A 282,855-nucleotide genomic window follows, 5' to 3' on the forward strand; every position below is an offset into this window, starting at 1 on the left:
CATAAATCACATCATGAGCACAGACTGTCTGGCATGGCCCAAGGCCCCAGGTATACAGATCTTCTTATCAGGCAAGATACTTCAGGGGTCTAAAGGTTACCTTGTAGGAGCAAAACAAGGAACTGTCTTGAAGAGGCCTTTCTTTGGAATATGCAGAGTTGTAGCACCCCAAACCCACTGAGTTAACTCTTCACTGCACAGGGCTGAATTTATGGTGGGCTAAAAATGCATTTCTAAAAAATTTATGTTGTGGCTGGCTGGTTAGCTCAGTTGGTTAGGGCACAACCTTACAACACCAAGGTCATTGGTTCAGATCCATTAACTAGTCAGCCCCCCCTGCCAAAAAAGAAGTTCATGTTGAAGCTAAGGCTAGAAGGAAGTGGATCTTTCCCTAATTGAACCTTTGGATGAGACAGCAGCTCAAGCTGACACTTGGATTGCAGCCTGGGAGAGGCCCTGAAGGAGGAGCCATGTGGAGATCTGGGGGCAGAGAATTCCAGGCAGAGGGAACAGCAGGTGCAAAAGTCCTGAGGTAGGACTGAGCTTCCAAAAACAGAAGGAAGGACCAACAAGGCGAGCCCAGGGTAAAAGAAGGACCTGAGGTCAGAGAGGCCAGCTGGAGCCAAAGTAGAGGGCCCTGGGGACAGGATGACAGTAAGAGAGTCCAGGAGGACATCCCCATTTGGGGTCTGAACAACTGAGCTGGTGTTGGAGCCAGACATTAAGAAGGGGAAAATTGGAGGAGACCGGGTAAGATGGACAGACTCCACGACTCCCCCATGATCTCCATCTCCTGGTATCCACACTCTGTGTAATCCCCTCCCCCTGAGTTGGGGCTGGGCCTAGGGAGTTGCTTCTAACAATGGAATACGACAAAATCTAGCAGCTTAATTCTATTTGACACCCACAAAAGAGAGAGAGAGATAGAGAATATGACAAAGTGGTGGGATGTCACTTCTGAGATTAGGTTAGAATAGATTGAGACTCCTGTCTTGCTCAAACCGTTTCTTTCTCTCTCTCTCTTTCTCTCGGTCTGACGAAGCCAGCTGCGAGGTTGTGAACTGCCGTATGGAGAGGCCCACGTGGCAAGGAACTGAGGGCAGCCTCCAATGAACAGCCAGTGAGGACCTGAATCCTGCCAACATGCAAGTGAGCTTGGAAGTAGATCCTTCCCTAATCACTGATTCAAGACTGGAGCCCCAGCCGACACCTGGATTGCAGCCTGGGAGACACCCCGAAGCAGAGGACCCAGCTAAGCCACCCCCAATTCCTGAGCTGGAGAAACTGTGAATTAATAACAGTTTGCTGTTATCTTAAGCCCCTAACTTTAGGTTTAATTTGTTACACAGCAATTGATAACAAACTGCAGATTTGGCCAGAAGTGAGAAGGGAAATCAAGAATTATAGTTTTGCTGTAGCAAAAATATAATTGTAATAGATATCCTTGGGCTGGCTTCCCCCAGCTGCAGAGCCTGAGACAAGGATTTGGGCCAAGGTACAGTCATGTACCACATAACAACGTTTCAGTCAACACAGACTGCATATACAGTGGTGGGCAGAACAATAGACTATGTCATATAGCTAGGTGCGTAGTAGCCTATACCATGGAGGTTTGTGTAAGTGCACTCTGTGATGTTTGCATGACAAAATGGCCTAACAACATATTTCTCAGAATGTATCCACATTGTTAAGTGACACGTGACTGTACTTCAGGAGAACGGGATCCTAGGAAGCACCAGGAAAGAACAGAGAGCATGAGATAGAGAGGGGAAAGCAGCCAATTCAGGAGGATAAATTAACACATGGCTGCTGTGGGCACCTGCGGCTCAGCCCTTCCGGGGACCTCTAAGAAAGCGTGTAGAACACACACCTCAGAGTTAACCAGCGTGCGAGGTGAGAGAACTGGGGTATTTACCCACCAAAATTGATGGAGTCTCATTCTTAGGGATGTTAACTCCCTACCAGTTCAAGTCTGCTACCATGTGGGCCATGGAAAGGTCCCAGGAATAACTTTGTGGGTGTTCACCAGGGATGGGACCAGAATGAGAATGAAGGGCAAAGGATGAATTTTCCCCTTTGTCTCAGGCTCTGATATGTCTCCGCACAGCCCTGTTATTGATCCTGTCTTTATTTGAAAGTTTGCTGTTTTTTGTTATAACACCAAAGTCAAGGATTCGGATACCTGTACAAGCCAGCCACAAAAAATTTTGCTATTTTAATCATCGTGGATTTTTTGCATTAATCTTAAGTTGTTAAAGATTGCTTTAACACCAAGGTCAAGGGTTTGGATCACCATTCCAGCCAGCCACCAACAAACAAACAAACAAACAAAATATATATATATATACATATAGTATTAAAATATATTTATCTTGACTATATTGAATTCTTTGGTGGCCCCTGAAATTTGGCTCTCAATGCAAGTGCCTCACCCTAGTCCCAGCCCTGGGGTTTACAGTAGGAGGCCATCAGCATGCATAGGAGAGGACTGGAGTGGGGGGAGGGAGACACCCATAGAGTCTGTTGCTACTTCTAAGTCAGGCCAGGCTCAATTAGGCTGCGTAACAAGCAAGCCCCAAATTTCAGGGGCTTAAAACATCAGAGATCTTACTTCATTGGCTACCCTCTGGCATGTTGCCAGTTGCAATGGCAGAAAGAAAAGGAAGTATAGCAGATCCACCACAGCTCTTTAAGCTTCCACCTGGAAGTGACACATGGCAAACCTGCTCACGTTTGATTGGCCAAAGCATGTCACATGGCCACACAAGTGGGCGGGGCAATGCCGTCTTTCTTTTTATATGGAAGGAGAAAAATCTGGAATATTGATGAACCGCCCCAGTAACCAGAGCAGTGACCCTGCGTGAAGTTGAGGGAGCAGCTGGATGTCTGGAGTTAGGCAGGAAGGTCCAGGTGGGGAAATGTAAGAGGAATTAGGATATAATTGGTATTGGCTCCTTAGAAGGCCTGGCCTCCACCTGACTGTGGAGCAGACACAGGTGTCACTGGACAGGTCCCACAAGCTGGCGGGTTTTGCCTCAGCCCCATCTTAACCTCTGGCCTGAGATTCTTTTTTTCTTTTTCTTTCTTTCTTTCTTTCTTTTTTTTTTTTTTTTTTGTGGCTGGCTGGTACAGAGATCCAAACCCTTGACCTTGGTGTTATCAGCACTATGCTCTAACCAAGTGAGCTAACCAGCCAGACCTAATTATTAGTTTTATTTGTGGTAAAATACACAAGACATGCAATTTACCACCTTAACCATTTTTACATGTGCAATTAAGCAGCATTGAATACATTCACACTGTTGTGCACCTGTCACCACCACCCATCTCCAGAACTCTTCATCTTGCAAAATTGAAACTCTGTACTTTCCCCCCAGCCCCTGGCACGCACCACTCTACTTTCTGTCTCTATTAATTTGACTATTCTAGGGACCGCCTGTACGTGGAATCATGTAGTATTTGCCCTTTTGTGGGTGGCTCATTTCACTTAGCATAGCGTTCTCAAGGTTCATCCAAGTTGTAGCATGTGTCAGAATTTCCTTCCTTTTTTCGTTTCTTTTTTTTTTTTCAAAAAGATGACCGGTAAGGGGATCTTAACCCCTGACTTGTTGGTGTCAGCGCAACACTCTCCCAAGCGAGCGAACTGGCCATCCCTATAGAGGGATCCGAACCCGCGGCCTTGGTGTTATCAGCACCACACTCTCCCAAGTGAGCCACCGGCCCGCCCTCCTTTTTTTGTTTTTAATCATAGTAAAAAAATAATAATAATAATATTTACCATCTTGTCCATTTTTGAGTGTGCAGTTTAGTAGGGATAAATGTTCACATTGTCGTGCTACCAATCTCCATAGCTTTTTCATTTTGCCAAACGGAAACTCTGTACCCACAAGAAAACTGCCCTCCCCTGCCCCCCTTTTCGGTTTCTACACATTTGACTAGTTTAGTTATTTCGTGTATGTGGAATCAGACAGTACTTGTCCCTTTGTGACTGGCTTATTTCACTTAGCACAATGCCCTAAAGGGCATTATCATCTATGTTGTTTGTGTCAGAATTTCCTTCCTTTTTAAGGCTGAATAATATTCCATTGCGTGTCTGCACCACAGTTTGTTTATCTGCTTATCCCTTGACGAAAACACGGGCTGCTTCCAACTTTTGGCTGTTGTGAATAATGCTGCTATGAACACGGGTGTTCAAATACCTCTTTGAAACCCTGTCTTCAGTTCTTTTGTGTATACACCCAGAAGTAGAATTACTGAATCATATGGTAATTCTATGTTTCATTTTTTGAGCAATCTTCATACTGTTTTCCACAGCGATTGGACCATTTTACAGCCCCCCCGACAGGACACAAGGGTTCTGATTTCTCCACATCCTCGCCAGCACTTGGTACTTTCTGGTTTTTTTAATAATAGCCATCCTACTTTCAAAATCGTGGGTGTGAGGTGGTATCTCAATATGGTTTTGATTTGTATTTTGCTAATGATTAGTGATTAGCATCTTTTCATGTGCTTATTGGCCTTTTGTCCAGCTGGGAACTTTAACGACTCTGCTTCAAAGGAAGGTCAGGGTGTGGGTGTCAGTCTCCTTGCCAATGCCTGGGTGGCCTGAACTCGTGGGTGCCTGTGGGATCCCCAGGGCCAGCACCTCGAGCTGGGCAGAAGCTGGGGTCAAGAGGCTGTCATGGTGGCAGCATAAGCCCGAGGGGATTGCCACTAAACTTTGTCACTAAGACCCCTTCCAAAGTCCACAGAAAACCCCAGTGACACCTTCACCCCCAGATATGTGGGCGATGACAGAAAATGCTCTCAGAAAAATCCTTCCTTGGGCCACCCAGAAAAATCAATGCTGTCTGCCCAGCGGGGCCCCTCTCCCCGTGACTCATGGCGGTGTTGCACAGAGGCCACTTTTGGCTGAGGTGACGTCATACCTGCTGCATGCAGTTGATCAGAAGTTCACAAATGTCATTTATTTCTCTCCACCTCCAACAATTGGAGCATCTCCATGGACCACAGATTTTTCCTTCCAATTGCTTTTCCTTTTTTTAATTCTTAAATGAATTTATTTGGAAAGGAAACTTTATGCCACTACCACAAAAGGAAACCAGGGCCATTTGCAACGGCAAAAGGAGCCGCATCGGTAGGGGTGGGATATGGTGATATTAATTCGGCTCATGCTGTTGCCTGCTGAAGGCTCAGAGCTGGGACCAGGGTGAGGGGGGCGAGGCACCCGGGAGCAAAACGTAAGGGGCACTCGCTCTCAGGGCTGAGCCTGCACTCCCAGGACCCTGAGAGCTGCAGCCTCTCCCTCCAGTCCAGCCCTGGATTAGAGAGACTGCTCTTTTTTGTTAACAACAACAACAACAAAAAGATTTAAGACAGACCAAAAGGTAAAGAAATAAAAAGAAAACCAATAGAGACTACTGAGGTGTTTAAAGGTGGCGAAGCTATAGCTATAATAAGTTCAGACTTTGGCATTCATTCATTCAACCATTATGGAGCACCAGCTGTGTACCAGGTACTGTTGGAGACTTGGAGGATACAGACAGGATGTGCCAAAAAGAAAAAGTGGAGAAGGTTAACAGGGATCAGGAGGTGGTTGCAATTTTAAAGGGACGGGGCCATCAGAGAAGGTCTAAGTGAGGAGGTGACATTTGAACAGAGACCTGAAGGAAGAGAGAAGGGGAAATGTGTGGATGTCTGGGGATGTTTTGCAGGCAGAGGAAACAGCCCATGCAAAGGCCCTGGGGTGGGAACGTCCCTGCACTGTTAGAGGATCAGTGAGGATGAGGCCCGTGTGGCTGGAGTGACTGGGAGAGAGTGTGTATTAACCCACTTCTGTTGCTTATAACAAAATACACGCAACTGGGTAAATTGTAAGAAGAAATTTATTGTGTAGAGTTTCAGAGGCTGGGAAATTCAGTTTAGGGAAGACATCTGGGGAGGGTCTTCTTTGGAGGTGGCTTTACAGCAATGCAGGGGTCTCACATGACAGAAAATGGTGGAGCAGAGAGAGAGACTCTCACGTTCTCTCCTTTTAAAGCTCTCAGAACCATGCCCATGACCACCACTAAACCATCGACGTAATCAGCTCTTCAAGGCCCCACCTTTCAATTACCATAATAGGATTTCCCATCCTCTTAGCAATGACAGTGGGAATTAAGTTTGGGGGGACATTCAATCCAAGGCAGAGTGGGAGGAGGTGGGGGTGGGGAGGTGACGGGGCAGATCTACAGGGCTTTGTGGGCTGTGAGGAGTCCGTTGGCTTTTGCAGAGTGAGGTAGAAGCTGTGGAGGGTTCTTGAGCAGGAGAGGTATGTTTCCCTGACTCAGGTGCCCTTTGCAGAGGGACCAGGGAGGAGGTGACTGTGCTGGTCTAGGTGAGTGATGACAGGGTCAGGACCCAGGAACTCATTCAGAGTCCACACCACTCCAGTGTAGTAGAGAACATCAGTAGCCCCAGCTCTGCCCCCATCTGTGTGATTTCTCCTTACTCTAGCCTCAGTTTCCCCACGTGTAAAATGAAAAGTAGGCTTTCCTGCTGCATGATTCTATGCTTTAGACTTTGAAGTCAGAACAAGTGCAGGTGTCTCTGATGGGGGCAGGGGTGGGGGGAGTGGCCATGAAGGGTCCTGGTCCCCCAGGCACTCAGCAGAGGCTGTCATGGATTAGAGGACAGGAGAGAAGCCATGTGTAGAGGATTCTTAAAGCAAGTATATTTCACAGGGCCTGGTTTTCCAAAGCCTTGCAGTTTCAAATACTGACCTTGTGGAGGACTGGAAATTTTCCTCAGGCTATAAAGTCTCTGGTGTAAGGTAAAGATTTGTGGCACAGCAGGTTACTGGCTCAAGGACAGACTAGTTATTAATTGATATGTAAAGATATTGAGAAATTGCTGTAAGAAGGGAATGTTTGCTGGATCAAGCTTTTGTTGGTGGATCACCTAATTGTTTAATGGAATGTCACCTGACTTGTTTCACTGAAAGTTACCAGCCTATATTGTTAAACTATAACCCCACCTGTGTTCTCTTCCTGTAACTTCCTGGTCTGGAAAATAAATGCAGGAAGAGAACCCCAGTTCAAGATTAATTTCCCAAGGAAGGGATGCCTCTCGCTTGAGGATTCCCACTTCAGGGCTTCTCACCACTCAGAAGAGATGGGCTTTGAGTAATCCTTTGTGGCTCCGTTACCCAGGGGAAGTGGAGTGACAAATCCATGGGGGGCAAAGCAACAGCCATGCAGGACTGGAGCAGGGCCCAGGAACAGCAGTGGCCTGCTGGGGACACACAGGCGGTCAACAGAAGCCGGACCTGACTTGGGGGCCGGGAGAGCTGGGCGCACATCCCCTCGGCAGCTTCCTGCTGTGTGCCTTTTTCCACCCCTCGACCTCTCTGTGCCTCCACATTCTCCTCTGTCAATGACACACAGGTGGGGCACAGGACCAGCAGACAGCCACCTAGGAATGCGGGTGTTCCAGCTGGTCAGCCTCCATGCCTTGCTGGGTGTTAACATTAAATGCTGTTGCACACGATCTCCCTCTGGCATCTCTCTGGCCTTACCTCCCACTTCTACCCCACTTGCTCAGCTCCTAGCTCTTCCACATTAGGCATACCCCGCCCCAGTGTCCTTGCAAAGGCTGTTGCCTCTGCCTGGAGCACCCTTCCCCAGATGTCCTCATGGCTCATACCTTAGTATCTTCCTCCTGCAGGTCTCTCCTCTAATCTCACCTCTTCAGCAAATCCTTCCCTGACAGCCCCGTTTAGTTTAGCAACCCCCCAGGACCCCTCTCCTCCTTGGTTAACCTGCTTAATTTTCCATCCCTAACGTTCTCCACAACGTACTTATTTCTCATATTCATAGTCTTCTCTGCTTGAATGTCAGCCCCATCGGGCCGGGTTTTGGGTCTGGGGTGTTCACACCTACACTCCCAATGCCCAGAACAGCAGCTGGCACACAGTGTTTGTTGAGTGAAAACATGACTATCAAACCTGTACAAAGAGGAGAGTAATGCCTACCTCATCTCAGGGCTGTGGAAAAATTAACAGAAGGGAAACCTGTAAGTCACAAAGGAGAGGTTGTGACTGATGAGATGGCCAGGGTGGGGTTTGGGGACACTGCCTTCAGCTTTTATTTTATTTTTTTGGTAGCTGGCTGGCACCGGGATCCAAACCCTTGACCTTGGTGTTATCACACTGTGGTCTAACCAACTGAGCTAACCAGCCAGCCCCAGCTTTTATTTTTAATTGAGGTGAAATTCACATAGCATCAAATGAACCATTTGAAAATGAACAATCCAGTGGCATTTAGTACAATCACGATGGTGTGCCAGCACAACTTTTACCTAGTTCCAGAGAATTTTCATTACCCCAAGGGGAAACCCTGTTCCCATCAGCAGTCACTCCCCATCCCCCTCCCCCCAGCCCCTGGCAACCACTAATCTGCTTTCTGTCTCTATGGATTTGTCTGTTTGGGGCATTTCATACAAATGAAATCACACATTCTGTATCCTTTTATGTCTGGCTTATTTCACTCAGTGTCATGTATTCAAGGTTTATCCATGTCGTAGTGTGTCAGTGCATCATTCCTCTTTATGGCTGAGTAATATTCCATTATATGGATATTCCATGTTTTGTTTATCCATTCATCATTGATATACACTTGCACGTTTGTAGTTTGGGCCACTGTGAATCGCACCACCATGACCGTGGGTGTATAAGTATCTGTTCGAGTCTCTGCTTTCAGTTCTCCTGGGTCTGTACCTAGGAGTGGAATGGTCACCTGGTAACTCCACATTTAACGTTTTGAGGAACGACCAAACTGTTTTCCACAGCTGTCGAAGGTCTGTGGCTCCATTTCCCAGGACCCAGAAAACCCATGACAGAGGAGGCACAGATGGGGAAACTGAGGCACAGGGAGAGGTTGACCTGAGCACCCAGCCAACACCCCCTTCCTCCGCTGCCCTTCCCCATCCCCTACAAGTCAAGGGCAGGGTTCTGGAACCTGCCACCTTGCAGTGTCCCCTGGAGGCCTGATCCCAACCTCACCGGAGCATAATCTCCACCCACCCCGTGTACCCACAAGCCCTTGCAGAATGGGGAACAGTTGCAAGAAAGGGACAGAAATGCCACCAAGTGTCACATGGTGTTCCCAGCTCGGGACTGCAGAGCTTCCTGTTGGCTGCTACCAATCCTCCCACCCCCTGCCACCCCTGCTGATTCTCCTCCCCAGTCAGCCGTCCAGGCCCCGCCTCTTCCCAGCTCTCTCTCCTTTGCGTCCTCTAACCACTTCTCATTAGAGCCTGTCAACATTTGTAAATTATATATATATATATATATTTTAAAAAGCTTTTACACTGTCTCAGACTCATAGATTCTATTCAACCACATAATTCTTGAAATCATCGGTCTAACCGTGGCCCGCTTTATTTTACTTTGTTTCTTGTTTTTGAACGACTGCGGAGGCTAATCCCACCACTGGATCAATCCTGTGAAGTTAGGGGTCCGGGTGACAAATTTACAAAAAGACAATGCACCAAGAGTCTCGCATCCAATTTTTTGTTTTCTCTTTTTTGATACCAGTTCTATCCAGAATTCTATTTCTGTTGCCTGTGTCTCTCCTTTGATAAAACCATGCCCGGGTATAACCTCAAAACACTACGTGCCTGCGTTGTATGACGTTGCGCAAAACATCCAGCATTTTAGAGAACACTTATATGTGGAAACCTATATGCGTAATTTTTTTGGTTATTTTTTGCAGCTGGCCTATATGGGGATCCGAACCCTTGACCTTGGTGTTTTAACGCTGTGCTCTAACCACCTGAGCCACCTAGCCAGCCTCTATATGTGTCTTGTTTATAATTTGTGAGAATAAAGAATTTTACTTTTCAGTATATGAATAAACAAAACAACAAGAAAGAATTGTCACCCCTCCGGAACTGGGAACAACCCTGTCCCTTCCCCGCCCCAGCCCATAGGTTACCACCACCCCAAATTCTCTGCGGCTTATTCTCTTGTTCATTTATTTTAAAAAGATTTTTTATTTTTACATATGTGTATATGCTGAAACCAAATCTCGTTTCATTTTCTTTGTGTGGGAACTTTTTGGTGAGGGTGGTTTTCCTATGGGGCTCTGGGGACTTTCTGTTTTGATTCAGATTCTACTATGAAATCTGTCACGCTGCAAATTAAGATTCTTTTTCTACTTCACTCAGTTTTTAAATGTAAAATATAAAGGTGTTATGGAGATCCAGCCCTCCTGTTGCACGCCCATGGACTCCTTTTTCATGGCTGTGTAATATTCCAATCCCTTTTATCCAGTTACTGCTGAGGAAGCGTGAGGATTTCAGTGAAGTCTTAGGAACCGTCTTGTTAATGTGTTGCCTTAAAGAATCAAATGATGTTGCACTTTTAAGCAACTTGTCCCTCGGTTCCCCCTTACTTCCCCAAATCTTAGCGATCACTGAGAAGGGACGAGGCTGGAGACAATTTCGGCTCGACCTGCCCCTGAGGAGCCCCTGCCACGCTGGCCACCTCCTGCTGGGCCGTCTCTGCTGCTGCTTATATACCGTCTATTTATAGCTCCACCCTCCCACCCGACGTCACCCCAGTGGGGGCCACCAGTGAGCTCCATGCCCATGGGGAAGGGGAAGTGGGTTGCTAGGCACTAGAGTGTGTTTGGGGTGCTGGGGTGCTTCCACCACTTCCTGAAGGGCTTCATTTCCTAGAAGCTGCGAACACCGAGGTGACAGCTCAACACCCTTTTCTCACCGCACTCGCTCGGTGGTGGGAGGAAGGAGCAGGAACCAGGTGCTGGGACCCTGGGCACAAACGCGTGCCCCCCACCTCCGCCGGAACCCAGGGCCTGGCTGCCTTACTGCTCGGGGCCATCGCGGCCTCTCGCTTCTCCTTCCTGTCACTGAGCGCTCTCTCTCTCTCTCTCCCTCTCTCTCTCTCTCTCTCCCTCTCTCTCTCTCTCTCTGTGGCAGCCGGCATGGCGATCTGAACCCTTGACTTGGTGTGATCAGTACCGCGCTCTCATCGAGTGAGCTGACCGGCCAGCCGTCTTCTGTCGTTCTGTTTGCGCTCCTCACTGCATCTCTCTCTGTACCCAGCCCCCTTCTGCCCCACAGACCCCCGAAGCCACAACTCCAGGAGGCTGAGAGGCCTGGGTGGTCTTCCTGCCGGGCCAGGGAGGGACATGTGCAGTGTCCCCATCACTGTGCTCCAGGGTTGAGGCCCCAAATAGCTCGACTTCTATATTTAGGAGTTTGCTCTGCAGTGCCAGGGAACTATAAATATTGCCCCGCTCAGCGCCAACTCCAAACTCCCCGGGCTGGGCAGGGATGCGTGGGGAGCGAGGGGTTAGAGGATGCCCGCCGGGCTGGGTGGGGCCTGCAGTGTCCAGGTGGACTCCCAGGGACCAGACTTGGGGGAACCCAGGTGTCCAGTCTGCAGGAGCAGACAAAGGGCCCATTGTGGGGCCTGCCCCCAGCTGGGGGTCAGAGCTGGCCAGTGGCCTCCCACCCTCTTCCCTCGCTCTCTGGGGCTTCCTGGCTCGGGGACAGCTGTCTGGTCTCACAATAGCTGCGCCGCCCTCCTGGAGCCGGCTGACGGGCTCATCCGTGTGGGGGCTGCCCAGCCCCTTCCTCTGCCATTGTCTCCCAGCCAGGGGGCATCCTGTCATGCCCCCATCTACCCGGAGACCCCATCTGACCCCCCCACCTCAGTCCAGGCTTGTGTGGGTGCTGGGCATGGGCTGGTGGCACAAGAAGCTGGGCACAGGATATCTGGGTCCCCTGCTCTCCCTCCCCACCAAAGAGTGCAGCAAAAAGGTCCCCCAGCTCTGAGATCATCCTAACAGCCGCTGCTGTTGTGTACTGAGCGTCCACTCCCAGCTACAACCCTGCAATGCATTCACTCCCTACTGGAAGCCCGGAGAAGTTCTGACCATTTCACAGATGGGAAAACTAAGGCCCAGAGAGACCACATCACCCACCCGAGACCACACAGCCAAGAAGGGAGGAGGTGGGGTTTGCTCAGTCCCTCTGATATAGAATGGGGAGGTGCTCTGTGACTCTGAGCAAGTCATTTCACCACTCAGTGCCTCAGTTTCCCCATCTGGTAAATTGAAATCACAGCACCTGCCTCCTAGAGCTATTGGGAGAATAAGTAAATTTAATGCCTGTGAAGTACTTTAAAGAGGTGACAGGTACACAGTAGGCACTAGGTGAACACTGTCATCCGCCATCGTGATTTGCTATTGTCACAGATGTAATTATCATCATAATGAATTACATTGATATAATATAATTAATACTACCATTGTCTTTTTACCTTAATGTTTTTTCATTGTACATGTTTATGGGGTACAGTTTGTTGTTTCAATACATGCACATACCATTATCAGTATCGGTTGGATAATCCTGGCTTAGCCACTTCCGAGCTGAGCAATGTCACGCCAGTGGCCCAGTCTCCCCATCTGACAAATGGGGACCCACATCCCTGCCTCACACTGTTGTGAAACAGAGGTCATGACACTGTCCATGGACTGCCAAATAGGTCATTGGGGGCTGGAACTTCAGAGCAGAGAGAAGGAGGGACATCTGTGGACACCCCAGCGGGGCCAGGTCAGGAAGCCTGGAGGAGGTTTCCTTCAGTGGGGGCAGCGGCGGGGTGGGTTGTTATTAATTGACATAATCTACCATTAGGAAGCCCTGCACTGTGCAGACTCTGTGCTAGCACTGTGGAGACGACAGTGAACATGACACAGGAAAGTCCTGCCCTCGGGAGACATTCTAGGGGGACTGGGGGGCAGTCAGTAAATGAAGTAAGGAGGTAAATTGTATGATGATGGGGACATGTGGAGAAGTACTAGACAAAGCCAGGAAGGGCCGGGGGAGGGAGGCGGTTACACTTTGGATGAGGGGAGTGGGTCAAGAGATGTTTGAGCAAAAACCTGAAGGAGCAGAGGGAGGGAGCCGTGAGGTTAGCTGGGGTAAGAGCAGTTCAGGCACTGGCAACAGCGCGTGCAAAGGCCCTGAGGTCAGACTGTTCCTGGTGTCTTCAGCAGGAAAACTGATGCTGTGTGGGTGACGGGGAGAGAGATATGAGAGGAGGACAGTGCAGAATGTGCAGGGTGCTGGGGGCCACAGGGAGGACTTGGGGTGATGCTCTGAGTGAAGTGGGAGCCATGGAGGGTTCTTGAGCAGAAGAGGGGCAGGCCCTGGCCCAGATGCACACAGGGGAGCAGAGTGTGGGTGTTGGGAGCTGGGGCACTAGGTCGGGAGATGATGGAGCTAAACCAGGGTTGGCGCTGGTGAGGAGAAGTAGGAAGATTCTGGGTGGGTCCATGTGAAGGAAGAGCCACAGGAACTGCTGACAGGCCAGCTTATGGGGTGGTGGGGGTGATGGAGGGGACGTCCCTCTTCATGCCTTCCCCAAGCATGCTGCAAACATCTCCTAGTTTACCCTGTTCCTTTCTCACCCTTTCCTGTGAGGCCAGTGGGTCAGGCATTTTAATCTCCATTTAACAGACAGGAAAACTGAGTCCTGAGGAGGCTAGACCTGCTCCAAGAGCCCAAGGCATGTCTAAGGGAGGAGAAGGCAAGAGGGTTGATGATTAATGTGGAGCAGTGTGGGAACAACGCCCCAGACAGTGGGAAGTGCCTCCAGCTATGTGACCTGAATGAGCTGCGGGGAGCGGGCATTGAGCCCTGGGGCTCCCAGCTTTCTGGTATAAAAACCAAAATTCTGGACTGGCTGGTTAGCTCAGTTGGTTAGAACTCGGAGGTGTTGATACTTTGAATTCTAGCTGGATACAGTTGCCTGCTAAGCCTCAGGATCACCAAGGCATTAAAGACACATTAGTACCCAGTAGAGACCTTCTCCTGGGCCTTGTGCTCATTGCAGGGGCTCAGGGCTGCCCTGGCTGCCTGTGGACAAATTTGGTATCCTGTTAGCCATGCGAGTCACCTGTGCCTTAGTTTCCTGCCCTATAAGGTGAGATTCACAACAGCACCAGCCCCCAAAATGTTTTGAGGAATAAATGAGTTAAAAGATGTAAAGCAGTTAAGATGGGCCTGGCACAGATTAAGCACTTTATAAATAACAGTGTTTTTAAAACTTTTCTAGATGGCTAGAGAGACAAGCCAGTCATGTGATTTATTCAAAAAGGAAACAACTCTTGTATCATGGGATTCTCGACGTTGCTTACCGAGGTGCCTACGAGCCCCTAAAATATGATTCCCAGCAGGGGAAACTGGCCCAGAAAGGCCAGCTCCAGGAGCGTGGTGGCCCTGTCCCCTGAAGTTTCTCTTCCTGGTGCCTGCCTGGCATTCCTGAAAGGGCCCCTTTGCCCTCCCCTGGATCCTATTTGGAAACTGGCCTCTCTGTGCCTCAGTTTACTTATCTGAAGCACAGGAAGGGAAGGTACTGTTGGCTCAGATACTGGCACTGGCGACTCAGGCGAGCAAAGGTTTTGAGGACAGTGTGGGCCCCAGCATCGGAGACTGGAGCTATTTCTGACGCGGCCCCCACCCCCGCCCAGTGCCCACCCCCCTGAGAAGCGCCAAGCAGGCCCTGGGCAAGACTCCCCCACCTCGCTGTCCCCACTTTCCCCTCTGATGCAGCCAGCCAGCCTGTGCACACGGGGCAGAGAATTTGTTAGGGGCTCAAATGGTGGAACCGCTGGTAGAGGATTTGAAAGCAGGTGGCACCTCATTCCCGCTGAGCAGTCCAGTGTGTGTGTGTGTGTGTGTGTGTGTGTGTGTGTGTGTGTGTGTGTGTGTGTGTGTGTCGCGCGTGCATGTGTGTGTGTCGCGCGTGCATGTGTGTGTGTGCGCGCGCGCGTGCGTGCATGTGTGTGTGTGTGTGTGTGCAGTGGCCCTGGGTCTGTGTTTCCACTTCATCTTCCTGTTGGCTTTCAGCTGCCCCACCAGTTCCGGGGAGGGCCCTGCACCAGCATCTGCCCCCCCGCCCCCCTTCATAAAGGCCTGGCCTCGGGACAGCCCACACAGCTGCCTAGCCCAGAGAGACGGGACAGCCCTGTCCCACCCCCTACTTCCCCTTGCTTCTGCCAGCAGCTGGGACCATGGGAGGCTCCCACCACAGCGTCTTTCTCGGTAAGAACTTTGGGGGTCTGATAGGAGGATCAAGGGAGCCCCTGCAGGACCCTTTGGCCGCAGCTGAGAAATGGGAGGTCACACTGGTGGCTCTGGGGCAGGAGGATGAAAACACATGGTCAAACGGACAGCTGTGCGGACATGGGGAGAGGAACTGGCAGTGCCCGGGCACCCACGTACCCCAGCAGGAACCCCAGCGTGCTCTAGGAGCATGCTCCCCTGCCTGGAGGGGTCTTCAAGCTCTCTGTAGGAGCCAATTTGGAGGCTGCTTTCTATAAGGGGAAACTGAGGTACGGGGGAAGGAAAGGGGACAAAAAGTGAAAGCTGGGACCCCACAGGCAGTTGCTGTTAATATAGATCATCGGAGGTGTTGGGGAGCTGGTGGCTGAGACCCCTCTACTGTGGGGTGCCCCCAATTTGTCCCCCACTGTCTCATCAGCAGGGGCAGCCCCAGAGACCCTCCATTCTCACTCCCCCAGCCCTGGCTGGGACTCGGCTGTGGGTTGAGGGGATTTTGCAGGGCAATGGGTTTGAACTTGTCTTTTGTCGTGACTTCCCCCCTTCCCGCCCCACCCAGGGTGCCTCTAACGGTTATCTGTCATCTGTCGGGGCAGCTAGTTGCCTGAGCAACGGGGCAACAAAGACAGTGAAGAAATGGCATTTGGGGAGGCAACCAGAGCTGCCCAGACCACAGGGAAGTCCCTGTGCCATCCCCGGGTGATAGGTGGCAGCTCAGCGCCCCCTGGGCTCAGGAGCCAGGGACACACAAGGTGGGGGGCACCTGCCAAGGCCTGGCTTCTGGGTGGTTCTGAGCTACATTCAGGCCCTGCCTGGCTGTGTCACAGAGCCCCAGAGACTCACTTTTCTCATCTGTAAAATGGGGCAATACCAGTCTCCATCTCAGAGGATTGTTTTAAGGGTCTAGTGAATTAGTACACAAACTATTCCTGGTTCACAATAAGAAGGAAGTAAATGATAGTTCATTATTATTAATAATAAATTCTTTCTGGTAAGATGCTTGCGGGTCTGGGGAGTAGTCTGGGGGGTCCTTAGCAGGAGCACTGCCCCACTGCCACCCCAGAGTTCCTCAGCAGGAATCTCAGGGCTCAGGGCTCGGCCAAGGAATGCAAACCAGATGGGTCTGGGAGCAGACAGAACAGCAGCTCCTCTCCCGGCTCCTGTTTGGGCAACTTCCAAGGCCCCAGATGGAGGTGGCCAGGCCCAGCAGCCTTGTGGTGGGGGCGGAGAGCCCAGCCCAGCCCAGGAGGAGGGGCCGGGGGACAAAGGAGCTCTCCCCAGGGCCCGAGGACCACAATCCCTCGATTCCACCTTCCCCAGCCTCCCTCTGTTTCTTCCTGAGCACTTTCTGGGCTCTGAGCCTCAGTTTCCGCATCTGTTGAATGGACATTATCACAGCCCCCACCTCCTAGGGCAGTTCTGAGCATTAACAGAGTTATTTGGGGCTTTGGAAGCTGGGGACGAATGGGCTTAGGTCCCATCCTGCAAAGGAAGGTCATTTTGTGGTCTGTCCAAGAGGAACTGGGTCTTGGCGGCAAGGGGAGCTAGCCAAGCCCTGTGCCCAGAGAGGAGGAAGAGAGGAATCCTGACATCACAGCGGGGCAGGGATTGGGTGAGGGCATTCCAGCCTCAGTTTACCCTAGCTAGAGGGGGTACAGGAGGGGGTCTTTGCCCTCCACCAGCCTGAGGGGTTCCAAGTTTGGATACAGACTGAGTGGTCTGGGGACCTCAGTCTGCACACCCCTAACAACACCCCCAGTCGTGCTCACAATGACCAACCCCAGAATTCCCCTGTGAGCCCCTTCTAGGGTCAAATTGGGGTGACTGAGTGGTGAGTCATCCCTTTTCCTTGGTCCAGGAAGTGACTCATACACACCGGCCCTCTGGTCCCCCATCCCTCTGCCCGACACCCCCCTCGGGTCTCCCTGGGTTAGTGGGTTAGTGAGCCGCTTCCCCTGTGTTTCCAGATTCGCAGGGACTCAGCGTCTGCTCCCAGCCCTTCCCAGGCCCCCACCTGCTGCTGTGGTGTCCTCCCCGCCCTGCCTTCCCCTTCCTGCCTCCATCCACCTCCTTTCTAATCACTTCTCCCTCCCTCTCTCATGCTGTCTATCTCTCGCGCTCTGTGTCCCTCTGTCCTATCACTCCTGTCTCTTTCTTTCTATGGGTTCCTCGTCTGTCCATCCCTCCCTATAACTGTCTTAACTTCTGCCTCTTTCTGTCTCTCTGTCATCTCTTTATTTTCTCTGCACCTCTGTCTCCTTGTCTGTCTCTCTCTGGTGAACGGCAAGAAGGTCGTCCTCTCTAAAGCCCCTGGTAACTTGAGGAGGACCCCCAGGACCTGCCCTGGGAGTGGGGCACCCCCTGCGCAGCGGGAATAGCAGTGGGGGAGGGGCCTGTTTAGCACAAACCTGACACGAGCCCGCAGCCTCTTCCTGTGGGGGGGAGACCCAGGTGAAATGTCACCACTGGGTCCCAGGACGGGCTGGTGGGACTATTGGCAGCTGTGGGTATCATGTGTGCACCTGTGTGTCTGAGGAAGGGTACAGGGGCCTGAGGGTCTAAGAACCAGGGGATCTGCACGAGCACCTGGCCCAACCCGTTCACTTTTACCTAAAGGAATGACGACAGTGGTAAACATTCACACACACTAGGCACATCCACGTGGTTCATTCCCACGCTACTTTAGGAAGTGGGTACCATCATCACCCTCACGCCACAGAAGGGAAACTGAGGCAGAGAGTGGTGAGGTAACCCGCGCATGGTCCAGGATTTGAACTGGGGCCACCTGCCTCCAGTCTGTGTCCTGAGCTGCTGCTCACAGCCCACAGGTCAGGAGAGGTCGCAGCTGGAGCTGAGACCCCCGCTAGGCTCAGGTTCCCTACCCCACCTCCCAGTTCCTGAAACCCACCCCCGAGGTGACACATGAAAGACCCTCTGGCCGTGGGCATCAAAGCCTGGGGAGGTGCCACCTGGGCTCTCTGAGCAATGGACAGGGTCTGAGCTCAGGAGGCATCAGCAGCCCCCTTCCCTCAAGTGCATGGCCCTTAGCCCTCCTTCCCCTGCTCCAGGGTCCCTCTGACCCCTCCGTCTCTGTGTTGCAGCGCTGTGTGTCTTGCTGACCCTGGCAGGAGGTGAAGCCCAGAGCCCTACAGGTGAGTCTGCTGGGAGCAGCACGGTCCACAGCCAGAGCCTGGGGAAGGGGCCCTGGTCCCCCTCCTGTAGCCCTCAGCCCAGGGAGGTGAGAGGTCTCTTGCAGGGAAGCTCAGGTCCCCCACCTCCCCCAGAGCCCCCTCCTCTGGGGACATCCATGGGGGGATGACATTGTCCCCCCTCCCCAGCCCCTGGCTTTGTCCTCACTTTCTGATCACGGTCTCTGCCACCACAGCCTGTGCCCGGTGTCTTCCAAACTCCACATGCGTCAATGCCACCACCTGTCGCTGTCATCCAGGATTCATTTCTGTGTCTGGGAAGATCATCATCGGCCCCTCGGAGCCTTGTGATGGTACAGAATGTGGGGGCCGCACAGGGGCCCAACAGGGATTATTGGGCATTTTCTAGTGCCTGTGGGGATGAGAGTGGCACTTGGGAGCCACAACCCTTGGCCTCAGGACTGTCATCATGGGCAGAGAGAAGAGAAGGAAAAGATATAGAGGTGGAGAAGAGTGAGCATGGCTGCTGGAGAGAGGGGAGCTACACATGCCCCAGGAGTGTGTCATCTGTGCCTCAGCTTGTCCTTTGAGCACTGGGGAGGGGGATGTGAGCTTCCTGCCCACCCCCCACCTCAGCACTGTCCACTGTGTCCCAACCTGAGGTGTCAACCAGAGAAGTGAGATGAGCAGAGCTGATTGAGTGGCCTTCAGGAATGGCTTGCTCCAGCTGCAGCGCAGCCTCAGCAGGGCAGCCTAGTTCTTTCCAAAAGATACTAAGTATCAGGCCCCATGCTGGGGAGTCAGGTAAGGGATGGGGGGTCTCTGCCCTGAGACAGCTCACGCCTTTGGGAGGTGACCCTTTGCCTCGTTGTGTTCCAGACGTCAATGAGTGTGCACCACCCACGAGCGTGTCCTGTGGAAAACTCGCAGACTGCCATAACACAGAGGGGAGCTACTACTGCACATGCAGCCCAGGATATGGGCCCATTTCTGGGGCAAAAACGTTCAGGAATGAGAGTGAGAACACGTGTCAAGGTGAGGTCCACCCCATGTCCTCCATCTCCCTGCCTGTGAGGTTTGGGGTCACCAGAGTCATTCCTGCAGCATCCAGGGGACAGAACCAGGTTGTAGGTTCAGTGCCTTGGGTCTGAGATGGGACAGGTGTGCACGTGCCTATCCCATCTGCAGAGAGGCAGGTGGCATGATGGCCGAGGACAGACTCTGGGAACAACTGCCTGGGTCCAAATCCTGGTAGCTGTGTGCATGCCATTGTCCAGGATACTTACTTAGAAATCACTGTCAATGTGTGAGATGTGCCAATATTACCATGATTTAATATCTACTTACCTGTCTATATAAAGAGTCCCTGTATTGTAAAGTTAAAAACAAAAGTAGCTTTGCTTTTTGTTCACTGTGTGACCTCAGACAAGTTACTTCACCTCTCTGTGCCTCAGTTTACCCATCTGTAAAAGGAGAGTTTTATGGGGGTTAGTTAACTAATGGGGGTTAGTTCATAGAATTGATGTGAAGGTAAGTGAGCTCACAAAGGCACCTTGACGGTTTCTGGCTCACAGAAAGCACTCTATCTGTGATGGCTGTTGGGCTTTTTTATTGTGATTTCTATGATTCGACACACCCTCTCTAAGATGGGCATCCCCAGGGTGGGCGCTCGGAGAGCAGGTGCATAGCAGCCACCCACCTTGCTGTGATCTTGCTTGATGCCACATTTTGGGCCCAGGAGGAGCCGGGCCTCCATGCAGCACCAGGCTTTGCTTTTTCTCCAGGAGGAGCCAGTTGGGCAGGGAAGGGGGATTCAGGCATCCACAGAAGCAGATGAGAGCCAGCAGCGGGTGGGTGGCAGCCACTACTCACCCAGAGAGAGGGGATTGGTGCAAAGCACAGAGATTAGGGAGGGGAGGGGAGCAGAGTTGGGAGGTGAGGAGGCTGAGGCTGAGTCCAAGGGGACTCAGGAAGGTCAACAGGCCTGGCCCGCTGCAGAGAGAAAAAAGCCTGTGGCCCAGTTCCCAGCCCTGTCCCTCCTGCCCTGTGTGTGGAGAGAAAGCAGAGGACGGCAGAGGGAGGGAAGGACAGGGGGATAGGGAAGAGATGCATGTACTGGGGACATGCACCTGCATGGAGCCCTGCTGGAGGCCTCCATCAACTACACTGCCGGTCCACAGGGGTCCCCTCTGGGTGGACACTGTGCCGCAGGCATGTGGCTTGGCCAGAGGATAGAATCTTCATGTGAATTGGGAAAACGGCCCCTCCTCTCCAGGTGGACACAGCCACATTTGGCAAACAGAGAGCAGACTGGTCTTTAGCCCCCCACTTACCCACTTGGACCGACACCTTTGTGCAGTGAGCAACCTGCACAACTGTACATGTGACCATGGAGTCCTCTCAGTGCGCCCTGGCTGGGGGTGCTGCCCTCCCACTGCTGTGAGCCTCCTGACATGAGGCAGTGGTTGTGGCTATTGTGCAGGTGTGCTGCTGTTTGAGAAGCAGGCCAGGACTGGGAGAGGGGGCTCAGTCAGGCAGCTGGGCAGAGACATGGATAGCAGGAATGAAGTGACAGAGGGGCCCCCACAGACCTCAAGGCAGGTAACAGGGACAGAGCAGCCTGCTGGTTTGGAGCAGGACCTACCACCTTAGGAACCATCTCAGTGAGGGGCTCAGCCCAGTCCTGTCTGCGTGCCTCCGTTTACCATCAGCAGTCTGGCCTTGCTGCACCCAAGAACACATCCACCTGTGTCGCAGCCCATGGGGCCTATGATGGCAGGACACCTGGGACTGCTTCGTTGGCTCCTCGACCCACTTTCTCCAGGCATCAGTGGGCCATCCAGGATGCTGGTTGTTCAGAATCCTCTATGGAGGGACACTTCTGCAAACTCAGAAGACCTCCTGCCCATCTGGGATTTTATTGTATAAAACAAAAAGAGAGCTGGCATTCAAGACACTTCGAGAGCTCACGGCATGGTACACTCCAGCCCAATCTCTGTTCTCCGCTACTGTCAGCAACAGCCAGAATGGAACCTGCCCCACAGGGGCTCAGCCATCCCTGGAACTCTCTGCTGCTGCCCCGCCCCCCCAAGCCATGATGGACCGGGGGACCCCATCCAGAAACTCAGGAGAAGGGCACGCCCACCGTGCCCAGCCAACAACCCTGCCTGGAGAAGATGCTTCCTGGCACCCTGATGCCCTTCTCGGCCACTCAGCCTCCATCCACGTCCCCACCCAAGTCTCTACCTTGACCCTCCCCAGTAATTTAAGTTCATGGGCCTGAGGACAGCTCCAATGACTGAGGCTTAGGAGAATGTTGGGGCAGAATGACATTGACCCCCAAACATGCTCAGAGAATTGGGTGAAGGAAGAGTCTCCGGCCTGGACCAGACAGCAAGACAGGGTATCACTGGGGACCACTGCCCCAGGCCCGGCTGTCTCCTGAGGAAGTCAACCCAGGGCTGGACACTTGGGGATAGAAGGTGGAGGCTGAGCCCCACTCAGTGGGGCCCACAGATCTGCGTCCTTGATGAAATGAGAAGGGAAGAGATGATAGAAGCTCCTGCCACCCCTGCCCTTCAGCACCTGCTCCCGTCTCTAGCCGTGGAGCCGTCGCCTACGGCTGGCCTTGCTCAGATGAGGATTCTCAGCACTTGCTGCCATGTCCATGGGATGCCTTCATGGGGATCAGAAAAAGCCACCTCCGTGGCCCCAGGGCTGCCTGGCTGGATGTCATCTACCCTGTCTACCTCTGCTAGTAGCCACTGTCCATGCAACTCTGGCCTGTCTGGCATTGTCTTCGCTCTCCCCATGCCAACCTTTGAGTTTCACCTTTGGGGGGACTGGCTCAGGGGCAAGTCTTGGCCCATCTCCATGGAGCTGGGCTCTCAGAGTTAGCATGGATGGGAGAGCGCTGTCCTGCCAGGGTCGCAGGATTCCATGGAGAACTTGGCCAGAGAGCAGCTCTGGGTTAATCAGGCCAAAGGCTACCACTGGGAGTCAAGACACATCCTTCTGGGGTATGCAGCATTTTCCCTGCACTTGGCTCCCAGGAAGGCCCACATTGGTCTTTGCTCTGGATCTTCAGGTGGGACACAGGTGGCTGTGATGTCCTCACCCCAGCTGGGAGCTGCCAGGGAAGCAGAGGAGCTTCCGGCCACATCTGCACAACAGAGTGTCTGGGCCACCATGCTCACCATGGGATGCCTCTGTGCAAATGAAAAAGGGAGGAGACAGTGGCACCTTCTGGATGCTTCTGTGCCAAGAAACAGGCCGACTCCCAGCCCTAAAGGCTGCCCACAGATGTCAGCATCTTCACCCTCTCTTTCCTCTGGCAGACGTGGACGAATGTCAGCAGAACCGCAGAATCTGTACAAGCCACGGCATCTGCATCAACACGCAGGGCAGCTACAAATGCCAGTGCCTGCCTGGCTTTGAGCTCAAACCGGAGGACCCGAAGCTGTGCTCAGGTAGAGGCCCCAGGAAGACGCTGTATGGCTGGACTGGAGCTGGGGATGGAACCGAGGCGGGTCTCGCAGCCCAAGGAGGAGGGAGAAGATCGCAGGTTCCCACAAGGCCAAAGGTCTGCTGAGACCTGTCTAAGGACTCACCTTCTAGGAAGGTCCTGCCACAGGGCAGGGGGTTGGCAGGGTGTCCTGGGCCTGGGATGCCCTTGTGGAACTCCCAACTTCCTCACCTGTCATGTGTGAGTAGAAGAAAGCGTCATTTCCGGCTCTGAGAAGGGGAACCTCAGCCATGGCCAGGCAGGGAGCAGGCGAGCGTCCCCAGTCAGGAAGTTCAGCCCCCTGACTCAGTCTCCCTCCTGGTTTCACCTCTTAGAAACTGGGGACCATGATCCCTGCTGTGCCCATCTTGCAGGGAGGCCACCACAGGGTGCTTTGAAGGTGAAGTTGAAGGTCAGCAGGTGGCAGCACAGGCAATAGTTGGGACAGTGAGAAGATGGGGAGGTGTGCGGAATGTGTGGAGTGGGCTGAGCCAGCGAGGGCAGGGTTTGACCCTCTGTTTGTCTTCAGATGTGAATGAATGCACCTTGGGACAAAATCCATGTCACAGCTCCACCCACTGCCTCAACAAAGTGGGCAGCTATGAGTGTCGCTGCCGCCCCGGCTGGAAGCCGATCCCCAGGTCCCCCAATGGCCCAAACAACACCATCTGCGAAGGTCCAGAGCTCAAATCCCACATCCCTGGGGACCCACAGTCCAACATCTGATCACATGTTCAATGGCACCCACACAAACCAAGCCTCTAATGAGGCTGGATGTGAAAAGATCTGGGGGTCCTGGGGAAGGAGCGGGGGAACCCAGTGGGAGCCTCAGGGGGACCCCAGGCAGTGGGTAATTCCTAGCTGGGAAGAGGGTATTCAGTGTTTTCACAACCGGCCACCTGTACGGGGCCCACCTGCTGTGCCTCGGGCTTCTCCTCACTTCTTTTAACCCAACGTGTACCCCTCAAGGATGTGTTGTCACCAGATGGTATCACCTCCAGCCAGTGGGGGGGGGGGGGAGGCATTAATACCAGGCAGGGAGGGGTGGGGCACAGAGAGGAGAGAAAACCCTCACTTGGGCTAGGATGGGGCCTGATCCCCTTCTTCTGGTTCCAGACGTGGACGAGTGCAGCTCCGGGCAGCACCAGTGCCACAGCTCCACCTTCTGCATCAACACTCAGGGATCTTACAAGTGCCGCTGCCGCCGAGGCTGGAGGCCAGTTCCTGGGTCCCGCAATGGCTCAAACAACACCGTCTGCGAAGGTCCAGAGCTCAAATCCCACATCCCTGGGGACCCACAGTCCAACATCTGATCACATGTTCAATGGCACCCACACAAACCAAGCCTCTAATGAGGCTGGATGTGAAAAGATCTGGGGGTCCTGGGGAAGGAGCGGGGGAACCCAGTGGGAGCCTCAGGGGGACCCCAGGCAGTGGGTAATTCCTAGCTGGGAAGAGGGTATTCAGTGTTTTCACAACCGGCCACCTGTACGGGGCCCACCTGCTGTGCCTCGGGCCTCTCCTCACTTCTTTTAACCCAACGTGTACCCCTCAAGGATGTGTTGTCACCAGATGGTATCACCTCCAGCCAATGGGGGGGGGAGGCATTAATACCAGGCAGGGAGGGGTGGGGCACAGAGAGGAGAGAAAACCCTCACCTGGGCTAGGATGGGGCCTGATCCCCTTCTTCTGGTTCCAGACGTGGACGAGTGCAGCTCCGGGCAGCACCAGTGCCACAGCTCCACCTTCTGCATCAACACTCAGGGATCCTATAAGTGCCGCTGCCGCCGAGGCTGGAGGCCAGTTCCTGGGTCCCCCAATGGCTCAAACAACACCGTCTGCGAAGGTCCAGAGCTCAAATCCCACATCCCTGGGGACCCACAGTCCAACATCTGATCACATGTTCAATGGCACCCACACAAACCAAGCAGAATGAACGCTGGAGGCGCCCTGCTGTGCCAGGCGTTAATTCTAATGAGGCTGGATGTGAAAAGATCTGGGGGTCTTGAGGAAGGAGCGGGGGAACCCAGTGTGAGCCTCAGGGGGACCCCAGGCAGCAGCTAATTCCTAGCTGGGAAGAGGGTATTCAGTGTTTTCACAACCGGCCACCTGTACGGGGCCCACCCGCTGTGCCTCGGGCCTCTCCTCACTTCTCTTAACCCAGCGCCCACCCCTCAAGGATGTGTGGTCACCAGGTGGTATCACCTCCAGCTAAGGAGGGCATTAATACTAGGCAGGTGGGGCTGGCTGGTTAGCCCAGTTGGTTAGAGCACAGCCTTGTAACTCCAAGGTTCGGATCCCCATACCGCCAGCTGCTCCCCCGCCCAAAAAAAATACTAGGCAGGAAGGGGTGGGGCATGGAGAGGACAGAGAACCCTCATTCAGGCTGGGACAGGGCCTGATCCCCTTCTTCTGGTCCCAGATGTGGACGAGTGCAGCTCCAGTCAGCACCAGTACCACAGCTCCACCTTCTGCGTCAACCTCAGGGATTTTATTAGTGCCGCTGCCACCGAGGCTGGAATCCCCAAAATGGGAGCCAGAATAACCAATTGACCACTCGCTGTGAGGGTACCTGGCCTGACCTGACCCTAGAACCTCCCCCACCCCAACACACACACACACTCAGCCTAATGAACTGCTGTCCTGTCCCCTGCAGAGATCCCTTTCTCCACCTGGACCCCACCCCCTGGAATCAACAGCCAGGTAAGCAGGCAGCAGCGGGCAGGAAATCCCTCTGGGAGGCACCACACCCAACCCTTTGCCCTAAGCTCCCCACCCACCTGTGAGGCTCTCTCACCTGTTCATCTTCCCTTTCCCCAGACTCTTTCCCACTTCTTTGAAAGAATCCAGGATCTAGGCAAAGACTACAAGCCAGACTCAGCCAAGGACACCATCCAGGTAAGGGCAGGTCCCTCGGGGACCTCAAGAGGTGTGGGGGTGGCTGGACGGTGCTTCAATGTGGGTGGAGAGAGCCCTCAACCCAAGCAGGGGCCTCTGGTCAAAGACACACATGCACACAATATACACACACCACATGTGTGCTCATTACACAAACACAGACATACACACCCAGACACACACGAGAGTAGAAAGGCAAGAGTGGAGCAGTTAAGAACCTGGAGCGTGGCCATAGGAGTTCAAACAACCCCCCCGCCCTACAGCCCACTGCCACTTCTTGCTGTGTGACCTCAGGCATGTGACTCCCGCTCCCTGGGCCTCAGTTTTCCCATCTGTAAAATGGGCATGAATACGGTGCCAGCTTCATACAGTCGGTGTGAAGGTTTAAATGAACAAATAGAAGTAAGGCTGGTAGAACAGTGTCTGACACATAGTAAGCATTATGCAGAAGTTTCAGCAGCTGTACCAGGCTGGCCACTTTCTCAGTGGTTAGAGCCTTATAACACCAAAGTCATGGGTTTGGGTCCCCAAAATGGCCTGCCACCAAAAAAGAAAAAAAAGCCTATATACTTAGCCCAGTAGAATAATGTGAGGCGTTTCATGTTATTTTAAATTTTCCAGTAACTACACTTTTTATGTGTGTGTGACTGGTGACTGGCCAGTATAGGGATCTGAACCCTTGACCTGGGTGTTACAAGGCCGTGCTCTAACCAACCAAGTTAACCAGCCAGCCTACCGATAACTACATTTTAAAAAAGTAAAAATGAACAAGTAACATTAATGTTAAGATTGCATTTAACCCAATAGATCCAAAATATTAGCTATTTCAACATGAAATGATTAAAAAATGACATGTTTTATGTTCTTTTTTTTTTTCCCCCAAAGTCTTTGAAATCTGATGCTTCAGAGCAGGTCCAACCACATTTCAAGTGGTCGATGGCCACACGTGGCTCATTACAACCCATTCTGGATGGTGCAGAGTTAGAACAGAGCATGGCAGGCAGTCTGTGCCTGGTCAACGTTTAGCGCTGTCATTACTGTACATACATGCACACAGCCATATACTCGATTCTCTTACTTGTTTTCTGGCTCCTACATCATTCCTGTGATTCTCTTGTGCCTGTCCCCCAGGCAGGTAACTGGGTAGCTCTCCAGTGTGTCCTCTGGTTGGGGGTGAGACCCAGGTCCTTCAGGCAGCCCCTGTAGTCCAGTGACCCAGCAACTCTGTCACCCACCACCACCCCTAGAACCTCATCAACTTAGTGGATGAGCTGATGACAGCCCCTGGGGACATGGAGACCCTGGACCTACCTGAACGGTACCACATGGCCACCCACCTGCTCTCAGGCCTCGAAAATGTCCTGAGGACCCTGGCCAAGACCTTGCCTGATGGCTCCTTCACCTACCGTTCCCCTTCAGGCACAGGTGAGGCCGCATCCTGTCCTGTCCCAGCCCCAGCCTCCACCCTATACCCAGTGCCCCCAATCACTGCCTGTCTCCCCTCAGAGCTGTCCCTGCTGATCCAGGAGCAGGGGGACAAAAATGTCACCATAGGCCAGAGCCATGCACGGATGCTGCTGAACTGGGCTGTGGCAGCTGGAGCTGGGGACTCTGGTAATGACAGGGGTCTGGAGGAAGGAACCATGGGAGAGGGAAGGAGGCACTGGGATAAGGCCAGGGTGGGGTTCAGAATACAGAACAACTGGAAACTGACCCATCGGGAGGGATCCCAGGCATCACGGTGGCCTGGCAGAGATTAGGACGTCTTAGGAGGGAGGATGAGGAACGCGAGAAGAGAGGGCAGGAGGAAGCTGCAAGTGTGTCTGTCCCCCAGGCCCCACCGTGGTGGGCATCCTCTCCAGCCCAAACATGATGAAATTGCTGGCCAACACCTCCTTGGACCTGGACCACGAGAAGCAAGTCGAGCTGGAAGATATTCATGAAAGCCCCATCCGTGGGGCCCAGCTCGAGCTCCTCTCAGCAGTCAACTCTGTCTTTCTGAGCAACACAAACACCGAAAAACTCGACTACCCCGTCATCTTTGCCATCTCTCACCTTTCGAGGCCTCAGGTGGGGAGAGGGGGACCAGACCTACTGCTCACCCCATAGCCGGGGTCTCAGTGGCCCACTCTGCTCCTTTCTCAAACACACCTCAGGGCCCTTGCACATGCTGTGTCCTCTGCCTGAGACACTGTTCCCCATGTGACTCAGCACTTTATCTGTTTCCAGGCTTGTTCAAATATCGCCTTGTCAGTTAGGCCTTCCTTGACCTCGATATTTAAAATTATAACAAGTAACTATTCCCCACTTTTTACATACTGTTTTTTGTTTATTTCGGTGTTTGGCCAGTACGGTGATCCAAACCCATGACCTTGATGTTCTAAGGCTGCGCTCTAACCAACTGAACTAATCGGCCAGCCCCTGCTTTGTTTCTTTTTAATAGCACTTAATACCTTCTAACACACTATCTAGGTTATTTATTAGGTTTATAACTTATTGTCTGTCACCCCCACTGACATATCAGCCCCATAAGGGCAGGGACTGTGTGTACCCTGTTCACTATTGTGTCCCCAAACTTGATACACACAATAGCTGCTCAGTTAATACTTGTCCAGTGGAAAGCAGCCCTCCCAGGCTCAGTCAGCCCAAGCCCAGGACCCAAGAGCGGGCTCCGGGCCAACCTCTCTGACCACCCCCATCTGCCCACAGTGGAAGACACCTGAGACACGGCAGGAACTGATCTGTGCCTTCTGGAAGGACGACAACAACAGAGGCGGGCAGTGGGCCACCACGGGCTGCCAGATACTGGGCAGCCAGAATGGCAGTACCACCTGCCAATGCAACCACCTGAGTAGCTTCGCCATTCTCATGGCTCACTATGACGTGCAGGTGAGCAGCCTGGGGCCCCACCTTCAAAAGCCCACAGGTAGCAAGGTCAGCTTAGGTGACACAACTGGTTCTCCATGGTGCAGCCCAACTGGTTATTCTAATATTTCTGGATGGACGCACAGCCCAGGTGGCCCCATGTCATGCCCCCCAGCCCCTTCCCTGGGACCCCTCCATGACCTGGCAACTAAACAGTGAAGCCTGGCTCACTGCAGGCTCTGCTGCAGCCAGCGCCCTTCAGCCTGTGCGCCCCACACCTGTTGTGAAATATTCTTAAAAGCTCCCCCTGTATATAACATTCTGGGGGGGGGGGCAGAGTAAAAGAGGCTGGTGGCCCAAGCCAAAGGCCCAGCAAACAAAAGTGTGGGATCCCTATCCCACACCTATCATCGGCTGATAGGTGTGGCCAGGTGTAGGAGGGGCAGAAGAAGAGGTCAGAGAAGTGAGCCCCGTTAGAGGGTTGGAAAGAAAGACCACAAGGGCAGGAAGGCCTCAAGGCCCTATTCAAACCTCGCCCACCCTGTTCTGCTCCTAGGACCCGAAGTTGGCCCTGATCACCAAGGTGGGACTGGTGCTTTCGCTGGTCTGCCTGCTGCTGTGCATCCTCACCTTCCTGCTGGTGCGGCCCATCCAGGGCTCGCGCACCACCGTGCACCTGCATCTCTGCATCTGCCTCTTCGTGGGCTCCGCTATCTTCCTGGCCGGCATCGAGAACGAAGGCGGCCAGGTAAGGTCCCGCCCCTCTCTCACCTGAGCCCTGATCAGCAAGGCCTAGGAGTGGGGTAGCCCCGCCTACTCCAGGGGCTAGATGGGTGAGGTGTCCCTTTAAGGGGCGCTGGCTTTGGAGGCAAACGGCCACGCCCCGACCCCGTCCACCTCCGTGGGCGTTTTCGGGGGCGGGCCCTCAAAGAGCCTAGCCCCTCCCCTCCCCGAGTAGCCCCGCCCACCCCGAGAGCTCTAGCCGGGGACTGCCTCTGACACCGCCCGCCCCCACCACCCCGCAGGTGGGGCTGCGCTGCCGCCTGGTGGCCGGGCTGCTGCACTACTGCTTCCTGGCCGCCTTCTGCTGGATGAGCCTGGAAGGCCTGGAGCTCTACTTCCTCGTGGTGCGCGTGTTCCAGGGCCAGGGCCTGAGCACGCGCGGCCTCTGCTTCATCGGCTATGGCGTGCCCCTGATCATCGTGGCCGTCTCCGCGGCCTTCAACAGCCAGGGCTACGGCCGTGCCATCTAGTGAGTGTGGCATAGTGGGGGCAACAGGAAGGCCAGGGTGCCAGGCCCGCGGCTCGCGGGCACAGCCACACACATTGCCCTGCTTTCCTACTGCTCTGCTCTGGGGTGCTGATGGGAGCCCACTCTTCTCTTCCAGCTGCTGGTTGGACCCAGCCCGTGGCTTCCTGTGGAGCTTCCTGGGACCTGTGATCTTCATCGTTTTGGTAACTGGCCACCCCCCACACCCCCAAAACCTGAGCACCATGGCCCCACTGAGCCCCACTAGGCCCTCTCTCCTGGCCCTCTAATCACACTCTATGCTCCCCGCCCAGTGCAATGCTGTTATCTTCGTGACTACTGTCTGGAAGCTCACTCAGAAGTTTTCTGAAATCAATCCAGAAATGAAGAAACTGAGGAAGGCAAGGTGAGAGGAGGGGCTGAGGGTGGAAGGAGGGAGAGGGGTGGCAGGCAGAAGAGGAATGCCCACACTGCAACTGCCCCTCCCAGGATGCTGACCATCACCGCCATCGCCCAGCTCGTTGTGTTGGGCTGCACCTGGGTCTTTGGGCTCTTCCTCTTCAACCCACACAGCTGGGTCCTGTCCTACACCTTCACCATCCTCAACTGCCTGCAGGGCCTGTTCCTCTACGTGCTGCACTGCCTGCTCAACAAGAAGGTGGGGCTCAGGGCAGCTGCGGGGGCGGGAGCTCCACAGTCCTGGGGCCTGCTCCTCCCATGACCTGGCACCCTGGGCCCGCAGGTCAGGGAGGAGTACCGGAGGTGGGCCTGCATGCTGGCTGGGAACAAGTACTCGGAGTTCGCCTCATCCACCTTTAGCACCAGCCAAAATCAGAGTCGGGTAAGGGGCTGTGCCTGGGGTGGGGTGTGGGTGGGAAGGCCCCAGGGCAGGGGCTCAGGCCTCACGGGGTCCTGTCCTCTCCAGGCATTCAGGAGTTCAGAGTCTGGCCTGTGAAGGTGTGGTTCCGGCCAGGCCAGCAGCTCCTGTGGCCTCAGCAGCTTTTGCACATGCTGAAGACTGTCCTCTCCTCTCCACACCCTCTGCTTCCTCTGTCCTCCCTCCTTGGGCCCCGTGTGCCCCAGAGTGGGGGTGACAGCCGTAGCCTGGCACCAAACCCCAGAACACCCAGCCAGGGTAGAGAGTCGGAGCCACTGGTCCTTACTGCTGCTTCTCTCTGCCCAACCCCTGCTGTGACCCAGGGTGGGGACAGGAGCTGGCCCAGGGTGGCAGCCCATTGCCCTGGTACATGCAGCTAGTACTGGGGACAGATTGAGGGCTCATGCCCCAGCCTGGCCCTTTCCCCTCATCTGCCTTTGCTACAGAATAGGAAAGGCCAGGGTGCTAGGGTTCAATCTCCCCTTCAAGCTAAGACTGATATCAGAGGCCCAGAGAAGGGCAGGGCCCCTCTCGGCACTGCCTGAGGCTGACGGTACAGAGACTTGCCTGCCTGCTCCTGCCTGGGAGTCAGGGGGTTCTCACTGTTTTGAAGGTTGTGGATGTTGTGTAAAGTGTTTTTATCTGTATAAACCTTTCAGTGTAGACACTTAAAATTAAATGTTATACTGATAGAGAAAGTGGTGTTGATCCCTGGTGGGGATTCTCTGGCTAGACAAAGGCCCACGGTGTCCATGAAATGCTGACAGACGACCAAGAAGCATATGGGGTGGGAGCCAGGCTTCCATAATAAAAATTTATTCTTACACAAATCTACAACTTTTGAACATAACAAGAGAGACCCATCCGGTGTCTAGAAAGGGGACGTGAAGCAGCATGTGGGAAGCAGGGCGGCTCCGGGCCACTGAAGCATGTGATTATCGGCTCTGCTCAACTGTAAGACACAGAGGAGGACAGTGAGCAAAGGGAGCAGGGGAGGGTCCCCTGTCCCAGACCCTGGATCCCTGCCGAGCCACTTACTGTATGTGGAGATGTCAATTTCTTCTGGAAGCTCTGCCACATTCACTTCAAACCGGTCTTGGACGTCATTGAGGATTTTGGCATCATTCTCATCCGACACAAAGGTGATGGCCAGGCCTTTGGTACCAAAGCGACCCGCACGGGCCACCTGCAGGGAGACAGGATCGGGGTCAGGGCAGATACCTCAGGATTTCAAGATAAGCAGGGCCAGGGCCCCACCCCACCACCATCCTGGGATGTGGACACTAGGGTGGGGCTGCTCACCCGGTGGAGGTAGGTGTCTGAGTCCTCGGGCATGTCGTAGTTGAAGACGATGTTGACTCGTTCAATGTCCATCCCTCGGCCAAACAGATTGGTGGCCACCAGGATCCGCCGCTGAAAGTCCTTGAACTGCTGATAGCGTGACAGGCTGGGTGCAGGAGAGACAAGTGGAGGCCATCAGACACTGGGCTCCTGGGCGGTGCTCCCTCCGGCCTTCGCGGGTGGCATGCACTCACCGCTCCTCCTGGGCCATGCCCCGGTGGATGGCGATGGCCGGGAAGTTCTGCTCCACCAGGAGCTGGGCCAGGGCCATGCAGCGCTGCACCGACTTGACAAAGATCACCACCTGCAAGGGAGTGACCGACAATCAGGGGCACAGAGTCCCCACGCACTATCCTCCCAAAGACCCAGAACCCTGTGACAGGCTAGTGGAAGCATCACCTGGTTAAACTCCAGCACGTCCAGGAGATCGAACAGCTTGCGGTTCTTCTCGCTGTCCTTGAGCTTGACGTAGTGCTGCTGCAGTCCGTACAGTGTGAGCTTGGTCTCGTCATCCACAAACACCTCCATGGGCTGTGCGGGAAGGAAAGCAGCAGGGGCGAGCAGGACTCACTTCTGGGCATCTCATCTGCCTAGAACCTTCTAGCGAGTGACTCCTTTGCTGCGATGCTCCCCAAAGGGCCTGCTGTCCCAACCTCTGTAAATATTTCTCTAGTAAAAGCTGGATGTAAGCTCTGGTCTGGCTCAGGTGTGGACCCGGCTCAGCTCCCTGTTTGACAAGACTGAGGGGAGGGAGGGAGGCTCTGCCGGCCTCCCAGCATCCTTTGTGCCATGGAGCAAGGAGGGCCAAGCTGCTGCACCGTGGGCAGGCTGGGATCTGGCCCTACTCACATCCTGCATGAACTTCCTGCAGACTGGTCGGATCTCCTTGCCCAGGGTAGCACTGAACATCATGCACTGCTTCTCGTGAGGGGTCAGGCGGAAGATCTCCTGCACATCTCGCCGCATGTCTAGGTGGGGAAGGCAAGAAACAGGTGGGCATGAGTGGGTGTCAGACCATGACACCACCCAAAACCAGACCCAGACCCCTCCCACCCTGTGCCAGGGAGCCAGTGGCACCATGACAAGGGCAGTGTGAGCTGAGGGAGTGGAGGGCAGGGTGAGTCCCAGGTGCCCTAGGGGCTGGGCTCGGGGCCAGCAAGCGCCGGCGGCGCGGGAAGAGCTGCAGTCCACTTACACGCCGCCAGAGTGTAGCAGCCGCGCCCGTGCGCCTCGAGCCACACTTCAGGGAGGGGAGCCTGAGGCAGAGATAGCCGCTGGGGTGAGAGCTGTAGCTGCCTCCCAGGACACAAGCCCCATCTCCCACTGGCTCTGCTGGGGCTTGCTGAGGGCAGGCAGGGGCGGCGACACTCCTAGACTACAGGTACGTGTATGTGCACCTACGTGTCCAGTCAGGGCTGGTGGCTCATGTGGGCCCTGAGGTCCCATCAGCTTGGGCTCAGAAGAATCATGTCACACTCGGCCAACAATAGAACTTTCCCTAACAGCACTACCAGTAGACCTGTATGCTGGCCACCCACGTGACCCCCTCTAGAAGCCTTCGACCTGTTCTGTCAGGGCACACCTAGAAGCTGGCTCTGAAGTCTGGGAGGCTTTGAAGGGGGGGAGGACGTGCTGGGTGGGCCTCTGGCAGCCCCACAGACCTGGTGGAGACACTCACCCAGCTGCTCCAGCATCTTGTCACACTCATCCAGCACAAAGTGCTTCACATTCTTCAGATTGAGGCTCCTGTTCCGTACAAGTGCCAGGATCCGGCCTGGTGTCCCCACCACGACATGGGGACAGTTCTTCTTTAACACTTCTTCATCCTTCTTGATGGAGAGACCTCCAAAGAACACAGACACCTAGGGGATGGAGAAAAAGTTGCTTCCACCCATCTGGGGGCTGCAGGCTTGCACCCCACTCCATGCTGGCACAGGCCCCAGCAGCACGGAGGGCACACAACACCCCAGCCCTGGTGCCTCAGAATAGCAGAGGCCTGAGAGCCTCGCCACAGCTCTACTGAAAGGCAGCCCCAGGCTGGGACTGGCACAGGCCCCTGGGGCCATGCATAATTCATCAGCCTTTTAAGGAGCATAAACCACCGCAAACCTCAAAGGCAACTGCCCCAGCCAAGCTTGGTAAATGCTGGCTGGGCCAGAGCCGAGGCCAGCAAGGCTACAGAAGACCACATGGCACCTAACCCAAGGAGGCTCACCTTGACACTGGGCATGTACTTGGCAAAGCGCTCATACTCCTTGCTGATCTGGAAGGCCAGCTCCCTTGTATGGCACATGACCAGGACTGTCACCTATGCAGGGGGCAAGAGAAAGGTCCTTAAGACAGTGTCCTGAATCTTCCCCCCTCTCCACTGTCCTCACCTGACATCCAGTCCTCACCTGATAAGGACACCTACCACACTGCTCCCCATACCCTGAACCATTTGAAGGCTGGGTCCAAATGCCTTTACCTCCTCACAGCCCTGCACCCACCCCTCACTCCCTACACCCCCACCAAGGCCTCGGTCTCCTGACACCAGGACCTGCAGCAATGCCAACAATGGAGGATGGTCTGGCTAACCGTTAGACACAGCCTGGCCCAAGTGGCACAGCCCCATGCTCTCTAATGACTTCCAGAGTCTCTGCTGTTGGGCTGCCCCACCTTCCCACCTACAATGCCAAACAATGACACACCACAGCCTCCCACTAAGTCCTCAAGGATGACTTAATCCTTCATGATGTAAAGAATCCTCATCCTAAGAAAATAAGGGCACAGATACCACTATGTAGCCCAAAGATGCATGCCCCAGTAAGACTCTTAAGAGCAAAACACCGGAATTCACCTAAGTTATTCCCCAAGACAATGAAATACAATGTTGACAACATGAGAAGATAGCTGTGGTCCATAAGCAATGACAGCAGTGACAACATTAAGTATAATTCCTCCTTCGTAAATATATACTATCCAGGAAAGAAAACACTGAAATAACAGCAATATCTCTGAGGGGTAAATCGTAGGCACTTCTTAGCTCTTTTGGCCAATCGGTATTTTCTAATTTTGTTAAACCAAATGCTACACTTAATTTTAAAGGTCCACCAAGAGAAAGCAGGAACAGAAATTTTTACCAAGGGGAGCTATGGCACCTGCTGCCTCTGGTAGTCTGGGCCCGGGAGGAGAGGAAGGTCACCCACCTGACCATTGACGGGCTCAATCTGCTGCAGGGTGGCCAGCACAAAGACTGCTGTCTTGCCCATTCCAGACTTGGCCTGGCACAGGATGTCCATGCCCAGGATGGCCTGGGGAATGCACTCATGCTGGACTGAGAGAGAAAGAGTGTGAGTGACCAGGAACTGGATGCCGCCTCATACAGGATCCTCACCAGTTGGCTGAGGGGCCCACAGGGAGGGTAGCGGAAGATGCCAAGTCCAGGGCCAGGCCAGACACTTGTGGGTCTAGTGTGTTCTCCTGGTCAAAGCAGAGTGCCACACTGCAAAGAGCAGCTGCTGGACATGTATGGTGCCACAGGCCCCAACTGGGTATAAGTGACCCACAGGGAAGGCAGACACCTCCATCATACAGAGCAGACTGGAGGCAGTGCCACTCTGGGCAGGCAGAGCTGGTCTTGGTGAGAAGACCTAATACCAGGGAGACTTACCCTCAGATGGATGCTCAAAGCCACAGTCCACTATGGCCCTCAGGAGCTCTGGCTTCAGTAGAAAGTCCCGGAAGCCAGAGCTGTGGATGGAAACGTAAGATCCCTTGACATCTTTCTTGGGGGGAGCTGGAGTGCTCTCTGCAGGAGCCTGGGGCTCTTCATCTTCTTCATAATCCAGAAGCTCGTTTTCCACATCCTGTTCTGCCATGCTGCTGAGAACAGAGGAGAAAGGAAGGGCCGAGGGAAGTGACTGAGTTGCACTCAAGAAAACCTACCCTGAAAGAGAGAAGGGGCTGCGTGGAGACAGGTCCTGTTCACAGACAGAAAGCTGCTGAAGCTATTCTGAATCCACTTTCCCCAGCAGGGCTCATCAGCTCTACCTGTGCAACGTCCCCACATTTCCAACCACATCGGCTCTCCCTCACGCCCCCTGGCCACACTCACACATGTGAGCATATCCAATGTGGCCCACTTCCAAGGACTTCCTGTGGCTCTCAGAGTGAAATCCCAATTCCTCACCACAGCCCTTACAACCCTCCTGGTTTAACCCCCGCCCACCTGGTTCTACACCACCACGGAGACTCACGGAGCCCCACTCCAAGCTTTTGAACCCTGCTGCCATCATTGAGAATGCTCTGCTCCCAAGTCTGTGCACAAACGCACCCTTCTTAACACTCATGTCTCAGCTCTAATGAAGCTGCTCAGACCACCGAGCCCAAAGGAGTCCCCTTCCTATCACTTTCCAAGGACCCCAATGTGCCTGCATGGGACAGGACCCCAAAGACCCAGAGGTGTGGCTGCCAGGATGCTGGAGAAAACCGAGTTTGTGAGGGAGCAGGCAACGTCTGCCCAGCCCCACTCCTCCCGCTATTTGTGGTCTGCACAAGGGAATAATTAAGTGCCCTCATGAAAAGGCCTCCCGTTGGGCCCAGGGCCAATAAAAGTAAAGCTGAGACGGTAAATGGAATTAATACAAGCTCTCTCACCTCCTGGCTTTATTTAATCTAACACATACCGAGTGCCTACTGGGTGCAAGGGACCCAAATGTGAGAACACTTGTCTTTGTCCTTACTACCCCACACCAGCCTCCATTCTAGGCCGGCAGAAGGGCTGAAGCAGTTCCTCTTCTCCTGAGGCTGGAGGCTGAGGGCCCCAGGTCCAATTTCTGGCTTTCCTGTCACTGATTCTCTATGACTTCAGGCTCAGAGCTTTAATCATCTCTATGCTGATGCGTTCCAAACTTGTGGCAACCTCTCCCTTCAACTCCATCCATACCCAGCAACCAGCTGCCCTCCTCCACATCCTTGGGGGACTTTGGAAGTTGAACTCAAAATACCTAGTGCAAAACTTTCCATTTCCCCCCGAGGGCCTGCTTCCCCGATCTCAGAAGGGCAAATCCACTCTCTCAATAGCTCTGTCTTCTCTTTCTCAACCTCCCTGTCCCATCAGACAGTGAATCTCCCTGTTCTCATTCCACCCCCATCTCCCCACAGCAGCTTGAGACAACCTACAAAGCTAAGTCAGAGCATGTCACTGCTCTGCCCAGAACCCTCCATGGGCTCCCACTGTGCTCAGAGTAAAACCCAGTGCCCCCACCTTCACTACCTGTCCCCTCTATACTCAGACCCCATCTCCCCCATTTCCCCTCACTCACTGGCTTTGCTGCTTTACATCGAACATGCCTCAGCGCCTTTGCACATGCTGTTCCTGATGCCTGGAACAGTCACAAATTCCCCACTTCTTTTTGGCTTCCCTAGCTCCAGAAGGGCATTCCTTACAGCCCCAAGTAAAAAAAAAAGCACTCCCTCCAGTCAGCCCTGCCCTGTGTCCAGAATAGGGCCTGGCACACAGAGATAAGCACTCAAAAACAGTGGGTGAATGAATGGAACCAGAATCAAGGCCTTATGGCAGAGTTCAGCCGGTCTCTTTATCTGATTCTTAAAACAGACAATCTGCTACCAGCCCTGAGGATCCCGATTGGCAAACACAGGAAGGGGTCATTTCCTAGACTACAGGGAAAAGAACAGGAGCCAAGAAAGGTCAGTCCAAAAAGCACCAGACCCTTTTGGGGTATGGAGAGTAGGACTGGCTGGCTGAAGTAGAAGCAGAAGGCAAAGGTGGAAGAGCTGGTCAGGCCCATGGCATTTGTACTCAATGTGCTAAGCACTAGGGAATCGAGATTAGGTTTCAGAGTTGAGTGACTCAATCAGGATTTGCCCGAGAGTAATTTACTCCACAGATAAAGTGGACGATGATAAGACCAGCGGCAGGGAAAACGAGTCACCAAACGAAAGAGAGTTAACAGGGTGGGGGAGCCAAGTTGGGAAGGAGAAGGTGGGACAAGCCACAGGGCTGGGCCACCACCCCCTGAGGGACCGGCGGGTAGAGAAGAGCCAATCATCTACTCTGAGATCCAAACCCGGGTGACCCAGAAGAGATGGTGTCCTTAAAAGATGGTAGGAAGCCGAAGGAAGCCGAACGAAGTTGCTTTGTGTCGGTGGGGACACAAAATTGGGGTCAGAATGAGTTTGCTGAGGCACGAAAATTTCCAGGAAGTGGCTAGACGACATCTAGATCTCAAAACAAATCAGATTAGGAGGAAAGATTTGGCGGGATCTGCCCTGCCCAGAGGGGGTGGCGGCGACGGAAAGACCTCTAGAGCGGATGTACTTGAACGCTGACACCGGGAGAAGTGACAACCCAGACGTGCCACGCGTACCGAGTTATCCTCAAACGCCCCAGGCAGGTGTTCCACCCCAGAGTTCGTTCCCCACTGGGGATTCCTATTTCCAAAAGATCTTTTATGCCTTAAACCCCTGGAACCCGAATCCCCTAAACACAGAGCAAAGACAAGGCAGAGTGGGGGAGGGGAAGCCCCTCGGACTCGGGGAAGCCGGTCCGGTTGGGAGGTCTGGCTTCTCCAACCGCAGCCCCAGACCCCGGCGTCGTCCCCGAGTCCCTCCCCAAACGACCCAGGCCTCCTCTGGGTCTTTTCAGACAGACAGACTCTAGCTCCAAGTCGGGTTCGGCCCGCGGGCGGCCATGACAGCCCCTCCCGGAAGTGGCCCGCGAGCCCTGCGCTCCGCGCGCCAACTGCCAGCCCGCCCCTTGCGCATGCGCCCCAGCGCTCAACGGCCACCACCCTGCGCGCCGGTCGGCCCAACCGCTCCGTTCCTCCTGGTCTTGCGCCCCTTCCTCCTGGTCTTTCCCTCAACTCCTGGCTTCTCCCCTCGCCCTCAGGTCCGACGTCCTCGCACCACGGACCCGCGCCCGGGGACCACCTCTCACCTTGCTCCCCCTTCGACTCCGCGTGCTGCGAGAAGAGCTCTGCGACTCGGGTTATCCGTCGCGCGCCCGGACACGAGCTGCCGCGCTTCCTGCCTCCTGCGTTCGACCGCGACTCTGCTCACTGGGCCGCTGCCTTTTCACTCAAGAGAGGTGAAAATGGTGATTGGATTCTGAGGGAGGCGGCGAGATGCTATTGGTGGAGAGGGGAAGAGGGGGCGTGCCTCACGCCTCAAGTTCATTGGTTAATCTAAAAGTAGGCGTGACCGAGTGGGCGAACCGAGACGGGCTCCGGCCACGGCGCTGTCACGTGATCTGGGTTTAGCGCTCGATGGGTGTTGCCATGTTTAGTACTGGCAACTGAATACGAGATGATTGGCTGAGCGCCGAAACCAAAGTCCTCAGAGTCGGCATTAATCCGCAGGCTCGGGGTCCTCAACCGTGGAGGCTCTAAAGGGCTCTGAGGAGGATTGGGAACCCCTAGAGTGCCTCTAGAGTGGGGAGGACATTTTGCACTCTTTGAATTTCTATTATGAAGAAGAAAAGAGGCCAGGGAAGGAAAATAAAAGAAAAGAACCACAGTGACTCCATTTTTTGAACTTAATTGACTTGTTCTCTTTTAGTCCAAGAAGCTGACCTTCCATTAGAACTTATTGCTTGACAAACTCTTTCCAGGAATTTATCACCAAGAAACATTGCTTAGATAAACGTAGATGACATTGTTTAGAGGAATCCTGGGAAAATAGGATGTTAACCTGTTTTTTTTTTTTGTTTTGCGTTTTGGGGGGCGTTTGGCCGGTACAGGGATCCAAACCAGTGACTTTTGGGTTATAAGGCTGCGCTCTAACCATAACCTGTTGTATTTTAAACAAGTGGGAATTACTTAGGAGTCGAGTAGTCATAAATATTGTAAAATATATATATATATTTTTTTTTTTAAGTCATAAATACTGTAAGAAAAAAACCCAGTACTCAATGTATCATAGTCAGTTATCCATTCTATCTTTATATAACGTTTGGAATTTTTTACTACTTAGACCTCCCTGAATTTATACTGTAAAACCTCCTCGCCTTTTCTGCTTGTTGGCAGACTCACGTCTCACACTGGAAGGTGGTCTCCCTGATTTGCAAATCGAATAAATACCTCATTTAAATTTACTTACAGACTCAAGTGTTTTGCTTCGACACTGTTACTATTGATTAGATTTGTCTGTTCTTGAATTTCGTATGAATGGGATCATGCAATAGATTGTCTTTTGTGTCTGGCTTCTTTTGTTAACAAAATGTTTTTGAGATTGTCCATGTTGCTGAGTTCTTTTTTATTGCTGAGCAGTGTCCCATTTAGCCAGTATAATTTCTCCATTCATCTATTGATGGACTATTGGTTGTTTCTCTTCTTTAGCCATTGTTCATAAAGCTTGTACAAGAATTTTTGTGAATATAAGTTTTTATTTCTACGGAGCAAAGACCTAAGAGTGAAACAAACAAACAAAAGACCTAGGAGTGGGATGGTGGGCTATAATAGGTCGTGTGTGTGTTCAGCTTTAATAGATTCTGATATTTCTTAAGTGGTTACTCCACTTTACACTTCCAACCAGCACTCTGAAAGTTCCAGTTACTCCTAATCCTTGCCCACACCTGGTAGTGGCAGTCTTTTGTCAGCTGCGTATTGATCCGTGGAGTTGGAGGGGGTGGGCTGGAAGCAGGTCAAACATGATAAGCCTCCTTTGGCATTCCAGTCTCCCTAAGGCGCCTGGCTACCTTCCTTCCTGGTTTTATCAAGGAGGTTCTAGTATTTCAATTTAATTTAGTGTAAACCACCTTGGGGGTCTAGGTTCTAAATGACAGACTCAGAGCTGAAGTTACCAGAGGTATAACTTCAGCCAAAAAGCCCAATGAAGAGAAACCAGTCAATCCAAACCAACCAGAGGGAGGCTTTACATAACATTAAGTAGATATTGTATGTAATCATTATACCATAACACACAGCACCCCCTGTGTGCTCAGCAGGGCCAGAATGACGGTGAAGTGAGGCACTTGCCTCTGGTGCAAAATTTAAGGGGTGGCCAAAAAAGAGTCATCAAGATAAATAACATTTTAATGCAAAATTTTAAAATTGAAATTAGGGCTGTCTAGTTAGCTTGGTTCATTAGAGGGTGATTCTGGTAACACCAAGGTCCAGGGTTCGATTCCTTGCACTGGCCCGCCGCCAAAAACAAACAAGACAAATTGAAATTAATTTTAAGGGGCCGGCCCGTGGCTCACTCGGGAGAGTGTGGTGCTGATAACACCACGGCCACGGGTTCAGATCCCATATAGGGATGGCTGGTTAGCTTACTGGGTGAGGGTGGTGCTGACAACACCAAGTCAAGGGTTAAGATCCCCTTACCGGTCATCTTTAAAAAAAAAAAAAAGAAATTAATTTTAAAAATCGATGATGAACAAAATAACAAAATTCCAAGTAAAGACAGAATCAGGGTTGAGCTGAGCCATACTGGCGCCTGAGATAAAACAAAAAGATCAAGAATATTGATCCTATCTTTATTTGGATTTTTTGCATTAATTTTTTTTTTTTTTTTTTAAAGATGACCGGTAAGGGGATCTTAACCCTTGACTTGGTGTTGTCAGCACCACGCTCAGTCAGTGAGCTAACCAGCCATCCCTATATTGTGATCCGAACCCGTGGCCTTGGTGTTATCAGCACCACACTCTCCCAGGTAAACGATGGGCTGGCCCCTAATTTTGTTTTCTTAATGGCTGGCTGGTTAGCTCAGTTGGTTAGAGCACAGCCTTGTAACACCAAGGTCAAGGGTTCAGTTCCCTGTACCAGCCAGCTGCTAACAAAAAATCTTTAAAAATTAAAAAAATAAAATAAAAAAAAAATATATATATGTATACACACACACACACACACACACACACACACACACTGCATTAGCACATTGTGTATCTTGAAGCTTCTGGCTGCCTCTTAAGTTTTGCACCAGACGGTGACACCCTAGTCCCAGCCCTACGTGCTTGGCTTTGTCCTGACAAATCTAAATATATCAACAGATTTAATCTTCATGTACAGTAGATAAGGTGAGGTCATTAGCATAACCATTGCCAGGTGAGTGACCAGAAACCCAGGAGTAATCTCAGGCCCAGGGTTACACAACTGGCAGGGATCCAAATCCAGGCCATCTCTGTTGGACTGCAGCTTCCAAAGGTAGAGACAGAGGCCAAGACCAGGTAACTTGGGATCCTGGGGAAAAACAGACCCTAGGGAGAGTGGAGGTGCCCAGAGAAGCAGGAGGAAGGAGATCTTGGAGTAATTAGATCATCTAAAATGATTTACAAGGGCCAGTCCGTGGCTCACTTGGGAGAGTGTGGTGCTGACAACATCAAGTCAAGGGTTAAGATCCCCTTACCGGTCATCTTTAAAAAAAAAAAAAATTAATAATTAAATAAAATGATTTATAGAAGAGGCGGTCCAAGCCATTTGAGTCCAGTTGAGAGGTCTAGGAAAACAACTCTGCACACCTACCATCCATGAACCCAGGAGGAGCTTCTACTTAAAAAATAATAATAATAATTATACACACACACACACGTATATATATAAAGATATATAAATTATATATTTAAAAGATATATATATCTTTTAAATACAGAAAAGATCAGAGCCTCCTAAAGTAAACTCACAATCGGAGATGTTAACATTTTTCATATTGGCTTGATTTACTTCAGAATATTTTAAGATATAAATGATTTAAAACACACCCACTTGAATGACTAAAATGAAAAAGACTGTACCAAGGCCTGGAGAGACTGAAACAACCGGAATGCTCATACACTACTATGGGCAAGTAAACTGGGAAAATCACTTTGAAAAGTGATTGGGGGGTTTCCCATAAGGTTAACCAGGGTTTCTCAAACTTAGCACCTGTGACATTTGGGCTGCGTCTTTCTCGGTGTTGAGGAGTGTATTGTGGATTGTAGGATGCTGAGCAGAGTATCCCTGGCCTCTAGGTGCCAGCATCCATCCCTCTCCTCCAGTCATGACAATCAAAAATGTCTACAAGACGTTGTTAATGTCTCCCTAGGAGAGAGGCAAAATGCACTTTGACCCCTGCCCTCCATGAGAACCACTGGGTTAAACAGACACCTACGTCATGACTAAGCCATCTTCCCGGGTATAGACTCAACAGTTAATGAAACCCTTTTTGCCCACAAAAAGGCACGAGCGGGAAATATCCTTTATTCAAATAGCTCCAAACTAGAAACAACCCAAATGTCCATCAAGAAGTGAATAACTAGTGAATAGAAAATTCGTCCACACCATGGAATACGGCTGATACATACGACATTATGGCTGAGTCTCAAAACCATCTTGTTCTCAGGGGCTGGTGGGTTAGCTCAGTTGGTTAGAATGCGGTGTTATAACGCTGAGGTCAAGGGTTTGGATCTCCATACCAGCCAGCTGCTAAAAAAAATATTTAAAAAAACCCCAAACTATCATGTTCTCTATAAATATACTAAAAAGTACTAGATTGTACATGTAAAAAAGAGATGAATTTTATGGCATGTTTTATCTCAATAGAAAACAAGTCAAAACATGTTGAGTGAGAGTAACGATACTCAAAAGAGTACATACCGATGATTCTATGCCATGAAAAATTCAAGAACAGGAAAAATTAATCTATGGTGATGGATTCTATAGGAGGAGTTTGCCTGGGAAGGGGCATAAATGAAACTTACGGCAGAGTGGACTGGGTGGTGTCTACACATATAAAAATTCATGGAGCCATACATAGAAAGATCTGTGTACTTTACCACAGACGGAATGTACCTCAATCAAAATAATTAATCATTAAAAGTTAAAAGAAATAACACACTCTAAAGTTGAAGTCACCTGTGTTCACTGCCCCAACTCTATTCCCCTCCCCAACTACAAAAACAACACCCTAAATAAAAATAATGATGTTGGGGCCGGTCTGTGGCTTACTCGGGAGAGTGCAGTGCTGATAACACCAAGGCCACGGGTTCGGATCCCATATGGGGATGGCCGGTTAGCTCACTGGGTGAGCATGGTGCTGACAACACCAAGTCAAGGGTTAAGATCCCCTTACCGGTCATCTTTTAAAAAAAAATAAAATAAAATAATGATGTTGAACCATTACTACACCCTGTTCTGTTCTTTACAAGAATTCATTTGAGCCTTCCAGCAACCCTATGAGGTAGGAGGCTGCTGTGATCATCCACTTTTACAGATGAAGAAACTGAGGCAGAGAATCATAAAGAATAACTTGCCCAAGCTCTCACTGTTAGCATGTGGTGGTGCCAGAATATGAACCCAGGTAGCAAGACCTGCCTCAGCCAGAAGGCCAGGCTGTGCCCAAATATGTGTTTTCATAACCTGGTACATATTTTCACTTTATATTTTTAAGGAATTTATATAAATGGTATCAAACTGTATCACTTTTTTTACTTGCTTTTTTATCTCCCCCTTTAGGTAATGTTTTTGACCTAGCCTTGTTGATATATTTAGTTTGTCTGGTGTGGGATTAATCTACTCCCATTTCTTTCTCCAGCCCCAACTAGTGGACACTTCGTTTGCAAAGAAACTTATCTTTTGAAAAACACAATCTTCTCTCAGTTCTTCCCCTGATAAGAATTCATCAGTGGCTCTCACTGTCCTCATGATTAAGTCCAAACTCCATGGAGGTGCTGGAGTCCCCTGCCCCCACCATCTGCAGCACTGGGAGTCTGCCCCCCACCCGAGGTCCATCAACACTAAAAACTCCAGCCATGCTCTAGGGTGCCCAGTTTGCTCATTCATTCATTCATCCCACAGCTATTTATTGAGCACCTACTATGTGCTAGACACTGTTTTAGGAGCCAGGGACCAGCAGTAAACAAAACATATCTCTGCCCTTGGAAAGCTGACATCCTCTTGGGGGAAACAGACAAGAAACAAGAGTAGAGAAAATGTATTAAAATTTGCAAGGATTCCCATACCAGCCAGCCACTAAAAAAGAAAAGAAACAAGTGTAAGGAAGAAAATCAAGGCATATAAAGGTAGAGTTTGGTAGGGAAGGGATGGGGCTTTTTTATTTTTATTTTATTTTATTTATTTTTTATTTTTTTTAAAAAGATGACCGGTAAGGGGATCTTAACCCTTGACTTGGTGTTGTCAGCACCACGCTCACCCAGTGAGCTAACCGGCCATCCCTACATGGGATCCGAACCCATGGCCTTGGTGTTATCAGCACCACCCTCTCCCGAGTGAGCCACGGGCCGGCCCAGATGGGGCTTTTTTAGGTGGAGGTGCAGTCAGAGCAGGCTTCTCTAAGAAGGCGACATTTTAATTTTTTTTTTTTTTTTTTTTTTTGGTGGCTGGCGGGTACAGGGATTCAGACCCTTGACTGGCGGGGGGAGGGGAGGGCGGGTATCAACACTGTGGTCTAACTGGCCAGCCCCTGACATTTGAACAAAGACTTGACATTTAAATGAGGAAGAGAAAATGTCAATATGAGAAGGAAAGCATTGCAGGCAGAGGGAACAGCCAGTGCAAAGGCCCCGAGGTGGGACAAGCTCCATGCATCTGAGGAGTAGAGAGGAGGCCCAGGTGGCCAGAGTGGAGTGATCGGTGGCTTAGGTGGGAGATGAGGGTAGAGGAATCAGCAGTCCGCAGAACATGCAGGCTTTCCTTACCCATCTACGGGCCTTTGCCCCTGCTGTTTCTTCTACTGGACACCTTTTCCTCTTTAACCTTGGCAATTTTGAAACTTGTCCTTCACAGCTCTATTCCAGTAACAGCCCTTTTGGGCAGCCTGTGCTGGCTGCCCCCTCCACAGTGGGATGGCAGCCTCCACAGGCATCCACAGGCCTGAGATACCTTTCGCCTGATATGTCACCCTGTGTCCATTCATTCATCCCACAAAGACTGAGAGAGCACAGGCATTGTGCAGTTTCAGAGAGGACTGCCATTCAAAGTAAGTCACACGGGACATCACAGTGCATGGGGGTGGTCTGGGAAGATCTCTCAGAGGAGGTGACATGTCTTTTTCTTTTTCTGTTGTGGTGGCTGGCTGGTACAGGAATCCGAACACTTGACCTTGGTATTATAACACTGCACTCTAACCAACTGAACAAACCAGCCAGACCCCGTCTTCTTTTTTTTCTTTCTTTTTTCACAATAGCTAATTTAAGCTAAGGAGATAACATTTAAACAGAAATTCAAGTAAGCAAAAGGGACCAGACTTGGGGAGATGGGATGGAAAGGCATTCCAGACTAGATAACAGCCAGTGCAAAGGCTGTATGGTTGGAAGTAACGTAGGGATATTTGAAGAACAGAGTGAAGGCTGGTGTTGCTAGATGGGGAGAGGAGAGTGGCCAAGGTGGGCAGAGTCCTCACAAGACCACCTTGTACGGTTAGTTAAAGCATGGTGCTGATAATACGAAGGCCCAGGGTTCGATCCCTATACCAGCCAGCCACAAAAACAAAAAACCACCTTGTAGACTAGGTGAGGGGTGAGAAGTTTTTCATATGACTGCTGGGAAGTCTGGGGCAGGTTTTCCAGCAGGGAGAGGCAGGGTGGTGGTGACAGTGTGATTTAGGGTTTCCAAGGCTCCAGAGTGGATTGGAGAGGGGCCAGAGCAGCTGCAGGGATGTGCCGATACGGTTATCATATTTTGTTGAGATTGTACAATTAGTTCTTTAACTCCCCCTGTAAAGGCCAGAGCACAATTCTGTTTCCAGTGCCGCCAAAGTTCCCAGTAGGCGTCGATAAATGCTCACTGAGTAAAGGAATGCTGGAAGGTTGGAGTTAGAATTTGGCAGATTTCCCCAGCTTCATCCAGGAAGGCAGCCTGGGACCTGGCAGGCGGGAGAGGACCCATCCCTGGCCAAGGTGGCTCCTATCAACCCAATTGGGCTCGCTGGAAACTTGGCTCCACCTTGTCCTTTCCATCTGTAAAATGGGTGGGCTGGAGAATTAGAGAGAGATGCCACATCCCTCAGGGCAAAGGCCATAAACTTCCTGGCTTGATGATTGGGATAAGGGGCTTCTCAGTTTTCTCTTCTGCAAATCAGGAGCAAAAGAACTAACTTGCAGAGTTCTTTAATTCAGTCAATAAACATCTAAGAAACAGCTGGGAGGCCAATGTGGCTAGAGGGAGCGAGCAAGGGTGAGAGATGGGGTGGCAGGGGTGGGTGTGAAGTCAAACTGTGCAGGGCCTTGTGGCCTGTGGGGAGGACTTGGGCTTTTTCTCTGGGTGAGTTGGGAGCCATGGAGGGTTCTAGCCAGAGGAGGGACGTGTGCTGACTCAGTTGTTCATAGGTTCCAAGAGAACCATAGTCCAAGAGACTGTTGTGGGAGGAACTGACCTTGGGGCAAGGACCTAACCAGGAGACAGGATGGAGTCGACTACAGTGATGCAGGTGAGCAATGTTGGGGGCTGGACCCGGTGAGGGCCGTGGAAGGGTGGATTCTGGATCAGTATAATTCTCCTCCTCTCTTTCTCTGTGAAAATCCCCCAAAGAGTTGCCCAGAAGGGAAACGAAGAGAGACAACACGACAACGGAAACCCTGCACAGCTGCGCGTAACCAAGGTACCCATACAGCCGCCCCCCGCCCCCACCACCCGAGCTTTGGCGGGTCCCGGAGGGCGCAATGTTCAGGCACCGTCGCCAGTGGGCGCTCCCCGCCCGGAGCCCCGGGGACCAAGGCTTGACTCTCACCGGGTTTCTCAGGGCCACGAACCAAGCAAGCTACACTCACCGAGACTACTCCAGAGACCTCGGAGAAACTACGCAGAGGCTCCCACCCTCCGATTGGGCACTTATCTGCATTTATGGAGTGCCATCTGCATGCAGGAGGCCCGAAAGAGAGGCTGTTCCCTGTTTTACAGCGGGAAAAACTGAGGTTCTGGAGCTATAGGGGTCCAGAGGGCCAACAACGAGTCGGGGGCCGAGTTGGGATTCAAATCCTTCTGAGTAACAATGACAATAACATTAAGAGTGACAGCAGCTAACACATTGATCGCTTTTTGTATCCTAAGCATTTGGCATACACCACCTCATTTTATTTTACCAACACCCAATGGGAAGGTGGATGAACCCTTCCCATTTCACAGATGTGGCACTCTCTTGGGGGTCTGGGGCTCCCCCAAGGCATGGCGCGCTGAGATTTGAACCTAGATCTGCCCAGAGCTTATCTCCAGGCGATGGGAAAACTTCCATGCCCTTGAACGGGGACCTGAGCTTGCAAGTGCAGCAGGGACAAACGACTGTTCTTGTTTATGGAGGGATCCCGGGAGGCCCAAGTCCTCCGTCGGCCCCCTCTTAAACGCGGCTCATCCTTCTCTTCCGACTCCCGCGCGGTCCCACGGGGGACCCCTCGTCCGAGTGCGGTCGACGCGAGATCCAGACCCGGGCAAGGATGGGAGCAGACCGGGTGTTCCTGGCTCCGGGGCGGGGGGGGGGGCCTGCAGGCGGGACCCCGCAGCCCCGGGGGCCGCCGGGAGCCCCGCCCCCGGCCCCGCCCCCTCCCCGGACGCCGACCTCCGAGGTCACGTGACCGGGCCGGGCCGCTGGGGCCGGAGGGCGAGGCGCGCGGACACCGCGGCCTGGCCAGGCGGGGCCTGGGAGGTGCAGGCCGGAGCGGGCCGCGCGCCGGGGGTGGTCGAGCCACGGCCGCCCCCTGCCCGCCCCGCGAGGGGCGCACGCGCGTTCCTCTCGCTGCCCCTCCCTCCGCGCGGGGACCCCTGGCGGGCGACGGGAAGACATGGCCAGCGACGCCGTGCAGGTAGGCGCACCTGCGTCCGCAGCAGCGCAGCGGCCGGACGGCACCGGGGACCTCCGCCCGCGCGCTGCCGGAGCTCCCCGGACCCAGGCGGCGAGGGCGGGGGCTTCCTGGGCATCCGGCGCCCCCTCTGTGAGCCGGGACCGTGGAGCCAGCACGGGCCCCTTCTCAGCAGGTGGAGGTACGGATGGACTGGGGGGACCGGTCCCGGAGGCCCCCGCCGCACCCCCAAACTCGGCCGTCCCTGAGAAGTAGAGGGGGTGCGGCGGAAGCGCGACTTCGGGTGTCTGTGGCTGGCGGTGCGTCCCGGTGCCTCTCGAGCCCCCCCGCCCCCCGCACTCATCCCCCTCTCTCCAGCGGTCGGTTCCTGGCAGGTGCCGCTCCACCTAGGGCAGGTGCCTGGCGCGGTGCCCCGGGAGAGGAGGAGGCCGCCCGGCCCGTGCCCCTCCCCCGCACAACAAAGCTCTAGCCAACCCCAACTCCAGACAGCTTTACGATGGTCCGGACGCCACCCAGATTGGCACCTGTTGGCGGAAGTGCCCGAGTCACCTCATTAGATCGGGAGACAGGGGACCCCCACGCCCACCCCCCCGGCTGCCAGGTGGAACCTTATCCCAGGTGTGGAGTTTCCGGGTAAACAGGCTGGGGATGCTCCTATACCTAGAATCCTACCTATATGCATCGGTGGCAGGGCTGGGCCACCCCCCCCCACACACGTGACTGACACAAGCCTGCCTCCCAGCCAGTTTCTCCCTGTGCCACCTTGTGGGCATCACTGCCCTGGACTCACCTTCCCCATCTGTGACAAGCAGGACCAGGGTGACCTACCTTCTTTGGTTCAGTGACCCAAATCTGAGACATGTTTGTTCCTGTGGTGCCCCCATTGTCGCCTCACCATCCAGTCTATTGTCCTATGGTTGCTGTGTAACTGGGTTCTCATCTCCTTCTGCACCTGCCCCTGTCCCTTGTGTCTCCCTGTGACCCCCTGTGTCCCCCCAGTCCTGCTGATGGCCTGCCAGCCTTGTCGAGGAGCTGGGCGTATCTGGTGTTGCCGATCACACAAGGTCAGACCTTGGGGCTGGGAAGGGCCGGGGTCCCTGCCTCTACTCCTGGCCCAGGGAGGGCTGTGTAGGAATCCCCTGGTGCATGCATGCTCTTGGCACCACATATGACCTAGACAGGCTGTGATTCCTGGAATGAGGCTGGACCCATGCCCTGGTCCCCCTTCTCATCTCTTGCCCACTCTCTTCCCCACTCCTGGTCATCCCTTTCTCGTGGCTGCTTGGGCCTGCCCCCTGTCCCTCTGTCTGTCCCAATGTGTGCTTGTCTGTTCTGTGTCCGGCAAACGGATGTCCTGTCCAGATTCCGGAAACACCCAAGGCATTGAAATCTCCGGATGTGGGGGTCTGGGTCCCTGGCCACTCTGGGAAGAGGGGGATTCTGGGAGGTTGGTGCTCTGGGTCTGGGGTCTCCTGCTCCTTTATGGGAGGTGGTGGAGTAGTGATTTTCCAAGGCCAGGCCAGGCCCCTGATTCCTGCGTTTGCCTTGCTGGCCCTCAGGTGACCCCTCACCCCTGCGTAGAAGTGAGTCACCCAAGGGAGGAGGACCCAGGAGTCCCAGCCTCGCTCCCTCCCTGCTTTACATATTCTCAGGACTCAGCTGCTGGAGGTGGGGCTACGGGAGGCTGCTCCTCCTCTCTGTTGGACTTACTTCCCCCATTTGAGCTGACCCTGCTCCTGGCTGTATCCCTGCTCTGCCTGCTGGGGATAGGGTGGGGCTGACAGCGGGGTGGCAAGGATGGGGGGACCTGGTTGGGCCAGGATGGTATTAAGTGAGCCTGGGTTTCAATTCCAGCGCTATCATGTCCTCACTGTGTGCCCTGGGCCAAGTGCCTACGCCTCTCTGAGCTTCGGTTCTGCCATGGGAAAAGTGGGACTAAGGGTGTTCATGGGGGAGAGAGATGGGGAGAGAGATGGAGATGGGGTCAGTGCTTGGCAGGTGGGGCTGCTGTTAAATCGTTACTGGTGAGCATCATGGTGGGCAGCGCAGGGTGTGAATCCGTGTGCTTAACCCAGGGCTTCTCAGCCTCAGCACTATGGACATCCGGGCTGGATCACTGTCTGTGGTGGGGACCTTCCCGTACCTTGTAGGATGTTGAGCAGCATCCCTGGCCTCAATCTGATAGATGCCACCTCCCTACCTCTAATCATGACAACCACAAATGTCTCCACATTGTCACTTATCCCTAGAAGTGCAGACAAAATCCTCTCTCCATTGAGAATTACTGCTGTCACTTCTCTGAGCCCCAGTTTCTTCACCTGTAAAGTGGGGAGAATAATGGTAGCTACTCTGGTGTATAGTGAGGGGTTGGTAGGATTATGGGAATGATGCTCTTGGCCTGCGGTAATCCTCCCTGGGCACAGCTGCCCCCCCGAGATTGACCAGGAGCCAAGGATGACTATCTTCATCTGTGAAATGGATTCTCACAGCTGAGGAGTAAAGCACCCGGGTACTTCCTGGACAGCATTCAGATTCTGGGCATTCTTTTAAATATCTACCTTGCCTCCTGATTGCTGTGGGACCTTGAGGCAAGTTATGTCATTGCCCTAGGCCTCAGTGTCCTCATCTTGAAGATGGGGTGATAACAGTGCCTGTGTTGTGGAGTTGCATTAGGTGACCTTGGTGACATTTGTCGTAACTACTGTTACTAATAGATGTACTTGAGCATTAGTGTGTGCTCAGCAAGCAGTTTGCAGGCTGCTGCTTTGCGGGGCATTCTTGTCCCAGCCCCTCAGTGCCATCTCCTCATGGTGGTGGCCTCAGGGAGGTGCTGCTGGGTTGGCCAGGACCCTAGGCCTCTGAGCTGCGGTCAGCAGTAGTGGACGACTGGACTGAGAGGAAGCAGGAAGTTGGGACGGGCTGTCTACAGGAAGGGGGCCTCGCCTCTGCAGAACTAGCTGTTCTGACCCTGAAAGGGAAGTCAGGGACGGGGTGGGTCTGGCTGCAGGGACACAGGCAGGTACTAGCAGGGCTGGAGGCCCGTGGGAGCATGGGCATGTTGCGAGGACCTTGGGCAGTGTGCACATGTGTGTGAGCATGCACACATGTGTGAGCACGTGGGTTGTGTCCACTTAGGCAGGTGGGAGTGTGTATTGTATGTGTTCTGGAGTGACCCAGAGAAGCACTCATGGGTGTTTGTATGTAAGTGTATGTGCGGGTAGGCATGGGAGTGTGCATGCCTGTAAGCCCGTGTTCAAGGCACACCCCTGGAGGTATGGGAGTGTGCACACTTGTGTGAGCCCCTGTTCCATATCTGCAGGCCCAGGAGTGTACACACTTGTGAGCCCGTGTTCCGTGCACACACACGTGTGGGAGTGTGCATACATGTGAGCCCATGTTCTAGGTACATACCTGCAGGCCTAGGATTGTGTACACAGTTGTGAGCCTGTGTTCTGTGCACACACCTGCAGGCGTGGAAGTGTGGGTACACATGTGATCCTGTGTTCCGTGCACATACCCGTAGGTGTTGGAGTGTACGCACTTGTGAGCATGTGTTCCATGCACATGCCTGTAGGTATATGAACTGTGTACCCTCATGAGAGCCAGTTCGCCATGTACACACTACAGCCATGTGAGTGTGCATACTGTGTACGCCTTGGGCATTCTCTCCAGACAGGGAGTGAGTGCTGTCCCTGGGTTGCCCCATGGTCTCCGCACTGTAGTGCATGCTGAGGGGAAGGTGCCCTAATGCCCCAGAGCTGGGCCTGCGCAGGGGGTGCTGGGAGCTTACAGGAAAGAGGAAGTGGCAGCCCAGGGGCCCTGGCAGGGCTGAGGTTCAGGAAGAGGGCGGGGCTCTCAACCAGGACCCAGGATGGCGGAGGCCGATCCCCCTTTGGAGCAGGAGCAAGAGGTGGGGGCTGGGGTCATTGGGGGACAGGCGGAAGGGGACCTCAAACGACACAGGCCAAAGGCCCTCCTTTGGTTGGCTTTTGGTTTGAAACTGGGGAGAAGAGATGGGGTGGTGGCCACAGAGTTCTCTGTTTGGAGGATGAACATATCTGGGGCCCTTTGGGGCTCCCAGATTGAGGAGATAGAAGAAGAAGGAGACGGGACCCTATTCTTTAGAGTCCCAGTTGTAGAAGATAGGTGGAAGGAAGATGGGGCTTCCCCTCAGGACCCCCTGGTTTTGGGGAGCAGAGAGGGAAGACAGGGCCTGCTCTCAGGAACCCCTAGTTTAGGGAACAAGAGGGGGAAGATGGGGTCTGCCCTTGGGAACCCTTAGTTTGGGGAACAGCAGAGGGAAGATGGGGCCTATCCTCAGGACTCTCTTTAATTTAGGGGGTCAGCAGAGGAAAGAAATCTTCCCTTGGGGTGCCCTAGTTTGAGGGGGCATCGTGGGGGAGCAACAGGGTCTGCCCTCCAGAATCCTGCTGCATAAGGGACAGACAAAAAGAGACAGGGCTGAATCTGAGGGGTCTCCTAGTGTGAGGGGGCAGAGAAGGAGGAAGGCCCTTGGGATGCCCCAGTTTGGGAGAGTCAGGAAGCAGGGAAGTCCTGTCGCACCTCCCAGTTGCAGGGATCAGAGGAGGTGGAGCAGGCCCTGTCTTGGGAGTTCCAGCCCTGGTGGAGACTTGGCCAGGCTGGCTGTGTGAGTCTGCACCCCAGATTCCTCCTGGCTCCACTGACCCCATTCCAACCCCTGCAGAGTGAGCCACACGGCTGGTCCTTACTGGAGCAGCTGGGCCTGGCAGGGGCGGACCTGGCGGCCCCTGGGGTGCAGCAGCAGCTGGAGCTGGAGCGAGAGCGGCTGCGGCGGGAAATCCGGAAGGAGCTGAAGCTGAAGGAGGGTGCTGAGAACCTGCGGCGCGCCACCACTGACCTGGGCCGCAGCCTGGGCCCCGTGGAGCTGTTGCTGCGCGGCTCCTCGCGCCGCCTCGACCTGCTGCATCAGCAGCTGCAGGAACTGCATGCCCACGTGGTGCTGTCCGACCCTGCAGCTGCTGCCCGTGGTGAGCCAGGGACCTGGGGGTGCAGGATGCCAGGGGTTCCACTGCCTGGGGGCTCAGCCACAGTCTCCAGAGCCAGGCCACCTACCTCTCCACTGACCCCCAGGGAGACGCACTCAGTCACCGCCACTCCTGGTGTCATCATGCAGTCATAGCAAACACCAAACTCGCACAGCCCCCAACACCCAGAGAGATGCATACACAGTCACCAGTGCCTGGACAACAGTCAGAGATGTGCACACTGTCACACAAATACCTACACACACAGCCGCACCAACACCCAGGGATGTGCACACTGTCACCGAATACCTAAAGACACACAGTCATACCACTGCCCGGACATCACCCAGAGAAATATATATTGTCACATGAATACCCAGAAACTCTCACATAGTCATACCAACACCCAAAGATGTACACACTGTAACAGAAATACCCAGAGACTGTCATACACAATCACACCAACACCTGTATGACACCCGAAGACTTTTAAAAATATTTTAAATTTTTTATTTGTTTTTTAAATTTTTAATTATGGTTAATGGTTCAAGAAACACATAACATAAAATTTACCATTTGAAAGTGTACAATTCAATAGAATTAAGTATATGCACATAGTAGTGCAACAGATCTCTACAACTTTTTCATCTTGCAGCCAAAGACTCTTACAGTCATACCAACATCTGGACAGCACCCAAAGACTTACACAGTCATGAATACCCAGAGAAACATATAGTCACACCAGCACTCAGACGACACCCAAGGACTTAGACACGAGTGTATGAATCCCAGAGACTTTCACACAGTGCCACAACACCCAAAGACTTACGTACTGCCACGCAGCACCCAAAGAAACATACACATTATCACACCAACACACAGACACCACCCATAGACTCTCACAGAGTCACACCAAGCACCAGAGATTTACACACATAGTCCCCCAACCCTTATAGACTTACAGTCCCATCAACAGCCAGAGACCTGTATGCACAGTCTTATAAGACCTGAAGGCTCTATCAACATTGCTTATACCAATACCCAGCCCTTCCATATGCATAAGCATGTCAACAACTAGAGACCGACCCTGTCACCTCAACACTCAGGGACAGAGTGAAACCAACACCCAGAATCTCATACAGTCAGTTCTGCACCTGGATCCCCCCCATGGTCACACCACTCTTCAGAGATGCACATAGATGTGCGTCTGTCTGTACCAACACCCAGAGACTCAAACACAGTCACACCAGCACCTGGAGATCTAAACTCACAGTTGTGCCAACAGACAGAAACATATCCATAGAGTCCCCCAACCCTAGCACCCGGAATCACACAGTCATTCAAACATCTGGCATCTCATGGAGTCACAATAGCACCTAGGGAGACACATGCTCAGTCTTGGCAACACTCTGTGGTTCACAGACGTAACTACACCCACACCTCTGGACACACACAGAGCTGTGTGAGTCATTGAGGCCTCCCATACAGACTCACGCCAATACCAAGGACTTCCACACACCCGGACACTTGCCAGTGCTCATCTAGGCTGGGTCCTGCCCCAGCCCTGAGGGCTTTCACTGGGAGGGTGGACCCTCAGGCCTGGCTTCCCACCTGCCTGTCTGCTGGCTCCTAGCTCCTCCTCCCCTGGCCCCGGGGCAATATCCAGGCTGGGCTCAGGGCAGATCCCCTCAGCTGGGGCACAGCCTCCCGAGGTGACTAAGTGTTGACTCTCTCCCCCACCTGTCCCCTCTAGATGCCCCCCAATCCCCAGGGGCAGGTGGCTCTGCCTGCTCAGCCACCAACCTGAGCCGTGTGGCAGGCCTGGAGAAGCAGTTGGCCATTGAGCTGAAGGTGAAGCAGGGAGCGGAGAACATGATCCAGACCTACAGCAACGGCAGCACCAAGGTGGGGCAGCGTGCATACACACCCACACCCACCAGCACATGCATGCACCTGCACGTCACATACCTGCCAGCATGTGCACACAGACCAGCACATGCACACACATACACATGTGCACCACCCAAACATTCAGACAAGCACCAGCACATGTGCATACCCACCAGCACATGCACACACCCATACCCGCACACACTCCAGCATGTGCTCACACACACATATGCATGCACCCACCAGCACATGGACATGCCCATGTGCATGCACCCACCCACCAGCACATGTACATACCCACCAGCATGTGCACACCCACACCTGTGCATACTCCAGCATGTGCTTGCACACATATGTGCACACACCCACCAGCACATGTACACACCCCACCAGCAAACGTGCACCCACCCACACAAGCACACACCCACATGTGCACACCCACCCTTGTGCCCACACAGAACATTACATGTGTGCACACACCTGTGAGCAGATCACAGGCTTGGGGGGCAGGGTGCCATCTACAGCTGTCCCCATGGGAGGCTGGGACCCACTGGGTTGGGGACAGAATGGCTGATGGGTGACTTGGTGATAGGACTAGGGTACAGGTAGTTCATGGGAGCATATGGAAAACAGAATGACTGTGGATGCTGTCGGATAGACATGGCAGAGATCATCCCCTTTCCCACTTAGTCTCCCCCAGAGACTCGAGGGCATCCATGGTCAGGGCAACATGCAGCCTCTCACTATTGATGGTGTGTTCTGACACAGGTACACACAGTTATATCCACACCTTGACATACACATGCCATCATCATAACATCTAGAGACACACACAGACATGCAGAAACACAGAGTCCTGTGAACACCTAGGCACACATATGCCATCATGACACCTAGAGACACACAGCAGGAACAACTCTTAGCAACACGCATAGGATCACCACCATAGCCACAGCCAGACACCTCGATGCACACACCATTACGTACACACCCAGAGATTGGTGGTGTCACACAGACACACGAACATCTCCAGTCATGCCACTCCGAGGAACACACACACAAGTCTGCACCAACACCCAGAGATTCCCACACCCACAAGCACAGTCACACCTACAGCTAGAGACACAGTGTGTAGAGATCCCATGTGCTTGTGTGTGTGCACACAAATGTAAGTATCACAGGGGAAGACAGACCATGCAGGTTGTTTTTTTACCTGTTGTTTAGGTGTAACATACATATGTAATGTACAGAAAGCTTAGGTGTACAGCCCGATGAATTTTTACCTGTCTTTGCACCACCCACATCAAAGTACAGAACATTCCCAGTCTCCCAAAAAGTTACTTTATGCCCCCTGCAGTCAGTACCCAAACTTATGGGTATTTCGAACCACGGGTTAGCTTTGCCTGGTTTTGAACTTCATATATGGAGTCAGGCCGTGTCTTCTTTCCCTACTTCGATTTGCACATTTGTGGCGGTGTATGCACCCACCTTGGGCTGAGGATTCCCCCGAATGTCACAGCTCTCAGCTTCTATGTCACGGCTGAGATTCCTTGAGGGTCAGATAGTTCAGCTGCATGACAAAGTTCAGACTTTGGCCCGGAGAACACTGCATCTTAGATCACGCCAACTCAGATGCAGCACGTGTGTGCCCAGCATATAACAGGCGCTAATAAATATGCTTGCTGAAAAAATAAAAATACACCCTAAAATCTGGTGAGATGTTTCTCAACCTTTTATTCATTATCATTCCCCTAAGGAGACTCTTCTGACACTTTTTCCTAATCTTCTCACCCCATAAATTATTTTCTTATTGTGGTAAAATACCCATAACAAAAATTTTATCATTTTAATCTTTTTTTTTTTTGGTTGGCCAGCCAGTACAGGAAGCCGAACCCTTGACCTTGTTGTTACAAAACCATGCTGTAACCAACTGAGCTAACCAGCCAGCCTTCATCATTTTAAAGTGTACAATTCAGTGGCATTAGGTACATTCACAATGTTATGCAACCACTACTTATGTCTCATTCCAGAACATTCTTATAACCCTGAAAGGATATCCCATACCCATTAGCAATCGCTTCCCCTTACCTCTCTGCTGGCAACTACTAATCTGCTTTTTGTTTCTATGGATTTCCCTACTCTGCACCTTTCATGTAAATATATGTGGTCTTTTGTGTCTGGCTTCTTTCACTTGGCATACTTTTTTTGAAGCTCATTCACTTTGTAGCATGTGTCAATGCTTCATTCCTTTTTATGGCTGAGTAATATTCCATTATATAGTTGGACCACATTTTGTTTATCCATTATCAGCTAATGGACATTTGGGTTGTTTCCACCTTTTGGTGATTTTGAATAATGCAGCTATGAACATCTGTGTACAAGTATTTGAACACCATCCTATCAAATTTTAAAACACAGATCAACTGTCCATCTCTTTATGTATATCTATGCTGTATACACCGAAAGAGTAAAAGTTTTGCACCTCCCAAGAACCAATTTCTATCCCCTTGGGGTGACATTGCCCCCACTGAACATGAATAGAGTAGACATGAATCCCTTGCAGTTTCTTATCCGAATGTTAACGCAGCACAAAGAGGATGGAAAAATCCACAACCAGTTTCCGACACTCGTACACACAGAGGTCACGGGCTATACCCAGATGTGGTCATAACTTGAATCCCACATCCAATCATGTGGTCCCTTGCTTACTGCAGACTGTGTCACACACCTACCCAGTCACCCTCGTTGGCTAACCCATATAGCTACAGTCAGGGCTATATCCTCCACGGGGACCATCCACCCACATGCACGCCATTCTGACAGCTAGTGCAGACATAGCACCTGCTGGTTCCAGGCACAGCTCTGAGCCCTCCACGCAGATTAGCTCCTAAAGTCCTAGTCCAGCGGGGGGTCGGCACTTTGAGCACAGTTGGCCTTCTGTATGTGTGGGTTCCACACCCGTGAATTCAACCAACCACGGATCGAAAATATTCAGAACATTGTGTCTATACTGAACATGTATAGATATTTCTTCCTTGTCATTATTCCTTAGACAATACAGTGTAACATCTATTTACATAGCATTTACATTATATTAGATATTGTAAGTGATCTAGAGATGATTTAAAGTAGACAGGAAGGGCTAGCCACTTAGCTCACTAGGTTAGAGCAATGTGCTGATAATGCCAGTATTCCTGTAGTGGCCAGCTGCCAAAAAAAAAAAAAAAAAAGAAGTAGACGAGAGGATTTGTGTAGGTTATATGCAGGCACTATGCCATTTCATACAAGGGGCTTGGTCCTAGATCCAGTCCCCCATGGATACCAAAGAATGATTGTACTCCCATTCTGTGGATGAGGAAACTGAGGTCCAGAGAGGTTGAGGGGCTTACCTGAGGTCACACGGCTAAGTGGCAGAGCCAGGATACAAACCCCATGGACTACATCGCTCCACTGCACCCAGGAATGCATAGAAGTGCATGCTGTGTGCACTCACACACACAAGCACTCTGTCACATAGTCACCCAGGACCCTCATGGTGTGGGCAGCAGGGCTGGTAGCCAGACCCCAGCTGCCCAGCCTTCCTCTCATGGCCCATCTCCATCCAGGATCGGAAGCTGCTGTTGACAGCCCAGCAGATGCTGCAGGACAGTAAGACCAAGATCGACATCATCCGCATGCAGCTCCGCCGGGCACTACAGGCCGGCCAGCTAGAGAGCCAGGCAGCCCCAGAGGAGTTCCAAGGTGAGTCCTCACCCTGAGATAGCCTAGCCTGCATCCCACTTTGCAGGGCTCAGCCTTTGGCCTCAAAAAGGATCCCTTTCTGGGGCAGGGAGGTGGGTGTGTGACACACTATGTGACTGGAACCTATTCCTGATCCTCTCTGGGCCTCAGTCTCCCATTTTGTCCCATGCAAGGTTTGGACCAGATCAGGTATCGACAAACTACAGACCTCAAGCCAAAATCGACATGCTGTCCTTCTTTTGTTAATAAAGTTTTATTGGCACACAGCCACACGCATTCATTTACTGTGGTCCAGGCTGCCTGTGAGTTCCAACAGCAGAGCAGAATAGAGGAAACACTTTGTGGGACGTAACACTGATAATATTTCCTGTCTGATTCTTCACATAAGAAATCTGTAGACTCCTGGACTGGATGGTTGCCTTGACACATTGGCCCCTGTGTGTGTAGAACTGTGGGTGTCCCCAGAATGTGTGTATGTGTGTTTCTGTGTGTGCGTCTGTGTGCATGAATGCCTGGGAGTGTTTTACAAACTGAACGTGTTGGCATTGTCAACCTGAATTTGTGACAGGGTCTTGGTGTATTGTGTGAGGGGTTGGCAGTGTTTGTACTAATGGTGTGTGGCAGTGTTAATGTGACTTTGACTATAGGGACCTCAGGTTGTATGTATACCCTAGTAACTATGACAGTTTGTTTGTCACCATATGGGGTAGAGGAGTGTCAGCTCTTGGTGGAGTTTGTAACTCTGATGACAACATGTATGTTTTGCAATGTGTGTGTGTGTCAGTGCAACTCTCTGGGTGATTGTGTGTCTGTACTGCGGACATACGTGGTCTTTGCAGTAACTTTGTGATGGTACAATCACATCCCTCTGCCTCTGGTGGTGGTGTAACCATGGAGGACTGTGTGACTTTGTCCCTGAAAGTCTCGGTGACTGATTGAGCATTGTGTGACAGTAGCCCTACATCCTGGAGTGTGACGTGTTTCTAGACAATGTATCTGTGAATACTAGGGTCTCAGTGACATTGTGTCTGAATTGTTGGTGTCCGGATGAGTGCCACACACCTGTGGGTACAGTGTGACTGTGAGTGTGACCCTCTGTGAGGAAGTGCCAGGGTTTGAGTTGGGGTCATTAGGTCTGAGACTGTCCTAGGAACCTACAGTCATGGGTAAATGTGATCATGACCTAGTGCCTACAGCTGACAGATTTCCTAGACCTGTGTGACAGTATGTCCTTAGGCCTCTCCCTGTGCCACTGGGCAGCTGTGTGCTGTGATGGGCTGTGATTGGGTCCCTGAGACTTCACAATGGGTATGCCAGCCGGTCTGTTGCCCTGTGACATTGAGTCTCTGTGTTTGTGGGTGTCGTTGATACTGCCCCTTTGTATGACAATGTGATGGCATTACTGTGATTTTGTTCCTCTGATTCTCCCTGGGCCAGAGTTAGAGCCCTGGGACTTTTGCCACAGTGTGACTCTGTCCCTTTTTTTGACCCTGTGTTTGGGTATAAGGGTGTTTGTGTCTTGTAACTGTGTTTCTCTACCCCTAGAATGGTGTCCCTATGTCTGAGATGACAGGGCTATGTCTGCATAATGACAGAGCCTGACCCATGGACAGTGACCCTGTGTGGCAGTGTGACTGCATCTTTGTGACAGAGTGTGTGTTCCTCTGCGGGTGACACTGGTAACAAAGTGATAATGCCATTGTGTCCCTGTGGGCAACAGGGTGACAGTGACTGTGTAACAGTGTCTGAGTCATCTCAGGTTGCCATAACAAAGTCTAAGTGGCTTAAACACCAGGAATTTATTTTCTCACAGTTCTGGGGGCTGGAAGTCTGAGATCAGTGTGCCAGTATGATTGGGTTCTGGTGAGGGCTCTCTTTTTGGCTTGTAGACAGCAGCCTTCTTGCTGCGTCCTTACATGGTGGAGTGAAAGAGAGAGGGAGAGACCAAGGTCTCTGGTGTTTCTTTTTATAAGGGTACTAATCCCATCACAGGGCCCACCCTTAGGACCTCATCAAACCTTAATTACCTCCTAAAGGCCCCACCTCCTAATACCATTACATTCAGGGTTAGGTTTTCTACATATGAATTTGGGAGGGAGACACAAATATTCAGTGTCCCTGTGAATATTGATGAATCACTTTCTGTCAGGACAAAATAGAGCCGGGAAAAGCATGAAGGAGGAGACTCCTGCTTGCTTGTGTGAGATAAGAACTGTTTCCATGGACTTTTCTAAAATCCCTCAGAAATCCCTTCATGTCTTTCACATCTGTCAGGCATCTCCTGTTTGCATGTATGCACATGTTTCTGTAACAAAGTTCATCAGTAGACATTCTTTAGAACTGCAGTAACCAGATAAGATGCTCCTAGAAGAAACTGCCCAGTAATGGCATCTCAACCAGTGAACTGACGACAAATCAGACTTTGAGCTCCTGAAACCAATGAACTCCGTTTCCAAGCAGCTTACACGAACCTCTCCCTTTTCATCCATAAAAGCTTTCTCTTACCCTTCCCTTGCTGAATGCATTTGTAGCTTGCCATGGTATGCATTCAGATTACAGTCCTATTTCTTTTCTTTTCTTTTTTTAGGGGGAGGGGTCAGCTGGCCAGTACAGGGATCTGAACCCTTGACCTTGGTGTTATAGCAACATACTCTAACCAAGTGAGCTAACTAGCCAGCCCCTATAGTCCTACTTCTATTCCCAGATAAACTCAACATACTTGGAGATATTTTTCTCTAATGTATTTCTTCTAGGTTAACACCCTGTGGCTGACACCGTCTGTGTGGCAGTGTGATTATATCCCTGTGGTTATCCAAATGTCCATGGATGTCGCTGAGCCTGGTTGATAATGTAACTGCATGATGGTGACTGTTCAGTGGGGAGATGTGTCAACATCTATATGACAGTATGATTTGTGATCCTGTCCCTGTGGGTGACAGACTCTAGGTGAAAAATGTGATGGGGTCTAGGTGACAGTGACTGAATCCAGGTGATAATGTGACTGTCCCTGTGGGCCACAGCATGCCTGAGTCTGTCCCTTGGCTAACCTCTGGGAATGAAGAGGGACTGTGACAATGTGTTTGTCCCAAAGCCTAGGTTGACAGCATGCCTCTCCCTCTTTTCCAGTAAAAGCTCTTACCCTTCCCTCACCCAATGTGCTCGTGGTTTGTCATGGTAAGCATTCCAGATTATAATCCTATTCTTGTTCCCGAATACACTCAACATATTTGGAGATATTTTTCTCCAAAATATCGCTCAGACTCTCCCTGCATAAGTGGAACTATGTCCCTGGGACTGTCCCTGTGGGTAATTGTGTTTGGATAAAAGAGTGACTGGGGAGCAGGCCGGTTAGCTCCGTTGGTTAGAGCACTACCTTGTAATACCAAGGTCAAGGGTTCGGTTCCCCTTACCAGCCAGCTGCCAAAATAAATACCTCTGGATGCAAGTGTGGCTGACTGCCTACCACGTTCTGGGAGAAACATGAGGCATCTTGGTGGCGGTATGCCTGTGGCCAGTGCATGTTCCTGCGGATGGCAACGTGTCTGAGACCAGGTTGGTTGAACCTGGGCCCAGGGCTGCTCTCACTGCCCCGTGTTCCATGCCCGCAGGCGGTCCAGACCTGGGAGCTGTAGAGCTGCGCATCGAGGAGCTGCGGCACCACTTCCGAGTTGAGCACGCGGTGGCCGAAGGCGCCAAGAACGTTCTGCGCCTGCTCAGTGCGGCCAAGGCTCCAGACCGCAAGGCGCTCAGCGAGGTGAGGAGAGGGGCCTCGTAGGGGGCGGAGCTTCGTGGATGGGCGGGACTTCTCCAGAAACGGGCCGTGGTGAGGGGCGGGGCCTCAACTAGGGGTGGGGCATTAGCCTGCATGGGTCACTGTAAGGCGTGGAGCCTTACTGAGAGGGTGGGGTCTCAGCCTGGGATGGGCCACGGTAGGGGGCGGGACCTCGGCGAGGGGCGGGGCCTTAGAATGATAAGGGCCACCTTGAGGGGTGGGGCCTTGATGAGGGGTCAGGGTCCCAGGCAGGGATGGACCTCGGTGAGGGTTGGGGAATCAGCAGGGTTGGGACCAAGTTGGTTGAGATTTAGGCTTCTAGGGAGGAGCCCAAGGTAGGGGCGGGACCAGAGTCTGCAGCCCCACCCTTCCCTCCGCAGGCCCAGGAGAAATTGACGGAGTCTAACCAGAAGCTGGGGCTGCTGCGAGAAGCGCTGGAGCGGAGGCTTGGGGAGCTGCCCGCTGACCACCCCAAGGGACGGCTGCTGCGAGAAGAGCTCGCTGCGGCCTGCTCTGCTGCCTTCAGCGCCCGCCTCGCCGGGCCCTTCCCCGCCACGCACTACAGCACCTTGTGCAAACCTGCGCCTCTCACAGGTGGGCCTCAGACCTGGCCCCACTTCCTGCAGCTCTTGGGTCTGTGACCCCTCTGATTTCCCCAGCCCTGGGACCCCCAACCCAAATCTCCATTCTCCCCAACCCTGGGCTCTCTCCTATCCCACTGTCCCTTCCTCTCTCCAGTCCCCCAGTCCTCTTGTTCTGGACTCTGTTTCTCTGGCCAGACTAGCCCCATGCACCCTGGACTGTCTGCCCTGCTTTGTCCTGTGATTCTAGGCTTCTGCCCAATCCCCACTTCTCCCCACTTTCTCCACCCCTCCCTACCAGGCCTGGTCTTTTTGCACTAGCCGTGGTCCCCCAGCCCACCCGCATTTTCAGAACCCTCAGCCCTGCACCTCTGACCCTGCCAGGCCAATCAGCCCTACTTTCCCTGGACCCCTCAACCTTTGTACCTCCAGACCAGCCCTACCCTAGACCCCCAGCCTATCTTATACATCACATCAGTCCACTGAATCAGCCCACTGGACCCCCTAGTTATAACCTGTTCCTCCGTGCCTTGAGCCCTGACCTCTGCCCTGAACCTATCTTCTGTCCCTAAACCTCAGCACCCAGAGCCCCTCCCCACTTTGGTCCACCCCAGCCCTGCTCACAGCCCACCCCTGCTCACTTCCCACCCCCCAAACCACTTGTCTCATATTCTTACATCCAGGCAAAGGCATCCCTGCCTCAAACCCCCTGCCCCTCCCTGGTTGTCCCTTATCAGCACCCACTTCTATGATGGCAGCTTCTGGATGTGTCCCCTTCACCTACGACCCCCTCCCCTCAGCCTGCCCCAGATGTGGCTGCCCCTGAGCCTACCTGCCTTTGCTACAGGGACCTTGGAGGTACGCGTGGTGGGCTGCAGGGACCTCCCAGAAACCATCCCTTGGAATCCTTCACCCTCGGTGGGGGCTCCTGGGACCCCAGACAACCGCACCCCCTTCCTGAGCCGCCCATCCCGGGGCCTTTACAGCCGAAGTGGGAGCCTCAGTGGCCGGAGCATCCTGAAAGCAGAAGCCGAGAACACCAGTAAGTGGGCATCATGGGCACTGAGAGATGAGGAGGGGAGGGGGCCCTGATGAGAAGGGGAGGGGGTCCACATATTTGTAACCCTTTAAAAAATGAATGCATCACACCCATTAGGAAGACGACTATAAAAACAACAACTGCAGCAAAACAAAACAGAAAATAACAAGTGTTAGTGAGGATGTGGAGAAATTGGAACCTTTGTGCACTGTGGGTGGGAATGTAAAATGGTACAGTTGTGAAAAACAGTATGGAGATTCCTCAAAAATTAAATTACTAAATTAAATTTAAATTTTATTATTATATATATCGAATTACGGTATGATTCAGCAACTCCACTTCTGGATACCCAAAAGAATTAAAAGCAGGGTCTTGGCCATTCCACTATGTAAACATATTTCAAAACAACATGTCATATAATAAATATATATGATTTTTATTTTTCAGTAAAAAATAGTGATACAAGGAATTTTAAAAGTAATGAAAGCAGGATCTCAAGATATTCATACACCTGTAATTATAGCAGCACTATTCACAATATCCAAAGGTGGCAGTAACCCAAGTGTCCATGGACAAATGAATGGATAAACAAAATGTGGTAGATCCATACAATAGAATATTATTCAGGTTTAAAAAGGAAGGAAATCCTGTCACAGGCTGCAACATGGATGAAATTTGAAGACATTATGATCAGTGAAAGAAGCCAGTCACAGGACAAATATTATATGATTGCACTTACGTGAGGTCCCTAGAGTCGTCAGATCTGTAGAGACAGAAAGTAGAATGGTGGGTGCCAGGGGCTGGGGGCAAGGGGGAATGGAGAGTCATTATTTAATGGGGACACACTTTCAGTTTGGGAAGGTTAAAAAGAGTTCTGGAGATGTTGTGATGGTTGCACAAGAGTGTGAAATGTTCTTAATGCCACTGAACTATACACTTAAAAATGGTTGCAATGGTAAATTTTATGTATATTTTACCATAACTTTTTAAAAACACTAATACGTACAAAAAAAGTGTGCATAAAAAAAGAATAACAGTAGACCAAACACTCATGTTACCACCTTCCAGTTCAAGAAATAAAACATGGCCAGCTCTCTAGAAGACCTCTCAGGCCCCCTCCCCAGTTCCAGCCGTTGCCTCTGTCCTAGGGGTAGTTGCTCTTCTGAGTTTTATAGCTTTCGTTTCCTTGCTTTTCCTTGTAGTTTTAGCACCCGTGTACACATGTCCAAACAATGTAGTTTAATTTTGCCTGATATTTCAACTTTATGTAGATAGAATCACATGGGTGGTATTCTGTGGCACTGGCTTACTTCATTCAACATGTTTGGGAGATTCATGCACATGGTTGTGGAAACTGTCACTCATTCATACTTATTCCTGTTGAATAGTCCATTGTGTTAGACTGAGTCATATCAAATTGCCTTTTTTTTTTTTTTTTAGGTAAAAAAATCATTGAATATCAACAATTTCATAGTTCAGCTGCTAAGACTGTTATCACAGTTTATATATTAATTCTCGTCTTAATTGACAATGGGATGTTTCTAGTTTGGGCCATTATATAAGCACAATATGTATTCATCTACTGATGTACACCTACATGCATTTTCCCAGACAGATACTTAAGAGTGTGGCTGGCCAGTTAGCAACTTGGTTAGAGCACAGCCTTATGATGATACCAAGGGGTTCTGATCCCCATACAGGCCACCTGCCAAAAGAAAAAAGAAAAAAGGAGTATACTGCTGGGACTTCCATGTAGAATAAAAGTGAATTTGGATCCCTACCTCACACCATACTAAAAAAATCAGCTGGATTAAAGCTTTCTTATCGGGCCAGCCCGTGGCTCACTCGGGAGAGTGTGGTGCTGAGAACACCAAGGCCCCAGGTTCGGATCCTATATAGGGATGGCTGGTTGGCTCACTGGTTGAGTGTGGTGCTGACAACACCAAGCCAAGGGTTGAGATCCCCTTACTGGTCATCTTTAAAAAAAAAAATAATAATAATAATAAACAAATAAATAAATAAAGCTTTCTTATCAAAGGCAAAACTATAAAGCTTTGCCAAGATAGCATAGCAGAATGTTATTGGGGGGAAGGGAGGTTTGTTAAGAAGATACTAGAGACCCTCCTCCCCCAGTATTTCCTGGCGGTGCCCTTTCCCACCTTGTTTTAGGTGAGGTCAGCACTGTGCTCAAGCTGGATAACACAGTGGTGGGACAGACGTCTTGGAAACCGTGTGGCCCCAGTGCATGGGACCAGAGCTTTACCCTGGAGCTGGAGAGGGTAAGTGGAGTTGGGGCACAACAGGGCTTAGAGGAGAAGGTGTCCTGGGCATTGGGCACCCCAAGAGATGGCCCTCTTCCTTTCCCTCAAGGCACGGGAACTGGAGTTGGCTGTGTTCTGGCGGGACCAGCGGGGCCTGTGCGCCCTGAAATTCCTGAAGTTGGAGGATTTCTTGGACAACGAGAGACATGAAGTGCAGCTGGACATGGAACCCCAGGGCTGCCTGGTGGCCGAGGTACAGCCTGCCCCCTGACCCTGAGAAAATGCCTCCTGTCTCTCCTGCTCCAGTTTTCTGGAAGGGGAATGTATTAGTTTATTTCTGTTGCTTATAACAAAATACCTGGAACAGGATAATTTGTAAAGAAAAAAAAATTTATTGCTTACAGTTTTGAAGGTTGGGAAGTCCACAGTCCAGGGAACAAGTCTGGTGAGGTGACTCTACAGCAATACAAGGATCTCACATAGCAGAAAGTGGCGGAACACAGAGAGAGAGAGAGAGAGAGAGCTCCTCATGCACTCTCCTTTTAAAGCCCTCAGAACCACGCCCCTGACCAGCATGATTAATCCGTTCAATATGGCATGGTCCTATAATCCAATCACCTCTTCAAGTCCCCACCTTTCAATTACCATAATAGGATTTCCCACCCTCTTAACACTGTCACAGCGTGGATCAAGCTACTAATACATAAAACTTGGGGGATACAATTCAAGCTTCAATGAGTTTGGGGGGGACATTCAGTCCACAGCAGGGAAGATACATTTTTAGATTGGTCTCTGAATCTTGATACTAATAACACCAAGGTCCAGGTTTCGATCTCTGTACCAGCCAGCCGCCACCAGCCGCCAAACACACACAACACAAAACAATGACACAACGACTTTAGCTGGGATTGGTTTTGTTCTTTGGCAAGATATTTTTAAAAAGAAAGAAATCACGAAATTTCTTCAAGCCAGAAAAGAAAAACAAAAGGTGGTAACATATCGCAGGGATTGCTCCCAGAGATACAGTCGTGTCAACAGAGATTCCTTTCACAGTGTTCTTTGGGTTAGGGTCTAAATCAGGGTTTCCCACCCTTGGCATTGTGAACATTTGGGGTTGAATCATTCTCTCGGGTGGGGCGTCCTATGCACTGTAGGGTGTTAAGCAGTGTCCCTGGCCTCCACCCACCAGATGCCAGGAGCAACCCACCCTCCCAACACCAGTTGTGACAACCAGACATCTTCAGATATAGCCTAGTGTCCCCTGGTTGGGAACCCATGGTCTAAGTAACATTCCTAGCCAATACCTTGTAGTATGAGCCAAGCCCTGTCCTAAGTGCTTTGGTGACATCAGCTCATGAATTCTCTCAACCACCCAACAAAAGAAAGAATGTTGTTTGTTGAATTTGACAGAAGAGGAAACTGAGGCACAGAGTAGGAAAGTTACTGGCTCCCTCCTTTAGCGAAATGATCCTCAAAAATTATTTTAATTTGCCCTTAACCTATATGTGTGCCCCATTTTACATCTATTTCTATCTATATATCCATGTGTATCTATCTATCTATGTCAATATCTATATAATCTATGTATTTTCCTATCTGTCTACTATCTGTATCTGTCTGTGTATCTATCTATACGAGGGTACTTGAAAAAGTTTGTGGAAAAATAGAACTAAAGGATAATACGAGTCTTTCCACAAACTTTTTGAAGTACCCTCATATCTATCTGCAGCTCTCCATCTATCTCTCTCTCTATATATATCCATATGTATATCAGTATCTGTCCACCCACCTACCCATCCTTCTATTCATTCATCCATCCATCCACCCACCCACCCACCCACCCACCTGTTTCTCCATGTATCTATATCCACATGCAGAAATTCTTACATGATCTGATCATCAGGGGCCTCTGAAAGAAAGGAGCAGAGAGAAGGACTGACTTCACACGATGGGGCAACAAAATTGATCTCCTGTGAGGAAAGCTGTCCAAAACCAGGTGTAGAATAGCAGTAGGTGGCCTGAGGTTCAAATTCTGAAACGTTCCTGCTGCTTTCCAGGTTTACTTAGAGCGTTCTGTTTGGTTCTCCTGCCTCTACAAAAGCACCATCTGATAGTTTTTTTTGCGGAGGGTGGGTGGCTGGCTGGTACAGGGATCTCAACCCTTGACCTTGGTGTACAATGCTGCTCTCTGACCAACTGAGCTAACCAGCCAGCCCCACTTCTGATAGAACTTTCTGTGATTCTGTTGTCACCTCGGCTGCAATAGTTGAGTTCTATTATAGATGGAAATGTTCTCTATCTGAAATGTGGCTAGTGTGATGGGGAACCAAAGTTTTACTTCAATTTTAACTAAATTTTTTTTTGGGGGGGGCGACTGGCTGGTACGGGGATCTGGATCGTTGCCCTTGGTGTTGATACTGTGCTCTAGCCAACTGAGCTAACCAACCAGCCCTAAGTTTAACTAATTTAAATTGCCATGTGTGGCAACCATGACTGACACTGCAGTTCTGTGACTTCAGCATCTTCTAGAAGTTGTGTTGGAGTTGGGAGAATTAAACTAGACCAAGAGTTTCTTTACAGGGGTGGGCACCAGCATTGCCTGGGGGGCTTATTGAAACACAGAGTGGCGGGCTCCATCCCTGGTGTTTCTGATTCAGTAGAGCAAGGAGTCTGAGAATCTGCATTTCTAGCAACTTCCCAGGGAATTCTGATGCTGCTGGTCTGGGACCACACTTGCGGATTCAGGGCACTAGATGATGTAGGGCCCATTTGCTGGACTTGTCTGTTTATCTTGTTGGGTTGGACCCCCGCCCCACCTCTAGAGGAGGGTGTGCTTGTCTATGTTTTGCTTTTCCAAGGTGGCACTTAAGGAGGTGATCAGTGAATTGGATTAATGACCCCTTTATACATCACATGGTCCTCTGGGGTTGAATGCAATGCCACAGCAATGGGAACCCCAAAACATCTGGGTGCACACACCTATACTCCTAAGGGCTTCCTCACCCAGCCACCTGTGGGTGGGCAGGACCCTCACAGTTTGGCCCCTCCCCCCAGGTCACCTTCCACAACCCTGTCATTGAGAGGATCCCTCGGCTCCAACGGCAGAAGAAAATCTTTTCTAAGCAGCAAGGTGAGGGGTACTTCAGGGCTGGGGAGAGGACAGGGGTCCTGGGAGTGACACGGAGGGTGACACCTGTTCCCATCCCCCCAGGGAAGGCATTTCAGCGAGCTCGGCAGATGAACATCGATGTTGCCACGTGGGTGCGGCTGCTTCGGAGGCTCATCCCCAATGCCACAACCACAGGCACCTTCAGCCCCGGGGCATCTCCAGGACCCGAGGCCCAGTCCACAGGGTAAGGAGGGAGGGCCCGAGGGTCCCTGCGGCCCCTCGTTGCTTCCCAGGGTGCTGGGTTCCAGACATACCCTGCTCCCCTCTACTGCAGTGACATATCTGTGGAGAAGCTGAACCTCGGGACCGATTCGGACAGCTCACCGCAGAAGAGCCTGCTGGGTCCTCCTTCCAGCCCATCGAGCCTGGTGAGCATCCCCCTTCTCTGTCCCCCCAGGCCTGCTGCAGGCTCAGAGACTGCCAGGAACTTCCCCAGGGTCATACAGCACCTGTCTGGCCGAACCAGGGCCCGGTTCTCTCTCCTGGTTCAAAACGTGAGTTTGGGAGCCAGGCTGCCTGGTCTGCCACCTCCTGACTGTGTGACCCACGTCAAACAGCTTCACCTCTCTGTGCCTCAGTGCACTGCCCTGTCAAACAGGCATGTTTCAAACTCATGTGAGTGACAGCAGTCGAGACGGCAGTGTTCACTAGGCAGGGGTTACAGAAAGAAGGGGGACACAGGAGAGCCTGCTGGAGTGGTGGAAATGCTCTCCATTGCAATCTAGGTCAGAGGCCTCCATGTGTTTTCCACAAGGGGACAGATAGGTGACAGTTTTGGTTTTGTGGGCCAGACAATCCCTGTCTGCATCATAGAGCGAAAGAGCCGCAGACAAAATACACGTGAATATGCATGGCTGTGTTCCAGTAAAACCGCACTGGTGGACACTGAAGTTTGAATATCATAGAACTTTCATGGGTCATGAAATATTATTCCTCTGTAAAAATGTTTTTTCCCAACCATTTAGAAATGTAAAAACCATTCTTAGGGTGGTGGTTACCTGTGAGGATTCGTATTATCTTCCAATTCTATTTTTTCATGAACTTTTTAAAGTATCCTGGTACGTGTAACAGCTGGTTCCTTTGCCCACCTCGCTGAACGCACAATTACACATCTTTATTTATTTTTTTGGCAGCTGGCCGATATGGGGATCTGAACCCGTGACCTGGGCGATATAAGGCTGTGCTCTAACCAACTGAGCTAACTGGCCAACCCTGGTTGAATGTTTAAAACAGTGTCTGTAGTACCTGCTTGTGATGGACCAACAGGTCATTTTTTTTTTCTGTTTTAAAAAGTGATTTTGATTCTTTTCAAAGTTATATGTGCATGTGGTATAAAGAATTAAGACTAATACCAAACAAATAGATAAAATACATTTGGAATATAAAATGTGCTGGGGAGAAAAATAAAGCAGAAAAGGCAGATGAGCGCTGGCTGGTTAGCTCACTTTGGAGAGGGTGATGCTGATAACATCAAGATCAAGGTTCAGATCCCCGGACTGGCCAGCTGCCAAAAACATAAAAAGAAAGAAAAAGGACAGGGGGTGTTGAGGGGTTCCATTATTTAATACCGTGGTCAGCTGACCACCTACAGAGGTGACATTTGAGTAAAAGCCTAGGAGGAGGGAAGAGCCATGTAGGTGTTGGGAAAGAGAGTGGTCCAGGAAGAGACAACAGCCGTGCACGGGTCCTGGGGTAGGAGTGTGCCTGGCGTGTTCAGGGCACAGGGAGGGGAAGAGTGTGGCTGGAGGGGAGGGGGCGAGTGGGAGGGGAGGTGAGGAGAGAGAGGGGAAGTGACAGATCATGCAGGGACTCAAAGGCTACTGTGGTTATGCGGAGGGCAGAGGTGACTGACATCCCCACTTTGACCTCCTCTCTCCGCTGCAGAGTTCCCCAATCCAGGAAACCACCACTGCTCCCCAGCTGCTTGCAGAGACCCAGGACACCCCAGGACCCACCCTGTGCAGGTGATGCCCCTGTCCTGACCCCCCACTCACCACCTCACCCTGCTGGCCCCGTCCCTACCAGTGTCCTCTTTCCACAGCCCTCTAAGGAAGTCACCCCTGACCCTCGAGGATTTCAAATTCCTGGCAGTGCTGGGCCGGGGTCACTTTGGGAAGGTGAGGTGGAGGGCAGGGAGTTGGGGGGCTGGGAGTTCAGACCCCTGGGTCCTGGGCTGGCCACTCAGGCCATCCTTACCCACTGCTGTTCCAGGTGTTGCTCTCCGAGTTTCGGTCCAGCGGGGAGCTCTTCGCCATCAAGGCTTTGAAGAAAGGGGACATTGTGGCCCGAGACGAGGTGGAGAGGTGGGCACCCTGCTCCATCCCTCTGGGGACCTCTGTCTTCTGGGAAGTGAGAGACAGAGCTGTCCTCTCCTTGGAGCTGCAGGCAGAGCAACTTGTTATAGTCCCTGGCGCTTATTAGCCTAGAACTTAAGATAATAATAGCTCTTAGAAAGTAGGTATTCAGTAGCTCATTTGTTCCCCATGCACCCTATAAGATAAATAATGTTAATTTCCCTATTCTGCTGATGACACAGAAAGGTTGGACAATTTGTGCAAGGCCACACAACCAGTAAGCAGCAGGTGCAGGATTTGAACCTAGGGACTCAGGCTCTGAGGCCTGTGCTCTTAATGGTGCCACCTCACTGCCTGTACTTTGGGATAAGGGCCCTGGGTTCAAATCCCAGCTCTGCCAGATATGCTTGGAGATCCTGGGAAGTCATTTCTCCCTTCAGAACCTCAGCCTCCTGATATATAAAAGGGAAGTAATGCCTTCTTTGCAGGGTTGTCAGGTGGATTAAATGAGAGGATATATCTAAAGCACTGGCACAGCGCCTGACCCCTGTAAACACTCAGCAGAAAAGCAGTGAGATTGTCTTCAGTCCTCTGAACATCTTTTTAATAATCAGGAAGCCAACTCAGAAAAGGATTAAGCAAGTAAAGGAATTTATTGGTCTGGATCAGAGAAGTCCAGGGGTGGGCTGCCTTCAGGCATGGCTGTATCCAGGTGCTTGGATGATGTTTCTCGGTTCTGCTTTCCTCTGTGTAGGCTTTTCTTGCAGTCCTCTTGTAGGGGATGAGATGCCCCTTACCCCAGCAATTTCAGGCTCATCCACCAGCTTTAGCCTTTCTTCCTTAATAATTCCAGTGGAAATTCTGGGATTGTGCCCTGTTAACTTGGTTCACCTATCCCCAAATCAATCTCTGACCAGAGAGATGGGGTGCTTCAATTGGCCTGGGCTTCCTGCCCACCCCTGGTAGTTCCCCAAAGAGAAGTCAAGGGGCTGTTACTACGATGATGGATGGATTCTGGGTGCCTGTTTAGCAGACAGGGCTGTTGAGGTTCAGAGATATGAAGCAACTTGCCTAAAGTCACACAGCCATGTGATGCCCTCAACAAACATCTGTTGATTGAGGACTCTTGGGAATTTGAGTCAAGAGTGGAAGGCAGCTATGGTCTCTGACCCCTGCCACCCGCCCCCTCCCCTCCCAGTCTGATGTGTGAAAAGCGGATCTTGGCGGCAGTGACCAGAGCACGACACCCCTTCCTGGTGAATCTCTTCGGCTGTTTCCAGACGCCGGAGCACGTGTGCTTTGTAATGGAGTACTCAGCCGGTGGGGACCTGATGTTGCATATCCACAGCGACGTGTTCTCCGAGCCCCGTGCTGTGTGAGCCCAGCCCCTGGGCCCGGCCTAGCACCCTCACCCTGCCTCCTGCCCCAACACCCCAACAGCTTGGCCCCAGGAGGCTGGCAGCTCCCTTCCCACCCCTCCACCCTCACCGTCAGGCTTTGCCTCCCCGCAACCGCCTGGATTTGGGGGGCACTGGGGAAGCTTTTGAAGATGTGGGAGCCAGACTTATTGACCCTCTGCCCTTGCAGGGGGCCCAGCGCCCTCACACCAGCCTCTCTCTGCAGCTTTTATTCTGCCTGTGTGGTGCTGGGGCTGCAGTTCCTCCATGAACACAAGATTGTCTACAGGTGGGTGCATGCGTGTGCATGCTCTGCCATGATGGGGTGGTCCTCAGGCTTCAGGCAGGGCCCAGACCCCCCACTCATCCTTCTTTATATCCCCTGTCCCCTCACAGGGACCTGAAGTTAGACAATTTGCTCCTGGACACTGAGGGCTATGTCAAGATCGCAGACTTTGGCCTGTGCAAGGAAGGTGAGGGGCTGGGATCTGAGAGGGCTGACCTCTGGGGATGAGACGAAAGACGGGGGAAGGAATGGAGTCCCCAGCCCTACTCTGGGTTACTCCCCACCTGATCGGGGACAGGTCTGGCTGTCTGGATGACCCCATGCTGGGCTGAGCTAGAACTGGGAGCCTAGAGCTAGAGCTTAACCCCCCAAAACCTCACATGGCCTTACTGCCCCCAGGGATGGGCTATGGGGACCGGACCAGCACATTCTGTGGGACCCCGGAGTTCCTGGCACCAGAGGTGCTGACGGACACGTCATACACACGGGCTGTGGACTGGTGGGGGCTGGGCGTGCTTCTCTACGAGATGCTGGTTGGTGAGGTGAGGCCCCAGGTTGCCCCCACCCTGCCAGTTCCTTGGATGGCACTGGAACCTGCGTGTGCCCAGGGGTGAGGCTGATTGGTGCATGGGTGGTTCAGTGGTAGAATTCTTGCGGGCCGGGGGTGAGATGGGAATCTGCCCCCGCCACATGCCGTGTGACTGGGGGCTGTTGACTTCACCTCCCTGGCCTGTTTCCACATCTATAAAATGGGAATCCTTGACTCCCTGTGCAAGCCAGCCCCCGAGTGAAAGGTGCAGCCACAGCGGAGGGCTCAGGTGAGGTGGACTGGCCAGAGGAGGGGCCCAATTCACCTGGCTGTCCCTGTCCCCAGTCCCCATTCCCAGGGGATGATGAGGAGGAGGTATTCGACAGCATCGTCAATGATGAGGTCCGCTACCCCCGCTTCCTGTCGTCGGAAGCCATCGGCATCATGCGAAGGGTGAGGACCGCCCTGCGTGGGGTGGGCCTAGGGGAGGGGCTCTGGGGCCCAGGAAGTGGACAGACCCTGATGCAGCGCTTCCCCCTCCAGCTGCTGCGCAGGAACCCAGAGCGGAGGCTGGGGTCCAGCGAGCGGGATGCAGAAGATGTGAAAAAACAACCCTTCTTCAGGGTGAGGTCCCCCCAGGTCCTGGCCATCCCCCCACCACCCGGCCATTCCTCCCACCAAGAACCAGTTCACACCCCCCACCCCTCAAGGCCTAGTCACTTCACCTCAAGGGTCTCATTGCCCCCAGGCCTTGTCATTCCCCTCAAACACTGTCAATTCCCTTTGATACCCTCACTGCCTTCCCTCTTGCTCCTTGCCCACCCCCACCCCCACCCCCATGGACCCTCCTACATCCACATCGACTCCAGGCTGGCCTGGTGGGGGGCATATCCCTGTGTATAAGCCCAGGCTCCCCCACTGACCACCAAGGCCCACCCCCACTGTGATCCTGAGCCCCCAGGCCCTTCTACTCCCCCCCTCTTTTCTTCTGTCTTGTGGCTCCTCATGCTGGTCCCCCAGACCTGGGACTGACTCCTCCTGCAGCCTGCCCCTTCTACTGCCCACGCTGACCCTCTTTCCACCCTCCACCCCCCAGACCCTGGGCTGGGACGCTCTGCTGGCCCGGCGCCTGCCACCGCCCTTTGTACCCAAGCTGTCGGGCCGCACCGATGTCAGCAACTTCGACGAGGAGTTCACGGGGGAGGCACCCACGCTCAGCCCTCCCCGCGACGCGAGGCCCCTCACCGCCACCGAGCAGGCGGCCTTCCGGGACTTCGACTTCGTGGCCCGGGGCTGCTAGCCCCTCTCCTGTACCTGCCCCCGCCCCCAACCAAGAGCTCTTAGTTTTTAAAAAGGCCTTTGGGATTTGCCCCAGCCATGCATCCTTCGTGTCTTCTTGTGCTTAGAAATGGGGTGGGAGGTCTTGTTTGGAGGTGGGGAGTGACGGGGAGGTGTCCTGGGCTATGATGGGGGTCATTTGAAGAGGGTTACGGGTAATCGGGGCTGTTACTTTGGTGGGGAGTGTGGCTAAGCCGTGATGGCGGGGGGCTCGGAGTTGTGTTGGGGGCATCGGGGTTTCAAGGCTGTGATGGGGAGTGATTTGGGGATTGGCTCTTGGGGCTGTGTTGGGGAACTCAGGGCCATAATGAGCAGAATGGTTGCGGGAATCTGTCCTGGAGGCGCAGGGGCAGGAACTGCCCCCCGCCCCCTCCAGGCCCTCCTGCTCTGCTCCTAGCTGGGCCCCAGCCCCCAGGCTGCGGCCGTGGCGTTGTGCGCATGCTCTTGCGGCTCTGACTCCCCGCGCCGGGCACCCGAGCGTCCGGTGTGACTGCGCCGTCGCGTGGCAAGTCACAGAACTGCACTCGCCTCGGATGCACCTCTGCCGCCCCCACGCTGCGACCGTGGGTCGTGCAGCCCCGACGGGACACACAGCCCCGGACTCTCAAAATGGCTGTATTCCCTAAAGGCTCTGCGCCGCGCACCTGTGCCAGGCCAGGGTGGACTGGCTTAGCCGCTGGGTCTCCGGGCACGCTTAGAAGTGGCTGAGGCCACTGTGCCGGGAGCTGCGCAGCGAGCTGGCCTCCCAGGCGCTTGGGGTGAGGCCCAGCCCTCCGGGGCCGCCCTTGGCGCCGGCCCTCGGGGGCAGGAGGCGAAACAGCTGGCGCAGCACAGCCTGACGCAGCAGGATGTACACCCAGGGATCCAGAATCTGGTTCCAGGAGGCAAGGCGCACGGCTAGAAACAGCGGCCGCTGCAGCGAGCTGGAGCTCCAGCCCCCGACGGCCAGCACCACCAACACCTGCAGGAAAAGCCGGAGTGAGCGTGGGGTGGGTGTAAGAGGAAGGGGCGGTGAAGGGTGGGGCTGGGGTGGGTGGGGACGTGGCTGGGATGGAAGAAGGACGGGTGCAGGGGCGGAGCGTCACAGGTAGGGTAAGTGTGGGAGCGGACTATGTAAAGGGGTGCAGAAGCAAAGGCCTTCGGTGGGTGGGGGCTCCGGCAAGAAAAGAGAGAAGTCCCAGGTATCCCGAAGGTCACGGGAGAGGAGAGAAACGAGGTGATGGCGTGGAAGAGGGTTCGGGAATGAAGCGTGGGGCTTAGAAGGGCGGGGCTGGAGAGAAGGCTTGTGTGGGTCGTAGTGGGCTACAAAGACCCCCGGGAGGAGGAAGGTAAGGGGGCTGGGAGGAAGGATGGCACGTCAGATGGCGAAGGCAAAGGGCTCTCCTCGCAGGTGGGGCCTCCAGGGGACGGAGCCATGGCTGGGTAAGGGACAGAGGGCCCGGGTATCCTAGGATGGAGAAGGGTGGGGGGGTGGGAGGGAGGGAGCGGGAAGGGCCGTGGCTGGAGAGGCAGGTGCGCCCCTCACCAGCAGTGGACTCCAGCAGATGCACGACACCATCATGATGCCCACGAGCTGGCCCACCATCTCCACGTCGTGGGCGCGGGCTCTACGCGATGAGCCGCGGCCCCGGGAGATGCCGAGGGTGGCGGAGGTGGAAACGATGGACGAGGCGGACGAGGCAGAGGCTGAGCGGGGTCCGCGCGGCCCCCCACGACGGCGGCTGTCGGGGCCCGAGGCCGGGGGCAGCTTTCGGGAGCACCGGCGGCGCCAGCGGGCGCGCAGCAGGGCCAGGCCGCTGAGCGTGTTGCACAGGAGCGCGGCCACTAGCGCGGCCAGGCCGAGGCCGGCGAAGAGGCCGGCGAGCAGCGCTTGGCGCCAGCCGCCCGGGGGGCCCAAGCCGATGAAGCACCAAGTGCCTGGGTACTGCAGCTCGTAGCGGCCCACGCGCGCCAGCGGCAGCAGCGCCACGGCCAAGGCCACGGCGGCCAGCGCGGCCAGCGCCAGCCGTGCGCGGGCCGCCGAGACGCGCGCCGCGTGCAGCAGTGGCCGCGTGACGCCCACGCAGCGCTCCACGGCCATGCCGCAGCCCAGCAGCAGCGGGCACAGGCCGAAGAAGACCATGCAGCCGCCCAGGAAGTGGCAGGCTCCACCAGCCGGTGCGCGCCCCGCCGTGTACAGGCGCAACACCAGCGCGCCCGGGATCACGTGACCCGCCAGGTCGGTGGCCAGCAGGCTGGCGACGAACAGCAGGAAAGTGGTGGCCGAGCGGCGGCGCCGCAGGCGGCCCGCGGCCTGCGCCAGCAGCGCCAGCGCCAGCACGTTGGACACGGCGCCCAGCGTCATGGAGAAGATGGGCAGCGCGGGCGATGCGCCCGAACCGCCCGACGGCGGCACGGCCGACGCGTTGGGGACTCCGGGCGCCGCACACGTGGTCGCCTCGCTGGCCAGGCTCAGGTTGAAGGGCATGGCTCATGTCCGGTGCTGGGGGTGCTGGGCACAGGACAGGAGGGCAGAGTGAGGCGCGCGACCAGCCGGTGGGCCCATCTCGGATCATCGGAGCCCGTTTGACCCCGTGACGTCCTTATGTGGCCCCTGCCCATGGCAATTCCAAATGACCCGGCTACTCCATTTCTGACCCCTCCTCGTCCTTCTCTGCCTTTCACCACCCCCCCTCCTGCTCCCGGGCTTCGCTCTGCCACCACTGTCCCCTCCTCTGTCCACCACGGGTCCCTTCAGGAGCTCCCTGGTCCCAGCCCTCAGTGTCTCTGCCCCCACCTCCCATTTTTACACCACAGCAAATCCCAGGCTCCTCTCTCCATCTGATACACACTGATCCATTCTGACTCCAAGGCTCCACCTTACCCTGCTGTCCCATCTGCTACCTTCACCGTGTCACCTTTACTCCAGTCCCATTCTTGACGCCCACAACCCCATCTCTGCCACCGTGGACATCTCTCTCCCCATGGCCTCTCGCTCAGGCCCTACCACTGCCTCACCCTGGATGCCCATGGTTCCACTCCCGCCCAGCCCATGTCCCTGCCCCCGAGGCTGAAGGCTGACCCAGGGCCACCCACTCCTGGATACCCTGGTGGTGAGGACTGAAAGGGCAGAACTGCCCACTGGACCAGATGGGAAAGGAGGAAGGACAAACAGGAGGACTGACAAGGACAGAAACACAGAACGTAGCCATGGCCCCATCCTTCCGTGCCCCTCCTCCCCCACCAGAGACCCTCATGTGCCCCAACCTTCTTACCCAGCGCTGCCTGGGGTGCCGGGTCCCCATCGCCCACTGCTCAGCCCCGCTGCGCCCGCGCCTGCTGCGCCCTCGCGCTCCTGCAGGCCGCTCCCTTCCTCCCTCTTCCTGGGGCGGCTCCTCCCGCCGCCCTTGCTGGCCTCCAGGGGCCGCTCCACCCCGCGCACGCCCGCTGGGGGCCTGGAATGGCAGAGACCCCCTTTTTGTGCTCCTGGCAATGGGCAAGGGCCACTGCTGGCGCCAGCTCCCCCCAGGAGGAGGGAGGCTCCCTGGGAGTTAGCCTGGCCCCCTGTAACTCCCCCTCCTCCCAGCGGGGAGGGAGCAGCCCCCTTCCCCCAGGCTCCAGCCTCATTAATAAAGTGGATAAAATCTAAACACTGGAAAATATGAGTGTTGCCCGGGGCAGGCTGGGGCGGCTGCAGTGGGTGCCGCTGCCCCCACTGGGGGCTTTGGGATTGGGGGGGACTAACCCTGTGTGAGGGTAGCAGTGTCCCCTGCCCTGCCGGAGCCTTCATGGATGGCAGGGTGGGTGGTGGTGGGCTGTACCTTGGGTGCACCAGCTTGGGTCAGGCCCAGCCTGGCCAGGGGATCCGCCCACTATTTACACAGGGGCTTAAGCCCAGGCCAGGGCCAAGCGAGTCATACCCATTCCTCAGGAGGGCGGGGGAGGAGGCTGCAGAGAGCAGGGGAACCGGAAGTTCTGGTGACCTCTCTTCCCCCAGCACCCGGATCCTGCTTCAGGATGCGTTGAGCAACACCTGGGACACACAGCCCAAGCCACAAAACAATCACACCCTTAACCCTGGACCCACAGCTGCGGCCTCACCTCCTGCCCTGAGAAGGAGGGTCACAACCCTGAGGGGCACACACACGTCCTACACCCTAAGACATACCATCATATCACTGAACGCCCTGAGACCCAACCACGGTGGCATCCTGTCCCCATCTCAGCAGCAGCCAGGCTGTCATCATTGCACCCCTGAACTCACCGAGATTCTCACCCCCAGCACTGGAAATGCACCAGTTACCGCTGGCACCAACCACTGCCCTTGAAATACCCCTCCCCCTGAGAAAGCGCCCTGAAATGACCCCCCCCATCACACCCCTCAGTGCTGGGAGATACTCTCACCTAGCATTTGAGACACACAGTCCTTACAGCTGAGAGCCCCATAGTCACACCCCATAACACCCACAGGCACCCCCTAACATGCCAAGACTGGCCCCACAGACACACTCCATACACCCAAGACAGAAGGAGTGGCACTCCCTGAACACCCAAGACCTAGCTGGTCACCCCCTCGCCCCAGAAACAGCAATATACCCTTGAGACACACACTCACACCCCCTGACGCCCCAAGACACAGCCACATTGTCGCACTCCACACCTCCAAAGACACTGCCGGTTACATCCGCCAACACCCTGGAACACAGAGACAGTCGTCACACCCCTTACCCACAACGCAGGCACAGGTCACAGCCCTCCCTCAACATGGTCACAAGCCATCAACACTGATATACACTCTCCTACTCAACACCCGAGACCCACACAGCCACACCCCTTTGCCACCTGAGCCATCTACTAGCACAGACACATGATGCCTACAATGCCCAGGGATGCCCCGAGTCCCCCCGGCAGCAGAGCCCCCACTCCACCCCGCGGACACAACCCCAGGCTGTGCACGCACCTAGCCCGTGGGCCCTCCCCTCCTCGGCACCCCCCTGCTGCAAATGGGGACCGGGCTGGGCTCACCCCCAAACATTCCTACAGGGACCTCTGGCCTGGCTTCAATGCTCTCCCTTCACTCCAGGTCTGGCCAGGGTCCCACCCCCACTTCTCTGGTTCCTCCTCTATCCTGGAGCCTGAAGTACGTTGTCAAAACAAGTGCTCAGGGTTTATGTCCAGTGCGAGGCATCTGGGCCATGGCCACCTGCGGACCCTGCATGGCCAGCAGCAGCTGGGGTGGGGGCTGCATTGCCACTGTCTCCCTGCCCCCCCTGCCCTGGGGGTGGGTCTCCTCCCCATCAGCAGTCCTGCGGACCGCCTTAGGTCCACCCCATCTGCGTCCTGGGCTGTCACCGGCTGTGGACAGGAGCTTCATACCCACTGCTCATGTGGGGCTCAGGCTGGCAGGAGGCCTTGTTCGAGAGGGGCTGGACTTGAACCCTCTACAGGCCAAGCAGTTCCAGCCTTGCCTGGAAGCCTGGTGGCCTGTAGCCAGGAGGAGGAACGGTGGGAGGGGGCGGGCGGCCCAGAGCCAGCCACTAATTCACTTTGAAGCCCAAGGAAGATGGATTTCAGCTGCTGCATTCCTTCCCAGCTCCGGTCCGCCCCCTCTCCCACCCGCAGCCACACAGGTCCGACAGCAGAGAGATTCTTTATGTCCAAGACAGCAAATTCAGATACAAAAGCCCACCGCCATCGTCCCTCCCTCCCTCCCGCTCCGTCCCAGGCTCAGCCGTGAGGGAGATAGGGGGGTGGGGAGGAGGTTGGGGTTCACAGCAGACACTTTTCAAATGTGGAGGTAACAAAATCCACTTGGAGGGGGGCTCCACTTGGGAGGGTGGCGGCAGAAGGGGAGGGGATTATTGCATTTGCTGAGGAGGGACGTGCCCTATTCTGCATTCCCCGCGGCAGGAATCTAAGGAGGTCACGACCCCCAAACAGAACCCGAGGCCCCAGGGAGACAGAGGGACCAGTTTGGCAGCTGATGGTGGAAAGTGTTGGGGGTGGGGGTGGCCGTCCAATTTAGCCAGTCCCTCCCCACATGCCTGAGCCGGCTGAGGTAGGTGGGGAACAGGGTAGGGGGGCTGGGGACCCCAGCCAGGCTGGGAACTGGGGAGGGGGTGGTACCGATTGGAGTGGGGCAGGGGCCCGGCCCCCCCTCCACTCCGCATCGTCCTTGGGCTGCTGAGCTAGGCCCAAGTTGGACGCTGGGGTCTGCGCTGTGGTGTCCCCTCTGGGGACCCCCACCAGACGAGTGGGCCCAGGTCATCATGAGGTCCAGTGGGAGTCCTAGTAGCGGCCAACCTTGGCATCCCCAATGGCGCCCCAGACGTCAAAGACAAACTCGTCCGGGAAGGCAAAGTCACCGAGCCGTTCATCCAGGGCCTCGGCCAGCTCATCTGGGTTCCTTTTGTCTTTTCCCAGCTCCACCATGGTGGCCGCTGTCAGAGGGGAGGGTGGAGAAGGGAGGCACAGATGGCACTAGCAGCAAAGGGATTCAGGGTAGACCCAGTCCCCGTGGGACCTAGAATCCCCTCTCCCCCCACCCATCCCAGACCCAGGCGCCCCCCACTTACCCAACTCCGTGTCCCTGATGCCCATGTAACTCTCCAGCAGGTCATCTACCTTCTCAATCGCCTTCTCCTCAAAGGCTGAGGGCTGGGGTGGCAGGGAGGGGACAGTGACATCATGATATGACTATAATTGTACTTATTAAGTGCCAGGTGCCCTTTTCACCACATCGCAGATATTTTATCTGTATTTAATCTTTATAGCAACCATGAGAGGATAGCATCAGTATTTGGTATTAACCCCATTTTACAGATGGGGAAACTGAGGCCCACTTGCCCAAGGAGTCCAGAGCTGGGAGCCAGCAGAAGTGGATTTGAATTCAGGTAGTCTGTGCAGAGCCCCTCAGCCAACAGGTAATGCTGCCACCTATGAAGCGGAGCTGAGCTGGGCTCCCACAGGAACACTCACCAGATCCTCCACTGTGGCAGGGCCCCGGGATCGGAGCCGGAGGGTCCCTCGGCCAGTGCCCAGTTGTGGGCCGGAGCCAGGGCGTCCACTCCCGGAACGCTGGCTGATCATGTCTGTGGGAGGAAAGTAAGGGGTAAGAGTGGGGAAGCTCGATGCAGCGTGCTCTGGGCAGTAACCCAGGCATCCCTGCCTTCGACAGGGCCCTGCCAACCTTCTCCAATCTTCTGCAAGCTCCTGGGGTTTAGGGGCTGAGGTGACCCCAGCAGGGCATGACTCCTGACTCGGACGTGGCATGGATGTGGGAGGGGCAGCTAGGGGCCAGGAACAGAAAAAGCTGGAGGAGAGACTGAAGGGGGCCACTTCTGCTCCCAGGGGCTGAGGGACAGGGAGAGGGTGGGGCCTGGGTCTCCAGCTGATTTCCTGATGGCCAAGGGGGTATAGCTGCTGGGCCACAGACCAGCGCTACCTGCCCAGGGAAGTGATTTAGTCCACCACCCCTACAACAAGGGACCTCAGGCCCATTCCTGAGAGTTAGTGAAGCCAGATGGAGAAGTGGAAGGGCTAGAACAGGGCAGCCAAGCCTGGCTTGCCAGGGCTGGGGGACTGGCCAGGGTTGGGGGCTCTTGGCTGGGCTAATAGCTCCTGGAAGCTGGGTGTGGGGGCAACTTCCTCCATGCCTCGGCCCTTTTCCCAGGCTGGGCCGAGAGCCACACCCCCTCCTGGCGCGGGGCGGAGCTGCCCCCTTCAGCTGCGGCGGTCTGGGCTTGGGCGCCACCTGCTGGTAGCTCCTGGTACCGCAGCAGGAACGCGCATGAGCAGGGCCACTATGGTGGTCCAGGCAGCAGCCCCTCACCAAAGGCCTTGCGAGGCTCCGTGAGCTTCAGCGTGAAGGTGCGGCCTCGGGGCAGTTCCTTGAGCAGCCGGGCCACCTCGTAGTGCCGGCAGCCCAACAGGCTCTGCCCATTGATGGCCTCAATCATGTCGCCCACGCTGATGAGTTGGATGTGGTCGATCACGCTGCCCTCCTTGATGCGCTGTGGGGAAGGGAGTTGTCGGCTCCCAAGGCCCCGCCCTGGATCCCGTGGCCCACCCTTGGCCCCAGTACTCCAGAGTGCCCCGCCCACCCCAGCACCTTAATGAAGGCATAGCCAGCTCCATTGTCAGTGATGGTGAGCCCTAGCGCGTCCTCTGACTTGAACACTTCCACCTCCTTGCGCTGCCCCTTGATGTGGGCGAAGATAAAGTCCTCCAGCCCTATCTGGCCCCCCAGAAGCTTGTCCATGTCCACTTTGTGGGTGTTGAGGGTGCAGAACATCACCTGCAGGGGTGGGAGACATTCAACCCTCATCTCCCTTCGCTAACCACCACCTGAGGGGGAAGGGAGGAGAGCCGGGAAAGGGCTGGAGGGTCTTCATCCTCCTAGCGTGTCAGCTCTGCTAGGACTAAGATTTCTGTCCTAGCAAAATTTCACTGTTGTTTCCAGGGAACAGAGCCTGGCGCACAGAGGATGCTCAGTAAATGCTTGTGCTGGGCACAGGCTCTCACCCCGCATACTGAGACGCCTGCATCGACCTCCCACCCAATCCCACTGCTGCCCCCCTTGCCTCCCTCCCTTCTGCCCCCACAGTCCTTGGGGTCAGGTCTCCCAGTGCATCATGGAGAAGAGCATCTTGCACCTAACCTCCAGCTCCCACAATCTGCTGGGGTGCAGGCCTCCCAGTACCTGATGGGAACTCAGTGTCCAGCCCTGACCATTGGCCCCCCACAATCCACTGGGGTTCAGGCCTCCCAGTGCCTGATGGGAAATCAGCTTCCAGCCCTGACCATCGGCTGCCCACAATCTGCTGGGGTGCAGGCCTCCCACAGCCTGATGGGAACTCAGCATCCAGCCCTGGCCACTGGCCCCTCACAATCCACGGGGGTCCAGGCTTCAGCACCTGCAGCTTCAGCATCTGAGCCCCAGCTCTGCACAGAATGCCGCCCAGGCCTCTAGCCCACCATCAGGGACCCTGGCGCTCAGCTCCCCAGTGGGTACCTCAGCAGCAGGCAGGTGAAAGGCTTCGGCGATCTTGCCATACAGCTCCTTGACGTTGGTGAAGCCCTCGATGCGGCCTGTGGGACTGCCGTGGGCCAGCTGGGTGTGGAACACAAGGCGGGGCCGCAGGGCCGGGGGAGGGGGGGGCAAGCCCATTTGGGGCCCTCCTGCTCCACCTCCACCCAGGGGCCCTGGCTCCCCCACGCCCAGCCCGCCCCGGCCTGGCTCAGCCTCCTCATTTTCCACCAGAGGTGGCGCCTTTTTCCGCCGCCCCAGTCCCAGCGGCATGAGCAGCAAGAAGTGCGGGCACGCCCAGGAGATCTGCGGGGCAGGAAGGGGGGATCAGGGCCTGGGCGGTGGCCTTGGGGCTCCTCCACCACCACTAGCACCAGACAAGCCCAATGAAGTCTTTATTATTAATTTTTTGGCGGCTGGCCAGTTCAGGGATCTGAACCCTTAACCTCTGACACAGTCTTTAGAGAACAGACTGGCCTGGGTTCAAATCCTCATCTTAATACACACTTGTACAGAAGCAATAACAGCTGTTAATATCGATGACAACCCACGCTAACAGCTCTGTGACTTTCCGTAATCCTCACAGTACACCATAATGTAGGGACCATATCACGCTATAATTATGCCCATTTAACAGATGAGAAAATGGAGGCCCAAAGCAGTTAATCTTCTCTTTATTCTTCTATAGGATGCAGTCATTAATGCCATGTGCAAAAAATTTCTGACTCTTCCCCCTTCGAAGCACATAGAGGGATGGCACTTACTGACCCCCTGTGACTGAGTAGGCATATGCCTAGTCTGGCTAATGAGTTGTGAGAGGAAGCCACACAGCCACACGTGACCTTTCTGGGTTGAAGCATCTAATTGCTGGAGAGCCCTACTTCTCTCAGGCAGAGTGAAGAGCCACATTTGATATGGTGGCGGCTCTATCAGGCCAGGCCCTGAGCCTGGAGCCTCCTGCTGAGCTGCAATAGAAACGCAGCAGGAATTAAAAACAAACCTTTGTTGTTTCAGATCCCCGCACCAGCCAGCCGCAAAAAATAATAATAAATAAATAAATAAAAAATAAAAACAAATCTTTGTTGAATTCAGCCAACAAACTGAGTTGTTATTGCGGCAAAGCCTGTTCTGATAGACATACTATTTCTCTTTCCTCTCCCTCCGTTTCTTTGTCTCTCTCTTTCTCTCTCCCTCCCTTCCTTCAAACATTTTTTGGGGTACTTACTATATTCCATGCACAATTTTAGATACCGCTTTCAATAAGACAATCAAGGTCCACGACTAGGGCTACCATGTGCAGTTACACAGGTTGTTCACCACACAAATGCACCAGACCAAGGTGGCAAGTGGGACTGAAATTCAGCCTGGCTCTGACTGCCAAGCTACATTCCTGGAGTGGTGATGTGCTGTGTCTGCCGGAAGGAAGGGTTCCTCTTTCTAATTCACTCACATGTGCTGTCTAGTCTAGCTGGGACCCTGTCTGTGCTCTCTAGACGCGTACAGTCTACAGGGGCAGATGCACAGCAGGCAGGTAAATATGTAAATATCTGACATAATTTCTGATGGTGCTCTGATGACAATAAAGCCAGACAAATTCTACAGACAAGGCCAAGAAGGGCATCTCTGACACCTGAATGACAGGAGGAAGCATTCACGCAAGGATCTGGGACAAGAACATTCTGGGCAGAGGAAACAGCCAGTACAAAGGCCCTGCCTGGCTGGTTGTTAGCTCAGTTGGTTAGAGAGCATTGTTGTAACACCAAGGTCAAGGGTTCGGGTCCCTGTGCTGGCCAGCAAAAAAATTTAAAAAAGCCATGAAGTGGGGACATGCTTAGCACATCTGAGAAACAGTGAGGAGATCCATGTGAGTGGGGGGGACAGGGAGGTGATGAGGGTAGAGCATGCAGGGCTTATGGACCTCGGAGAGGACGTTGGCTTTTACCAAGTGAGATGGGAGCCAGGGAGGGTTCTGGGCAGAGGAGGGATGTGCCCTGAGTCAGGCTCACAGATCGGCTAGGAGACCAGTATGGCTACAGCGGAGTGAACGAGGGGGAAACACGAAGAGGGGAGGGAAAGAGGTAATGGGGATCGATGGTGCGGGGCCTCATCAACTGTGGAAGAGTTCCGATTTCATTTTCAAGTCATACGTTCAAAGTCAGGGAGGCCAGATGCACCCCTGGGCCTGCCTGACTCCCCAGCTGAAGTTCCTAACCACGGAGCTGTCCCCTGAGCGACTTGACCTCCCTGGGCCTCAGGTGAGTGGTCTGCCAATGGGGCAAATATATCCACTTCGCCGGGGTGTGGTGAGGATCAGATTACATGTCAAATCATATTTTCCTGTGTAAAGGGCGACTTCCTGCTCCCTCCTTTCAGATCATCTCTTCCAGGGGGCCATTCCAGATTCAGCTGAGTCCACTTGGCTGCACCAGTCTGTGTGGATCCATTTGTTCATGAATTCATTCACTCATCTGTCTTTTTTTTTTTTGGTGGCTGGCAGGTATGGGGAACCAAACCCTTGATCTTGGTGTTACAAGGCTGCGCTCTAACCAACCAAGCTAACCGACCAGCCCTCATCTGTCTTCTAACACCTCCTTTGACATCTCCTGGCCCAGCCCCATCATCACTCACCTAGATGAATGCAGCTGCCTCCTCCGGGTCAGCTGGCTTCCACCCTCACCCCCCAACAGCTTCTTGTCAAGAAAGCAGCCAGAATGACCCTATAAAACATTAAGTCATTGTGCATCTGTCTTCGGCTCTGACCTTCCCTCCCCAGGTTCTCATCTCACTCAGAATAAGAGCTGATGGCCACACACCCTCCCAAAGGACCTACCTGTGTCACCTCCCTGCCCCTCGCCTCCTCCACTCTCCCCCTCGCTCACTCCTTCCTCACTGTTTCTCCACCATGTGACTCACTCCTTCACCTTTTCCAGGTGGAATATACATTTTATTCATTTACCTTGTCAATGGTCTGCTTTCTGAGACAGCAGGGAATTTTGTCTGACTTAGTCATCCCTACATCCTTAGTACATAGAACAGTGCCTGGTGCACAGCAGGTGCTCAACAAATATTTGCTGAAGGAATGAATGGATAAATAAATAATCCCAGTACTCACCAGCCCACCAGTCCCTGTGCCCAGCTCTGGGGTGACAATGGGGCACAGTTTGTAATGCCTGCCCTTAAGAGGGTCTTGTCTCCCCAGCAAAAGCACAAGCCCCACCTCTGCTTGTGCTTTGCTTCTCAGCCTAGTGCTGGGCACGTTACAGGTGCTTCATCTAGCCGTGAAGGCAAGGAAAGCATCCCATGACATTCCACTGCGGCTGTGTTTTTCACTCCCCTGATAATCAATGATGCTGAACACTTTTTCATATGTTTATTAACCACTCGGATTCACCTTTTTGTGAATTGCCTGGTTAAGTCTTTGCCCTTCTGGGGCTGGGTTGATAGCTCAGTTGGTTACAGCACAGCCTTGTAATACCAACGTCAAGGGTTCAGCTCCCCGTATGGCCAGAAGCTGGGGTGGGGTGGGGTGGGGGGAGGGAGGGAGTAGCTGCCCTTTTTCCTTTTGTTTTTTGTGGTTTTGTTTTTTTTTTTGGTGGCTGGCCGGTGCAGGGATCTGAACCCTTGACTCTGGTGTTATTAGCATCAAGCTCTAACCTACTGAACTAATTGGCCAGCCCCCTTTTAAATTTTTTTTCTGGTGACTGGCCAGTATGGGGATCCGAACCGTTGGCCTTGGTGTTTGTGGTCACCAAGAACACTGTGTTCTAACCAGCCAGCCCTTTTTTCTTCTTCTTCTTTTTTTTTTTTTTTGTCTTTTTCGTGACCGGCACTCAGCCAGTGAGTGCACCGGCCATTCCTATATAGGATCCGAACCCGCGGCAGGAGCGTCGCTGCGCTCCCAGCGCCGCACTCTCCCAAGTGCGCCACGGGCTCGGCCCATTTTTTTCTTCTTTTTAATACATAGTCTGTCTGTGTTAACTGCATGGCTTGACTTTTTTCATATTGATTTGTGAGAACTCTTTCTATACTGTGAATACTAGTCTTGTATTGGTTCTCTTATCTCTATCCGTAGTGCCCATCAGAGTCTAGCACACAGTAGGCACTCACTGAATATCTGACAAAAAAAAAAAATTCTAAAGGAATAATCCAGTTATTGCCCCCTCAAGCTATTTCACCATACTCAGTGATGCTAAAAAAAGAAAAGACAGGGCTGAGTTAGCTCAGCCTCATAACACGAAGGTCGTGGGTTCGATCCCTGTGCAGGCCAGCTGCCCCCACTGCCCTAAAAAGAAAAAACAACCCTCTTCATTCTTTTTTTTTTTTTTTTTTTTAAAGATGACCGGTGAGGGGATCTTAACCCTTGACTTGGTGTTGTCAGCACCACGCTCAGCCAGTGAGCTAACCGGCCATCCCTATATGGGATCCGAACCCGGGGCCTTGGTGTTATCAGCACCGCACTCTCCCAAGTGAGCCACGGGCCGGCCCAACCCTCTTCATTCTTCATCATTACTCCCCCACCCCCGACTCTATCCACAGAGGAGGCAAGATACTAAGAACATGAGTCTGGAAAATATGGAATGCTCACAAATTCACGTCATCCTTGCACAGAGACCACACTAGTTTCTGTATCATTCCAGTTTTTGTATATGTGCTGCCAAAGCGAGCACCTGGCTTCACCTCCTACTAGCTGTGTGACCTTGGGCAAGTATCATAACGTTTCTGAACTCCAAGGAAATCATGCATGTGCCCGGCAACAGTTCCTGCTGCACAACAAGCATTCTACAAACATTGGTGATTATTGCTAGCTCCATCTGTACCGTCTCTCAGTCAGTCACCAAGATGCAAACTTCCTCCTTTTCCCAGGATCCCCACATCCTGATCATCAATTCCTAAACTCCTTACTCCCGCTACCCACAAACATCATTCGTTCAAAAATACCCTGGTTTGGGCTGGCTTCTGTGTCCTCATCTATGAGGCGGGACTAACAGGGGTGAGGAAAGTTTGTAATTAATGAATTTGGTTTTTTCTAGGCCACAAGAAGCCTCTTGGCCTGGGTTTGAATCCCATGCCTACCACTTACCAGCTATGTGCCCGTGGGCAAGTCACTTCACTTCACAGGGCCTCAGTTTCCTCATCTGAAAAATGGGCAGGAGCATTGCTGTCTCTCAGGGTTCTTGTGGAAATCCAGAGAGGATACGTGTAGCCTGCCTAGCAGTCTGCCTTGCACAAAATTTAAGGAAGCTGTAATTATTGTCACCTTCTGCCCTGTCCTGCCTGGGAATATCCCAGTCCCTCTGCCTGCCAAGGCCTACTCTAGGCCAGCTCCTCCAGGCAGCCTCCCTAGCTTGTGTCATACTGTTGGAACCGCCCCCTGGGTTCCAGACTGCTAAGGGCCATAACTTAATTATATGCTGCCTCAGGAGAATGGGAGAACGCTTGTCTTCCAGCCTCAGGCTGTTATTTAACTTCATGTCTCTACTTTAAAATGTAAACCAGATGGTATCACTCCCCTGCCTCAAGCCTTACAACGGGTTTCCCACCTTTCGGGGGGGTGGGGGGGTGGGGGGGTGGGGGGGTGGGGGAATTCCCAGCTCCTTACTGTGATCCACAGACTCCTGAAGAATCACTGCTCTGGCTTCATCTCCTGCTTCAGCTGCACTATTTCAAGCTTGGTCAAGCCTCAAGGCTTTTGCCCTGTCTGCATCCCTTTGCCTGATCTTGGCAGGGCCAATTCCTTCTCATCATTCAGGCCTTGGCTCCAAAATCACCTCCTCGGAGAGCACCCCCTACCCAGTTACTCTGCATCATACCACCCCCTCATATTTTATTCATAGCACTTAGCGTGCAATCTGAAATTATCGTCTTTTTTTTTTTTTTTTTAAAGATGACCGGTAAGGGGATCTTAACCCTTGACTTGGTGTTGTCAGCACCACACTCAGCCAGTGAGCAAACCGGCCATCCGTATATGGGATCCGAACCCGGGGTCTTGGTGTTATCAGCACCGCACTCTACCGAGTGAGCCACGGGCCGGCCCTGAAATTATCTTCTGTATTTACTTAACATTGCCTGTTTCCCCCCACTAGAATGCCCGCTCCCCAACAGCTGGAATTTTTGTCTTGTTCACTATTATATCCTCTCTGCCAAGAACAGTGCCTGGCACATAGTAGGTACTCAGTAAATATTTGTAGAATGAATGATTGTGTCTTATGTCCCCATTCTGACAGCTCTCTGAGCCCCACAACATGCCTGCTGTGGAGCTGCTGTCACTGCCTCCCCACTTTCCCTGTCTCCCCTGAAAGCTGAACACAGGAATGAATACGAGGAGCTTCAGCTTGGGCCCCAAGTGGGTTGGCTGGAATCTCAGCATCCCTGGGAAAGGCCTGAAACTTAGCAACCCACAGCCACGCAGAAGCACAGTGGGGAGGAGGAAATGGGGAAGGAGGCTTCTAGGAGCTCATATAAGCCAGGAGAGGGGGTGACACCACGTCCAGGATCCCACTTTCACCAGGATATTGCTCTGGAGAGGCAGGCAGGAGGCCTCTGATTCACTCTTGAAAAACCGGCTCCTGGGTGTTTCCGGGGAGGACGCCTACTGCCCGGCCTTGGTCCAGGCTGCCCAGGGGGCCCATCTCCCCTGAAGGTGTCATTGTCTTCTCAGGACCCAGGTATTTGGGCCTTGCCTTTCCAGCTCAGGTGAGAAGGGACATGGGGGCAGCTTCCTGTTTGAGTGGCTGGTGTCTGGAAACCTCTGGGGGTGGGGGAAAGCAAAGACCAGCAGGTGTGGCCCAGATGGTGGGTATGGGGGTGGGAGGCAGCAGACCCAGGAGCCGGTTAGGAACACCTGAGCCACGGAGCCACTGGGCACCTAGTCTAGAAGTTGAGACTCCAGTTCTGGAGTTTGAGGCTTGGGTTCCAGTCCCAGATCTTCCACTTACTAGCTGTGTGACCTTGGGCAAGTCACTACACCTCTCTGGGTCTGCTGCCTCACCTCTAAAAGTAACAGCACCTCCCACGAGGTGTTTTGCTTCAATGACACGCACGGGATATGCCTAACACGGAAGCCCTCAATAAATGCTAGGTGGTGGGAATTTTTTCATTATTATTATTATTATCCGGATCTTGGTCATTTCCGCGTTTCCCCAAGCTCTGGAGGGTTCAGACACAGCCAGCTCAGGGGAGCTGCCCGGGCAGGGGTCAGAAATACAGACCTCGCGCCTGTCCCTGTCGGGATCGGGTCTGTCCAGGGGGATGGGCACGGCCGGAAACCCCTGCCCGGCGGCGGGAGGCGTCTGCCCCCTGCCCTAGCGACAAGAGAGTTGCCCCACTGAGAAGGGTCCCCCGGCATCCCCGCGCCCAGCCTAGACCTCCAGCGGCGTCCACGGGGCCGGCCCCACCCTGCACGATCGGCCGGATCCTCGAGGGTCCGCGACCTTCTGGGACCGCGCCGGGGTCCCGCACAGAGGCCGCACCTGGCCTCCAGGGATCACTCACCTGAGCCGCAGCCGCCGCCAAGCCGCGCGCGCCGGGCTAGGACCTCCGCAAACTCCGGCCCGGGCCTCTCCCGCAGCCGCGTCCAGGGGGCGGGGCCGACGCCCAGGGAGGGCCAATCAGCGGCGGCTCCCGGCGCTCGCGGCCAATCCGCGCCGCTCGGCTTCGGGTGGCACCGACGGAAACATTCCAAAGGGATCCCTCCGCCTCGCCCGGCTCCTTCCGACGCTCCCCCACCCCCCCATATCGCAGCGCAGTGGACCGTTCCGCTCCGCTTAAGCCGCGGCGGCCTGTACCACGCAGAGCTGCGGATGGGGGGGGGCTGCGGCTGGGCCACAGCCAATCGCAGGGGTGCACCGAGGCGAGCGGCCAATGGGAAGCTGGGGCCTCTGGACCACGTGCTGTTGGCTGAGTGTCCGTCCCGGGTGCCGTGGGGGGTAAGGGGCGGGAGACTGGCCGTGGGAGTCAGGTGACCGAGACCGAGTTTCGGGGAAAGGATGCGAACCCCCAACGTCCGGAGAAGCGTACCCTTTAGAAGGCCTGGGTGGGGGACGAGGGCAGCTCCCAGCCCACTGCCCGCCCCGCCTCCTCTGCCCCAGCCCGGCCATCCTCGGAGCGGATAAAAAGATGCATTCATTCTAGGCGGACGGGCGGGGGACCCAGATGAATAGGGAGGGTCCCGAGTGTCCCTGCTTCCTGGGGTTTACAATGAACAAAGACATTCATTCATTCACTCATTCATTCACTCACTTGTCAAATGTTTAATATGCCTCCTGCTCCGTCCAGGCTCTGTCCTACCTCTACATACACATCAACCAGTAAGGCTGAATGTGCTCCTGGTAGAGGGAACAGCGTGTGCAAAGGCCTGGAGGCCGGACAGAGAGATACAGCACACTTAGGATAGTGCAATAAATATCGTGGGAGCTAGCAAAGCACTGAGAAGAGGCACAGTGGTTTGTTGGGCACCTACTATGTGCCAGATCACAGAGGGTACTCAACCAGCCCAAGCCCCTGCCCAAAGGGAGCTGACCTTTCATGGGTCTGGCTCTTCCAACTGACTGTGAGGGTAGAGGCTGTCTGTCTTGTCAACCCCTCACCCCCACTCCAGGCTAGCACAGAGCAGGAGTTCAGCAAACCTGTGCGGATGAATGAACCAGGTAGAGTTTATGAGGAGATAGTCACACCTTCGACAGTCTTGGCTTGTAACTGGGAATTCTCAGGAGGGTGCAGGTCCAAGAAGCAGTCATAAATGCACCTTGAGCAAATCGGGACGTTCAGTTCCCAGGACAGGGGAGATTTCCTTGTTCTAGTTCAAAGCCATCCACTTGGGCAGCCGGGGCTGGACCATGCGTTCGCTGTGTGTTAGTTCTTGGAGGTCTCTAGTTGCTGCCACCCTGCTCAAACTTCACTGACTGACTGGGTCTTTGCAGTTCCCAGGGTGAGATGCTGTACACCCGAACCAGTTAGTCTCTCCAGGATATGCAGAGAGGCAAAGCGAAAGGGGAGATTGGGCCTCGCTGGGCTTAGCTGCAGAGAGCCGCCTAGCTGGCCCCACCCAACTGGCAAATACCTAGACTACCATGGTGGGCTGGGCAACAGGCATAGTTATTGTTCCTTCTTTCCTGTTCTGCCGATCTTTGCCACCCTTACTGAACCATCAATCATTTGCCTGGGCTGGGCTAGTTCCCTCTGTGGGACTGTGCTGACTATCCTGAGCCAGAATCTACCCACCTCCCATTGACTGACGAGGAAGTGCCCAGAGAAGGGGTGATGGGATTACCCCAGGACACAGAGCAGCACTGGGCACCTCCTACCCAATTTTATAGCTCAAGAGGCATGCTTGAAAACTGAGATTGGGAGACCCGGCTGGTGAGGAGCTCAGGCTGGTGTGCCACTTCTGCCCCTTCGGGGAAAAAAGAAAAAAAGCCCCATTCTGGAATGCCAACTAATACACCAGAAGAAAAGATTGAGCTAGGAAATCACCATATTGCAGCCACCAGAGAATAATTGATTCAAGGAAAGGCTCTTAATGGGAAAGTGGATATTCACCCAGTCTCAAAGGAGTATCTCACAGGTTAGTTATTAATTACACTGGGGAAAAGGTACCTTGTATAGTGGATAAATCTGGCAGTCACCGCCTTAACCAAGTGATCAGCATTAACATTGGCACCTTAACCAGGTAATCAAAATGGCATCCTCACGTGCCTTCTGCTGTGATACATTGAGAAGGACACAACATCACCCTCAATGTGGCTCTGCCCGAAGTGTAGAACCTGAATCTAATCATGAGAAACAACCAGACACATCCAGATTGAGGGACATTCTGCCAAACAATTGGCATAGTCTCTCCAAACAGATCAGAGTCATAAAAGGCAAAAATCAATCAATGAATTGAATGAATGAGTGAATAAAAGGGTGGGAAACAGTTTTAGAACTGAAGGAGATGAGGAAGAGATGACAACAAATTTTGGTGTGTGATCCTTGATTGGATCCTCCACAAAAGTTTCAAAAAAAGATAAAACAACAATGAAGGATATTCTTGGGATAACTGGGGAAATTTGAATGGTGAGTGGATATTGAATAATAATATCAGATCCAAGTTACGCTGGGATATCGAGCCCTTGTCAGTTTCAATGATAGATAATGTTTAAATAGAGCTTCCTGTGTGGCAGGAAGTGATCCAAGATCTTTCTATTTAACAATTTAACCCTCCAAATGACCCTGAGAGGTGAGTACAGTTTTAAACATTGATGTACGATCTTTCACTGTCACGTGAAAATGCACTTCACCCGTGATATACTTTGTTAGAAGGTTATTTTTAATTTTGACATAATAGAGCTCATTTACAGTGTAGTTTATGCCTATGAAGTTTCATTAAGAAGGCCCTTTTCACCCCTAGATCACAAAATTATTCTTCCACATTTTCATTTTTTTGGTATGGGGATCTAAACCTTTGTCCTTGGTGTTACAACAGCATGCTCTAACTAACTGAGCAAACCGGCCAAACTCACATTTTCTTCTGTTCATTCTATGGTTTTATTCTTCCTGAGTCTATTCTATCCCTAGTTCACCTTAGATTGTGGGGTGGAATCCAATGTTATTTTTTCTCCATCCTGAGCCACTCTCTTCTCCTTCTTTGCCTCAGTCTCCTCATCTGTAAAATGGGGATAATAATAGTATCCATCTAGTAAGGTTATTAGGACCATGTTAGGATTAAACGAGCTATTTCTGATGGTGCTAGACAGATAGTAAGCACTTAATGAACACCAGCTGCTATTATAGAACTGTGCTGAGCATACATCAGTGAATAATATGTGTGTCCTAATAGGAACACAATAGAAATAGAAACCCAAATTGAACCCTTGCTGTGTGCCAAGTTCTGTGCTGGTTGCTTTTCATATGTAACCCCACTGGGTCATTCTGAGCTTCTGAGGGTGGTACTGTACTTGCTCCCATTCTACAGAGGAGGCGACTGACGCTCAGAGAGGGGAAGCCACTGGCTTGAAGATGCACAGTGACTCATGGGGGTGGTGACTTAGCTCCAACAGGGCCGAGGGATATCACCCCAGCTGGGGTGATCCTGGAGTTTGATTGATTGCCTTACCCTTTGTGGCCTGTCAGGACTGGGCTCAGAGGAACGGGCCTAGAGGGGACACAGGAAGGGTGGCCCTGGCCAGCTGAGTCTTGTGGCCTCAGGTCACAGTCCCTGCCTTTTACTGCTGGGTTTTCAGGAAGTCACAATGAAATGTGGCAGCCATGTGTCACTGTTTTGTGGAGGACCTATGGACAGCAGCAAAGAGAAAAAACTGGCAACAAAAGTGGTAAAGGCTGAGGGGCCAGCCTGTGGCTCACTCGGGAGAGTGTGGTGCTGATAACACCAAGGCCACGGGTTCGGATCCCATATAGGGATGGCCAGTGAGCTTACTCGTGAGCCTGGTGCTGACAACACCAAGTCAAGGGTTAAGATCCCCTTACCGGTCATCTTTTAAAAAAAAAAAGTAGTAAAGGCTGATATGTGCAGACTTATAACACCAAGGTCATGGGTTTGGACCCCATACCAGCCGGCTGCCAAAAAAAAAAAAAAAGAAAGAGAGAGAGAGAGAGAGAAAGAAAGAAAGAAAAAGAAAGGCTGATAGGTACTGAGCCCTGGCATGCACTAGCCTTTCTCTCTGAACTCCTCTGGAGTGTCTCTGACTTGCTTTCTCCGTGAGGTTGTCTTAGGGTACCTCAAACTGAACCAGAATCGAGGTCCTGACTGACACCCCAAACCTGCCCTTCACCCTGTCTTCCCCAGCTCGGTGATGGCGATGCTGTCCTTCAGTTGCTCAGACCCCAACCCTGGAGTCAGCCTTGACTTCTGCCTTCCTCTCACATGCCAGCTCTAATCTGTCAGCAAATCCTATCAGGTCTACTTTTGTTTGTGTTGGTGGCTGGCTGGTACAGGGATCGACCCCTGGACCTTGATGTTATCAGCACGATGCTCAAACCAACTGAGGTAACCAGCCAGCCCTGAGCTCTACTTTCAAAAATACATCTCGAATCCTTTGCTACCCCCCTCCCCAGCTCTCAGCTAGTCCAGCCCCATCATCTCCAACCTGGAGGACTCTGCCCTTACTCCACACAGCAGCCAGAGGGCGCCTACAAGCCCCTGAGTCAGATCACATCCCTAGGCTGATGACCCCCTGCCCCATGAGGCCATGTGCCCTCAAAGAACCTGTCCCTGTGTGCCAAAGTTTTTCTTCTGGAGTCAGGCTTGGCCACGATGATGTCCAGCATAATCTTCCTGAGGAAAGTTGGGCCTCTATTAAGGTAAACCACCCAGGTCCTAGCTGTGACTCCCAGGCAAAAGCAAATGGGGCTGTGTCCCTCCTGACTCAAACTCTCTCAACCAGTTTCTCTTCTAGCTCAGGCACGCAGGGCCTGCCTCAGCAGGGCCCTGACACCTGGCTCTCATCTCTGGCCATGCCCTGCCCTACTCTCTCTATTCCAACTACACCAGGCCTGGAGGGGGGAGGCAGGAAAGTGCCTCCTGGTCCCTGGGTCCACCCTGTCTGCCTAGGGGCCTCACTCCCGGGGCTCTACTGTCCCATTCCTGCACCCTGAGAAGCTTCTATTCTGCTGTGTGCCCAGTGTCTGCCAGGCCTTGTTTCCTCTAAGCTCTCTGCCCATGGGAAGTACCTTGGTTAGTATAGTGCGCTGAATGGTGGCTTTCCCCTCAAAAGATATGTCCGTGTCCTAGAACCTGTGAATATGACCTTACTTAGAATAAGGGTCTTTGCAGACGTAATTAAGTGAAGGATTTTGATATAATCCTGGATTAGGGTGGGCCCAAAATCCAATGATGAATGTCCTTATTAGGGATTGAAAAGGGGAACACACAGAGACAGGCAGAGTGTAGGGCCATGTGAAGACGGAGGCAGAGACTGGAATGATGCCTCCACAGCCCAGGAATGCCAAGGATTGCTGGCAGCCACCAGAAGCCAGGAAAGTCACAGGATGGATTATCCCTCACAGATTTGCTGACACCTTGGTTTCAGATTTCTCGCCTCCAAAACTGCAAGAGAATAAATTCCTGTTGTTTAAGCCACCCAGTTCCTGGTAATCTGTTATGGCAACCAAAGGAAACTGAAACTCCCAGGTTTGTGTTTCCTGGAAGACTGTGAGCTTCATCAAGTGTCACTGGGATTGCCACGTTTGTTGTGACACCTTCTGTAGTGTTCCCTTGAGGTCGTCTCTCCTGTCCCCTTGACAAAGAGAGGAGGTGTCTGGCTGAATAATCACAGTTTGAGAATTCAGAAGACATCACACTCCATCGCCCCGGGGCTGGCGCGGAGTCGGCAGATCGTGAAAGCGTTCTCAGGTCCACGTGAGAGAAGATGAGTTAAAAGACTAGATTTTACTAGCAAATATAGATGCTTAGTGTTTGCATTGTGCTATTTTGAGATGCAAGTCTGGTGCACTGAGATTTCAAGAGACCAATGACATAGCTCAGGGGCTTGAAGTTATCATACAATCAAATGATACGTACACTCCCTCCCACCCATTCCCCACCACAAGCAGAGGAGAACTAAACCCAAACCAAACCCCAAACCCTTGCAAGCTCCCATCTCACCCAGAGGAAAAGCCACAGCTCTGCCTGCAGCCCACCAGGCCCGCTATCATTTGCCTGGTCGCCTCCCCACCCTCGCCTCCTCCCACTCTCTCCTCCCTCACTCTGCTCAGCTCATTGGGCTCCTTTAAACAACTCAGACACACTCCTGCCTCAGGGCCTTTGCACAGGCCATTTCCTCTGCCTGGAACGCTCTTCCCTCATTATCCACACAACTCCCCCTTACCTCCTTCACATCTTTGCTCAAATGCCACCTTTTCAGCAAGGAATTCACTGACCATATTATTTAGAAGTGTACCAAGGGCTGGCCGGTTGGATCTGTTGCTTAGAGTGTGGTGTCATAACATCAAGGTCAAGGGTTTGCATCCCCATACTAGCCAGCCACCAAAACCAAAAATAAAATAAAATTGTATCCAACACTCTCTACCCATTTGTTTTATATTTCTCCATTACCCTCATCACTCACTATTTAGCATATTGGATGTTTTGTTTATTCTTGTTTTCTTTTTACCCCTGTTCAACTATCAGCTCCGCATGGACAGGAACTTTTGCCAGGTTTGTTTATAGCTATGTTCCCAGCATTAAGAACAGGCCAGCATATGGTAGGTGCTCAATAAATGTTTATTGAATGGAGGAGTGCTAATTTTGTGGCAGGCACTGCGTCACTATTGGCAATATTTTTTTTTTTTTTTTTTTTGGTGGCTGGCCAGAACAGGGATCCAACTCTTGACCTTGGTGTTATCAACACCACACTCTAACCAAGGGAGCTCGCCGGCCAGCCCCATTATCGGCAATTATGAGAATAGCTAATACAAAGGAACTTCAGGTTTCCTGCTAAGAGCTTTAGAAATACTTGGTAATGTTAATGTTACCTGCACACTTGCTCTGTTCCAGGCACGTATGAAGCAGCATTTCTCAGGGGTTAGCTGTCTGAGTTGTAGCTCTGGGAGAGTGAGAAAGGTGGGGCTGCTGCATATGATTAGCCCCGTTTTGCACAGGAGGAAACTGAGGCTTGGTGAGGTTTTGCATTTGCTGAAGGCAACGCAGGGAGCAGAACTTGAACTGGCACCACCACCCTCCGGAAGCTGAGTTCTTAATGGCTATGTTCTTTGCTTCCCTGGTGCAGTACCTCACCCAGTTGTCACAACACCTCTTTGAGATCTGTATTCTCATTTCCCCTGCTTTTCAAAGGGGGCCACTGAGACTCAGAGAGGTGAAGTCACTTGCCCAAGGACACACAGCAGCAGAGTGATACAGCTGGGATTCAAACGCAGGGCTGCCCTACTGTGGAGACTTATATTTTGCTGCTTCTGTTGAACAAGCAGATTGTCAAAAGGCAGCATGGGAGCGATCGTGCTTCAGGTACAGCCTCTCAGGTGGGGTGAGTGCCAGGGCTCCGCTGAGGGTTTCAGTAGCTTGCCTGTGGATTTGATTCCTGGAGCTCTGAACAGAGCCCTGACCCAAGACCCCAGACTCACCTCAGTCTTTGGGGTTATAAGCTGTGGGCTACGAAATCTTCACATAGGGTGTAATGATGATAACTGGCACAGTTTTATTCTATGTCAGTACCTTCCCAGTGCGTGTGCATGCGTATCTATCTTGAAATCGTTACAAACCTAGAAGAGAGGTTTGTAACCTTTGGGGTGGGTGTGTATCTATGTATCTGCAATTTCTTATAAACTTGGAAGAGAAGTACTATTGCTATACCCATTTTACAGTTGAAGAAATGGAGGCACAGAGAGGTTAGGTCATTTGTCCGAGGTCACACAGCTACAAAGTGGTCAAGCTGGAACTCAAATCTGGAAGCAGGAACAAAGGCTAAAGAGACAGGGGCCAATAATGAATTGGCTCTTTACAGCCATCTGGAAAGGCTGGACAGAATCTAGGTGTGGAATAACAGAAATGAGGAAGCTGTTTATTTCCACATTATGTGGGAGAAAAAGCAGAGTGCACAGTTATGCATCATTTGTGTGAAAAAAGAAAACTGCATTCTGTGCATCTCAGGAAAGGCACATGGGAAACTGGGAACATTCGTTCCCAGTTCGGGGGTGTGGAATTGAACAGCAGGGTGGGAGGGAAGATTTTCACTCTATGTACCCTTCCTAGTTTTGTACTGGGACTACACAGACCAAAAATTAAAATGAAAATTAAAAAATTATGCTTATGCTTATAAGAGTCTCTCTCCTGGAGAATGCACAAAAAATGCTTAAACAAAATCTATAATGCTGTTGCTTGTCTACACTTATGCGGTGGGAAAGGGAACCTCAGGCCCAGGAAAAGGAGGGGCTGAGCTTTTCATCAGAGGCCAAATGTGCATTTTGATTGTTGTGCTGTGTTTTAATCATGTAAAACTGAAACACTGCTGGCGTAACGCATTAGGACGCAGAGGGGTTCAAAGATTGAGGCCGCTCCCCAAGCACTGACGTGGAAGAAGCTCCTAGACATGCTCAGAGAGGCAGCATGGGGAAAGTAAGATAGTCCATTAAAGGACAGCCCAAGAAGGGGGGAATGAAAGGTTTGCCTGTAGACGCGCCAGATACCTCTGGATGCTCACAACCAGGCCCAGTGGGGGCCCCTGAGCACAGTACCATGCACATGGGGACAGACTTTGCCAGTTGAGTCCTTTTTATCTCTTCTACCACAAGCATTTTCCCCAAAGAACCCCACTGCCCCACTGCCCTGATCCTCACCCCGGGTAGGCTGCTCAGCTGTTCTGCTTGAGGAAGCTCCCAGAATTGTATGTACCTTGAGGCTTCATGCACTTTTGGGTTTGTGGCACCTCAATACGAATACGAAGTTCACAAAGACCTGCTGTGTAATGCAGACTGGGTGGGGGAGGAGCGGGGGATGGCAGCCATGGGGATACGTGACTCTAACAGAGGCCAGGGCCAGTTCTGCAATAAATGTGATCTTAGCATCTGAAGTAGTTCAGTAAACACCTGTTTTGATAAGGTCTCTTTCGGCTCCAATATTCCAGGGGTCCTGTCTTGACTGGAATGGCACCTCCTGGCTTAATGTGGCTGCTCTTTGGAGGTGACCCACGTTCTATACTAGACGAAAAACCCCCTGGACAGCGACCTGCGTTGTCCAATAGTTGCCACTAGCTACATGTGGCTGCTGAGCACTTAAAATGTGGCTGGAGTTGGGGGCTGACCAGTTTACTCGGTTGGTTAGAGCTTGGTGTTGTAACACCAAGGTCAAGGGTTTGGATCCCAATACTGGCCAGCTGCCCTCCCCCCACAAATAAATAAAATAAAAAATAAAATGTGGCTGGAGTAACTAAGGAACTGAGAGTTTAATTTTATTCAATCTTGAAAGAATTATTTAAATTCCAGTCATTGCAGAAAGTTCTCTTGGACAGAGCTGCCCCTTGACTGTTTTCAGTGGTTAAATTGTTTCAGTGGAAAGGGAAAGCAACTCTTTGGTTGACTTTGCTACAGTGCTATTTAAGTTTTTATTTTAAAACACTTTGTAGCAAAGTAGCAACACAGTACATTGTTTAAAGACTGTGTAATTACTTACCTTATAATAAAACCAATTCCTTACAAGAAGTTACAAAGTAAAAGCAGCTTCAGTGGCCTGCAAATAAAGCCAGGGCAGGAAATGGGTCTTCCCCAGGGTGGGGCCAGCCCTAGGCTGGCTCCCGGGAGGCTGGAATTTTAGTTCTGGTTTGGCCAGGCCTGTCTGACATCAGCCTGTTCCAGCAGGAAAGAAGTGATGGGGAAGGAGGAGGGCAGACCATTTACCCATCCCTTGGTCCTGGGGACCAGGTCCCCTGAGAAAGTCAGGAAGGGGAATGAGGAGCCGGCCCCTGCCCCCTCAACTTTGTCCTCAATCTTTATCCAAAAAACGAGCTCTGAATCCACTGCACTTGGGTCTCTGGATGTTTGGATCCAGAGTTGGAGTTGACTGAAGGCCTCAAACCCACATATGGCCCAGGGAGGCTTCTCTGTCCCCTGCCGAGGATTTGTGCCTCCCACTCACCCCTCCTCCCATCCTTTGGAGGGATGTCCAGGGCCCCGGCCCCATCCCCAGAACCAAAAGAGCCCTCAAACAGAGTCGCAGGACTGCTCCCCTGAGGTTTAGCATCAGTCTTTAATGCTGTCACACTGCATATTGACAAGTCACACACTTTGGTCTCATGTCGGCAGTGGCAACTTACAATGAGTCTAAAGGTCTGAGCACCAGACTGGTCTCCAGGGAACAGACAGTTGTTCCAATTTCTCCCACTCCCGAGGTTTCCGCTGAATTCCATTCTCACCCTACACAGAGAGCAGCGGCTGCTGTGGACTGGTTCCATTTAAGTGCACACCAATTTTACATGGATTATAAAAACATATTTACAGATGCTTCACAGTGCTCCTGTAATCAGAAGCAAAGACCCTTTTATCAAAAGGGATTAAATCTAGGGCTGTGCAAAATTCAAAAGGATCAGATCCCTTTGAAACAGAGTCCAGAGTCCATGAAACAAAAAATGACCTGGGCCACTGGTAGCCCCAGGTGTGCCAAAGATTGCCTTACAGAATAGGAAAGAGTGTGACCCATAAGTGGGCACACTCAGCTTCACCAGAGGCAGAGGTTGGGAGGGGCCTGGCGGCGGTCAGGCCCCCCGACTCTCGAGGGAGAGGGGGGGCTGCGAGACTCACTCACTGTAGGCTGGCTCCCTTGGTCCTGTTGCAACAGAGGTATTGCTTGTGGGTGCTGGCCAGGCAGTTCTGCAGAAATAGTTTAGGTTCACAACTTGAGATGACCCAAAAGAAGACAGGATTCTCCAGGGGAACAGCAAGACATGGGAGACAAATACAGAATAAAAACACAAACTGTCACACAACAGAAACTGAGAAGTGTACAGGGTCTGGTAACCAAGACAGCAGGCTGAGACTACCTAACAGCAGAAGCAAAGGGACTACAGAGGGATCAAGTCCAGCTGCGGGTCTGCTTCTGGCCCGTGGGCAGGGACTGGAGGTGGAGGGTGTGAGCACATCCCTGGAGGGCTGCAAGACCTGGAGGAGTGGACTGGAATGCCTTTTCCTGCTGTTCCCACCACCTGCCGTCCTATCGCTAGAAAAACCACTTAAGTCTAGTGCACGACTTTGAAAGATTGTAATATATTCTCTGGAAAACATTCAGCAGTATCAAAGCCCTCCCTGGGCCTCCCGCCCTCTCATGGTGCACAAATGGTGGAACAGTCTGGAAATCCTTGAGCTCTGGAAAGGTCCCCGGTCAGTCCTTGGTTATATCGGAAGAACCTGCTCAAGTACGGTTCTTGATGTCTGGGGGATCCTTTCAGGGAACATCACTTCGAACTCAATAATGAGGTCCCCGCGTTTCTCAGGCATTTTGGGGAGGGGGAGGCCTTCTCCAGGAACTTTTCGCCGCATGCCAGGCCTGATGACATCTTTGAATACGACGGGTATGGTCCTGCCGTCCAGAGTGGGGACGTTCACTGTACAGCCACATAGAGCCTTGGAAAGGAAAGAAAACAGCATTAGCTGGAAAAGCACTAAGGGAGCTCAACTCCTGTCCAGAGGCTATTTGGTGTCAGATAAGATCCATCAGATCCCTGCAGCTAAGACCCTGTTCCCAATCTCCCCATGTCACCAGCATGGAAGCTCTGCAAGAACAGAGCCCTGGTCAGCCTCGTTCACTGCTGCACCCCAGAAAACATCTGTTGAGCAAATACTGGACTGCTTCAGGAAAGCAGCCATCGCCCTCCACAGATACCGCCCCGCCTAGTGCCTTACATCTCGCAGGCTGATCCTGGCAGGATAAATGACATCAGAGCCGTCCCTCTTAAAGATATTGTGTGGTTTGTCCTTTAAAACAAAGACGATGTCAGCTGGAATGTTGTTGGAGGTCTGATCTCCTTCCTTGGGGAAGGTGATTTTGGTCCCTTCTTTCCATCCCTTCTTTACTTCGATGGTCAAGATCTTGTCTTCGTTTCGAATGCTCTTTCCATCTGGGTTCAGCCGCTTGTGGGAAATTTTCATCTTCTTGGTACAGCCGCTGTAGATTTCTTCAAGGGAGACCCTAAGGTCGTGGGTGACAGGGGGATCTTGCTTCTTCCGGGTGGGCTCTTGGGTAGGGCGGGAGCGTCCAAAGTTCACATTGGTAAAGCCACCCATGCCCATGGGAAAGGGGAACGGGTCATCGATGTCCATGCCTTCCTCCCCGTTCCGCTGCCCAAAAAAGGTGTCAAAAGGATTTCTTCCACCAAAGAACTCAGCAAACATGGCATGAGGGTCTCCATGGAATGTGTAGCTGAAAGAGGTACCGTTGGCACCACCGCTGCTCCCGCCACTAGGGCCACTGCCCTTTAGACCTGAAAAGAAAAATCGGAAGTTAGATGGCTGGCCAAGAGTTTCTCTCTTTAGAAAGCTTTCCTCAAAGGAAAAAGGGTTGGAAACCATGGGGAATGAATTTTTTTTTAAGCCTATCAGGAAAGAGCAAGGAAGAACCCAAGATTTTACCTCCTCCTGCAGCAGCAAAGAGAGACCCCTCAAGTACTTAAGTGTGGCATGACAGCTCCAAAGGGCTGACTGAGGTGGCCATCTCTAGGTGCCACCCAGACCCTGCCACTTCCCAACGGACCCCTTGCAAGGGTTTACAAAGAATTCACTGAGACATCAGCTACGACAGACACAATCAAGGCATAATCGGCTAAGAAAGATCGGTTTTCAGTAAGAGGGCTGCGGATCGTGTGGGGAGAGCAGAAATAAATGAAGATAAAAAAACAAAAAAAAAACCCCAAAAAACACAGAATTTCCAGATTCTCACAACCTGGCTTCATTTGACACCACCCTGATAGAAAGATTCAGTTCATTTCTTAGAATCGAGCCCAGGAACCAGTCTGAGTCATCAGCAGGCAAGTAAGCCCCGCTCTCTGCCCCCAGGAGGCCGGGCAGAGGCAGAGGCCGCTCCCTGCACCTGGGCGGCTGCGGCCGCCTGCTACGTGCCTGGCGCGGGGTAGGTGAGCGCCCGGCAGACGTGACTTCCCCGAACCCCCGGGCTCCCCTTTCGCGGCCTCCTTCCCCGCAGCTTGTGCCCTGGTCAGCCCGGGGCCCGCAGCTCACACGGCTGGGATGGGCATCCGTCCCTCTCCCCTCCCGCGCCCGCTTGGGGACTTAGGGCGCCGGGGGAGGGGCAGCCCCAGACGTGCTAGAAGCTTCCAGCCGAGCGAGCGGCGCAGCCAGGGCTCCTCCTCCCATCGGGCGGCCGCCAATCCGAGGGCGGAGACCCGCGCGTCCGGAGGGCGGGGGCCGCTCGCCCCCGGGCCTGGGGCGGCCCCCAGGAAGGCCGCCGGGCCTCGGTTTCCCCGCCTGTCAAACGGCGGGGGCGCGCCCCGGCCACGCGTGCACTCACCTTCCTCCCCGTAGCGGTCGAAGATCTCGCGCTTGCGCGGGTCGCTGAGCACGTCGTAGGCCTCGGCGATCTCCTTGAACTTCTCCTCGGCGCCGGGCTCCTTGTTCTTATCCGGGTGGTAGCGCAGCGCCTGGCGGCGGTAGGCCCGCTTGATCTCCTCGTCCGACGCGCCACGGGCCAGGCCCAGAGTCTGATAATAGTCCTTGCCCATGGCCCCCCGCTTGTAACCCGACCCGCTGTCGCCGTCCCCGGCTCCGCCACCGCCGCCCCGTCCCGAAGTCTATATACCCGTCCGGCGGAAGCTTCCAGAGCCCGCCAGCCCCCTCCAGAACCTTCCGCCCCGCCCCCCGTGCCGCGCCGACCAATCGCAGACGCCCAGGCCGCGACGTGCTACATCCGGGGCGGGGCCACGCCGTCAACGGCATCCCGCGCGGGATCACGCCCCTTCCCTCTCTAACCCCGGCAACCCCTCCCCGCGGGGCGCTCACTGACCGGCGGAGGCCACGCCCACCCTCCGAGGCAAGCCAATCACGACCTACCTTCACTGCCTCCGGAGACCAGGCGGCCCTGCGCCCCACCCCCTGCTTATATCAGTGGGTGCCGACTCGCTCTCCAACCGGGACGAAAGCGCGGCTCCGGGAGGGGGCGGGGTTTGGGGCAGACCTGCCTCTTCCCCAGGAGGTGATAAACCTGCTACCGTCTCACGGGATCTAGGGGTCGTCCAGCGACGTGGCTCTGGGCCAATTGCCTAACCCCTCTCTGCCCCTGGTTCGCCTTTGTATAACATGGCAGTGAAATACAACTGCCTTCTTCTGGGTGTGGGGAGAATGCAGTTGGGAGCCCCAGGATTGCCACCGTCCTCACCATACAGGTCCCTATTGTTAACCGAAATTAAATTATTTTGCAAAGTTTATTGGGAGGCAAATGTGAGGACTGACCTGGGAAACGCTATCCAACAGAGTCAGAGAAGTGCTCCAAAATTTACCGCATATGACAAAGGCTTTATAGACAGAAAAGGCTGAAGAAAGGAGAAACAGAGCATAAAAGTGGATTGGTCGTTTCAAAGTTACCTTCCTTGTTAGCTGGGGAGAGGAAGACAACACTGGGAAAATAACGGATTAGTTAACATCAGGTTACTTGAGGTTCTCTTCCATGTATGGAGTAGAGCAGAGGGAACTTCATTTACCATTCTTATACCTACTGAAGACTTAAATTGGCCTGTTTGGGAAATTGAATATTTCTTTCTCCTGACTTCTCAGAAAGTCAGACGACAACCTAAGTGAAGTGGAGCTTAGCAGGGGTGACTCCATTTTGTTTTTCAGTCTGGTCTGTTGGGGCCTAGTGCAGGAACTTAGTCCAAGACAATGGCCTCTGATAATTTTTATTTAACACTATATACCAAGGTGAGACACCAAGGCCAAGGGTTTAGATCTCCTTACAGGCCAGCTGCCAAATAAAAAAATAAAAAAATAAATAAAATAAATAGATAGATAGGTAGATAGATAGATAGATAGATCGAGGTGAGGGTCTAGGACCAAAACTTACCTCCCTGTATAGGTCTTTCTAATTCTGCCCCTCAGGCCTTTCACTTTCCTGTCTTCTCAAGAGCACTTGCCACTAAATCTGAAATTATCTTGTTCCTTGGCTTTCATGCTAAGTGTCATCTCCCTCCCAGACTAGGATCAACATCGGGACGGGGACTGGGTCCTGCCTCCTCTGGGTCTCCAGTGCCTGGAACAATGTCTGGCATGCAGTTGCAGTGTACGCTTCATAAATATGCCTGGTAGTTTTTACGCATATGTTTCTTTTTCTCTCCCCACTACCTTTGTGATTTGTGGGGACATGGGTGTGCCACGCACCTCTCGGGGCCTCTCTTTACTCATCTGTGGGTGGCATGAGCCTGTTTGGCTCTGATGGTCTGGGGTTCCTATGGCCAAGGACAGGGCTGACGTGGAAGGGAGGTTCAGAAAGAGGTACTCCCTGAGAAGGGCCTAGGGGAGGGGAGGTAGGGGTGGTGGCTCCTGAGAGGGGAGGTTCCTGGAAGAACTGCCTGGGAGGTCAGGGCCATGTAACATTGACTCTGGAGCCAGACTGTTGGGTTTCTGCTATGGTTTGGATGTGTCCCCAAAGTTCCTGTGCTGGAAACTTAATCCTCAATGCAACAGTGTTGAGAAGTGGGATTTTTAAGAGGTGATTAGGTCAAGAGGCAACTGCCCTCATGAATGGGTTAATGTTATCCTGGGAGTGAGTTAGTTATCTCGAGAGTAAGCTTGTTATAAAAGCTAGTTCAAAAAGAAAAGAAGATGAAGAAGAAGAAGAAGAAGAGGAGGAGGAGGAAGGAGAAAAAGCCAGTTTGGCTCTCTTCTGCCATGGGATGATGCAGTAAGTACATGGGCCCTCACCAGAGCCAGTGCCATGCTGTTGGACTTCCCAGCCTCCAGAACTGTGAGCCAAATACATCTCTTTTCTTTATAAAATATCCAGTCTCAGGTATTTTGTTATAGCAGCAGAAAACAGACTAAGATTATTTCATTCTTGGCTCTAGTACTTCCTGGCTGTGTGGCCTTGGGCTGGTTACTTAACCATTCTGGGCCTTGGCTTCCTCATCTGTAGAATGGGGATGGCAGGTGTTACCCACCTCGTAAGGGCTTTGAAGTTGACATGAGTCAACATTTGTAAAGAGCTCAGGACAGGCCTGGCACAAAGGAAGCATTGACAAAGGGGTGACTAACCATTTTACTTAGTGGTGGGCTGCTGAGCCACCCCCTTCCTGGTAGCACCACAGCAAAAAGCTTCTGGTGACTGCCGCTTTTCAGCAGGTTGGGACTCCTGAGAAAGGAGACCATGGCCTTTCCCTGCTGTGCAGCTGGGGGATTGTGGCTCTCCCTGTCCATTCTCTGACCTGGAGGTAAGAATATCATCAGTAAGGACTCTGAACTAGGACACATACCGGCTGACCTGTGATGAGGGTGCTGGGGCTAGGCACCCACACAGCAGGGGTCCTGAGCCAACCAAGGGGGGAGAGAATTTGACACTTAAAAAGTTACATAAATAAATAGCAGGAGAATTGTCAGCATGGGGAAAAACCCAGACGTTGTGGACTTCCTCACGCTGGTATTTTATAGTGTAAATTTAACTAAGAATTACAACAAATACGGCAGCCTCCAAAAATCTTAACATGGCTCTGGGTGGGCCTTTCTGGTTTTACTACTGTTTCTCAGCATACTAGAGGGCAACCTCTTGCCAAAAACACCAGGCAAGGGATGTCCTTGTGTTTAGGGGCAACCTTAGAACCAGAAACTCCCCTCTCCTGGGTCATGTTCAGAAAGTTTTAATTGTTTACGAAACAAACAAGGCTGGCTGGTTAGCTCACTCGGAAGAGCTTGGTGCTGGTAACACCAAGGTCAAGAGTTCGGATCCCTGTACTGGCCAGCTGCCCCTCTACCCCAAAACAAACAAACACAATAACTTCCCTTAAAGCTATGGTTCTATGACCTGGACACTGACTAGCCATTTTAGAATATTACTAGAAAAGGGGCCTCCGTGGAAATCTCAGCAGATGATGGGCTGTCAACTCAGAGAAGCTGTGATGGTTAGTTTTAAGCATCAGCTTGGCTTACATCTAGATCCTAGTTATTCAGTTTTTTATACACTAACCTAGGTGTTGCTGTGAAGGTATTTTGTAGATTTGGTTAGGTTAACATCTACAATCAGTTGACTTTAAGTACGGGAGGTGATACTTGATAACATGAGTGGGCCTCATCCAGTCAGTTAAGAGACTTTAAAAGCAGGAAGGCCTTAAAATCAAACACGAAGTTTTCCTGAAGAAGAAGCATTGGCTCCTAACCAAGAGTTTCCAGCCTGGCCTGCGCAACAGATTTCAGAGTTGTCTAGACAGCCCCCACAATTGTGTAAGACAATTTCTTGAAATAATTCTCTTAATACACACACACATATATGCTACCAGTTCTGTCTCTTTGGTTAAATCTTGACTGATACAGGAACTGAGCCGGTGAGTCTGGGGTCAGTTGTCCTAGTTTAAACCCCAGATCCACTATTTCCCTATTTGCTGCCTGAGTCATCTTGCACAAGTAGCTTGATCTCTTGTAGCGTTAGGTCTGTCCTCCATAAGACAGGGAGAAGAGTAAATTTTACCTCCTGGTGTTGCTATGTGGATGAAATTGAGAGGGGCGAGGACATGAACATTATAATAAATAACAGCAAACACTGACATGGCCAAGCCTGTTCCAAGCACTCGATGTGTATTAATTAACTCATTTAATTGCCAGAACAACCCTGTGAGGCTGGACTATCATTATACCCATTTTACAGGTGGGGAAACCAAGGCTCTGAGAGGCCATGTGACTTGCTCAAGGTCACCCAGTGAGTAAAATTCTGAAGTGTTTAGTACATTGAGTACTTATGGTAAATGCTCAGTTAAGACCTAAATGTCCTCCAGTGCGTGCATGGATAAATGAATGGTGACCCATCCACACAATAGAAGACTATTCAGCCATAAAAAGGAACAGAGCTACTGATGCAGGAAACAATGCAGACAAACCTCAAATGCATTGTTAGTGAAAGAAGCCAGACTCAAAAGGCTGTGTAATTCCATTCTGTATTACCTTCTGGAAAAGGTGAAAGCATTGGGCCAGAAAACAGATCAGAGGTTGCCAGAAGCTGGGATCTGTTACAAATGGGGTGCAGAGGACTATTTTGGGATAATTGAAATGTTCTATATCTTGATCGCAGTGGTGGTTACATGTCTGTATATGTTCACAACTGTATGCTAAAAAGGGTGAGTTTTACTGTATGTAAATTATACTCAAAAAAGAAAGCGAAGCAAAGATAAAAACAAACAGCCCAGGCAAGACAGGATAGGACTTGGGAAACCTTTCTCAGGGGCTCCTGACACAGCAGAAAGTTGCTAACCCGCCCTGGCTTGTCTAGTCTTGGCTTCGTCTTCCCCCCGACAGCTCTGAACCATCTCAATCACACACCCAAAAACAAGCCAAGCCAGGTTCCAGGAAAATCAAGATCCTATCTTACCTGTATGTGCAAAATACAAAAGGAGCTTGTGGGAAAGACAATACCAGACACATCAGATCTTTGATATCCAAATGACCTCGGGTTCCCCCAAACCCAATGTCCGAGGAGGCCTGGATCACCCTTCAAAGCTGCCACAGCTCAAGACCTCTCTGTAGTTTCCCCCTTGGAAATTGCTTTCATAAAGGAGCTTGTTACAATCGGCTCAGAAAACACGAAATAGATCAGCAAACACCAGTCACCATTATGAATCCGTCACTGTGCTGGGGATGTGAGCATGCAAGCAGGATCTAGCAGGATCTGCAGACAGGCACTGCCAGGGCCACAGTGTCATCAGTGGCTTGAACAAAGTAGCCAGTCTTCATTTCGAGGGTGGATTTGATTTCTGCTGACAGCCTGGTTACTGCAAGCCAGATGAGGCAAACAAGGGGTTTCTTGAGCTTGCAACACCCGTCAAAAACAAAGAGGAATTCTACTCTTGAGACTGGATTCAGCCTTCCTTTGAGAAGGGGGAGGATATGGTCTGTATGCCCAGGCTGGCACATAGCATAATAGGTGCACAGCGATGGTTTGGTGCCTGTTGAGTGAGTGTGGGTCTTACAAAAGCAGTCTCAGCACTGGCTGGTTAGCTCAGTTGTTTAGGGTGTGGTGCTGATAACACTAGGTCAAGGGTTCAGACCCTTGTACCAGCCAGCCACCAAAAAAAAAGGAAAAGAAAACAATCTCAAAAGTGACTCCTGGGGCCGGCCCGTGGCTCACTCGGGAGAGTGCGGTGCTAATAACACCAAGGCCCCGGGTTCGGATCCCATATACGGATGGCCGGTTTGCTCACTGGGTGAGCGTGGTGCTGACCACACCAAGTCAAGGGTTAAGATCCCCTTACCGGTCATCTTTTAAGAAAAAAAAAAAAAAAAAAAAAAAAAAAAAGTGACTCCTCAAATTCCAGAATGTTCTGAGTTAGTGGAAATGTGTGTGGAATCTCTTCAAAATGACATCTATTTCAACACCAATAATGCCTTACCTCTCCAGTGATACAGCAGACTCATGGCAGGTTTGGCAAAGAAGCAAAATGTGTCTAGGTTTTGGGGTTCAACTCTGCCCCCTCAGCCCCTCACAATTAGACACTCAGTTAACTCAACTTGGGAAGATTATAACTTTCAGCCTCCAAGTAACTACTTCCCCGTCATCACTCCAAGAGGGGCAGGAAATGAGGCCTTTTGGGACACAAAGGGCCTCAAGATATCATGGGCCCCAGAACTGCCAACAGAAAAAGATCTTTACCTTTGAAAGCACAGTTATAAAACACTTTTATGTTGTCACTTGTTTTGTCTAGGTAGCCCCAGTGAAAAAGATAATTAGTTTCTGAGGATGACAGCCTTGGCTTCCTTTCCTCGGAGACAGGGACCCCCAAAGGCTACAGCTTCAGAAGTTTCCAGAGCTGAATGTGCATGACAAAGTTCCAAGCCCTGATTCACCTTTGCCTTCCCCTGCTCCCCTGTGAATCAGAGCTCTACCTTTAAGGACTTCTCATCTTGTGTCTGATGCCAGTTCTCTGAATTCCTGAGAGTTCAGTGGTTGATGAAGCTTCAGGGGGTAGGATCTGGAAGCAGGAGAAAGGGGAGAAGGTTGTTTGCCAGGAACTCCGTACTCCTTAGCTTGTCCTGAAGTCTTCAGTGTTTGTGTGCACGTGTCTGTCTGTGTGTGCGCGTGCATGTGTGTGTGTTGGCTCCCAACTTCCCCAGCCATCTCATGCCAGAACAATCAAGGCTGCAATAGCTTGCCATGACTCTGGACCGGCACTGTCCAATGGAAATAGTGTGGAAGGCATAGCTCCGAGCCACAGAGGGAGCCCTGTCTGTGGTCTTAAATGTTCTAATAGGCACATTAAAAAAGTAAAAAGAAACAGGGGAACTTAATAATGTATTTTAACCCAATATAGCCAAAATATTACTGTATTAGTCTGTGTTGCTTATAACAAAGTACACTGAATTGGGTGATTTATAAAGAAAATGAAATTTTTATTTATTTATTTATTAAAGATGACCAGTAAGGGGATCTTAACCCTTGACTTGGTGTTGTCAGCACCACGCTCACCCAGTGAGCTAACCGGCCATCCCTATATGGGATCCGAACCTGTGACCTTGGTGTTATCAGCACCACACTCTCCCGAGTGAGCCACGGGCCGGCCCAAAGAAAATGAAATTTATTGCTTACAGTTCCTGAGGCTGGGAAGTTCAAAGTCCATCTGGTGGTGGCGACAGTGACCCAGGGGTCTCACATTGCAAGATGGTGGAAGCAGAGAGAGCAGAGAGAGAGAAAGACAGACTCTTCTTTTAAAGCCCTCAGAACCACCCCCCATTTTTAATCCACTCACTACTGCATGGTCCTACAATCCAATCACCACTCCAAGGCTCCACATTTCTTTCTTTCTTTCTTTTTAAATTTTTTTAAAAGATGACCGGTAAGGGGATCTTAACCTTGACTTGGTATCATCAGCACCACACTCTCCTGAGTGATCCATGGGCCGGCCCTCTAGAATCCACATACATACATTTATTTATTTATTATTAATTTAATTAATTTATTTCCTCATTCATTCAATTTATTTATTTATTTATTTAAGATGACCAGTAAGGGGATCTCAACCCTTGCCTTGGTGTTGTCAGCACCATGCTCTCCCAAGTGAGCCAACTGGCCATCCCTATATAGGATCCGCACCCGTGGCCTTGGTGTTATCAGCACCGCACTCTCCCGAGTGAGCCACGGGCCGGCCCTAGGCTCCACATTTAAACTCCCATGACAGGATTTCCCACCCTCTTAACAGTCGCAGTGGGGGCCAAGCTTCCAATACACAAAACCTGGGAGACAATTCAAACTTCAATAGTTTTGGGGGGGACGTGATTCAATCCACCACAATAACCATTTCAATGTGTAATCAACATAAAGAATTATGAATGAGATATTTTTTACATTCACCTTTCCGCACTAAGTCTTTGAAACCGGTGTGTGTTTTTTTAAAAAGATGACCGGTAAGGGGATCTTAAATCCTGACTTGGTGTTATCAGCACCACACGGGCTGGCCCCAAATCGGTGTGTTTTATAGCACATCCCAATTTGGACCAGCCACATGTCAGGGGCTGGATAGCCACAGGCATCAGTAGTGACCAAACTGGACAGTGCAAGTAGAGACAAATGTGAGCCCTCTGCCCAGAGGGTCAAGTACGGTGGGTCGGGGCCTGTCATCGAAAAGGGCAGTGAAGACACCCCCAGAATGTGACTGAGGCTCAGGCTGCAGATTGGGGGTCCCAGGGAGCTTCTCGCCACCCCATTTCCCTTTTCTTTCCCTCCCACTCATGACAGATGGAGTCCCCTCGGCGGAGCGGCCTCCGCCATCCAGGCGCCCCAGCCCGCGCCCCAAGCCCCTAACCCTCTCCGGTTGCTCCCGAATACGCTGGGGGCCGCCCACCTAGGAATTCACCCAGCTGCGCATCCAGCCATGGGGACACCGCCTTCCCCGTCCCTCAACTTCTTGTTCCCGCCTCCTGCCTTGCTGTAACCGTCGCTTCCCTTGGTTTCCACAGCGACGCCATCAAGGGGTGGGGCAAAGGGGCGTGCCGCGCCGAAGCCCCCTTTTGATTGGTGAGTGGCCAAACCCCTTCTTTTCGCCACTGCTGTTCGTGCTCCGGCCCCTTGATGGGCCCCGCAAGCTGATTGGCTAACCTAGAGGTGGTAGCAGCTAGTCCTGGCTCAGACAGGCCCCGTGGGGCGGGGGCGATGGTGGGCGCCCCGTGCGCTGATTGGCCGGCGTGGCGCGCGCGCTAGGGAGAGGCGAGGCGGACGCAGAGCCGTGGTTGGTCTGGCGGGGCGGTCGCGAGCGCGAGGCGACCCGTGGGGTGTCGCGCGCAGTTCAGCAGCAGCAGCAGGAGGATCAGTAGCCGCCGTGTGAGGGAGCCATGAAGCACTATGAGGTAAGAAGCAAGGAAACGGGGACTGGGTGGCCACCGCAGACCCATTTTTTTAAATTCGCGGGACCACGGGACCCCCGCCTCTTTTCTCGTCCCGTTCCCCGAACGAAGGGCCGGTCGGCGCAGGCGCAGTGGGTGCGCGCTGCGCTCCTGGGGCCATTTGTAAATCCCAGTGCGCATGTGTGGGGGAGGTATTTATAAATCTGCAACCCAGGCTGTTTTGGGGATGCTTCTTCTTGGGGTCTCTGCAGGCCCTGAGAAGCTTGCAGGTTCCTTGCAGCTTCCCCAGCGGGCTGGATTGCAGACTTTGTCAGGGGAGGAGCGAGAGACCCTTGCTCCTAATCCGAGGGAGTCTTGCACAAGCCTTGCACCATGCCTCCGCCTCGGGCTTACGAAGGGGCTTTGCAGTCATCCTATCTTGGACGATCTTTGGAGCCCTTCCCTTGCCCGGGACGTCTTCGAGAAGCTTAGGCGGTGAGGAAGGTGCAACTTCACGGTTGGCTCCCCCTGAGCAGCAAAAGCCGACCTCGCTTTCTGATAACGTAAGAGGTCATCTCTGTCAACCCCTGTGTATTACCAAGGAGAAATCTTACAACCACCGCCGTTCTTGAAATCCAAGTCTTCTGACTTCTAACTTGGGTCTCCTTTTCCGTTAAACCGAAGTCTTTGATGCACTTATCGACCTAACTGATGATATAATGCTAATAATTAACATTTAGTTATTGCTGACTTTTAAGTAACTATCATTACATCATAAACTAATTTATTGTTAAAATGCATAATAAGAATAACTTAGCAAGTGCTTGCTTTTGTCCTAGTGAGATTGTTACCTTTTTCTCTTATCCTCACAGCCCTGTGAGGTAGGAGCCTGTTATTATTTCCATTTTTGTAGATGAGTGAAGTCTCAGAGATGTGAAGTGACTTGTTCAGAGGCTCCCAGATGGTAAATGCAGAACACAGAGAGGAACAGAACTTCACAGTCTTAGTTCCTAGCCACTATGCCGTGCTGATCCTCAAATGAAAACTAGGAGGTCGAGAGATTTGTTGTCCCCCATCTCCTCCAAATTTTAAAAATTATAATAAAATATTCAAAATTTACATTCTTAATTATTTTTGAGTGTACAGTTCACTAGTATTAAGTTCACTCACGTTGTTGTGCCAACATCACCACCATCCATCTCCAGAATGCTTTTTGTTTCAAAGCTGAAGCTGTACCTGTTAAGTTTTTTTTTTTCTTTTTTTTTTCCTGGTGGCTAGTTAGTACAGGGATTGAACCCTGTACGTTCGTGTTATCAGCACCACGCTCTAAATGACTGAGCTAACTGGCCAGACTGTGAAACTCTCTACCCCATTAAACACCAACTCCTCATCCCTCCCCACTCCCCACCCCTGGCAATTACCATTCTACTTTCTGTCTCTGTGAACTTGACTGCTCTAGGCACCTCATATAAGTGGAAGGAGAGATTTTTTGTTTTTATTCACAAGTTGAACACCACTACTTCCGTCCCCTTTACTATTTTTTTTTTTTATCAGTTTGCACAGAATCCTTTGAAGCCTTAACCCAGAAATCCTCAGTCATTTTTGATATGGTACCAGCAACAAGGAGGTAGGATTCAGTAATCTCTCATGCCTCATTCAACTTTTTGATTCTAAAATAAAGTTATTCTTAATATGGTCTTTTTCTCTCAAACTCTGTCTAACCCTGGAGAAGCCACGTTCAGTTTGAAAGATGCAGGATGGAAGATCTAAGTGGCATTTTGCAAGAGGCAGTCAGTTTAGTTTTGCTAGTTAGCAGTGGGGAAGGTAGGCTTCTGATGACACTTGGGGTGGGTACTTTTGTTCTGGGAAGCTGGGCACAGCCTGAGGCCCCTGGCTTGGACTGGAGAACCTGCTGTACCTTACTTAAGCCCCTTTTTTCTCCCAGAATGAAGGGGGAGCTTCAAACTCACTGTTTGAAGTGACCTTGGAGAAAAAAATAAATTGTTATTTTGTTGTGTTCTTTGTTATTGTTCTCTATTAACATTTGCCAAGTACCCAATGAAGCAATAGCTACAGAGTTTTGGGGTGGGAAGAGCAGTTGTCTCTCAGCCCAATTTGTGTAGAACGCAGATTAGTTTTACTCCAATAAAAATAGAAGAGATGCTTTCATCAATTTAACAAACAGGTTGAGAAAAGGTTTCAATTATCCACTTCAAGGAATATATTTCTTTTTGGGACTAAGTCTGTCCTCCCATCCTCAAGCAACCTCCAGTCCACTGAGAGGTTAGCCACCCCTCAAAAAACCTTTTTTCTCTTTTTTTTGACAGCTGTTCTGTTCAGGCATTTTTTTTTTTTTTTTTTTTGACAGCTGGCCTGTATCGGGATCTGAACCCTTGACCTTGGTGTTATCAACACCCGCTCTAATCAACTGAGCTAAGCAGCCAGCGCCCAAAAGACCTTTTTGGCTCCTGGAGAGACCTCGGAGGTCATGAAATGCAATTTACAAGGGCAGAATGATGTTCAGAGAGGTCCAGGACTCACTGTCCTGTAAGTTGAGGACTGATGTCATGACCCTTAGGATTCCAGCTGGAGGGGAAATTTGTTACTTTTCGATAACAGTTGCATATCACTGCTAATCTCATCTCGGATCTGAGAAGAAAAAGAATTCCTTCTGTGGACTAATTGAGATGAAGCATCTAGAATGTGTCACCTCCATGAAGCTGGCTCCTTGTAAGGTCAGAGCAGGCCTTGAGGTTGCTTTGGAGTCAGACCAAGGTTGGTAAGAGAAGAACTGCTTATCCTAGGAGGCTTTTTGTTTTTGTTTTTGTTTTTAATTGTTTTTTGCCACTGCAGATAAGACTCAAAGTAATTATTCCAGTAGCAACTGGAAAAACAGCTGCTACATCTTGTAAATGAGCCTGTTAATTCCTGAGAAAATCAATCCCTCTTCAGTCTCCAGGAGCCTAGGTCACTGCCCATTTCCCACAGCTGAGTACCAGGAGGAGAGGAAGCCTTATCCTATTGGGGTCCCCACCACCCTCATTCAGGATCTTCCATCCCCCCAGATGGATAGTTCTTTTGGTGTCTATCAACACAACACCATGTCTCTGTCAAGTTCTTTCTCCAGCTTCCTCCATAGAAATAAGTATGTAAGTTCTGGAAGTAGAGTTCTGGTCAAGAGGCAGTTATTTGGAGACAGAAAACTGGATAGGATGACAAAAATTAAGGAGAAAGTAGATGTGTGTGGAATGGTGTCATAGGCAGGTGGACTTTGGACAGGCCGGGGGCTGAATCCTGGCAATTACTAAATGTGTGACTCAGGGCAGGTTAGTTAACCTCTGAGCCTTTCTGTGGCTGCTTCTTGGAGTGAAACCCTTTTGATTGTAAAAGCAACGGCTAATATTAAAGAACATTATGAAGTTGCTGGAAATATATCATCTAAGGTTATGCCTGACAGGGGAGGTGCTCCATGTAGCTTTATTTCATTCATTTAAACTTGTGCACGGTCCCGTGAGATGAAGAAATTCTGATTTGATTTACCCAGTCCTTTCATAAATCTCCAAACATCACGTGTTTTTCATCGCGTTTTTTTTTTTTTTTTTTCAAGTGGCTGGCTGGTTTGGGGATCCAAGCCATTGACCTTGGTGTTCTTAGCACCACCTCTTCCCAAACATCACGTTGAGTGGAAAAAAGCAAGTAGCAAAAGATTCTATAAATTTAGGGCTGGCCCGTGGCTCACTCGGGAGAGTGTGGTGCTGATAACACCAAGGCCACGGGTTCGGATCCCATATAGGGATGGCCGGTTGCTCACTGGCTGAGCGTGGTGCTGACAACACCAAGTCAAGGGTTAAGATCCCCTTACCGGTCATCTTTTAAAGAAAAAAAAAAAAAAAAAGATTCTATAAATTTAAAAAACAGATCTAATGAGACTTCTATGTGTTGTTTATGGATAAGTACATAATAACAGGTCAGAAACATACACGGAAATTACACAGTAGTTAGAGTAGCTGTCGCTGTGGTGGCAGAGAGGAAGAAAAGGGGAAGGGACGGATTTAGCTATGTCTGTTTTGTTTTTTGCTTTTAAAAATTCTAAGAGTAAAATATAAATATATGTTAAAGGGGGATTGTAGGTGTCTCCTTCTGTTTCTATACTCTTTCTCCTGAATTCTTGTGTTCCTTTTTTTTTTTTTAAAAGATGACCGGTAAGGGGATCTTAACCCTTAACCCTTGACTTGGTGGTGTTAGCACCACGCTCTCCCAAGTGAGCTAACCGGCCATCCCTACATAGGGATCCGAACCTGTGGCCTTGGTGTTATCAGCACCACACTCTCCCAAGTGAGCCACGGGCCGGCCCTCTCCTTTTTTTTTTTATTGTTTATTTTTTTCATTTATGGCAACATGTTTATTGAGTACCAACAGGGGCAAGGGACTGCCACCTTCACAGTTCTTAAGGGCCTTTACCATTCTTGTGTCCTTTTAAAGTAAAGGGTGAAGGATAACTAGGGTTAAAAAAAAAAACTAGGGTTTTGTTCTCTTTGACTTCTGCACATTAAATTTGGTGCCTATTTGTGGGCAGGTATTGTGTTCTGAGTTCAGAACTGCTTGGTCTCTCTGCTCTCATATGCTTCCGCACCCTGTGTCGAACAGGCCTTCAGAAAATGCTTTTGGAGGGCCGGCCCCCGGTTCACTTGGGAGAGCGTGGTGCTGACTACACCAAGTCAAGGGTTAAGATCCCCTTACTGGTCATCTTTTAAAGAAAAAATAAAAAAGAAAATGCTTTTTGGATTGATTTTGCATTTGCAGACAGGATGGGACCGTGGTTCTGATTCCGTCTTCCTGGGCTGCCTTTTAGTTGCTGGCTGATAATAATGGCAGGGACAGTTCACATTTATTGTGTCCTTCCAAGAACCCTGGGAGGGAGGTACTCTTTGTATTCCCGTTTTGTGGATGGGGGACCCAGGTCTCAGAAAGGCGAGGGAACTTGCCCAAGGTCACATTGTGGTGGAGACAGGATCCAGACCCAGGTCTGTCTGCTTTCTTGTTGGTAGAACAGCCACAATAACATGCTGCTGCTGCCGTTACTTATTTATTTACCATGGGTGGCTGGCTGGTAGGGGGATCTGAACCTGTGAACTTGGCATTATAAGGCTGTGCTCTAACCAGCTGAGCTAACCAGCCAGCCCCTCTGGCAGTTACTGAGTCCTATGAGCACCTGATCAGGTGGAAACTAGTATTACTTCTAGTTCACAGGTAAGGAAACTGAAGCCCAGAGAAGTAAATTAAGTTGCTCAAAGTCACGGAGACAGGAAGCAGCCTAATGTCCCAGAGCCAGGAAGCAGTGGAGATGAGCCCTGGCTTGGGTTTGTCTGACCCTGGTTTTGTCCATGCTGGTGACGTCCCTGCTGATGCGGGTGGTTGTGCTGCTCTTTTCTGAGGACAGAGCATCCCTGTAGGGAGGGTGGGATGCTGTAGGTCAGTGTGGACTGCTGGAAGAGGGTCTCCCTCTGCCCCGAAATTCTGGAGGTGACAGCAAGATTGGAACTGGTGAGCTTTAAAGACCTTTCCCTTATTAGCATTTAGGCCAGAATCCTCTGTGTGTGTGTGAGAGAGGGGGTGTGGGGGGTGGATTCAGGCTTTTCAGCAGCCCACAGGTTTCTTGTTCTGAGCAGATGGAAATTTGCTTGGCAGACTCTCCTGGTGGCTGAGTCCCTTCTTTATCCACTCTCTTGCTGTGGACACTTAGAATCTCAAAGCCCTGGGGCTGAGTGAGTTCTAGAACCCTTCTGGTTTAGCTTCTGCACTCTGCAGATAGGGACCTGAGACTCAGAGAGGAGGGGCTTTCCCAGGGCCACTGCCAGTGTCCCTTTGGGTTGGGCGTTGTTTGACACTGAAATTCCTCCCTGGGAAGACAGCAAAGGCTGCTGGTTCAGGTCTTTAAGTGCTAGCTGGTGCAGGGCCCATGGGCAGGTTCTTTAACTGCTTGAGCCAGTTTTCTCATCTATAAAATGACACATGGGTGTGGCAGAGCTGGCTCACAGTGGCTCTGATTCTGTGCCTCTTTCCAACTCTCTGCTCAGGGACATCAGGTTGACAGCTTGAAATCGGCCATGGTGGGGGTATTTACACCGTGGAAAGTGACAAATGCCCCCTTCCTGCCAGCCCGTTGTTGCACATTGACCAGCACCACTGGGGATAACTGTCCCTTTTGTAACACAGGGCTGTCGCTTCAAGAGGTTAGCGCCTTGACGAGCTTTAGTGAACAGATGTGCAGACAGCACCACTCTCACCACCAGGCCCTGCACGGCCGCTAACGTTGAACAAGCACTGCCGCTAACGTTGAACAAGCACTGCAGTCCTGCTCAAGTACTGGACACAGCAGGCGATGAGGAGGCAGGCTGACACGGGAGGAAGGTGGGATGAGCTGAGTGGTGGGTTTTAGCGTGGGCAAGGTGGGGCAGCTATTTCAGGAACCACAGGTGGAAGACTTAGAGGCCCCTGAGCCCAGCAGAGCCTTCTGACTAACTGGCTCCAGAGGAGAGAGAAGGGAGGGGGGTTGACAGTCCTGAGTGGGGGCCGTGCTTGGAAGGAGCTTGCAACCCTGATAGTGTGGTTGGGTTTGGCTGGGAATCCTGCACATCCACTGACAGGCATGGCTGGGTGAGAAAGACCAGAAACCTTGGTCTGGTTGGTCAGGTTTGGGCTAGGTCTTAACACCTTCTTGCTGATATTGACAGTGGCAGCTGAAAGTGTTTTAATATCTGGGGACACTTTCCCCAGCAGACAGTGTAAGAATAATCCTCATTAAAGCTACTGCTAACATAGTGTTGATTCTAAGTGCTTTTTATTTATTAACACTTTTAATCCTCATAGTAAACATATGAAATAGGTACTATTCTTATCCCTACCTGACAGATGGGGAAACCGAGGCACAGAAAATGGAAGTGACATGCCCACAGCAAGTGAGCCGCAGAGCAGGATTTTACTAGATGTAGAATGGCTTCGCTGTGGGTGGGCGTGGGTGGTCATGCACTGAGGGAGGAATGAAGTGCATGAAGGATTTGGCCTTTGGAGGCCGCCCAGTCTGCCCTTGGGACAGTTACCTAACCTGTCTGGGCTTCAGTTTTCTCACCCGGGTGGCCAGCATAAGGACAACTAGGGAGTGTGAAGTGCCTGCCAGCAGTCAAGGCACAAATTAGGCGGATTAGGACAAATTGTTAGGCAGATTAGGACAGATCTGCATCCCCTGGAGCTGCCGAAAATACTTTCTGCATGTGGCCCCTTTTGAAGGCCTCAAAACTTGTCAATGAGCAAGGTCCATTGGGCTCCAAGAAATGGACTCATGCTGAAGAATATGCCTAGAAGACAGAGGAAGAAGCCCAAATGCCACTTTATCAGTTTCAATATAATGTCACACACTGTGGAAATCACATTTTGTTTTTGTATTTTTTGGCGGTCAACTGGTATGGGGATCTGAACCCTTGACCTTGGCATTACAAGGCAATGCTCTAACCCACTGAGCAACTGGCCAGCCCAGGAAGTCACACTGTGGATTGGTCAGCTCTTTCCTTCCTTAGGGGAAGACCCCCGGTGAAGTCAAAGCACACTCAGAACCCACTTTTTAACTTATTGTGACAAAGAATCATCCCAGGAAGCAGGTTTTGGAAGTTGGCCTGGACACCAGGTGACTATCACAGCCATCTCACCAGAGGAAGCTGCTGCTTCTATTCTTGTCCCTGCCCGGCCATCTGTCCCCCTCCCTGCCACAGCCTTGAGGGTCTTTTCCCATGTAAATGGGAGGATCTTGCACTACGGCTCAGAACCCTCCCTCAGAGGCCTCTTGTGTGCCCTTGCCTTCCCCGCTCATCACTACACTTACCTTTCATCTCAAACACCAAGAGCCACATTCCTTTCCTGAGCTCATACTGTTCCATCGGCCTGGAATGCTCTTCCCTCTGTTTTTCACATGTTTGGCCCCTTCTCCTGACTGAGAGCTCAGCGTCAGTGTCACCAGAGAGGCCTTCCTTGACCATCCTATCTAGAGTCTGACTTCCCACTCTGTTCCCCCCAGCACCCCCTGCATTTGCTTGTGGCCCATCTCCCGCTGGGCGCGCGCGCGCGCGCGCGTGTGTGTGTGTGTGTGTGTGTGTGCGCGCGCGCTTGCTTTCCCTTGCTTTCCCTTTCAACTCGGGTTTTAATGAAAAACAGCAGCATTGGGGGCTGTGCAGGTGGAGGGGCACAGACCCACCCCAGCTCCCTAGCTCTTCACCTTGGGAACTCGGCTTGTTGCCCCGCCCTGGGTGCTGTTTTATCACATCCTAGTGTCTCAGGACAGTGCCCCCCAACCCTGTTGTGCACTCAGAGTACAGTTTCAGGAACATTGGGGTTGCGTTTTTGTTTGGGTACTTGATGGCCTTTCTACCTGGTCAGACTGTGATGGCAGTCTGGGACACAGGGACTCTCTGTGTCTGCATCTGCAGCTTCCCCAGAAGCTGGCATGGTGCCTCCTTGTCTAATGAATGAGCTGCTGTGGTCAGGCTTAGGGGGAGCCGGAGGGTGAGTGTGGGGCCTGGTGTGTGAACCTGGGTAAGTCCAGGGTCCAGTTTGTTGGGCCTGGGCTTGACACAGGGAAGCTGGCTTCTTATGGCCATGCCCCAGGTCCACTCCACGCATACCTGGCTGGCCTGTTATCCCCCGCTCCTTGCACTGGGGCCGTGCTGAGATGGGAGATGCTCAGACTGCACTCGGGCCTGCCCTCTGCCACACAGCTGCGGGCAGGTTTTGCTGGTCCAGGTGTTGTTCTCCTGTCGTGGTTCTCCACCTGTTCTCCAGTCCTTCACCCATTCATTAGTTCCAACGTAGCTTTCCCCCTATACTTTATCATATGCCAGGAATATGGGCCAAATGAACCACAGCTTCTGCTCTCGAAATCTTTTTATCCGAGCAGAGGCCTGAAGTAAGAGGTCTTTGGGGAAGGGGAGGGGAACAGTGTTGTTGGCAGAGGGAACTGTGTGGTGTGTGTGGAGGCCTGGAGGCCACGCTTCTCCGGTCCCGTGTTGAGAGATGAGGCCAACCAGGCAGGGTTTGCAGCCACCCAGAAGAACCTGTGGGTTTTATCCCAAGGGCCATGAAAGTCTCTTTTCTGTTGATTTTACCTATGAGTTTAATTATCAGAGGGCAGTTTATTTTTAAGGACTTGGGGGGGGGGGTTGGCGCTCACGTTATAGCGTTTGACTGTAAATGCATAGGGCACTTGCTCCGTATTCTGAGATGTGGGCTGTGGATGGTGTTCGGGGCTTCGTGGGAGGAGAGAGGCTCACCCACCCCAGTCACATGATTAGTTACAGGTGGGTCACGAGGGAGTCATAAAGGCCCTCTTGGTAGCTGAGTGGCTGTGCCAGGCTCTGTGTAAGCACAGCCCACCGGCCACTCACAGACTGCAGGGCTTCATGCCTCCTCCTGGCCCCTTCTGAATTCGTTTTTCCACTTGAAAGTGAACAGGGAACGCTGGCTGGGGCGTGGGAACTGCACTTGTCCTCATTGTGGGTCTGCCAAGTTGGGGGTCGGGGTGGGAAGTTCACCCAGGCCCTGGGCCTTCACAAAGCATAAGGAAGTGGGCCAAAGCTCAAGGGGGTCCTGGAGCAGGAGCCTACAGCCTCCTGGGAGGGCTGTTTCCAGGACACCTCAAGGGTCTAACTTAGAAGGAGATTGTTGGTGGGTGAAAGTGCCAGATCAACATTTCTCAATGGGTAGGGGAGCATCTCTCTTTTTTTGTTGGGGGGAAGTGTGGATAATATCAGAAATCTTGGGGTGATATGTGTAGTCTGAAACAATGTATTGTTTGAATATTACTTTCTCTGGAGAATAGTTTAATAAAATCTCCTAGCTGGGGGTGGGGGATCCACTGTGGAGGACAGGGCTGGGATTGGGCTGGGGAATCCCTGTGCTAAATACTAATGCTGGGATGGTTTTGGGGGAGGCTGGCTCTGTGGTCTCTGCTCAACTGTCACCTCCTCTGAGAGGTCCCCAGGCCACACTCATCACCTTTTCACTTCTCATGTTTTAGTTCTTCTTCACACAGCATGTGGCACCTTCTGATAAAGTGTGTGTTCGTGTGAGCCCCTGGCTGTCCCTGTAACCTGTGGCCGCTGGTAGGGTCTCAGTGGGTACTCGTGGAGCAAGTGATTATGTGCACTGTGCATGTCTATTAGAGGCCACCGTCCTGCAGAGCAAAACACAGGGTAGGCTTAGGCATTCAGCCACGTAATCGATGTGCCCCCCCAAAGAAAGGCACCACACCCTGACGAGGAGGGATCCTCATACACTCACGGGGTTTGTGGCCATTCTTTGGGACTGGCGGATTTGGCTTGGAGCACATGTCCTGAGCATGTAGCATCCTGGACTACATGAGCGTGGGCTCCTGCACTTCTGTGAATCTGGTCACTGCTCCTCTTTTGGTACTTTGGAGTTTGGCCATTCTTTCTTTTCCTTTTTTCCACCGGCAGTTACCTGACCTCTGAGTTTTCATGTAAAGATAAGATGGGGATCCCTTGGGAAGCCGCAAGCCCTGGTAAGGTTTCCTCATAGGCTCCTCCAGGTGCAGCATGAGGAATGAGCCCAGCAGCTGCACCTTGGAACCTGCCCTGTGCTTTGCTCTGCAGGATAGTGGCCTCTAACACACATGCAGTTTCTTTTTTCCCGAAAATTGGTGGCTGGTTTTGAATCAGTGGTGCCTCAGGATCCAGGCACTAGGTTGTGTTCTTTTACCACTTCCCACCTCTACACTCCACCTGGTCTGAGCCTCTGGAGTCTCTGGCCTGGGTTGTTTCTAAGCCTCTCACCACTGTCTGCTGCCTCGTCACCCCGCTACTGCCCTCTGCCCCAGCAGCAATGGGATCTTCTAAAAACCAAACCTGCTTGTGTCACTCCCTTGACTCCCCATCACTGGAGGGTAGAACCCAAGGTGCTTGTCTTGGCCTCCTCTCCAGCCTCCTCCTCAGCTGCTCTCCCTACACCCCACTCTGCTGCAGCCTCTGGGTGTTCCCTGCCAAGCAGGGTGCTGCCTCAGGGCCTTTGCACTTCGCCCAGGGAGCCTCATGCTGGCCCTTCGTTGCTCATGTCACATTTCCCCAGAAAGTCCTCCTCCAATCACTCCTTGTGGCCCTCTGAGTCCTCTGCCCTGCTTTCTTTTCTTCATGGCCAGTACCTGGTACATTTGACCTCGTATAAGGTAATAGACACTTTGTCCCTGTTCCACTTGAGCATGAGCAAACCCAGGAGGTGGGGGCATGGCCTCTCCTAGTTGCGTTCACCCTGGATTGCAGCACCGCCAGTGCTGCCTGGTCTTAATGCCCACCATGCTACTTGGCTCTTGAGGACCTGCATGGGGGCTGAGAAAGTGACCAACACTAGTCGCTGGGGACCAAGTCCTCTTGAACCTCAGATGGTCACAATTTTTTTTTTTTTTTTTTTTGGCAGCTAGCTGTTAGGGGGATACGAACCCATGACCTAAGGCTGTGCTCTAACCAGCTGAGCTAAGCGGCCAGCTCCCAAATCTTTGCTTTCAGAGAAATAGTGGGCAGTGGGGCGAATGGCCTAGTCAGCTGGAATATTGTTACACTTTTGATAATAGGTCACTGTGAGATTTTTCAGGCATGTAACTCTGAAGGAGTTTATTGAATTGGATTTTTTTGCTCTAACAAAACACCCGTTCCCATATGCTTATGTAACATGGCTTCCTAGGGTTTACATTATAAAAGAGAATAAAGAAATGTCAGAATAATGCAATGCTGAATCCTGTCTTATTCTAACCATAAGAAATGTTCACCTTAGAGACATGAGAAAAAAGACATCCCATTGAGAGGGACAGTGACAGCAACCTACTGTGTGTGTGTGTGTGTGTGTGTGTGTGTGTGTGTGTGTGTGTGTGTGTGTGTGTGTGTGTCTCTCTCTCTCTCTCTCTCTCTCTCTCTCTCTCTCTCTCTCTCGCAGGTATAGGGATACAAACCCTTGACCTTGATGTTACACTGCACTCTAGCCTACTGAGCTAACCGGCCAGCCTACCTACTATTTATGGTCAATATTTATTGATGGTTGTAACAGATTTATGCTTTTTTTTTTTTTTTTAAAAAAAAAAAAGATGACTGTTAAGGGGATCTTAACCCTTGGCTTGGTGTTGTCAGCACCACGCCCTACTGAGTGAGCAAACCAGCCATCCCTATATAGGGATCCAAACCCGTGGCGTTGGTGTTATCAGCACCACACTCTCCCAAGTGAGCTATGGGCTGGCCCCAGATTTATGCTATGTTGATGACTTACGATTTATGTTTATGATCTATGTTATGCTGACATTGTAATGATAACTCATCCTGAAGGATTTTTCTTTTTACACTTAGAGCCTTAGGTTGCTGCAGTGTTTTTAAAAAATTAAATTTCAATTTAATCAATATGATAAGATGACCAAGAAAATCTTCAATCATAAATATGTATTAGAGGCCGGCCTGTGGCTCACTTGAGAGAGTGTGGTGCTAACACCAAGGCCTCAGGTTTGGATCCCTATATAGGGATGGCCAGTTAGCTCACTTGGGAGAGCGTGGTGCTGACACCACCAAGTCAAGGGTTAGGATCCCTTACTGGTCATCTTTTGAATTAAAAAAAAAAAAAAAAAAAAAAAAAAAAATATATATATATATATATACACACACATACATATATGTATGTATTAGGATAAGACTGTGGGGGAGGGGAAAAATTCAATTTCAAGGGAAAAGAGGAGCAGATGTTAAAGAGCTCGTTCATACCTTATTTTTTTGTTTTTACTTATTTTTTTTTTTGGTGGCTGGCCAATACAGGGATCTGGACCCTTGACCTTGGTGTTACAATACTGTGCATAGCTTTTTTTTCTAAAGGGATGATGGTAGGTATCAAATTACTAAAGTATTTAGACTCTATAGCTAGATCTAATAGAGTCCTGTAAATGTTTATACGAGGGTACTTAAAAAACACTCATATTATCTTTTAATTCTATTTTTCCATGAACATTTTTTTTTTTTTTTTTTTCTTTTTCGTGACCAGCACTCAGCCAGTGAGTGCACCAGCCATTCCTATATAGGATCCGAACCCGCGGCGGGAGTGTTGCCGCGCTCCCAGCGCCGCGCTCCCAGCACCGCACTCTCCCGAGTGCGCCATGGCTCGGCCCGAACATTTTTTTTTTTTAAAATTTCTTTTTTCCTTTCTTTTTCATGAACTCTTTGAACTACCCTCATAGAAAAATTCTAATGTCTACAGTAGGCCAGAAATTACATCTTTTGCAATTGTTTAAACTTAGGTAAAAAATATGAGGGGTCTTCAGAAAGTTTATGGAAAGATTCATATTATCTTTCAATTGTATTTTTCTTTTTAGGCAGCTGGCCCATACAGGGATCTGAACCCATGACCTTGGTATTATAAGGCTGTGCTGTAACCAACTGAGCTAATTGGCCCCCAATTCTGTTTTTCCACAAACTTTTTGAAGTCCTCTCCTATTAGATGTCAAGTTAAAAATGTTGGGGAATACTTAAAGTTTGCATAATTATTTTAGGAGCAGAAAGTCTGAAGAACACTGAGTTTTCTCACTTGTAAATGTTTCTGTTGGATTCAGGGTGGGAGGGGATGGTGGGTGCGGACAGGGGAGTGGTGTTTCTCAAAAGAGCTGAATCTTTCCAGGTGGATGTTTCTTTTCTTTTCTTTTCTTTCTTTCTTTTTTTTTTTTTTGGCAGCTGTCTGGTATGGGGATCAGAACCCTTGACCTTGGTGTTATCAACACCACGCTCTAACCAACTGATCTGGATCTCTCTGGTAGGTGTTTAATGGGCATTTCAAACTTAGCATGTCAGAAACTGATCTCCAGATTCCCCACCCCCCACCTTCATTTTCTTGCTCTAGTTAATGGCAGTTCCAGCCTTCCCGTCACCTAAGCTGTTTGATTCTGCTCTTTCTCTTATGCTTTATGTCCAGAAGTCAGCAAATCCTGTAGCTCAGCCTTCACCATACATCTGGAATATTACCACCTGTCATCAGCCTCACTGGCATGCCAAGCCTATACCAGGGGCAGGCAGACTTTATCTGTGAAGGGCCAGATAGTAAGGGCAGGCCTTCCTTGTTTTATCATACCTTGCAGATATGCATCTTGGGCTTTGGGGGCCATACAGTCTCTGCAGGAGCTACTCAACTGTGCCCTTGTCAACCAGTGAGCACAGCCTGTACCAGTAAAACTTCGTTTATGGATGCTGAAATTTGAATTTCATATTATAATTTTCACTTGTCATGAAACAGGCTTCTTTTTATTTATTTTTTTCCAACCATGTAAAAATGTGAAAGCAATTCTTAGCCTGTACAAAAACAGGTGGTGGACCAGAGTGGGCCTGTGGGCTGCTGTTTGCTGACTCCCTAGTCTAAGCACACCATCCTCCTGGTGGAATTACTTACATTTCCTCTAACTGGGCTCCTTGCTTCCACCTATTCCCCTGCAGTTCAGAGGGGTCCTTTCAGAACATGGGTCACTCACGTCCCTTCTCTGTCCAGACCCTCCATGGCTCCCACCTCATTCAGGAGAAGACAGAGTCATCATCTGGCCCATGAGACCCTCTGCACAACCTGTCATGTCCCTGTCCTCAGCCTCTCCCACTCCCCCCTTGCTCACTCCCTCCAGCCACGTGGACCTTCATGCTATTGCTTGAGCACAGCAAGCATGCTGCACCTCAGGGCCTTTGCACAGGCCATCCCCCTGCCTGGGATGCTCTCCCAGGATCCCTGAACAGCTTGTCCCTTCACCCTTAAAGAGCTTTGGCTCAAAGTCCTTTAAAGTATACACCCATCCCATTCACCTGCCACTCCCTGTTTTTTTTCCTGCTTTAATTTTTCCATGTCACTTGTCACCTTCTGGTATGTATACCTATATTTGATGGCCTCTTTTCCCCTGCTTAAATGTGAGCTCCACGTGGGCAAGGATTTTTGTATTTTCTTCCACAGCTGAATCCCCAGAGCCTTTAATGGCACCTGGCATGTGTCAGTGAGCGAATGAGCCTCAGTTTCCTCATCTGCAAAAGGGGATTAATAGTAAAGGAGATAATTCATGTGGAGGACGGTCCTCAGTACCTGGCATGTTGGGAGTGGGTGGGAGGTGTTGGCTGCTACTGTGTGTATAAGCTGGCCACGTGGGTCCCAGACCAGGCTGTTTGGCCTGTTGAGCTTATGGGGGTGGACTCACCTGCCTGCTGGACTTGGCCAGGAATGATGGGTGTTCATGAGCTCCTCCTGCTTCTCCAATCAGCCTGTGACTGCAGGGCTCAGAGTCTCTGGCCCAACAGCGCCTTCCTGCCCAGAGACGGAGAGAGACTCAGGTGTGGTCACCAACTGCGAGCTGGCCAGTGGCTGCAGGAGTGCAGATCTAGGCCACCCCCTAGGGGTCTGAGGCCTGGGGAGTTGAAAGTGAGTATCAGGGACAGCCCCAGAGGAAGGAAGAGCAGTCCCCAGACTGGAGCATCCCAAGGGCTGGGATTCAGTTCTAAGGAACAAAACCAGATGGGCTCCTGCCCCATGGCGCCCATAGCCAGTGTATTCTTGGGCTGGTTACTTATGCTTTCTGAGCCTCGGCCTCCTTGTCTGTAAAAAGGGGTAGCAGTGCCATTCCAACAGGGAGAGACAGTGGCTGAGTCCTCCTGCACTGCCTGGCAGTGCCAGTCAGGGGAAGGAGGTAAGAAGGAGGGGAGTGACCGCGGGTTGTTGGCTGAGGCTCCACTGGGAGGGCCCAGTTAGTCGTGGTAATGGTTTTGGGCTTCATCCAAAGAACAGGGGCCTGTTGGAGGAAGGCAGCCCAGGACAAGTGTGGCTGTCTCCATTCGGGAAGCTGGGCCCTGCTGTCGGAGTTCCCGATTTTCCTTTTCTAGGTCAGAGACTTTCAGATCAGTCTGATAAACTGGCAGGGTAAGAACCATTGCTACAGAAGTCACACGAATAATTTCTAATTCCCAGGCAGCCCTGTGGGTCAGGTCCTCTTACAAACATTCCCATTTATCAGACAGACAAGCTGAGGCTCAGACACTGCTCTCCGTGGCACTGCCTCTCCATCAGCATTGGGGACACCTCTCTCCCACGGCACTACTTTTCCAAGACCATTGGTGGCCTTAGTCTGCAGAAGGATATGTGCAGGAAGCATTGTGACAACCTCTGACTCTGCATGGGTCCCTCCGTGTGGTGTCAGGAGGTGACAGACCTTTCACCCTTGGAGAGGTTGGCAGGCTCCCCGGGCTCCCCAGCAGCATGCTTACTCCCCATGGAGGTGGTGTGTCCATACACATTTGGAAATGGAATCTGTACTCTCCAAGAATAGGTGTGCTGCAGTTGGAGCGTGAGCAGGGGCAGGTGCCTTCTGAGTCATTGGATGCAGGGCGTTTTTTCTGTTTTGTTTTTTCCCTTTTTCTGTTAGCATTTAGCCCTGCTATTCAGAGTGGAGGCAGTGTTGCAATGTGGTGGCAAGGGGTGACACTGCTTTGATACTTGGGCTTGGGCAAGGGCCATCTCCTTTCCAAGCCCCAGTTTTCTGAGCCACCTAACAGGCATCACAGTTCTTAGCTTGCAAGGCCTGGTGAGGCTTCGGTGAGTTAATGCAGGTAAGGGTCTCAGCACAGTCCTAGGTGGGAGGTGACCATCTGAGAGCCACGTTTGGCAGCAGTCAGGAAATGTGCCGGAGCATCGCTGCTCTGGGTGGGCTGGCGCCCTCTGTAGGCCCTGAAGGTGCAGCCTGTAGATGCCCAGATTGGTGTTTGGGTTGTGGGCACCAGCGAGCAGCTAGTTGGTCTAGAGAACGTGGGGGGCAGGCCCAGGGCCGAGACCCAGGTGCTCCGAGTCCTCGCTGTTTGTCCAGTGTTCCTTCATCTTCTGACTTCTGTGGTTGCACTGACCAACCCAGGAGCACGACGAACGTCCTCCAAGACTAGATTGCTACCTGGTCGCAGGGGCCTCTGCAAGGCGGGAATGGCAACCCCAGCTCCTCCTGGCCTTGGGCTACCACTGCCTCTGCACCTGGCCCTGGATCTGAGAGCCTAGGGACATTGATGTTCAGACCCTCCCACCTCTCATTTTGCCAGCAGGGCCAGGAGACAGGAGCAGCATGGTCGAGGGCCTAGGAGTGGGTGGTCAGCGTCTCAGCCCCTTCTACCCCGAGTGGCATTTGGTTCCCTCTGCAGTACCTCAAGAGGCTGGTGCAACTGCCCCCTAGGCACTGTGGAGAAATGAAGTCATGAGTTGAGGCCACTGGGGAAGGAGGTATTTCTGGCTGAGCCGGTGTGGCCTGTGCTGGTTTCCTGCAGCTGGGCGCAAGATCTCAGCTATCCTGGCATTAGCAGTGCAAGAAGATATTTCTGGAAGGTGGAAGGGAAAGGACGCTGAGAGTGCTGAGCCACAGAGCCGCTGAGCTGGACTCCAGGTGAACGTGCTCGTCTCCATTTGTAACACGGGTGAGCTGGCTGGAGTCATGCTGCTCAGGGCAGGCACAGTCAGGCCAGGCCTCCATCCTCGGCTGGGCAGCACCTCCACGGAGGGGTGAGACTGTGGGTGCCGTAGCCGTGGTGCCTGGCATGGGGGCCATGAGTGCCCGAGCTGGTCGGCGGAAAGACTCATTGGGCCCATTCCTCTTTGTTTGGGGTCCCTGGTTGTACGGAGCAGGGTGTGCACCCCCTAGCCAGGCCTCCCATGCCCAGCCTTGAGGAAGATGCTTCCCTCTGGGGAGCACACTGCCCCAGACCCTGCACAGTCGTGGCTGGGTTGTGCCAGGCAGCCCAGCACAAGGCAGGCCTGTTGAAGGGCCCTTTCCTTGCAGTCAGCTCCCTGTGGGGCCCAAGAGAGCCTGCTCAGCTCTGTGTGGGGCCCCAAGGCCCATGTGTGGTGGGTGCAGCCTGGCCTTGAACGTGCATGCCTGGGCATCCAGGCTCAGGTGTTTACTGCCAGGTGACCTGAGTGCGCTTCTCACCTCCTGGAACTTGGCTTTCTCATTTGTGAAACAGAGCTAATGGTTCCTGCTCCCTTGGGCCACTGTGGGCATGAAAGGAGAGGCTTCTGGGAAGCTGCTGCAGTTCCAGCCTTGGGCAGGGGGTGTGGAACAACTGTTGACTACTGTTCTCACTCATAACCATTGGGCAGGTCATGTCTTAGGACACACAGAAGTCCCAGGTGCATAAGCTGGAGGTGATGAGGCCGAATCAGAATCCAAGCTCACCCTCAGGCCCGTGCCGGTCAGAGGGAGGCACCTGGCCGGGTCTCGTGATGCTGACTCAGCAGCCAGCGAGGCCACCGAGTCTTGTAGACGGTAGGAGCCTGGGAAGCATCAGGCCCAGCTGTGTTTGTAAAAGAGGGGAAGTGGAACCTCCAGAGGTCTGGGCACTCCAGGCTGCTGAGCAGGGGCTGCAGACTCAGCTTCTCCAGGCTGGGCCTGGGTGGTGCCTGCTTCCCTCTCCTGGGCTCAGGGGGGAAACCTCAGACTCCTTGCACCTCTCATCCCCACATCAAACCATCGTCAGGTCTTGAATAGTTTCCAGAATTCAACCACTGTTCACCCCCTTCAGGGCTCCCCACCTGTTCCCTCACCCTAGTCTCCTAGCTCCTGCTCTCGCCCCCCACCCACAGTCTGTTCCCCCCCACAGCAGCCAGCCAGTGTCTGTGAACACCTGAGTCAGGTCACATCCTGCCACAGCTCCCACCTCACTGAGAGTAAAAGCCAAAGTCCTCCCCATGGCCCACAAGGCCCTGTACGCCCGTCCTCCCACTCTTCCTGGCTCACTCTGCTTTCTCCTTCCTGCCCCTCAAACAAGCCAGACAGGTCCAGCCCCAGGACCTCTGCACTCCTGTTCCCTCTGCCTGTACTGTTCTTCCTGATACGCGTGTGGCTGGTTCCCTTGCTCCTGTGGCCTTTGCTAGGATGCCCTTCTCAGGGAGACCTCCCGACCTCTCTAAAATTGTCATCCTCCTCACTCCTGACCCCACCCCCTTATTCTCTGCTTTTCTCCACAAATCTTGGTGACAAAACATGGCACTACTGTCTGCCCCCACCTCCCCTTCTCCCTGCTCCACCAGCTAGAACTAGAACGCGGGTCCCATGATGCCAGGGGCGTGGTTTTGTTCCCCTCTAGGTGTCCTGGGACCTGGACACTGCCCGAGATGAGGGAGGAAGGGAGACAAGATGAATGAATGAGTGAGTGAATGAATGGGTGAACGCAGGGCAGTGTCTCCCCACGGTCTCTTGGCTGGTGTGGTGGACCCAGGGTTAGGACTCACTCTCTCGATCCCATCCTGCACCAGCGCTGTTGCCCCAACATGCTTTGGGAGGCTGGCTGGTTGGCTCAGATGGAGCGCAGCCTTGTAACACCAAGGTCGAGGGTTTGGATCCCCCTACTGGCCAGCCGCCAACAAAACAAAACAAAACAACGTGCTTTGGCACTGTTCCTGGACCAGCTGCTGTGTGTGTCCTTCCAGCTGGTGGGAGCAGCGGCTGCAGCCACAAGGGGACAGTGGAGAGCGTCTCAGCTTCCTCTGCCTGCTGCTTGTCATCGCGGCGGTGACCCAGAGCAGTGCCCGTTTCCGAAGCCTTGTCTCTCTCACTATGGTCTCGCTATTGTTAGGGTTCAGGCTCACTGTCACCAGCTGGGTAGGGCGTCATCAAACCAACTGTCTGACCTTGGTGCCCCTTCACGGCCATCATCAGGATTCTGAGAGTAGGGGCCTGAGGGCTTAGCCGGGGTGTCTGCTCCTGCTCTTCTATTAGTATTGGTCTAATACTAGTCTTAATAAGATTTATTCTCGGCTGGGGATGGTTATGTACTTTGAAAATTTTGGTTATCATCATCTCAGTAATTCCTACAGTAATCCTGTGAGATGGCAGGTGAGAACAGCCCACTTTGCAGATGAAGAAATGGAGGCTCAGAGAGGTTGCTTAACTTGTCCAGGGCTACACAGCCAGGAAATAGGTGAGTCTTTTTGTCTTCAGAGCCTAGGGAAGGGAAGCACAGCTGAGGGGGCAAGCCCATTGCTGGCCCTTGGGTCCTTACTCTCCTCATTAGGGGCCACTGGGCCTGGGTGCTGCCTCTGAGGGCCCAGGCTGTGTAGAGCCCGTCGGCATGTTGGGTTACCCGGGAAGGACAGCCCAGCTTCCCCAGGAGCCAGAGCCCTCATGCCCTGGTCAGCTTGGTGAGAGACGAGAGGTGCCCCAGTGCCGGAGAGGAGGGTCTGGTAGCCAGCGTGCTGGGCCCCACAGGGTCACTGGAGCTGGGTGGGCCTAAGTGGGGCCCTCACAGAAGCTTCCCTGGAGTGAGGCCTCCTGCAGGCAGTTCTGTACCCGGGTGCCCGCCTTTGCTCTGGGCTTTAGTGTGGTGGGCAGGGCCCTCCAGAGTGTAGTGAAGGAAGATTGAGGTATTGGCTCAGAGAAGCTGAGGGTGGACTTGGAGGGGGGGCTCCGGGCCTGGCCTATGTGACCTTCTCCCCAGGTGTTGGCTGAGCAGAGCTCCAGGCCGGGCTGTGTTCTGGGTGCCGGGAAATGTCTGGCAGAGGACAGTTCCCGCTCTCAGCCAGCTGACGCTCCAGTGGGAGGGGGACGGTGGATGTCTGGGGGTCACTATTTTAAACGGATGGTCAGGAAGGGCTTCGCTGAGAAGCCCTCTGAAGTCCTGAGGAGGGGCGGGTGGAGCTCTGTGGGAGTCTGAGAGAGAACGTTCCAGGCTGAGGAAACAGCCGACCGAGCAAAGGCCCCGAGCCTCTCGTAAAGCTTCACAGCCACTCTGCTTTCCTCTTGTGCCTGGCAGGGACAGCCCAGGCAGCTCTGGGCACTGGTGCTAGCTCGGAACAAGTGCTCAGAGCACGGGAGCCCCTTTCTGCTCCTCCTGCCTGGATCAGTATCTTCATTATTACAGAGACAGTGAAGACCATGAGGGCTGCTGCTTGGTGGTAGCTCTGGGCACCCCTCTTGCAGGGTGGGCTTCAGGCCCCGCCCCTTGTCCTGGCCCTTGGCCATGCCTGACCTCATGCTGCCACGAGTTGCTGTTGGCTGGGCCCTGGAATTTCGGGCTTCTGGGTGAGAATTCCTCTCAGGCTAGTGGAACTGTCATCGCAGAGTCACCCGCGTCTGCCCCTCGTCCTTGTCCTCCCCGTTCATTGTGCCTGAGGCGTGGGGCCATACCCTCTGCCTGCAGTCAGCGCTGGCACCTCACTCCCTTGGGCCGGTGACTCCCTCACAGGCCTCCCTTCATCCATCTGTGGACCCTAGGGATGGCGCCTGAGCCTGCCGCCTCCCCTTCTGTGCTCGGAACCCCCTGCCTGGGGCTCTGCTCAGTTGCCACCTGGGCCCTCTGACCTCACTCTTGGGTGTCCTCTGGGCCCCACCCAGGCTGGCCTCAGGCCTGGGTAGGCATGTGTGTGGAAGGACAGAGTGGGGGTGGGGGTGGCAGTGGGGTGGGGAGGGGTGCAGTGGGAGTGGGAAGCTCAGGGACCGAGGAATGGGAAGTGTGAGACAAGGTCCCCCACGTTAGGCCCTCAGTCTCGGGATGGCTGGGGGTGATGAGCCTCTTCTGCTCCCTGCCCTGGGACCTTTTTTCTCTTGATGGGTAATTGGGGCCTGTTTGTCCTCCCATCCCCACACTTAATTTAAAAAATGTGTTGAGGTGAAAGTCACATAACAAAATTATCCACTCAGGAGTGAACAGTTCAGTGGCATTTAGTACACTCACAGCATCGTGCAGCCTAGTTCCACAGTTGTCTTCACCCCAAAAGGAGATCAGGTACCTAGTGCCCATTGCTCCCCATGCCCCCCCTGCTCCCTCCCTGGACACCACCAGTCTTTTGTCTGCTCTGGACACTGCATATAAGTATATGACACTTTGTGTCTGGCTTCTTTCACCCAGCATTTTTTCCCTCCACCCAGCATAACTTATTTTGCTTTCTACTTTGGAATACTCACAAAGGCACAGGGAGTTGGAAAAATAATAGTACAGAGAGGTCCTGTGCAGCCCTGGGAACTTCCAGTCCGCGTTCTGGGAGAATATGGCTGCTGGGTCTGGGAATTTGGGGCAAGGAAATGGGAAAGGAGCAGCCGAGGGCCGATCCCGTGATCCTGTTGTGGTGCCCTGACCCGGGGCACCTCCCACCTGTGGGCGCCTGGGTGCTGCCCTGCAGCCGGGGCTTACCTCGCGGTGCTGGCAGCCTCTCTTCTCTGGCCTTGGCCTTCTGGGCGCTGCAGTCACTGCGACCCCTCTCCCGGCTGTCCCCTCTTGTCGCCCAGCGCCCTTCCCCAGCAGCCAGGCGGGGTCCCAACGGTTCGTACTCTCCCTCCTGGGCCCTGGTCCGGTGCCCGGGTTCAGGGGAGAGGGGTAGGATTTCACTCCTCCCCCAGCAGCTGGCCAGGCAGCGAGTGCAGCTGGTTGTATTTTAGGCTGCTGAGTGGTCGAGCAGGAACTCGGAGGCCTCCTCTCCCAGTGGCCGCTGTGCTGCCGTCTTGTGGGCCACACAGGCTGGAAGGCATGTTGCACTGCCTACCCGAGCCCGGGAACTATTAATATACCTGCGCCACAAGGCAGGCCCTGTGCCCACCCTGGGCCCTGCTGTTCTAACCCTTTCTATTGCATTCCGTGTGTCCCCTGTCCCTCTCCCACATGTCCCCTTGGTGGGGCCCCACACTCCAGGCCATACAACCAGGCTCTCTTTTTCTGGCTCATCCACAGCCTCTGTCTGGCTTTGCTCTCTCTGTGGCTCAGAGGGGTTCAGTAACCTGCCCCCCAGGGCAACATGGCCAGGCAGAATCCACAGCTGCAAGCAGGCAGAACTTCTTGGCTGCTGGGACCTCGTCTGTCCTCATCCATGCTGTGGGGCGCACAGATCACGGATGGTTAGGAAGGCCCACATGCTTCAGTGACCTGACCCTAGGCCTGTGCCCTTGACCTTGTTGTGGTGTTACCTCCTTGTGTGAGGCTGCCTCCAGGGGCCACCATTTGCCAGGCATCAGGCCGGCGCTGCTCATGCCTTGTCTCACGTGACCCTCAGAGCCCAGGCAGGTAGACACCTTCTTACCTGCCCCATGCTAAGCCAGAGAGAAGTAATGTCCCCGGGGTCACCCAGCGACTGCAGGGCAGAGCTGGCTGTCATCCTGAGTGCTGCCCACCATGCACCCTGCCTCTCCCACTGTCATTGAGGGTGTGCGTGAGGGGAGCCCAGCGTCTCTCGTTTAACTGTGAAGCCCCCTCCTTTGGGGTGGGCTCTGGCAGCAGTGGACCTGTCTCCCAGGGTATAGGTGGGTGGTCGAGCCCACAGATGGTCCCTGGCTGGGGCCTGGCCTGGGTTTGGCAGAGAGCTTAGGTCTCTGAGCAGTGTTTCCTGCTACTTTTCCTCAGGTGCCTCTCTCTGAGGGCCTATAAAGGGTTTTGTGGGTGGGAAGGGTACGCAGTCACTGCTGGCCAGTGGCCAACTTGGGATCAGATCCAGCCCCTCCTGCCATGACTCCTGTCTAAAAGGATCCATGTTGAGCCCTGCATGGGGCACTCAGGTTTTTTGTGGTCAGCCGTCAGCCTTTCCTGACCTGCTTGGGTGAGTGGGTCAGATCCCCCCGGGGTTCTTTCCCTGCCAGCATTGTCCCCTGCACCACCATTGTTGGGCCACTCACCTGGGAGCTCAGGCTCCTCTCTCGGGAGGACCCAGGAAATGTAGGCAGGCCCAGGCTGTGGGCTCTGGGCTTTGTGGGGCTCAAGGCTGGGTGAGGCTGATGTTGGGCTGACTGTTCTGGAGGTGGCCCTGAACAAGGCCTAGGCACACCTGGTAAGAAATGGGTGGAGAGGGAGGTTGGGGAGGTGGAGAGCCGAGGCCTCATAAACCCAGGCTGGGGGCATTTGCCTGAAACTTCCCCTGTCCCTGATCCTTACCACACTTAGAGGCTTTCTGCACCAATAATTCCGGAATCTGTCACCTCCCTGGGAACACAAATGCACAAGGAAAATAATCCGGAGTGTCTTTTGCAGCTCAGAAGGGGAAATGGATGATCTATCTGGCAGATTCTCAAGACAGCTGGGATTTCTCCAAGCCCAGTGAACTCCCTAGGCCCAAGCTGGGTGCTGGGGCCTGAGCTGCCCACTGGCTTCTCACCCTTCTCCGGCCACTGGCCTGAGGCCCCTGACCTGCTTTGGGCAGGGGAGGCTGGGAGGCGCTGGCATGCCTGCCTCTGGGAATCTCCCTATCCCTGGTGCTGTTGGGGTGGGGGGCATGTTCACTCAAAAGCCTCTTTCAGAGCAAATGGTTTCCTGGGGGATTGCTCCCAGTGTCCCCCAGAAGAGGTCTGCTGCGTGGCTTCTTGGGGGGCTCAGTCTGGGATGGTTTTATATTTAGCTAGGCCGTGGCTCCGGTGCCACTCGGGTTACATCTGGCACAGAAGTTGGCAACGCCAAGGGAAGGTGCAGGCTCCTTTCCAGCACCGCGGCAGAATTTGATCGCGCCTGCCTGGCCCAGAGCTGCTTGGCGTGGGGAGGTTGGTGGTGGGGGCTGACGGCCGGCAGCTGAGGCTGCTGGCCACCGTGGGCAGAGCAGAGCAGCAGGGCTTGCGGCGGGTGGCATGGACATGAGCTTGAACATGGTGGCCCGGGAGGCCAACCTTGGCCTCAGCCCTGGCCTCAACAGCCTCCCTGGGCCCTTGCCCCCTAAGGCAGCCAAGAAACCTAAAAAGGCCGTTCTCTTCTTCGAGGTGGAGATTCTGGATGCAAAGACGAGGGAGAAGCTGTGTTTTCTGGACAAGGTAGGACTGTGACGCCTGCTGCACTGGGCCAAGGGCACTGGGCCCAGGACCCTGTTCCTTCCAGCCTGGGAGCTGTCCAGCTGGGCCCTTTGTGCCCCACCGACTGTGCCCTGATGCCCCACCTCCCAGCCCTTTGGAAGGTGCATGAGGGGTACTGTGCCCACTTGGGGTAGAGTGGGCAGCAATGGCCCCTGGGTGTGGCTGGGAGCTCCGAGCTGGGGGAGGAGACAAGGCAGCCTCAGTGAACCCTGTAGGGCTTCCGGGCCTGAGAAGGAGGTGAGGGACTGGGACCTGCCTGTGCCAAGGCTAAGTCTGGGGGAAGGGGCTTGGACGATCCCCAGGGAGGTCTGGACTGGACCGAGGGCTTTTACTCTGCAGGAGTCATAGGTGGGAGGTGGAGAGGACAGGCAGAGAAACAGGTCCAGCTTTGCATGCTTAACCCGTTTCCCAGCCGGGTGCAGGGGCATCCTGGCTGCCTGGTGAAACTGGAGCCCCCAGGCCCACGGCTGTCCCCACACTGGCAGGGCCCTTACTACTGCTGCCCTGGCCATGCAGGTGGGGGCCTGGATCCTAACCCTTCTCTCTTCCCCTAGCAGCGGCCCAGGCCCCCAGTCCATCCCCCGCCTCCCAATTTTGGGTCAGGGGTCCCTCAGGGCTGACGTTCCTATGGCCTGTGCTTCCCTCAGGTGGAGCCCCATGCCACCATTGCTGAGATCAAGAACCTCTTCACCAAGACCCGTGAGTCCAAGGCCCAGCCACACTGCTCCTTGCTACTCCTCTGGGCAGAGGCCTCTGGGTGGGACCCTGTCCTACACGCTTCTCCAAGGGCCTGCAGAGATGCCCATGTGGCTCAGGCTTCTATGGGCTTGACTGGGGCAGATGCCCCTGCATGACCATCAGCAGGAATGCCCTTGCTGGGCTTTCGGAAGGCCAAGATCGTGCTTCTGCCCACAGTCTTCCGGCCTGTGTCCTGGAACCATGTGGGTTTCAGAGGCCTTGCCCGGGGTGGGAGGAGCTGTGGGGTCCCTGAGCCCTGGGTACCCTGATAAGCTGGCACAGTGGGTGGGCAGCAGGCAGCTGGGCCCTGCCAGACTGTGGGCTGTGACCCCGTTCTTTCTGCAGATCCGCAGTGGTACCCTGCCCGCCAGTCCCTCCGTCTGGACCCCAGTGAGTACAGCTCGGCCCACTCCCTGGGCTCCTGGGTGGCGGTGGGAGAAGGCCCGAACAGCCAGCCCCTGAGCCCTGGCCTGCCTCCCTGCAGAGGGCAAGTCTCTGAAGGATGAGGATGTTCTGCAGAAGCTGCCTGTGGGCACCACGGCTACACTCTACTTCCGGGACTTGGGGGCCCAGATCAGCTGGGTGACGGTGAGTCCTGACCACACCCACGACCTCCTCTCCCATCCGCCTTGCTGGGGTGACTTACCTCGCTGTGTACCCCCAGGTTTTCCTGACGGAGTACGCGGGGCCCCTTTTCATCTACCTGCTCTTCTACTTCCGGGTGCCCTTCATCTACGGCCATAAATATGACTTCACATCCAGCCGGCACACTGTGGTGCAGTGAGTGGGGGCGGGGCAGGGGCTGGGCAAGGGACGGGGGCGGAGGCCTGGGGGACCCGCCCAGCTGAGCCGGCCCCTCCTCCCCCCCAGCCTCGCCTGCATCTGCCACTCATTCCACTATGTCAAGCGCCTGCTGGAGACACTCTTCGTGCACCGCTTCTCCCATGGCACCATGCCTTTGCGCAACATCTTCAAGGTGAGGCCCCGTCCCCCGCCCCGCCCCCCCCCCCCCCCCCCCCCCCCCCCCGGCGCTGGCCCACCTGCCACCCATCCCGCTCCCTTGCAGAACTGTACCTACTACTGGGGCTTTGCTGCATGGATGGCCTACTACATCAACCACCCTCTCTACACGCCCCCCAGTAAGTGCCCTCAGACCATGCTCCCCCTGCGAGTCCCCACCCCTGCCGGGCTCTCCCCTCATGGCTTCTCCCTGCTTCCTCTTCAGCCTACGGAGCCCAGCAGGTTAAACTGGCCCTCGCCATCTTTGTGGTAAGGAGGCTGGGGAGGTGATGGTGTCGGGGGAGCCCAGGGGGCTCTGGGCTGACCCTGCTCCTCTGACAGATCTGCCAGCTCGGCAACTTCTCCATTCACATGGCCCTGCGGGACCTGCGACCCGCAGGTGAGTGGCCTGCTGGGGGCTGGGGAGCCATGGGCTGGGCAGCTGGGTGAAGGCGTCTAACTCTTCCCTCCTGCCATGCCCGCCAGGGTCCAAGACCAGGAAGATCCCGTATCCCACCAAGAACCCCTTCACGTGGCTGTTCCTGCTGGTGTCCTGCCCCAACTACACTTATGAGGTGAGGGGAGATCAGGGCAGCCCTAGGACTTGGGGTCCCATGTGGAGGGGGCACCTGGCTCAGCAGCTGTTTTTGCAGTTTGAACTTGGAGCATTTGGAGATGGAAACTGTGGCTCTCTGGGGTTGGGAGGCATCGGTGGTTGAGGGGCAGCTCTGTCATATAGTATCCCCCTCCATTTAGGGTACCTGTAGCGTTGGGTTTTGGTTCCCACTCCTTCACTCAGAAAGTAGGGGTTGGGGGAGGTGGCTCGCTGAATCCTGGGCAGCCACATGCACAGGGGTGGGCGAGGCCTGGACAAACAGCTGGAGCTGCCTAGCCCTGCCCATTCTTTTTGTTGCCTGTTCTGCCCACAGGTGGGGTCTTGGATTGGCTTTGCCATCATGACACAGTGTCTCCCAGGTGAGCCTACTGCCCCTCCCTCAGTGGGGCCCTGTCCATCCAGGCTGTGCAGCCCATTCCTGACCCCCCCTGCTCTGCCCCACAGTGGCCCTCTTCTCCCTGGTGGGCTTCACCCAGATGACCATCTGGGCCAAGGGCAAGCACCGCAGCTACCTGAAGGAGTTCCGTGACTACCCGCCCCTGCGCATGCCCATCATCCCGTTCCTGCTCTGAGCTGCTCACTCCACCTGGGCTCAGCCAAGCCAGCCTCTCATCCTCCCACCCCAGTGTCGTCCTGGGGAGGAGTGGCGGCCAGAGCTCTCCAGCACCTGGAATAAAACCTGCCTGTCCCAGTTGGACTCAGGCTCCGTGTGTTTCTTTTGTGGACTTGGGGGACCACTACTCTGCCCTTGGCACCTTCCACACCCTCCCAGCAGTGCAGTAAGAGGTAAGGCTTGGGCTAAGGAGCCTGGAGGTATTTATTTCTTTAACTGGTCCACAGTGTGGTGAGTGGACCATTTACAGGACTGCCTCGGGACTCAACTGTGTGGACTCCTGGCCTCTGGCCACCTCTGCTTCCCTCTGCTCCCTCCGCTTCTTCCGCTGGAGCAGCCGCCGCTCCCTTTCATACTCCTTCATGCGCATCACATAGCTGGGGGCAGAGAACAAGGAGGGTTGTCAGGCTCCCTGGCCAGGACATGGCCCTCCTATAGCCCTGGGAAGTGGATAGCACTGGAGCAGATGTCCCAGAGCACTCTGGGGGAGGCCTCCAAGTAGGAAAGACCTGTGTCCCTGTGGTTTCTGTCTGGGGCACCCGCAAGCAGGTGCTGGCTGGTTTGGTCTGACTCAACCCTTTGCCTCCTTGGTGGACACCAGTGAGCCCCGGGCTGGCGTTGAAGGTTCCTCTCTGGGGTGGGGCCTCCCACTGGGAGGCTGGCTTGACCTCTTACCTGGGTGGCTTCAGCCACCTGTCCCACCCAGACTCCCCCATTCCCACCCAACAGACCCTTTAAGATTCCTCTTTTGGTCTAAGGTGAAGCCAGGCTAGAAACCCCAGTTCATTGTCCTTGGCCTCTGGGCCAGAGGCTTGGGGTGGGTCTGGGGCTCACTCGAGGTGCTCGCAGTAGTCCCAGTCGTGCTGCTCATGCTTGCAGCCCAGGAAGTTGGGGAAGCTGTCACGCTTGCACTTGAGCAGCCGGATGAGGTAGTGGGCGCAGTAGTCCCGCTGCTGGAGCATCAGCTGCGCGTCGTCCATCTGCTGCTGCGTGGCCACCATCTCTGCAGGGGGCAGGCAGGGCTCAGCCAGGGTGGGCTGGCTGGGGCCTAACTGCCAGAGGGTAGTCCCCCTTCCCCAGTTCCAGGGATCCCCAGTGGGCTGACACGTGGCACCTGGGAACCACATCTCAGGTGTCCTCCCGTTGACAACTTGGCACCAAACGGCAGTGGATTGTGGCTATCCTCTAGGGGCCCTTTTTCTAATTTGCACATAGGCAGGCCCAGGCAAGAGAAGAGTGGCTCCCCATCACCCCTGGGGCACCTCCACAGACTTGCTCCCCTCCCTCCACGGTGACTCTCCACACAGCCCCTCTCCGCAGAGCCCACACTCAGAAGCTACCCTCTGCCAGCACCTCCCTCACCCCTCCCTAGTGTGGGGGTGGGCTGCCAGGCCTGAGTCCTAGCTCTGCACTGGCGGGTGGTATGGCCTCTCAGCCTGGGCTTCCTTCCCTACAGAATGGACTAACAGTTCCCAGCTTGGAAGTCACCTGAGCACTAACGGCTCATAGCACAGGTAAAGCGCTTAGGCACATGCCTCAGAAGATAGCTGGACTAGCCCTTGGTCCCAGTACCCCACCCACCTAGCAAAACCCGACCCAGGACAAATGAACCTGCAGGAGGCCGAACACACCCCGGCTTGTGTCCACTGCAGGCGGCGATCCTGCGCTCCTTCCCTGGCTGCAGCTCAGCACCCATCCCCACCCAGCTCACTCTCCTCTGAGCCTGGCAGGACCCAGCCTTCCTGCATCCTCAGGGACCTGCCTCTCCCCGACTCCTGCCATCTTCCCTGGTCCTAGCTCCTTCCTTCCCATCCCCATCAAAACGTGCTCATGTCTCACCTGCAATCATCCTCGGGCTGGCTTCTCTCCCCTCTGCTTCCCGCTGCGATTATCGTGTCCCACTCGGGCCCAGGTCCTCATCTCCTGCTCCTGCATCCCCTTCTCTTCCAGCTTCTACCCCACCCACCACTGCCCAGACACGGCTCTCATGGGACCACCCAACATGTGGGACACCAGGCTTCCTCAGCCCCTCGCCTGCTTCCTTCCTTTTCTTCCTGCGGCTCCTCCTGCACACCTTCCCCAGGTTTCCTCCCATCTCTAACGGCTGCCCAAACATTAAGCTCTGGCTTCCTAAGAACCCTCTGCTTTCTTATCCATGACTTTGGTGGCCACCCCATATGGCATGAGCCCAACTTGCTCCCTCCCCCCACACCTCATCTGAGTCCCAGGCTTGGGCATCCACCGCAGCCCCTGATGGTCCCCATGTCTTCGTGGCCCCACTGGCACCTGGAGCTCCCATCAGCAACATAGACTCCCCCACATCTCATCTCAAACTCATAATCAGCCAGCCGCAGCCAGAGAATCTACTGTGTGCCAGGTAGTGGGGCGACAGCAGGGAACACGACAGACAAGTATCCCTGCTCTTGGAGGAAGACACAGAACAAACAGGTAGAACCTAGAGGGTGGCAGAACGTTTGGCAGTGGTAAGTATTTGGGGAGAAAAATAAAGGGAGAGGGAGGCAGTGCTGGGACCATGAGGAGGGGGAGGAGCATTCCAAGTAGAATGACAGGTCAGAGGCCTTGAGGTGAGAGGACAGGCGTCAGGACGCCCCAGGATTTTGGCCTGAGCACAGGGAAGGATGTAGATGCCAGTAACTGGGACAGGGAAGACAGAAGGAGGGGCAGTCTTGATGGGGGTGGTTAAGAGCCCTGCTTTTGACTTGCTGAGGGCTAGATGCTTGTTAACATCGCGTGGAGATGCTGAGCTGGAAATGGGATCTATGAGCCTGGAGTTCAGGGGCAAGGCCCAGATGAAGAGAAAAACTTGGGAGCATTGGCATGCAGAAGGCACTTGCAAGCCAGCAGATAGCAGAGACCCCCAGGGAGTGGTCTCTGCCCAGAGGAGGGAAGAAGTGAGTCCAAAAGGCAGATGCGGAAATATCAGTGGAGGAGCCCCCAGTGAGGTGAAGTCCTGGAAGCCAGGTGAGGAGGGGCTTCCAGGAGGTGGCAGCTGTGCCTGATGCTGCCTTGAGGATAGGAAGTGAGGCATGACAGTGGGGTTTAGCAATACAGATGGGGGGAGGCTTGATAAGAGCCCTTTCAGTGAGGTGGCAGAGGGACAGCTGGAGGGGGAGGTGGAGCCAGGAGGGGATTTTAAACTGATAGAAGTAACAGTGTGTGTGCATGGCGATGGGAAAACTGACGTTGCAAGAGAGAGGGAGAACAGTTGGAGCAGAGTCCTCGGGTAGCTGAGAAGATGGGATGGAGAGAGAGTATAAGGGGGTTCACCCACATCAGTGGCTTCGCTAGAGCAGGGGGCAGATCAACCTGGAATAACAGGTGAGAAGGAGGAGCCTAAAGGTGTGAAGGAAGGGTGGGGGGGGGGACAGGGAGCCCTAGAGAGCTCTTTTTTGGCTGCTTCCGTTTTCTTAATAAGAAGATGCAGAGTGACTGGCTGAAAGGGGGTGTGAAGAAGAGAGGAGGCCTGGGACAGTGGTCTACAAGGGAGGGTGGAAGACCAGGGAATGTACAGTTGCCCCTCGGTATCCATGGAGGATTGGTTCCAGGACCCCTTTGGATACCAAACTCCATGGATGCTCAAGTCCCTCATTCAAAATTGCAGTGTTTGTGTATAACCTATGCACATCCTCCTATATACTTTTATTATTATTATTATTATTATTTTTGGTGGCTGGTGGGTATGGGGATCCAAACCCTTGACCTTGTTATCAACACCAGGTTCTACTAACTGAGCTAAACGGCCAGCCCTCCTCCTGTATACTTTAAACCATCTCTAGATCACTTATAATACTTAGCACAGGGGGCCGGCCCGTGGCTCACTTGGGAGAGTGCGGTGCTGATAACACCAAGGCCACGGGTTCGGATCCCTATATAGGGATGGCCGGTTAGCTCACTTGGGAGAGCGTGGTGCTGACGACACCAAGTCAAGGGTTAAGATCCCCTTACCGGTCATCTTTTAGAAAAACAAAACAAAACAAAAAACAAAACCTAGCACAATGCGAATGCTACATAAATAGTTGTTATACTGTATAGTTTTCGATGTGTATTATTTCTTATTGCTGTATTGCTACTTTTCGTTATTTCCACCCTCCCCCTCCGCCAATATCTTCGATCTGCGGCTGGTTGGATCCGCCGAAGCAGAACCTGCAGATAGGAGGGCCGACTGTGATAGGAAGGCTGGCCAGCACGAAGGGTCAACTGGGTAAGCAATCGTTAGACCAGTCAGCAGAGTTGTCACCAGCTGCCCAGGGATAGGCGCCAAGGGGCGGGGGTAGAGGTGAGGTTAACCAGGGTTTTGGTTTAGCCAAGCAAGAGAGAGGAGCAGGGGGTTGCTGGTGTTTGCAAAGCTGATCGTGGGCAAAGCAGGGTGCGAGGGACAGCGGTAAGGGTTACTGTGGTAGGGGGGAGGGCAATGGACTGCAGGTTCAGACGGAGCTGAAGGACGACCTGGAAACGGGACGCTGGAGTGATGATACGCCCTCCTAACACTCTCACATCTAGACCTCTTTGCACATCCACTGTTTAGAGGTCTCCCTGTCTCCAAGTCATTTCATCGTCCACCCAGCAGCCGGCGCCACATTTTAACAAAGCAAATCTGACTGTGTGCTTCCTCTGCTTGGGAGCACTGGGCGCCGCCTTCTCCGAGTCTGTGCTTCCAGCCACTGCCTCCTGGAAGCCTGTCTTGACAACCCCCAGGTGCTGTCCCTAGGATGTGCCTGGTTCCACTACCTCCCCTAATGGGCTATGAGTTCACTAAAGACAGCGCCTGCATCCCTCCAGTCCCCTGCTGTATCCGCGGTGCCCAGCGTGGGACTTGGCCCAGAGCTGGCGCTCGATGCCTGTGATATATCACGACATAAAAAAAGCAACGCGCAGGACGGGATGCGCGCGTGAGCGCCTCGTTTTCTTGTGCACACCTAAAAACAGCAGTGACATCTGGACAGGAGCACGGTGAACGTGTCCCTTCCACGATTAACCCTCCCACGGCTCCCCTCTACCCCCAGGACTAAGTCCAGCTCTGAGCGTCTCATTCATTCCCGCTCTTCCCACCCCGCCCTCTTGTCGCCGCTTTTGTCCCCAGGGTTTTGCTCAAGCCATGCCCTATGCCTAGAAGGCCTCCGCACTCAAAAGGTCACGCGTATCCTGTGGACGCCTCCAGGCCAGAGCCGAGCCCGACACCATGAGTGACGCTCAGGCTCAGCCCTAAGGACCCCGGGGTTGGGGGTTCGGGCGATCTCGCCCCACACCCGCCGGCCGCGCCTGCGCACTGGGCCTCACCGCGCGGCTTGCGCTCGGGGAAGCCGTAGTCGGACGGGAAGGTGGGCATCCGCAGGGGGTCGGGCTCCACCGAGGCATCGCCCAGGTAGCGCCGGACCAGGTGCGCCCCCATGGTGGTTGTCGCCGTTGATTCCTTCGGCAGCACGGAGGTCACCTCACTCTCACCAGGAAGCACTGCCCCCTGAGCCAGACACGGCTTCCGGATCGCTCAGGCCGCTGGGAGGATCATAGAGATGAATGACGCCAGAGAACTTCCGGTCCAGATTGCCCCACCTGGTGGTCAGGTTGAGGCGCGTCGGCAGGTGCGGCTCCTCCTCCCGGGATGTGGTTGGACGCCAGAGCGGGGGCGGGTCTCTGAAGGGGACGATGTGAGCCCCACCCTCTCGGGGACGCTCCTGGTATTCTGAGGCTGGAGCACAAATAAAAATTGTTTTTCATATCATTCAAAAAAATGTTTTTCCTAAGACATTCGATTTTCTTTTTAAAAAACTGCACAATACTGATTATGTAATTAGAGCATGTTATAATTTTTAATAAAATTATTTTGATTAATTACATTTAATTTAAAGAAAAGTTAGTTATAAATAAAATTACTTAAAGCTGAAATTTTGTTTTATTTATTTAAGTTTATTTTATTTGTTGAATCAAAATTGATTAGACATATTTTTGGGGTTCAACATTCAGATATGTTAATCAAATCAATATTACTAGCATATATATTGCTACAAATCGTAATTACTCTTCATGCCCTTTGTCCAATCTCTCCCCATACCCCTCTCTCTCCCCCTCACCCCCTCTAATTACTCTAAATCATGCTATAGTGAATAGATTAATAATGGTGGTCAGGGGCGTGGTTCTGAGGGCTGTTAGTCTCTCTCTGCTCCTCCATTTCTGCCATGTGAGACCCGTGGGTCAGTGTTGCCACTACCAAGACCCTGACCAGGTGCGTTCCCTGGACTTTGGAGTTCCCAGCTCAGAAACTGTAAGCAATAAATTTTGTTTTCTTGCAAATCACCCAGTTTCAGGTATTCTGTTATAAGCAACAGAAACAGACTAATACACCTTTGTTTTTCCTCCACCTTCCCACCTCAGGCAATGCTTTCTCTCATTCCAGGCATGTAGATTCATTGGCAAATTCCCTTGACTCCACTGTTGAAATTTATCATGAACATGACCCCTTTCCCACCCCCTCCATGGCCACCATCCCTGTCCCAAGAACCTGTCACCTCTCACCAGCATGACTGCAGTAACCCACTTCCTGTCCTCCCCTTACCTAATCTCTCGCTAGCCCTCAGGGTGCACCTGTCAAAATGAAATCAGATCATGTCATTTCTCTGCTGAAAACAGCTCCATGTGGAGTAAAGGCTGGACCTGGCCTGAAAGTCTGTGATCCAGGAGGTCTGGGATGGGGCCTCAGGATCTGCATTTCTAACAAGTTCCCAGGTGATGGTGATGTCTAGACACCACCCTTGGGAGAATTACTGAGCTAGATCTTCATATGCTGACACGGGGAAGTGGCTGAGATATAAGTGAAAAAAGCAAGCTACAGAAAATAGAAAATTAGCAACAGAGACTTGTTTTTCAGGGCTACCCGTGACTTGTCCCTGTCCCCAGGCCACTGCATAGGTTTGTGATCTTTGTGTCCTTCCTGACTCCAGGGGGCAGCATTCACATTGTAGTCTCTGAGAATGGCATTCCTGGAGTTGTGCAGTGCACAAACTGCGCAGCTGTGTCAAGCATCCCTGTCCTGCCCTGGATGTCTCTCCTTCCCCTTCCTTTCTCTGTACTTCAGCTGCTTACCCAGAGGTCAATGCTGTTACAGTCTCAGCTTGCTCTTCCTGTCTGACCTCTGGAATGACTTCAGCTCTTGGAGACTCAGTTTACTCATCTGTAAATGGGATCAGTAATAATTACCTCCTAATGTTCCCCGCCAGAGCTCCCTTTCAAAAGTCTCTACTCTTCCTGGATTTATTTTTCTCCTTAGCATTAAGCCCTATCTAAGCCATGATCCATTTAACTTATCTCGTTTACGGTGGGTCTCTCCTCTCACAAGGTCAGCTCTGCAAGGCAGTGAATTTTTTTTATAAATTAATTAATTTATTTTTATTATGAATATTCATGAGATACAAACCTGATTGTCACCCCTTGTGCCCATGATGTGAAGGCCAGATTCATACTGACAGCATACCCGTTACCACAAATTGCATCTGTACCCTGTGTCCCCCACCCAGTTATCCCCAACCTCCCTCTCCCTTCCCCTACCCCCACCCCCCACTCCACTTTGTAGCCCAAGGAATGTTCTCTCCCTTTGTAAGTCCAATGCACTGTGGTCTTTCCTTCCTTATTTCTCTCTTAGCTCCCACATTTGAGTGAGAACATGTGGTATTTATCCCTCTGTGCTTTGCTTATTTCACTCAACATAAGTTTCTCCAGGCTCGTCCATGTTGTTGCAAATGGGAGAATTTCACTCTTTTTTTATGGTAGAGTAGTATTCCACGGTGTATATATACCACAGTTTCCTTATCCAATCATCCTTTGATGGGCATTTAGGTTGGTTCCATGTCTTGGCTATTGTAAACAGAGCTGTGAGAACATGGGGATGCTGGTATCACTTTGACATGATGATTTCCATTCCTCTGGGTATATACCCAGAAGTGGAAGTGAAGCAGTGAATTTTTCTGTCTTGTTCACTGCCATATTCCTACACCTAAACAGAGCCGATACACAGTAGGTGCTTACTTGTCAAATAAACAAATAACTAAATGAATAAGGAGGTTTAGAGGAATCAGTCAGATGGTTACATCAAAAGCACTCACTGCCTGGCATCCAGAAGGTGCTCAATACGTGCTCATTATTATTGCTTTCATCCAGGTCACACTCTCCGACTGGAAGGCCAAACAAAGGGGGACACTGTGACCAGCCATTTCACTAGAGGCTGAAGGGGTCTCAAGCCAGGGAAGATGCAGAGGAGGGGACACCAGTGGCCCATTCTATCCTAAGTTCCAGGACTCAAATGGCGTGACCTTACTCAGAGTTGGGGACCTAGAGGGGATGTTATTAGGGTGACGATGACATTAGGTAGCATGTGCAGGGGTGAAGAGGAGGCCGGGCCCCGGTCACCCATGTCCATACTTTTCTTGTTTTTTTCTCTGTCAACCATCCGACAAGGACAACTTCCTGTGTCTCCCACACACTCCCTGCACCCCGGGTACTTGGTTCGTTGCTCACAGCTCCCCAACCTCCCCTCCTTCCTCCTTCCCTCGCCCTCCCATCCTGCCCCATCTGGTCTGCACCAAGCAGGGGCTGCCTTAGCATTGCGTGGGCAGAGGAGCCTCAGGGGCCCCATGTGGTGTTGGGGGCCAGAAAGGAAATTCTGGGTGGCGTCTGTGCCTCGCCATGGTCTGCTGGGTGGGAGATCGGATGCTCTGCGTAGTTCAGCTCTAGGGAAGGAGGAAAAACAAGGTCAGTGAACCATCACCAGAAACCCCCTGGGGAAGACCTTGCTTCCGCGTATGGGGCACACTGAACACTCACCTCTAATCCAGGCGGAGTGTTAAGGACACACTGGGATGGCTGCTGTCTGCATGGCTGGCTGGTGTGGGAAGGACATGTCAGCCTGGAGGCTTGGCAGGCAGGGCAGTCACTCACTCATTCATTCAACAAACATTCATTGAGCACCTACCATGTGCCAGGCTTTAAAGAGCAGTGAACAAGACAGACACAAATCCCTGCCCTTGTGGAGCTGAGCTGCTAATGGGGGCGGGAGGGGGGAGGTGGGGGGAACAGGCAGTAAATAAGGTAAAGAAGTGAATTCTGTGGATTGTGAGCTGTTGATAATGACTGAGGAGAAAAGTAACGATGGAGGGTATGAGAAGGGCTGGTCTGGAATTTTATATTATTAAATTAAATTAATTAATTAATTAATTTTAAAAGATGACCGGTAAGGGGATCTTAACCCTTGACTTGGTGGTGTCAGCACCATGCTCTCCCAAGTGAGCCACGGGCCGGCCTTCTGGCCTGGAATTTTAAATAGGGCCATTTTAGATGGTCTTACTGAGAAGGTGATGTTGGACCCAAGACTTCCTGCTGGTCCCCTCAGGGCCTTTGCACGACCTTAAATGCTGTTCCTTCTGATATCCACATGACTCCCCCCAGCCTCCTTCAATCCATGTCAAATGTCACCTTTCCAGTAAGCCCTTTTCTGACCACTTTTCAACATGTAAGCATTTAATGGTACACATGTTGTTTGTCTTATGATGGGGCCACATCCTGATAGACCCACCTTAAGGTGCACAAGTCATAAGTCGAAAATGCGTTTAATGCACCTAAGCTACCGAATGTCATAGCTTAGCCTAGCCCACCTTAAATATGCTCACAATGCTTACCTTACCCTACATTTGGGCAAAATCATCTGGCAACATAGCGCACCACAGAGTACCAGTTGTTTACCCTCGTGATCAAACCGTCACACGTGGGGGACTGTCTGTGTACATTTTCTTCTCAGAGTGGCTTTAGCTACAACCCACATATGGTGAGAGGCTTTCACTTTTATTCAGTTTGAGATATTTTAAATTTCTTTTTTGACTCCCTCCTTGGCCCATGGGTGTTATCTAATTTCCAAGTATTTAGGGATTTTCCAGATGTCATTGTTATTAATTTCTAGTTAATTTGGTCATGGTTGGAGAACGTACTTTGCATGATTTCTATTCTGTGATCCTCTTTTTTATTGCAACCTCCCAAATATATCTGATCCCCCTTTTCTCTTTTTTTTCTTTCTTTTTTTTGTTTTGGTGGCTGGCCGGTAAGGGGATCTGAACCCTTGACCTTGGTGTTATCGGCCTCATGTTCTAACCAATTGAGCTATTCGGCCAGTCCTTTCTTCCTTTTCTACTCACGGCTATCTAACACAACTTCTAATATGTTTGACTTATTTCATTCACTGTCTTTCTCCCTGTTCCCAAGGGTAGAGATTTTTTTTTGTTTATTTGTTTCCCAGTGTATCCCTAGTCCCCAGAACAGAGCCTGAACACATAGTTAGTAGTTAGTACATATCTGTCAAGTGGATGAATGGACAAAGGAATCCCCATTTGACATATCGGTAGACCAATGCTCAGAGACGTTGTTCTAGTCTCCTGAAGTCACACAGCAAGAACAAGGCAGAGCTGGAGTGAGCCTGGGCCCATAGTCTTGTGTTATACTCAGTTGATGGGGCTGGATTCCACTACCAGTTCCTGAATGATGGCTTTGGCCCTGTAGCCATCTCCTGCATACAATGACACCACCTAGCCTTTATTGTATTAACCTGCCCCAGGCCCACCCATCACAAAGAGTGTCCTTGATGGGCAGAGATGCTGTCAGTCCTTTCCACCTATATGCTCGTGACCTCCCGTATTCATCTGGAGTCTGATGCTCTCCTGTGCTTAGAGGGTGTTTGCTGAGCAGACAGTTTCTATCTTCCATCTCAGGCAAGTCTCCATTTCCCCATCTCTAGAATGGGTACAGTCACACCTGCCCCTCATGCAAAGGGAAGATTCTATGACATTGGGCAGCATAACAGGGGAAAGCCCAGCCCCTGGGGTGAGCTTTTAATGGAATGGAAGGCTGATCTGTCACCACCCTTCCACCACAACTAGGGCTGTGGCCACCCCCGTCCCCATGTGCTGGGGAAGATTTTCCACTTGTGGAGACTCTGAATTGCTTATATCGAGACTGTTAGGTGAGAAGTAAATTGTTTTATTTAAGCAAATCTTCTAAATCTCTGTTATGGTGACCCAACCTAATATTTTAACTTGTACATGGGCCTGATGGATTTTCTTCATTGTTCAAAATGATTTGAGTTGTCAGAAAGCTCATAAAAGGGGAATTGGGGTCTTGCTTTTTGGGGTATGTATCAGTTTCCTGTGACAACTGCAACAAATTACCACAAACTTAGGGGCTTTAGACAACAGAAATAGATTATTTTGCAGTTCTGGAGGTCAGAAGACCAAAAAATTGGGCTGAATCCAAGGTGCTGGCTGGGCTGAGCTCCCTGAGGAGGCTGCAGTGGGAAAATCCGTTTTCCTGCTGTTTCCAGCTTCTGGAGCTACATTCTTGCATTCCTTAGCTTGAGGCCTCTTTTGCCATCTTCCAAGCTAGCAGCATAGCATCTTGCTTTAGTGGCCAGTTGCCTTCTTCTGTGTCAAATCTCCCTCTGTCTCCCTTTTCCGAGGACACTAGTGATGGCATTTAGGGCCTTCCTGGATAATCCAGGTTAATCTCTCCATCTCAAGAGGCTTAATTTAATCACACCTGCAGCAGGTCTGAGTGCAGTGGTAATTGCAACTAACCGATCACGACCAGTTACAGATTTCTTTGTTCCTTTTCCAATCCCACTGCTTCTCTTGACACACCTTTAAAAAAACCCAAATCACACCTGCAAACCCCCTTTGCCTAAAAGATTACATTCCTAGCTTTTGGAGACGAAGATGTGGATATCTTTTGGGGGGGCATTATTCAGTCAAGCACATAATAACAGGACACATTATGAGGACCCTTTCTGTGAAAGAAATAGGGAAAATGAGTTTCAGGTGGGAACTAAAGAGGACTATAGTTGGAAGAGGTTCCTGCACGGAGGGGTTGTCGGTCAGGGTTCAGTGCAAAAGACAGAGGCTGCACCAGCTAGTTGGAGCAGGAAGGGATTTAACACAGGGAATTAGAAACTTACAAAATCATCTGTCTTTTTTTTTTTTTTTTTCTTTTTTATAAAAAGATGACCGGTAAGGGGATCCTAACCCTTGACTTGGTGTTGTCAGCACCACGCTCAGCCAGTGAGCGAACCGGCCATCCCTATATGGGATCCGAACCCGGGGCCTTGGTGTTATCAGCACCACACTCTCCCGAGTGAGCCACGGGCCGGCCCCACAAAATCATCTGGAGACAGGCTGGCCAGTTAGTTTAGTTGGTTAGAGCACAGCCTTGTGACACCAAGGACCAAGGTCAAGGGTTCAGATCCCTGTACTGGCCAGCCCCCAAAAAAAAAAAAAAAAAAAGATTTCCATCTTCAATGGACTTTCTCATCAGCACAGGGCATTCTGTAAAAATCTCCTGTCTTAACCCCCACTCCCTGCCACCTGACTTTGACCCTACATCCTCCTCCATATGTCTCGTTTCTCTGCTCCCCTTTAAAGCAGAACTTCTCAAAGAGTGGTCTTTGCTGTGGGTTCTTCACACTGTCTTTCCTCCATTAAGGGTCCCCCCAAACCTCCCACTCAACTAAAAGTCCTTCGGAGAAGATGATCAATGACCTCTACGTTGCCAGGTGTAGTGGATTGAAATGTCCCCCCAAAACTCACTGAAGCTTGAATTGTGTCCCCCAAGTTTTATGTATTAGAAACTTAGCTCCCACTGTGACTGGTAGGAGGGTGGGAAATCCTGTTTTGGTAATTGAAAGGCGGGGTCTTGAAGGTGAAATGTGATTGGATTGTAGGAGCATGTCGTAGTGAATGGATTAATAATGGTGGTCAGGGCCGTGGTTCTGAGGGCTTTAAAAGAAGAGTAGAGTCTATCTCTCTGCTCTCTCTGCTCTACCATGAGACCCCTAAATTTCTGTAAAGCCACTGCTGAAGATCCTCTCCAGATCTGTTTCCTGGACTTCGGACTTCCCAGCCTCTGAAACTGTAAGCACTAAATTTCACTTTCTTTATAAATCACCCAGTTTCAAATATTTCATTATAAGCAACAGAAAAGGACTAATACACCAGGTTCAGGGGTCTGTTCTCAATGCCCCTCTGACTCAACTTCTCAGCAGCATTTGGCATAGTTGAATTGTATTCCTTCCTCACCTGGGTCCGGGAGACCACTCTCTCCTTTTCTCCTCTCACCTCTGTGGCTGTTCATTCTTAGCCTCCTTTCTTGGTTTCGCTTCAACTCCATGTGTCCAAGAGAATTCAGTCCTTGGACCTTGTGGTGGGTTGAATTGTGTCTCTCCAAAATGATATATGTCCAAGTCCTGAGCCCTGGAATCTGGAAATGTAACCTTATTTTCAAAAACGATCTTTGCAGATGTAATTAAGTGAAGGATGTCAAGATGAGATCATCTTAAATTTAGGGTGGACCCTGAATCCAATGACTGGTGTCTTTATAAGACAAAGGAGAGGGAGATTTTTGGCACAGAGATGCATGGAGAAGAAAGCCATGTGAAGACGGAGGCAGAGACTGGAGTGATGTGGCCACAAGCCAAGGAACACTTGGAGCCACCAGAAACTGGAAGAAGCGAGTTAGGATCCTCCTCTAGATCTTCCAGAGGGAGCACAGCCCTGCTGACACCCTTGATTTCAGACTTCTGGCTCTAGAGCTGCAAGAGAATAAATTTTTTTTTTTTTTTAAAGCCACCAAGTTTGAGGTAATTTGTCATGGAATCCCTAGGAAACTGATACATACCCCTTATCCACATGCTCTCTCCCTCAGCCCACACCATCTTATGGCTTAAAATACCTTCCTGAACTGATGGCCCCAATTTTATACCTTCTGCCTAAACCTCTCCCTTGACTTCAGCCTTGATCATCCAACCAGAGAGTCTACTTCTCTTACTGTGTAGCAGGCATTTCACATTTAACATGTACAAAATCCAAACTGCAACTTTCCACCTTTCCCACTGGCTTTCATACCTGAGCATGCAGCAACACTATCCTTCTAGAAATGTAGGCTTCCAACTATAGTTAAAATAAAATTCAGCCTCTTCTCCATTGAAGGTTTTAAACAGGAGAGCAACAGATTTTGATCTATGATTTTAATGTTACTCTGATTGTTCTGGGGGAAAATGGATAATCGGGGGGAGTGTTATGAACTGAATTGTGTCTCACCCCCCCAATTCATTAGTTGAAGCCCTCACGCCCAATATTCTGTGTGGAGATGGGGCCTTTAAGGAGATAATAAAGATTAAATGAGGTCATCAGGGTGCAGTCCTAATCCAACAGGACTAGTGTCCTTATAGGAAGAGGAGACACCAGGTGTGAGCACACATAGAGAAAAGGCCATGTGAGGACACAGCAAGAAGGCGGCCACCTGCAAGCCAAGAAGAGAGCCCTTCCCAGAAACTGACCATGCCTACACCTTCATCTTGGGCTTCCAGCCTCCAGAATGATGAAAAAACAAATTTCTGTTGTTTAATGCACTCAGTCTGTGGTATTTTGTTACAGCAGACTTAGCAGGCTAATACAGGGCAGAAACAGGTAGACCAAAGTGGAGGTTACTACTGTAATCCAGGGAAAAGAGGATGATGATTCAGACCAGGAGGAGAGAAGGGGCCAGATGCCGGATATACTGTGAAGGTGGAGCCAACCAGAATTACTAACGGAATGGCCTCAAATGCAGTTATCTAGGGTATCTAATACAGCACCCCACTAAGTGTGGGAGTGGCTAGGAAATGGGACAGGGCATGGTGGGGACAGTTTATTTCTGTTCCACAATATCTGGGGCTTTAGATGGGGAGACTCAAAGGGCTGGAAATGACTCTAATGGCCGAGGAGCTGGTATCATCAGGAAGGTGTCTTCACTTAAACATCTGGCACCAGGGCTGGGATAACTTAAAGTTTGGCCTCAGTTGGGATTGTGGAGTGACACATTTACACATGACCCCTGTGTAGCTTGGGCTTCCTGCCAACATGGCTGCTGGGAGCACATTTGAGGGAGTCAGGTGGAAGCTACATGACAGCTGACACTGCCACTACATTCTTTTTTTTCTAATTCATTTATTTACTTGACAATAAAAATTGTATATTTCAAAACATGATGTTTTGAAATACGTGTACATTATGGAATGGCTAAGTTGAGTTAATTAACTTATGTATTGCCTTATATACTTATCATTCACTTCCACTGCAATCCGTTGGTTATAAGAGAGTCACGGAGGCCAGCCCAGATTCATGTAGATTCTACTTCTTTTAAAAAAAATTTTAAAAAATATATTTATTTATTATTATCTTTTTTTTTTTACATTCTAAGATGTTGTTATGGAGCAGTTGGGAGGGAGGGGGAGAGGGGAGAGGAGCAGGGAATGGGAAGGAGGAGGGAGGGGGCATGGTCAAGGCCTATGGCACCCCCCTCATTCTAGCAGGGGAGCCCAGGGGGCTTCTGATGGCAACTTGGTTGTGGCTGGGCTGGGTGTGGATGTTGGGTGGCATGGCTGAGGCCCTTGCCCCCTAGTACCCTGGCTTGGGAGCCCATGGTACTTCCGGCAGTGTATCATTGGTTGCTGCTGGGCTGGATGTGGACGTTGGTGGGTGTGGCTAAAGCCCACGAGACTCTACTTCTTGATGTAGAGGCAAGGTCACATTGCATAAGAATACGTAGGACATGCAATATTGTTGCAGCCAGCTTTTGAAAATTTATTTTGCCCTAGTCACGGAATGAGAAAGAGAGGAGTCATGAATAATTCTAAGGCCATTGGCCCTTTTGAGAAACATAGGCAGGCTGCTCTCTTGGGTAGGGTGTTTCAAATAAGTTCAGTCTGGTTATTCCACAGGCTTTACTTGGCTCGTGGGAAACTCCCACATCCTTGCCATACCAGAAACTGCAGCCACGCACACTGTAGCCCTTTCCTCCATGTCTTTTTGCTTTATGCTATTTTGGGTGTGAATCAAAACCCCATCCTCTCGTTTTGCCATGGCTTGGACAGACTTCTCTCTCTGTCTGGAATTTTAACCTTTTAAATACCTTTATGTCAAGCTCAGATTCTGCATCTATGACTCATATATGACACTCATGTTTTGCAAATTCTGCATATATGACTGTGGTAGCCAGCCTTCAAGATGGTCCCCAATGATCCGTACATCCTGGTATTCATGCCCTTGTGTATTAGTCCATTTCTGTTGTTTATAACATAAATACCTGAAACTGAATGATTTATAAAGAAAGCAAAATTTATTGCTTGGTTTCGGAGGCTGGGAAGTCCAAAGTCCAGGGAACACATTTGGTGAAGACCTTGGTGGTGGTGACAGTGATCCAGGGGTCTCACATGGCAGAAAATGAAAGGAGAGAGAGAGAGAGAGAGAGCTCCTCATGCACTCTCTTTTTTAAAGCCCTCAGAACCACGCCCCTGACCACCATTATTAATCCGTTCACTACTGCATGGTCCTACAATTCAGTCACCTCTTTAAGGCCTCACCTTTAAATTACCGTAAGAGGATTTCCCACCCTCAACAGTTAAACTGGGAGTTAAGCTTCTAATATATGAACTCTGCGGGACACAATTCAATCCATCCACAGCACCTTGTGTACCTCTCCCAGAAGACTCAGAGGCTGTCCATGTGATAAGTAGACTGTAGTGAATATTGTAGTTTGTGACTTGTGAGTCCAGGTCACAAAAGGCATGTGGCTTCCACTTTAGCAACAGCCATGTGAGTGCATCATCTCAAAAGCTGATCCTCCAGCCCCAGTCAGATTCTTCAGAGACCTGCAGCCCCAAGCAACATGTTGACTGCAGTCATGTAACAGATCCCAGGCCAGAACCACCCAGCTAAGCTGCTCTCATTCCATGGAAACTGTGAGATAATAAATGCTTAAGTCACAAAGTTTTGGTGGTAATTTGTTATGCAGCCATAGATAACTGATCTGGTGTCCTAGCACTTCACTCTGGAATGAGGGAGGTACTTAGCACTTAATCACTTTATCATCTTGCTACAAATGTCACCACCTCCAGGAGGCATTCCCTGACCACCTCTTTGTATAAGCCCCCATAGTAGCCCATTACTCTGTTTTATTATTATTATTAGTTTTTCTAATACTCACTCGCTTTTAGAAATAAAATGTAAAAACCAAAACTATATTGTTTATTTCTATGTTTCTTTACTGGTTTGTCATTTCTCCAGTCTAGATTGAACGTTCCTTGAAGGAAGGAGCTTGCCTATCTTTATCACCCAGGGTGTGGTTCTCTGCAGGAGCTCAGCTGCAGGGGCTGTTTTCATGGTTACTTCTACGCATGGATCCAAACTAGGGGCATTAGAGCGCAGCCTTATAACACTATAACACCAAGGTCATTGGTTCAGATCCCCGTACCAGACAGCCACCAAAAAAAAAAAAAAAGAGAGAAGGGTGTCCAGACTAGAGAGAAAGACAAGTTCACGTGTGGGGCTAGGGGTGGGAGGGGCTCCCCTCAAGATGGATTTGCATGAACTTGACTTTTAAAGGAAAAAGGAACTGAGAGAGGCCCCAGACACCTGGGTAGGAAGGACCAGGGGCAGAAGACACCAAGATCTGGCTGCCACTTCTCAAGCTCCTTGTGTTAGCTGCAGCCATGCACACCCTATATACTAACACTTGGTGCTCGGACACACGAGGTAGGGCCTGGCCAGGCTTGGGCTGGGGACCCACTGTAGTCAAGATCCAGGTTACAGCATCCTCACCCTGGGGCAGTGGGGGCTGGAGACCAGGGCCTGGGGGATGGAGGTGGGAGTGGGCTGGGCTCTGAGTTCTCTTTCCTCCGGAAGGGGCCAGGGAAGAGGAGGATGATGATTATGAGAATACGGCGCCACCGTACAAGGACCTTCCTCCCAAGCCAGGTAAGAGGACTTCTTGGAGGCCAGGTGTGTAGCCTGCAGGCATGGAGGGAGCAGGGCCTCCGGGGGCATTAGCTGGGCATGTATACACATGGTCAGTCTTCTGTGTACCAGCCCGTGCCAGGCACCGTGACAGCGAGAGTGCTGGAACCCATGCTCTGCCCATGAGGATCTGTCAGTCTGGTGGGGTAGGCACTTCTGGGCACAGCCTTGGGTGAGCAGGGATGAGAGGTGAGGGACCAAGAGACTGGAGAAATCCCGCGGGGGAATTGATGGCTCTTCCTACAATATTGGGGGAAAGTGGATATCAGAGGGGGGAATACTGAAGTAGGAATTTGTTAGGAAGACAAGCCCAGGAGAGAACTGGAGGGTGTACCAGAGACATGAAAGCTGGTGTTTGAGAAACTGTGAGTGGACGGTTGGCTCCCTGACCTCCTTGCATTTATACCCAAAGGCCAGGTTTTCTTTAGACTTGGGTGGCCCAGGCCTGGCTCAGGGTTCAGCAAGAGGCTGATAAGTGGATATAAAAGTGGAGATTTGAGAAGTTTCCCTGAGTTGACTCCCTCCAGGGTCCCAGAGACCATGAGAGATCCCTGGGGCCCAGGTGACAGTGCGACCCTGGCCTCTTTGGACAGGGGCCATGTAGACTGGGGCTCACATTCCCCAATTGTGAGTCCGGAGTGGGGCCACCCTGGGAGGTCCAGGGACAATGTGGGGCTTTGCATGAGGGGGGATGAACTGGGATGTGCTGATTGGCTGCCCCATCTCCAACTCCAACACTGTCCTAACATGACCCTCAAACCCAGCTCCAAGACCAACCCCATTCCCACCTTCAGGGCCACCCCTTTCCCAAACATAGCCCCCTCCCCATCTCCAAGTGCAACCCCACCTTCATTCCCAAATCCAACTTCATCCCCATACCCCAACCCAGGTCCAGCCCAACTTCAACTCTTTCCCCATTCCCAAACCTAGCAATGACTCCTTCCTCCATCCTAACCACATCCGGAATCACAGCCCTACTGCCATACCCATCACTATCCCCAGCGCATCTTCAACCCCACCCCATCTCCAGCCCAACTCCAACCCTAAACCCAACCTCACCTCAACTCCACCCCCATCCCCAGACTCAACTGTGTCTTTAACTTAGGGGGAACAACAGTCCCAGTTTGTCCAGGACTGAGGGGTTTCCTGGGATGTGGGACTCTATGTTTCAAACTGGGAAAGCTGTGGGCAATCTGGTTGGTCATTCCACCTTAACACTGTCTCATCCCTAACTCCAGTTCCATTCCCTTGCCCGACCCCATCTCCAACCTTCCACCCTGTTTTCATTCCTTCCTTCAGTCTCGATGCTAGCCTCAGAACAGCCCTAACCCTGAGCTTCTCTTCTCCAGGTTCGATGGCTCCACCAAGGCCTCCAAGGGCAGGTGAGCTGGGGCAGGGGGTGCAGGGGACCCAGTGCTGGCTTTGTCCTGTTCTGGGCCCGACCAACCATTCCTCTCTCCTCAGGAAAGAAAACCGAGAATCCCCCACTTCCTTGCAAGATCCCAAAGATGACAGGTGAGAGTCTAGGGCTGGGATCTTCCTGCTCACCTGGCTGAAGCCCTACCGTGAATGACCATTGTCTTTTTGATCCCTTCCAGGCCTGGACCTTACCCCTGTCACCTGCGTATCTCCTCAACTGGGTGAGCAACGGGAAGACCCCTTAAGAAGCATGAGAGGGGGCATCTGTATGTTTCCTTTCTTTCTTTTTATTTTTTTAAATTTAATTTTATTGATTATGCATATTCACGCGGTACAAAGCTGACCCTCACCACCTGCACCCAGAATGTGACGGTCAGATCAATAGTATTAGGATGTCCATGATCACGAATTGCAATTTTTCCCCTTGCCCCCCACCCAATTAATCCCTGACCTCTGCCCTCTCTCCCCCCACTCTACACAACCCTAGGTGTGCTCTCTCCCATCTGTGAGTCCAACGCACCACTGTGGTCTTTCTTTCCTTCCTTCTTTCTTAGCTCCCACTTCGGAGTGAGGACATGTGGTATTTTTCCCTCTGTGCTTTGCTTATTTCACTCAACATAATGTTCTCCAAGCTCATCTGTGTTGTTGCGAATGGCAGAATTTCAATCTTTTTTAGGGCAGAGTAGTATTCCGTGGTGTATACATACCACATTTTCCTTATCCAGATGGACGTTTCCTTTCAGTCCCCCAAATCTGACCAGAGAACAAAGCAGGGGTGGTGGATCTTGGAAGTCAGCGTCTTATGGCAACTTCTGAAGAAACCCGTCTCCCTCTTTCTCCCAGGTGCTGATCTGGAGCCTCCCCCATTCCAGCCATCCCTAGCCTGTAAGTCCTCATCCCCTGTCATGGTGGCCCATTTATGATTCAGATCTACAGCTCTGAAGCGAGACCCTGGGTCATAAAAACTTCTCCTTTCAGAAGCTGCCCCTCCCTGAGCCTAGGCCAGGTCCCCAGAGATGCAGGGTGTCTGCTGGGTATTCTTCAGGCCCCACCTCATGTTTGCATAAGATGGGGGAAGCATTCTCTGCCCCAGAACAAGGGTCTACAGGCTTCTCTGAGTGGGGAGCAGCTTGGGCAGGAGCAGCTGGACAGTAGAAGACAATGTGTCGTAGATACTGAGGGCAGAGCTGGGTCCAAGTCACGTGTGACCTCACCAAGCCTCAGTTTACTTACTTGCAAAATGGGAATATTACCTATATGTGCATCATAAGGGTGAGCATCCAATGAGATAAGAAGGAAGTACATGATGCTTAGCACACAGTAAGTGCTCCGTAAATGCTCTGGGCCTCCTCAGGGCTCACTCCCCCTGACACTTTCTCGCTGACCACATTTGGTGAAATAGTCGTGACTACAGAGCTCTGTCCCCCTGCTCTTAGAGAAAGGCCCAAGGGTCCCTTCCTTGCTCCCTGAAGCACCAGTGTCAGACTGTTTGTCCCTACCTCCACTCCCCCAGCAACTCCAGTACCCTGGCTCAGTCAGAAGTCCGGGGGTCCTGGGTGCTACCAGGAGGAGAGATGGATGGTGTACCTGTGTCCGCTGGTGGTGATTTCACTGCTCCTGGGCTGCATCGGTCTGACCGTGACTCTGATTAAGTGTGAGTAGGGCCAGGATGGGGAATGGAGGTGGATTGAGGATGGGGCGTGGGAGGACCTGGGCTTATGCTGGACTCTTTCTCATAGACCAGGAGGTGGTGGAAGAACTGAGGATGTTAACCTTTCAGCAGATGGAGTGGCAAGCAAATGGTGAGTACTTTCAATCATGGCTGCATGCCACGCATATTGAGCACCAAGCACAATCACCAAACCCAACTCCAAGACCAACCCCACCCGCATTTTTGCTAGGCACTGTGCTAGGTCCTGGGGGGCAGAATGGTGAACACACCAGACACAGTCCCTGTCCCTGTGGAGTGTGTGTGTGTGTGTGTGTGTGTATAGACCTCCATTGGCCATGATGGCCAACATGGCGGCCAACTCTACCTGTTGAGCACTTGAAACCTGGCCAATGTGAACTGAGATGTGCTATAACTATAAGCACACCTGTTTCAAAGACTTGCTATAAAAACATGTAAAATATCCCACTAATAATTTTTAAACATTGACTACATATTGAAATGATAATATTGTAGATATATTGGGATAAATAAAATATATAATTCAAATTAATTTGAACTATTTCTTTTACCTTTTAAAAATGTGGCCACTAGCAAATTTAAAATTAGGTAATTGGTTCACATTTTATTTTCACTGAACAGCACAGGCACAGACAGCCATTCATCAAATTATCACTCAGACAAGTATGAAATTTCAAATTTCTATGAATAGTCAAAAGGAGTGGGATACAGTTCTCTGAAAGTGTCTAACAAGAAATCTTGACCATATATTTGGATTGGGGCGTAATAGAGGGCCTCCCTAGGGAAATGGTGCTGCAGCTGAGTGAAGGAAGAGGGGAAGGAATTAACCAGGTGAGGTGTTGAGAAACTCTGGCATGTGCAAAGGCCCTGTGGTAGGAGGTAACATTGTACATACAAGGGAGGAGGATGATGTAGTTGGGCAAGTGAGAGACCATGGTGGTTTGAATGAAGCTAGTGAACCTGAGGATGGAGAGAAGTGGTGGAGTAGAAATGCTTAAGAGGTAAAATTGACAGGAGCTGGGGATGGATTAGGAACGGTCATGAGCAAGAGGGAGGAGCGTCAGGATAATACACATGCACACACACGCACGCACACACACTCACGCACGCACAGACGCACAGACAGACACGCATGCACACTCACGCACGCACACATGCACACGTACACACAACACACACGCACGCACACACACACACGCACACACACAGACACGCACGCACACACGCACGCACACACATGCATGCACAGACAGACATGCACACATGCATGCACAAACACACGCACACACACGCACGCACACACACACGCACACTCACGCACGCACACACACAGACACGCACGCACACACGCACGCACACACATGCATGCACAGACAGACATGCACACATGCATGCACAAACACACGCACACACACGCATGAACACACTCATGCACGCACGCACACACACACTCACGCACGCACACTCATGCACACACACAGACACGCATGCACACTCACACATGCACACACACACATGCACACATGCACGCACGCACGCAAACATGCATGCACACACACATGCATGCACAGATACACAGACATGCACACACGCATGCACACACACGCACACGTACACGCAACACACACACGCACACACACACATGCACACACACACACACAACTTATATTTCTGTTTCGTCCAATAGAAGGGCCATCTACTGAGCTAGAGAGCATTGCAAGAGGGCAAACTTAGTGAGAGAGCAGTGAGAATGCACATGCTAGTTGTAGAAGAATCTCCTGTGCTCGGCTGGCCTCTACCATGACTGCTGAAGTCCAAGAATTGCTCCACTCCCCACTGCCTCGTGTCAAACCACTCTTCTGCTCAAAACCCATCAAGGCCTTCTCATTGCCCAGAGTCCCATGTGAAAGCTTTTGCTTGGTATTCAAGGGACCCAGACATCAGACCTCATCCTGCTTTGAGCTCAAGCTCCTCTAAGGTTCCTCCCCATCCCTACTGCACCCAACATCCTTGTCTCTGCATCTTGCTTTTAAGGTAGCCCATGCCTGCTGTGCCCTCCTCCCCCATCATTTCTGAATCACCCTCTTCCTTCAGAACCCACCTCCTACAGGATGCCCACCATCCCCCACTTCCCTGAGTTCCAGGGGTTGCTCTGTCCTCTGAGCCACTGTAGGTCCCCTGGGCATTGAGCATGTGGTTTTTGAATTCTAGCATGATTCTTTAGAGTGCAGATGTAGTGAGGAGCACAACTCTTGCTTCTCTGATGTGTCTGCAGTCAGCAGTAGGTAGGTAGGGGAGTGGATGGGGTTCTGGTTCCTTAGCCCTCAATGAAGCCCATCCTTTCTGACAGTGACTGGAATGGCAGGGCTAGCTGGCCTGAAGAAGGACATTGACCGTGTAAGAGATGACACCAACCAGTCCCTGGTGGAACTTCGAGGCTTATTAGGTGAGTGAGACATGGGGAACTGCCCAGAGATGGAGGGTATGGCAGAGTCAGCACATTGCACAGCTCCATGGAGCGGATTCTCAGTGCAGTCTATGTAAATGGTGCCCCCTGGAGTTGAGCAAGTACATATACATGGTTCTGGATCAAAGGCCACCCTGACAGCATCCTATCCTGTCCTTAGGGTGCAAGAGGGTCACATGCCCTGAAGGATGGCTTCCTTTTGAGGGCAAATGTTACTACTTTTCCCCAAGCACCAAGACATGGGATGGAGCCCGGACGTTCTGCCAGGAGAATTACTCTCATTTGGTCATCATCAGTAGTTTTGCTGAGCAGGTGAGCCATCCCTGCCGAGACTTTGACAACCATCAGGGCCAGCCTGCCTCTGTTCCAGCAGTCACACATCCTATCCTCCCCTGGATGGAGGGAAATTTGGAATTACTTTTGAGCTACTAAAACTTTAATAGCAAACTCTTAACGGAGATAGTATCATGCAGAGGTTAAGAGGATAAGTATATCCTCTTTGTTTGAGCTCATATCCTGAGTGTGTGTATGTGTGTGTGTGTGAGTGTGTGAGTGGCTGGCTGGTATGGGATCCAAACACTTGACCTTGGTGTTATCAGCATCGATTGTTTCATTTAACCTCTACAATTCTCAATTTAATTTCTAACATGAGAATATAATAATGACTATCTTTTAGGTAGCACGTTCTATTTTCCAGGCTGTATTCCAAATACCTTACATCTTATGTGCATTAACATCTGCGGTCATCACAACAACCACACATTAGTGTATCAGTCAGGAGAGGTTATGTTATGTTGGAGTAATGGTCTCCATAGCTCATTGGTGAAAATGTACGAGGCAAATCATACATGACTTTGAGAGTCTGTTTTCTGCTTCTTTGTACTCACAAAGTGAGTCACGTGGACACTCTTATCCTTCAAGGTGGTAGGGAAATGAGGTCTTACCTGTGTGCATCCAAAAGGAGAATTGGAATATTTGCAAACAACTTTAATGACTTAATACTACTACAGTTAGGTCCTATTACCCTTTGCACACAGTACAGACTGTTTGTACTTTATGGAGAAGGAAACTGAGGCACACAGGACACTTAAGCAACTTGCCTGTGGTCACTTACAACTAGTAAGTGTCAGAGCTCAGATTTCAGCCCAGATAACTGGCTTCAAAGTCCATGCTCTTGACTGTAATCATTATAGCGTTATTTTATTAGTGTTTGTGTGGTTTATATTTTTCTGTCCTTTTACTTTTAACATAGCTGTGTCAATATATTGGTTTTGTATTTTTTTGTTGCTTTTCTGTGTCATTATATTTATTTATTTATTTATATATTTTTTTCCATCTTTTTTTTTTTTTTCCCCTTTATTCACTGCTGGCCAATATGGGGCTCTGAACCCTTGACCTTGGTATTATGACACTGCACTCTAACCACCTGAGCTAACCAGCTGGACCTCCTACCCCTGTGTCATTATATTTCAAGTGGGTTTCTTGTACACAGTATATAGTTGGGTTTTGGATTTTAAAAATCTGATCTGACAATCTCTGGCTTTTAATTGGTGTTTTTAGACCAGTTAAATTGAATATAATTATCGATTTGGTTGGATTTAGGTATATCATCTTACTATTGTTTTTTACCTCTATGTCCTCTCTGTTTTTTTTTTTTTTTTGTCCCCTCTACTTTTTATCCCTCTATTTCATAGCATCATTTGCATGAATAACATAGAGGGTTTTGGAAGGGATTAAAATAGATAATGTAAGCAGGGCAGGCACAAATCATACTCTCTAAACTCAGGTTCACAAGAAATATAACTTTATTTACTTTAAATTACTCATTTTAGTTCTTTTGAGCTCCCATTTTACCAGGATGGTGAGGATTTAATTGCAGTCAGTTGGGGTCCCACATTTTTCTTCTGAATGGGGACAGCTTGTGGTGGGGTCAAGGTCGAGGGAAGCACATGTCTGATTCTTGATGTCCTTATTCCAAACTGTTATCTACTGGGACATCCACTGACTAAATGATCCTGAACGAGTTATTTAACCTCTCTGTGCCTAAGTTTTCCCATCTACGAAATTGGTATAATGATACCTGCTTCAGTGGGTCATGATGAGCATCTCATAAGCTGTCCAAAGTACATAGCTCATTTATTAATGAATGAATTTAACCAATGTTTCCTGAGCACCTACTACGTGCTAGGCACTATTCTAAGCATTGGGGATCCTGCATTGGCCAAGACGGGTGGGTTCCCTCTTCTTTTTTTTTGGTGGCCGGCCGGTATAGGGAACCAAACCCTTGACCTTGGTATTACAAGGCTGCGTGGTAATCAACTGAGCTAACTGAGCAGTCATAGCTCCCTCTTCTTAAACTGCCTCATCTTGGTGTCTGGTGGATAGCAAGGATGCTCTAAATGTTGGCAATTCTTCTGGTTTTCTGGCAGTCAGTCATTGGACCACCCAGGTTGCTCCTAAAGCACCTCATTCTCCTGTCAGCAAGGCCTTTTGGGTCTGGAGGTCTCCCCACATCTTCCCTGCTGTTCTTGGGCACAAGGAATCTCTCTGCTCCTTCTACCCTATTCTGGGGTATACGAGACTGTGAGGCCCTCTAAGGCTCCATCCAGTTTGATGGGACAGGAAGCTCTTTCTTCTCTCTGGTTTCCTGACACCTCCCTGGGGCTTTACCCAGGAAGTAGTGCCCAGGTCCCTTCTGCTTCTTAGAGTCTCCAAACCCATTTTTTTTTCTTTGTTTGCTATTACCTGGGGCTCACTAGGGACGAGGTGTAGGGTTTCTCTCCCTTTCTGGGACTCACTATGTCTACAGGTTATAACTTCCTTCTCGTTGCAATCTCTCCTCCCACATTTTAGGGAATCTTGGTTTGGTTGGGTGAGTGAGGTGTGATTTGCCTAGTAAAGTGCACAGATCTTAAGTGTAGGTTCAGTGAGTTTTGGCAAATGTATATACCCTTGTGATTGTCAGCCTAACCAAGATTTGCAATGTTTCCACTACCCTAGAAAGTCCTCTGATATCCTTTTTCTAGTTAACTGCCACCACATCCACCCCTACAATCACTGGTCTGATTTCCCTAATATAAATTAATTCACCTGGAAGAGGAGTTGCCTTTAATCATATTTTCTTTCTAATCCTTTTGTCTTTGACATAAGTCCTTTCTCTTCTTCCAAAGGCCTGGGCTTTTGAAATTCTAAAACCAGGAAGTCCCCTTTCTCTCACTTTTCTACTTCCTGTATTCTTTTGTTGAAGCAATGAGGTCCTTTGCTGTCTGGGTGCAGATTAGGTCTGCAGGGTGAGGCGAATGTACAGGGGAAACCAAAAATCATCAGTTACTATTGCCAAAAACATGACATAAATGTTACGATGTTAAATGTTAACATGTTGTAGTACTTGCTGTGTGCCAGACACTGTTCCGAGCCCTTTAAGCATATTAATCCATTTAATCCTCACCACGACTTATGAGGAGGTAGCTACTGTTATCATCCCATTTTACAGATGGGGAAACTGGGGCACAGAGTGGTTCACAGGCTGTATGAGAACCTAGCAGGATTATTCCCATCATACATGCTAAAGTGGGAGGAAGGTGTTGATTCTGCTCTGCATACCATGGGGACTGGGAGGGGCATGGAGGGCAGCATTTCCAAGCCCCTGACGGTCGTGTAGAGGAATCAATGGTTGAATGGAATTTGTATTTGCAGAATTTTGTGGCCAAGGCTCATGGCTCTCCACGGGTGTACTGGCTGGGGCTGAATGACAGGAAACAAGAAGGGGACTGGAGGTGGCTGGATGGGTCACCCGTCACGTTAAGGCAAGTGTCCAGGGCTCCCAGGGTCTCTCTGCTTCCTTTGTAGACCCTAACCAGGGAGAGGAGAAGGGGATGGGTGTGTGGTTGAAGGAGTCAGGGGCTGGTTCTTACTAGGACGGCTGTACTGATTTTAAGTATAGAAAAATTTGCAAATTTGGTTGGCAAATTACCATTACCCTTAAGCTCCCGAGGGTCTCCTGCTGTCCCTTGGACATCCCCACAACAACTAAAGGGTTTATGCCTGACATAGAAGGGACTAGGGACCCTGTTGGGGGGTGGGGTGCAGATGTAGCACCGAGGTTTAACTATTTCGATACCACACCAGGCATTCCCTCTTCCCCGTGTGCTTGTCATCCTTGTACCCAAGCTGACAGATTCTCCAGAATTGCAGGGTGGGGCTAGACAGGGGCAGCACAAAGGTGTTTTTTGTTTTTTTTTTTGGTGACAGGGCCTCTGGTCCCTGTATCTGTAATTTTTCCTCCACTGAAGCATCTCAACATTTTTGTACAACTGCTCAAATAGACCAAGCACCCAGGCCAACATTTGGGGATAAGGAAGAGAAAGATTTTGATTTGCCAAAATGATGAGCAGGATCTCATATTTTAGTAAAGATTCCTGGCAGGAGGCACGACTCCCTAAAAAGAGATGGCATGGTATGGTGCGACCCTGAGAGTGCCCAGCTCAGATCACATTATGGGGCTGGTGCATCCACCCCCCAGCAGGGAGCATTGGCTGCTAAAGGCTCACAGTAATGCTTTTTCTGGAAAAGTTGTCCTCAGCTGAATGAGAACTTGCTCACACAGGAGGTTATCACATTTCCACTGGGGTCATTCCATAGCCAGTGACTGCCTAGCAGAAGCCTGGATCCCTGGTCTCACGTTGCATTATTATTATAATAATATACCGATGCATTATTATTAACTAAAGTCCGTAGTTTACATTAAGCTTCACTCTTTGTGTTGTAAGTTCTATGTTTTTTTTTTTTTTAAAAGACCGATAAGGGGATCTTAACCCTTGACTTGGTGTTGTCAGCACCACGCTCTCCCAAGTGAGCCACGGGCCGGCCCTAGGGTTTTGACAAATACGTCGTGACATGTATTTGCCATTACAGTATCATACAGAATAGTTTCACTGTCTTAAAAATCCCCTGTGCTCCCCCTGTTCATCCCTCCTTCTCCCCACTTTTCCCTCCGTCTAGCTTCTGGGACCCACAGGAACCCAACAACATGGATGAAGAGGACTGTGGCAGCATGAACAAAGGTGGCACCTGGAATGATCTCTCTTGTGACATAACTACATATTGGATTTGTGAGCGCAAATGTTCCTGTTGAATCCCAAGGCTGAGGAGGGGGATCCGTACCCGAGGACCCCTCACTCTCAGAGATGAGCATCTCCTGCCCTTGTCTCTTCATGAACTGACATGGATATCCCCAAAACAGGAACAGCACCCCGGATGTATCAAGTTCCCAGGGAGGCAAGTCAGGTCAATTGTAGGGGGAGGACTTGGGCTCGCCTGGATGGATGTGGAGCTGGAAGGACAACCAGGGCTTGGTGGTGCATGGCCTCCCAGTTCTGGGGTCTGGAGAACATTCACCAAGTTCCTGATCGTGGATCTTAGGAAGTGATGCTGGCCCTGAGGGATCCAGTTCTGACACTGAGCCCGGGATGAAATACCTTGGCTCCTCTAAACCACTATGAGCTGCGACGGGGCTCTCTTACTGCCTACTTGATGTGGACTAATTTCTGGGAAGTGGGTGGGGCAAAATCATTGTTGACGAGCAACTTTCTCATTGTCTTGGGTGAGGTTTGCCCAAGCTGGGTGGCAGAATCAGACCTCTGCCAAGACCTGGCCCATGGAACTTTCTAGAAAGGAAAACCATCTGAAAAAGCAAGACCCCACACAGTGTGGCTGGGTCAGGCCATGACTTGGTCAGATCCACAGGACAATGATGGAGATATCTGCCTACGTGTGTCCTTGAGATGTTTGTGGGTTGTATAGATCTTCAATGATTTAACTCACTTTACTTCTGTATGAACTTTCTGGGGCTATCAGCTCTTGCAATGTTATTGCTTCTCAAAATGCCACATTGGTGTGTGGTCCTGGCCACTGTTTTAGTTTGCTAGGGCTACCATGACAAAGTACTATAGACCACGTGTCTTCAACAACAGACGTTTATTGTTTCACAGCTCTGGAAGCCAGAAGTCTGAAATCAAGCTGTCAGCAAGGTTGGTTTCTTCTGAGGCCTCTTTCCTTGGTTTGTAGATGTTTTTCTCCTCCTCCCTGTGTCTTTGCATGGTCTTTCCTCTGTGTGCACCTGTGTCCTAATGTTCTCTTCTTATGAGGACACAAGTCATATTGGATTAGGGCCCATCCAATAACCTCACTTTACCTCAATTGCCTCATTAAGAACCCTATCTCCATATACAGTCATATTCTGATGTACTTGGAGTTAGGATTTCAACATGTGTATGTTTTGGGGGGAACTAAATTCAGCCCATGACATCCACTAAATGCCAGCTGGGTCCCATGGTCATAGTGACCACCAAAAAACAGCAAATTGAGGGCTGGTACTACCCCCAGCTAAGCACAACTCAACATGGTAATCTGTTTGGACAATCCTTGCATTATATTTGTGGGTGGATAGACATTCTCCAAACTGATCAATTTATTTATCAACAAGTGTCATTGACTAAGAACAGAATCTTCCCTGTTTTGACTGAGAGCAGGTGATTATGGAGGGTCCTTGGTGGAGGGGGAGGGTGGGTCTCACTTTACTTCCTCTTCTCTCTATTCCTGCCCCGCCATATCTACGCCTACCCCAACTCATCACTACCAGAACCAGCCCCCCATACCATCCACAGCCTGCAGAGTGGGTGGGTGTCATGTTCTATGCCTTCCACCCAGGGGACCATTGGTTCAAACAACAGTTTGTTTGGGGTCAGGGGAAGTTCCTGCATCTCAGAAGGGGAAAATTCCGTTTCCTACAATATATGTGTTGATAAATGGGGAAGCAGGGGGCTGTGGTCACATTTCTGAGTCATGCTGGGCAGCCCACATAGAACTGGCCCCAACCTATCTCCCTTCCGCATCTCTCATAGTTGTCTCATCGCAGGCAGAGAGGGCAACGTGAAAGAGGTTCCCTTTTACCCCATTGGGTCCAGGGGAGCAAAGGTTGGATGCTCTTGGTGGATAAAAAAAATAGCTATGGTTTATCAAGCATGTATTATGTGCTTGCTACAAGCAGTGGCTCTCACTTAATTTTCTCCATGACTCTATGAGGTTGAAATCATGACCAACCCCATTTTGTAGCTGGAAAAACCGAGGTCCAGAGTGGTCTCATGGCTTGTCCATTGTCATTTAGTGGGTAAATGGTGCAGCTAGGATTTGGACTCAGTCTGTACCTGAAATGATTGGTCTTTTTTCTGCAGCATCTGCTACCTCCTGAGAGATTATCTGTACACTTGAATTATCCCTGAGGACCCTGACCTTGTAGCTCTGGTCTCAGCTGGTTATTATGGGAAAGGAACAGTGTAGTGTTGTTGGAACAGACATCCTGGGATGAGAGAGGAGACCAGGGACTGAGTTCTGGGTCTGTGGCTAGTAATCATTGTGGTTTTCCTGGGGCTACTTACGATAATGCAGATAAGCAATGATGAGGACAAGGGAGTTCAGTTTGAAGGTCAGAGGAATGTATTTTGAAGATACAGTTAATAGGACTTGCTGGTGGTTTAGGTAGGGGTATGAGAGAAAGAGGAAAGAATGACTCCAAGGTTTTCAGTCTAAGCAATAGGAAAGATTGAGTTATCATTAACAGAGATGGGAGGAAAAAATGCTTGCAAACACAACCCATTAAATTTGGGTGGTTCCATGTTCTCATTTATTGGTGGGAGCAAAAAATTAATATATAAATTCACACACACACACACACACACACACACACACACACACACACACACACACACACAAAACCGGGGGGGGGAAGAAGAAGATATAACAACCACAATTACTTGAAGTTGATACGACAAGCAAACAGAAAGGACATTGTTGGGGGGGAGGGGGGAGGGAGAAGGGAGGGAGGTTTTGGTGATGGGGAGCAATAATCAGCCACAATGTATATCAACAAAATAAAATTAAAAAAAAAAATAAAAAAAAATAAATAAATTTGAGTGGTTCATGAACTTTTGCTGAAGTTCTTAGAACTTCTCCTGTCAAGTAAGGAATGGTATAGAATGGAATCTTGTGTGTAGCAGATGAGATCATGCCCTGCCTGTATTCTTGATCCTCACCTTTTTAGTGACTTCTAACAGCCAGCAGCTGCCACCAGAGTCCACCTGATGTGCTGTGTGGCAGGTGGGAAATTCCAGGGGAAAAATGCTTCCTGGAACAGCCTTAAACCCAAGCCTGGACTTGGTTTATACATATCCCAACTCCCTCACCCTTTAGGAGAGATGACTCTGAGATGCATGTTTTACATTTTCCTTTGAGGTTTCCTATGGGACCAAGCTTCAGTTTCCTACGGTGGTAGCCTGCTGAATAACACATCATCTAACACATCTTGTATCGGCTGCCTTTCTTTCTCTGCCTCGCTTTTTCTCATCCTTGCTGGTGTTTCCTGGGATCACTTCCAAAATAACCTACTTGCACTCAAATACTTATCTCAGAGTTTGCTTTTGTGTGAATCAAAATGAAGATGCTAAGGGACAGGAGAAGACAAGCTTGCAAAATGGTCTGGTTTGCTTGGGACTGAGGAATAAAGTTGGGAAAGTCCTGGGCAGACTGGAATGATTTGACCACACCCGTAGGAGGATAGTGTGGCATCAAGGAAGGCAAGAGAAGAGAATGCCTCAAGAGGAAAAAGGTATCAATACAGTAAAATGCAACCCCAAAGCAAAGTTAGATAAGACTGAGAATCAGCCAGTGGACTTAGCACTGAGGAAGCATTGGGGACATTGAGTCATTCTTGGGTGTGTTAGAGGAAGAAGTCACACTGCAGTGCAACGTTGAGCAGTGAGGGGGTGGGAGGAAGTGGAGACAGCAGAGTGTAAACAACTTTTCCCCCTAGAATTTTCGCTGTGATGAGGAGAGTGATGGAGTGATGATTGAGCAAGAGAGGAGGTTATGGAGGGACTTTTTGGGTAGAAGGGACCTGAACATGCTTCCCTATTTCTTTTCCAAATACTCCTATTATTCCCATATTAGATCACCCAGTCTGACTTTTTCCCCTTCATAATTTTTATCTTTTGGCATTTTGCCCTGTGCTTTTGGCATTTTGCCCTGTGCTTTGCCATGTGATCTTCTAAGCTACTTCTCTGGCTCTTGAGAGTGTGCATCAGGTAGGTGTGTACAGCAGGCAGGTGTGCAGAGCAGACAGGGGTGTGTGCACAAGGCAGGTATGTAGATGCACCTCCCTGTATCCCAGTCTCCTTGCTTCCTCCTACACTCAGGAACAGGGCTCGTCTTTGGGGTCTTGGGGACCAGAGGTATCACATTTACATGGGGATGATGTTCACTTTAGGAGGTCCATGGATCCCTGTGGGCCAGACTCTTCCTAAGATGAATTATGTTTGATCCTCACCCCACAGTACCCTGCAGCTTGTCTGACAACTTTCCACCTGATGCATGAGGGAGACATTTCAACCCCCAGATTTCCCTTCAGGGGCTCCCCCAGAGACACCAACCTCACTCCCTCCCAGGTGCCATGGATCCCAGCAGACTTTTGGTTCAAAGAGACAGATATGGTAGGACAGGGACTAAAGGGAATCAAGACATGTTCAGGTGGTCATTCTCCTGGAATCTCTCATTTCTCCTTTTTAGCATGGGAGCCAGCAAACTTCTGGCAGGGGCAGGATGTGGGCAAATCTCACCTGCATCCCATTTTTGTATGGCTGATGGGCTAGGAATGGTTTTTACATGTCTAAAGGGATATACATACATCATATATATTATGTGTATGTGCCCTGAGAAGTCTAAAATATTTATTATTATCTGGTCCTTTACAGAGAAATTTTGCTGACTCTTCTTTAGCATATTAAATACCACCAAAGAAGAACCAGGAGAGAGAGTGAGAGGAAGATGTAGGACTCAGGAGAGAGACGATGTAATCAATGGAGAAAGGTCCCCAAAGAGGCGAAGGGAATGGGATCTAAAGCACAGAGGAAGAGGTTAGTCTTAAACAAGAGGGGAAATCCCTCTGCCCTTGTGGCAGAATCAAGGAGGAAACAATGGATATCGATGAGATAAAGCAGCAAGGATGGGTATGGATGTGGATATATTTGTAAAGGATGTCAGAAAGTCAAGAGTTTCCATCAGCTGTTTTTTATGATCTCTTTGAAGTAGGAGAAAAGGTCTTCTGCCTTCCACAGAAGGAACGGTAGTGAGGATTGAGGAAGGAGGTGAAAAACTCCCATGGGGGGAAGTTGACTTGGGGTAGGAAGAGAGAGTTCCAGGTAGCATGGAGATTCTTGTTGAGATCAGAAAGCGTACATTTGTAATGGCTCTTAGATGAGTTGATTCTGGGATCTCATTGCCTTGATGGAGAAGTGGACAAGAGACACAATTGGTTCATAAGGAAGGATGCTTTGGGCTGCAAGTAATGGACTTCCTGACCCAAAGCGTCTTGACAATAGGGGCTTATTCATCTTACATAGGAAAGAGTCCAAGGGTTGGTTCAGCAGCTTAATGATGTCATAAAAGCCCAGATTATTCCCATCTTTCCAGTCTTCCATCCATAGTATTTCTTTTTTCATCTTTTGTATTTCTACATCTTTTCTCCAGGAATCATATTAATGTAAGATAACAGCCCAAACCAGGAACTGTCCATTGTGTCTTTGTTTTTATGAAGGAGAAAAAATATTTTCCAGTAAGTTTTTCTAATATCTCATTGGCTAGAACTGATCTAAATGTGCATGCTAAACTGATCTCTAGAAAATGGGAATGGGAGCAGCCTGGTTAGCTCAGACTGGTATTTCTCAAGTTCAGCACTACTGACATTTGCAGGTGAATAATTCTTTTCTTGTGGGGGTGGGGGCTGTCTTGTTCATTGCAGGATGTTTAGCAGCATTCCTGGCTTCTACCTACTAGATGCTAGTAGAACCCCTTTGCCCCAGTCATGATAACCAAAAATATCTCCAGGCATTTCCAAATGTCCCTGGGGTGGGGGCCAAACTTATCCTTAGTTGAGAACTTCTGGCTTAAACCAATCTAAACTGACCCATTGGGCCCAGCCACATTGCCGTTGCAAATCTGAACACAATGTACATTCTATTAATAAGGAAAATGCAGTGATGGTGATGGCTGCTGATTAGACAATCCACAGTGCTTGCCGTTGTTGGGCTGAGGTTTTCCCAGGCAGGTATGGAATCATAATGAGGAAGCAAGGGCATTGAAAGTATGGGAGAGAATTACTTGATGTGGCTGATCTCATGAGACTTAGCCTGGATAAGAAAGGAGGTAAAGCCAGTAGGAAGCTGATGGTTTGGGAGAAGCTGATGGTTTGGGAGAAGCTGATGGTTTGGGAGAAGCTGATGGTTTGGGAGAAGCTGATGGTTTGGGGGACTGGATGAGTTTAAGGAGTAAGTTTAGAATGAGGGAGAGTAAGAACTCAAGGAAAGGCTTTGAAAGGGGCTTCTTCATATACAGAAAGTCGAGGAAGTATTAGCAATGGTCACGAATTGGGTATCCAGGGACAAACATTGGCTGAACACATCACAAAAAAGAAAAATCCAATTTAGCACGTGTTTATTGAGAGCCTATTATGTAGAACAAACACTTCAAGAAGTAGAGGTTAAACATTTCCACTCCAAGGATATGTATAGTGAGTGCCCTTGTCCTCAGATTCATTCTTCATGATGCCAGTGAGATCCATGGGTATGACATTCCATATGGGGTGGAATGTTCTAGTTTCAATATTTTCTCTTCATTTGTCCTGGAAACATGTCCTTCCCCCCCAAAAAAGATGTTTAGATTAAAAGCAGATGTAAGGGTAAAATCAATCAAACAAACAATCAGATAAACACAACAAAAACATGGAGAAAGAGCAGAAGTGAGGTAAAGCTAGCTTTAATTGGAAGGCAGGGATGGTGTGATCTCCTAGTATTTTAGAATTCTAGGGCCATTTTTAGCTTATAGTGGGAGTACTGCTCAAAAATCCAGGATGAAGACTTTTTCTTTTTTTATAAATTTTATAAATTTTCAGACAATATCCCACTCCACAATTTCATCCCCCTGGATGTTGGTTTTTGTCTATAGAGAAAGCCTAGACTCTAAGCTCCATGAAGGCAGGGACTGTGTTGGTCTTGCTCCTTTCTGTATACCCATTGCCTTGCCTGACACACTGTAGAACTCAACAAATATTCTCTTTTCTTCCTGCATGTTACAGCTCGATTTAGAAGACCCAAGCACCATAGGGGAACCAACATCTCCTGTATCAGACCATGAAGATAAGGTTCTCAGACTAGGTTATAAGTGTCATTATATGCAGGAAGTCCAAAGTTATGTCTTCCTTTCTGGTATTTACAGTTTATTCACAGAACTCCCTGTCCAGATGCAATTTACCAGTCAAGCGTGACTTTTCCTATAAGCAATGTTGCCTAGTTACATAACTGATATTTCAACTTTATCAAGTTTCTAAGGAACAGAGCTAGAAAGTTAACCTGAGGTCAAATTTGCCATAGAGAAAGAGAGTTGCATTAGCTTTTTTTTTTTTTGGCAGTACAAGGATTGAATCCTGGGCCTTGGTGTTATCAGTACCACAATCTTATCAATTGAACTAAACAGCCGGCCCTGAGTTCCATTAACTTTTAACTTAAACTCTGTGCCTAGAAAAATAAAAGCATAAAAGATCATTTTAAATAAAACCAATATATTTCTTAAAGAGAGGTTCATAGTTTTTATTTTATATTTTCCCTTTTCAAAGTTACGTTCATCTTATTCAATTTCAACAACATTATGTAATAATACTATTTCACTGTGGGGAACCAGTAACTGGAGAGCTGGCATCTCTGGGAATTATTTTGGACTATCTGGGAAACCTTTCATAGGTCATAGTCAACAGTGTGCACCTATAACAATTGTATTCTTGTTGAGAATGAGTAAGCCTAATGTTCATCAATTTTTTGATCACCTTACATGCTCTAAGACTTTTCCTGGTTGCAGTTTTCTCTTGGTCCTTTTGGAAAGATTTGGAATTAATTCCCTTTCCCTACCTTCAATAAGGGATTGATGTTTCTTTAGTGACCTCGATATCTCCACTGCTGAGGAAAATCACCTATTATTTCAAGAAATGCTGAAGACAATTTATCAGAAATTTCTCAATTTAGATTAACTTAAAAAGAATGCATTCTAAGGCACTTTGGCAAATGGATGTGGTGTTTGTTATGTAAGAGACATGAAACCAAATGAGACAGGAAGAGTTTTTATGGATTTAGAGCATAGGAGCCCATCTTGCTCATCCAGAGAAATATCTTCTTAGAAGTATATTCTATTGATAAGCCAGGCACAGAAAGAGAAATACTGCATGTCCACACTCATAAGTGGGAGCTAAAATAGATAAAGAAAGAAGAAAAAAGAAGAAAAGAAAGAAAGAAACAATCACAATAATGCATTGAACTTAAAAAAAAAAAGAACAGAGTTGTGGTTATTAGAGGTGGGAAAGGGGGAGGGGGAAGGGGGTCAGTGAGAAATTAGTTAAGGGACACAAAGATAGATTACGTATTAAAAACATGAGTATACTGATTATTCTGATTTGATCACCACATATATACTCAATTATGTTTCAATAAAAAAAGAAAAAAAATGGGGCCAGTCCGTGGCTCACTCGGGAGAGTGCGGTGCTGATAACACCAAGGCCGCGGGTTCGGATCCCATATAGGGATGGCCGGTTGGCTCACTGGGTGAGCGTGGTGCTGACAACACCAAGTCAAGGGTTAAGATCCCCTTACTGGTCATTTTTATAAAAAAAAAAAAAAAGAAAGAAAGAAATAAGTTTTATTGTTTCTCTAAAAAGGCAAATAAGGGACAAATATGGAGAGAAGTCTCAGATAGCACTGGAAACTCATTCTTTGTGCATTGTCTACTCAATGGAAGGACAGATGATACTAGCAAACAAGTTCAGAAGTATCCCCTTTCTAACAGGGTCCTTTCTACCCCCAGGAAGTTCCCAGTATTCTCTGTAGTCTTCTCCTATAATTATATAGAGCAGGGGTAGGGACCCTCTCCCAGAACCCCTTCCACGGTGTCCACCAACTCTGCCAGGCTCATGTCCACCTCTCTATGGGACAGTGGGAGTTAGGGGGATGATGGTTTCTCTGCTATGTCTATGCTTGTAAGTTTCCCCCAGCGGGATTCTACTTTAGATTGTAGTGGTGCTGGGGATATGTTTTACCCACATAGCTTTGCATGATAAGAATATACACAAAAACCAGCTTAAACACTGTTAGCAAGCACGGAAGAGCCGCTGAAGAACGGTATAGCAAGAATGAGGAATTCAAACCAGGATACAGGAAAATAACTCTTCTCCATACCCTCCAGGAAAGGGGGCTTGCAGTTAGACAAGGAGAGGAAGTTTGGGGTGTCCAGCGGGGTGGTGGTGAAACATTAGGATAAGTCACAGGTTCTCTTACCACACTGGGTTCTGAGTCAGATCATAACCTGCTGGAGAGTGTATATGTCTCAGACTCTGGTTTCGATATCATGAACTCTCTAAACCACTTTTGGTATTGTTTCCGGACCTGGAACATCAAAGGAAAAACCAGGATAGTTTTTGTGAACATTGGCAAAGAGGAGAAAAGTCAGTGAGTCAGGAACAGAGTAGAGATTTATTATTAAAAAACCTTTCCCACAAAATGTGGCATACCTAGACAATGGAATTATCCTTAAAAAGGAAGGAAGTTCTGACACATGCTACAACATGAATGACCTTTGAGGACATTATGCTGAGTGAAATAAGCCAGACACGAAAGGACAAAGACTGTGTGATTCCACTCATAGGAGGTCCCTAGAGTAATTAAATTCATAGAGCCTAAAAGTAGAGTGGTGGGTGCCGGGGGCTGAGGGAAGGGGTAATGGGAAGTTAGTGTTTAAGGGGGACGGAGTTTCAGTTTGGGAAGATAAAAAAGCTCGGGAGATGGATGGTGCTGATGGCTGCACAACAGTCTGCATGTGATGGTACTTAACACTTAACAATGGTTAAAGTGGTAAATTTTGTTATACATATTTTACACAATACAAATTTTTGTATCACGGAATACATCTTTGTTGTAGAAAATTTATAAAATATGCATACACAGAAGGAAGAAAATAGAAGTTACACATAATTCCTCAATCTAGTGAAAATCAGTGATCAGGGCCGGCCCGTGGCTCACTCGGGAGAGTGTGGTGCTGATAACACCGAGGCCACGTGTTCGGATCCCTATATAGGGATGGCTGATTAGCTCACTTGGGTGAGCGTGGTGCTGACAACACCAAGTCAAGGGTTAAGATTCCCTTACTGGTCATCTTTAAAAAAAAAAAAAAGAAGAAAATCAGTGATCATGTTTTGGTGGTATCTTTCCATGTGTCATGGTTTGGGGTACCCTGGAAGCAGACCCCTAGACAAGGGTTAAAAGTGTAAGGAGTTTATTTGAGAGGTGATCCCAAGAAACACCAGGAGGGAAGCAGGGGAGTGAGACAGGGAAGAGAAGGCAGCCAGTATAGGATGAATAATCAAGGAAGTTTCCACTGTGGGCAACTGGGGTTCAGTCCCATTGGGCATCTCTCTCTGTAAATGTAAATGTTTATATACATTCTATAAACAAAACAGAACCCTCTGGTGTGATGTTTTGAAACTTGCTTTTTCAAAAATTTATTTTAAATATCCTTCCAGTCATAAAATATTCTTGCACCTGGACAAATATTAACACTTGAATGTTCTAAGCCTGTGCTTAGGTTCAGGTTCAGTTTCAGGTTTTTAAACCTGATCTACATCTTGAAACCAAGTCAAGCTGATCTCCAGCTAAGATCAGCTGAACCCAACTTACCTGTAGACCCAAGAATGAGAAAAGTAAACATCTGCCTTTAAGCCACTGAGATTTTTGAGTTTATTTTTGTTACACAGCATTAGCCAACTATTACAAGTGGGAAAGCCAAAGAAAAGGAAAAAAAAAAAAACAAACCAAACATGATATTTCCTTGATATAGCTGTTATTTACTTTCCGAAAGCTGTTAATAAACTGATGTGTCTTACATCCAATTGCATCTTAAAGTAAAGAAAATATTGGGAGTGTTTACACACTGATAACAAGTGCATTTGAACATTTGGAGAACATCGACTTAAAGTTCCTTAAACTACATGCCTTCGAAGTTGTCTTAAATTTAAAACAACAAAGTAAGGGGTCGATGTTTACCTGCTGGCTGAGGAGGCAGTAGACCAGGAAAATGAAGAAGCCCTGAAGGCTATTGATGATGGTGAAGAGATAGGCCATGACTTTGGCAGCTGGACCCACCTGCAGGATGCCCAGACACCATGTGCAGCCCAAGATGAGGAGCTGAGCTGTCGCTTTAAATGTCAGCATCCTGAGAGGAGTCAGAGATGATGATGTCAAAAAGCTAATAGTGGACATGGACACTCCTGCAGTGTAGCTGTTTATAGTGAAGACTCTCGAGCTAGATTGCCTGGGTTTAAACCCAAGCCCGCACTAATTAACTGTGTGACATTGGGCAAGTTACAATTAGCCCTCTGTACCCGCAGGTTTTGCATCCTTGGACTCAACCAGCCACAGGTCAACAATATTTGAAAAGGAAAACAATAAGAAACAACAATACAATAATAAAAAATAATACAAATAAAAAATGCAGTATAACTATTTACATAGCATTTCATTGCATCAGGTATTATAAGTAATCTAGAGATGATTTAAAGTATACAGGAGGATATGCATAGGTTATATGCAAATACGATACCATTTTATATAAGGGGCTTATATAAAATGGACATAAAATTATCATTTTATATATAAGTCCATTTTATATATTTTATATAAGGAACTTATATAGAATGGACTTATGTACCATTTTATATAAGGGACTTATATGTTCATCTGTGGATTTTGGTATCCACAGAATTTTATTTTATTTTTTATTGAAACATAGTTGATTGTACATATCTGCAGGGTACAGAGTTGAATATCAATACCTGTGTGTAATATGTGATGCTCAAATCAGGAAAATTAGTATATTCAACATTATACAATGTCTCACAGAATTTTAGATTTTGAATTTTGGGTTGGTTTTGGAGGGAGTTAATCTCCCATGGATACTGAGAGATGACTGTACTTTACTTGTAACTCAGTTCCCTCATCCTTATAAATACTCCTATTTTATAGGGTTGCTGCAAAGATTACATGAGACTTTAACATATGAAAGTATTTAGGACAGTATATGGAAAAAAGTTAGTACCATACATACATAAACATTCTAAAACTGGGTGTTCTTTATCTTTCTTTTATCATTTATTGATAGGGGGTTATATAATTCGTTATTCAAACAGAAAGATTTTTGAGATCAAAAGGAAATACTATTAATAATTACAGTGCCTCAGCAGGCATAAACTGGGACTGTCCCAGGTAAGTTGAGACACAAACCATCCTACCTGTAATATACACACATATATCCCTAATTATTAAGTACAATATTACTTAAGTGAGAAAAGGTAATTGAGAAACCATCTGTGTAGTGTAATCCTGTTGTGTATGTGTCTTTCTGTTCTATAGGAAATACACAGAGAAAGGTCTGGGAAAATATACGTATCATATCCCACACATCATACAGTTTGTTCTGGCTTCCTGGGAAGTGGATGTAGCAGGAAAAGAGAGAGTTAACCATTTTCACTTTTTATTTTATATATTTTGAAAGATCTTGAAAAAATTTTAACAAACCTGTCTTATTTTTACAATTAAAATGAAATCAAAAATTATGTATTCAAATTAAAACAAATGCTGCCAAATAAAATATTCATTCCTCACGATATTTTGAAATAGTGTTATACAAAATATATTTTAATCCAGATCCTTCTTGAACCTATTACACACAACTGGAGATATACATTTAAATTGGTTATAATTAGCTTAATTGATCTCTATTGGTTGGGGTGTACACAGTTTTGCATCTCAGCTCTTATGGTTTCTATAGGATTTAAGCTTTCAGTAACTGTTAGATTAGCAAATCTGAGTTGGTTGTTTTTGATGAAATGAGTACTCTTTATGCATCTTGTGTTGTGTGGTAGAAACTGCTGGTTTTCTCCCTTCTCTTTTTCCTTTTAGTGTTAAATCTCTTCACCCTTTGATTTTTATCAGGGAACGTGGCCACTCTAGAAGAGACTACATTTCCCAGCCTCCTTTGCAGCTGGGTGTCATCATGTGACCAAAGTTGGTCAATGGGATAGGAGCAAATGTGGAATGTACACCTTTTATGTTGCCTCCTTCCCATGGATGGGATATTGACAAGGACAACATGCTAGGGGATGGTGGGACAACAAAATATAGTAGGAAGAACCTGAGTCCGTGGATCACTTTGTGGAGCAGAGCTTTCCCACTAGCCCTGGACTGCTCACCTTTGAACCATAACATGAGAGTGAAATAAACCTCTAAAAAGAAAAAAGAAAGAAAGAAAGAAAAGAACACACACACACACACACACACACACACACACACACACACAAAAAAAAAAAAAGAAAAGAAAAAAGAAAAAAATAACAACAAAAAATAAACCTTTTTTCACTCTTTTGTTTTTGGTTCTTTTTTAGTTCACGGTATTTTAGCCTGTACTCTTGCTAATACAGGTTCTCATTCATTATGACTGTAGAAGATTAAAAATTTTTTTTATTAGCATTTCATTATTACAAATTGTAATTATTCTTTATACCCCTTACTCGATCAATCACTCCCCAATCCCCCTCACCCCCCACCTCTAGTATCCTTAGGTTTGTTCTATCCTTCTGAAAGTGCAGGGTATTACTGTGTGACTGTGGAAGATTACAGTGGCCTGGCTAGTCCCTGGAGCATGGTTGTGGAGTGTATGTGTGTGGATATGTGCGAGAGATGAGTAGGGGGTGGGTTGACGAAAAGACAGTGGGAGGTTTTCCTGGTCACATCCTACCTTGTATTCCGGATGGTTGACACTTCACTGTTGAGGGAGGAAAGTTTGCTTTTCAAAATCCAAAGGGCCAAGAGAAAAAATACTAAATTCACCTGTAGGAATGACACAGATCATGCAGAATGCCAGTTAAAATAACACAGTGTCCACTTTAAATTGCACACAAGTCCTACTTCCCTGCACATGTAATTGAATTGGTAGCAGGTGGAAAATCAAGCCACACAACTGAGAAAATGCATGTCCCTTGTGCTATCTTGTACCCAGCACTCTGGTGGCTCTTGTTCAGTCAGAAACATTGGAGGCAGGTACTCACACAGAAAATGGCACAGACTGGGCCAAGGAAACCCCAGATGAATCCCTGGTCCAGGTGGAGCCAGCATCTAGGAACAATGAGGAAAGCGACACAAGGAGAGATCAGAGAAAGCACATGATGTGAACAGGAAGTGACACTTTTCCTGTTAGAGAACTTTTCCGATTCCTCCTGAAAGTCAGCTAATGACAATCATGGCTTTAATTGCTCACTACTCTGTGTTTGTGTTATGTTAAATATTTTATGAGTACAATCCTGTTGTTTTTTTTTTTTTTTTGCAGCTGGCCAGTACAGGGATCCAAACTCTTGATCTTGATGTTACAAAGCTGTGCTCTAACCAAGTGAACTAACCAGCCAGCCCTGTTGAATTTTTAAACCAACATTGTGGGGTGGGAATAACAGGGACAACTGTTCTCCTCGTTTCACTAAGGAGGGGACTGAGATTTGAGGACTCGAGATTCCAAATCATGCGACAAAGCAAATCTTCCTCCTTCCAAAACCTTCTGAGCTCTTGATACTATCTTGCCCTGACTCGCTGGGAAACAGGTTAGAACTGTTACGGAGGAAAACATAAAGTGTATTGGAAATGTATGAGGGGTCTTCAAAAAGTTCATGGAAAGATTTGTATTATTTTATAATTCCATTTTTCCAGGAACTTTTCGAAGTATCCTTGTAGCCAGTAGGTCCCCCTTATTTGTGGTTTTGCTTTCTGTGGTTTCAGTTGACTCTGGTACAGTACAGTAAGATATTTTGAGAGAGAGAGAGAAGTAAAATTCACATAATCTTTATTACAGTATATTGTTATAATTGTTCTATTTTGATTGTTGTTCATCTCTTTTTGTATCTAATTTATAAATTAAACCTGATCATAGGTATGTATGTATAGGGAAAACCGTAGTACATATAGGGTTCAGTACTATTCACGGTTTCAGGCCTCTACTGGGGATCTTAGAATGTATCCCCCATGGATAAGGGGAACTACTGTACCCTAATCATCATCATTAACACTGCCCCCAAAAATCTTTCTTAGGAAACATCAACTGCACAGGATGAGAGTCAAGCTTACCGATCAGGCGTTCCATAAAGGTGAGGTCTGAATGCTGCGGAAATGGCCACAATCACTGCGGGGACGCCATAGCCCACAGGGAACATGAGACCCTTCATGACTCTGTTCACACTTGAGTAGTTGACCACGGTCAGGTTTCGTGCAGTGAGGAACAGGTACAGACCTTCCAGCAGCATCCAGGTGAAGGCGGCCAGGTAGAGGTAGTGTAAGGCACCAGCGATGATGGTGCACAGCCCCTGCAGGAGGAGAAAGAGTTACCAGAAGGGGTTGTCAAGGTGGAGGATGGGCCTAGGTCCTCTCCTCTGCATTGACATTGGGTTCAGAGCACCTGACATTAGGCCAAGGGCATTGAAAGTAAGGGTGACTGGGGCCGGCCCGTGGCTCACTGGGTGAGCCTGGTGCTGACAACACCAAGTCAAGGGTTAAACTCCCCTTACCAGTCATCCTTAAGAAAAAAAAAAAAAGAAAGGAAGGGTGGCTGATGGTCAATGCTAGCACTGGCCATGTTGGCAGCAACCCTTCTGACTTTCCCTGGGACCTGAAGGATGGCAAAATAGGCCACCCTAAAATATGCCACTTTGGCATAAGGATTATTTTGAGCTGAAGGCGATTGGGAAGAAGCAGATAAAAAAAGAAGCTCTCTGCCCTCTCCCTAAAAGCAAGATATCAATTTACATACTTACCTTTTTTTGGTGGTAAGAACACTTAAAATCCACTGTCTTAGCAATTTTCAAGTACAGTATACAATATATTGTTATTGGCTATAGTCACCATGATGTACAATATAACTCTTAAATTTATTCCTCCTGTCTAACTGAAATTTTGTATCTTTTGAGCAACATATGCCCACACTCCTCATTCCCCTCCACCTCCCGCCTCTGGTAACCACCATTCTACTCTCTGCTTCTGGGAATTCAACTTTTTTAGACTCCACACATAAGTGAGATCATGCAGTATTTGTCTATCTCTGCCTGGCTTATTTCACTTAGCATAATGTTCTCCAAGTCCGTCATGTTGTCAGAAATAACAGGATTTCCTTCTTTTTTAAAGGCTTGATAGCATTCCAGAACATAAATTTATGAAGGTGTCCCTTGTACTTCCCACCATCTGCCACCCCTAGAGTCTCCTTCTCCTTTGTTTCATCACTTCTCCAAATTTTATTGTTCTTTGTCAAAGATGCTGGCATTCTAAGCCACCTCTTTGAGATATACATGTTAACACACTTTGGTTTATTTTTCTCTTGTTAATCTGTCTTTTGCTACAGGGGGCCCAAATAAGAACTCAGAAGGGCAGAGAGAAAATTATGTTTTCCTCCCCTACAGACCCAAGGGCATTCTATTAATGTGTCCAATGTAGCATCACTCCAGAAGCCAGCATCCCCTGGGCCAGGGCAGGGGGTTATTCCAGGACACCATCGGTACCTTGGGTTCCGTCCGGTCGATTGCAGTGAGGAAGAAGAGGTGGGCCAGGAAGAGGCAGAGCGAGAGCTGCAGGTGCAGGGAGGTGCTGGTGTTGTGGATGGCTTTGCACAGGAGGAATGTGAGGCCCGCCAGGAGGAGGCACAGCAGGGAGAGGCCCAGCCCCACGTAGGTGATGATCGTCAGCGCAGGATCCTCCTCCTGGGACCCAGCAAAGCAGAGTTCACAGTCACCCTTCCCTGCTCTGGGGTAATGGTTCTCACTGTCAGACTGGGGCATCCCAAACACAGGCATGAAGCCCAGTAAGAGTGTGGCAAGTGTCTGTCACACTTCCTTCTGGGACACACCCAGTTCGTTCTTGCTCAGAGCCCTTACACATATATGTATCTCTTCTTGGGATCCTCTTCCTGAGGAAGTAGGATCCTTTCCCTACTGACTTTTTAAAAATTGGGGTAAAATTCACCTAACCCAAAATTCACCGTTTTGAAGTGAACACTCCAGCGGCATTTAGTACATCCACAGTGTTGTACAGCTACCACCTGTATCTAGTTTCAGATCACGTACATCACCCCAAAAGGAAACCTATCCCCATAAGCAGTCATTCCTCATTCCCCTCTCTCCAGCCCCCTGGCTACCACTTTCTGCCTCTATGGATTTTCCTGTTCTGGGCATTTCATGTAAATGGAATCACACACGTTGTGGCCTTTTGTGTCTGGCTTCTTTCACTCAGCGTGATGGTGTCCAGGTTCATCTGCGTGGTAGCACTACTGACTGTCAATGTCCAGGTTTCAGCTGGAATATTTAATTCTTAGAGAGGTCTCTTTGAGCCCTCTAAAGGAGAACGCCTTCTGAAACTACTCTGGTCGCTTGCTATCTTTCATTTTCTTTATAGCACTTATCGCTACTGAGCGACTGAGTAGGGGCTCGGAAAGTATTAGCTGGAGGAATCCAACGTTTCCATTGTACCTGGCTGGTGAAGGCCATGAGGACAGCGAAACTGGACAGGTGGGTGCAGCTGCATACGGTGTGACTTTCGTTCACTCCTATCAGGAAACAACCATCCCTGGACCACTGGCCACCTTCTTCTGTGCTCTTCCAGTAGACACAGAAAGCCTTTCTGCTCTTGGGATTCATCTGAAAACAGAATGGGCTTATCATCTTCCCCAGGAGGGAGGATCCTCAGTGTTGGTCTATGCCAGGGAGCTGCACGCAGAGGCACACGGGAGGGGCTCAGGCCAGTTCTCCTTTTTTAAGAAAAATTTCTAACGGGTTCAGATCCCTGTATCAGCCAGTTGCCAAAAAATTCTTTTTTCTAAAATTTGTTTTTTGACTTCATTGATGTAAAAATTGTACATATTTATGGGGTTTATGTGATAATTAGATTTAAATGGCCACCAGGCCCCCTGCCCCATAGTCACTGCTCTCCTGGGATTCTATACATAGTGTAAAATAAAGCCAAGGCTATCTGGGAGCCAGAATTTTCTTTCTTTTCTTGGGTGCATTTTTTTATTGGTTATGAATATTCATGAGATACAAAGCTGATTGACACCACTTGTGCCCAAGATGTGATGGCCAGATCCATACTGGCAGCATGCCCATTACTACAAATTGCAATTATGCCCCGTGTCCCCCACCCAATTATCCCTGACCTCCCTCCCCATCATTCCCTGACTCCAGTTTGTATCCCTACGTATGCTGTCTGGGAGCCAAAATCTGATGAGATTTCATTAGTTTCAGGACCTTGCCTTCTGTCATGGGAGTCATACAAAAACAGAGTCTGAGGTTCATCCGTTTTCATCTCATGGGACCAAGGAGTTGAGTGAGATAATTTCTTGTTTGGGGTTTTGAAAATCCACTGGACACCCGCAGAATTCTTGCCCCATTCCTCCCCGTCCCATGCCATATATCAAAAATTCCATACCTAGATTTTATGCACCAGATAGAGAAAACCTACATTTCCCCACCTTTCCTCCTTTAACTCTTGTTTTCTTAACAGAGCAGAAAGAGAAAGAAGCAAACAAATTGTGTTATTTCTATCTGCCTATTAGCCCTCTTTCTTTAAAGAGTTTGGGCAGTAGGGAGAAGTTGGTTAATGGAAACAAAATTACAGCTAGGTAGGAAAAATAAGTTCTAGCGGTCTACCGTTGTGCTAGGTATCTATAATTAACAATAATTTATTGCATGTTTTCAAGTGGCTGGAAGAGAGCTCGAATGCTCTCATCACAAATAAATGATGATTTTTGGTGGTGATGGATATGCTAATCATCCTGATTTGATTACCACACATTGTATACATGCATTGAAATATAACTCTGTCCCCCATAAATATGTGCAATTATTACGTGTTCATTAAAAAAATCGTATAAGATAAAAAAAAAGAGTTTGGGCAGAAAATGGAAAAGGGCAATAAATTAAAAGTTTTTTGATTGAGTTATATGATCTTACTAATGAATAACAGCCTTCTGTGTGAGAGTAAATATTATGTCTCGGTTCAGATTTCACAGATGTATGATGTACCTGCACCTAAAATAATTCCAAGCACTAGAATAACACTGCCCCAGAGAAATATCATGGAAGCCACTTATATGATTTGAAATTTTCCACAAGCTACAATAAAACGTAAAGAAACAGGCAAAATTAACTTTAATCATATATTTTATTTAACCCACTATATTCAAAATAGTATCTTTTAAATATTTCTGTATAAATCAGTAAATGCAATCAAGATAAAAGTTATTAATGAGGTATTCTACATTCTTTTTTTATTTTCTTTTATTGTTTGGATCTCTCTCTCTCTCTCTTTTTTTTTTTTTTTTGGCAGCTGGCTGGTACAGAGATTGAAACTTGGACCCTGGTGTTATCAGCACCGTGCTCTAACCAACTGAGCTAACCGGCCAGCCTGAGATACTTCTTTTTTTATTTTTTATTTTTAATAATAAATTATAATTATATATACTTATGGGGTATAATGTGATGTTATGATACATGCATATAATGTAGAAGGATTAAATCAAGCTCATTCTTTTTTTCTTTTTTTTTAAAAGATGATCAGTAAGGGAATCTTAACGTTTGCCTTGGTGTTGTCAGCACCACGCTCTCCCAAGTGAGCCATGGGCCGGCCCTCTTTTTTTCTTATTAAATCTTCAAAATACCCCCTATATATGTATAATCAATTCATTTTAATTAAAAAATAAATTCCTATAATAAAAAAATCAGGAAATACTGCGTAAATTTGGAAATACTGTGTAAATTTGGACACACTAAATTTTCAATATACTAAGTCTTCAAAACCTCAATTCAAACCCACCGCATTTCAAATGCTCAGTAGCCACAGGTGCTCCTGGCTACCATATTGGACACTGCATAGTCTATAGGCACTGAGAGTGGACAATGTAAACATTGGTGTACCTCCATGAAATATGACAAGCTCAAATCGTAGCTGTGACCCACCTTCACGTGTTGGAAAATCAGAGTCACAGACTTGGAGGAAGATGTGTTCCTTTTGGGTCCGATAGCAGCACTCACTACCTGGGAGTTCAGGTAAACTCGGTCATTCTCATCTGTCTCTTCGAAAAAAGTTTCGTTGATGATATCTCCCAGAGAAGAGTATGAGATAAGAGCAACTGCACTGGGACCTGAGAAAACCGAAAGATGAAGTCTTTAGAATTCCCACTTTTCCTTCCACGTCTTCCTACCCAAATCCAGCTCATCCTCAGGACCCAGCTCGAACCCAGGCTCCTGCTCAGGAAGTCTTCCCCAAGCCCTCAGGCAGCGATGGCGCTTCTGTCTGCTGTCATGTGTAATGCTGAGGAGAATATATCTGTCCACGAATAGTTTCCCATGAATTGAATCCTATCTTCCCAGTGGGCTCCAAACTTTTTGAGCAACTCTATTGGAGATGTCATTTGGAAACCACAAAACCCTTGGCACTGTGCCTAGCGAGTGGTAAATGGTTCACTCTTTTAAAAGATCTTTTTATTTCTTAAGAAAATTTCAATTATATTTCCAACACCCAGAAAGAATAGATTAGACAGGGGGGAATAGGTTTTCGAGATCTATTGCCTGGCATGGCAACTACAGTTAATAACAATAACGTATATTTCAAAATTGCTGAGACAGTAAATTTCAAATGTTCTCACCACAAAAAATGAGGTGAGGGTGATGGGTATGTTAATTAGCTTGATTTAATTATTCCACAATATATACACATATCAAAACATCACATCATATCTCATAAATACACACATTATAAAGATGTATAATATTTAACATAGTATAAAGGCACTTCAAAAAGTTCATGGAAAGATTTCAATTCTATTTTTAAGTGAACTTTTTGAAGTTCACTCGTATAACGATGCATAAAACCCATTACATATTATATAAAATAATTAATTATACAATATATATAATTATTATTTGTCAATTAGAAAAGAGAAAAGAAGACATAACAAACATCCACATAGATTTAACATATGTTACATACATTATCATTTTGTCCTATCGGCTTTAGAGCGATTTTATTTATTTATTTATTTATTTATTTTAATTTATTAATATACAATGTAGTTGATTTTCATGTCCTTTACCAATTCCTTCTTTTCCCCCTCCCTCTCTGCCCTCCCCATCCATCAATATCATATCTGTTCACTTATAGAGCTATTTTTTAAAGAAATAAAATATTTAAGATATGGCCAAAGCTCCCACTACCTTATTCTTTCTTCCTTCTCTGGAAATAACCATGGACTTGAAGTTGAGGTGTAGCCTTTTCACGAATACTTTTGTAACTTATATATATTTCCATAACAATATATAGTATTGTTCTCTGCATTTAAAGATTCACATAAACGGTATTACACTTTGGGTATCTTTTTGCAATTTGCTTTTGTCACTCCTGTTAATATTTTCGAGACTCAGTCATACCAATACATGTTCATTGCTTTATTCATTCAATTACTGTAGAGTATCACATTATTTGATACACCACAATTTATTTACTATAAAAATAAGTTACAAAACTTTGATGAGGAAAAAAAAAACAAGATAAAATTCATACAAAATTCCACCACTCAGAGATAAATGCTGTTAGAGTTCTGAATTTTTTTCTAGGCATAGACTTGTGGGTCCAAACATACATGCAGAAAAAATTGTCCCACATTTGTAAATGGGCAAAAGATATAACTAGGTGTCCTTCCAGTACAGAGATGAGTATTGCCCAGAAGACTCTCTGAAATGATCAGATTCTATAGGGGTGCTGCACCTTTGATTAACTTTTTATTACCAGGCTATTTCACAACTGCATAGGCATAGAGGATGACATGTAGAGAGCTCACAGTAGTGCAAGTTCCTTAGGCAGAAATGCATTTTGTCCCAAAGATAATGCAGTTGCTTTCTGTCCTGGAGAAAAGATCACCCCAAACACACTACACTGTATTGCCCTACAGGATATTAACCACTGTTTGCATCTGTTACCATATTTATCCCAGCATTCTTGACTATTCTATATATGAATATGTACATGTATGTGTATCTGCTCTTCAAATTGCCTCGGAACTTGTCTTACATTTTATTGGTTCTTTCATTAATTAATGCATCGAATATAATCATTGACATGCATTTGTTTGTATTTGCCTGACAGTCATCATTTCATCTTCCTGAAAATGATATATATGTGCGGAGAGATACCTGTATACATATATGTAAACACATATATGAGGGTACTTCAAAAAGATCATGGAAAGATTTGAATTATTTTTTGATTTTGTTTTTCCATGAACTTTTTGAAGTACCCTCGTATGTGCACACACACAAGCATAGATGAGGATCAAAATAAATAGAAATTTTCACAGTGTCTCCCCTATTCCCACATGCTGAGGCAGACTTTGTGTCTGTCAACCCAAACCCTTTTGTGTTTATTTTTTTGGTATCGAATGGGGGTAAATCTTGGGGGAAGAGAAGTACTAGAAGAACCAAGAGAGGCTAAGTTGATTTATGTAAGAGAGGATATACATCTACTCTTAGAAGAAAATGATACAAAAGGTGAGAGAAGGGGCAAAGAAGCAGCAGATGGAATTTTGGGGGAAGAAGAGAGGAGAGAGATTGGGTCAGCTGTGAAGACGTTCAGGAAGTCGGGCAAGACCTGTGTGATGTGTCCACACCTGCCTCCTTCGCTACCTTTTGAAAAGACTTCAGTAAAGACTGAGTTATTATTCAAAGCTTTTGGGATTGGTTTTATGTTTCTTTAGGATGAAACATAATGTCGAGACTGGACTCAAGGAAATCCATTTATAGATGGATTACATGTATATCTGTCCATCTGTCTACCTCTCTGTTCATCTACTTATTTATCCACCCATCCATCCATCCATTCATGTATCCATTTACCGATCATCTATCTATCTAATCTCTATCTATCCATCTACCTTATCTATCTATGTATCTATCTATCCATCCCTCAATCTACTATATGTCCATCTGTCTATCTGTGTCCATCCATTCACCCATTCATCTATTTTTATCTATCTATGTGTCACCTATCATCTATCTCTATCATCCATCTGTCTTAGCTATCTCTCAATCATAGCTAATAATTTTCTTTCTCTCTCTATTACATATATACAAATAAAATATAGAAGTAAATATATATGGACATTATATATACATATATTTTTGACATTTAAAACAATGGAATGCCTTCTCTGTTCCAGGCACTACACCTGGGATACAGTGGGGGACAAGATAGACTGAATTTCTGCCCTCACGGATCTTTCTTTCTGGTGCTGAAGACAAACACGAGGTGTAAACAAATAAAGGTACATATCAGAGAGTGATTGGTTCAATAGAGAAAATTAAGCAGGACATGGGAGCAGAGAGAGAAGGGGGCTGCTATTTTAGATCGTTTTCAGACAGCCTCTCTGAGTGAAGGGACGGAGAACCCTGTGGATATCCGAGAGAAGAGTGCTCTAGGCCAAGGAAATAGCAGACGCAAAATCCCAGAATGCGCTCGGCTGGTTCAGGAAACAATGAGGGTCTGTGAGTGAGTGCAGAGGAGAGAGGGAGGTGACAGGAGCAGATCGCGCAGGATCTTGTGGACTGTGGACATTTTGCTTTTATTCTAAGCCCTGTGGAAAGCCTCTGAAGGGTTTTAAGCATGAGAATGGCATAATTTGACCTACTTTAGTAGAATAAAAATATACATACATAATACATTAATAATTTTATTATCTATCGATAGGATATGTACATGGCATATATCAATAGGATGTTGTTCTGGGCTAAATTGTGTCCTAGCCGCCACCCCTCAAATTCATATGCTGTAGTCCTAACCCCCGGTACTTCAGAATGTGACTGTATTTGGAGATCGGACCTTTAAAGAGGTGATCAGGTTGAAATGAGGCTCCCTTAGGGTGGGCCCTCATCCAATCTGAATGACGTCTTCATAAGAAGAGGAAATTTGGACACACAGAGAGACACCAGGGATGTGCACTCACAGAGAAAAAACTCTGTGAAGACACAGGGAGCAGATGGTCATCTGCAAGCCCAGGGGAGAGGCCTCCGAGGAAAGCAATGCCGTTGATGCCTTGATCTTGGACTTTGCATATTTCCAGTCACTGTTCTCTGTGGCTGCTGAGACCTCCGAAAGTCAGAGATGCTGTACAGGGAGTTGTTATGAACGTAAGGGATTCGAATTCCAGCTTTGCCACTTAGTAGCTGTACAATTCATCCTGTTGGAATAAATCCCTCAGCAGGTCTCTCTAATCAGGCTTCTTTGTTCCCCCTGGAGGGATCAGAAGGAGGAGATTCACTTCTGTTTTGCTGAGCACATGGCAGTTTCCAGGAGTCAGAATGAAACAGCTGTAGGTGGTGGGAAAACAGCCACAGGTGATAGATCAACCTGTTATTAGGCTTAGAAATGGCTTATGTTTCAGGGCTGAAGTATTCTGGTGTAAGAGTCAAATCACAAGCAGAAAACGGAAGAGTGGCTTTAGAGATTTCCAAGGTCGGTTTCTGTGGCCTGGGCTTGTTCTCTGCGATGTTTTACTGGGCGGGGAGTCACGTGATTGTACCTCTCGGGTTGACTACAGAGTTCCAATTCACACCTGGTGTCCTGGTGTAATTTTAATAGCATACCCTTTCCCTCTTTAAAGTGTCCCAGTTTGGATGCTAAATTACACAATCACTCTAGACCAGTGTTCTCAATGGGGGGCAACTCTGAGGGGACATTGGCCAGTGTCTGGAGGCATTTGTGGTTGTCACGACTGGGGAGTTGCTACCAGCATCTAGTGAACAAAGGCCAGGGATGCTGCTTAACATCCTGATTTCAGCTGAAAATGCCAGTCGTGCTGAGGTTGGAAACCCTGCTCTGAACAGGACCTGGAGGACAGAGGAATGTCCCTCTGTGAGCTTGTCACACATCCATAAATCAGTTCTTTTCTCTCCTTAGGAATATTGAAGCCTCACCCTAAATGAGGATTTAATTCAACCAACATTTGTCACTCTTCTTCAGGCACTGTGCCCCTTGTGGTGACTATTGAGAGAAAGAATTCACGGTCTTGGCCCTCAAGGTGGATTCCAGGATGGTGGGAGGAGACAGGGACAGGTCAGTCAATAGATACAACACAAGACAGCATGTTAACTGCCAGGACAAGGCAGGTTCAAGATGCCAGGGTAGTACAGAAGAGGGAGGGCATGACTCGATGCTGTGTTGGAAGTTGGGAAATCTGGGGAGGCATTGGAGGAGGTGGGAGTTGAGCCTGTTGGAAAAGAAGAAAACCTGCACCTAGCAGAGTGGGGGTCGGCATTCCGGGGGGTGAGCGGCCAAGGCAAAGGCTTGGAGGTGAGATGCAGGGACCATCAGGGATGGTAAATAGTCTGCTGCTGGGCACTTCTGTGCCAGGTGCTTTTCAAGGCGCATGTAATCACATGGTGTCATCTGTAATTTACTTAAACAATTCAGCCTGGGCAGCTGTTATGGGGCTGAGTTATGTCCCCCTTGCCCAATTCATATGTTGAAATTCTAACCCCCAATATTTCAGAATGCAACTGTATTTGGATGTAGGGTCCTTAAGGAGGTAGTTCAAATGAGGTCATTAGGGTGAGCTTTAATCTAATCTGACTGATGTCCTTATGAGAGGAAATTTGGACAAAGACACACACAGAGACGACCTTGTAAGACACACACAGAGGACCACATAAGACACAGCAAGCCAAGGAGAGAGGTCTCAGAAGAAACCAACCCTGCTGATACCTTGATCTATGAGACAATAAATTTCTGTCATTTAAGGCTTTGTTATGGTATCCCTAGCAAACTAATACAACAGTGTATCTTCTCTCTCTTTTTTAACGTTTTAAAAGTTATTTAGTGGCATTGAGCACATTCACAATGTTGACATCACCTGTATCTAGTTCCAAAACATTTTCATCACCATCAAAAGAGACCCCATGTCCATTAAGCAATCACTACCCACTGCCCCTTCCCTAGCCCCTGGAAACTACTGATTTACTTTCAGTGTCTATGAATTTACTTATTCTGGAAGCTTCTTATAAATGTAATAATATGATATGTGGCTTTCTGTGCCTGGCTTCTTTCATTCAGCTTAATGTTTCTAAAGTTCATCTCCTGTAGCATGTATCAGTACATTATTCTTTTTTGTGACCAAATACTATTCCATTGTATGGATATACCACCTGCTGTTTATCTATTCAATCACTGATGGACATTTGGATTGTTTCTACCTTTGGGCAGTTGTGAATAGTCCCCCTATGAGGACAATTAATTCTTTTGTGTTTTAGTTTAAGCTATATTGGGATAACTATTTTCTTGTTATATTCCACTTATATTAAAAATTTGCAGACACACCCATGGATCTTGGTGGCCGGCCAGTTCTGTTCTCCTTCTCATGATTGAGTGTAGAGGACTCTAAGCTCTTGGGGTATTTCTTTTCTTTTTTTTCTTGTCAGCTAGAAAATTTTATTTAAGAAAATAGTCACAGATACAGGAAATATTACAGATGATGTGACACCATACAGCTTTTATTTATCCACCTTTTCATTGCCCCCTGGCGTATTTCAGGAGCCATGAAATAAATGCAGTTCGGGGCCCTCAATATCCACATGAAGAAAAGCCACTCATCAATCAAGAACATCTACATTAAGAGTAGAATTGAGGCTACTAGAGGCTGGGAAGGGTGTGAGTGTGCGTGTGTGTGTGTGGGGGGGCAGGTGGATAGAGAGAGATTGGTTAACAGAGAATTACAGCTAGATAGGAAGAATAAGTTCTAGTATCCTATGGTAGAGCTAGGTGTCTACAATTAAAAATAATTTATTGTATATGAGGGTACTTTAAAAAGTTCATGGAAAAATGGAAGTAAAAGATAATACAAATCCTTCCATGAATTTTTTAAAATACTCTCATACTTTCAGATGGCTAGAAGAGAGGAGTTCAAATATTTTCATCACAAAGAAATGACAAATGCCTGTGATGATGGGTATGCTAATTAGCCTGGTTTGATCATCATAGGTATATACATTGTATTAAAGTATTACTTTGTACCCCATAAATATGTACAATTACTACATGTCAATAAGAAAAAAAGAATATTTACATTGAACAAAAAGTAAACTAGCATTATATGAAGCAACCAAAACTTTGGGGTTTATTTGTTACAGCAGCTAGCATTACCCTAACTAGTATCATGAGTTTCCAATGGTAATATCTCTTTTGATATTTTAGTATCTCATCTGTCACTATCCAGCTACTGTTTGATTTTGCACCACCCATGAACTTTGTATGGTCCTCTTCAAGTTTGGGGACCACATTTTGAAAATATTGTCCCAGGGTTGCTCTGCCCTGGATAAACGCTAAACCTCCTGTCCTGATCTCAAACACCTTTTCATTTAACCTAGGGTTGCCTGAATAAGACCCAAGGACCAAGCCAGGCTGCACATATGTGTCATTCAGCCTGCACTGTGAAGTCTTGCACACTCTCTCTACAGATTGTGAATGACGGAGGACCCTGGTGACAATGGAAGTGTGAAATTATGCCATTGGAGGTTGGCTCATCCTCTGCCCAGCACATTTTCAAATGGAGGCAGATTCAAGTTCTTATCTTGGGTGAGGAGAGGGAGTGATAGGAAGGAACCGTCTCATGATCATTTGAAACTTTTTCAGTTCAGCATGTGGTTAGTTGCCTGTATTATACTATGTTTACTTTGGGACTTTTTTTTTTTTTTTGGTTGGGTGGCTGGCGGGTATAGGGATCTGAACCTGTGACATTGGTGTTATAAGGCTTACTTTGGGACTTTTGGTGATGGTACAGGCCAACTGTACTATCCAACGTTTGTGTGATTAACTTTTAAGACCTCGTTATGGTCTGAATGTGTTCCCTCAAATTCACATTTTGGAAACTTAATTCTCAATGCAACGGTGTCAGGAGGTGGGGCCTTTTGGGAGGTATTTAGTTCATAAATGAATAAATGACATTATCAAAGTGTTTCATAGAGGGAGTTTGGTATTTTTTTGCCCTTCCACTTTCTGCCATGTGCAGATGCAGTGAGAAGGCTCTCCCCAGGTGCTGACACCTTGATCTTGGACCTCTCTGCCTCCAGAACTGTGAGAAAATTTCTGTTCATTATAAGCTGCCTAGTCTCAGGTTTTCTGTTATAGCAGCACAAATGGACTAAGACAGACTCCATTTATTGTGCTATAGCAGCTATGACTATATGGCAATTATTGTGAAAGTATCCTGTGGAGTATACTATAAAGCAAACATATTTCACAGGGCCTAGTTTCTTGTACTTTCAGGTTTAGTCTAACTTCTTAAAAGTACATATAAAATGTTGACCTTGCAAAAACCAGGAAATTTTCCCCAGGCTATAGTTTCTATTGTAAGATAAAGAGTTGTAACACAGCAAGGTTGCTGGTTCAAAGACAGACAAGTTACTGATTGATATGTAAAGATACTGGGAAGCTTCTGTAGGGAGAAAGAATGTTTGCTAAGATCAAGCTTTTGTTGGCAGATCATTTAAATTGCCTTATGGAAAGTCACCTTGCTTGTTTTACTGAAAGTTACCAGACTATATTGTTAAACTATAACCCCACTTATGTTCTCTTCCTGTAACTTCCTGGTCTGGAGAATAAATGTGGGAAGAGAACCCCAATTCGTGGTTAATTTCCCAAATGGAAGGAATGCCTCGCTCTTGAGGGTTCTGGGAGATTAACCTCTTTGGGGCTCCTCACTGCTCAGAAGAGATGGGCTTTGAGTAATCTTTTGCAGCTCTGTCACCCAGGGGAAGAGGGGTAACAAATCCGTGGGAGGCAAAGCAACAGTATCCTTGCCAAATTTAAAAATTGGAAGTTTTCATATCAATGACCCAATTTTTGGGTTCTCTTGAAAAGTCCGAAAGTCTGGTCATGAAGGAAATGAATAATAACAATCCTTTCCTTTTTTACACAGGTTGTAGCAGATATTGTAGGCACCCTGTCTTTACTTCCTTGACAGTCTTGTTTCTTTCTCTGCTGATAAATCTGCTGCAAGTAGTTGTGACTCTGCCTGGAAGCCTTCTCTGGAGTGAATGTGTGTTTGATCCACACATAGGACAGGCTGGAAGGGCATAAAGTTAACTTCCCAGCCTGTGATGGCTCAGAACAGATGGATACACATCCAAGCTCCCTCTCCTTGAAAGGGATAACTCGATGGGAGTGAGTCCAGTGACCTCCAGCTGCAACCCACTCTCTAACAAATCCACATTGGCTGCCTTCCCTCATCCACCTCTTACCTAAGCTGATGGTTCATCTTATATGTCAACCTGGCTAGACCATGGCATCCAGATATTTGGTCAAACACCAGTCTGGCTGTTGCAGTGAAGGTATTTTTTTTAGATGAGATTAATATTTAGATTTTGAGTAAAGCAGATTGCACTTTATAATGTGGGTGAGCCTTGTGCAATCAGTTGAAGGCCTTAAGAGAAAACAGACTGAAGTCCCCCGAGGGAGAAGGAATTATGTCTCTAGACTATCTTGGATTCAAGCTGCAACATCAACTCTTCCCTGAGTCTACAGACTGCCTGCAGATTTCGAACCTGTCAGCCTTTTTACAATCACATGAACCAATTCCTTAACATCTTTCTTCCTCTCTCTCTCTGACTCCTTCTGCACACACACACACACACACACACACACACACACACACACACACACACACACACACACACACACACACTCTCTCTCTCTCTCTCTCTCTCCACACATCCTGTTGGTTCTGTTTCTCTGGAGAACCCTGATTAATACACCCACTGATGTTTCCTGGCATCACCTCCTAAATAAACTCCCTATACTTGTCCCAGGGTCTGCTTGTGGGTGAACCCAAACTGAAACACGGGCAGAGCAGCCCCCCAAATTGCAAAGAAGTCTCCTCTATGCTGAACAGTAGAAAGCCTCCACTTTGGGAAGATGTCTTTTTTCTTTTTTTAAAGGAAAAAACTCAGATGACAGTCTGAGGATAACAAATCCATTAGGGAGGAGCCTACCGGGCATGTTTCCCACAACTCACACAATGGTACTGCTCTGTGTGAATGCAGCCATCATATGTACCTTGTATATGTCCTTGGATGATGTCGTTGCAATGGATGTCTATTGAGTTCATTTGGGCATTCAAGTTGAGTATATTTCTTTCTTCAGAGCAGTTGTCTGTAACCACTTTAGTCTCAATAGCTAGTAAGAAAAGCAATGAGCAAGCTTACTGATATTATAAGAAGATTAACAAATGTGCATAGCAACACAGCTCACATTTACTGAATGTCTAGGATGTGCCAGTCACTGGGCTAACAGCCTATACATGTCATCTTTAAGCAGCTTCCTATAACCCATGAGGGAATATTATACAGATAAGGAAATTGAAGCTCAGAACTCTGTTCTGACTCAGTTAGGTAGAACTCTGACTCCTGAAACCAAGTTCTTAACTAACACCCCTTAGCACATAACCTTTGAAACAACAATTATATTTTTAGGAATTTTGCAAACAATCATGGACAAGAGGGCAGATTTAACTACAAGAAAGTTCACAGCAGCATAGATGATAATGGTGAAAAATAGGAAATTACCTAGGTATTCAACAAAAGGGGATTAATTAAATAAGTGGTGGGTTTCTATAATGAGAAACCATGCTTCCAATGAAAATAAAGTCATGAAAGAATTCCCATCAAGAAAAAAGCTCGTGACATTTGCAGCAACATGGAAGAACCTGGAGGACATTACGCTAAATGAAATAAGCCAGGCACAGAAAGACAATACTGTGTGATCTCACTCATGTGGAATTTAAAATAGTTGTTCTCATGGAAGTAAAGAGTAGAACAGTGGTTACCAGAGGCTGGGGAAGGAGGGATGGAGGGCAGTAGCGTAGAGGTTATCCATAGGTGCAAAGTTACAGTTAGATAAGACGGATAAGGTCTGGTATTCTAAGGTGACTCAGTCAATAATATTGTAGTGTATATTTCAAGATAGAAAGGAGGATCTTGAATGTTATCACCACAAAGAAATGATAAATGTTTAGGTGATGAATATGCTATCTACCTGGATTGAATCATTATACAATATATGCAGGTATTGAAACAAAACACTATACCTCATAAACATGTACCATTAAAAAAATAATTTAAAAAAGTGACACCAACTATACTTTTTTAATGCAAAAAACAAAACAAAACAAGCTCATGGAAAAAAAAGAAGGTAACTATGGGAGGTGATGAGTTTGTTAACTTAATTGTGGCAATCATTCTACAATATATACGTATATCAAATCATCACGTTGTACGTCTTTAATATATACACATTTATTTGTCAATTACACCTCAATAAAGATGGAAAAAGGAAACAAACAAGCTCATGAAAATATCTAGCTTAACAAGCAGACAGTACCAGACTGGCCATGAATGAAAATTGTCAAAGCCAAGTGATGGGTACATTAGGGTTATTATTCTGTCTCCTTTTGTGTATGTTAAAAAGGTTAAGAAAAGTAACAAAATAGCACATCAAGACTGATACTATTTTAATAACATTTTATAATACTAAAGAGTTGAAAGATAGAATAATCATAAAAATTACCATCCTAGTTCTGAGTGCATTTCACGCACTACTATTATCCTCATTTTACAGATGAGGAGAATAAATCCCGGTGAGGTGAGGGCACTGGTTCCAGATCAAACCATCACAACCTGGCAAAATCAGGAGAGGTGAGAATTACTCCTAATCTGAAAAATGGTTTAATTTTGAATGAAAGTATCCAGATTCTAGTTTTCCAAGAAGGCTAGGCACTGGATTTTCAGAAAAACTAATTTGAAGTCAAAATTCCAGAGCTGGGATTGGAAACCATTGACAATCTTTTTTTAAAAAACAGCTTTATTGAGGTTTAATTGATGTACAATAAACTGTACATATCAAAACGTACAATCTGATGTGGTGTATACACCTGTCTAATCACCACAATGATCAAGGTAGTAAATGTTTCCATCACCCCCAATAGCTTCCCCCAAATTTCTCGTGCCTCTGCCATCCTTCCCTCCCTCTCCTCCCTGTCACTATAGATAAGTTTGCATTTTCTAGAATTTTATATAAATGGACTCATGCACTGTATTTATTTATTTTTCTAATTGCTTAACCTAGACCCCAGCTGGTAACCTGCTTCAAATGTGTATCAGGCCATATTATCTTCTTACCCACAGTAGTACTGTTTTGGGCCTTCTGGACTTTTCGCCCTGGGGCTTTCAAGGCACTTTCTAGAACATTCGATTCCACATTCTGGAGGAGAGATGTGGCCGCGGATGCAATTTCTTGCTTCTCTGCTGTTCCCCATAGAGTCTTATTGTTGAGAAGTGACTCAACTTCGTCAACAAGCTGTTGCAGCTTTGAAGACATAAAAAAACAAAAAAACCAAGAAACATAAAACTGATTTGTTAGGTCCCATATCTGGAAGGACAGTAAAAGGTATAAGAAAGCAGGCCCTGCAGTCAGAGGACTCAGGTTCAAATCCCAAATCCACCATTCACCAGCTGTGTGTCCTTGGGCAAGTCACACAATCATTCTGTGCCTCAGGACAGTAAGAGGACTCCATAGAGTTTTTGGGAAGATTAAATGAGTTAAGAGAGCCTATGCTTTTAGAATAGTCTCTGGATTATATCAAACTAAAAAGCTTCTGCACAGCAAAAGAAACAATTAAAAGAGTTAAAAGACAACCAACAGAGTGGGAGAAAATATTTGCAAAATATACATCTGACAAAGGATTAATATCCAGAATATATAAGGAACTCAAACAACTTTACAAGAAGAAAACAAGCAACCCAATTAAAAAATGGGCAAAAGAGCTAAGTAGGCATTTCTCTAAGGAAGATATACAAATGGCCAACAGACATATGAAAAAATGCTCAACATCACTCAGCATCCGGGAAATGCAAATCAAAACCACATTGAGATACCATCTAACCCCAGTTAGGATGGCTAAAATCGAAAAGACTCTGAATGATAAATGCTGGCGAGAGTGCGGAGAAAAAGGAACTCTCATACATTGTTGGTGGGACTGCAAAATGGTGCAGCCTCTATGGAAAATGGTATGGAGGTTCCTCAAACAATTGCAGATAGATCTACCATATGACCCAGCTATCCCACTGTTGGGAATATACCCAGAGGAATGGAAATCATCAAGTCGAAGGTATACCTGTTCCCCAATGTTTATCGCAGCACTCTTTACAATAGCCAAGAGTTGGAACCAGCCCAAATGTCCATCATCAGATGAGTGGATACGGAAAATGTGGTACATCTACACAATGGAATACTACTCAGCCATAAAAACGAATGAAATACTGCCATTTGCAACAACATGGATGGACCTTGAGAGAATTATATTAAGTGAAACAAGTCAGGCACAGAAAGAGAAATACCACATGTTCTCACTTATTGGTGGGAGCTAAAAATTAATATATAAATTCACACACACATGCACACGCACGTGCACACACACACACACACACACACACACAAAACGGGGGGTGGGAAGAAGATATAACAACCACAATTACTTGAAGTCGATACGACAAGCAAACAGAAAGGACATTGTTGGTGGGGAGGGGGGGAGGGAGAAGGGAGGGAGGTTTTGGTGATGGGGAGCAATAATCAGCCACAATGTATATCGACAAAATAAAATAAAAATAAAATAAAATAAAATAAAATAAAAAAAATAAATTAAAAAAAAAAAAAAGAATAGTCTCTGTACCTGGTAAACACCATTTAAGGGTTAGTTATTATTAACGTCTTTTGCCAACAGGTAAGTTTGCTAGAAATAGATCAGCAGTTCCCAACTGGGAACGATTCTGCACTTGCCCCTGCTGGGAACATTTTTGGTTGTCACAAAGAGTGGGTGGTAGCTACTGACATCTAGTGGGTAGAGACCAGGGATGCTGCTCAATATCCTACAATGCACAGGACAGCTCAAAAAGAATGACCCGGTACCAGATGTCAATTGTGCCAAAGTTAAGAAACCCTGAAATTGATTTATAGCTCAGATGACACTCTAACTGGCCTTTTGAAATCGAGACATTTGCCTATGAATATTAGCAAAGAGATGGGCCAGAGGCTTGGGAAGAATGAAGGGCCAAGGTGAAGTTTTAAAAATTGTAACAGAGGTGATTTGAAAGACCAGTTTTATACTGATCCCCCCTCCCCCACCCTTATACTCAGAGTAAGGTTCCTGGACCAGCAGCATAAGCATCACCTGGGAGCCTGTTAGGAATGAAGAACTTTGGGCCCCAGCCCAGGTGCACTAAACCCAAATCTGCACTTTAACAGTCTCCCTGGGGGATTTGTCGGCATTAAAGTTCTAGACAGTGAGTTCCCTCAGGATAGGAACTCTGTCTTGTCCACAGCTCTTTCCCAGCACATAGACTAGTCCTTAGCAACAGTAGGTGCTCAATAAATGTTCATGGATTGAATGAATGCTCTTAAGAGTAAAACTGCACCAATGAGTTATAAGCAGAGTGATATTTAAAAAGGGTTGGAGGAACTTCCAGAATGGGGGTTCAGATAAACTTTTTTAATGACCTGCTTTTTCAGTCCAATGGGAATTGGACTGAAATATCCAGACTTTTTTGAGTCTTCATGGGAATTCTGAGCTGAGTTTTCTAGTTTAGGAGCAGACTCTCATCCCCCTGCTTGGTATATAAGATCTCTCTCTTTCCTCTAAATGACGGCTAGAGTCTTCTTGGTTTAAACTCATTTGTACAGAGAAGTCACTGAAGTCTCTGCCCTTCAGAGCTGCTATTGTAGTTCTGATTTGGCATAATGACTTTGCACCTATCTTGTTTTGGAAATGCATTTTTTTTTATATTGAGGTGAAATTGACATAACGGAAAATTCATCATTTTAAAGTGAACGATTCAGGGACATTTACACATCCATGATGTCGCAGAGCCACCACCTTTCTGTAGTTCCAAAACATTTTCATTACCCCCAAATTAAACTCCATACTCATGAAGCAGTATTCCCTAGTATTCCTCAGCCCTTACCAAACACCAATCTGCTTTCTGTCTCTATGGATTTTCCTATTCTGGATATTTCACATTAATGGAATCATACAATATATGACCTTTATGACTGGCTTCTTTAAATGAGCATAATGTTTTCAAGGTTCATCACGTTGCAGGCACGAATTAGGACTTCATTCCTTTTTATGGTGAATAATATTCCACTGTATGGATATACATTTTGTTTATCCATTCATCTGTCGATGGATATTTAGGTTGTTCCCACCTTCTGGCTATTGTGAACAGTGCTGCTAAGAACATTCGCATAAAGGAATTCGTTTGAGTCCCCATTTTCAGTTCTCTTGGGTGTATACCTAGGAGAGGAATAGTGGGGTCACATGGTAATTCTGTGTTTAACGTTTTTGAGGAAGCTGGCAATGCAATTTTATAATGAAACATTCCTGTGATCACATGATTATTTATTTGTTCATTACTTCAGGGAACATCCTTGAACTCCTAGTGTGGGCTTAGTCTTATTCCAGCCCTCAAGAAGCTCACAGTCTAGGGGGTGATTACACATCATACCAATGTCATTGGTCTGCTGGAGACGATGGATAACATGGATGGAATCTGTACTCTGGACTGGGCACCCCTCTAATTACTTCACATATAGTATTTCATCTAATCTTCCTGTCCATCCAAGGAGGTGGGCAACATTATTACCTCATTTTACAGATGAGTAAATCAATCCTTGCAAAGTGTGATGGTTGATTTTGTGTGTCAACTTGAATGGGCCAAGGGGTGCCCAGATATTTGATCAAGCATTATTCTAGATGTGTCTGGGAGGGTGTTTCTGGGTGAAATTAACATTTGTGATTTTTTTTTTTATTGGTGGCTGGCTGGTATGGGGATCTGAAACCGTGACCTTGGTGGTATAAGGCTGCACTCTAACCAACTGAGCTAACCATCCAGCTAAATTAGCACTTGAATCTATAGACTGAGTAAAGCAAATTGTCCTCTCTGATGTGGGTGGGCCTCGTCCAATCGGTTGAGGGTCTGAATAGAACAAAAAGACTAAATAAGACGGAATTTCCTCCTGTGGGACTGCCTTGAACTGGGACATTTTTTTCCCCTTCAGATTCAAATTGAAACATTGGCTCTTCTCGGGTCTGGTGCCTACTGGTCTTTGGACTGGAACTATACCATTGGCTCTTCCAATCTCCAGCTTGCCAACTACAGATCAACTTCCATAATCATATCACGTGAGCCAATTCCTTAAATTTTTATCTATCTATCAATCAATCAATCAATCAATTCTATCTATCTATCTATCCATCTATCTATCTATCTATCTATCTATCTATCTATCTATCTATCATCTATCTATCTATCTCTCTATAGGTCTGTCTGTCTATCTATCTACATCCTATTTGTTCTGTTTCTGTGGTGCTGGGATTTGAAAACTTGTCTGCTCATCACCCCACCATAGGAACATGGGTAGGGGATATTAACTTAGATGGAGAGGTTTAGGCAGGACTTCTAACAGGACATGGCAACTAAGTTGAGTTTTGAGCAAAGAAGAGTGGAAGGCAGCCCAGTCTGGTGAGGAATTGGGAAAAGGAGTTTCATGGAGAGAGAACAGCATGCATCTGTAGGCCTGGAGCTCCGGAGGGCAAGGTGTGAACAGTCCTGCTGGAGTCATGCAGGGTGAGGGTGGGAGAATGGAGAGAGAAAGGGACCAGACAATTCTACTAGACTTTAGGTTCTTAGAAAGAGGGATTATTCTCTTTGTTAAAATTCAGAGTTGGTTTAGAGATACTAAATGATTACTACCTAACAGGCACTTTCTTGGTAACTCTCTCTCTCTGTTTTTCTGTCCTACAATATCCATTTCCTTTCTTCCTTTTAACAATTGAATGAATTCTTCAAATTTTATTTGGGCCATGCTGCCCAGTGATGGACCACATTGTCCCAACCCCCCTTGCAGCTACATTTGGCTATAGAATGTGCAATTTTCATATAGGAGCTATCACTTTAAGGCATGTCCCCAGGGAAATTATCACATTATTAGCATATCATAGAGTGGATAGACGTGTCTCTCTCCCCACTCTCCCATCCCCACCCTGCATTTTGTACAACTTGCACTGGACTTCCTCTCCCCTCTCCTCACTGGCAGAAATGTTCCATTACAGCAACCCAGCTTTGACCATGCAGTTGAAGACAACATGCCAGGGGAGCGGTGAAGCAACAACACAGAAAGGACTTGGGGCCCTGAATGGCCTCATGGAGCAGAATCCCTTCATCAGGCTTCCTCTTGCCATCTCTTAAGGGAGGACCTCAGCTGCTGGCCGGTCGTGGGGGCTGAATGCCACTTTGCCCCCGGCAGGAGAGGCTGCCTCATTTACAGGCAACAGCTTTGAAGTGTGAAGCAGGAAAAGAACTGTTTCTTAGCTGCAAAAGCGAGTCTTGAAACAGGGAACACGGCGCCAGGGCTGCTGTGGATGCAGCCAGGATCCCGGAGGCCGGGGCCGCGCTGAAGGCGGCCAGCTGCCCTATTCAGGATTCGAGGTTTCAGGCCGGCATTAAAGAAGACTCCTGGGAGCACCTGAGCCGCGCCGCGACTGAACAGCCCGAGGCGGCAGCGGCCGAGAACGGGAAAGGCGGCAAACCAGACACAGAGTGAGCGCCCGACCTGGCACAGCCCTGTGAGTGACCCCTGGCCAAGCCCTGTTCAGGGGGCTGACGCCCACCCGGCTCCCGCCTGCATCACCAGGCCACTCACCGCCCTGGGGCTGCCTCCATTTTCCCAGGTGCGGGCAGCTCCGCCTGGCTCCGCCCTCACTGAGCCTTCCCACTTGCCTGGCCCAGTGCGGGGCTTTCCGGAGCCTGCGGGCCGGCCTCCCCTCCCACTCCCTCCGAGGTTCTCTGGTGGGTTGGTGGCGGGGGGCGTCCCCGGCCAGTGTCTGGAGGGCAAGGAAGTACGGGCGGGCCGACTGTCACTCTACCACACCCTGGACTCCAGCCACCGGTAAACTTCCTGTTACTGGGAGGCAGATACCATCTCTGCAGCCACCAGTTTGGAAAAAAGCCTAACCAATTTCTGGTTGGGAACAGTGTGGTAGGAGAGTTCCCAGGTCCGCTTGAACCTGCCGGAGAGCTGGCTGCAGGCGGGCGCTAGATTCGGTCTATGCCGGGGGGATACAAAGGTGAACAAGTCCCGAGAAAGATCTACACAGTGCTACAAAGGCACCCAGAGTGACCGGTCATCTGTGCCTACCAGAAACCTGGCAGACTTCCTGGGCGAGGCGGTGCCGAGCAGGGTCATGAAGGCCCAGCTGACAGACGAAGGTTGCAGAAGACATGCCCCAGCCCAGCACAGTGCGCACAGAGTGGGGAGATGTGTGGCCAGGGAGGCGGAGACTTGACAGAAACCACACACCCTGTGGGGTCGCCACTGCACGATCCAACAGCCTGGGCCAGAGCACACGGAACAGGGAGAAGTCCTGCACAGGAAGTGAAAGCTCAACAGAGATCACACACCCTGTGGTACGTGATCCACCAGCCCAGCAGAGTCCAAGCTGACCAGAAAGGTGGCTCCCCAGAGAAGCCCAAGACCCGAGGCAACCACACACACAAGGCACTAGAGGCCAACTGAGCAGTCATGGAGGGAGCCATACGAAATTGGCAACCACAGCAACATCCTAGTTAGTCATTAGTCTCAAACAGGTGGACTGTGAAACCCCCTGCCACAATGAATAAACACCAAAAAAAAGATACCAGAAATACAAAAAATCAAGAAAGTACACCACCAAAAGTTAATAAACTTCAAACTCTAGATCCTATAGAACAAGAAGCCCTTGAAATGACTGACAAGGAATTTCGAGCGATAATTCTAAGGAAACTGAATGAGATACAAGAAAACTCAGCTAGACATCATGATGAAATGAGGAAAAGTATACAGGATCTGAAAGAGGAAATGTACAAGGAAATCAATGTCCTGAAAAAAAAATGTAGCAGAACTTGCTGAACTGAAGAAGTTATTCAGCGAAATAAAAAACACAATGGAGAGTTTAACCAGCAGGATTGTCGAAGTTGAAGAGAGAACCTCTGAACTTGAAGATGGGCTGTTTGAAATAATATGAGCAGACAAAAAGAAAGAAAAAAGAATCAAGGACATGGAAGAAAATCTGAGAGAGATATCAGACAATCTTAAGCGCCCAAATATCCGAGTCATGGGTATTCCAGAAGGGGAGGAAAATGGAGATTCCATTGAAAACATATTCAACAAAATAGTGGCAGAAAACTTCCCAGGTATAGGAAAAATCACAGATCTTCAGATCCAGGAAGCTCAACGATCTCCAAACGTATTCAACCCAAAAAGGCCTTCTCCAAGACATGTCATAGTCAAATTGGCAAAACTCAGAGACAAAGAGAGAATCTTAAAAGCTGCAAGAGAGAAGCGTCAAATCACCTATAAGGGAGCCCCAATCAGGCTAACATCAGACTTTTCATCACAAACCCTAAAAGCTAGAAAGGAATGGGATGATATTTTCAAAATACTAAAAGACAAAGATTGCCAGCCAAGAATACTCTACCCTGCAAGGCTATCCATCCGAAATGAAGGGCAAATAGTATATTTCTCAGACAAACAAAAACAGCGGGAGTTCACTACCACATGACCACCCTTACAAGAAATCCTCAAGGGAGTACTGGGTTTGGTTCCTGAAAAATAACTACCACTGCCATAAAAACCCAAGAAAAATCAATACCCACTAGTATAATAAAAATGGCATTCATGAAGAGAAAACAAGCAAACAAAAACGCTATCTACAACCTAAGGAACCAACAAACAAAGAAACCAAACAGTAAATCAGAAAGCAGGGAACAAAAGACACCTAAGACAACGAAACAACCAATAAAATGCTAGGAATAAATCAACACCTTTCTATAACAACTCTTAATGTAAAAGGCTTAAATTCCCCAATCAAAAGACACAGACTGGCTGACTGGATCAAAAAGCAGGACCCAAGTATTTGCTGCCTACAAGAGACCCACCTCAGCCATAAAGATTCACACAGACTAAGAGTGAAAGGATGGAAAAAGATTTACCATGCAAACAGAAAAGAAAAACGAGCTGGAGTAGCTATTCTTATATCTGACAAAATAGACTTTAAACTAAAAACCATAAAAAGAGACAATGAGGGACACTACTTAATGATAAAAGGACTGATCCATCAAGAAGACGTAACAATCATAAATATGTACGCACCCAATGTTGGAGCAGCCAGATTTATAAAACAAACTCTATTAGACCTAAAGAAGGAAATAGACACTAATACCATAATAGCAGGGGACCTGAACACCCCACTGTCAATATTAGACAGATCATCTAGGCAAAGAATCAGCAGAGAAACACAAGATCTAAACAAGACTCTAGACCAATTGGAATTGGCAGATATCTACAGAACATTCCACCCAACAACCTCAGAATATTCATTCTTCTCATCAGCACATGGATGATTCTCCAGGATAGATCACATATTAGGTCACAAATCAAGTCTCAATAAATTCAAAAAAATTGGAATTATCCCATGTATCTTCTCAGACCACAATGGATTAAAACTAGAAATTAATAACAAACGAAACTCTGGAAACTATACAAACACATGGAAATTAAACAGCATTCTACTTAATGACATATGGGTCCAAGAAGAAATCAAGCAGGAAATCAAAAAATTTATTGAAACTAATGAAAACAATGATACATCATACCAAAACCTGTGGGATACTGCAAAAGCAGTATTGAGGGGGAAATTTATTGCATTAAAAGCTCACTTCAGAAGAATGGAAAGATGGCAAGTGAACAACCTAACACTTCACCTTAAAGAACTAGAAAAACAAGAACAATCCAAACCTAAAGTTAGCAGATGGAAAGAAATCATTAAGATCAGAGCAGAACTGAATGAAATTGAAAACCAAAAAACAATTCAAAAGATCAACGAATCAAAAAGTTGGTTTTTTGAAAAGATAAATAAAATTGACAAACCATTAACATGGCTAACAAAAAAAAGAAGAGAGAAGACTCAAATAACCAAAATTAGAAATGAAAAAGGCGATATTACAACTGATTCATCTGAAATACAAGGAATCATTCGAGACTACTATAAACAACTATACGCCAACAAATTTGAAAATCTGGAGGAAATGGATAAATTTCTGGACACACACAAGCTCCCAAAACTGAGCCGTGAAGACGTAGAAAATTTGAACAGACCAATAACAATAAAGGAGATTGAAGCTGTTATCAGAAGGCTCCCAACAAAGAAAAGCCCAGGACCAGATGGATTCACAGCAGAATTTTACCAAACATTCAAAGAGGAATTGACACCGATTCTTTACAAACTATTCCAAAAGATTGAAACGGACGCAAATCTCCCAAACTCATTCTATGAAGCAAACATCATCCTGATACCAAAACCAGGTAAAGATATAACCAGAAAAGAAAACTACAAAATAAAATTAAAAAAAAAACAAAAACGAATCCCTTCATCAGCTTGGACTGCTCACCTCTGGACTGTTGACTCAGAGAGTCACAGAGATCTGCCTTTTTTCAGTGCTTATGTTTTATTATTTTTTCCTTATTCATTTTAACTTTGTAATTCTACTCTGTGTGCATTATGAACATTTCAAACAAAACCAAAAAGTCAAACATGGAAGTCTCCTCTGAATCCACCTCTGTTGTAGCAAAACTCATTTTTTTCACTCAATAATATATCATGGACTGTCCATTCAGGTCTATTACATTCCTTTAAACAGCTGCATAGTGTTCCACAAATAATTTTTTTTCACGCATTCTCCTTATTGAGGGACAATTATTTTGTTTGCAATTTTCTTTTTACTATTTCAGATATACCTGATGTTTGTTACCTGGTTAGGTTCCAGGGATCAACTTGCACTCACCTCTTTTGTACTTTTGGTTGTGGTGTCTGCAAAAGACATCAAGAGAAAGTTTCTATTAAAACCAAGAGTGAACAGGTGAAGGGGTGGGCAGATAACATGGGTAACTTTGCACCTAGAAGGTCTGAACTCATACTCTTTATGTTCAATGACAAGGTTATTTGCCCTTTTGGGGGACCAGAGTCTGAGTTCCTTGTCATGGCATAGAGCAGTGGTTTTCAACTGGGGATGATGTTGACATCCCCAGGGGACATTTGGTAATGTTTGGTGGCATTTTTGGTGGTCACAACATGGGGGGAGGGGACACTATTGGCATCTAGTGGGTAGGGGCCAGGATGCTGCTCAATATCCTACAGTGCACAAGACAGCCCCCACCAGAAAGAATTATTAGACCCCGAATATCAATATAATACCAGTTGCATTGGAAAAACCCTGGTATCAAGGAAGCAGAAAAGGGTAAGCTCTACATTTTTTGATTTAGTCTTGGCTGAACATTATAACTGAAATGGCTGAAGCCTAAAGCATCCCAACAGGTAGAGTTGGTGGTAGAGAGAAGATGACATTTTTGAACACTATTCAATCAGCTTCTCTATAACATTGTCAATTGACTTTTCTCCATCGTCCAGTTGGAGTCATCAATTATAAGACTTGGCTCATACATGGACCCAGTGACTGAAATATTCAGCAATGAAAAGAAAAATTGAGAATTTATATAAGGGGGCCCCAGAAAGGAATAGAACAAGTTTGGAGAACATAAGGTACAAAATAAGGAAGTTTCATTTCTTGGAGAAAGTTACGAAAGAAGGAAGTGAGCCCTCTGATATCCTGTATCATGAGAACCACCAACCGTATTTAAACAACACAGGCTGAAATTCACTACCTCTGTAGTGAGTCTCACCAGGTTCCACCTTGACTTATATTTGTAAGCAAAAGACTTTGTATTCTTGGAAAAGGATGGTCACCAGTCAACTGCCAGTGTGTCCTCAGGTCCAGACGCACTCTTTCCACACTCTGTTCTGTTTCACAGAGAGCTTCATTTGCCAGAATCTCATTCCCTCCAGCTTCCCTATAGATGCAGTCAGTGCACAGCACTGGTAGAATATTGGAGAGCAGAAGAAGAGAGAAGCCAGGGCATTTCATCTCCTCTTTCTCTGCTTCCTGTGGTACCTCCAACATCACCCACATCTCTTCCAACCTTACAGTTCTCTTCAGAGGGACTCAGCTCTTGGGCTCTGGTAACACCATCTCCTGCCTCTACCCTTCCACACATTGGGTGGCAGCAGATCACTTCTACTGCTAATCTCCAAGTTCCCTCACTAGCCCATTTTTGACTTCTCAGCTCTTCCATCACCAATACCAATTCCCTATATGAAATTCCTTCTGTTTGAAAGGCCAGTGTGGTTTCTTTTTTTCAGGCTGGATCCTGACTGATAAAGAGTGATAATTTATTATTACTTTTGCACCAGAAAAGGAATGCTTTGTCCCTTGTCCTTTTTATAGCTTCTCTGAGACCCATGTTCCCGGGCAGCAAGTAGATTAAGAATGTGGACTCTCAAGACAGCCTAATGAGAGTCAAAAACCTGCTTATTAGCTGGCTGACCTTTGGTAAGGTACTTAACTTTTGACTGCCTCAGTTTCCTTATCTGTAATAACAGTACTTACATCATAGGATTATTATAAGTGAAATAATGATGGAAAACATATAGCATAGTACCTGACACATAGTACAGGTAAAATAAATATTAGCTATTAGTATTATTGTTTCTCCATCCAATCAGCTTTCTAGAATTTAGCTTTAAAGTCTTTTTCTTATGATTCCAATTGTAGCCAATACTTCATGGGTGGTCTACCACATCCCATATATCTTTTCTGCATATAGGCTTTTCCCATTCATGTGGTTTCCATGGGAGTGGTCATGTTTATACAACATAGCACCTCTCCTGAGCATAGGTCCAAGGGTGGGCATGTGCCTCAAACTGGACCAATTTGTCCATTTCCAAGGAATTTGCAATTGGGTCTGAGAGACAGTCAACTACGCTCTCCTTGGCCGGGTGGAGCAATAATAGTGGTAAGATCTGGAGCTGTTGTATGTGGTCATATTTTCTGTCCTGTGGATTAGGAAGCAAAGAAAACTAGACTGCAATGAAAGAGAAGAAAGAAGCAGACCCCAAATTATCAGAGACTGGGGGTAAAGGGGACACCCTGATGGTGTTGAGTTTACAGTTGCAGCTAATTCCAGAAGCCAAGCTGCATTCTTGTCTTTGAGTTCCAAGACACACCTATGTGTCCTTATCATAAACCTATCTTTTCTGCTTAAGTTAGCCTGAGTGAGTTTCTCTTCCTTGTAATTCAAACAATTTTAGGTCTGGCCGGTTATCTCACTTGGTCAAAGTGTGGTGCTGATAAAACCAAGGTCACGCATTCAGATTCCCACACTGGCCAGCCACACAGACACGCAAAAAAAGAAAAAAATTATGTCTTATCACTTCCTCCATCTCTAAAGTACACTTGCCTTTCTCATCCCATGATTTCCCTGAACTTCGATATCTTCCTTTCTTTTGTTCTCTTCTAATTCCCTCCATAAAATAGAAGCATAGAGTTCTGGTCAAGATGGCAGAATAGACAGTGCCCAGAGTCACTCTCTCCCATAAATCAACCAATTTGCAACTATAAAAATGTAACAACAGCCAAGCTGGGGGCCGCTGGAGCTCAGGGGAAGAGGAGGAGAGACCTACAGAGTTCATGAAGGGGGAGAAGCCATGATGAGAGAAAGAAAAAGCTGCTCAGAGCATTCTGGGCCACATCCTCTTTGAGGCTGGAGCTGCTGAGCACATGGAGCAGGAGCCAGCAGAAGCCACAGCTGTACCTTTCGATGGAGTTGCTTGGAGGTGGCAGGGGAGAAGCGGGCCTTGGTGGCCCCCAGGACAGCAAGACCACTAATAGGGTGTGGACCCATGCAGGAGTGAGGAGCCAGAACAGCTAAAAAGGGGAGCCATTCAGAGGCCAGTAAGTCATCACAAAGGACTGGCACAGGGCCTGTCCCATGGGAAGCATTTGCAGCATGGGCGGTGGGGGAGACAGGCCCACTGGGAGAACACTGGAACACAGCAAGGACAGCTGATCTGCCCCCCAATCAGTGCAGGACCACTCAGAGGAGACTGATCGGAAATGGAGACTGCATGGGGTGCAGTTTGATGAACAACTCAGGCCCAGATCAGAGTTTCTACATAACTCAGGTGCACCGAGTCTCTGGAGAGCCAGAAATACCTATAAGGTCAACCATTAAACCCTGAGCTGCACAAAAATCTTCCCTACAGAAATAGCAGTAAAGCAGCAATTTAGCTCAACCACACAGCTCAAGTACTGGTTCCCACAGGAAGTTCCCCCATTTTAAAAGTAAGCAAAGGACAAAAAATTATTTCTGGCCGGGCATACCACCAGTGCCTCAGAGTCTGCTGGGGGACCTGAGGCATGGAGTGGGGACTAGACCCCCCCCACATCCAGGCACACTGCCAGTGCCTCAGGGCCCAATCCAGGACCCTGGAACACCAAGCCAGGGACTGGACCCCCCACCCACTGCCAGGCACACTGCCAGTGCCAAGGAGCATGCCAAAAACATCACCTCCATGTGGGTGGCCCACCACAGTCACCACAGTAACCATGGCTGCCACAAAAGTGGCTAGACATCATGAAAGGCATAAGGAGAGTCACCAGCAGAGACCAGAGAAAAGAGGATGTCTCTCTCCACAAAGCCAATTCCAGAGTGACAGAAGAATCATCTGCTCTATGATAATATTTGGGGACTTGAACACACTTTACAGCATTGGACAGATCATCTAGGCAACAAATCAACAGAGTAACCATTACTCTTTCAGAGGGAGAGAAGAAATCTAGGGTTATCAGTGGTGGGAGCTGGGAGGGAGAGGGGGATAGGGAGAGACTGAACAAGGGGCATTAAGAGTAAGTACAATTTGTAACAGTATGCATACTAGTAATATTGATTTGATCAACATATGTCAACATTGAATACCCAAAATATGTATAATCAATTATGATTAAAAAAAATTAAATAGAAGCATATCCTGGCCCCACAACAAGGACATTTTTTCTGGTGTTAGAGAAAGAGAGGCAAGAAGATGAGAATTTTCTTACCCTGACAAGTGTTCTCGTTGGAATTGTGGAATTGTGTATCCCCAGAAAGGAGTGTATATCCAGGGACACAGTGACAGTAGAAACTTCCTTCGACATTCTGACATTCAGCATTTAATCCACAATATATAGTATAGGGTGGTTCACATTCATCAATATCTGGAGTACAAAGGAGGAATTTGGTCATACATGCTACAAAAGATTTATTGAGTACCTACTATGTGCCAGAAGTTGTACTCTTTTCCCCGGGTCCGTCCTGGCTTTCCAAGACAAATCAGTTTAGGTAATGGTTATTTCTGTTCTTTCTTTCCTCATTGACTTTGGTTGGGTTCCCCAAGAAGCAGGCATGGAGACAGGGTTCAAATGTAAGTACTTTGTTAGGGGGATAGTCCTAGAAAACACTGGAAGGGAAGTGGTGAAATGAAACAGGGCAGAAAGTAAAGTCAATGTAGATACTACCTGAGGAGCAAGGGATCTGGGGTATTTATGCACCAACTCCCACCACTTATTGGTGGAGGGCTGCTTGGGGGGAACGTTAACTTCCCAGCACTTCCACCCATCCTGAGCATGGGCTGAGTGATCTCCGGTAGCCAGACTTGGTGTGCAAGACTTGGTGTGCAAATGCCAAGGGCATATGCATTAGATCCTGACCATGTTCGCTGTTAGAGATGGAATGTTTGTATCAAAACTCATCTGTTGAAGCCCTGACCCCCAGTGTGGTTGTATTTGAGGATGGGGCTTCCAAGGAGGTAATTAAGGCTGAGATCATAAAGGTGGGTCCTGATCTAATAGGATTAATCTCCTTATAAGAAAAGACACCAGAGCTTTCTCTCTTTCTCTGTACACATGCACCCGGGGAAGACCCTGTGAGGACATAGAGAGAAGGCGGAGGCGGCTGTCTGCAAGCCAGACTTCCTGAAAGACTTCCAGGTGGCTGTCTGCAAGGCAGGAAGAAAGTCTTCACCAGGAACCGAATCTGTCAGAACCTTGATATTAGACTTCTAAATTCCAGAAATGTGAGAAAATACATTTCTGTTATTTAAGCCACCTAGTTTGTGGTACTTTGTTACAGAAGCCCTAGGAAACTAATGTACTATCCTTCATGTAAGAAGTTTGACTCCCCTGAGACGACCAAGTTAAGTGCAGAGGTCCTGGGGGGTGGGGAGGAAGAGAGAGAGAGAGAGAGAGAGAGAGAGAGAGAGAGAGAGAGAGAGAAGAAAAGAGAGGGGAGAGAGAAGTCTAGAGGTGCTAAACATGTCAGGGGATAAGCTATCTCAGAAGTGGGTCCTCCAGACTCATTTGACATCGTGTGGATTAGAGATAATACCCCTCGCCAAGTTCTTCCAGAACTCCTGACCCACAAAACATGAACAAAATTAAATGGTGGTTTCAGAATGCTAAATTTTGGGGTGGCTTTTACATGCCCCAATATGGGACAAGAACACTCATGTTTTCATGGGTGGAGAGGAAGAGACATCAAGGGTTTTGTTTGTGTCTTCTGAAGATGTTTCTCAGAATCATGTGGATAATCACCTTGTCAGACTGTCTGGAGTGTTTTTTATTCCACGGGATTGGAAATCCTAATTATTGATTTGAGACTACATTTTGCATCTTAGGTGACCACAGGACATTATATTGGAAAAGTTGACTTCCGTACATATTCTTTCTCCTTACTTAAAAGAAAATCGTATGATGCTTTAAAATTCATGAAGCCCCATCACATAAACTATCTGATTCAATCCCTACCACTCTCACAGAATCAGCATTATCATCCCCATGTTATAGAGGAGAAAATTAAGACCTAGCTAAATTCTAGAAGAGCTCACTTTTTCTGAGTTCACCAAAGTGTTTCTTTCTTGTCTATTTTATTTTTTTGGTTTATGGTACATATGTATGGGGCACATAGTAATATAAGTTTTTTTTTAAGTCTAAACATGAAATTTATTTATGTTTCATATACACTTTATGCACATAGCTTGAAGGTAATTTTATACAATATTTTAAATAATTTTGTTCATGAAACAAAATTATTATCAGAAAACAAAGGTGTCACTATCTCAGCCACTCAGGTGGACAGCCTGTGATTGTGTAGCATCACCATTTCTGATTCTGAATGCTACCAATAAGCAATCATTTCTTTACACTTATTCACACATAAATACTTAGTAAAAAGTATGACATACCATTAACATGGTGAAAAAATAATGTAGTCAGGTAACTAAGCAGCACAATGGCATCACCAGAATACCTGTATCAGCTGTCAAACAATAAAAACAATGAACAGCAGCAGGTTGAATAAACTGTGCATTGTGCACCCACATTTTTAAAAATTTTAATTGACACATTGTAATTATACATACTTGTGGGGTACAATATGATGTCTTCATGCATATACATTGTATAATAATTGGGTCAGGGTGGTTAATGTATCAGTTACCTCATGCATTTATCATTTCTTTGTGGCAAGGACATTCAAAAGCCTCTCCTCTAGCTATTATGTAATATACAAAACTTAACGGTTAACCATAGTCACCCTAGCGTGCAATAGAACATCAGAACTTATCCCTCCTATCTAATTGAATTTTGTACCTGTTTGCCAACTCTCCCTGTTTTTTCCCTTTTCTCTTTCACTCTCCAGTGTCTGGTAAATACTCTTCTACTCCACAGAGTGATACTTTGGTACAGGTATACACCATACGATGTTCAAATCTGAGTAATTAGCTTATCTATCATTGCAAACGTGTTATTTCTTTGTGTTGAGAACATTTAAACTCTCTTCTAGCTATTTGAAAGTATAAAATAAATTGTTAATTATGGACACCTAGCATTTCTATAGACCACTAGAGCCTATTTTTCCTATGTAGTTATAAGGTCATATCCGTTAACCATCTTCCTATCTCCCCTTCCCCACCCTTCCCAGCTTCTAGTAACTGCAATTCTATTCTCTACTTACATATGATCAATTATTTCTTTAGCTCCCACATAAGAGAGTGAGAACATGTGACACTTATCTTTCTATGCCTGGCTTCTTTCACTTAATGACTTCCAGGCTCATCTGTATTGATTTTTATGGCTGTATAGTATTCCACTGTGTGTGTGTGTGTGTGTGTGTGTGTGTGTGTACCACATTTTCTTTATCCAATCATCAGTTGATGGGCACTTAGGTTGATTCCACATCTTGGCTGTTTTGGATAGTGCTGCAATAAACACTGGGCTGGTGATATCTCTTTGATATACTAATTTCAAAAGCATTTCTTCCTTGGTGGAGGTTGAGTTGGTAGCGTTTTCAGCATTGCACATTACTGAGTACTCCCTTTCCCACAGCCCTCATGCGACCTCCCTTCTGCTCCTGCCTCTGGGCGATCTGACAATTCCATCCTTACCTTTACATGTCTCCAAAAGGCATGTGAATAACTTCTTCCCAGATTCAGAAACATATCCAAGGTTGCAGGTACAGAAAGTGCCATTGATACAGGAAGCATTTAGGGGGCGCCGAGGACAGGTAGCTGCAGGGAGAAGAGAGATAAGTCAGATGTCACCAGGTCACAAACTCTCCTGTTATCATTGAGCCTCGACTCTGGGTAGGGCCTCTTGATACGGAAAAGACCTGTACCTTCGCCTTTTATGAGATCTCAGTACAGTTGTTCCTCAGTACCCAGGATTGTCCCAGTACCCTCTTGGAACCAAAATCCATGGATGCTAAAGTCCTTGATCTAAAACGGCGTAGTATTTGCATGTAATCTATGCACATCCTTTCGCATACTTTAAATCATCTCCAGATTATTTATAATAATACCTAATACAATGGAAATTCTATGTAAATAGCTATACAGTATTGTTTAGGGAAAAAGGACAAGGAAAATTTTTCTGTACATGTTCAGTACAGACTCAACCATTCTTTTTTCCCCCCAAATATTTTAAAATCATGGTTGGGTGAATCCACAGATATGGAACCCACGGATATGGAGGGCTAGCTGTACGTTAAAAAATCAGAGGTACCAAACCCAATTTACAGAAAAAGGTGGATTCCTGTGCATGATAAAGGACGGGCTGGTGTTAAATTAATTTTAACATAAAAGTTTTCCATGCAATAGAACTTGCTGTTCTGAAGATCATTGCAGAATTTATAAAAGGGGAGTGAGTTGGTTAAGACCTTAGACCCCAGGTTTGATTCTGGTTCTGTGTGTCCTTGGGCAAGTGTCTAAACCTATCTGTGTCCCAAATTCTCTGATCTGTAAAATGGGTTATTGTGAAGGTTATTAAAAGGAAAAACCCTAGACAAGTTAAATTTAACAGAATTTAATTGAACCAAGAATGATTTGAGAATCACATAGCTCTCAGCAACAAAACAGGTTCTCAGAACTCTGGCCTGGAAAAAAAAATGAAAGTGAGGCACAGAAACAGCTTAACTGGTTAGAGCTAGGTGTTGTGCCTTGTTGGATCAGTTGGCTGCCTGCGATTGACAGACGCTTAGCTGCTAGAATTGACTGAGACTCTGCTATTTGTTACAGGACTACACTCCTGTTAGGTTTTCAGTTCATTTACATATGAAGTTAGGTTGCAGTTTATCACATAAGGATTCAAGCGTGGAGGCATCCTCAGGCCAAACTCAGTTTTGTTTAACAGAATTAAAGTTAAGCTGAAATGATCTCATTCACTGTTTGTTGACTTGTTTATGCTCAGAATGATCATAACTACCATTGCTTTGTCTCTGCCCACTAGAATGTTTACTTCATATGTGTTTTATTCACTATTCTATCTCTATGTAGTGACCATTGTGGCTAGGAAAAGCAAATCAGACAAATGAAAAATCAAGCAAAAAGATAAATAAAAAGGGCTGGCCAGTTAGCTCAGTTGATTAGAGCATGGTGTTGATAACACCAAGGTCAAGGGTTTGGATCCCTTAACCAAAAAAAAAAAAAAAAAAAAAAAAAAAAAAAATATATATATATATATATACACACACACACACACACTCACTCACACATTTATATGTGTATATATATAGTTTTTATATGTATATATATACACACACATGTATATATATATGCACACCACACATATACATAAAGATATACAAATTTGATGTAATGATCAGTTAAACAAACAAATAGACACAGGAGCAAGGCTTTCCAAGTATTGCTCCCAGAACAAGCCCCTTTTCTCTAACCTGTTGGAAGATGTAGGTGGCCCCAGGTCTAACCTTGGTCCACACCCTCCCTGGTCAGGCTCTGAGCACTCACCTTTGGGCTCATGAGTCACAGCTCCACACAAGCTCAGAAGAAAGCAGAGTCCTGGAACAGAAGGGATGCAGAAGGGAGAGACGTGAAACCATTGAGGACAGAGTCCAGGAAATTCTCCAAGGGCTGTGTAACAGTTATCCATCACTGCATAATAACTCATCTCAAAAATGTAGTGGCTTAAAACAAACACTTTTATTTTGTTATCTCTCTTGGTTTTTGTGGGTTGGGAATCTGGAAAGGGCTCTGCTGGGTGGTTCTGGCTCAGCATCTAGATGATTGCAGTCAGGCAATGGTGGGGGCTGAAGCTGTCCTTTCATGTAGTCTCAGGGCGTGGGCTAGCTTGGGATTCCTTTCAAGGTGGTGGCCTCAGGCAGGTTAATTTCATGGTACCTCTAACTTCTAAGCATGAGTGCTCCAGCCAGCGAGGCTGCATCTCCTCTTTACACCCAGCCCTGGAAGCCATGTAGCTCCACTTTTACCATATTCTCTTGGTTACAAACAAGTTACAAGCCCACCCAGATTTAAATGGGGGGAGGAATCAAATTCTTCCTTTTTATGGGGGATCAGCAAGATTCTAGAAATTCATCTTGGATGGGAGATGTTATTTCCACCTTTCTGGAAAATGGTCTGCTCTGGCTGTTTCTACTTGGCTATCTTTGCTCTTCCCCAAGCCTGCCCAACATATGGTGGTGTTGTGGGTCATGTTCCTGCTTCTGCAAAGACCTGAAGGTGCTGGATAGATGGAGGACTTTTTTCTCTTCTTTTCCTAATAAATCTTACATTGCTCTGATCACTAGCTCTCTCACCTTCTTTTCATTTTCTTATGGTTTCTGTGGGTCAGGAATCTGGGAAGGGCTCAGCTAGGTGGTTCTGGAATACTTATTTCTGGAATTATTTGACATTTGCCAGGATGGTATTTAAAATATTTAACAACAGGCACAGAGCAGGAATCAACCAGTCAGAATGGACACTGGAGATTCTTTCTGATGCACCAAGTGTTAACCTTTTAGCTGATGAATTTATAAGGAAGTCAGTGTGGTCCCGGGGCAGGGTCTGGGCTGGCAGGGGTATCCCAATGGCTGGTTCTGGTCAATGATTATTTACAAATATTGTGGAAATAGTTCAGTATGAATAACAAACATGGTCTTCTAGCATGCACTGGTTGAAACTTAGCTTTGGTGACTTATAACCTTATTTGTGACCTTGGTTACCCCCTAAGAAGATGGGTCTTGGTAATGGAAGGGTCTTTGTCTATCAAGTAGAGTGATGAGTATAGATGAGAGTGAACTAGTTTGGTGGAGCTGGGATAAAGTTTGCTTTCTGAGCATGATAAAGGACTGGGGTTGGAGGGATTGAGAGAAGGTCTGAGGCTGAGAGTCTGGACTACTTGGGGAAGGAGAGTTGTGGTTGCCTGGTTGAGGCTCATCAGGTAAAAGATGTGGCAGCTGGTGACGGTAAAGCAAGACTTGGAGGGATGGAGATTTTTTGGGGGGTAAAATGCAGCATGCCCAGTGATGCAAACACCCCTCCATCCTGCCTATGAATGGACCAGTAAAATCTACCTTGCTCACGAATGCCTTCCTCTCACCCCACTCCATCTTTTATTGGGGGTAAATTACACATAACATAAAATTGATCATTGTAACCACTTTTAAGTGCACAGTTCAGTGGAATTCACACGCTCCTAATGTTGTGTGATCATCACCACTATCCCTCTGTGTAACTTCTTTCATCTTGTAAATCTGAAACTCTGTACCAGTTAAATCCTAAGTCCCCATTGCCCACTAATGTCTTAAGGAGAGGATTTTCTTTATGGGGGGAATTGGGCAACGTTCTAAGCCTTGCTTTTACAACACCTAAGAGGAATTGAGCTCTTACTAGATGCCAGCACTGTCCTAAGCACTTTACATACAGGAACGAACTTCAGGTTTGCAACGACTTTAGTAGGTAAGTGTATTAGATCATTCCCACTTTGCAGATTAAGAAATGGAGGTGCAGAGAGGTTAAGTAACTCTCTCCATTCACTAGAGCGAGTCAGTGGTAGAGCTGAGATTAAACCCGGGCTCTGGATTCCAGCTGCTAACCTACCACACCATATGGCCTCCCTCCCGAAATCCCTCAGGGCACTGCATTTGTGGACGTGCTGTTCAGATCGTAGCCACTGTAATTTGGCATGTTTACTGTGACACTGGATCGAGAAAGGGGTGCCTTTTTCCCCAGCAGATGCCACTCACCAGATCTGACTGGAATCTCAAAGTCTAGCAGGGGGTGACATATTACTTGGTCATTTAGAAAGTTTATCAATTACAGGATTTGGGAGAAAAAAAAACCCTCTGGGTTAGCTGTGACCCTTCAAGAATGAGACAGAGGACAATACTCACTCTTTTTGGGCACCCCAGTATGAGTTTCCAATTGCTGCTGTAACAAATTACCAAGAATTTAGTGGCTTCAAACAACCTAACTTTATTCTCTTACAGTTCTGGAGACCAGAAGTTTGCAATCAGTCTCTCTAGGCTAAAATCAAAGCGCTGGCAAGGCTGATTCCTTTTGAAAGCTCTAGGGGAGAATCTGCTTCCTTGCCTCTTCCAGCTTCTAGAGGCTGCCTGCATTCCTTGGCTCACAAACTCTTCCTCCATCTTTAAAGCCAGCAGCGTGGGTGGTATCTTCTCTCCTTTCTGGTCTCCTGCCTCCCTCTTAAAAGGATTCTTGTGATCATATTTTGCCCACTTGCATAATGGGGCTGCGAAGGTGAGGGAGACATGGCATTTGCCTTCAAGTAGCTCATGTTATTTTGATAGACTTTATGGTCTATCACCTGCCTCCAAGACTAAATAGCTGTGAGACTCTGAGCAATTCACATGAACTCTCTGTGATGCCATTTCTCAACTGTAATGCGGAGATTCTGTGCAATAATGAACGTAAAGGAATTTTAGCCTGATGCCAGGCTAAAGAACATGCCTAATAAATGTATGCTTTGATTAATCTTGTGGTTGTTGATATGGTTATTTGATCTGGAGCCGGAAGGAGGGATGGGATTTCAGACTTGGGGAACTGTCTGTACAGAAGTGATGATTGAAGCCATGGGATCATGAGATTTCTATAGGAAAAGGGAGTAGAGATACAGAAGATTCCAGACAGAATCCTGTGGGAGAAGTGTTATAGCAAAGACCTGGAGCTGGGTGGCTTGGGATCAAATCCTGCTTCTGCCATTTAGTAGCTGTGTAACCTTGGGCAAGTGACACAACCTCTTTGTGCTCCAGTTTTCTCATCTGTAAGATGAAGATAATAACACCCTCCTCTACTTAGCCATAAAAAAGAATGAAATCCTGCCATTCGCAGTAACGTGGATGAGCTTGGAGAAAATTATGTCACGTGAAAGAAGCCAGGCACAGAAAGGCAAATACCACATGTTCACATTCTTATGTGGAAGCTAAAAAAGCTTATTTCATAGAAGTAGAGTAGAATTGTGGTTGCTAGAGGCTAGTAAGGGCAGGGAGGATGGGGAGGACGTGTTTAATGGATACAAAACTGTACAGAGACAGGAAAAATAAGATAGTGTTCTATAGCAATATAGGGAGACTATGGTCAAGAGCAAATTACTGTATAACTTCAAGCAGCTAGTTGAGAGAATGTTGAATGTGCCCCATGCAAAGGGGTGACAAATGTTTGAGGTGATAAAAATGTGAAATATCCTGATATGATCATTGCACGCTGTGTAAATGTACTCAAATATCTCATTGTGCTCCATAAATATATACAATCATCATGGATCAATTAAGAAAAAATAAATTCAAAAGGATAAAGAAAAAGAGAACCCACCTCATGTGGGCTTCCGTGAGGATTAGTTAATACACTCGAGGTGTACAGTGAGTACTCAAAAGTGTTGGTTGTTATTATTAATATTCTTGGAACAGGAAAAGAAAAGAGAAGAGGAAGGAAAGGATAGCAAGAGAGGCAGAAAAAACATCAGGGCAGTGCTAGGTCACAGACGTTACCAAGGAGGAGAGAATATCTTAGAAAACAAAACTCACAAAGAGGAAGACGAACAACTCATTGAATTTGACCATCAGGAAAATGTTAGGGATATTTGAGAACTTAGTTTGAGCAGGTTGGTGAGGACAGAAACCAACATCCAAAGGGAAAAGGAGAGAGTGTTCAGAGCAGAGGAAAGAGGAGAAGAAAAAGACAGCTCACTGTGGAGCCACGTAGGCCCTGATTAGGGGTAGGTTAAGGCACAGTATTGTCATGGTCACACCTACCTGGAAGAAGCGGTGGCCTTCTCATTTCTGTGGTGCAGGTACCCACACCAGCCAGCTCTAGAAGCTCCTCACTGTGCGCTAAGCCAGCCAACCCCTCCTAGCTCAGGAAATCTCATGAGAATTGACATATGCATTTTAAGTCAGCAGACTTAGGAAACTGCTATCAGAAAAGAGATTATCTTCACCACTTTCATCATCAGACCCATGGTTCTGCTTTTTACTATTTATTTTTTGGATCTTCTCTGCACTTGTTTTCATATACTTCCTTGGTGATGGGCTTCCTAGCTATTGTCGATGGCCTTTGCAATGACAGAATCAGTTCATCATAGCACAGGCATGACTTTTAGTTACATCGCATAGACTGAGGAGCAGAAAATGCCTTTGGGGTTAAAATAAGTCTTAAATAACCCTGTGGTTTTGAGCTGGGTAAGCTAGGATTTAGGATATCTGTGTTGGTATCTAAAGTTTATAGGGGAGTCATTTTCACAAATCTTGGGATTTTTTTCCCCTGGCAGATGGCACTCACCAGTTCTTTCTGGGTTCTCAAAGTCCGATAGAAGGTGATATGTTATTTGCTTATTTGGGAGCAATCCAGACTAATCGCAGGATTTGGGAGAAAAGGCTTCTAAATCTTTTCCACTGTTGTGGATTGATTGAATAAAAAAGTTCACATATTAGAAGCTTAATTCCCACTGCAATTGTTGAGGGTAGGAGATCCTATTATGGTGATTGAAAGGTGGGACCTTGGAGAGGTAATTGGATTGTGAGGACTGTACCCTGGTGAATGGATTGATCCATTTTTGGAACAGTCGGCATGGTTCAGAGGGCTTTAAAAGGAGAGTGTATGAGGAACTATCTCCCTCTCTGCTCTGACATTTTATGCTATGGTGTTACTGAGACCCCTGCATTACTACCAAGGAAGACCCTCACCAGATGTGTTCCCTGGACTTTGGACTTCCCAGGCTCTGAAACTGTAAGCAATAAATTTAGTTTTCTTACAAAGTACCTAGTTCCAAGTGTTTTGTTATAAGAAACAGAAACGGACTAATACACCTACCTTCAACAAATATTTATTGACAAATATTACTCAGTGACAGAATCTGTGCTACCTTCTAGAGACACAACAGTGAATAAAATGGATCCAATCTTTCCTTCATAGAACTCAGAGTCCAGTGAGGAAAACAGACAATTAAAAAAGTATAACCTATACAAAGCTGAGCCACCTCATAGTCCAGTCTTGGCAAGGTGGTATTTCTTTGAACATCTAATAATCAAAGATCCAAGAAATAAACATCCAATGATCCCAGAAATCCAACATTCAAGAAACAAACAACAATCCTTGTTAAGGTATCACAAAAACACAGATGGAGGATTCCATTCATAACATATGGAAAAGCATCTTAGAGTCATTTATTTCCGGGCCCCCAAGTAGGAAGCCACGCCCTAAAGTTTTTTCCCTTTTCTCTCTCTGAGTTGTGTTGGAGAGGAGTTTGAGGGAAATTTGAATTGCTAAAGACTTTTTAAGCAGGTGTGATATGATTACTTTGTGTTTAGGAGATGTTTTCTGGGTGTCTTATAAATGGGGGAGGCAGGTGTAGATATAGAGGCCCAATTTGGAAAATAATCCGGGTAGAGCTAATGCCCTATTGCAACATCGTCTACGTGGTCTCTCTACTCCCATTTTTATTCTGCCCTAAAACATTCTCAACTGAGCAGCCAGAGTTATCTTTCAAAACAAATCACACTTCATCAGTCCTCTGCTTAAAACCCTTCTGAAATTCCTCTTTCTACTTATGATAAAAACTAGACTTCTTACTATGGCCAGTAAGCCCTTACATGATTTTTTCTCATCTGTGGCTTTAACCTAATTTGCTGTGATTCCTCTATGTTTCCTGTGCATCACCCACAGAGGTCTTCTCTTTGTTCTTTGAAAGCATCAAGTTTTTTCCTACCTTAGGACCTTTGCACATGCTGTTCATGTTTCCTAGAATGCTTTTCATGGTCATAGTCACATATTTTCTCCTTTATTGTCTCCTAGTTTCCCCAACTTTTTTTTCTCTGTTCTAACTGAGAAATACAGAGTGCTCTGACTGTTCTGTGATTTGGCCAGCAACATGTTTTCTCCTGCAGGCTTGAACACACCCAGGCACCAATAAAGGTGTTTAGGTCGCTGCCCCAAACACTGAAAGAAACTAGCTGTGGCCCTGAGCCAAATTCCTTAAACATTCATGTAAACTCCATAGCCCAACCCCCTCATGCAGACGTACCTAGGTAGAGCATCCCTCGTCTCACTGTCTGCTGGGAAGATACACTGCAGCCCCCTCTGTATTCCCCTAATAAATGCTTTGGATGGATCAACCTAGTTTTTAGTGTTTCTGTTCTTAGAATCTCAACTGGCCCTATCTCAGGAGTGTTTGGGGGGCACTACCTTGTGAGAATTCCCTTGCTGCTGCTTTTGGGGTGACTCAAGCCATGGATTCCACCAGGAGGAAACACTGTCTCCTTGTCTTTAAGGTTTCAGCCCCCAAATTGTTTTCAGACTGGCCTTTTCTGATCACCTTGTGTAAAGGAAATCCTGTCATAATGACCTTCATTCATATCACCCTGTTCATTTAATGGTACCATCCAAATCTATGATTATCTAGTTTATTTGTTTCTGGTACTGTCTCTTTTTTTCTAGGAAATAAACTCCACAGAAGTCTCTTATCTGTCTTGCTTCCCATGATATTATTGCTGAGTGAATGAGTTGATGCCAATTAGAAAAAAATTAAAAAGTAGAATCTATGGGACCTGGAAGTGGGTGGGTGGGTGGGGCTGAGTGAGAGGGAGGAGTTAACGCCCAGTGGTTTTTGTTTTAGCTGAGGTGACTGGGTGGATGGCAGTGCTACTTTGCTACAGAGAAAGGGAGCACTGGAGAAAAAGCAGGTTTTGGGGGACAGAAAGAACTCAGTTTTGGATAAGTAGATTTTGTTGTGCTGTGATTTTAGTATACATTGTATGTATATAGTCTAGATCACAAAGGAGAGGGATTTTCCCCCACAGCCAAGAGATGACCATTGAAGCCATGGTAATGAATTAAATCATTTAGGGAGAGACTGTAGAGTGAAAACAGAACCCTGAGTAACTCATTTAAAAAATCAGGGAGTAGAGGAGTAGTTAAAAGAGAAGATAGGGCAAGAGTAGCCAGAGAGATGGGGGGAAATGAGTAGAGGATGGTGTCATGGGAGGCAATGAAGGAGACCGGACTGAATGAAGACTGAAAAACATCCACAGGACTGAGTAGCAAGGAGGTTGGTATTCTTTATTTTATTGAAACATAATTGATGATACAGATTTGTGGGATACAAAGTTGACTATCAATACTTGCGTACAATATGTGATGATCAAATCAGGATAATCAGCATATTCATCCTTACGATACGTAATCATTCTTTGCGTCCATTAATCATTTTCTCGCTGACCCTCCTTCCCCTTCCCCCTTCCCCCCTCTAGTAACCACATGTCTGTTCTGTCTTTCTGAAAGTTCACTGTATTATTGTGATTGTTCTTTCTTCTCTCACTGTCTTTCTCTTTCTTTCTTTTATTGTCATAGTGTATTTTTTCTTTATTCTTTTTTCTTATATTCATATTCGTTGTTAAAAGTCATACTTATTCTTTATGCCTCTTATCCAATCTCTCCTTCCCCTTGCCCCTCTCCTATCCTTTTCCCTCTCCTCCCCCTTTCTCACCTCTAATAACCATAGATTTGCTCTCTCCATCTGATAGATTAACTGTTCCTCTGTTAGTTTGTTGCCTGGATGATCTGGCCTGTACTGAGACAGGTGTGATCAAGTCCTCCTCTGTTATCGTCAATCAGATGCTTCTTCTATGACTCTGGAGTGTGCTTTATGGAGATCTTTCTTTCTTTCTTAGCTCTCACTTATGAGTGTCTGGCTTATTTCACTTAACATAATTTTCTCCAAGCTCATCCATGTTGCTGCAAATGGCAGAATTTCATCCTTTTTTTATGGCTGAGTAGTATTTCGTTGTATGTATATATCACATTTTCCTTATCTGGTCATCTGTCAATGGGCATTTAGGTTGGTTCCATAAGTTGGCTATCATCCCATGGTTGTTGGTATCCTTTGCAAGAGCAGTTCCAGTGGTGAAGATGGTAGTGGTGGTGGTGATGACAGCAATTATGGTGGTGATGGTGGTAATGGTAGTACTTATGGTGGTGGTAAGGTGATGGTGGTGATGGTGATGACAGTTGATGGTGGTAATGATGGGGTGGGGACATTATTGTTATGTTGGTGGCAGAGATGGTGGTGATGATGGTGATCATGGTAACAGTGACTGCTGTGGTGATGGTGATTGATGTGGGGAAGCTGATGTTGATGAAGGCAGTGTTGGCAGTGGTGATAATGGTGGTGGTGAAGACAGTGGAGGTGGAGGTGATGGTGGAGGTGGTGATGGTGGAGGTGGTGGTGATGGTGGAGGTGTAGGTGATGGTGGAGGTGGAGGTGATGGTGGAGGTGATAGTGGAGGTGGAGGTGATGGTGGAGGTGGAGGTGATGGTGGAGGTGATGGTGAAGGTGGCAGTGATGGTGGAGGTGGAGGTGATGGTGGAGGTGGTGGTGACGGTGGAGGTGGAGGTGATTATGGAGGTGGAGGTGATGGTGGAGGTGGAGGTGGAGGTGATGTTGGAGGTGGAGGTGATGGTGGAGGTGATAGTGGAGGTGGAGGTGATGGTGGAGGTGGAGGTGATAGTGGAGGTGATGGTGATGGTGGAGGTGATGGTGAAGGTGTCAGTGATGGTGGAGGTGGTGATGGTGGAGGTGGTGGTGATGGTGGAGGTGGAGGTGATTGTGGAGGTGGCAGTGATGGTGGAAGTGATGGTGGAGGTGAAAGTGATGGTGGAGGTGGAGGTGATGGTGGATGTGGTAGGTGATGGTGGAGGTGGAGGTGATGGTGGAGGTGGAGGTGATGGTGGAAGTGGTGATGGTGGAGGTGGAGGTGATGGTGGTGGTAGTGGTAATGATGATGACAGTTGAAGTCAGAGTGGAATGGATTGAATATAAAAGAGAAGTGAAGAAGTGGACACAAGTGAAGCCAACTCCAGAGACAGTTGGACAGAAGAGTGTGAGTGAGGCAAAAAACAAAGGACTTCCTAAGGGTGATTGAACCATGGTTGAATGAGCTGTCTCTAGGGATTGTCAAGGCCATGAGTACTACATAGTAGGTTTGCTGGGCTCTCAACATCCCACTGGCTCAGCATCCATGCAGTGAGGCTTTCTATTCTTTCTCCCTAGTGGTCCTCTAGGGCTGGGGTGGTAGAGGCAAGAATTGATCAAGGGAGACAGAGGGCTGGCTGTGGAGCCAGACTGCTTGGGTTCAAATCCTGGCTCTGCCACTTATTAGATGTGTGACTTTGGGAAAGTTACTCGACCTCTCTGTATCTCAGGCATCTCTGATTTAGGATAACTGCAACGGTCTCCTAACTGGTTGTCCTGTTCCATTCTCAACCCTGTAGGCAGAAGAGCTTTCTGAAACATGAATTAAGCCCATTACATCTCCGCCTCACAGCCCCATAGATATTTTACAGGCTAAATGCACTTAGTAGGTGCATAAAGCCCACTCCAGTCTGGCTTCAGTCCACCTCTCCAACCTCATCTCCCAGCCTTCTCCCTCAAGGTGCCTACCCTCGCTGAGCCATTTTCTGTTCCCTGAACTCCACATGCTCTTTCCAGCCTTCAGACCTTTGCACATGTAGTCCCCACCACCTGGAATGTCCTTTCTCCCTCTCTGCTCTGTCCCCAGCCAAGTCCTTCAAGTCTGCTTTTTTTAGTACACCCTTCCTTGACAAGTCCTACCCTACCCCTAAGCTAGAGTTAGCATCTGCATCCTCTTCATTCCTACCATATTTCATTAAATCTAAGGAATCATCCATTTAAGATACACTATTATTTTATGTACTACTACATCTAACAATTAAACTATGACACAATGTTCTTATTCCTTAGAAATTTTAATTTTTATTGAATGGGCTATTGTAAATTTACTTAGAAATGAGTTCTTATCGTATATCACTCTTTTGCATGCATGAAAAGGAAGCTAGAAGTGGGAAATACATTGGTTAAGATATTGTTGAAACTTCTTCACATTCAGGATCTTGTAAGTTACTATCAACTCAGAGCTACTGATGTCCATGTTTCAATGTCCATGTTTCTCTACATCAGAATTTCTCAAGATGTGGTCCTCAGACCAGCGGCCTCAGCGTCACCTGGGAACTTGTGGAAATGTAGATTCTCAGACTCTACCCCAGACCTGCTGAATCAGAAACTTTGGGGTGGAGCCTACTGGGTTGTGTTTAACAGATCCTCCAGGTGATTCGGACGGATGCTCAAGTTTGAGAAGCTGCCTTTGCATGATATCATTCTCTGGCTCATCAAAAGTATGGTGATGCCGCATTGGTTCAAAGCATCCATAAAGGAACCAGAAGCCATTGCTGGCTCTCTACCATCCTCCCACTGCTTAGTAGAGCACACAAGTGTAAGCCAAATGTCCCTTGTCTTCCACCCATGCTGACAAAATAAGATTATAATTCCTTTCTGTAACCAAATTATTACAGCATAAAAATCCAGGGTATTTCTTATTGGAAAGCAGACATTCTAAAAGTGTCTTCTCAGTTATCTCTGAGAGTTTCACACGGGCTTACCTTACAGATGCCCCTGAATGAACCCTATCCACCCATCCATCCTTCCATCCATCCATCCGCTCACCTTTCCATCTATCCATCTACTTAGCTTTCCACCCATTCACATACTCACCCATCCTTCCATCTACCAATTCTTCCATCTATCAATCCACCCATCCATTCTTCCATCCATGTATCCATCCATCACAGACTTTTCACCCTACTGTCAGTAACTATCTTTGCTAGTGTCGACCTCCAAGAACAATCTTTCCACTGCCTTGTGCTGGTTTCTATGCCTGAAACTCATGCCCTAGACTCAGGGAGGAAATGCTGCTTTCTCTGCTTCCCCCTGGCACATCTCAATCAGGCTGTGATGTTTAATATACTATCCAGATTTCAGAGGTAGTGTAATCCTGTTAAATGTGAGTCAGATCCTGTCCCTCCATAGCTGAGAGCCCTCCCGTGATTCCCACCTCATTCAGAATAAAAACTAAAGTTCCATTCTGGCCCACAAGGCTCCATGTAATCTGCCCTGTCACCACCTCCTTGCCCTCATCTCCTCCCAGTCTCCTCCTCACCTTCTTTGCTTCAGTCATGCTAGCTCTTTGCCTTTCTTTGAACATGTCAGGCATACACTTACCTCTGGGCCTTTGTACTGCTGTTCTCTCTATCTAAATGCTTTCTCCCAGATACCTGCATCAAACCATAAGTCTCACTCCCTCAATTCAAGTCATTGCTTAAATGTCCTTTTCTCAGTGAGGCATTTCCTAACTGCCCTAAAATCTCTCTCTCTCCATCTCTTGGTCTCTCTCTTTCTCTCTCTCTTACACACACACACACACACACACACACACACACACACACACACACACACACACACATCTCATCCCCTTTACCTTGTAATTTCTACCCTTGAACCCACCACCTTCTAATGTACAAAATGATTTATTATATACTTTATTTTGTTTACTGTCTCCATCCCCTACTGGAAGGCCACCTCCACAGGGCAAGGATTTTTGTCTGGTTTATTCATTCCTGTAGTCCCTGTACCTCACCTGGGGTCTGGCACACATTAGATGCTCAATAAATATTGATTTAAAGGAATGAATGGGCATAAAGTTCAGCTGAGAGAGTAGTTATCAGTCACTCTTAGAAGTAGGTACTCTTAAGGGGCCAGCCCGTGGCTCGCTTAGGAGAGTGTGGTGCTGACAACACCAAGTCAAGGGTTAAGATCTCTTTACCGGTCATCTTTTGGAAAAAAAAAAAAAAAAAAAAAAGAAGTAGGTACTCTAAGTGACTTTGAGTTCCTGACTAGCTTCAAGTGGCCCCCAGGTCATAGGGGACTGCTTGGCTTACAACAGTAGGAATCTCCAGGTGTCTTCATGCTTCAGAGTCCAGGCTCAACCTCTCTGCTCCCCCCAGGAAGCACAAGAGATAAAATAGTGAACAAAACAGACAAAAACCCCTGTTCTTGTGGAATCTTTTTCTTTTGCACATGCTATTCCCTCTTTCTTTTCTCTCTCTATCTCACCTAATTCTTCATGACCCCAAACAGGTATTTCCTCCCAGGCAGCCTTTATGACAGCTCCAAAGGTAGCCTATACTGATTGATAGAAATTCCTTCATAGTGTGGCTGTCTTAGGCCAGCTTGCCTATAATCAGATTTGTTGGGGGGAGGAGTTGGGATGCACATAATTTGTTGGGAGGGGTTGGGATGCACATGATTTATTGAGGGGGGTGTGTTGAGATGCACATGATTTGTTGTGGGGGTTGGGATACACCTGAATTTTTGGGGGGAGGGTTGGTCTGTACATGATTTGTTGAGGGGGAAGTGTTGGAGTGCACGTGATTTGTTGGGGGGCTGGGATGCACCTGATTTGGAGGGGGTTGGGATGCACATGATTTGTTGGGGGTAGGGGTTGGGATGCACATGATTTGTTGGGGCAACTCTCGGAAGAAGGTCATTGAAGAAGCAGGATAGGGCAGGGAATCAAGCTAAACAAGGAGGTTGTGTCAGCAGGAGTCTAGCCTGAGCCTAATCCCATGGGGAGCTGTGGAGTGAGCACCATGGAGTTGATCCATCTTGAGGCAAGGCTTTTGTACAACTTTCTGTGACAGTCATTGGCTGCTGGCTGTCCCTTGGGGTGCTTGCAAAACCTGACAGCAAAATGGAGGGTGCACCAGTCAAGGGGACCTGGGCAGAGCACCAGGAGCATCCGCTGCATTGCTTAAACCTTTCTCTGGGGCACACTTACCCACTGCCTCAAAGGCTGCTGCAGAGAATGTGAACGTTACTTCCTCTTCACCTCGAAGTGTTCAGAATGATAACAATGATTTCCCTTAAGCCACATTACATCATCACTTGATGAAATGGGAGCGAGCAATTTCCTCATGGTTTTGTTTAAGTTTTTATTCTTAACTTAATTTAATTTTATATTTAATTTTTTAATTAAAAATTTAATTTTATTTAAATCTTAATTCTTAACATACTCATATTTATGGGTTACAATATTATGTTTTGATATATGTATACACTGTGGATTGATTCTAAGGAACATTTCCATTACTTCACATATGTTTTTTTGCAGTGAGAACATTTAAAATCTATTTTTGAAGCAATTTTGAAATATACGATACATTCCTGTCATCACCTTGCTGTGCAACAGATCTTGAAAACTTCTTCCTCTTGTCTAATGGGAACTTTTTACCCTTTAGTCTGCATGATTCTTAATTCTTTATCATCTCAAGGATTCGGCTTGGCAGTCAGGCTGAATTCATGTAAGTGCTGGTGTAGATGCCCACAGAGGATGCTGTTGGTGCCTCACCCAGATGCCATTCCCTGTTATTCCCTAGAACTATTTCTATGAAAATGTATTTTTTAAACAAATAAAGGAAATAAAATAAAATTTTGTTAATTGCATTGATGTATTTCTTTGCTCTCAAGTACAAGTGGGGTGTTAAAAGGGGACCCTAACTTCATTCCCTTTCCTGAGTATGGACCCACATTCCAGCTGGTGTGAGCTGGTTGCTGTCACTCACAGCTGTCCCCTGTTCCAGAGAATTGCCCTCTCCTTGAACAGGAGTTGCTCTAAGAGGTTATGACCCCCATCCTAAGGGAGTATCTTGCAGAGCATGGCTGTCTGAGATGGGGGATACAAAAGGCCAGCGCCTTGTCTCAAAGTGGAACAGGATCAATTCTGTGGTGTCTCATCTTCCAGGGCTCTCTATGGGATCAGGCTGAAGTTTGACTCCAGCTCATCCACGTTTGTTCAACTCCTTCCTCTGCCCTATCCTGCATTCCTCACCCCCCCTTTCCCCGGAGCATTCTCAGGAAATCATGAGCACCCAGTCCCCTCCCAGGGAACCTGACCTAACACAATCCCCACCCCCCATTTAGTTATGTCACCAAAATCAAACAGGAAGAAAACAATTCAAGGTTTCTAACTCTTTCTGATTTTATTCTGAGACAAGATTTAGAAATACTTAGTTCATGGCAAGACTCAAATAATATTGCCTGTTATCGATATTATTTTATGGATGATGATTATGATGATAATGATGGTTGAATCCTATTAAATCTTTACACCATACTGCCCCCTTCTGTTAAGATTAAGGAGTAAGAAATACGAACTAGCTTCAAGTGCTGGGCTTATGAAGCAGGACTCAGGTATGAATGAAGGTCTAAATCTTCAGGGTATGAAGAGCTGAGAGAAATCCTACAGAGCTATTAACTAGTTCTTTTTTTTATATATCACCTTAAATCTATTCTTATATTCTTATCACACTTGAATATTCAAGTCTAAATATACTCATTAAGTTAATAAGCTAAATTTAGTTACAGGTGCATGGAAGTGGGAGTTAGGAAGCTTGGTCTTCAGATTTATTCACCCACTCAGCCATCCATCCAGCCACCCATCCATTCATCCACCCACCCAACTACCTATCCATCCATCCACCAATCCACCCATCCACTCATCCATCCACCCATCCATCCATCTAACAAATATTTAAGATATGTTGTCTCTGTGATTTGGTGTCAGTTGGATTCATTTTACCCATCTTTATTTTCTCACATTTAAAATGCGATCAGTCTTGCCAATCTCTTTACTTTTTTTCTGCCTCCAGCTTTATTGAGGTATAATTGACAAATAAAAATTGCATATATTTCAGGTGTACAATTTGCTGTTTTGGTATACATAGACATTTTGAAATAATCACCGCAATCAAGCTGATGAACATATCCAACACCTCACATAATTGCTATTTTTTTTGTGTGTGTGTGTGGTGAGAACACCTAAGATCTACCCTCTTAGCAAATTTCATATAGTATTCTTAACTATAAGTCACCATGCTGTATGCTGGCTTTCCAGAACTTATTCATCTCACAGAACTGAACCTTTGTACCCTTTGAACAACATCTCATTTCTCCCTCCTCCCAGCCCCTGGTTTAGATTCCACGTGTAAGTACAATGATGCAGTATTTGTCTTTCTGTGTCTGGCTTATTTCATTTAGCATAATGTCCTCCAGGTTCATCCATGCTGTCACAAATTGCAAGATTTCCTTCTTTTTTAAGGCTTAATAATATTCCATTGTGTGCATGTGTTTCACATTTTCTTTATCCATTTATGTGTGGACAGATGTTTAGTTTGCTTCCATATCTTGGCTATTGTGAACAGTGTTCTAATGAACATTGGAGTGCAGATATTTCTTTGAGATAGTGATTTTATTTCCTTTAAAAATATACCCAGAAATGGGATTCTTGGGTCATATGGCAATTCTTTATTTATTTATAGTTTTTATTGAATCATAATTGATTATACATTTTTTTTTTGGATTCAATGTTGACATAAGTTGATCAAATCAATATTACTAGTACATATATTGTTACAAATTGTACTAATTCTTTATGTCCCTTGTCCAATCTCTCCCTATCCCGCTCTACCTCCCCCCTACCCCCTCTGATAAGCCTAGATTTCTTCTCTCCCTCTGAAAGAGTAATGGTTACTCTGTTGATTTGTTGCCTAGATGATCTGTCCAATGCTGAGAGGTGTGTTCAGGTACCACAATGTTATTGTAGAGCAGATGCTTCTTCTGTCACTCTGGAATGGGCTTTGTGGAGAGAGACATCCCCTTCTTTTCTTTGGTCTCTGCTGGTGACTCTCCTTGTGTCAATACACTCCAGTGGCTGGTGGACCATCTGCTTGGTGGTTGTGACATCTAGCCGCTTTCTTGGCACCTGTGGTTCCTGTGGTGGCTGTGGTGGGCCACCCACATGGAGGTGATGTTTTGGCATGCTCCTTGGCACTGGTGGTGTGGCTGGTTGTGGGCAGGGGGGTTCTGGTCCCTGGCTCTGTGCCTCAGGACCCTGGTTGGGCCCTGAGGCACTGGCAGTGTGCCTGGTTGTGTGTGTTGGGGGGTGGTCCAGTCCCTGTCTAGATGCCTCAGGTCCCTGGGTGGGCCCCGAGGTGCTGTGGTGTGCCTGGTTGTGGGTGTGGTGTCTAGACCCCAGGTCCATACCTCAGGTCCCTGGGTGGGCCCCAAGGCACTGGTGATGTGTCTGGGCTAGAATTTATTTTTTGTCCTTTGCTTACTTCTAAAACGGGGGAACTTCCTGTGGGGACCAGTTCTTGAGCTGTGTGGTTGAGCTAAATTGCTGCTTTGCTGCTGTTTCCCTAGGGAAGGCTTGTTGTGCAGCTCAGGGTTTAATGGTTGACCTTACAGGTACTTCCGGCTCTCCAGAGACCCGGTGCACCTGGGTTGTGAAGAAACTCTGATCTGGGCCTGAATCTTTTCATCAAACTGCACCCCATGCAATTCTATATTCCGGACCAGTCTCTTCTGGGTGGTCCTACAATGACTGGGGGGTGGATCAGCTGTCCTTGCTGTGTCCCAGTGTTCCCCTGGTGGGTCCATCTCCCCCACTGCCATGCTGCAAACACTTCCCATGGGACAGGCCATGCACAGGTCCCTTGTGATGACTAACCAGCCTCTGAATGGCTCCTTTTTTTTCAGTTGTTGTGGCTCCTTGCTCCTATGTGGGTTCATGGGAACCCTATTAGTGGTCTTGCTGTCCTGGGGGCCACAAAGGCCCTCTTCTCCCCTGCCGCCTCCAAGTAACTTCATCCAAAGGGCATAGCTGTGGCATTTGCTGGCTCCTGATCCATGCATTCAGTAGCTCCAGCCTTAAAGCTGCTGCTGCCTGAAACACTCAGAGCAGTTTTTTCCTTCTCTCATTGTGGCTTCTCCCACCTTCATGCACTCCATAGGTCTCTCCTCCTCTTTCCCTAAATTCTAGTGGCCTCGGCTTGGCTGTTGTTGCTTTTTTATAGTTGTAAATTGGTTGATTTGTGGGAGAGAGTGACGCTGGGGACCTTCTATTCTGCCATCTTGACTGGAACCTGTATGGTAATTCCATTTTAAATTTTTTGAGGAAACTTGATACTGTTTTTCACAATGGCTGTACTAATTTACATTCCCACCAACAGTGTAAGAGTTCCCTTTTCTCCACATCCTTGCCAAAACTTGTAATCTTGTGTCTTGTTGATAATAGCCATTCTAACAGGTGTAGGGTGATTGCTGGCTGTGGTTTTGATTTCCATTTCCCTGATGATTAGTGATGCTGAACATTTTTTTCATATACCCGTTGGCCATTTGTTGGTCTTCTTCTTTTTTTTTTTTTTTATAACACCTGGAGAAATAATTATAATTATTTTGCTCATGTTTTTATTTACTTGTTTATTCTCCATTTCCTCTATTAGAACGTAAACTCCACAAGAACAGGAGCCACGTCTGATAGTCCATTGCTGTGTTTCCAGGACCAAGCACAGGGCCTAGCACATGGGGGCACTGAATAAAATACCAATAGAAGGAAGGAAAAAAAGGCAGGAAGAAAGGCAGGAAGGCAGGAGGGAAGGAAGGAGAGAAGGAAGGAAATGAGACAGACTGTAGGTAACCAGAAACTAAGGGTTTGATTTTCAGGAAAACTTAAGAGCATTTTACATATAGAGAGTAGCTTCAGTTTTTGTAGTTCTTAAACACTACATCAGAAGAACTTCGGTAAGCAGACATTTGGGATTTTCCTTGTGACACCAACACTCACACAACTGAGAGACTGGTCAGCACAGGGATCTGAACCCTTGACCTTAGTGTTATCAGCACCATGCTCTATCCACCGGAGGTGACCGCCCAGCCTCACCCACCCCATTAACCGCTTCCTGTGCCTTCAAGCTCTACCTTCAACCAACTTTTCCACACCAAATTTACTGATTTCTCCCCCATCCCTTCTTATCGCTTTTTAGAAATAAATACTCTGCTAACGTAGTGTGTACTACAATGTGTCGCGTTGTTTTATGGGAATGGTTCAGCCTCACCTGGCTGTCTCCAATCTCCTCTCCACTCCTCCACTCTGACGCTCCTGCTCACCTTTTGCACTCACCTTTGTAACCCGAGAACCTAGCATGTAGCAATCAACTGATGCACTTTAGGTATCTATTGAAAGGAACAATAGATGTGCTTGATATATAAAGAATACGAGGGAATTGATTACTGTGGTTGTTTCAGAGGAGGAAAATTTAGGGATGGAGTGAGACACGCCCCCCCACTTTTGAACTTTTCCTGTGTGTATGTATTATCAGTACTACAATAACAAGTACGTAATTTTTCAAAAGGAGACTCAGATCTTCTCTGTACTGTTTTGGACAGATTTGCACATTTTATTTATAGTGAGAAAGGCAAGCTGTAGAAGAAATAAATATATACACTCCTATTTTTAGTATAAATTAGAAAGACCGAAAAAAAATATTAGGTCTGGGTTTTTGTACCGTATTGGATTAAACCAATGGAGAAAGGCAGAGAGGGAGCGGGAACGGGGGAGGGGAAGAGGGAGAGGGAAATTTGAATACTGATTCTCTCTGACAATTCAGCGAGGCCCCGCCCCCATCCCCGCCCCAACACCAGGCCCCGCCCCCACAATGCTCCTCGCACCCAAGCCGCGCCCCAAGCCCCGTCCATCGGTCATAGGCTCCACCCCAGCCCCACCCTCCAGTCGCGGTCAGACTAATCTCTCCCCCCGGGGAAGGAAACTAGAATTTCTCCTCCCAGGTTGGATGAAGAAACGTTTCGTTTCCCGGCCGCCGCCTGAAGACCCTTCGGCCCCGAGGCCCGGAGTCCCGAAGCCCCGGCCACTTCCGCTCCCGGCGGCCCCGAGACCGGAAGCGGAAGTGCGCGGCGGCGTCGGGAGGTGGCGGCCGTTCGGGGCTGCGCGGCGCCCTGCGGTGGGAGTGTCTCCGGCAGCTCTGCAGGTGCGGCCCGGCCCCTCGGGAGGGCGGGGAGAGCGGGGAGGTTCTGCGGGCGCGGGGAGGGCCGGAGGTCAGCCGCCGGGGCTTAGACGCTTCCTCCACATGGTCATCCCGAGGCCGGGCTGAGGCCCGCACTGCTTGGGCCTCGCAGCCAGGCGCCCGTCGCCCGGTTCCTTACCCTCAGGTACCTGCGTCCCTGCACGCAGGACTGTCATCCTGTTCAAAGAACAGTCCAGGTCCCGCAGCTCAGGACTGTGGTAACACCCGCCCCAGTCCTCTCCTGTCCTCCCCGATTTGCAGGGACAGTGCATTAAGAGGGCCCTACCCACAGATAACTGTGTATTAGAAATTCACCTTTTATTTCCTATTTTAGTATTATCTAGCTTTGCAACTGGAAAGTTAGGTCTGGGTCTACATGTGAAAATTAGTTTGACTTGTCAAATTTATTTAAAAATTGAATATACCTTCCGTCAAGGAATGAATTAGAGGACAGGAGGTTTTTTTGATTTTGGTGACTGACACTTTGCGGTCCCTTAGCTTAGCTTCTCTTCCTTTTCTTTCTTCCTTCTTTTCTTTCTTTTAAGAGAGCTTTTAATAGTTGACGTTTTCTTGGGCTGTGGGCATCGTTTTTTTTCACTGTGAAGTGCGGGTATCTTAAGAAAAGCTCTCTCTCAGTTATGTCGTAAATGTCATTTTGAAGGAAAAGTAAGACTATTCAGTTCTTTGCAAGTCGGCTCCAGTTCTTAACCCCAAGGTTGTGAATTACAAAGCTTCAAAGCATACAGTATTCCATGAAAAAGATGATGTAAGCTTTGTAAGTGCCGGAAATTGAAAATGAGTTGGCCATAATTGGGATGTCTGTTTTTATAACGGGGTTAAAGCTCACTTCTACTGAGAAATGAGGAAAAAATTAACTTTGGAGGAAAATTAAGCATTAGATTTCAGTTTTATTTGTGTGGTGTTTGTTTCCAAAAAAGAATACATACCCCACCTTGCCTTTTTAGAAAGAATTAGCATTGTTTCTTAAAGACACCTGACATCCAGTATTGTGATTTATGTTGTATGATGAACGGGCATTTCAAGTCATGCTTATATTTGATTTTTGTGGTGACATGTTGTTGTGTGTGTGTGTGTGTGTGTGTGTGTGTGTGTGTGTGTGTGTGTGTGTGAGTGCATGTAGGCATACATCTTTTTGGGCTAGCTATACTGAATCATTCTTTTTTTTTTACTGTTTATGTTTATTTGCTATTTTGAATCATTCTTGATGATGCTGATTGTTTGGTGTATTTTCATTATGGTGCCCTCAATGTACTGGGCTCTGTACATGGGGAAACAGTGAAGCTGAAATAGACATAATTCTTACCCCTATGGAGGTTTTATTCTAGTTGAGAAGGAAGATTTTAAATTAATAGTGACAAGGGTGATATGGGAACATGGGACAGGAGAATTTGTGGAGGAAGGCAGGGAAAACATCTGAACACTGACAAATGTTTGAACGTGAAAGATGAGTTGTATATAGCTAAATAAGATGTCAGGCTGTGGAGTAGGGTTGGGGAGGAGACTTGAGAGAATGTTCCAGATGTACAATCCCTCAGGGAGTACAAAGCCTGGTGTCTTCCAGAAGCTGAGAAAAGACAGGGGAAACTGAAGTAGAGAAAACAAAATACAGAATGGATGAGCCAGGTTGGAGTGAAAGGCAAGGTCCCTGAAGGTCATGGTAAACTTTGGTCCTTGATCTAAGACCACTGGAAAGTGACTGAATCAAAGTTTTAAGTACGGGAGTGACATGATTGTGTTTGTGATGTAAACAAAACGCTGTTTCCTGGATTGAGCATGGGGTTTAGAATGAACAAGAATGAATGCAGAGTCCATATGAGAGCTTGAATAAGTTCAGAACTTAGATGATGGTATTGATGATTTGGAAACTGTTGGGGTTTGATGACTGTATAACTGGAAAAACTGGAATGTTTGAGATGCCTATAGGAGGCAGAATTGAGAGAATTTGATGATTGGTGTATTCTCTCTACCACATGAGCAGGAGTTGGCAAACAATGGCCTGTGGGCCAAATCTGGTCCAATGCTGACCTATAAATAAAGTTTTATTGGAACACATTTGTTTATATGTTGTTTATGGCTTTTTTTCATGCTGCAACTATATAGTTAAGAAGTTGGGACAGGGACCACGTGGCCCCCAAATCCTAAGACATTTACTGTTTGGTCCTTTGCAGAAAAAGTTTGTGAACCCCTGATAGATAAAGTACTTAGTACCTATCAAGCACTGGCTGGATATGGAGTTCTGAAAAAAAGTAGACACAGGTCTATGCTTAGAAAGTTTACATCGTAGTTGGAGAGAGAGGCAAAATCACCTACACAAATATAATGTAAAATCACAACTTGATAAGGGGAGTGGAGGAAGAGTAGAGGGTGTTAGAGGTATTTTGAGGAAATGTAAGAGGAGAGATGATCCTTTTAGGAGGTGGGAGGAGTCAGATAAATTCCCTGTAAGGGTTTTAGTTGGCTGCCCTGCTGGACAGCTACAAAAGTAGAGTTACCTGGGCCAACCCCCTGCTCAGTGCTGCACTTCCACCTGCAGCCCTTCTTTTACTTCAATCTGTCTTTTATTACAGGGAGGACACCTACTGAGACCTTGAACTCTGGCGCTGGTGTCATGGTGAGGAGGTTGGGGGGATCCAGATGGTTGGGAGGGGATAACTGTATTCTGGGCCCTTTCCCCTCTGCTGCCATTCACCCCCCTGCAACTGAGGAACAAAGGAGAGGGGAAGTGTGGAGCATCCCTCATCCCTGCCCCAGGGGACCTAGGGACATCTTTCCGTGTATGACCTCTAGAGGGAACTGGTATGGGAAGAGGGTCCCACAGCAGATCTCAGGGCTCTGTGTTTAATTCCAGAGTCTGCCTGCAGAGCAGGGCTCCTTCAGGGCCATCCCTTATGAGACCTACTGAAAGCACTTGCGGCTGTATAACTGAATTAAGATTCAACTGAGTTAAAGACTGAGTTTCTCAGTCACTCTAGCCCCATTGCTTGTGGCTCCCTTTTTGGAAAACTCAGTCATGGACCATTCCCATCATTACAGAGAGCTCTGTTGGACAGTGCTGTTCTGGAGAATTCTGGAATTAAAAGGCCATAAAGTTTTCAGATGCCGTGGAAGTCCTACCTTCACAAGTATAAAAGATTATTAAATTCTTACATCAGTCTTGGGAAGGGTCGTAGGGACTTCACAGAAATTAAGAGGTCAAGTCCAAATTTGTGATGCCATAAATAAGGAGTTTAGGAAAAACTGTTTAAGTTGAGAAGGGCAGGCTTTGCTGTCACACATCAACGGAGTCACAAAGACAGCCAAAACTTACATGTTAGGATTTGTATGGGAAAAGAAAGTAAATGCTTTCAGCCTGGTTGGCTGTATGATCTTTCTTGCAACTACTCAGTTCTGCTTTTGTAGCATAAAAACAGCTGTAGATGATATGTAAACAAATGGATGTAGTTGTGTGCAGATAAAACTTTATTTACAAAAACAGGTTGAGTGCTTGGTTTGTAGCCCTCTTGTATAGAGAGAGCTCCTTGTCTGAATGTCCTGGTGCTGGGTTTCCCTTCCACAGTGATAACCAGTCATCTTAACAGTGGTGTGGGTGGTCATTGCTGAGCCAGAATGTGTGTGCTGTTTTAGGAATCAGTCACCTTTGAGGATGTGGCCGTGGGGCTCATCCAGGAGTGGGCATTGCTGGATGATGCGCAGAGGAACCTGTGCAGATACGTGATGCTGGACAACTGCAGGACCCTGGCTTCCAAGAGTAAGACTGGCCTCACATGGTTCCTTCCTGTACGCAGGCACCAAATGCTTCTTTAATTGCGTGCTGGGTGAACAAGACCGACGTGGTTTAGGCTTTGTGTGGTTTATTGTCCACTGGCTTCCACAGGATCACAAAGCTCCATCATTGCACTGACTTCATTGTCTCCATACTAAGGACCTGTGTGGGTCTCACAGAGCTTGGCCCTTGACTTCAGGGGTTAGAGAGCCACAGCCCCTGAGGGCAGAGAGGAGTGTGCTTGTGGTTTGGGTCCTGGTGAAAGAGCTTTACTGAGTTTGTCAGTAACTGGGCACGATCACTTCGTTCCCCCTCATGCTTACTCAGCTTTACAATCCGAAGCCCACGTTGAAGCTGGGCCTGGGTAACCTGGGTAAGGGTCTATTTTCTTCTGCAAGTCATCTCTCCCTCAGCATGTGTGTCTTTCTCCACGAGCAGGAACTCCATCATGCAAAGCCAGGCTGGCCTCCCAGTTGGGGTCAGGAGCAGAGGTAAGGGCAGCAGAGCGAGGCATTCTCCACCCCACGGGTGTAGGTGAGTACTGGGCAGGCCTTGTGATCCACCTGGTCAGGGAGATGTGTCCTGGGAAGTGTCAGTCTAAGGGCATTTATATTTATTTATTGACAGCTTGCTGGTATAGGGATCGAGCCCTGAACCTTTGTGTTATCAGCACCATACTCTAACCAACTGAACTAACAAGCCAGCCTTTTAAAATTTTTATTTATTTATTTATTCATTTGTTCATTTTTTGGTGAGTCTGAGAGCATTTTTAAAGGCCCCCTTTTTTTTTTTCTGAGGGGAAATCTAAGGCTCTTTGAGGTGAGGTTTCTCAAGTTCCTATAGCTTTTCTTCTGTTTTTGTTTTCTAGGCCTCCTCTCGTACTTTCTTTGGTCTCAGAAAAAGATCTGTTCCAGTCTTTCTTTTTTAACCAAATTGAGATATAACTCACATACTATTAAGTTCACCCTCTTAAAGTGTACAATTCAGTGGTTTTTATTATATTCACAAAGTTGTGCTATCATCACCTCTGTCTAGTTCCAAAACATTTTCATTATCCCAAAAAGAAACCCTATCACTGTCAGTAGTCACTCCCCAATCTCTCCTCTCCCTAGGCCCTGGCAACCATTAATCCACTTTCTGTCTTTATGGATTTGCCTATTCTGGACATTTCATATAAATGGAATAATCTAATGTGTAGCCTTTGGTATTTGTCTTCTTTTCCCTCAGCATAGTGTTTTTAAGATTCATCCACATTGTAGCATGAATTAGTACTCACTTCTTAAAGCTGAATGATATCCCGTTATATGGATAAGCCATGTTTTGTTTATCTGTTCATCCATCAATGAACATTTGGGTTGTTTCCATTGTTTGGCAATTGTGAATAATGCTGCTGTGAACGTTCATGCACAAGATTTTATGTGGACATGTTTTAAATTCTCTTGGGCCTATACTGAGGAGTGTAGTTCCTGGGTCCTATAGTAACTCTGTGCTTAACTTTTTGAGGAACTTCCAAATTGCTTTCCAAAACAGGTACACCATTGTATTAGTCTGTTTTTGTTGCTTATATCCAAATACTTGGAACTGAGTAATTTATAAAGAAAAATGAAATTTATTGCTTACAGTTTCTGAGGCTGGGAAGTCCAAAGTCCATCTGGTGGTAGCAACAGTGACCTGGGGGTCTCACATTGCAATATGGTGGAAGCAGAGAGACAGAGAGTCAGACTCTCCTCTTCTTTTAAAGCCCTCAGAACCATGCCCGTGACCATCATTACTAATCCATTCATTATGGCATGGTCCTACAATCCAATCACCTCTTCAAGGCTTCACCTTTCAATTACCATAATAGGATTTCTCAACCTCTCAACAGTCATAGTGGGGGCTAAGTTTCTAATACGTAAAACTTGGGGGACACAATTCAAATTTCAGTGAGTTTTGGAGGGACATAATTCAATCCACTATAGCCATTTTACATTCCCACCAGTGGTGAATGAGGGTTTCAATTTCTCTGTATCCTCGCCCACCCTTGTTGTCCAATTTCTCTTTAAATTTAACATTCCTGTATGTGTTCTGACTAGTTGCTTTTTACTAGTTTTTCTAACACTCTCTTTCTGGAAATATCCGTCTCAGTCCTCATAGAATCTTTAGTTAGGAGATCTCTTCTCATTTCCCCCTTGTTCCTATGACTGTTAAATTCCACACACAGCCCTGCTCACGGATACTTCCATCCCTTTTAGTATCTTCCCAAGTTTAGGGTCAATATTAAAGGGAAAAGCCCATATATAGATATATGTACGTATATAGTTTCAATTTCATACCACTATTTCTTTCTGAAAGGAGTTCATTTTTTTCCCAATTCATTTTAGACTGGGAATCTCAACTTAAACCCAAAGGATTGACTCCTATGCAAGATATTTTGGAAGAAACATCATCCAGAGACATGCAAATGGTAAGATTCATGGGATTATCTTGGGTTCCCTATCAATATGTGAGTTGGAAATTGTTCTAGTCCGTTTGTGTTGCTATAACAGAAATACCCGAGACTGGGTAATTTATAAAGGAAAGAGGTTTATTTGGCTCACGATTCTGGGACAGCTGCATCTGGCATGGGCCTCAGGCTGCTTCTACTCATGGTGGAAAGTGGCAGCAGCTGGCAGGTACAAGCAGATCACATGGCGAGAGGAAGCAAGAGAGAGAAAGAGGGAGAGAGGAGGTGCTAGGGTCTTTTAAAAAATCAGCTCTCGCGGGAACTAATAGAGTGAGAACTCACTTACTACCCCTCCTCCCCCAGGGAGAGCATTAATCCATTCATGAGGGGTCCACCCCCATGACTCAATCAGTTTCCAACACTGCCATGTTGGAGATCAAATTTCCACATGAGTTTTGGAGGGGACAACACATCCAAACTCCATCAGAAATACAACACTGGAACCAGGGAGATGTTTGAGGCAGGGACATCTCTTCAAGGGAAAGCAGTGTCTAAAAGGGGAGCATCTATAACTCATGAATTTGGGCAAACCCTGACTGTTACTCAAGATTCTTTGTAGAAGGTTCTCCCAAGTAAACATTTCCATAAATGTGAGCCAGACATCGAGTATGTGAAATACAACGTACTCCTCAACAGTTATCAGAAAAATGCCTGCTTGTAGAGAAGCCCCATGATAATTATCAATAAGAGAAAGCCCTGTACAGCCGGCAACATACTCAGTTTAAAGAACTCGAGCTGTCTAAACAAGGCCCATCTTGAAAATGCTGAGAACATGCTCCCAGAGAGGAGTATCCCTGGGCGCTGACAGGGATGTTGGTGAGCTTTCCATCATCAGTCACCTCTTGTCAGGAGCAAACTCCACCTGGAGAGAAGCCACTGGAAGAATTTAATTGGGGCAGGAAAGTTTTCTGGAGGAGCTATAACTTGGATCTGAGTGAGAAAACTGGCTAGAGAGAGGCCACTTGGATTATAAGGAATGTGAGAAAGTTGTTGGGCCTCCTTCACCCCTTAGGAGGCAAGTGGAGAACCCACACTGCAAAGAAGCCCCTTTAAGTGTGGAAAAGCCTTCAGAACTAGTTCACACATTGCAGTGCATGAGAACATACACACTCAACCCCGACTGTCCCCCCTTTGGCCCTGAGTTCCCTCCTTCTCAAACCATAGGACCTTCCAAAGATTGGGTTCCCATTCTTCAGGGTTAGTGAAAGTTAGGGTTATGGTTTGGATAGAGTGAAGCACAGACCCTTGCCTCATCCCCAAGCTGGGCCTGTCTGTCCCAGAGGCAGTGAGATCCCTGGGCTCCCTCAATTGGCACCCCTCCCCCCTTGTCATGGATTAGTGTCAGCACTAGAGTGTCAGAGACACCCCACCCAGTGGATGGGGTGGAGTAACCACTCCACCCCACAGTGTAGAGACCTGTGCTGTGTTCCTTTTCTGGGGAAACTTCTGGAGCACAGGGAAGGCTCAGCTCTACATAGCCCAGAGTGAACTGTAGAGTAGCCAAAACCCTTGCCCCTGCCTGGAGGCAGAGACCCTTCCTCTCTCCTCAGGTCCTGCTCGTCCTTGGTTTCCACTCTTATTTTGGTAGATTATAACATCCCCTAGCTGCTTGGGAGAAGGTATGTGATTATTGAGACCTTGAGGTCTAAAAATGTCTTATCAGGGCTCTTTCAGGGCTCTGGACTGCAGGGGCCTCATCTGATGTAATTTCAGTCAACTCTGTTGCAGAGCATTCTGTATGTCATTCTATAGCCCTCAATGAATACTTGTTGAGTGAAGGAGTGAATGGATAAGGTGCTGGTGAAGGTGTCCCATGCCCTTACTCCCCCACATCCCCCATGTCTCTCTTGATCAGCAGATGAACTGTGGAAAGGAGGGAGGGAGGATGAGCCATGAGGGCCAGGCTTCTGCAGGCTCTTTCCTCTTAGTACAGGGCTCCAGCATCTTCCAGAGAGCTCCATGCCCAGCCCAGCAAGCCCCTGAGTAGTGTGCACTGAGTGTGGGAGGTAAGGGGCTTTTATTACATTGGAACCCCGGAAAACAGGCGGTCACAGGATGTTCTGAATGGACAGAGGAGGTCCAGTGATGGACATGTGTTTAGAGAAGATGAGCAGTTTATCTCCGAAGACATGCAGCCTGCTAAGTGGCAGAGCTGGCTTTGGAGCTGGGAGTTGAATGCAGACCCAACTCGAGACCACAGTCTTGGCCACGGGGTTCTACTACCCTGAGGATCACACCCCCTGCTGCTGGGTACCGACCCTTCAGCTAACCCTTGTGGGCCATGCTTGTTGTCACTGAGTCTTGTCCCAATCATTGAGACTCCATATGGCAGCTCTGAGACCTCCCAGTCATGTGGGAAAAAGTGCTGGTGGCCAGGGGCAGGCCCTGTGGCCTCACCTCTGTGGTCAGTGAGGCAGGGGAAGGCTGGCGAGAAGAGGGTGGAGAGTTGCTCTTAGCCCCAATGGGGGCTGAGGAATGGGTATTTCCAGGCTCAGCCTTTCTCCTGTCCCAAAGTCACTCCATGGCCATTTCGTCCATAACACCCAGCTCCTTAAGGCTGGGGTTTTGCTGCTTTGGTTCTCTGCTGGATCGCCAGTGCCAAAGAGTGGTGCTCAATAAGTGTTTCTTAAACAAATAGGCTAAACTCCTAAAAACAATTTCTTTAGGAAGAGTGATCTGTGTCATAATGATTCTGATGCAAACGTTTGTCTCAAAATGTATCCACAGGATTTTAATTTATGACACAGAGAGGCAAATGTCATTGAGAAATTTTTTATTACTTTTACGCCCCACAGGGCCCATGGGGAAGCACTAGGGTCAGCCAGGCGGCAGAAGGAGTGAGGGGAAAGTCAAGGCCTGAGCCTTTATTGGGGTTTTTGTGGGCAAGGCTAGGCAGGTCAGGGCAAACATCTTGGAACTGGGTGGTCTGAATCATGCCAATGGACCCTGGGGACATTGGAGCTGTCCCTAGTTGTCAGGTACTTGGCCAGGGTGATTTGGGGCAGGGGAAGTGTTGGCTGGGAGTGTGAAGGTTTGATGAGGTCATGCAGAGTATGGGCTCTGGATCACATGGGAGTTGAGAACAATGGTGACCATTAGCTTGGCCCTGGAAATAATGGATGCTGCTATGGTTTGAATGTCCACCCAAGCTCATGCTGGAACTTAACCCACAACATGGTGGTGGAAGGTGGGGCCTTTAAGAGGTGATGGATCCTGGGGACTGTGCCCTGGTGAATGGATGGATCCATTCATGGAGTAATGGTGTATTAGTCCGTTTCTGTTGCTTATAACAGAAATAACTGAAACTGGGTAATTTGTAAAGAAACAATTTTTAGTGCTTACGGTTTCAGAGGCTAGGAAGTCCAAAGTCCAGGGAACACATCTAGTGAGGGCCTTCTATGGTGGTTACTTCAGTGGCACAGGGTATCATGTTGTGAGAAAGGCAGGAGCAAGAGAGAGACTAACCTCACTGGCTCTTCTTTTAAAGCCCTCAGAACCACACCAATGACCACCGTTAAGCCATCAAATGGATTTGTCCATTCACTGTGGCATGGTACTCACAATCTGATCACCTCACCTTTCAATTCCACAGAGGATTTCCTACCCTCTTAACACTGTCACAGTAGGGGTTAAGTTTCTAATACATGGACCTTGGAGGACACAATTCAATCCATAGCAAATGGGTTGGTGGTTTACTGGGTGGTCATTGGCATGGTTCTGGTGGCTTTAAAAGGAGAATAAGAGAGAAGGTTAGCTCTCTTGTTCAGCCGTTCTCACCGTGTGAAACCTTGCATCACTTGGGATTATGTAGAGTTTCCAACCAGAAGAAAGCCCTCACCAGATGCATCGTCTGGACCGTGGACTTCCCAGCCTCTAAAACCGTAAGAAATAAATTTCTAAACTGTAAATACCCAGTTTCAGGTATTCTGTTGTAAGCAACAGAAAATTGACTAATACAGAGGCCAGAGAGATAGAGAATCTGAGAAAACACAAAACAACGTTCATGTTCAGAACCAGGGCTCCCGACTTTTCTCTTTTTGGGATGGGGGTAGGGAGTAGCTTAAACAACAGAAATTTATTTTCTCACCACTCTGGAGGCTGGAAGTCCAAAATCCAGGTGCCCAAAGGGTTGATTCCCCTGAGGCTTCTCTCCTTGGCTTGCAGATGGCTACCCTCTTGCTACCTCTTGATGATCGTCCCTCCATGCACAAACCCCAACCTTTCTGTAGTAAAATGTTTTGCAGCATTTCCCATGGCTCGTGCTCTAACCTCCAGCCAAGGCTCCCCAGGTCCAGAAAGGGGTTAGGTCTATCTCCGAGTCTTTGGTGTGATCAGACCTCATAGACCCTCATTGGTGGCTAGTGCTCTCAGTGGGGTGGGGAGAGTCACCAGGTCTAAAACCACCAGATGCCAGACGTGAATGCCTCAACTTCTGACAGCATTAACTCCCAAACTGAGGGTCTCTTGGGCCGAGAAAAACCATGACACTACCTCTGTCCTGCTCAGGACTCTCCTCGCCTTTTCTTAGGGACCAGAGCTATACCTGAGGATGCAGATCAGGCCCTCGAAGGGAGAGAGGGGGACACCATTGACCCTAGAGGACCAACCAGCTCTCCAGGAGTCGCCTTGTTCTCCTGAATGCACAGTAAGCTGGGAGAAGGTTTGCTGTGAGAGCTCAGCTCCAGCCAGGAAGGCCTGGGGTGTGGGATGTCTATAAGCTGGGGAAGGGGAGTTAGGGGAAGGGGGCATCTCAGGCCTACAGTTGGGAGTTGGGAGAACGCAAGAGGCTCAGGCTGTGTGCTTGGAGTGGTTGAGTGTATTTCTGCACTGAATGTAATTATCTCCAGGGTGGTCTTGGGGGAAGGGCTAGCAGCAGGACCCTGAGCCCTGCCATTCCTGGTCCAGCCTTTCTTCCTCTAGTCTTTCCTTCCACCCCCCTCCCACCCCTTCCATGACATTGAAACTGACAGCAACTGACAGATGCCATGACCCGGGGGCTGGGCAAGGAGTTTCCAGGCTGGTGAGGAGCTCTTGTTTGGCTCAGGGGCCTGCATTTCCTTACGGAGGCAGAGAGAGTATAGGAGAGGGATGCTTTAAGGCAAATCCTGAGCCCTGCTTTGAGGACAAGGGGTCTCCTTCTACCTGCCTCTGCCCAGTGAGCTCACCAGAGGGACCTGCCACATGTACCCCCCACTTCCCATTCACCACCAAGTCCTGCTAGCTTTACCTCCAAACTATAACCCACCTCTGACTGCTCCTCCCATCCATGCTTGCTGCTGCCACCCTTCCCAGAGCCACTGTTAGTTCTCCTGGACTCTGGGACTGCTCCCAACAGGCTCTTGGGCCCCCCAACACAGAGGAGAGAGGAATACCTTAGAAATTCAAGTCAGGTCTGACATCTTTCCCGAGGGAGCAGCCGCCAGAAGAGTTCAGATCCTTTCTTGGAGGACAGGTCTTCCTTCTGGGAATAACTGACTAATTGTCCCTCACTGGTTGGGGTCTACCTCTGCACCCTCCCGCCGCTCCTGAATCTGCTGGCCGTTCAATCGCCCCTTTGTCCAGCATCTCCCCCACTGCAGGAGACTCCTCAGAGGCTGCCTCCCCAACACGGGAACCCTCTCTCCATCCCATTTTGGAGTTCAACTTTTATTACAGTGAATTGCTTTCTATTCAAGGATTAGGTAAATCTCGACAAGGTGAACAGGTGTATCGCTTCTTTTATCCATTCCCCACAGCAGGGCCAACATGCAAATTCAGTTAGGGACAATAGGTGTGAGCAGATTCCCTTGGCCATGTGACTCTAATCTGTGACCCTTGTCACTCTGTCCAGGGACTGAAGGCGGCTGTGCATATTCAGAGAGTGGACATGCTGGAGCCCATGCTGGGCCTCCCTGATCCGTGGGTGGCCAGGGCTTCTGGTGAGTGACATGTGGAACATGCGGCCAGAGGGCCCTGCTGTCCTCGTGTTTTGTTGGAGACTTGCATCCTGTCCTGCCTTTGTTTTTACTGACCACAGGCACTGCTGTGGCCCTGTAAGGAGAGACTACATAAAGCCATCTCATATTTTTGTGTTCAAGGGGAAAGGCACTTTCTAAGGATTTTGTTCTGGGATTCTTTTTTCTTTTATTGGTCACAGGCTTTTCTGTTAAGAAAGAGCAGGACCATAAGTATGTGAGATAATGCATGTATCACTTAGCTTGATTTAGTCATTCCACAATGTATACATATTTCAAAACATCATTACCCCACAAATATATACAATTTTTATTTGGCACTTAAAAAAATGAAAAAGTAAATTAATTTTAAAAAAGGGAACCACTCAGCTGTGGCAAAGGCCAGACCTCTCTTGGGGCAACATTAATTTCTTGACTACACAATTAGGTTGATTTTGAAAATTTACAGTTGAATTTACTATAAATAGCATATGTTTTAACTGAGCTTTAAAAAAATGAGGTTCAAAGCCACTTCTGAGAAGTGGGGGAAAAAATTAATTCTGGAAGATAACATTTTAGTTTCAATGGCAAGGTATTTGTTTCCTTGCCTCTTGCTTTCTAGTAAGCATAATAACCTTGGTTTCTTAAAAATAATATCCAATCTTGCATTTGGAATCTGTATTATATTACTGACGGTATGTGATTCTCAGATTTAGGTTGTGTGTTGCTCCTCAGTATATTTTTGGTAAACCTCTGGCCTGGGCTTTACCTTGTTACTTCTTAAGAGGGCTGTGACTGTTGCCCTGTGGAGAGATGGGTACTGGGAACAGTTGGAAAGAACACATTGACGCCCCCCCGCCCCCATCTGTGGAGCTCACAATCTGTCTGGGTGGTCAGATTTTGAAATGAAGACTGGGATACAATAGAAGCATGTTGCATGAGGAGTTCATCTTGGGGGTCAGAGAGGAATTCTAGGAAAGGATGGATATCTAAGCTCAGACCAGGGTTTCTCAACCACAGCACTACTGATATTGGGCTCAGATTGTTCTCTGTGGTGGAGGCCGTCCTGTGAGTTGTGGGATGTTTAGCGGCATCCCTGGCTTCAACTTATTGGATGCCGGCAGCACCTTCCCTGTATTAGTTTGCTAGGGCTGCCATAACAAAGTACCACAGACTGGGTGGATTAAACAACAGAAATGTATTGTTTCACAGTTCGGAAGACCAGAAACCCAAGATCAAGGTGTCAACGGGGTTGGTTCCTTCTAAGGCCTCTCTCCTTGGCTTGTAGATGGCTGTCTTCTTCTCCCTGGTCTTCTCTCTGTGTGTATCTCTGTCCAAATTTCTTCTTCTTATAAGAATGTCAGTCATATTGGATTAAGGCCCATGTTACTGACCCCATTTTAGTTTAATTACCTCTCTGAAGACCCTATTTTTAAATATGGTTACATTCTAATATATGAGGGATCTTCAAAATTGTTCATGGAAAGATTCATATTATCTTTCAATTCCATTTTTCACAAACTTTTTGAGTACCTTCATACTAGGGGTTTGGACTTCAACATACAGATTTTTTGGGGGGATATAATTCAACCCATAACACCTCCCTCCAAGTCGTGATGAGCAAAGATATTTTCAGATGTTATGTGCTGAATTGTGTCTCTCTCCACCCCTCTCCCCTGCCAAATTTGTATGTTGGCCATAAGCCCCCATGTGACTCTATTGGAGATGGGGCCTTTCCAGAGGTGATTAAGATTAAATGAGGTCATAAGAGTAGAGCCCCAGTGTGGTAGAACTGGTATAAGAAGAGGAAGAGACACTAGCAGTATCTCTCTTTCGTGTGAGGACACTGGGAGATGTGTGTCCATCTGCAAGCCAGGAAGAGAGCCCTCACCAGAACCTGAGCGTGCTGGCACCCTGATCTCAGACTTCCAGTCTCCAGAACTGTGAGAAAATAAGTTTCTTTTGTTTAAGCCACTGTCTGTGGTATCTTGTTATGGCAGCTCAAGCAGACTAAGGCAGCAGACATTGCCAAATGTCCCCTGGGAGACAAAATGACTGGCTTAGATCATAATAATTGCTTTATCATTTAGCTTCATAACAATTACTGTATCATGTGGCTTCATAATAATTACTGTATCATTTAGCTCGGCCAGGTGTTGGGAGAAGTTTTGGAGAGAGGATTTGAGGCCTAGGAACAACATGGGTAAAATCCTTCAGGAAGCAGAGGGACTGGGGTCCACGGACGGCTGTGTGAAGGAAGCAGGAAGTGGGTGTGCTGTTAGCTGAGTGAGAGGGAGTGGGCTGCAGGCCATTCAGGGCTGGGAAGCCTGGGAAAAGGACATTGCCATGTCCTAAGACCACTGGGAGCCAGAGACACGTTTAGGTGAGTGGTGAATTGCATCTGTGATTTGCACAGGACCCTCCAGCACCTGGGAGGAGGGTGGGCTTCAGGGAGGATACACATGATGGGTGGCAGCAGTGAGGAATCGAATGGGGGTGGTCTAGACTCGGGGTGAGTATGGTGTAGGTGAGCTGGGTTGTCCCAGGACCGCCCCCAGGTTTGAAGATTTGCTAGAAGGACTCAGAGGACTCAGCATGTAGTCGTACTTATGGCTATGATTTATTGATTTATTTATTTCAGTAAGATACACATGACATAAAATTTAGCATCTTAACCATTTTTTAAATTGAGACATAATTGAGTGTACAATATCAATACCTGTGTGTAATATGCGATGCTGAAATCAGGATAGTTAGTATATTCAGTATTATCCAATGTAATTTTTTTGTGGCCCTTTACCAATTTCTTGCTAACTCCCCACCCCCTCTCCCATCTCTGGTGGCCTCAGTTCTCTTAACCATTTTTTGGTGTACAGTTCAGTGTTACTAAATACATTTATAATGTTGTACGACCATTACCACCATGCATCTCTGGAACTTTTTTCATTTTGTAAAACTGAAACTCTGTACCCTTTAAACAACTCCCCATTCAACTTCTGTCCATGGCACCCACCATTCTACTTTCCGTTCCTATGAATCTGACTACTCTAGGCGCCTTATTTATAGTGGAATCAAACAGTATTTGTCTTTTTGTGATCGGCTTATTTCACTTAGCATATTGTCCTCAGGGTTCATCTATGTTGCAGTATGTGTCAGAATTTCCTTTCTTTGAGGCTGAATGACATTACGTAGTATATATATATATATATATATATATACACACTACATTTTGTTTATCCATTCGTCTATCAGTGGACAGTTGGGTTGCCTCCACGTTTTCGCTATTGTGAGTAGTGCTGCTTTGAACGTGGGTGTCCATCTCTTCGAGACCCTACTCTCAGTTCTTTTGAGTATATACCCAAACGTGGAATTGCTGGATTTTATTTAATTCTACGTTTAATTTTTTGAGGAACCACCATTCCATAGTGACTGTACCATTTTACATTCTTACCAGCAGTGCAGAAGGGTTTCAGTTTCTTCACATCCTTGTCAACACTTGTTATTTTCTCTCCTTTTTTTTTTGATAGTAGCCATCCTAGTGGGTGTGAGGTGGTATCTCATTGTAGGTTTTTTTTTTTCTGACCGGTAAGGTGATTGCAACCCTTGGCATGGTGTTGCTTGCACCACGCTCATCCAGTGAGCGCACCAGCCATCCCTATATAGGATCTGAACCCGCGGCCTCGGTGCTATCAGTGCCACACTCTCCCGAGTGAGCCACGGGGCTGGCCCTATCTCATTGTAGTTTTGATCTGCATTTCCCTAATGATTAGAGATGTTGAGCGTTTTTCATGTGCTTATTGGCCATTAGTATATCTACTTTGGAAAAATGTCTACTCAAGTCCTTTGCCCATTTTTGAATCTGATTGTTTTTGTTGTTGTTCAGTTTTAGGAGTTCTATTTTCTAGATGTTAATCTCTTATGAGATATATGATTTGCAAATATCTTTTCCCATTCTGTGGGTTGCGATTTTACTCTGTTGGTACTGTCTTTTGATTGCCAAAATTTAAAAATTTTCTTGTAAGTTTAATTTGTCTATTTTTTGTTTTGTTGCCTGTGTGTTTGTTGTCATATCCAAGAAACCATAAATCATGGCTATGATTTATTACAGTGAAGGGATAAAAAGCAAAATCAGTGAAGGGAAAAGCCTCATGGGGTAAAGTCTGGAGGAAATCAGCCACAAAATTCCAGAGTCCTTTCCCAGTGGAGTCACACAGGATGAGCTTATTTCCCCCAGCAACAAGTCATGACATGTGTATAGTCTACCCGGAAAGCTCATTAGAGACTCAACAACCACAGTTTTCACTGGGTGCTGGTCACGTAGGCACTGTCTGCCCAGACTCCCAGAGGAGAGCAGGTGTTCAGCATAAACCACGTTGTTTGTACAAACAGTTTAAACAGCAAGCCACTCTTATCAGTTGGGGGGTGGGAACCCTCCCAAAATCTGAGTTCCTAGACACCAGCCAAGGGCCAACCTTGTGAGCAGGACTTGTAAGGAGAGCAGTTATGCCTGCAGTGCTAACTCTTTCCTGCATAGTAGGGAAGTGTGGGGCTATTTAGGACATGTGTAGGCGGTTGAATTGAGATAATTTGGTGGTTCATGTGTTCGTTCATTCACCATATGACACAGCATTTATTTGCGCAGCACAGTATGAGGGACAGGGTGGTAAAAGGAGAAAGCCCCCAGGCTTGTTCTTATTAAGCTGCCAATCCAGTGAGGGTGACAGAAAACAAACACCTATGGAGCAACTAAGTGTCTGGTTACAAATAGGTAAGGGCCATGAAGAGAGGGGGAGGGTCTTATTAGAGAAAGGGGGAAGGTTCTGTTAGCTCACTCTATTGAGGAGGAGACTTCAGTAAGGGGTGCTCTGAGGAGTGATGTTTAAGTGGATCCAGAAAGAAAAGGTGTGATGTAGGCATTAGCCATAGTGGGGACAGGGTGGGAGGAAAGGGACTTGGGGGGCTGAGTACTCCATGTAAAGATGTCATCACTGATTTTTTTAAAAAATTAATTGTCGGGGTCTATAGAGTGGCAGAGAGGCATGATATTTCTTTCTTTTTTCAGTATTTCTGATTAGAGACAGGCATGGCACTTCTTGATATCGAGGACACAGTAGGAAGAGTAGGCTTTGGAAGAAGATGATAACTTTTTTTTTTTCTTAAAACAACAAATTTCTCTCACAGTTCTGAAATCCAGAAGTCTGAAATCAGGGTGTCGGCAGGGCCATGCTCCCCCTGAAGGCTTAGGAACAAGTCATTCCCTGACCGTCCTGTCTTCTGGTGGTGACCTGCAATCCTTGGTGTTCCTTGGCTGTACACCTGTTACTCCTGTCTCTGCCTGCCTACTCCTGTCATGTGGCCTTCTCCCTGTGTCTTTGTCTTCACATGGCATCTTCCTCTTCTTATAAGGACCCAGTCATGTTGCATTAGGATCCACCCTCATGACCTCATCTTAACTTGATTACATCTGCAAAGACCTTATTTCCAAATAAAGTCACATGCATGGGTACTGGGGATTAGGACTTCAGTATATCTTTTAGCGGGGACACAATGCAACGATAACACCCCACTCTTCCCTCTGGGTACTGTTCTGTCTCTTTGATCCCTTCACGGACTATCAGCCCTCTGTGCCCGTTTCCTCACCTCCCACTCCCTGGCTCCACCATTCCAAGGAACAGCACTGCACTGTGATCTCCATCTGTGGTGGGAATTCCAGTTGATGTGTTGGGTCATCCAGTCCTCCTTCTTGAAGCCCACCCACCCTGGGCTTCAGTGACCACACCCCCAGCCTCCTTCTCCGTCTCCTGTGTGAGCTTCTCCTCTGTCTCACTGCTGGTGTCCCCTGACCTTCCTCTTCTTGTCTCCCGTGGCACTCTCTGCCTTCAGGCAACCTCACCCTTTCTCTGGGAGTCAATTTGTAAATCTAGGTGACAAAGCCCAAATCGCCAGGCTGACTCTCACATCTGAACTCCAGACCCAAATACCCAACCATTGGCTCAAATCTCTCCACTTGATAGAGGGAACGTGAGTGGAACTTAACCAAAATGAGGCCAACAGGAAAGAGCCTCAAACCACAGAGAATTCATCTCAGGCCTGGAAATCTCATGGAATCTGCTTGGCTGGGTTTCAGACTTGCTCGGGAACCATGACCCCTTTTTCTTTACGGTTTCCCCCTTTTGGAATGGGAATACCTATTCTGTGCCAGCCTCATTGTATTCTGGAAGCAGATAACTTAGTTTCTGGTTCCACAGATTCACAGATGGAGAGGAATTTCACCCCACAATGGACCACATCTCAAGTCTTGCCCACACCTGATTTAGATGATTTATATGATGAGATGTGGGACTTTTTGAGTTGATGATACTTAGATGAGATTGTAGACTTAGAGTTGATGCTGGAATGGGCTAAAACTTTGAGGATGTTGGGATTTCATGGATATATTTTGCATGTGGGAAGGACGTGAATTGGAGAGGGGTCAAAGGGCAGACTGTTATGATTGAACTGTTTCCCCCCAAAATATGAAGTCCCAACCCCCAGTCTTTCAGAATGTGACCTTATTTGGAAATAGAGTTGTTGCAGATGTAATCAGTTGAGATGAGGTCATACTGGAGTAGGGTGGGGCTTAGTTCAGTGTTTGCGTCCTTATGCAATGAGAAGAGACACAGAGACAGACAGGGGAGAGGGCCTCGTGACGATGGAGGCAGAGAGCGGATGATGCATTTACAAGCCAAGGAATGCCAAGGATCAATAGTCACCACCAGAAACTAAGAAGAGGCAAGAGAGGATTCTACCCAGAGTCTCAGAGGGGGTGTGGCCCTGCTCATACCTTGATTTGGGACTTCTCTCCTCCAGAACTATGAGAGAGTAGATTTCTGTGGTTTTAAGTGACTCATTTTGTGGTACTTTGTTATAGCAGCCCCAGGAAACTCACGTAATAAGGTTAGGGATTGGATGTTCCAGGTTTAAATACTGAGGGGAAAGGTCACATCAGGAGGGAGGGATAAGGTTACCAGGGGGCAGGGAATGGCTAGGGAGTTGCTTGCTTGTCTGTCATAGGCCACAGGGAGGATGCCTGGTGTGGAGGGAGAGTTGGTATCGATTTAGAGGCAGATGGGAAAGATGTTTCCTTCTCAGGCTGACTTGCAAGGTGGTATCAGTTTATCTGTATCCTACTTGTTTATATGTCCCCCTACTTGTGGTAAGTGCTAGGGTGATACTAGCCCTGCAGAGTGGGGGTAGAGGAAGGGGCCGAGAGCTGGGGAGAAAGAACTGTCCCAGGCCCGAGTCAAGGTGGGGTGGTGGTACCACAGGAGCTTGGAAGTCTGCTGGTGCATTGAGACTGCGGCTCCTGGGATTTGGAATGGAGAGAGAGAGTGTGTGTGTGTGTGTGTGTGTGTGTGTGTGCATGTCTGTATATATCTGTGTTTGTGTGTGTGCTAGTCTGTGTGTGTATGTGCATACATGTGCATGGTGTGTATATACATGTGTGCATGTTTATGTGCATGTGTGCATGTGTCTTTGCATGCATGTGTGTGTTCCTGTGAGTGTACACGTGTGTGTATGTGTGCACATGTACATGTGGTCACTCACAGGCAGGGTGGGCAGCCTCTGGGCCTGCATGTGTACGCCCTGGGCTAGGCACTGATGCTCAGTTCTCCTCTCTTCTCCCCTAGCCCTGCCTGCTCAGGACCCTGCCTTGCTCCAGGAGGACAGCATGGAGGAGGAAGCCATGGCTCCTGGGTTGCCACTCACCTGTTCACAGGTGAGTAAGAAATCCTTCTTGCTCTAAAAGAACACTGTTGTGCACAGAGGCACAGAGGCTGGATTTGCCCCCTTCCTGTGACCTGTCTAGACCTTCTTGACCCCACAGGGCTAGTCTCCAGGCTTCCAGGAACTGGGCCTCTTGCAGCGTGTGGGGAACAGCCCAGGGAGCGATTCCACCCCCACATTCAGACCCTTATGAGGCTGCTGAGCACTGGGAGGGAAAAGGAACCAAGGATCTGAGCTGTCCTTGTTTTGTGGTCTTTATGGTCTCACTGAGCAGAGTCCAGTCATATACCAGATGCTTCTTGTGGCTGCCGTGTGCTCAGGTCTTGCTGGACCTTGGACCTATAGGGGAATACATCTGCAAGAGCTTCCTGGCATGTTGTCTATAGATAAGTCCTTTCATGAAGTAGGGTTCTTTGGAATTTAGTTATAGTTTCTTGCTGCTATTACTCAGGGAGTGTAGAGTGACAGAGAAGAGTTCTCGATCCGAGGGCTGAGCTGAGGGCCAGATTCTGGAAGACCTCAGAACTCTGTTGAGTCTCAATTCTGCAGGTCTGCCAGCCCCACACCTTGAGTATCGGTGGGGTCAGTCCCTGGCTGAGCCGGGATGGTATATGTTTTAGGAATCAGTTACCTTTGCGGATGTGGCCGTGGTGTTCACCCCAGAAGAATGGGTGTTCCTGGACTCTGCTCAGAGAAGCCTGTACAGAGATGTCATGCTGGAGAACTACAGGAACCTGACCTCTGTGGGTAAGGCTGACTCTTGCAGCAACAGTGGATTCCAGGAACTGTGTGTGTCTGGGAATCAAGAGGTAAAAAGACAGACAAATCCTGACCTCATGATGCTTATAGTCTAGTGGCTTCCCCATGGAAACAAAGATGTATCTGCTGATCTGTCTCTCCATGGTTAAAAGCTTCTGGGCTTTTCAAGGTATCCCTGAGCTGGGCCCTGGGTTTTGGAGACTAGGGGGCCCTCATGTCCTCTGAGTCCTAGTGAGGGGCTTGTATTTAGTTCCTTAGTGAAAGAGCTTTGCTGTGTCCATAAGAATTCTGTCATGCTTATTTTGCTACTTCCATCTCCAGAGCCCTTAAAGACTTTAGAATGTCAGTCTCACTGTCACAGCAGGGCATGGTCTTCTCATGCCACATGTCTCTTCCCACACGCAGGAGATCAACTATATAAATCCAGCACATTGTCCCATTTGGAACAAAGAGAAGAACTGTGGCCGACTGAGACAGAAGTCTTCCTGGGAGCCTGTCCAGGTGGGTGCCAGGCAGGTCAGGCGGGCATCTGCTCTGGAAACGTCAATGAGGGCAATATTTTCAGTGCCCTTGACCGATTGACTGAGAAGACTGTTTGGTTGAGCTCCTTTAGTAAATTCCACCTTCTGTCCTCTTTCCCTTCTTTCTTATTTCTAATACTTTACTTTGATTTCTTATAAAGATTTGTCCAATTCTCTTTATATTTAGTATTTCCAAGTGTATATTTTATCCAGTTTCTCCCCACTGGACAGTATTGTTAATATTTTCTCTCAACATCAATCCTAGTCTTCATAGAATTCTTTCTCAGTGAATTATCTATTATTTCCATCCCTCGTTCCTGTGATTACATAACTCCTCACATAGCCAAATGCCTTAAAATTTCCCTTTACTCATTGATACATTCCTCTTCTTTGCAGTTTCTTCCCATATTCAGCATCAATATTTGAAAAAAAAAATGTTCATGTACCTTGCTTACTTTTTTGGTCCCCTTGATTTCAGTTTCTTTCTTTGCGTCCTTAATTTTTTTCTCCCTAATTTATTTCAGAGCCTCAACTTCAACCCCAAGAGTCAATTCCTAGCCGGGGTATTTTTGCAGGGATTCCATCCATTGGCCTGGCAAGGGTAAGGTTCACAAGGTATTATTCTTGGTCGTCTGTAGTGGGAGGGGTTTGGGTCACTTTAGTTTAGAAATGCAGCTCACCCAGGAGAAAGCGGTTTCTTGGAGAGTCTGTGAATGTCACAAATTGGTGGAAAACTCTAAACATAGGTCAAGACTTATGTCTTTACAGAGTTCCCACAGGTAACCATTTTCACAAACATGATACAGATATCAAGCGTTTAAAATGTAATTTGGCCTTAATTCAGAAAAACTGCATCTCAGAAGCCCCATGAAAGTAATAACAAGACACCTTTTTGTGGCAGCGCATCCGCCCTGTTCTACTTGAGGGAACTCAGGGTAGAAACGTACAGACTCACTGAAACAGTAAAAGGCTTCAGGTACAGAAACATCTTTAGGTGGGGGGAGTATATATAATGTAATAAAGCCTTTGTTCTTCACATTCCCCTTATCGTCAGGAGCAACCTCAGCCTGGAGAAAAACTCTATAAATATAATGAACTTGGGAAACCCTTTAACAGCAATGAACCGCTTTTTCAGTACCAGAGAATTCATGCTAGAGCAGTCCCCTGTGAATGTCCAGGGAGCAGGAAATCCTTCTTCCAGAGCAGTCACCTAATGATACCTGAGAAGATCCATAGTGGGGATAAAACCTATGCATGTGACAAATGTGAGAAGTCCTTCAGGTACAGCTCTGACCTCATCAGGCACGAGAAGACTCATACGGCAGAGAAGTGCTTTGAATGTCAAGAATGTAGGCAAGCCTTCAAGTATTCCTCGAATCTGCGGCGACACATGAGAACTCACACTGGAGAGAAGCCCTTTGAATGTAGTCAGTGTGGGAAAACCTTCACGAGGAACTTTAACCTGATTTTGCACCAGAGAAACCACACAGGAGAGAAGCCCTATGAATGTAAAGATTGTGGGAAGGCCTTCAACCAGCCCTCATCTCTTAGGAGCCACATGAGAACTCACACTGGAGAGAAGCCCTTTGAGTGCAGCCAGTGTGGGAAAGCCTTCAGGGAACACTCGTCACTGAAAACACATCTGCGAACCCACACGCGAGAGAAACCATATGAATGCAACCAGTGTGGGAAGCCTTTCCGGACAAGCACTCATCTGAATGTGCACAAGAGGATCCACACAGGGGAGAAACTGTATGAGTGCGGCACTTGCGGTCAGGTCCTGAGCCGTCTCTCAACCCTTAAGAGTCACATGCGAACTCACACTGGAGAGAAGCCCTATGTGTGCCAGGAGTGTGGGAGGGCCTTTAGCGAGCCCTCGTCCCTCAGGAAACACATGAGGACCCACAGTGGCAAGAAGCCATATGCATGCCAGGAATGTGGGCGTGCCTTTGGTCAGTCTTCACACCTTATTGTGCATGTCAGAACCCACACCGCTGGGAGACCCTATCAGTGCAATCAGTGTGAGAAGGCCTTCAGGCACAGCTCGTCACTGACTGTGCACAAGCGGATCCATGCTGGGAGGGAGAACTTTAGGAATGGTGGCTTGTCTTTATCAGTGTCTCATCCTTATGTGGGGCCCCTTCCTAATTAACTTACAGTTTGTGAAAATATAAATGTTTGGGACTGTCCTTGTTTTTTGTAATATTCGTTTAGCTGCATCCCACATTTTGATGTATAATATTTTCATTTTGGTTTAATTCTAAACATTGTCTTAACCTTCCAATTATCACTTATTCTTTGACCTATGTGTTATTTGGAATTAGGTTTTTCAATACCAGGACATGGGCATGTTTTCATAGAGGTATAATTACTTATAGTGAAATATATAAATCTTATGTGTACCATCTGATGAGTTTGACAGATGTATACATATATGTAACCAATACCTCATTCCTGATAGAGAATGTTTCTATTAATCTGGAAAGTTCCTGCATGTTATACGGCTGTGTCGTAGTTGCCTTTTTTTTGTTGTTAGTTTCTAATTTCATGACATGGTGAGCAGAGAATGTGTTCTTTATATTATTGAATCTTAGGTATTTGTTGAGATTTGCTTTTAGGGCTAGCATGGCATGTCCTGCTAGTTGATGAGCAAAACTGCCCCTTCTTCCTTAGAAAAGAACCTGGGATTTTTGTTCAGGTTGGTAATGTGCACTATTAAAACACCTCCATCTCCCATCCCTTCTTGTAGCCATGTCCCCCTGTCCTGGCCAGTATAAGTATGAGAAGACATTGGGTATGACTGGGGAAAGATGTTGCACAGGAATGATTTAATTTAGCCAGATCTCTCTACTCCTTGCCTTTTGTACATGCAGACGTCATGCCCAGAGCTACAGTAGCCATCCTGTGACCATGAGGGTAAAAGCCACGGCTCAAGGAGAGTGTGGCTGGAAGTCACAAACATCCTTGTTCCCTAATCTGAAAATGTTTAGAATATATTTATAGAGTTGGCATCTTCATGTGACTGTACCAACCCTGGATTATTTATATCTGGATGTCTGGTTACATGAAAAAAAATGTACTTCTTACTGGAATAAGACTTTTTGCTTTGTTTGTTTTTTTTGAGGAGGTGGGGCGAGTGGGAATGGGCTTATTTCAGCTGGATGCAATCCCTCACTTATGCACTTAGTGTATGTCAATTTTTTATAAATGCTTCATGGGTGGTTTAAATCAATGTATTGTATTCTATGCATATCCAATAGATTGAGCATATTATCTGTGTTTAAAAACCATCTATGCATTTAAAAATATTGATATCTGATTTATCGTTGACTGAGAGAGGTGTGTTAAACTCTCTCACCGTGACTGTGGATTGTTGAATAATCCTTGTAATTCTGTTGATTTTTAAGTTTATACATATATATTTTGAAGCAATGGAATTAAGTGAAGAGAGTTTGACATTTTCTATATTTCAGCGAATTGTTGCTTTTATTTTTGTAAAGCAACCATTTTTTTTCCTGTCGATGAACATTTAACCATTCATCAGAATGGTAGCAAACGTGGACTTAGAGCTTACTACATGTTGAGCATCCCTAATCTAAAAATCCAAAATCCAAAATGCTCCACAATCCACATGTTGGTTTTTCATATGTCAACATGATCCTCAAAGGAAATGCTCATTGGAGCATTTTGGATTTAGGTTTTTGGATTAGGGATGCTCAGCTGGGTAAGTATTGACAAATATTTCAAAATCTGAAAAAAATCTAAAATCCGAAACACTTCTAGTCCTAAGCATTTCAGATAAGGGATACTCAACCTGTTTTAATAGATAGTAGCCACTGCCTGAAGCTTTGCCTCTTTTAAGTGATTTAGTCCTCACAATGACACTTTGACGTAGGTGTTTTTATTCCCCAGTTCACAAATGAAGAGGCTGAGGCCCAGCGAATTAAGATGAGTTACTCAAGATCAACCATGTGGCAAGTGACAGGATCTGGTTCTCTTCACAGTATTTTGACCCAGGGGACTATATCTATTATTGTTCTCACAGGGTTATTTTTTGTGTGTGTTTTAAAATTCTCTCAATTGAGGTATAACTTACACAAAAGTTCATAAATCTTAGTGCACACCATGATGAATTTTATATATGCCTACACCTGCCACTCCCCACATCAAGACATAAAATATTTTATTATTCCAGAAGTTTCCTTTTAGCCCCACCCCAATCAGTAAGCCCCATCCCCAGAGGTTACCACTATTCTGCCTTCTATCATTATAGATTTGTTTTTACAGAGCCCTCTAGTGTCTTTTTTTTCATGTAATACTGTGTGAAACTTATCTACGTTCCATTTTCAGTAGTTTATTATTTTTTATTGCCGTGTAATATTACATTGTCTGAATTTACCACAATTAAGAAATTGCACCATTATTCTGCTCATGGACATTTGAGTTATTTTCAGGTTTTGCTGTTACAAATAAAGCTGCTATAAATTGCGCAAGTCTTTATGGACATATGTATTTATTTCTCTTGGGTATAAACATAGGAGCGAAATTGCTGGATCATTGGGGAGGCGTATCTTTTGCTTCAGTAGATATTACCAGATTTCCAACGTGGTTGAAACTGTTTACGCTTCTATCCTCAATGAATGAGTTTCACATGTTCCACACCTTGGCAACACATGATACTGTCAATTGCATTTTAGCTATGTTAGTGAGTAGGTGTGGTTGTTCAGGCTTTAATTTGCATTTGCTTGCTAAGTAACTGTTCAGTAGTAGATGGTTGCTACAATCGTTTCTTCCATCCATCCCTCTAGGTACATCTTTTTCAAGTGACTGTGCTGCTTGCCATAGTTTGGAAGTGATTTGCCCCCACCAAAGCTCATGTGGAAATCTGATGCCCAGTGCGGCAGTGTTGGGAGGTGGGGCCTAGTGGAAGATGTTTGGGTCAGGGAGGTGGATCTCTCGTGATTAGATGAGTACTTCCCCTGGGGAGTGAGTGAGCTCTCACGGGAATGGATTAGCTCCTGCTAGAGCAGATTCTTAAGAGCTTTTTTGGAGGTTCTAGCAGGGGAGCGCAGCTACTCATATACCTTTGACCGAGGAATGGTCCTCTCCTCTGTTGGGGAAGGTCATAATCTTCAAACGAACTTCCAGCTTTGGGAGGGACACACATGGAGTGGTGAGGGAGGAAAGGGACTCCTGCCTAGCCAGCCAGATCAGCCAAATCAACCCTGGTGATCAATGGGGTGACAGATGTCGCAGCCAGATTGCCCTCACATCCTAGAGCAGGTTCTTAAAAAGAGACTGGCACTTCTCCCATCTCTCACTTCTCTTGCCATGTGATATTTTTTAATTTATTTTTTCATTGTACTTGTTTATGGGGTGCAGTTTGTTGTTTCAGTACATACATATATTGTGTAATGATCCAATCAGAATAGTTAGCGTATCTGTCACCTAAACATTTATCATTTTTTTGTGGTTATAACATTCAAAATCCTCTTTTCTGATTATTTTGAAATATACAATTCAATATTATTAGTTATAGTCACCCCAGAGCATCAGAACTTAGTCTTCTCAACTAATTGTGAATTTGTACCTTTGTACCAACCGTACCCTGTTCCCTACCCCTGTCCCTTTCACTGACTCTGGTAACCAGTATTCTACTCTCTTTTTTCCTTTTTAATTTATTTTTCTTAATTGACTCAAGATATTTGTATATGTTTATGGAGTACAGTGTGATATTTGGGTGCCTTTATACTGTGTGCCACAATCATATCAGGGTGCTTAGTATATCCATCACCTCAAACATCTGTCACTTCATTGTGTTGGGAACATTCAACATCATCTTGACTTGCTATTCAGAGATATGTAGTACTTTGATGTTAACTGAAATCTCCCTATATTGTTATTGTTATTGGACAAAATATTCCTGTCCCTCTACAATTTTGTATCCACTAACCATCCTCTCCCTGCCCCCTCCTTTCCTTACTAGCTTCTAGTAACCACTATTCTTCTCTCTACTTCCATCAGATCAACTATTTCAGCTTCCACATATGATTAAGGACATGTGGTATTTCTCTCTCTGTGCCTGGCTTACTGAACTCACATTTTTCTCCAGGCTCATCCATGTTGCTGCACATTCTTGCCACGTGATCTTCATGCACAAACTGACTCCCTTTCCACTCTATGCCATGTGTGGAAGCAGCCTGAGACCCATGCCAGATACAGGTGCCCAGCTGTGGACTTTGCAGCCTATGGAGTTATGAGCCAAATAAACCTCTTTCCTTTATAAGTCACCCAGTCCCAGGTATTCTGTTTTAGCAACACAAAAATGGGCTGATACACTGGTCCTCCTATCAGGAGATGGAGTTCATTTCTCCACCCCTTGAAGATGAGCTTATCATGTGATTTTCTTTGGTCAGTGGATTGTTGACACACGTTGACAAACGTGACAGAAGTAGAGGCTGGAAGAACACACATTAGGGTTTTCCCTCTTTTAGCTGTGGTTAGACTCTTTAGAGCAAGATGTGGAGATGCCTGGGGCCAGCCTCTTCTAGGATGCGAGACCACATGGAGAAAGGGAACCCACTGATGGCCAGGACCAACTGCCAGACATGGGAGTGACTGATCCAGCTTAGACCATCCAGCTCCTGGGCAAGCCACCAGATGCCTGAATCTAGGAGAAACCATCAGAACTGCCCAGCTGGATTCAGCTCAAATGGCCGACTCAGAATTATGAGCACGTAAGGTGGTTTTTAGGAAGCAACAAAGAACTGACATAGAAAGTAGCAGAAAGAGGATACTTCTGTAACAAAATAGTTTTAAAATGTATTTTTATTTTAAAATTAATTTTTAAATTGACAGAAATTGTATGTATTTATCATGACCCACTTGATGTTTTGAAATATGTATACATTGTGGAATGATTAAATCAAGCTAATTAATTACATATTACTTCACATTGTTTTTTGCATGGTGAGAACACATCTACTCTCAGCATTTTTTAAGAACACAATACATAGTTGTTAACTACACTCACCATGTCATACAATAGATCCCTTTAACTTTTTCCTCTAACTGAAATTTTGTGTCCTTTGACCAACATCTCCTCAACCCCACCTCCTCCCCAGCCCCTCGTAACCCCCATTCTACTCTCTGCTTCTGTGAGTTTGCTTTTTTTAGATTTGACATGGGAGATCACGTGGTACTTGTCTTTCTGTGTCTGGCTTATTTCATTTAACATAATGTCCTCCAGGTTCATCCATATTATCGCAAATGACAGGACTTCCTTCTTTAAGGCAGAGTAGTACTCCATTGTGTACATGTGTACATATTTTCTTTACCCATTCATCTGCTGATGAATACTTAGGTTGACTCCATATCTTGGTCATTGTGGATTAACGCCGCAATAAACATGGGAGTGCAGATATCTTTTTGACATATGAGTACTGATTTTATTTCCTTTTGGTATATACCCAGTAGTGGGATTTCTGGTACTTCAATTTTCAATTTTTCAAGGAAAAAAATTACCTCACACCTGTCAGAATGGCTATTATCAAAAAGATGAAAGATAAGAGTCAGGAAGGATGCGAAGAAAATGGAATCCTTGCTCACTGTTGGTGGGAATGTACATTACTACAGCCATTATGGAAAACAACATGAAGTTCCACAAAATCTTCAAAAGTGGCATTGACTTGAGAATTAGGCAGCAAGAGAGCGGCTGAAAAGGGAACTACACTAGAGGTCAGAAAAATGCTACTGGGTTATGTGGTGGGGAAACCACTGGCAAAAATATTGTCTGTGCTAACTGGGGAGATAGAACAGGTACTTAATGAACTTGTGGATCTGGCCGAGGAGGGAACTTTCTCCCATCTCTAACCCTATCTACATCCAAGGCAGGAGCCAGAAACAGGACTCTTTCCTCCCTCAATCATAGTGCTTTTTGGAATTTTTATTGGACTTTATCTCCCCCTTTTCTGTAAGTTTCCTGAGATCAGAGAACACACTGAGATTGTTCAGTCTGACTTCCTTTAAGCCTAGCACTGTGATGGGCAGAAAAGAAGCGTTCAATGTACTTGTTAAGTGTGTATGAATTCGTATTGGGACATGGTCCCAGATGGCATATGCATGGTCTCTGAGTTCACTGGGTTGCAGGTATCTTTGGACTACTTCCTCTCATCCACACAGGGTTGAAGCCATTACTGTTACTGAGCAAGGGCTTGCTGCCTGACATGCATCGAAGCCGATAGTATGGCACCAGTACTTGAGAAAAGAAAAGGCTTTATTTTGAAGTCAACCAGCAAGGGGACAGGAGGGAAGGCTCAAATCTGTCTCTCCAATCCAGGGTCTGGGCATATTTTAAGAGGTCAGGGAGCAAGGCAGTTTTGAGTTGGAAGAGCTTGATTGGTCAACGCACTGGGTCTCCCTTCTTGTAGGACCTCTCACTTTGGAATTGGCTCCAGTGGTTAACTTTTCAGCCTTTTGGTTCCACTCGTGGAAAACTTTGTTCCTGTGTTGCTCAAGGTCATGAACTTCCTCCTCTGTGCCTGCTCAGTGGTTTCCCACAAAACAATATGCTAATACAAAGAAGTGAGGCTGCTTAAAACCAGTTACGCGGTTTCACTTCCTCTGAAATTCACCACCACTCAGCGTCTCTGCTCAGAGTGAAGAGACAGCACAGTTCCTAGCATTCATGGGGAGTTTTATAATAGGCAGTGTTCCCAGGCATCTGATTCAGCCTCGGGCAGTGCTCTCAGAATCTGGGATAGAAAAAAAGTGTGTGTATGTGAGTATCAGAGGTTACCTTAGAAGACTGATCCATCTGTTGAACGCTTAAAGGACATCTTGTCCTAAGAGAGGTACTTTTGGAATATGAACTGGGAGGTAGGGTGAACATTCTGGAAGGGCTGGTACCAGGTAGTAGCCAAGGTAGGCAGGATTACAGGTAATGTTTGAGGACCACTTCCTACTGTTTATTTCATTTTTTGCAATAAAAATTTAAGACTTTTCTCATCAGAAAAAGCCATTGATTGATCCATGTTATCAGGTGAAGCCATCAGAATCCATCTTAATTAGATCAAGCATGAGCCCTTGTTGCTTGTTCCCTAAAGAGTAAGGCAGGAGGGGAGTCCAGAGGTGAGAGGACTGCAGGAAGCACCTGTGTTTATTACAGGGATTTTATACCAGCTCTGTGCAGTGCCAGGCTGGGGGACTGAGCCCTGGACTTGGAGTCTTGTGTTTCCCACAATAGGAAGAGACCATGCCCTCTACTGGAAGAATGGTGGCCCCAAGGTCAGTCTCCCTAAGATTTTATTACCTGGTCTTTCAAAGTCCTTTTAAATTTACAAAAAAAATTTTTTTGTACCTCTGCTCTTTGACTCCTATTCTAAATCCCTAAACCACCAGGTACTGGAATACAGACTGGCCATCAGGGATGCACAGGGTCCTGAAATCCCAGTCCATATTTATCAAAGTTTTGCTTGCTGGACTCCCAACCCCCCAGTTCACAGACTTTGTTGTAATGAGACCCCCAGCCCCTACCAATATTTTAGCCATCTTGAAGTTTCAGGAGCTTGGTCATGCAGATTTCCGGTTCTGGGCCCAGAGTCCAGGACTTCCGGCTTTGGGATGTCAGGGATATCTGGCTTCCAGTCTTGGGACTCCAGCAATTCCAAGACTTCTCAGAAGGAAGCCTGCTGAGGCTGTGTTTCTCCCACAAGACACCATGGCCGACATACCAGTGAATGTGGGGGCTGGGGTGGGGTGGCTGCCGCTCTCATGACCACCCCAATGTTGGCAACTTGACTGAGAAGCTCTTTCTTCTTTGCCGTCTGGATGTCTGATCTCCATGGCTGGGGAGATTTGCCTAAGGAGTTTGCAAACTGCAGAAGTGGATACTGACTTTAGAGTCAGGCATGGAGAATCCTGGGCTTTGTACTGACTTCCTCAAACCTACCCCTTCCCAAACACCTCTCGCAGATCCTGCACTGCCAGCCACCTAAAATTCCTTCTAGAGTCTCTATTGCTCTCAGGATAAAGTTCAAATTCCCTAGCCAGGGCATGAAGAGTGTTAGTCATGTGATCCCAGTTACCTATCTGGAAGAAAAGCCACCTCTGAGATGCTCCCACCTCTCCCCTTCCATCCATAGTGCCTAATCTCTATCCATCCCTCAGATCCCATTTTATAATGACATAAAGCTCACATTTGACAACCATCTGCTGTGTGTGCTACCAGGCACCAGTGAGGCAGGCTCTGTACCCAAGTTGTTCTGTTCTTTCATTTTCTGTTTTTCTTTGCATCCACTCTGGAAATACTAATTAGACAAGACAGCATTCGTGGAAAGAGTGCAGGCCTTGCCAGTAATGAGCCCAGAATCTGATTCTTGGCTCTGCCAGTTGTGTTTTGTGGTATCAGGCACGTTTCCTCATTGAATGACCAATAGACCGATGCTCATCTTAAAGAGTTGTAGAAAACCTTTATTGAGCTAGTCATGAACCTCCTTTTGTGGGGCGCAATCACATCCTTTGCTTTCTTACCCACAGGAAACCTGAACCACCCCAGGTAGGCTGGTTGTACAGTTACTGAAAATGCCAAGAATAGAAAGCAGAACTGTGGAGCTCATAATCAAATAAGGGAAGAAAGGACCAATGTTAGATGTTTCCTGTGTCAGTTTATCTAGGGAACCCACACAAATGATTTCTCGTAATTTATTTAAACAGGAAATATATATTTTAAAAAATTTAACGATATATTTTATTTAATCCGACATGCACAATGATTTTTTTATAATGATTATATATATATATTTTTTCTTTTTTAATTTTAATTTATCAATATACAATTTACATATATGTAAAATCACATATTATATATGATGCCAGAATCCATTTATTTCCTACTCTGGCTGTCACATTTTAGGAAAGAGCATAATGAGAAAAGGAAAAAGAAATGGCTTGAGGAGCTTAGAATTTCAATCTCAAAAGGAAAAATTTGGAATACATTATTGGATTCCAATTCAGTCATAACTGATTCCACCCATGGTTGAAAATAAGCTGGATTTCAAATCATTATAATGGTTGTGTTAGTGCATTCTTCATGATGATAACAGTAGTAGTTAACAATGGGCACATACTACGTGTTAGTTTATTCTACTAAGTACCTTATGAGTATTACTCATTTAATCCATACACCAGCCCTGTGTGGAAAGTACTATTATTATCCACATTTTGTGGATGAGGAAACTGAGGCACAGAAAAGCGCAGTAACTTGCCCAAGGCTACATAGCTAGTAAGTGACGAAAGAAGATTCAAATCCAGGCAAGGTGGCTTCAGAGCCTGTATTCTGGATTCAGATCCATGTTACAGGTTGTATTAGCATCCTGTGGTTGCTGTAAAACAAATGATCACAAACTTGATGGCTTACAACAACAGAAATAATATAAATTTATTTGCTCACAACCTGGAGACTGAAAGTCCGAAATCAAGGTGTTGGCAGAATCCTTCCTTCTCTCTTCCAGCATCTGGTGGCCCCAGATGTTCCTTGACTTGTGGCAGCCTCACTCCAATCTCTGCCTCCGTCTTCAGAACTTCCCCTCTGTGTGTCTCACTGTGTCCTCTCCTCTTCTTATGAGGACATCAGTCATTGGATTTACGGCCCACCTGGTTAATGCAGGATGTCCTCATCTTGAGATCCATAATCACATCTTCAAAGAATCTATTTTCAAATAAGATGACATTCTGAGGATCTGGGTGAACATGAATCTTTGAAGATCGCTAATTCACTACACAGGTGATCTAAAGTCAGGAAAAACCACAGACTGAGTTAGCCACACTGTTGCCTGTCAATAATCCCCTTTTCTTACTGCATGCCACTAGGAACTCACCCCTAGTGGGCAACCACAGGCCCCTTGCACAGGCAGCCCCCGCACCATCTATGGGCTGAGTCCAGGGAGGGGTGACAAGAGTGAGTTCTCAGATTTGTCATAGTTTTTCTTTATCAAAGACTTGGCATCTGGGCTTGGCTTAGAAAGGATGGTTTCTTAGCTTGCGCAGGAACAGCATGAGATACGCCCTAGCGTTCCAACACTCAGGTGTGAGTGGAGCATGGTCTGGCAGGAAGTAGGAAATAAGACTGGGAAGGTAATTTAGGGCCTCATCAAAGAGAATTCCATTATGGGGTGTATTACAGCTGCATTACAAATTGCCCCAAGAAGCAGCAGGTCGGGGAGGGGTCAAGATGGCAGACTAGTTGGTTCCTGGTGTCACTTTCTCCCACAGAACGACCAATTTGCAGCTTTTGAGGAGCAGCGATGGAGGACCCAAAATCTGTGCTAGAACGGACAGGAGCCACCTGCCACGAGACCCCAGTTCAGGTTACTCCCATTTAGTAGAGAGACTTTATTATTTTTTTTATTATTATTTTTTTTTGGAGAGAGACTTTAGAACTTTTGGCCCACACGCCCTGAGCCTGCCTGCCTGCCAGAGACGGCAGGTGGGGCAGGGACTGGACTTCGGTGCAGGCTGTCCGGTCTCCGTGAGTGATCTGAGAGGCAGGGGTTCCCAAGCCCTGAGCCAGATGAGCTGGTGAAGGCAGGCAGGGCGGGACTTCCGGTGCAGGCCGTCAGTCTCTGTGAGCGACCTGAGAGGCTCTGGACTCCCAGGCCCCTGGACAAGCCGGCGAAGGCAGGTGGGGCGGGACTTCCGGTCCAGGAAGTTTCTGCAGTCCAGAAGCAGCAGTCCCTTCAGGATCCAAGCCAGACATCAGGGTGAATTGAGTGAACAGTGATACCCCTGGCCACAATGACAAAACACCAAAGGAAAGAAACCAGAAATATGAAAAATCAAGAAAGTACATCACCACCAAAGGAAATTAATAACTCTCAAGTGCTAGATCCTACAGAACAGGAAGTCTTTGAAATGACAGACAAGGAATTTAGAGTAACAATTCTAAGGAAACTAAATGAGACAAGAAAACTCAGTTACACAACACAATGAAATGAGAAAAAATATAATGGATCTGCAAGAAAAAATGTACAAAGAAATCAATGCCTTGAAAAAGAATGTAGCTGAGCTTGTGGAGCTGAAGGATTCATTCAATGAAATAAAAAACGTAACAGAGAGTTTAACCAGTAGTCTTGAACAAGGAGAAGAGAGAATTTTTGACCTTGAAGACATGCTGTTTGAATTAACACAGGCAGACCAGAAAAAAGAAAAAAGAAAAAAAAAAATTGAAGAAAATCTAAGAGAGATTACAGACAACCTTTAGTGCTCAAAGATCCAAATCATGGGATCCTCTCCAAGGCATGTGATAGTCAAACTGACAAAACTCAAAGACAAAGAGAGAATCTTAAAAGCTGCAAGAGAGAAGTGGCAAATAACTTATAAGGGAGCCCTAATCAGAATAATATCAGACTTTTTATCAGAAACCCTAAAAGCCAGAAAAGAATGGGATGATATATTCAAAACACTAAAGGACAAAAACTGCCAGCCAAGAATACTTTACCCAGCAAGGCTATCCTTCTGAAATGAAGGACAAATAGTATATTTCTCAGACAAACAAAAACTGTGGGAGTTCACTACCATATGACCAGCCCTACAAGAAATCCTCAAGGGAGTACTGAGTTTGATACCACAAAAACAACCATCACTGCCATGAATACTCAAGAAAGAACAGTACCTTCCAGCAAAACAAAAATGCTAACAAAAGAGAAAAAAATAGTTCATCTTTCATGCCAAGACAAACAGAAAATTAGAAAGAAAGGAACAAAAGTTACTTAAGACATCTAAACAAAAATCAGTAAAATGCTAGGAGTAAATCAACACCTTTCAATAATAACTCTAAATGTAAATGGATTAAATCCCCCATTCAAAAGACACAGACTGACTGGATTAAAAAGATGGATCCAACAATATGCCATCTGCAAGAGACTTACTTGACCTGTAAAGACACACATAAACTAAGAGTGAAAGGATGGAAAAAGATATATCATGCAAATAAAAATGAAAAACGAGCTGGAGTCGCTATTCTTATATCAGATAAAATAGACTTTAAAGCAAAAACCATAAAAAGAGATAAAAAAGACCATTATATAAGGATAAAAAGATCTATCCATCAAGAAGACATAACAATCATCGATACATATGCACCCAGTGTCAGAGCAGCCAGATTACACAGCAAACACTATTAGATCTAAAGAAAGAGATAGACACTAACACCATAATAGTGGGGGACCTGAACACCCCACTCTCATCATTGGACAGATCATCTAGGCAAAAAATCAATAGAGAAACACAAGATCTAAACAATACTTTAGACCAATTGGACTTGGCAGATATCTACAGAACGTTCCATCCAACAACCTCAGAATATTCATTCTTCTCATCAGCACATGGAACATTCTCCAGGATAGACCACATGTTAGGTCACAAAGCGAGTATCAACAAATTCAAAAAAATTGGAAGTATTCCCTTGTAGTTTTTCCAATCACAATGGATTAAAATTAGAAATCAATAATAAACAAAACTCTGGAAACTATACAAACACATGGAAATTAAACATTCTACTTAATGACATATGGGTCCAAGAAGAAATTAAACAGGAAATCAAAAAATTTCTTGAAATTAATGAAAATAATGACACATCATACCAAAACCTGCGGGATACTGCACAAGCAGTTTTACGGGGGAAATTTATGGCATCAAATGCTTACTTCAGAAGAATGGAAAGCTGGCAAATAAATAACCTAACACTTCACCTTAAGGATCTAGAAAAACAAGAACAATCCAAACCAAAGGTAGTAGACAGAAAGAAATAATTAAGATCAGAGCAGAACTAAATGAAATAGAAACACAAACACAATACAAAAGATCAATGAAACAAAAAGTTGGTTCTTTGAAAAGATTAATAAAATTGACCTTTTAGCAAGATTAACTAAGAAAAGAAGAGAGAAGACCCAAATAACAAAAACTAGGAACGAAATAGGTGATATTATAACTGAAACCTCAGAAATACAAGGAATCATTAGAGACAACTATAAACATCTATATGCCAAAAAATTTGAAAATCTGGAGGAAATGGATAAATTTCTGGATTGCATACAAGCTACCAAAACTGAGGCAAGGAGATATAGAAAATCTGAACAGACCAATAACAATAAAAGAGATTGAAGCTGTTATCAGAAGGCTCCCAACAAAGAAAAGCCCAGGACTGGACAGGTTCACTGCAGAGTTCTACCAAATCTTCAGAGAGGAACTGATACCAGTTCTCTACAAACTGTTCTGAAAGATTGAAACAGAAGCCACTCTCCCAAACTCATTCTATGAGGCAAATATCACCCTGATACCAAAACCAGACAAAGATGCATCAAAAATAGAAAACTACAGGCCAATATCCTCGATGAATGTAGATGCAAAAATCCTCAATAAAATACTAACTAACAGAATACGGCAACACATACAGAAAATTATAAACCATGATCAAGTGGGATTCATCCCAGGGATGCAAGATTGGTTCAACATACACAAATCAATAAATGTGATACACCACATTAATAAAAGCAAAGGCAAAAACCACAAGATCATCTCTATTGACACTGAAAAAGCATTTGACAAAATTCAACATACGTTCATGATAAAGACTCTCTACAAGTTAGGTATAGACAGAAAGTATCTAAACATAATTAAAGCCATATATGATAAACCCACTGCCAGTATCATACTGAATGGGGAAAAGCTGAAAGGAACACAAGAAGATGGAAAGATATCCCATGCTCTTGGATTGGAAGAATTAAAATTGTGAAAATGTCTATATTACACAAAGTGATCTACAAATTCAATGCAATCCCCGTCAAAATTCCAATGACATATTTCTCTGAGATGGGAAAAGCTATCCTGACATTTATATGGAACAACAAAAGACCACACATAGCCAAAGCAATCCTGAGCAAAAAAAAAAACAAACAAACAAAAAAACCTGGTGGCATAACACTACCTGACTTTAAACTATATTACAAAGCTATAATAACCAAAACAGCATGGTACTGACATAAAAACAGACACACTGATCAATGGAACAGAATGGAGAACCCAGAAACTAACCCATATGCCTACAGCCATCTGATCTTTGACAAAGGCAGCAAGTCTACATACTGGGGAAGAGACTGCCTTTTCAATAAATGGTGCTGGGAAAACTGGATAATCATATGTAGGAGAATGAAACTAGACCCATATCTTTCACCATATACTAAAATCAACTCAAAACGGATTAAAGAAATATACATCCTGAAACAATAAAACTCCTTAAATAAAACATAGGGGAAACACTTCAGGAAGTAGGAGTGGGTTCAGAATTCATGAATAGGACCCAAAAAGCACAGGCAACTAAAGGTAAAGTAAACAAATGGGATTGTATCAATCTAAAAAGCTTCTGCACAGCAAAAGAAACAATCAACAGAGTAAAAAAACAACAAACAGAGTGGGAGAAAATATTTGCTAAATATACATCTGACAAAGGATTAATATCCAGAATATACAAGGGACTCAAACAACTTTACAACAAAAATACAAATAACCGAATTAAAAAATGAGCAAAGGAGCTGAACAGACATTTCTCAAAGGATGTTATACAAATGGCCAAAGGACACACGAAAAAGTGCTCAATATCACTCAACATCTGGGAAATGCGAATCAAAACCACCCTGAGATACCATCTCACTCCAGTTAGGGTGGCTAACATCCAGACGACCGAGAATGATAAGTGCTGAGGAGGTTGTGAGGAAAAGGAACTCTCATCCACTGTTGGTGGGGCTGCAAAATGATGCAGCCTTTATGGAAAATGATATGGAGCTTCCTCAGACAATTGCAGATAGATCTACCATATGACCCAGCGGTTCCACTGCTGGGAATATACCCAGAGGAATGGAAATCATCATGCCGAAGGGATACCTGCACTCCAATGTTTATTGTAGCTCTATATACAATAGTCAAGAGCTGGAACCAGCCCAAATGTCCATCATCAGATGAGTGGATAAGGAAACTGTGGTACATCTACACAATGGAATACTACTCTGCTATAAAAAAGAATGAAATACTGCCATTTGCAACAACATGGATGGACTTAGAGAAAATTATATTAATTGAAACAAGTCAGGCACAAAAAGAGAAATACCACAAGTTCTCATTTATTTGTTGGAGCTAAAAATTAATAAATAAATAAACACACAAACAAATTAAGGGTGAGGGGAAGAGGAAAGAATAACCACAAAAATTCCTTGAACTATTTAAGTCAAGTGCACAGATACGATGTAGGGGGGGTGGGGCAGGGGGGAGAGGAACGGGTAAAGGAGCATGAAAACCAAGCACAATGTATTTTGAGAAGTAAAATACAATACAATAAAATAAAAATAAAAACAAATTGCCCCAAATTTAAGCAACTTCATACATACACATTTATTTATTACTATTAATTTCGTTGATGAATGACAAATTATATATATTTATGGTGTACGTCGTGATGTTTTGGTTATGTATATATTGCTGAATGATTAAATTGAGATAATTAGCATATCTGTTACTTCACATACTTATAATTATTGATGATGAGAACAGGTAAAATCTCTATGAGCAATTTGCAAGTATATGATACATTTTTATTTACTATGGTTGTTATGCTGTGCAATAGATCTCCAGCACTTATTCCTCCTGTCTCATTGAAACTTTGTACCCTTTGACCAACATCTATTTCCCTTCCCCTTGTCTTCTTCCCCTCAACCCCTGGAAGCCTCCATTCTACTCTATGCTTCTATGAGTTCCACTTTTTTAGATTCCACCTGTAAGTGAGAGCATGCAGTCTTTCTTACTGCACTTAATATAATGCCCTTCAGATTTATCTGTGCCGTTGCAAATGACAGGATTTCCTTTTGTAAGGCTGAATAGTATTTCACTGTGTATAATACCAAATTTTCTTTTTCCATTCATCTGAACAGCACATATTTATTATATGACATTTTCTGTGTCAGAAATCCGGGTGTGGCATAGTTAGGACCTCTGCTTAGGATCTCTGGTGAGGCTGCAGTCAAGCTGTCGACTGGGGCTGGGATCTCATCTCAAGTCTTGACTGGGGAAGGACTCACAAATGCCTTATAAGTAGGGGCTCCTATAATCTCCATTTTTCAGATGAGGAAAGTGAGGTTTGGAGATACTAGGAAACCTGTCCAATGTCACAGTTAAAACATGTCAGCGCTGGAGGCTGAATTCAGGCAGAATTTCCCTGCTGGAACATCATACTGTGCCACATAGGGAAAGGGAAGGAGGAAGGCAGGAATCTGATCTCAGGAGAACCACGCCAAGAAAGTCACTTGCGATCAGATCCTGGAGTATGACTCCCCGTTAGGTGTGTTTTAGGCAAGGAAAAAATTATAGGGAAAAAGAAGAAAGATTTCTTTTTGCTTTTTCTTTTTAGCTACACTTTCCTTTAACGTCCAAATGAATGCTGACAGCATCCTTATAGAATAACGGCATTCTATTACCATTATTATTATGCCCATTTTACAGTTGAGGAAACTGAGATTCAAAAAGGATAAATGACTAAAGTCTTACAATCAGTAAGTGGAGGAGTGAGGACCCAAATTTTGGGCTGTCTGACTCCAAAATCCACCTCTGTTTGTATGTTCTGGAACAGGGAGTTGAGTAATTTTGGAAGATAAATAAATTCTCCAAGAGAAAGTAGATTTCCACCATTGCCTTATTCTGGGTAAAGGCACGTGGATCAGAAGACTTGCTCCTTAAGGTTTACTCCCTCCATGGGAGAGGATGGAGTTTCCAAAATGTGTCGCTGTCATTAGTTCTCTGAGTATATTCAATCCCCGTACCTGTAGCACCTGAGGTTCGGTGAGGGCTTATGGCTGTTGGTGACTAATTCCTCGGTGAGTTCCAGGAGATACAGGGGAAAGGCTGAGCCCATGAACTCCCCACAAAGTGCAGTGGCCTGGTGCAAAAAGCCTCAGAGATGCTGCTGGAAGGTGTGGTCTGTAGAACCAGAGTTGCCTACCTGAGAGACAGTGGTCATGGGGACAAGGGATGAAACTGGAGCTCGACTCTCCTCTCTCTGTCACCTCTCTGTCTTTCTGTCCTGGGGCTCCCTGTTCTGAGGCTGTCAACATTGAGAGCTACAGCCCTGAACCGTACAGCTGAGTCTGCCCACCCAGCCCCATTAGTGACAGAAGCCGGGCAGCACATGCCGGGGTCTGGGTCCGCCACCAACAAGGGGGGCGGGCTGGAGAAGGAGGCTTATTCTGTGACTGAGGTTCAGAGACAGTCTTGCACGAGGGAAGCTTTTTCTTCTCCCCAAATGCCCCAAGTTTTCTGAGCTCTTCCTCTCCTGCACTCTCAGGTCCCCATTGACAGCTGACATCCACTGTCTCTTGGGCCTTCTGACGTGGTCCCCACCCCCACAGCGTTCTGTTGGAGGTGGGGCCCTCCTTATTCCACGTGTTCTGTCGCTGTTTTCCTGTCGCTGTTATCC

The 282,855-nt window shown here is 48.3% G+C and overlaps 11 protein-coding genes, 1 long non-coding RNA gene and 1 pseudogene across 22 annotated transcripts; 5 read left to right on the plus strand and 8 right to left on the minus strand.

Moving 5' to 3' along the window:
* The first annotated feature begins 14,997 nt into the window (after positions 1–14,997).
* On the plus strand, positions 14,998–32,700 carry ADGRE5 (adhesion G protein-coupled receptor E5). Of its 4 annotated transcripts, XM_063109185.1 has the most exons (21): positions 14,998–15,114; positions 18,234–18,284; positions 18,518–18,634; positions 19,161–19,316; positions 22,619–22,750; positions 23,315–23,461; positions 23,902–24,048; positions 24,485–24,631; positions 25,442–25,488; positions 25,606–25,683; positions 26,931–27,108; positions 27,190–27,297; positions 27,518–27,753; positions 28,393–28,572; positions 29,105–29,296; positions 29,574–29,800; positions 29,937–30,003; positions 30,112–30,203; positions 30,287–30,455; positions 30,540–30,638; positions 30,723–32,700. In XM_063109185.1, exons 1-21 carry the CDS (start codon positions 15,084–15,086, stop codon positions 30,750–30,752), a joined length of 2,631 nt encoding a protein of 876 aa, XP_062965255.1. In that variant the 5' UTR covers positions 14,998–15,083; the 3' UTR covers positions 30,753–32,700. The 4 variants fall into 4 exon arrangements, with proteins under 4 accessions (XP_062965255.1, XP_062965258.1, XP_062965256.1 ...); XM_063109188.1 differs by lacking the exon at positions 23,315–23,461; XM_063109186.1 differs by lacking the exon at positions 22,619–22,750.
* DDX39A (DExD-box helicase 39A) lies at positions 31,475–39,058 on the minus strand. Of its 4 annotated transcripts, none has more exons than XM_063109191.1 (11): positions 38,956–39,058; positions 35,668–35,876; positions 35,204–35,331; positions 34,231–34,323; positions 33,694–33,877; positions 32,865–32,983; positions 32,415–32,546; positions 32,210–32,319; positions 31,977–32,121; positions 31,713–31,860; positions 31,475–31,626 (listed from the first exon to the last, which is right to left on the minus strand). In XM_063109191.1, the coding sequence occupies exons 2-11, from the start codon at positions 35,873–35,875 to the stop codon at positions 31,610–31,612; spliced, it is 1,284 nt and encodes a 427-aa protein (XP_062965261.1). In that variant the 5' UTR covers position 35,876; positions 38,956–39,058; the 3' UTR covers positions 31,475–31,609. The 4 variants fall into 4 exon arrangements, with proteins under 4 accessions (XP_062965261.1, XP_062965262.1, XP_062965263.1 ...); XM_063109192.1 differs by having other exon boundaries at positions 35,668–35,879; XM_063109193.1 differs by lacking the exon at positions 38,956–39,058 and adding an exon at positions 38,387–38,500 and having other exon boundaries at positions 35,668–35,879.
* Positions 39,059–48,543: 9,485 nt separating this feature from the next.
* PKN1 (protein kinase N1) lies at positions 48,544–76,088 on the plus strand. Its single transcript, XM_063111050.1, has 22 exons — positions 48,544–48,744; positions 53,447–53,750; positions 55,501–55,652; positions 59,243–59,378; positions 62,987–63,132; positions 63,531–63,744; positions 64,579–64,773; positions 66,940–67,049; positions 67,141–67,284; positions 70,086–70,161; positions 70,243–70,384; positions 70,475–70,568; positions 72,085–72,164; positions 72,242–72,317; positions 72,412–72,503; positions 73,693–73,869; positions 74,118–74,180; positions 74,288–74,364; positions 74,577–74,719; positions 75,052–75,159; positions 75,250–75,330; positions 75,803–76,088. The coding sequence occupies exons 1-22, from the start codon at positions 48,724–48,726 to the stop codon at positions 76,004–76,006; spliced, it is 2,835 nt and encodes a 944-aa protein (XP_062967120.1). The 5' UTR covers positions 48,544–48,723; the 3' UTR covers positions 76,007–76,088.
* Positions 76,089–76,738: 650 nt separating this feature from the next.
* Positions 76,739–79,371, minus strand: PTGER1 (prostaglandin E receptor 1). The gene is made up of 3 exons (XM_063112193.1): positions 79,299–79,371; positions 77,570–78,535; positions 76,739–77,005 (listed from the first exon to the last, which is right to left on the minus strand). Exons 2-3 carry the CDS (start codon positions 78,509–78,511, stop codon positions 76,739–76,741), a joined length of 1,209 nt encoding a protein of 402 aa, XP_062968263.1. The 5' UTR covers positions 78,512–78,535; positions 79,299–79,371.
* Positions 79,372–81,683: 2,312 nt separating this feature from the next.
* Positions 81,684–92,620, minus strand: GIPC1 (GIPC PDZ domain containing family member 1). 3 transcript variants are annotated; one of them, XM_063111739.1, is made up of 9 exons: positions 92,543–92,620; positions 90,132–90,186; positions 87,680–87,768; positions 85,037–85,357; positions 84,134–84,319; positions 83,855–84,035; positions 83,002–83,114; positions 82,599–82,680; positions 81,684–82,463 (listed from the first exon to the last, which is right to left on the minus strand). In XM_063111739.1, exons 4-9 carry the CDS (start codon positions 85,322–85,324, stop codon positions 82,312–82,314), a joined length of 1,002 nt encoding a protein of 333 aa, XP_062967809.1. In that variant the 5' UTR covers positions 85,325–85,357; positions 87,680–87,768; positions 90,132–90,186; positions 92,543–92,620; the 3' UTR covers positions 81,684–82,311. The 3 variants fall into 3 exon arrangements, with proteins under 3 accessions (XP_062967809.1, XP_062967810.1, XP_062967813.1); XM_063111740.1 differs by lacking the exon at positions 87,680–87,768; XM_063111743.1 differs by lacking the exons at positions 87,680–87,768; positions 90,132–90,186.
* On the minus strand, positions 89,618–89,718 carry LOC134389814 (U6 spliceosomal RNA; annotated as a pseudogene).
* Positions 92,621–102,724: 10,104 nt separating the features above from the next.
* DNAJB1 (DnaJ heat shock protein family (Hsp40) member B1) lies at positions 102,725–106,294 on the minus strand. The gene is made up of 3 exons (XM_063112071.1): positions 106,011–106,294; positions 104,393–104,970; positions 102,725–104,113 (listed from the first exon to the last, which is right to left on the minus strand). Exons 1-3 carry the CDS (start codon positions 106,219–106,221, stop codon positions 103,883–103,885), a joined length of 1,020 nt encoding a protein of 339 aa, XP_062968141.1. The 5' UTR covers positions 106,222–106,294; the 3' UTR covers positions 102,725–103,882.
* Positions 106,295–107,463: 1,169 nt separating this feature from the next.
* LOC134386846 (uncharacterized) lies at positions 107,464–137,517 on the minus strand. Of its 2 annotated transcripts, XR_010024557.1 has the most exons (4): positions 137,203–137,517; positions 130,245–130,351; positions 112,571–112,656; positions 107,464–111,459 (listed from the first exon to the last, which is right to left on the minus strand). It is a non-coding gene; the product is annotated as an uncharacterized LOC134386846 (long non-coding RNA). The 2 variants fall into 2 exon arrangements; XR_010024556.1 differs by lacking the exon at positions 107,464–111,459 and having other exon boundaries at positions 112,339–112,656; positions 137,203–137,507.
* Positions 137,518–139,495: 1,978 nt separating this feature from the next.
* Positions 139,496–142,879, plus strand: TECR (trans-2,3-enoyl-CoA reductase). 2 transcript variants are annotated; one of them, XM_063110977.1, is made up of 12 exons: positions 139,496–139,790; positions 140,477–140,528; positions 140,913–140,957; positions 141,052–141,155; positions 141,232–141,347; positions 141,438–141,543; positions 141,634–141,706; positions 141,793–141,836; positions 141,909–141,966; positions 142,053–142,141; positions 142,496–142,541; positions 142,627–142,879. In XM_063110977.1, the coding sequence occupies exons 1-12, from the start codon at positions 139,611–139,613 to the stop codon at positions 142,752–142,754; spliced, it is 1,041 nt and encodes a 346-aa protein (XP_062967047.1). In that variant the 5' UTR covers positions 139,496–139,610; the 3' UTR covers positions 142,755–142,879. The 2 variants fall into 2 exon arrangements, with proteins under 2 accessions (XP_062967047.1, XP_062967049.1); XM_063110979.1 differs by lacking the exon at positions 139,496–139,790 and adding an exon at positions 139,920–140,066.
* A 102-nt stretch (positions 142,880–142,981) lies between these two features.
* On the minus strand, positions 142,982–148,301 carry NDUFB7 (NADH:ubiquinone oxidoreductase subunit B7). The gene is made up of 3 exons (XM_063112784.1): positions 148,094–148,301; positions 143,630–143,798; positions 142,982–143,172 (listed from the first exon to the last, which is right to left on the minus strand). Exons 1-3 carry the CDS (start codon positions 148,203–148,205, stop codon positions 143,040–143,042), a joined length of 414 nt encoding a protein of 137 aa, XP_062968854.1. The 5' UTR covers positions 148,206–148,301; the 3' UTR covers positions 142,982–143,039.
* Positions 148,302–151,951: 3,650 nt separating this feature from the next.
* On the plus strand, positions 151,952–171,378 carry CLEC17A (C-type lectin domain containing 17A). The gene is made up of 12 exons (XM_063110027.1): positions 151,952–151,958; positions 160,558–160,629; positions 162,018–162,050; positions 162,133–162,183; positions 162,267–162,308; positions 162,931–162,972; positions 163,601–163,741; positions 163,827–163,889; positions 166,128–166,223; positions 166,405–166,556; positions 169,941–170,050; positions 171,246–171,378. Exons 1-12 carry the CDS (start codon positions 151,952–151,954, stop codon positions 171,376–171,378), a joined length of 942 nt encoding a protein of 313 aa, XP_062966097.1.
* A 9,310-nt stretch (positions 171,379–180,688) lies between these two features.
* Positions 180,689–227,105, minus strand: ADGRE3 (adhesion G protein-coupled receptor E3). The gene is made up of 12 exons (XM_063113080.1): positions 227,081–227,105; positions 222,822–222,872; positions 220,962–221,084; positions 201,557–201,676; positions 191,419–191,603; positions 188,935–189,102; positions 187,972–188,169; positions 186,551–186,786; positions 185,488–185,554; positions 185,178–185,269; positions 182,429–182,597; positions 180,689–180,775 (listed from the first exon to the last, which is right to left on the minus strand). Exons 1-12 carry the CDS (start codon positions 227,103–227,105, stop codon positions 180,689–180,691), a joined length of 1,521 nt encoding a protein of 506 aa, XP_062969150.1.
* Positions 227,106–241,989: 14,884 nt separating this feature from the next.
* Positions 241,990–265,614, plus strand: ZNF333 (zinc finger protein 333). The gene is made up of 12 exons (XM_063111284.1): positions 241,990–242,057; positions 244,682–244,725; positions 245,739–245,862; positions 246,316–246,411; positions 248,241–248,323; positions 252,891–253,007; positions 254,193–254,280; positions 261,966–262,054; positions 262,683–262,809; positions 263,227–263,322; positions 263,867–263,943; positions 264,397–265,614. The coding sequence occupies exons 2-12, from the start codon at positions 244,723–244,725 to the stop codon at positions 265,492–265,494; spliced, it is 1,998 nt and encodes a 665-aa protein (XP_062967354.1). The 5' UTR covers positions 241,990–242,057; positions 244,682–244,722; the 3' UTR covers positions 265,495–265,614.
* Positions 265,615–282,855: the final 17,241 nt, after the last annotated feature.

Source organism: Cynocephalus volans, chromosome 10 (genome assembly GCF_027409185.1).
Source record: "Cynocephalus volans isolate mCynVol1 chromosome 10, mCynVol1.pri, whole genome shotgun sequence".
Lineage (NCBI taxonomy): Eukaryota > Metazoa > Chordata > Mammalia > Dermoptera > Cynocephalidae > Cynocephalus > Cynocephalus volans.

Coding starts and splice junctions, on each gene's coding strand:
- ADGRE5 (XM_063109185.1), top strand. CDS start 15,084: ATGGGAGGCTCCCACCACAGCGTCTTTCTCG. Junction 18,285..18,517: donor TGAAGCCCAGAGCCCTACAG/GTGAGTCTGCTG, acceptor CTGCCACCACAG/CCTGTGCCCGGTGTCTTCCA. Junction 30,639..30,722: donor CCAGCCAAAATCAGAGTCGG/GTAAGGGGCTGT, acceptor TGTCCTCTCCAG/GCATTCAGGAGTTCAGAGTC.
- DDX39A (XM_063109190.1), bottom strand. CDS start 37,347: ATGTTCGATGTAAAGCAGCAAAGCCA. Junction 35,332..35,667: donor CTTTGAGCATCCATCTGAGG/GTAAGTCTCCCT, acceptor TTTCTCTCTCAG/TCCAGCATGAGTGCATTCCC. Junction 32,320..32,414: donor ACGTGCTGGAGTTTAACCAG/GTGATGCTTCCA, acceptor ACTCCCTTGCAG/GTGGTGATCTTTGTCAAGTC.
- PKN1 (XM_063111050.1), top strand. CDS start 48,724: ATGGCCAGCGACGCCGTGCAG. Junction 70,162..70,242: donor AATCTTTTCTAAGCAGCAAG/GTGAGGGGTACT, acceptor CCATCCCCCCAG/GGAAGGCATTTCAGCGAGCT. Junction 70,385..70,474: donor CCCGAGGCCCAGTCCACAGG/GTAAGGAGGGAG, acceptor CCTCTACTGCAG/TGACATATCTGTGGAGAAGC.
- PTGER1 (XM_063112193.1), bottom strand. CDS start 78,511: ATGCCCTTCAACCTGAGCCTGGCCAGCGAGGCGACCACGTGTGCGGCG. Junction 77,006..77,569: donor TCTGCTGGAGTCCACTGCTG/GTGAGGGGCGCA, acceptor CTTTTCCTGCAG/GTGTTGGTGGTGCTGGCCGT.
- GIPC1 (XM_063111743.1), bottom strand. CDS start 85,324: ATGCCGCTGGGACTGGGGCGGCGGAAAAAGGCGCCACCTCTGGTGGAA. Junction 84,320..85,036: donor TTCACCTGCCTGCTGCTGAG/GTACCCACTGGG, acceptor CCACCCCTGCAG/GTGATGTTCTGCACCCTCAA. Junction 82,681..83,001: donor CTGCCACAGTGGAGGATCTG/GTGAGTGTTCCT, acceptor CTGCCACCCCAG/CCCTCAGCCTTTGAGGAGAA.
- DNAJB1 (XM_063112071.1), bottom strand. CDS start 106,221: ATGGGCAAGGACTATTATCAGACTCTGGGCCTGGCCCGTGGCGCGTCG. Junction 104,971..106,010: donor CGACCGCTACGGGGAGGAAG/GTGAGTGCACGC, acceptor TTTTCTTTTCAG/GTCTAAAGGGCAGTGGCCCT. Junction 104,114..104,392: donor CCAGGATCAGCCTGCGAGAT/GTAAGGCACTAG, acceptor TTCCTTTCCAAG/GCTCTATGTGGCTGTACAGT.
- TECR (XM_063110977.1), top strand. CDS start 139,611: ATGGACATGAGCTTGAACATGGTGGCCCGGGAGGCCAACCTTGGCCTC. Junction 141,348..141,437: donor AGCCGGCACACTGTGGTGCA/GTGAGTGGGGGC, acceptor CCTCCCCCCCAG/CCTCGCCTGCATCTGCCACT. Junction 142,542..142,626: donor CATGACACAGTGTCTCCCAG/GTGAGCCTACTG, acceptor TCTGCCCCACAG/TGGCCCTCTTCTCCCTGGTG.
- NDUFB7 (XM_063112784.1), bottom strand. CDS start 148,205: ATGGGGGCGCACCTGGTCCGGCGCTACCTGGGCGATGCCTCGGTGGAG. Junction 143,799..148,093: donor CCCCGAGCGCAAGCCGCGCG/GTGAGGCCCAGT, acceptor TGCCCCCTGCAG/AGATGGTGGCCACGCAGCAG. Junction 143,173..143,629: donor GACTACTGCGAGCACCTCGA/GTGAGCCCCAGA, acceptor CTCTGCCCCCAG/CTATGTGATGCGCATGAAGG.
- CLEC17A (XM_063110027.1), top strand. Junction 162,184..162,266: donor CAAGATCCCAAAGATGACAG/GTGAGAGTCTAG, acceptor GATCCCTTCCAG/GCCTGGACCTTACCCCTGTC. Junction 170,051..171,245: donor GGGTCACCCGTCACGTTAAG/GCAAGTGTCCAG, acceptor CCCTCCGTCTAG/CTTCTGGGACCCACAGGAAC.
- ADGRE3 (XM_063113080.1), bottom strand. CDS start 227,105: ATGAGAAGGCCACCGCTTCTTCCAG. Junction 191,604..201,556: donor CATCCAAGGACATATACAAG/GTACATATGATG, acceptor CGGTTTTCTCAG/GTCCCAGTGCAGTTGCTCTT. Junction 180,776..182,428: donor ACTGCCTCCTCAGCCAGCAG/GTAAACATCGAC, acceptor TTGATGTTCCAG/GTCCGGAAACAATACCAAAA.
- ZNF333 (XM_063111284.1), top strand. Junction 254,281..261,965: donor GTGGGTGGCCAGGGCTTCTG/GTGAGTGACATG, acceptor CTTCTCCCCTAG/CCCTGCCTGCTCAGGACCCT. Junction 263,323..263,866: donor CTTCCTGGGAGCCTGTCCAG/GTGGGTGCCAGG, acceptor AATTTATTTCAG/AGCCTCAACTTCAACCCCAA.